At 47.2% G+C, this 288,358-nt stretch overlaps 3 protein-coding genes and 1 long non-coding RNA gene across 9 annotated transcripts in view; 3 read left to right on the plus strand and 1 right to left on the minus strand.

The window, feature by feature from the left end:
- Positions 1 to 30,681, plus strand: part of tex2 (testis expressed 2) — a 128,657-nt gene extending 97,976 nt beyond the window's left edge. For 3 of the 4 annotated variants that reach the window (XM_072483756.1, XM_072483755.1, XM_072483754.1), the window contains 6 exons: positions 1 to 87; positions 3,877 to 4,009; positions 16,877 to 17,002; positions 19,138 to 19,347; positions 25,285 to 25,405; positions 28,122 to 30,681. The exon at positions 1 to 87 is cut by the window's left edge and continues 13 nt beyond it. In XM_072483756.1, coding sequence (XP_072339857.1) covers positions 1 to 87; positions 3,877 to 4,009; positions 16,877 to 17,002; positions 19,138 to 19,347; positions 25,285 to 25,405; positions 28,122 to 28,247 — 803 coding nt within the window. In that variant the 3' untranslated portion in view covers positions 28,248 to 30,681. The remainder of the gene's footprint in view (positions 88 to 3,876; positions 4,010 to 16,876; positions 17,003 to 19,137; positions 19,348 to 25,284; positions 25,406 to 28,121) is intronic. The other variant, XM_072483757.1, reaches the window with a different exon arrangement.
- Positions 30,682 to 37,948: 7,267 nt separating this feature from the next.
- LOC140395687 (uncharacterized) lies at positions 37,949 to 50,299 on the minus strand. Of its 3 annotated transcripts, XR_011936278.1 has the most exons (9): positions 50,112 to 50,299; positions 49,791 to 49,866; positions 48,272 to 48,347; positions 46,739 to 46,804; positions 44,632 to 44,707; positions 43,096 to 43,161; positions 41,033 to 41,108; positions 39,268 to 39,343; positions 37,949 to 38,651 (listed from the first exon to the last, which is right to left on the minus strand). It is a non-coding gene; the product is annotated as an uncharacterized lncRNA (long non-coding RNA). The 3 variants fall into 3 exon arrangements; XR_011936280.1 differs by lacking the exon at positions 48,272 to 48,347 and having other exon boundaries at positions 50,112 to 50,296; XR_011936279.1 differs by lacking the exon at positions 49,791 to 49,866 and having other exon boundaries at positions 50,112 to 50,295.
- A 26,894-nt stretch (positions 50,300 to 77,193) lies between these two features.
- Positions 77,194 to 188,049, plus strand: ern1 (endoplasmic reticulum to nucleus signaling 1). Its single transcript, XM_072483759.1, has 22 exons — positions 77,194 to 77,352; positions 109,832 to 109,949; positions 120,796 to 120,829; positions 121,645 to 121,717; positions 122,288 to 122,360; positions 123,986 to 124,108; positions 129,652 to 129,753; positions 130,915 to 131,176; positions 137,570 to 137,648; positions 138,616 to 138,775; positions 141,477 to 141,595; positions 147,809 to 147,994; positions 155,816 to 156,080; positions 156,964 to 157,054; positions 157,186 to 157,375; positions 158,406 to 158,505; positions 160,052 to 160,251; positions 164,313 to 164,460; positions 176,146 to 176,273; positions 179,243 to 179,366; positions 181,848 to 181,915; positions 183,998 to 188,049. Exons 1-22 carry the CDS (start codon positions 77,293 to 77,295, stop codon positions 184,217 to 184,219), a joined length of 2,925 nt encoding a protein of 974 aa, XP_072339860.1. The 5' UTR covers positions 77,194 to 77,292; the 3' UTR covers positions 184,220 to 188,049.
- Positions 188,050 to 279,809: 91,760 nt separating this feature from the next.
- Positions 279,810 to 284,411, plus strand: samd9l (sterile alpha motif domain containing 9 like). Its single transcript, XM_072483760.1, has one exon. The coding sequence runs from the start codon at positions 279,905 to 279,907 to the stop codon at positions 284,396 to 284,398; it is 4,494 nt and encodes a 1,497-aa protein (XP_072339861.1). The 5' UTR covers positions 279,810 to 279,904; the 3' UTR covers positions 284,399 to 284,411.
- The last annotated feature ends 3,947 nt before the right edge of the window (positions 284,412 to 288,358 follow it).

The following is a 288,358-nucleotide window of genomic DNA, read 5'->3' on the forward strand; positions in this document are numbered from 1 at the left end:
TGAATGAGCTAACCTTGACCGAACTCGATATGGGAGCTGCTATCCCGAGAATATGTCAAGCTTCAAAACCCTCAGTTAATCACCAAGGTAAGCATGGTTAAGTAATCATGGGCTTCTTCAATGTCAGATATTCTAGATTCAAAGTTGCACTGAAATATTGCATTAATGTAGATCCAGAAATCAGTGACAGGTGGGATTCCAGGACATTAATTAGTTTGTCTATCTTTTGTTCATATCCTAGTTTTCATCATATTGTAAAGATCTTGGAACAAAACATTTATTACACAAAGCAGTGTTACATGAACATATTGCACCACACCACACAGTATGCTGTGGTCTTAAATATACGTTGGTTCCACCTCCCTTCCCCCACCATCCCTCACCAACATACCAGTTCCTTGCCTGTTGTGCTGAGGCCTTTATGAGGTTATTCATGAAGGCTCGCCTTCTCAACCTTGCCCCTCGCCTGAGGTGTGGTGATCCTCGGGTTAAATCATCACCAGTCAGCTCTCAATCTTAAAGGGGAAAGCAGCCTCTGGCAGTCTGGGACTAAGACAACTTTACCTTACCTACTGAGGCACAGTCACAATCTAAGTGGAAGGATATTATTGTGCTTCTTGTGGTCAATTTCACAGGTATGTCTGAAAATGCCAGTTATGCTAAGGAGTTGAAGGGATAACAATGAGAAACATTCCATTTAGTGAAGGAAGAGGATATTGACTAGACAATTATGAATAGAGAACTGAAGAAAATATGTTTTGGAATCTGGTTCTGGAGCATGCATTGAGAAGAGAAGTTCTTGAAAGCTTTGAGAAGCGGTCTTGGAAGTACATGAAGAAAATAAAGTGGATAGTCAAAAGTAATGAGCTGTTGGCAATGATGCAAACAAGAAGAATGTTGTTTCATTTGAAAAGAAGTACATCAATTGATTGAAGGATTTAACCTAAGAAAGGATGTACTTGCCATAGAGGGAGTGCAATGAAGATTCACCAGACTGATTCCTGAGATGACAGGATTGTCATATAAGGAGAGTTTAGATTGACTATGCCTGTATGCACTGTAGTTCAGAAGGATGGGAGGGGATATCACTGAAACATAAAATCTTGACAGGGCTGGACAGACGGGATGCAGGGATGGTGTTCCCCCTGAGACAGGGTATCTAGGACAAGGGGTCACAATCTCAGGGTACAGGGTAGACCATTTAGGACCGAGATGAAGTGAAAGTTCTTCACTCAGTGGTGAACCTGTGGAATTCTCTACCACAAAGGCTGTGAAGGCCAAATCACTGAATATATTTAAGCAGGCACTAGATGGATATCTAGGTTCTAAAAGAGTCAAGGGGCTTGGGTCAGAGTAATTGTATGGCATTAAAATAGAGGATCAGCCATGATTACATTGAATGGCGGGACAGGCTTGAGGGACCAAATATTTTGTATGTTTCTATGTCATCCAGGAATGGGTGTAGAAAGATGTTGGAAGTGACACATGAAAAGACCAAGACCAAACGGACCACTTCTGGATCACCTGAAGAATGAGAGATTGCATGAAGAATTGAAGAGAGAAGTAAAAAAAAAAATTACTTGGAAAAGATGAAAATTCAACTAGAATCTGCTTTACACAGCCCATCAGTGATTGGCAGAGTCTTGGGAAAAAGATAGCTTACTCAACTGATGGCTGCGATGACTTAGTGGTTTTCATGAGGTACTAAAAGGGGCTTTTTAAAAACCCTCAGATTTAGATAATCATAGAATTTACAGTGCATCTTTAGGTTGTGGGGGCGAAACCCACGCAAACACGAGGAGAATGAGCAAACTCCACACGATCAGTGACCCAGAGCCGGGATCGAACCTGGGACCTCGGCACCGTGAGGCATCAGGGCTAACCCACTGCGCCACCGTGTTGTCCGATTTTTGCATTTCTAACAGAGCTATCTGAATGTGTTTGCCAATTCATGCCAATTCACCATTTGATAGTGGTTACTATGTTGTGGAATCCTAACTAGGTGAAAGCTGTCCAAACATTTTTTTTAATAGATTTAGAGTACCCATAATTTTTTTCCAATTAAGGGGGCAATTTAGTGTGGCCAATCCACGTACTCTGGACATCCTTGGGTTGTGGGGGTGAGACCGACGCAAACACAGGGAGAATGTGCAAACTCCACGCGTACAGTAACCCAGGGCCGGGATCGACCCTGGGTCCTCAACGCTGTTGGCAGCAGTGCTAACCACTGCACCACCTTGCTGCCCTGTCCAAACGTATTTTACTTTGAACATTAGACCTGACTTTTATCCGATCAGCATTAAATTGAAGCACCGGGCTTCTATCACAGTTTGCGATGCAGCAGCTCTGGCAGAAACTAACTTGTGACATAACCCATCAGAGAAATGTGTTTACCATTAAAATTTCCTGGCAGGAAGCTAGCTCAGAGCTCTTTCATGTGTGCGTTTAATTAATTATTTACCAGAAAGAACTATGTATGGCAGCATATTTTTAACTGTTTTGTGTCATTGGAATTGTTAATCCTCTTATTAAAAGATGCTGAAGCTGTTTATTTCATTCTGGTGACTATCACAAAATCAGTTGATGAAATGATGTATGTTATGAGAGCAAAGAAAATATCTCCAGTTCTTGTAAGAGAAGTATAAAAATAGCATTTCTCAGTGGACCAATGAGTAACAAGTGGCATCAAATTGTTATGTGTATCTGTATTGAGGCTGGTGTTTGGGGTTATAGTTCCAACTAGAACTATATTTGTCATATACACTGCATGGTGTATGAATTCTACAGATTTACCATTTTGACATTGTTTCGGATAGGTCTATTGCATTTAAGATAATAATAAAAACAGAAAATACTGAGAATAACCATGCTTCTCTTACTCAATTTGGTGTCTGTTTCTCAATCCTTTTATTTATAAAGACTCGTGAAGCTTTTTAAACCACTAACAGTGCAGTAAATGCAAAAGGTTGGGTGCGATTCAGCGGACTTAAGTTAAGGTATGCTGAACGGCGTATTTAGCAGGGTGCTTCTCTACGGCTGCAGCACCGAGAAACGCTCCACTATCCAACAGCACTTTGTCAGTTTTGTTTTTGGTCTCTGAGAGATTCTCTCCGCCAAGGCTGCACTTAGAGGGATTTCCCGCAGGAAAGGCTCCTCGCAGATTGTGGTGCTATTTGGTCCAGCAGCCCTGATCTCCCCACCCTCTTGTTTTTGTCTCCCAAGCATGGCCAGTGAGTCTGGGGCACCGGGCAAATCTGGCGTCTAGGTATTTAAATGAGCCATACATTTAAAAATGCAGATTTGGATCTTGCCCTGTCGGGTAACATTGGCCCAGCGGGGAACCTGATTTGGGAATCGTGCGCAATTCACCCACTGCGCCCAGATCTGTGCTGGATCTGTGGAATTGTGGTCAGCATTGGAATTGTTGCCTGAGCAGCTCTGTTGATCCTGAATTCCCAATGTACCATTTTGAATGACAGTTATTGACCTATGAAAGTAGCAGTAACTTGTAATTTCATCTTTCTTTACAATTGAACAGAAATAGTTTGTGGAACTGTAAACTTAAATTGCCTCCATAATTGGCTTCATTGTAACATGATTGAAGCAAGGTGCATTTTCCAGCTGCCATTTGTATTGCCAGCCTTTGTGAAAACTAATTAGACATCAATTCTGGTCCATACATTGCAGATTGCTGATGACAAAACTCATATAAAAAATAATGTGGGTTATTCATCATGTATACACATTTAATCATGGTCTTATTTTGGTGAGCTCTTATCTAATAATTACACATTGCTGAAAAGATATGGTCTGGGTATCACTTTGAAGTCTGCAACTCTCAGGACCTTTACTCAACCAGATATGTTTTTTCTTCAGGGTTGTGGATTGATCTGGAGATTTCTTACAATGGGTCTTTTCTAATGACCTTGGAAACTAAAATGAACCTGACCAAACTGGGAAAAGAGCCTTTGGGAGAAGCATATAAAGTAGGAGACGTTGGCAAAGAAGGGTAAGATTTCTTAAATCAAAATTTGATTTCCTGGCACGACATTGAAAGGAAAGAGTCCTTTAGGCACCAGATACAATGTGAAACCATTTCTGGTATTGCATTTCTGGTATTGCATTCCAAACTAAGTACAGACTGGAAATGGATATTTGGCAGTGATGCTGTGCACAGTCTCATTGCTAAATAGAATTGGTCTACTTGATTATATACTCAGAGGCTCTATACAACTGGCAGAATGTCAGGAAAAATGATAATATTCATGGCTTTTTCTTACCGTCTGTCATGCAAGAACGTTTCTCAACTTCTTGTGATGGACGAAACTTCTTGACTGAATTTATCCATTTGCTGAAAAGGAGCTTGAAGTTACAATCCTTCTCCCCACTCGACTACAAGTCAAAGCTCATTTTGTTTTGAGTTATGTTTGTGTTTTTTCTTGATTGAATAGTTATAATGTGTGATCTGTGTTTGTTTGTAGTTGTGAAATTTTCTGGAGGACAGTACTTTCCGGGTTGGACTCCGCCCCGCCGCACCACATTTCCGTTTCACCCCGCCAGCGGGATGCTCCATTACGCCAGCCAGTCAATGGGATTTCCCATTGTGGGGCAGCCCCATGCGGCCGGGAAACCCCCAGGCTGCCGGCAAGCCGGAGCATCCCGCCAGCGGAGAATCCAGCCCTACATTTTAGGCAACATTTTAAAAAAATTAGTACCCAATCCTTTTTTTTTTTTTCAATTAAGGGGCAATGTAATGTGGCCAATTCACCAACCCTCCACATCTTTTTGGGGTGTGGGGGTGAGACCCATGCAGACACGGGAAGAATTTGCAAACTCAACAGGGACAGTGACCTAGGGCCGGGATTGAACCTGGACCCTCGGCACCATGAGGCAGCAGTGCTAACCACTGCGCCATCGTGCTGCCCATTTTAGGCAACATAATATGTAGAATTACATTTGTTATCACTGTTGGCAAATAAAATTAAAAAAATAAAGAGTCATGGATATTACAAAAGGGAGGCCATTTGGCTAGTCTTGTCTGTGCAAGTGTGAACTCTTCAATGTCGAGCTATCAACTCTCTTCCCATTTTGTTGCTTTCTTCTCATTCTTATACATACCCTTTTCAAATACTTGTTCAGTTTGTTTTTAGATTATGTTCATGTCTGTCCTGTCAGGACATTAAAATGTCACCTGGGCAGAGCACACAAAGGAAAATCAGGCAGCAAGGATTGCACATGTGCAAAGGAGCCAGCCTGATTTTCCTTCAAGTAATTAAAAGACAAAAAAAATGGGGTGAGCTCTGTAAATGGTGATTTCCCCCTTTCTGGTTTTCTCCTCTACACTCTGCTGTGATGTGAAAAGAAAAATCTATCCCTGGGGGATCATTTTAACTTAAGCCGCCCAGCAGGAGCGGTTGGGTACTATTACAATCCCGGACTAGACCCCAACAGTGGCTAGGACGCTGGACAGAAACCCCAATATTTTATTTTAATTTTGTAAGACTGTTAAGAAAGGATACCTCACTCCAGGATGATTTCATAAAAAAATAGTGGCACTAAAACAAATGTTATTACCAGCAAAGTGTTAAAATGTCTTTAACATCACACAAGAAAATAACTTTCAATTACCCCTTAAGCAATGCTAATTAATACTGTGATACCACAACCCTTAACTGCTATCTTATTCCCACTCAAACAACAAAACCATTTCCGATCCCAATCCACTCTTAAATACAGTAGCACTCAGGAATACTTGCTATACAGAGATGTCTTGAATACTCCACTGTGAGAAAGTGAGATCTTTTGAGACTGCTTTAAAGGAAAAGACCTGACACCCTGTCAGAATAACATAGAATCTCTAGCTGTATTTCTTCAGAAACCTTGTCAGCTCCAGCCAAAAACTAACCCTGAAAACCTCAACACCCGACTGCTTCCAACCCCTGGTTCTTCCTATTAACTGCATCATCTCACTAAACTAAACACAATGGGCTGGATTCTCTGATCTTGCAGCTATGTCCGCAGGATCCGTCTGGTCTTACGACCAGAAAGTCGTCGCTTCCCCGCACCGATCATCTGTCCGGTGGGGCTAGCAGCCACGCAGCGTAAAGTCCCCGGCTTTATCTGTGGACATGGCCAGGTCCGTGGCCTTGCATGCGCAGGGCGGCCGCTGCGCCCTACAACATGGCGCCGGCCAAGCGCGGACCCAGTCTCCCAAAACTGCCCCCCCCCCCCCCCCCGTAACCAGCCTCGCTGCCCCATGACCACCCCCACCAGTCCCCCAGCCCCCAACGAAGGCCCCCCTGCCAGTGGAATGGCTTCCCCCATGACTGTGGCAGCGCTGGACTCGGTCTGCAGTCGCCACGTGAGGCCCCCCGAACATTGTAAGCACATGTGTCCCATTCCATTGGGGACTTGGCCCATCAGGGGCTGAGCATCGGAGGAGGGTCTCAGGTTATGTCCTGAGGCCATCCATACGGCGTGCGGCGTACTCCCCTGAGGGGGTGGAGCATCACAAAAACAGCACCGCCCCCAATTCCGGCATAAACGGGGATTCTCTGGCCGATCGCCAAACGTGATGTCGGTGATCGGAGAATCCTGTCCAATGTCTCTAATTAACTACTCTGCAGGGAACCCTCTTAATATAAATAAATTAATATAAATAGCCCATCTTTTAGGATGTTTTAATCGCACCCCGGCTCCAAAAAGCCTAGCTGTCTTGCAAACCAGAATTGTTTAAAAAGCTACTGCAGCAGTAATTAAGAAATTAAGTAACAAAATAGTAGATGGTGCAAGGCCATATGTAGTGGTAATGGGACAGTAAATAAACAAAAGATGTGTCGAGAGGAGATGTGAATGGCAGAATGATGAGCAGTTGCAGTCCAAAAGCAAAAATTGACTTACATTGAGCTTCATCGTAATACTGCAATATGAGCCAAGGACCAGGGGTGTGGTGGGGTGGGGTGGGTGGGGGCTTTGGAGATCGGGTTGCCATTTAAAAATGCCATCCTGATCTCTTGCTATACTGAGGAGTTCCGGTGAGCAGTTCGATTCACGTCCTTGTGCCCTTACTCGATATGAGTCCGGTCCTGGCTGGGCCAACATGCCGCCTGGTGTCCACATGGCTCCTCCTCCAGAGTTTCGGATGTACATTAGGTCTCCTACAGCGAAGATGGGTAAGGGCGAACGCCGCCCGGCATCACCTCAGCCCGATCCTGCCATGGCGGACTTTCCCACCAGTGTGCGAGAGGACTAAATTCAAACGTGTTCGCAGACGACGGCCCATCAACAATTCGGCCGGAGCGTCCCCTGTCGTGGTGTGTGATGTCATCCTGTAACAAAAAACAAACCATGCCAACCGGGTCTCCCAAGACCCCAGCCAACTTTGTTGGCTGGTACGGGGCGCTGCATGTGTGTCGGATCCCATTGGCAGCAATTAATGCCCCAAACTCCGCCCTTGTAAATGCTGTCCCGTTATCAGAGACCAGGAGCTCCAGCATCTCCTGCGTGCTGAAAGATTGCCGCAGTCAGTCAATGGTGCCTCATCAGAACAAATGCAATGGAGAAACCAGGGGAATGGTATGGATCCCTTACAGGAAGCAGTGTTTGAGAAAGTGTAGTTAAGGTAACTGTTGGAGTCATTGGCTTATTTTGAATATTCATTGATAGTATACCCCCAGAAACGAAGACAGAGAAATTGAGGAAGCGAAGGGAAGAGTCTGAGATGGACAATGTGAAGATGATAGAAGGGTGAAAATTGGTAGCAGACTTGATGAAATTTTCTAGTTCAGACTAAGAGCAGGAAACGGCACTGATACAGCCATGAATGTGCCGAGAAAATGATTGAGGGAGGCACCCCCGCGTTCCCAAGTAGGAGTAGAGCAAGGAATGGTCATCGTGTCCCACAAAAAGGTTTAGGCATAGTAACACCCAAACGGATATCCATAGCCGCACCTTTTATTTGGAGGAAATTAGTTAAGGAGAAATTTGTCAATGTGAGAACAAATTCAGTGAGGCCGAGGAGGGTGGCTATGCCTGCCACCATCCAACTCACTTAAGCCAACACCTTTACAGCCAAGAAGCAGGAAAATGACTTTTATTTTGTCATTCTGGACTGTGAGGGACATTGGACTAACCTGACATATCAATTTCTCGCCCAGCCCATCTCCCTAAAATGTGCTTCACCTTTGTGTGAAATGTTAAGTCTGTTGTGATTTTCATATGTATTCCGCCATGTCTCACTTGTTTGTTTTGATAATTTGTTTAGCTGGAAATAATTTCCTTAGTTTCATTTTTTAAAATATATTTATGAACAAGCTACCTACATGCACACACTTTTTAATTCTTTGACGGCATGTGGGTGTCGCAAGACCAGCGTTTGTTGCCCATGCCTAATTGCCCTTGAACTGAGGCTTGCTAGGCTGTTCAGAGCGCACTACAGTTAACTGCATTGCTATGGGTCTGGATTTACATGAAGTCCAGACAAGGTAAGGATGACAGGTTTCCTTCCCTAAAGGACGGGTGGATCGACAATAGTTGATCACCTTTGTTGAGACTAACATTTGATTCAAGGTTAATTGGCCAAAATATTTTGTCCTCATTTGTGGCTGGGATTTTCCGGTGCCGCTATCGATGAATGGAGTTTTGGCTGGAATGCCAAATTTTCCATTCTCGCTCACAATGGGTCCTGCCACGGACGCGACCAGAGAGTCCTACCCATTTAATTCCACCAGCCGCTATGATGAGATTTTATCCCATGTCCCCAGAGCATTACTCTGAGCCTTTGGATTACTAGTTCAACGACATTACCACTACAACACTGTTTTTCCCAACACACAGACGTGCGCACACAGGCAGAGGGAATTGTATACTGGTACCATTCCTATTGAAAACCATTCAGACTAATGACAAATGATTGCAGCAATGTGTTATCGTGCATACGTAACACAAGCACAATTGTGTGCATTTTTCAGTTGAAAGAAAAAATCTGTTTTCACTAACTTCTGTTTATACATTTTTCCTTCATTTCTCCATTTATAATGTTTTTGATCGGAATCATCTGTGGATTTGTGTGATTCTGGTGAGTGGTATTGTAATATACAATCCATAAAGCACTATAAGCTGTGGGAATGTATTACTGTCAATATTCATTCAGAAAGTAAACATTGTTACTTGATCCTGCCTGTGCATGGAATTACCTGTCCATAATGCGGCCTGTTACTAAAGGGGCATCGTCATAGAAAAGTATTTGATAAGTCTCAATTCTGAAATATACAATTATGTAACTTGTATTGAGATGTGTTATTTGCATGTGACAATAATTGACATTTGAGACATTGCTCTCCTGGTTCTTCTCCCCATCATGACGGTTCCCCTTTACACTTTTGCATTTTGGTGAGCATGCAGTTTTTTTCTCAGCGTGTGTGCTAACATGATTTCTTGAGGGACTGTAGTGGTTTTAGCACAGTAAACAATTTGCAGCTAAGCTATTATCCAGATCAGTAGTTAAGCAACATGGCCACCTGGGATAGGTAGATAAATCTTCTAAGGGTGTTCCCCCTTTGAGCTGTTGTCTATACTGTAAGTGTATCAGTGATCCAAGTTCACATAGTTTGAATCAAACCTACAAAATGTGCATTATACCATACATCGTTGTGATAGATAATTTGGAAAATGTCAGTACAGTAACCATTTAGAATACTGAAACATTAGGCTAATACCTCACTATGAAGGATTAGAAGAGGAGTCATCCTGTAATAATGGAAAATAGCCACAGATCACTTGTTGGGTTGAGGAAACTATTCTGTTCAAAAATGAAGTTTTTGCTATTCATACCATCACTGCCTTATATGAGGGAAACTAAATCTCTAATTGCCACTGAGAATTCAAAAAGAATGCATCCTAGTTGAAAGTCCAGCAATGTAGATATAACTGAACTGTCTTCAAAGTTAATTTAGGAAAGCATAGGTATAAAACATTTTACACCCAGTAACAACTATCCAGTCAAACTACTGATTTAAACATGTTAATTTGGATACTTTTTTAAAATATAAATTTAGGATACCCAATTATTCTTTTTCCAATTAAGGGGCAATTTAGCATGACCAAGCCACCTACCCTGCACATCTTTGGGTTGTGGGGGTGAGGCCCACACAGACATGGGGAGAATGTGCAAACTCCACACGGTCAGTGACCCAGAGCCGGGATCGAACCCGGGTCCTCGGTGCTGTGAGGCAGCAATGGTAACCACTGCGGCCCATCCATAATTTGGCTACTTACCAAATGTTTATTTAATTTTTTCTTTATGTTATATCGATTGATGTATTTATGAATATATACATTTCTCTAATTGCCATCAGCTTTAAATGCTATGTCTCTTATGGCTATGATGTGGAGATGCCGGCGTTGGACTGGCGTTACTGTGCTCTTATGGCTATAGCAGACTTAAAGATTGTAGATTGAAACATTCACATTTTATTGGAAGGAAATAAACTTACTGTGTATTTACAAAAGCAGGATGGGTAACAATTTACTCTTCCTGGTTTCCCCTTCCCTCCTTTCTCCAAATAAGTTAACATTTGCTTTATATTTAAAAATGTTTGTGCAACTTGTAATTAGAAACATTATATCAACTTGAAAACAAACAGGTTTTACTGTTAATGCACTCAACACAAATTCCAAGCATTCAAAGTTACAGCCAGATGCGACATATCCCTGTGCAGGGTCCAAGCAGTTTCTTAGTGCAAAGTTCAGGGAGTATCCCATAGCACAAAAGTGAGACATTGCCACTTTGCACAGCAGCCTTCCTGTATACATTGTGTGCGTGAGTTTGCCAGTTGGTGTTAAATTGTTGGCAGTTTTGGAATATGGACCTGCACCCATTAAGAAATAGGCTGAGACTGACCAAACTCATTTCATTACAGCCAGCAGACAGAGGAGTCTTTCATCCCAACAGTCTGGTCTCAATTTGATGCCGGGTCCCAGAGGTAAAAGGATAGGTTTACCCACTGTGCCACCCAGTTCCCTGCTGAACTCTTTCTAAATCCTGTATTTTCCTAGACGTTGGATTTCCAAACAGATATTTTATGATCCAGCCTCTGAACTTTTCTCTTGAGTTTGCCTTTGATTGTTCTTTCTCCATTGAAAATGTTCCATCTCTGCTACACAGCGCAACTAACTTTACGGAGATGAATTATGTGGCCAATGTTATAAAAACAGTGGATCTTGGAACTTCATTGAAATAAGAAATTGAACACTGTTGGGCATAGAAATAGTTTGAGCTACTTATTTAAAAATGTCAAGGCACCTTAATTACTAAAATGTTAAGACTGTTGGACTCTCAACTAGGAGATTATGGCCCAGTTTTGAATGACATTTGTAGCCCTAGGGCCATATGTACCAATTTTACATCATCTGTTGTAGAGGAAGGGCTGCCCCTTCTCTATGGAGCAACATTGAAGGTATGTGTGAAATTTACCAAATCAGTAGTGACAGTTTGTAAATATTTTCACCACTGCTGATATCTGGTAAACAGCAACTGATTAACAATTGATAAACGTAGAAATTATATCTATCTTTAATGATAAAGCACAGCTATTGCACAAAAATATTACAAGTCACTATCAGTAAATATCAACTGTAAGAATGAACTTAATGCTCATTGTGGACTTCACAGAATAGATTCTCAACTCATTGATACCTGGAAGTGATTACATAGCTTGCAATATCATTGGGATAGAAATTTAAACAAAATGTACTCTATTATTCTTAAAATACATGCAAGTCTTCACAATATAAATATTAAAATCTTGTGTTCAGTGTTTTTATGATTCCGAAGCATTGCAAGCCAGGCTTTTTCTAAATTGACCACTCACATCCATTCATCATCAGAGATTGAGATACGCAGCAGCATCCCTGAAATTAGTAGTGGGAGGGAAATATGTCCTGATATTGACTGCTATATCCAGTACTTCCTGCTAGAAATAAACATGTAGACACTGAGGAAGTATCTTTGGGGTTGGCTGTGATGCCTCTGGATATTTGTTTTTGATGGTTCTTCATCAAGAATGCCACTTTTCTGTAAGTGTTTCACCCCCACAACCCAAAGATGTGCAGGTTAGGTGGATTGGCCACACTAAATTGCCCCTTAATTGGAAAATGAATTGGGTACTCTAAATTTATTTTTAAAAAGAATGCCACTTTTAGTGAGGTCAGAGGCAGACTTAAGCTTTGTGGGGCTCTTCACACTCCTTAATTTCTGGGCGCTCCCCCAATTATGTCACTCGTGTCGTCGTCGTCCCCCACCACCACCACCACCACCCCCAATGACACCATACCCCTCCCCCAGTGACATCACACCTCTTCTGACTGCACCGACAGAACCCAAAGACCCAGGCCACAAAAATACACAAATTGATTGCTGCTTAAAAACAAGCCTGTATGAATAATTGCTGAGTTGAAGTCTAAGCTTACCTCTCGTCAGAATGCCAGTAAAGATGGTCAATATTGTGATGTGTGTATAGAAGCGAGCAAACGCGGAATTTGTCAATGAGCAACAAGATGGAAAAATAAGCCAATGCCATCAATGCAGGACAGAATGAGCCAGTCCAGCGCAGGAGCAAATACTCCAATCAACAAGATGCATATGCTGCCATTCAACATATTTCAGAGTCTCATTCAGTATCAAAACTTAACTTCTTTACTTCCTGTCACAAAACCAAAGAAGATATTGCTATACATTCACGAGTGGAGTGCCTAGTGAGTCCAAGTCTAAAATCAGTGGTTCTGTCTGCAGGATTCCATTCTTTGTCCTAGAAAAGACTTTCTGAAGTCCAGTTTTGAGTGATGATGGTTAGAACCATCAGCTTGTGACCAGCTGCAGCCATTATATCAGGGCCAGCAATGGTCCATTTTGGAAAACAGAATTTAAACAAGAGAATATGGAAGACTTTTCAGATTTTCTTGCTGCATTTTTGGGCAGTATGGTAGCATAGTGGTTAGCAGTTTTTTCACAGCTCCAGGGTCCCAGGTTCAATTCCCTGCTGGGTCACTGTCTGTGCGGAGTCTGCACGTTCTCCCCGTGTGTGCTTGGGTTTCCTCCCACAGTCCAAAGATGTGCAGGTTAGGTAGATTGGCCATGCAGAAATTACCCTTAGTCTCCAAAGAAAAGGTTAATAGGGCTTACGGGGATAGGATAGAGACGTGGCCTTGAGTAGGGTGCTCTTTGTAAGGGCCGGCGCAGACTCGATGGGCTGAATGTCCTTCTGATTCTATGCTTTTTCAATACTTTTTCTTCACAAAAACATCAATTGCATCATCATAGGTAAAATCCTGTAAAGGTGCACTTCAGTTGTCAATACTGCTGTACTTGTCAAATGTTCCTGACTCATAGTACTTCTCAAATAATTTTAACTCTTTTCAATCCAGAAAAACAATATTCGTCAGAAGCATTTGAAACAAATATTGTGAAAAATATTTTCAGAATGGTTTCCACATCTGCAAAGGTTGCTTGCAAACAATCACGTACAAATCAGCTGGTGATCTTGAAGCACAGAGCTCATCCTTATCAATGAAATGAATTACTTGTTCCACTTCATCTTCAAAAAGATTTGTGTCTATGTCCTCCTTGTAAAATTCATCTAATTTCTTACTGCAGTGGCTTTTAGCATTTTTATCCAAACTTCCGTTGAAAAGCACTTCAGCGATTCACTCCTACTCTGCAATTGCACCATTATTGTGTCACAAATAACATTGACAGTCTCGACAATAATCTTATCTTTCTATTTCAAAGTGATTTAATTGTCTTTAGTTTCATCAAAAAATAACCTCCTGCACCTTGTACGCTTCTTATCAGAGGGACCTGTAGTTTTTTGTTAATATTAGTGCCTCTGCTTCCATCAGGCTATAGTCATTTTGAACTTCAATGACAACATTTATAAAAAAAAATTTTTAAATTTAGAGTACCCAATTCATTCTTTCCAATTAAGGGGCAATTTACTGAGGCCAATCCACCTGGCCTGCACATCTTTGGATTGTGGGGGTGAAACCCATGCAAATACAGAGAGAATGTGCAAACTCCACACGGACAGTGAACCAGAACCAGGAGCGAACTAGGGATCGGTGCGGTGAGGCAGCAGTGCTAACCACTGGGCCACCATGTTCAGTGACAACATTTATAACTGAGGCGAAGAATTGTGCAGCATTCAATAAAGTTGTATCAACATTTTGCAGGATTTGCTGACAGCATTAATTCTTTGAAGTAAACAGTTCCACAAAACTATAAAAACAGCAATATCATACTTTTCAAACTTCTCTGCTAAGGATTTTGTTTCAGCTTTCACATATGGTTTTTCTGAATTTGATGCGGCTATATCTAAAAAGGTTTCCTTTATAGCGGCAAAGTTCATTTTCAAAGTCATACCGCATCTGCATAAGTGGACCACGTGGTGTCACAAATTCTTTTGACCGTTAGATGTTTTCCATTTTCCTGCTCCAAGCGTGATTGCAACATATTCCATCGATGTGTGGAAACCGAAAAAAAGGCATAACTGTTTTGGAAATCATTGCAAATTTAGGTTTGGACATTAAAAATTGTCATGGGCAGAGCTTTGATAATTCCGCAAATGTGGCAGGAAAATATTCAGGTCTACAAGCAAGACTGAATAATGCAAGTTCCTGTGCACTATTTATCCCATGTTGACAATGATGACTCATCATCTACTCTTCGAGGTAGTTCCACAGAAGACAGCTGTTTGACTGGCAGCAACACGTCTCAGCACTTTCCTCCACTAAGAACACTTCTTTTCAAACTCAGCCGGTAACACAGAATCAATCTTCCAGATAACTTGCATCTTTGAGCTAATGCACACATAGCTTTATGTGAGCTTTGGAAGTTTCATGATCAGCAATATCTCCTCCCAACATTTCCCAAGTTAGACTGCCTGTCAACAAATGCTTGTTTCCCTTTACGAGGGTCAGGGAATAATTTGCAAGCACAACGGTAGACTGCCTTAGAGGTTTCTGAAAGCATCATCCAATTTCTGATTTCTGTCATCCCATTTCTCTTCACCCTCAGAAAATGGGACTAATAAAGCCTCCAACCTCAAATATTACCTATGTTTTCTGGTTTATATAGTAAAAAATATTCAATCGTACCCAGTGGAACAGATTTTGGCCCTAAGGCAATGTCTTCAGGGTAGGTTTCTTCCCTCGCCTCAACAGAAGAAATATCGTGTAGTCCATTGTCATTTCAGATTCCACTTCAACTTTTTCAGACAATGTGGTTTGTCTGGAAATCAGCAAGTCTCAAGTCTTCAGATAATTCACCCATACCTTTGGTGGATGAGGGTGAATGTTCAGTTTGTGCACTGTTTAAAACTTTCAACTTTTAAAGTAAAATGACAAAAATTGTCTTTTTGCTTAGCTTCGTCCTCTTGCCTCGCATTCAATTTTCTGCAATTTTAAAAGCCAGATTGATGGCGTTGCTTCATATTAACTCGTCGTTCTTGATTTTAATGAATATGAATTTTCTGAAAGAGCAGGTGTTTTTTGAGTTCTTAGGCCCTGGGGGAGTCAAGTCACCTCCTGCCCCCCCTCGACAACCTCACCTTGCTGCTGGTTTAGGCTGCCTGGATATGGCCTCACTTGCCCAGCCCTCCTTAGCCTTGACCTGGGGGTTGAGTCGACCCCCGCTCCACTTGATGACCAGTGCCTCACACCTCACCCCACTCGACGGTGTCACCTCGTTGCTGGCTGCCTGGCTATGGCCTTGTCTACTTAGACCTCTCCATCCCTAGGCTAGGGGTCGAGCCAACCCTGCTCCCCTCGTGACCTCTCCTGCCCAGCCTTCCTCAGCCCTGGGGGGGGGGGGGGGGGGGGGAGAGAGACATCCTCCCTGCTCCCCACAGCGACCAGCACCTCGCCTCGCTGCTCGCTATGACCTTCCCTACTCAGACCTGGGTCGAAATTGAGAAACCTGCTGCTTTTTTCATAAAAACACGAGATCTTTGCCAGAACTGCTGCCTCTCTCCCTCCTAGTCACCTCAACAATTTCGGGTCAGTATTCTTCCACTCTTCAGAGACTCGACAGTCAGAGTCTGATGATGCTCTGCATTGCCAACTAAAAGAGCCTATCAGCAAATGCAGAGCTATCAGGCTCTGGTTGGTACCCAAGAACAACCCACAGACACCGGCCAGCATGGTCGCTCCTCCTCACCCCCCCACTCCCGTCAAATTGGTTGGGGTCCCAAGCCTAGGCATTGTAAGTCTGCCTCTAGGCGAGGTACTGAAGGGCTGCTGCTGATTAAAGTTACCCCACACGAGTCCAAAGATGTGCAGGTTAAGTGGATTGGCCATGCTAAATTGCCCTTGGTGTCCAAAAAGGTTCGACGGGTTACAGGGATAGGGTGGAGGTGTAGGCTTGGGTAGGGTGATCTTTCCATGGGCTGATGCAGACTCGATGGGCCAAATGGCCTCCTTCTGCACTGTAAAATTCTATGATCTATGAGTGACAACCTTCGGAAGAATTATGTCAATGGAGGAAAGTTAGGGAAGGAGAAAAGAAACAATACATCTTTAAAAATTTCTTTTAGTTTGAAAAAATGTGGTGATTTCTTTACAGGGAGCTCTCTATTTGCATGTTTTTTAAATACAAGGTTGGGTAGCTTCAGAAAATATAAATTTCCACCACTGTAGCAGTTGGTAAACCTTTTGGGATCTAAATAAAATTCAGCTTCTGGGAGCAAAAAAAAATGTTTTTATAATACCTTTTTTAGCTTTCCCCTGCATGATCATAATTGATTTAATCTTTATAAAAAAACAATACGGAATAGGATGATTGTTTGAATCGGCTTTTCTTTCTCCTCCAATGCTCCTCATGTAGGAGTAGACCAAAAGCCTATTGTCTTGCTGATAGTGATGAGGAGTCCTCAAGTGCTGGATCTTCAGATGAAGAAGATGCACAAGATGTACTGGGAGGAGATAAGACATTCGCAGCCGCTGCAGAAGGGTATGAAGTACTTTATTGTACATTGTAAAGTAATTTAAGTGTGCATTTAATTGATCTAAATGTTTATTTTTGTCATAACATAGAATAAGTTTATCTTTTATTCTAATTGTTTAGGTTCTAAATTGAGTCTAATTTTAAAACAATTGAAAGTCCATTTTGCGATTATAACAGTGACACCACAATCCTAAACCAAGGACCGGAATTATGGCTGGCTATGCAACATGTCTTTTAATAATGATTACAATGCTTGGTGAATTGAGATTGAAAATAATATTAAAATCACTGAAATTCTGTGACATTTAACCAGACACTAGAAGTGTTCTATACTAGTATATCTCTTGGAGAGTGAACACTACCCATCAAATTATTTATTTTATTAATTCCATTGCTCTGAAAGAATTGCTGATTTTTCTTCCACTAATTAGAAGAGAGACATTTTTTGAACTGTGGGATATTAAATATTTTTATTCTCCTTTTTTACATTTTCTCCCAGATTTGCACGTACCAACAATAACCAATAATCAGTAACAAATAATGTCAATCCCCATATCAACAACAACAATCCCATCCTCCCGCCAAACCCCCAAACAGCTGCCCGCATGTTAACATAAACAACTAACAAAAAGGAATCCGGAATCACCCATAGTCACCATTAACACACACACAGTCTCTCTCTCTCTCTCTCTCCTCCTCCTCCCCCCCCCCCCCCCCCCCCCCCCCCGCAATGGTCGATGTTATCCAATTCTTGAAAGCGCATAATGAATAACGCCCATGAATTATAGAACCCTCCATCCTTCCCCTCAATTCAAACTTAACGAGTCAAGAATTCCAACAGGTCCCCCCACCACGCCAGGGCACAGGGTGGCGAGGTTGCTCTCCATCCCAACAGGACCCGTCTTCGGGCGATCAGCGAGGCGAAGGCTACAACATCTGCCTCTGCACCCGTTTCCAACCCTGGCTGGTCCGACACCCCGAATATGGCCTCCCGGGGGCCCAGGTCCAGTTTCACGTGCACCACTTTAGAGATTACCCTAAAAACCTCCTTCCAGTAATCCTCCAGTTTTGGACAAGACCAAAACGTATGAACGTGATTTGCGGGGCCCCTCCCGCAACGTTCACACACATCTTCTACCCCTTCAAAGAATTGGCTCATCTTTGCCCTCGTGAGGTGTGCTCTATATATCACCTTCAGCTGTATCAGCCCCAACCTCGCACATGAGGTGGAGGTGTTCACTCTCCAGAGCACCTCACACCAGAACCCCTCCTCCATATCCTCTCCCAACTCTATACCTTTGGGATAATGGATAGCTTTAAAACAATTTAGCATATCTTGTTTGTTTAATTACATTTACTTTCACTTCTCCTTGCCCCATGTATTGCTTCTAACTGAGATTGAAAGGAGGCAGCCTGTCCTGCAACACTGTGGGCAGCTGTTGGATAGTGCACTGCCAGGACAACAACCTTCTCTACCCCCACACCCCACCAGACATCTGACACACACGCACTGTTTGGTGGAAGTGAGAAAGTTTTATGTGAAACATTTCAGCAACAAACCCCAAACCCTGCTTCTCCAAAGCAGTGTATGCTTTCTGCCTATCTTACAATGTGTAATAAGATCCTGGTTAAGATGTTTAGGTTTCTGATTACGGTAATATGATTTGCTCTATGTGGATCGTGGCAGCATCCTATTTCTCTTAATAAAGGTGATTATGGTTGCAGAAAACATTGGTAAAGGTACACCTGCATTCTCATAATAACACTAATGTTTATGTGCTGTAATAGTTTACACTCCACAGTACCAACTGACTGCTGCATTTCCAAATCTATTCTATTTTACTAGTTTTAAAACAGTCAGTACAGGTGTAGTAGAAGAGATACATTCTCGGTTTGTTTGAGTTAAAGGTGTACACGAACATCAACATTCATGGTGTACTTTATTTGCTTTTCAACATAATTCTGCACCATCAGTAATTCATCAACACAATTGAATTTCAGAATTAATCTGTAAAGCTCCATGAATATTCAATGCATGAGAAAACCATTACTTAGAAATGTCCATTACCCATGGAATTAAACAAAACATAAATACGTAGAATGTTCAATGACAAGAATTATTAACTATTTTCCACCTGCAGATACGTGGGAGGACATCGACCAAGCAAGATAATGAGACTTGTGGATAAGATTACAAAGTCAAAGTATTTCCAGAAAGCCACAGAAACGGAATTTATTAAGAAGAAAATTGAAGAGGTCTCGAATACACCACTGCTGTTAACAGTAGAGGTTCAGGAGTGTAAAGGAACACTAGCTGTGAATATTCCACCTCCACCTACTGACAGAATATGGTATGGGCAGGCTGTTACAATTTCAATAATAATATAATAGCTGATTGTCATAGATAGGCTTCAATGAAGTTACTGTGAAAGGCCCCTCGTCGCCAAATTCCGGCGCCTGTTCGGGGAGGCTGGTACGGGAATTGAACCCGCGCTGCTGGCATTGTTCTGCGTTACAAGCCAGCTGTTTAGCCCATTATACTAAACCAGCCCCTAGTGGTTCAATTCCCGTACCAGCCTCCCCGAACAGGCGCCGGAATTTGGCGACGAGGGGCTTTTCACAGTAACTTCATTGAAGCCTATCTGACAATAAGCTATTATATTATTACAAATTTCAATGGCATTGCACTCTGGTTCTGCAAAGCTTAAAATACAGTTTTATAGGCAGTTATCCACTACTTCGTTAACCCAACAGAGTGAAATATTTTAGACATTTTTGAAGTGATGGGATCGCTAAATATGTAAGAAAACATAGGTTGCCGTTTTCCTTTGCCTGCTGTACAATGTATGACTTCATTCATTACTGACATGCCTGAATCCTTTGCTTAATATAATTTTATATAGAAGCTGGAGTTTGTACTATTCCTATTCCTAACTGGAATGCTGTCATCGGAGGGAGGGAAATGCAGTGCTGCTTTTAATGTTTTATTCATTCATGAGATATGGATGACAATGGCAAGGACAATATTTATCGCTCATCCTGAATAATAGGGTAGGCGGTGGTGCAGTGATATTGTCACTGGACTAGTAAACCAGAACCCCAGGGTAATGCTCTGGGGATCTGGGTTCGAATACCGCCACGGCAGAGGGTGAAATTTGAATTCAATAAAAATCTGGAATTAAAAGTCTAATGATGGCCATGAAACCATTGCCGATTGTCGTTAAAAACCCATCTGGTTCACTAATGTCCTTTAGGGAAGGAAATCAGCCGTCCTTACCTGGTCTGGCCTACATGTGACTCCAGACCCACAGCAATGTGGTTGATTCTTAACTGCCCCCTCCAGGGCAATTAGGGATGGGCAATAAATGCTGGCCCCAGCGACGCCCACTTCCCATGAACAAATATTTTAAAAATAATTTTTATTATTTGATTGGAGTGGATTTGTTTATTTTCACGTGTACTGAGGTATAGTGTAAAGTATTGTTCAGCGTACAGCTCAGACAGATCATTCCCCACATGAAAAGAAAAAACATCGGGCAAACATAAAATACACAATGTAAATACATAGACACAAGCATCGGGTGAAGCATACAGGAGTACAGTTCTACTCAATAGAGAAGATGTGTGAAGGGATCAGATCCATCCATAAGAGGGTTGTTTAGGAGTCTGGTAAAAGCAGGGAAGAAGCTGTTTTTGAATCTGTTAGTGCATGTTCTCAGACTTTTGTATCTCCTGCCTGTTGGAAGAAGTTGTAAGAATGAATAAGCTGGGTGGGAGGGGTCTTTGATTATGCTGCCCTCTTTCCAAAGGCAGCAGGAGGTGTAGATGGAGTCAGTGGATAGGAGGCGGGGCTGTGTGATGGACTGGGCTGTGTTCAGACTCTCTGTAGTTTCTTATGTCTTGGGCCGAGCAGTTGCCATACCAGGCTGTGATGCAGGCAGATACGATGCTTTATATGGTGCATCTGTAAAAGTTGGTAAGAGTCAATGTGAACATGCTGAATGTCTTTAGTATCCTGGGAAAGTATAGGCGCTGTTGTGTTTTCTTGATTATAGCATCGATGTGGGTGGACCAGGACAGATTGTTGATGTGCACACCTAGGAATTTGGAGCTGTCAATCATCCACTAACAACAAGCATTCACGTAGGAACTATTCTGTTTCCTTGGACCAGCACTGCACGATCATCTTAACTGGATTCTCCCGCTTAAGTTTCTACCTGTATGCCGGGCGAAGGTCCAAATTTCCCAAATGCGGTCGGGGGATGGATCGGTAGGCGCCCTTGATTTTTGTGCAGCAGTAGTTGAGAGTATTGTCGCCCCTGGTGGGACAGGAGATGTGGAATTTTGACAGTACACTCTTGAGGTTGGCCTTGTTGAAGTCTCCAGCCACAATGAACAAGGCCTCAGGGTGGTCTGTTTCATTGTTATTTATAGCTGTGTACAATTCGTGCAGCGCTGCCTTCACTTCTGCCTGGAGTGGGATGTAGACCGCTGTAATAATGGCTGCAGTGAACTCCCGTGGAAGGTTGTAGGGGCGGCACTTCACGGTCCGGTATTTGGGGTCTGGGGAGCAGTGGGTCACCATGGTTGCCACATCCGAGCACTACAAGGAGTTGATGAGGAGGCAAACCCCTCCACCCTTTGCTTTGCCTGATGACACTGTTCGGTCTGTCCAGTGAATTGAGAAGCCTTCAGGTTGTATGGCACAGTCCGGTGAGGTGGGGGTGAGCCATGGCTCTGTGAAACAGAGCACACAGCAGTCTCTTACTTCCCTCTGAGAGGTAAGTCTTGTGTTAAGTTCATCCAGCTTGTTTTCGATCGCTTGGAGGTTTGCCAAGAGTATGCTGGGCAGAGGAGTCTTGAAACCGCGTGGCTTTAGTCTCACCTGCGTTTCCCTCGCTTCCTTGGTGGCTGGTTCTGGATGGTCCCAGGATCCGATGGGAGAAGTCTGACATTGTGGAAGGTAGGTGGTTGCGTCTGGCGGGAGCTGAACTGCTGTTTTTGTTTTCAGGGTCGTGTCTGGCAGGGTCCTGGGCACTGGTTGCGATTTTGGGATTGCTGCAGAGGCATGTTTGCGATCTGGTTGGACCCCGGCGTTCTGAGAGGATGGGTCCACCTTGCGACGCGTTTGGGACCTTGCGTGGGGTCGCTGCTGCTTTGGGGTTTTTTTAATCCGGTTTGGGTCGCAGGCAGGGGCTTCCTGGGTCAGGTTGGGTGGTTCCCATGTTCTGTTCCAGCATTGATGGTCTGGTCGGGCGCTCCTGGAGTCGAGTCTTGGAGTAGGCCTGGTTGGGCCTCCACATGGATTCTTCCTTCCATCCTCCGGTAAGTCGGTTTGCTGGGCGGGCCTCTCTGGGTCCGGTCGCTGGGTGGGCCTCTCCGGGTCGGGCCTGGTCTCGTGGTCGGGTACCGGGTTTGGTGCTCCGGCGGCTGGATTGGCAGTCGGGGCTGTTCTTTGGCCGGGTCGGGCCCAAGTCGGGGTCGGACATCCGATTTGGACCTTGTCAACTTCCAGGTTGGGTCGTTGGAGGAGTCCTGCCGGGTCGGGTCAAGTCGGGTCATGTGATCCAGTCCACGGGCCTCTGAGGATTTTCAAATCTGCAAGAGAACATAAAAGAGAGATTAGTGCTAGAATTAGGTTTTTAAAGAGATTATAGGAGATGTAAGAAGAGGGTCTGTGTGAGAGAGCTCGCAGAGAGTCTCCACGCTCTGGCACCATCTTCCACAAGTGTCACAAGTAGGCTTACATTAACACTGCAATGAAATTACTGTGAAAAACCCCTAGCGCCACACTCCGGAGCCTGTTCGGTTGCACAGAAGGAGAATTCAGAATGTCCAATTCAATTAACAGCACATCTTTCAGGACTTCAGGAATTACCCTTAGGAAGATGGGGTGAGCTGCCATGCCACCCTTGAACCATTGTAGCAGTTGTTGATACAATGGAGTGGCTTGCTCAGACATTTCAGAGGGCAGTTAAGAGGGGTTCTGGAATAGGGTGGCATGTGGCACAGTGGTTAGCACTGCTGACTACGGTGCTGGGACCTGGGTTTGAATCCTGGCCCTGAGTCACTGTCTGTGTGGAGTTTGCACATTCTCTGCCTGTCTGCGTGGGTTTCACCCCCACACCCAAAGCTGGGCAGGGTAGGTGGATTGGCCACGCTAAATTGCCTCTTGGGGGGGAAAAAATAATTGGGTACTCTAAAAATTAAAAAAAGAGTGGGTCTGGAATCAAAAAGGCCTTAACATCAACTGCACAAAACAGTTGGGAAAGCAAATGGTATGTTGAACACTGAGATTGTCAGATCAAGGAAGCAAGAAATAGGGCAGGAAAGTGGAGATGGCGTTGAAAATCAGGCGTGATCTCATTGAATGAGCAGAGCAGGTTCAAGGAACATGATGGCCACAACCCCTATTTCTTTCTTTATATTTCAGATACTGATGGTGGAGGCAGACAATGAATGTCGCTATTATGGTGGGGAGAGTACATAAGAACATAAGAACTAGGAGCAGGAGTAGGTCATCTGGCCCCTCGAGCCTGCTCCACCATTCAATGAGATCATGGCTGATCTTTTGTGGACTCAGCTCCACTTTCCGGCCCGAACACCATAACCCTTAATCTCTTTATTCTTCAAAAAACTATCTATCTTTATCTTAAAAACATTTAATGAAGGAGCCTCTACTGCTTCACTGGGCAAGGAATTCCATAGATTCACAACCTTTTGGGTGAAGAAGTTCCTCCTAAACTCAGTCCTAAATCTACTTCCCCTTATTTTGAGGCTATGCCTCCTAGTTCTGCTTTCCGCCAGTGGAAACAACCTGCCCGCATCTATCCTATCTATTCCCTTCATAATCTTATATGTTTCTATAAGATCCCCCCTCATCCTTCTAAATTCCAACGAGTACAGTCCCAGTATACTCAACCTCTCCTCGTAATCCAACCCCTTCAGCTCTGGGATTAACCTAGTGAATCTCCTCTGCACACCCTCCAGTGCCAGTACGTCCTTTCTCAAGTAAGGAGACCAATACTGAACACAATACTCCAGGTGTGGCCTCACTAACACCTTATACAATTGCAGCATAACCTCCCCAGTCTTAAACTCCATCCCTCTAGCAATCAAGGACAAAATTCCATTTTCCTTCTTAATCACATATTGCACCTGTAAACCAACTTTTTGCGACTCATGCACTAGCACACCCAGGTCTCTCTGCACAGCAGCAGTACAGATATTGGTATGGGAGACAGGGTTGCGGATTCCGGTTACGTGGGGAGAAGGTTTTCAGATGCCGGCATCGTGATGGGGAGGTTTTCAGATGCCGACATCGTGATGGGGAGGTTTTCAGATGCCGACATCGTGATGGGGAGGTTTTCAGATGCTGGCATCGTGATGGCGAGGTTTTCAGATGCCGGCATCGTGATGGCGAGGTTTTCGGATGGCAGCATCGTGATGGCGAGGTTTTCGGATGCCGGCATCGTGATGGCGAGGTTTTCGGATGGCAGCATCGTGATGGCGAGGTTTTAAGATGCTGGCATCGTGATGGGGAGGTTTTCGGATGCCGGCATCGTGATGGGGAGGTTTTCAGATGCCGGCATCGTGATGGCGAGGTTTTCGGATGGCAGCATCGTGATGGGGAGGTTTTCGGATGCCGGCATCGTGATGGCGAGGTTTTCGGATGGCAGCATCGTGATGGCGAGGTTTTAAGATGCTGGCATCGTGATGGGGAGGTTTTCGGATGCCGGCATCGTGATGGGGAGGTTTTTGGATGTTGGCATCGTGATGGGGAGGTTTTAAGATGCTGGCATCGTGATGGGGAGGTTTTCGGATGCCGGCATCGTGATGGGGAGGTTTTCGGATGCCGGCATCGTGATGGGGAGGTTTGCGGATGCCGGCATCGTGATGGGGAGGTTTTCCGATGCCGGCATCGTGATGGGGAGGTTTGCGGATGCCGGCATCGTGATGGGGAGGTTTGCGGATGCCGGCATAGTGAGGGGGAGGTTTGCGGATGCTGGCACCGGTTTGGCATGGGTGGGGATGGAATTGCCTGGTAAAGCTGGAAGTTTAAACTTTTGTTATGAATTATGAGAAGTTTGCAAACTAAGTACCTGTTTAACTTGAGCCTTATCAGTATATTAGCTGAAGTACATTTCTCTTTGTGTTAATTGTTGTTGTGGCCTGTTGCTTTTCTGTGGATTTAAGTTCTGCAATGCTGATAAATCCATTAGCTGGTTTAGTATTTTCCTTTAAAGTCCCTGAAGTTGTCTGATGAGATGTGTAATTCTTGTTCAAAGGTATGGTTTCCGAAGACCACCACACCTAGAATTAAAAGCTCGGCCCAAATTGGGTGAGCGTGAAGTCACTTTTGCACATGTAACTGACTGGATTGAAAAGAAACTTGAACAAGAGTTCCAGGTAAGAAACCTTTTTAAAATTCATTTTTATGAGATATGGCTAGATCAGCATTTGTTGCCCATCCCTAATTTCCCTTGCAAAGGTGTTGGTGAGCTGCCTTCTTGAACCGCTGCAGTCCATGTGGTGTAGATACAGTGCTGTTATGGAGGGAGTTCTAGGATTTTGACTCAATGACAGTGAAGGAAGGGCGATAAATTTCCAAGTCAGGATGGTGGATGGCTTGCAGGAGAACTTGCAGGTGGTGTTCCCAGGTGTCTGCGGCCCTTGTCCTAGATGGTAATGGTTGTGGGTTTGGAAGGTGCTGCCTATGGATCCATGGTGAGTTACTGCAGTGCATCTTGTAGATACACTGCTGCTACTGTGCGTTGGTGATGGAGGGAGTTAATGTTTGTGGAAGGAGTGCCAATCAAGTGGGCGGCTTTGTCCTGGATGGTGTGGCGCTTCTAGAGTGTTATTGGAGCTGCACTCATCCACACAAGTGGGAAGTATTCCATTACACTCCTGACTTGTGTCTTGTAGATGGTGGACAGGCTTTGGGAAGTCAGGATGTGAGTTACTCGCTGCAGTATTCCTAGCCTCTGACCTGCTCTTGTACCCCAGTATTTATATGGCTAGTCCAGTTCAGTTTCTGGTCAATGTTAACCACCGGTATGTTGATAGCGGGGGATTCAGTGATGGTAATGTCATTGAATGTCAAGGTGAGATGGTTTGATTCTGTCTTATTGGAGATGGTCAATTCTCAATTCATGCCATTATCCCCAATCCCATGCGTTTTAACTTTGCACACTATCCTTTTATGTGGGACTGCATCAAAAGCTTTCTAAAAATCTAAATACATCACATCCCTTCTCTATTCTACTAGTTACGTCCTCAAAAACACCAGTAGGTTTGTCAAACATGATTTCCTTTTCATTAATCGCCTTATTCCATTGATATTTCCGAAGTGAACTGATATCATACCCTTTATAATAGACTGTAGCATTTTCTCAGTACTGATGTTAGGCTGAACGGTCTGTAAGATTGAACAGTTTAGGCCTATACTCTCGAGAGTTTAGAAGAATGAAGTGAGATGAAATTGAGGTATACAAGATGATAAAAGGTATGTATAAAGCATGCGTGAAGCGGATGCTTCCTCTTGTGGGGCAATCTAGAACAAGAGGTCATAGTCTTGGGAAAAGAGGAAGCAAATTTAAAACGGAGTTGAGGAGAAACTACTTCTCAATCTCTCTTCATACAACAAACCCCTCATCTCTGGAATCAATAAATCCCGAGGCCCTAATAATCTACATCCCAGGGTACTAAAGGAGCTGGCCATAGAAATAGTAGATATGTTGGTTGTTATCTTCCAAAATTCTATAGATTCTGGAACAGACCCAGCAGACTGGAGGGTGGCGAATGTAACCCAGCTATTTAAAACAGGAGGGAGAAAACTGGGAATTACAAACTTCTCAGTCCCATTGATTTCTCCAGCACGATTTTTAGTAATACTAATTTCTTTCAATTCTTCATTCTCACTAGACTCTTGATTCCTTAGTATTTCTGTGAATTTACTCGTGTCTTCCCCCATGAAGACTGAACTAAAATAGTTCAGAAGATATAGGAGCAGAATTAGGCCATTCGGCCCATCGAGTCTGCTCCACCGTTCGATCATAACCCCTCATCTCTGGAATCAATCTAGTTGTTCTTTGTTCCCCATAATAAATTATCCTGTTTTAGACTGTAAGGGACCTACATTTGTATTCACTAATCTTATTCTTTTTTACATACTTAGAAAATCTTTTACAGTCTGCTTTATGTTAGTTGCAAGTTTACTCTCATACTCTATTTTTCTTCTCTCAGTCAATCTCCTTGTCCACTTTTACTGAATTCTGAACTGCTACTAATCCTCATGCTTGCTACTTGTTCTAGCAACTTAAACGTTTCCTCTTTGGATCGAATACTATCCATAATTTTATTTTCTAAGTCATGGTTGGGCTGTTTTCTTGTGTTTTTGCAGCAGAAAGGAATGTATAACCGTTGCAATGCATACATTCATTCCTAAAAAAAAATCTTGTCACACTCCAGGAATTCATCCGCCACAGCTAATTTGGTTAGCCCAATCTTTTTATAGATTAAGTAACCCATGATTACTGTAGTACCCTTATTACGTGCATCTCTAATTTCCTATTCAATGCCATCCCCTACCTTTACCACTACTGTTTGGAGGCCCATTGATAACTCCCACCACTGTTTACCTCCCCATGTTGCTTCTTAACACCACCCAGACTGATTGTACATCTAGATTTTCTGAACAAATATCCTCTTTCACTATTGCATTGATTTCACCCTGAACTAAACGCCGCACCACCTCCGTTTCCATTTTGCCCGTCCTTCCTAAATATCGAATCCCCTTGGATATTCAGTTCCCAGCCTCTGTCAGCCTCCAGTAATTGCAATCATATTGTACCAATGTATACCAATTTCCGGTGTTAATTCGTCTACCTTATTCCAAATGCTCCTGTCATTCAGATACAGAATCTTTCGACATGTCCTTCTAACATTTTTACACACAGTTTTTTTTGTACTATGGCCTTATTTGCTGCTAGCCGTTGTTTCTTCTGCCTTCCCCACTTCACATTGAGGTGACATTGGATACTTTTAAATGTGCATAGCAATGTGATGGACATTGGAGTGTTAATAGAATTCTAACAGTTACATTTCTTATTGAATTTTGCAGAAGATTTTCGTTATGCCAAATATGGATGATGTGTATGTTCCGATAATGCATTCTGCCATGGACCCACGTTCATCCACAGTGTGGCCTTCAAGGGAGACACCAACAGATGTTGCTGAACGACTGTGATGTACGAAAGTTTTATGTTTACAGTATTATGAAGTTGCTGTTCATGTGCTTTCAGCTGTACCATCTGTCTTTTGGATCATTCGTACCACTATACTTTCCAGGAATACTTGCAATTTGTTGTACTCCGTATGTGCAGTATGACTCTCTCTCTCTCTCTATGTATATTGTTAACAGCTAATACTGTTATAGCCCATTTATCATCTAGGCCATTCCAAGAAAATAAAAGCCCAGACATATATTTGTAATTGTACTTGTAAATGACTTGTTTGCCCCAAAATGCTTCAGTTGAGCCAGGTTCTCATAGGTCTGAGAGACGATTTCAGATAAATGAATAGTTGCCTGATGCAGCTGCAGAATGGATGCATGATTGCCTTGTTGGGTCTGAGTATTTATAAAGTACAGTATAACGCATCACTAAAATGACAAAGCTGGTCTATAATTGCTAATTTTAGGTAAATTGCTCTTGGATACTTGCAGCTCATTGCTTTGTGGTGATTTATCATTAGAAGTGTATTTGCAACTGCATCCTCTTTTATTGACTAATGGGTTCTGCTGACAGTCTGCACACAAAATCTGGTAAGTTTGCGTCTGCGAGCAAGATCATTGTTGTCCCCTTTTTATCTGGATGGTAATTTGTAGATTGTGTGGTAAATTACTTTGCACGACTTACATTTCACTGTTCATTCGATGCACATTATAAATTGACACATCCCTTTTGCCCAATTCAGGAGTAATTTAGCTGCACAAGATACTTTCTTCAACTCTTTGACATCTCCCTATTAGTTCACATGATCAAAAATAACATGATCACCCAGCTCCTGAAATAATCCACTTTTGCTTGGTGTGTCTGTGCAAGAGGGAGGAATTATAGGATTATGTGACAACCACTGTGATAAATAATATAAAAGTATATTTTTCAAGTTTTACATTTATGGTTTATAAAAAGTGTTACAATTCCTTAAAAATGTTGTAATGTATAGAACAGTGCTATTAACCACTGCAGATTACATTTCTATGACCTGGCAGTGATATCACAAACTTAATCCTTAGATGATACAGTAAGAGTGCTCTACATAATAGTGGATGGTATTTAAGAGCAAGGCACTTAGTTCTAGTCGGGTTTTTTCCCCCCTCACAATCATTCTAGTGCATGGTAGAAACATCTCAACAGAGACAGGTCCCTCATAAATATAAACAGAGTCAGAATTTTTATATAAGAAAACATGTTAAGTAACATCAGACCACTTATTCCAATTTTTGTGAAATTCGTTTTTTTTTTAAACTCAACTACTTTTATAGCATTGTTAGGGCTTGTAAAATGTGTCCTTCACTGACAGTTGAACATGTTCAGTAATTGGCCAATCATACTCTAACTAATCACAATGGATCTACTGTTTGGTGGTGTGGTTTGCAAAATATGAGCAAATGATGTGAGGCTCTTGCTGCTTCTGTAATTGAGAAGGCACTTTCCTTGCGAACTTTTATGGGTTCACATTAAAAGCTTTAACTTTTTTAAAAATTACTGGAAATAACTAATGAAGAAGCTCCCGGTAGCAGTTTTTCTGAATGAAGGAAGGGGAAGGTATAGAAATGTTGCATAAGGAAATCTGTCATGTAGGCCAACTCAAAATGTCAGTTTTGTTTCAAAGCCAGGTTTTCTCTAGATTCCCTGCTGTGAGAAAATGGGTGTCCATCCTGAGCCTTTATTTTGTATGTGATGTTTCTATATAAGGTCTGCTGAAATTTCAATGTTACTTGTGCTTTGGTGCCACTATGCTATTGGCTATTATAATTTGTCTTTTCTGTATATTTTGTCCCCATGTATTTCTTGAGCCATGAGTTTCCCCACAGCAGGCATTCAACTTGTGTGTAAATTGCCATTCACTACATGAATTGCAAATAGATAATTGAAGACTACAGTGTGAAGGATTTAACAAATCGTCTTTCAAGATGACGTTTCTATGAGAATGTTGATAACTATTTGCAGAATGTTTAATTAAAGCTAAGTAATATATTTTAAGATGTGTATAAAGTTGTATTTTTAATTTTATACATTTATTTTAATTTAGGCCTGTAGGTACAATATTGTATTTTGTTTCAATCTAATACAAGGGGTGTGATGGCCACAACACAATTCGACTGCATTCCAGTCTTAACCCACATTCTTGCTTTCCTCTACTCACTTTTCATGGGCAATATTTGCCTGCTGGAAAAAAAATCTTTGCATGTCTTGTTGTAGTCAGGCCCTAAATTAAGTGTGACCTGAATTAAGTGTGCAATAATGAATTATGAGTCCATGGACTAAATGCACTATACATAACCCAAATTAAAGAAAGATTCTTATAAATTGTCATATTGTACTTCACATAATCAAATTAACATTGTGAAGGACTGGCTTGCTATGTTTTATTTAATAAATTCTTCAGTCTAACAACTTGTGTGGTTTGTTATTTGTGTCACCAAGGTAATTAGTATTACAGTTACACCTGGGCCAAAAGAATGACTACTTGGAATTCTTGGCATCTGAATTCATGACTGGATATGCATTATCGTAATCTTCAGAATAGGGTGGTTTAGCTGTTTAAAGTCCTGAGTTCCTGATCTATTTTCGATTCCAACATTTTTATTTCCTTTTTTATAAATTTAGAGTACCCAATTCTTTTTTTCCAATGAAGGAGCAATTTAGTGTGGCCAATCTACCTACCCTGCACATCTTTGGGTTGTGGGGGTGAGACCCACGCAGACAAGGGGCTAGCATGAGTTGAAGGATTATAAGGCGTTCCTTCATTCTGCAAGGAGAGTCCGAGACAGCCAGCTAGTTTGTTTTTAATGGTGAAGTCAACCCCGTGGAGGTGGCGATCTTCTTCTGGTTTACCTTTGCAGAAGAATGTGTAATTGAGTTGGCATTCCTTGCCCTCCGGGTCTCACTTGGAGCGATATCATTGTTGAAATGCCTGAGCTCCTGTGCAATGCTAACAGTCGCCATTCTGGTCTGTCACAGTTAAGATTGTCCATGAGGATCATGACGTTCCAGGTCCTGAGCTTCATTTTAAGGGCTGGAAGGTGCCTGTGCATGAGTTGTTTTAACGTGGAATGGCCATTGCACACCAGCTACCACAAAGGCTAGATGGAGCAGAGCCTTAACTCGATCTGAACTCTTCATGGCCAAGCTTTTGGTCAGCTGACATATCTCTTGGTGTCATACTTTGTTTTATGATGCGCCTTGGGGCATTCCATTGCATTAAAGGTGTTACATAAATGTAAATGGTTCATTCTTCCACCTCATACTTTCGGCAATGAATTTAATTTGCCATGTATCTGCACAATACACCAACCACTCTTGTCTATGTCCTCAAAGATTATTGTTGTTATACTGTGTTATGATTATGCATCTTATTTAAATCTATTGCTGATGTCATCTGTAAGTGCTGTAGGGCGGCACAGTGGTTAGCACTGCTCTCGTGGCGCTGAGGACCCGTGTTCGACCCCAGCCCCGGGTTGCTGCCGGAGTGGAGTTCGCACATTCTCCACTGCGTCTGTGTGGGTCTCACCTTAAACCCAAAGATGTGCAAGGTAGGTGGATTGGCCATGCTAAATTGCCCCTTAATTCGGGGGAAAAAGGAATTGGGTACTTTAAATTTATTTATTAAAAAGTGCTGTGACGTAATTAATTGTTGTTACCTGTGAATATTCGTATTTAACTGCTGTTAGTTATAATTCTATTCTGTTACTTTTATTTGGATGTTAAGTTAGCTGGTCCCAGCGCCCGCACTGGAGGTTAGACATGGGACTTTTAGCGGACGAGGAGGTGTGCGGGTGGTTGAGGAAATGTATTTAGAATTACCTGGAGGTCAATGACATGGGAGAGATTTCGGCAGTGGTGGTTTGGGAGGCATTGAAGGCGGTGGTTAGAGGGGAGCTGATGTCAATACGGGCCCTCACGGTGAAGGTAGACAGGGCAGAGACGGACCGACTGGTAAAGGAGATACTACAGGTCGACAGGAAGTATGCAGAGACCCCAGAGGCAGGGCTTTTAAGGGAACGGGGGAGGCTACAGGCGGAGTTCGGCGGTAGAGCAGCTGAGAAAGGCGAGGGGGGCGATTTATGAGCAGGGAGAGAAGGCCAGCAGAATGCTTGCATAGCAGCTTAGAAAGAGGGAGGCAGCCAGGGAGATAGGGAAAGTAAAGGATGGAGACGGGAACCTGGTGGGAGACTCAGCAGGGGTGAATAAGGCGTTTAAGGAGTTTATAGAAGGCTGTATGGGCCGGAACCCCCACCTGGGCCGGAATGGACGAGGCACTTCCTCGGGGGGGGGGGGCTGAATTTCCCGAAGGTGGACGGGGAGCTGGTAGAAGGGCTGGGGCCCCCGATCGGGATCAAAGAGATCGTGAAGGGGCTGAAGACCATGCAGTCGGGTAAAGCCCCGGGGCCGGATGGGTACCCAATATCTCTGGGATATTGGGGCCGCTGTTGATGAGGACATTCAATGAGGCAAGGGAGAGAGCGGTACTTCCCCCGATGATATCACAGGCCACGATCTCGCTGATCCTGAAGTGGGACAAGGATTCGGAGCTGTGTGGGTCCTATAGGGCGATATCCCTGTTGAATGCTAAACTGCTGGCCAAGATTTTGTCCTCTAGGATTGAAGACTGTGTTCCGGACGTGATTGGGGAGGACCAGACGGGGGTTCGTTAAGGGAAGGCAGTTGGTGGCCAATGAAAGAAGGTTGCTAAATGCGATCATGATGCCCCCACAAGGTAGGGAGGTGGAGGTAGTGGTCGCAATGGACGCAGAGAAGGCTTTTGATCGAGTGGAATAGGAATATCTGTGGGAGGGACTGGGATGGTTCGGATTTGGGCGGGGCTTTATTGACTGGGTCAGGTTGCTGTATCAGGCTCCTGTGGTGAGCGTACGGACGAATAGAACAATATCGGACTATTTTAGGCTACATCGGGGGACGAGACAGGGATGCCCCCTCTCCCCACTGTTGTTCGTGTTAGCCATAAGAGCCGTTGGGAATTGCACGGAGAGCCTCAAGGGGCTGGTCGGGGGGAGTGGAACACAGAGTCTCGCTTTACGCAGACCACCTGCTCCTGTATGTATCGGACCCAGTAGAGGGGATGGAAGAAATTGAGGATTCTGGGGGAATTTGGCCGGTTTTCGGGGTACAAACTAAATATGGGGAAAAGCGAGATGTTTGCGATCCAGGCAAGGGGACAGGAGAGGCTACTGCGGGAACTGCCGTTTAGAGTGGTAGGGGGAAGCTTTAGGTATCTAGGCATCCAAGTGGCACGGGAATGGTTGCACAAACTTAATCTGGCCCGACTGGTAGACCAAATGAAGGACGATTTCCGAAGGTGGGACGCGCTCCCGTTGTCATTAGCTGGGAGGGTCCAGACGGTGGAGATGACGGTCCTTCCGAGATTCCTGTTTGTGTTCCAGTGTTTCTCCATCTTTATTCCGCGGTCCTTTTTTAAGCGGGTCAGCAGAGTGGTCACTGGCTTTGTATGGGCGGGCAAGACCCCGCGAGTAAAAGGGATGCTTAAGCGGAGCCGAGGAGGGCGGACTGGCGCTGCCAAACTTCAGTAACTATTATTGGGCAGCGAATATAGCCATGATCAGGAAGTGGGTGGTGGGGGGAGGGTCGGCATGGAGGTGGCCTCATGTAAGGGCACCAGCATGGAGGCATAGATAACGGCGCCTCTGCAGTTCCCGCCGGCACGGTACTCCAGCCCCGTGGTGGTGGCGGCCCTGAGAGTCGGGGGCAATGGAGGAAGCATGTGGGAGCGGAGGGAGCATCGGTCTGGTCTCAAATTTGTAATAATCACCGGTTTGCCCCGGGAAGGATGGACCACGGGGGGTTTCGGAGAGGGCAAGAATTGAGAGGATGGGGGATATGTTTATAGAGGGGAGCTTTCCGAGCTGCAGGAGAAATTTAGATTGGCGAGGGGAAACAAATTCAAGTACCTGCAGGTGCGGGACTTCCTATGTTGGCCGGTCTCAACCTTCCCGCTCCTACCACCAAGGGGGATGAAAGATGGGATAGTTTCCAGAGTGTGGGTGGGAGAAGGGAAGGTCTCTGACATCTATAAGGAACTCATGGGGTCAGAGGACACGCAGACTGAGGAGCTTAAGCCCAAGTGGGAAGAGGAGTTAGGAGGAGAGATGGAGGATGGTCTCTGGGCGGATGCATTGAGTAGAGTCAACGCGTCCACAACATGCGCCAGGCTCAGCCTGATAGTTTAAGGTCCTTCACCGGGCTCACAAAACAGTGGCCTGGATGAGCAGGTTCTTTGGGGTAGAAGATAGGTGCGAACCATGTCCACGTATTTTGGACATGCCTAAAGCTCAGGGGATTCTGGCAGGTATTGCAGATGTCATGTGCACGGTGTTAAAAACAAGGGTGGCACCGAGTCCAGAGGTGGCGATTTCCGGGGTGTCAGAGGATCCGGGAATCCAGGAGGAGAAAGAGGCAGACGTTCTGGCCTTTGCTTCCCTGGTAACCCGGAGACGGATATTATTGGCTTGGAGGGACTCAAAGCCCCCGAAGTCGGAGACCTGACTATCTGACATGGCTAGCTTTCTCTGGAGAAAATCAAGTCGCCTTGAGAGGGTCACTGTTAGAGTTCGCACGGAGGTGGCAACTGTTCGTCGACTTCTTTGCAGAAAATTAATCGTCAGCAGAAGGGGGGGGGGGTTAGTTTAGCTTAGAGTCGGGGGTTAATAAAGGTGGGACCTGTAAAGGAGGAAGCAGGCTTTTTGCACTGTTTATATACTCATGTACATTGTTTATTTTGTCGTTGTTGTAAAACCATAAATACCGCAATAAAATGTTTTGTTTTTTTTTAAAAGTTAGTTGGTCCCGTTTTTGAGTCCATGGTGTATTTTAAACATCATTATTTTAATCTATTAAAGAAAATTAACTTTCTATTAGGTAAAGTCACCACAGTCCCAGATGACCATAGGCTGCTTTCCCCTTCGAAGGGGAGAGGTGACTGGTGGTGATTTAACCTGAGGATCACCACACCTCAGGCAAGGGGCAAAGTTTTTTTTGAGTACCCAATTCATTTTTTCCAATTAAGGGGCAATTTAGCGTGGCCAATCCATCTAGCCTGCACATCTTTGGTCGTGGGGGTGAAACCCACGCAAACACGGGGAGAATGTGCAAACTCCACAAGGACAGTGACCCAGAGCCGGGATCGAACCTGGGACCTCGGCGCCGTGAGGCAGCAGGGCTAATCCACCGTGCTGCCCTTGCCAAGGGGCAAAGTTGAGAAGGTGGGCCGTCATGAATAACCTAATGTTTCGACCACCATTTTGTAGTCAAGTTACCACACCCTGTTGCCGATGAGGATAAAAACAATGAGTTTCAGCACGTTCAACACAACGTTTTGCTAAGTTTACCGATGGGAGATAAGTTAGACTCAAACATAGCCATGGTGCTGCTATCAGTGAGTTTATGGAAGAGAGCAAGAACTGGGCTGAATATATGGAAAGGTCGGAACATTTTTTCTTGGCAAATGGGATCGCTGACAAGGCTAGAAAGCACTCCGTTCTCCATGTGTGGGACGAAGACTTACAGGCTAGTGAGGAATTTACGCTATTGAAACCGGGGGATATTCCTTTGCGGATTTCGTTACACATTCAGAATCACCACAATCCTAAGCCCTCAGTAATTGTACGTTTCAAATCCCATAGTCATTTTCAGAAGACAGGATAATCTGCAGCTAAATGTGCTGAATTGCACCAACTCTCTGAACATTGAGTATTTGGGACAGTTTTGAAATACATGCTTCGGGACAGTAGTTTGTGTCATTAACGAGGACAGCATTCAGCAGCGTTTGCTGGGAGAAGCCACACACTTTTAATAAGGATGCAGAAATTCCTCAGGGCATGGAAATGGCTGCCAATAATGCAAAAGATATTCAGAAGGCCAATGGCAGCACACAGGCAGGTGTACTGCATCCAAGTAAAGAAAACAGCTATAAGTAAAAAGGTGAAGACAGTTGAGTGTTTTAGGTGGGAAGAGTCACACTTTGCAAACCATTATAAGTTCATGGACGTTTTATCACCAGTGCAACAAGGGGCATTTAGCAAAGAAGGGCCGGGTGCTAAGAGAAAGTCGAAGGCTGTGCAGGAACTTCAAATGCAAGGAAGCCTCAGTCACTTGGAAATTCCAACAGGTTTAATATGAGGGTGTGCAGAGCCTATTTATGCTACTGTGGAGGTTGACGAACAGAAAGTCATGGCTCCTAGTGATAAAGAAATAGGCCGAGACTACTGGCTCAGGAAAATTCAGTTGAATTGGGGGTGAGATAAAGTACACAAGTGAGAGGATGTCATTCAAAGATGAACAGGATACATTGCGTGCACTAGTTCAATTGTTTGTATGACCTCAAACCGAGGGCAGTGCCCTACGCCATGAAAGTGGAGGAGTTGACGGAGTCACCAGTGTTAACTGCAGATCACGGCAGTCATAAAACTCCTGAAAACAGACATATCAGGCATTAGTTGCATTGTATTTCTGTATTAAGGGAGGGGAAAAGTGTTATGATTATGCATCTTATTTACACCGATGGTTGATGTCATCAGTAAGTGCTGTGACATTAATTGTTGTTACTGTGTGTATTGGTATTTAACTTTTTAGCTCTGATTCTATTGTGTTATTGTAATTTTGATGTTTAGCCTAGCTGCTCCTGTTTTGACTCCATATTCTTTTGTAAACTTTTATTTAACTTAAACTTTATTAACAATGCATTTCAACTATCTTTTTGTGGTCAAGTTACCACAATTATCTTTCTTAGTTCTTACATTGTAAGTTCTGTCCTGTCAACTGCAAATTTCTTGTACCAAGTCCATATTATTAATATAAATCAAAAGTAGCACACAAACAGGACATTTGGTCCAACTAATGCCAGCATTTATGTTCCAGTCAAGCATCATCTCCTTTCACAGCTAAAACTAATCATCTATTTCCCTTCTCCCTCACATCTTTATCTAGTTTCCTCATCGCTTCAACCACTCCATTTTGTAGTGGATTTCCCCACTCTTCTGGGTAAATAAGTTTTTCTGAGTTCCCTGTTGATTTTTTGACTATCTTAATAGCCTTGTTGTCTCTGTATCCATTCTATCAAAATATTTCATAATTTTAAAGACAGATCAACTTCATTGCCCTCATATACATGTTTCTTTGGAGATTAAAAGTTAACTTAAATGTGACCTTTTCTATCATATTGCTGAATCCAATTAGAAGCAAAACTGATCCCTGTGCATTCCATTCAGCACTCCTCCCATAACTAATTTCTCAACCTCATTGTTTTTTAAATTAACACCTTGTTGGCAGCTGGGCCAGCATTTATTGTTCATCACCCTTCAGGCGTAGTAAGCTGCCACCTTGAATCACTGCAGGCACTCACAATTCTGATGGGGAGTTCCAGGATTTTAATCAAGTACCTGCTGCCCTTGTCTTTCTCGGTGGTAGAGGTCATGGGTTTGGAAGGAGCAAGTTGCTGCAGTGCATCTTGTAGATCAGTTTCCTAAACTGGGTTCCAGTCTCTGATAGGCCAGGCTATGAAGCTGCTTGTTGGCTGCCGATAGGCTCCCTAGTGGCAAGGTCTGGCCCAGGGTGAGGGTGGACACTGGAGCAAGCAAGAGATGAGAATGTGTGTGTGCACTTCTCAGAAAAATGACAAAGGTTTAAGTACATTGGATGAGAACTTTTTAATTATAATAAATGCATACATAAGACTTGTATAAATCTGTAGATTTGTATCTCTTGCACAGGAACGATCAATTTTGTGGTTTCTCTTCAACAGAAGTGTTCCAGGGCTAGTAACGTTTGGGAAACCATGGTACAACTTGCCAGTGAAATCCCTATTTGGAGTCTTACACCTATGTGTAGAGGTTCCAAGCAAAGCAGTGTTCAATGTAATCCTTCTCCATTACTTAAGGTAGATTTGCAAACGTTTCTTGATCACGTGGTAAATGCTAATCAGACTAAAGCCTGATTCTTAAAAATCGGATGGAACCAGTTTCACAATCACGTCAACTGGCTTCATTAGAGAATGAGTTTCTGTCAAAGAATATTGGCAACTGGCTTTATTAGAGAATGAGTTTCTGTCAGAGGGAATATTGGTTCTGCAGTTAAAGCTGAACAAGAGTCATTAAAAAGTCACCATTATTTATAAGAAATAGTAACAGCTCTGTTTTATTTCTAAATTAACATACAGCTTTAAGTAGCCATGATTGGCAATTACAAAAGGGTTGGGAAAATTACACATTCCACAAATTTGAGCATTATATCTGAACTGATTTGCATTGAAAATGCTGTTTCTCAAAAATGGCATTGATATTTCAACAAAGTACACGGTGTCACCGGCAGCTGCAGTCCATCTTTCTTGAATCCTAGATTAAATCAACAGGAGTAAAAAGGCGATACAAAATGAGACACAACACTTATCCAATCCAGGAGTTAACAATCTTGGCCTCCATGTTGAAATTAAATGTTTTTCAGGCTGTTTAGGATGCCATCCATCCTATTGTGCTATTCAAAGCAGAACATTCGGGATAATAATTGTATGAGCCCACATATCGGCTTGCATTTGATTAGTGCACTGACTGCATGGGACAATTCAAACCTCAGGCAGGAATAATGTTTAAATATTTAAGAGTGCCCAATTTGTTTTATCCAATTCAGGGGCAATTTAGCGTGGCCAATCCACCTACCCTGCATTTCTTTTGGGTGGTGGTGGGTGATACCCACACACACTGGGAGAATGTGCAAACCCCACACGTGAGGCAGCAGCGCTAACCACTTTCCCCCCCCCCCCCCCCCCCCCTTTGGTAGGTTTAAATTTAATGTTTTATTCGATTACTTCAGTCACTAACTCTTGCTATTGCATCGCTAGCCTCGAATCCCCTTTTAAAAAAAATATTTCTGCTCAAAAGGCATCCCCTTCCCCAACCTCATGAAACACGAAATTTCCATGTTTATAAATACAATTGAATACTTTAAACTTACCCGTTATTGGAGGAGGTTTCCCAACCTTCGTGCAGTTTCCAACTGGTTAGCTCTGCGGAGGTTTAAACTCCCAAATCTGTAGGAAGATGAAAGTTTAGCAGAAGGAAGAAAGTCGCTTGAGAAACAAACGTTATCGGCTGGAGGGTAGTTTGGCTGGAGTCAGATTCGAGTGCTCTTCATCGGTATCAGAAGTCTAACACGTGTAAACAGTCATCATGTCCAGTCAAACATTGGGAGGGGGTGGGGGCGAAATAGAGCTAGGATATAAATTACCCCCGTACGCGGGTTGCAGGTTTTACAATTACATTTATATATAATGAGTTTAATGGTGACATTTGGAAAAGCTGCTACCCAGTTCCCCCGGTCACTCTTGGGGCCTCGGCGCAGCTCCCAAGCCGGGACACAGTTCACCGCCCTGCGAGCGAGCAGACATTCGACAGCGGAGGGAGGGGAGGGCCTGTCGCCAGACCGCACTTCCGGCTCCAGCGCACAGATCCGGTTCCATTCATGGCGCCTTTCAGGGTCCAATCAACTCTATTTACTAAAAAAAAACACTGAGGGATCAGTTAAACGAAGCTGCTCCCGGTCGGGGCACTGCCCAAATATAACAGAGGTAGAACGGAAACAGAGCAACTTCAAATCATAACGTGAAAAGAGGAGTCAATAAAGCAATCTAACCCCTGCGGTGCCCACCGGGCACGGAACTGGTTCTACTGACGGTGCAAGGGAGACAGCGTAGAGGAACGTTTTAAATTATTGCCACTGTAATATTAGCAACATTTCAATTTTAGCAAGTCCTGACTCACTGTTATTGAGCAGTTCAATGAGAGTAGAACGTTCCAGAAAGTTTGCTGAATGGCACAGTGCACTTAAAACCCATAATAACTACTTGCATTCATGTAGCACTTTTTAAAGTGGGCGGTAGCACAGTGGTTAACACAATTGCTTCACAGCACCAGGGTCACTGTGCGGAGTCTGCAGGGGTTTCCTCCGGGTGCTCAGGTTTCCTCCCACAGTCCAAAGATGTGCAGGTTAGGTGGATTGGCCATGTTAAATTGCCTTTACTGTCCTAAAAGATTGGGTGGGGTTACGGGGATAGGGTAGAGGCGTGCGCTTAGGTAGGGTGCTCTTTCCAAGGGCCGGTGCATACTCGATGGGCCGAATGGCCTCCTTCTGCACTGTAAATTCTATGAATGTACAGGCCCAGACATATGCTGTGAAGACATCAGTTCAGAACTTACCGGTGCAGCTGGGGGAAATTCTTTTAACATCAATTTAGGGGACCCAATTATTTTTTTTCCAAGGGGCAATTTAGGTGGCCAATTCACCTACCCTGCACATCTTTTTGGGGTGTGAGGGTGAGTCACACAGACACTGGGAGAATGTGCAAAGTCCACACGGACAGTGACCCGGGGCTGGGATCGAACCCGGGTCCTCGATGCCATGAGGCAGTAGTGCTAACCACTGCGCCACGTGCCATCCCTAGACGGGACTAAATTTAATGTTTTATTCCATTACCCCTCGGTACGAACAGTACAGAAAGCGACCATTTGTCCCGAGCGGTCTATGTTGACTTTTAGCCTCCACTGTTTGCCATTCTACTGGAGACTGACATGGTCTCTATTTCACTCACTAACGCATCGCTAGTCTCAAATCCCCTTTTTAAAAAAAAAAAATCCTTCAGCTCGAAATGCATCCCCTTCCCCAACCTCATGAAACATGAAATTTCCACGTTTAGAAATACAATTGAATACTTTAAACTTACCCGTTATTGGAGGAGGGTTCCCAACCTTTGTGCAGTTTCCGACCGGTTAGCTTTGCGGACGTTTAAACTCCCAAATCTGTAGGAAGATGAAAGGTTAGCAGACTGGAGAAAGTCACTTGTGAAACAAACGTTATCGGCTGGAGGGTAGTTTGACTGGAGTCAGATTCGAGTGCTCTTCATCGGTATCAGAAGTCTAACACGTGTAAACATTCATCATGTCCAGTCAAACGTATTGGGGGGGTTGGAAATCGAGCCAGGATATAAATTACCCTCGTGCGCGAGCTGTAAGTTTTACAATTTCATTTGTTTATAATGAGTTTAATGATGACATTTGGAGAAGCCGCTCTCCAGTTTCCCCATTCACTCTCCCGGCCTGCACCTGTCTTGGGGCCTCGTCGCGGCTCCCTGGCCGGGAGACACAGTTTACCCCCCAGCGAGCGAGCAGATTCTCGGCGGCAACGGCAACCCCCTCGCTGCGACCCAGAACCGGCAAAGCAGCAGCCCCAGACCCCTCAGCAAAGGGTGTGCCGGGTAACCAGAGGCCGAGGCCTCAACCTGGAGCTGCTCCTCGGCCCGAGACCCAGGCCGCAAGCGGGCGCTTCGGGCTTCAAATCACCAAATGACATTTTCTGCCGATTGATGTCATCCCGCGGCCACTGGCCCGATGTTGACGGATTCATTTCCGTTGACTCCATCGGCCACGGGGCGGAGGGAGGTGAGCCTTGTCGCCAGGCCGCACTTCCTGTTCCAGCCCGTGGATCCAGTTCCACTCATGGTGCATTTCAGGGTCCAATTAACTCAATTTTAAAGGAAACAAACTGAGGGTAAATTAAAAATGGGCCACTCCTGGTCAGAGCACTGCCCAAAACAATAACGGAAACTTAGCAGCATCAACTCAGAACGTGAAAAGAGGGGTCAATAAAGCATTCCGGGCACGGAACCGGGTCGACAGATGGTGCATGGGATAGAGCGTTAGAGGAGCATTTTAATCATATCATAGAATCATAGAATTTACAGTGCAGAAGGAGACCATTTGGCCCATCAAGTCTGCACCGGCTCTTGGAAAGAGCATCCCACCCAAGGTCAACACCTCCACCCTATCCCCATAACCCAGTAACCCCACCCAACACTAAGGGCAACTTTGGACACCAAGGGCAATTTATCACGGCCAATCCACCTAGCCTGCACATCTTTGGACTGTGGGAGGAAACCCACACCGACACGGGGAGGATGTGCAGACTCCGCACAGACAGTGGCCCAAGCTGGAATCGAACCTGGGACCCTGGAGCTGTGAAACAATTGTGCTATCCACAATGCTACCGTGCTGCCCGTAAATTGCCACTAATATTAGCGACAGTTCAATTTTAGTAAATCCTGACTCACTTTTATCTAGCAGTTTAATGGGAGTCGAACTTTCCAGAAAGTTTGCTGAATGGCATAGCGCACTTCAAACCCAGTCACGACTTGCATTCATGTCGCACCGTTTAAAGTGGGCAGCACCACAGTAAGAATGTTAATGGACAAGTAGTGCAGCTGCGGGAATTTTAGAGTCTAAATTAAGAGTAATCATTTTTTTTTTTCCAACTAAGGGACAATTTAGCGTGGCCAATCCACCTACGCTGCACATCGTTTTGGGTTGTAGGGGTGAGACCCACGCAGGCACGGGGAAAATGTGCAAATTCCACACGGGCAGTGACCCGAGAATGGGATGGAACCCGGGTCCTCGGCGCCATGAGGCAGCAGTGCTAACCACTGAGCCACCATGCTGCCCCCCCCCTGCTGGGCGGGATTAAATTTAATGTTTCATTCGATTGCCACCCGGTACAAACAGGACGGAAAGTGGCCATTTGTCCCGAGCAGTCCATGTTGACTTTTAGCCTCCACTGTTTGCCATTCTATTAGAGACTGGCACAGTCTCTATTTCAGTCACTAACTCTCACTACTGCATCGCTAGTCTCAAATCCCCTTTTTAAAAATCCTGCTCGACAGGTATCCCCTTCCCCAACCTCTGGAAAACATGACATTTCCACGTTCATAAGTACAATTGAACACTTTAAACTTACCCATTGTTGGAGGAGGTTTGTGCGGTTTCCGACCGATTTGCTCTGCGGATGTTTAAACTCCCAAATCTGGCGGAAGATGAAAGTTTAGCAGACGTGAGAAAGTCGCTTGAGAAACAAACTTTATCGGCTGGAGGGTAGTTTGACTGGAGTCAGATTCGAGTGCTCTTCATCGGCATCAGAAGTCTAACACGTGTAAACACTCATCATGTCCAGTCAAACAAATTGGGAGGGGGTGGAAAAAAATCCAGACAGGATATAAATTAACCCGTGCGCACGGGCAGCAGGTTTAATAATCATTTACATATAATGAGTTTAATGGTGACATTTGGAAAAGCCACTCCACAGTTCCCCCGCTCACTCGCCCGGCCTGTGCCCGTCACGGGGCCTCGGCGCAGCTCCCCGGCCGGGAGACACAGTTCACCGACCTGCGAGCGAGCAGACACTCGGCAGTGGAGAGAGGGAGGGGAGGGCCTGTCGCCAGGCTGCACTTCCGGCTCCAGCGCACAGATTCGGTTCCACTCATGGCGCCTTTTAGGGCCCAATCAACTCAATTTACTAAAGAAAACAAATCAGTCAAACGAAGCGGCTCCCGGTCAGGGCACTTCCCAGAAATACCAAAGAAAGAACGGAAACTTAGCAGCATTCAATCATAATGTGAAAAGAGGGGTCGATAAAGCAATCTAACCCCTGCGGTGCCCACCGGGCACGGAACTGGTTCTACTGACGGTGCAAGGGAGAGAGCGTAGAGGAGCAATTTAAATTATTGCCACTTTAATATTAGCGACAGTTCAATTTTGTCGAGTCCAGACTCACTATTAAATAGCAGTTTAATGGGAGTAGAACTTTCCAGAATGTTTGCTGAATGGCAGAGCGCACTTAAAACCCAGTCACGACTTGCATTCATGTTGCACCTTTTAAAGTGGGTAGTACCACAGTAGGAATAGTAACGGACAAGTAATGTCCAGACTCATGCTGTGAAGACATTAGTTCAGATCCTCAGAGTGCAGCGGGGGGAAATTATTTCGTAATATACATTTAGAATACCCAATTATTAATTTTCCAATTAAGGGGCAATTTAGCGTGGCCAATTCACTTAACCTGCTCAGCTTTTTGGGGGGGTGAGGGTGAGAGCCACGCAGACACTGGGAGAATGTGCAAAGTCCACACGGACAGTGACCCGGGGCTGGGATCGAACCCGGGTCCTCGACGCCATGAGGCAGTAGTGCTAACCACTGCGCCGCATGCCACCCCTAGACGGGACTAAATTTAAAATTTTATTCCATTACCACTCGGTACGAACAGTACGGAAAGCGACCATTTGTCCGGAGCGGTCCATGTTGACTTTTAGCCTCCGCTGTTTCCCGTTTTATTAGAGACTGACATGGTCTCTATTTCACTCACTAACTCACCACTGCATCGCTAGTCTGAAACCCCCTTTTTTTAAAAATCCTTCAGCTTGAAATGCATCCCCTTCCCCAACCTCATGAAACATGAAATTTCCACGTTTAGAAATACAATTGAATACTTTAAACTTACCCGTTATCGGAGGAGGTTTCCCAACCTTTGTGCAGTTTCCGACCAGTTAGCTTTGCGGATGTTTAAACTCCCAAATCTGTAGGAAGTTGAAAGTTTAGCAGACTGGAGAAAGTCACTTGTGAAACAAACGTTATCGGCTGGAGGGTAGTTTGACTGGAGTCAGATTTGAGTGCTCTTCATCGGTATCAGAAGTCTAACACGTGTAAACATTCATCATGTCCAGTCAAACGTATTGGGGGGGTTGGAAATCGAGCCAGGATATAAATTACCCGCGTGCGCGGGCTGCAAGTTTTACAATTACATTTGTTTATAATGAGTTTAATGATGACATTTGGAGAAGCCGCTCTCCAGTTTCCCGATTCGCTCTCCCGGCCTGCGGCCTGCACCTGTCTTGGGGCCTCGTCGCGGCTCCCTGGCTGGGAGACACAGTTCACCCCCCAGCGAGCGAGCAGATTCTCGGCGGCAAAGGCAACCCCCTCGCTGCGACCCAGAACCGGCAAAGCAGCAGCCCCAGACCCCTCGGCAAACGGTGTGCCGGGTAACCGGAGGCCGAGGCCTCAACCTGGAGCTGCTCCTCGGCCCGAGACCCAGGCCGCAAGCGGGCGCTTCGGGATTCAAATCACCAAATGACATTTTCTGCCGATTGATGTCATCCCGCGGCCACTGGCCCGATGTTGACGGATTTGCTTCCGTTGACTCCGTCGGCCACGGCGCGAGGGAGGTGAGCCTTGTCGCCAGGCTGCACTTCCTGCTCCAGCCCGTGGATCCAGTTCCACTCATGGTGCATTTCAGGGTCCAATTAACTCAATTTTAAGGGAAACAAACTGAGGGTGAATTAAAAATGGGCCACTCCTGGTCAGGGCACTGCCCAAAACAATAACGGAAACTTAGCAGCATCAACTCAGAACGTGAAAAGAGGGGTCAATAAAGCATTCCGGGCACGGAACCGGGTCTACTGATGGTGCAAGGGAGATAACGTAGAGGAGCATTTTAATCATATCATAGAATCATAGAATTTACAGTGCAGAAGGAGACCATTTGGCCCATATAGTCTGCACCGGCTCTTGGAAAGAGCACCCCACCCAAGGTCAACACCTCCACCCTATCCCCATAACCCAGTAACCCCACCCAACACTAAGGGCAACTTTGGACACTAAGGGCAACTTTGGACACCAAGGGCAATTTATCACGGCCAATCCACCTAGCCTGCACATCTTTGGACTGTGGGAGGAAACCGGAGCACCCGGAGGAAACCCACGCACACACGGGGAGGATGTGCAGACTCCGCACAGACAGTGGCCCAAGCTGGAATCGAACCTGGGACCCTGGAGCTGTGAAACAATTGTGCTATCCACAATGCTACCGTGCTGCCCGTAAATTGCCACTGTAATATTAGCGGCAGTTCAATTTTAGTAAATCCTGACTCACTTTTATCTCGCAGTTTAATGGGAGTCGAACTTTCCAGAAAGTTTGCTGAATGGCATAGCGCACTTCAAACCCAGTCACGACTTGCATTCATGTCGCACCATTTAAAGTGGGCAGCACCACAGTAAGAATGTTAATGGACAAGTAGTGCAGCTGCGGGAATTTTTTAATGTAAATTAAGAGTAATCAATTTTTTTTTTCCAACTAAGGGACAACTTAGCGTCGCCAATCCACCTACGCTGCACATCTTTTTGGGTTGTAGGGGTGAGACCCACGCAGACACGGGGAAAATGTGCAAATTCCACACGGGCAGTGGCCCGAGAATGGGATGGAACCCGGGTCCTCGGCGCCATGAGGCAGCAGTGCTAACCACTGAGACACCGTGCCCCCCCCACCTGTTGGGCGGGATTAAATTTAATGTTTCATTCGATTACCACCCGGTACAAACAGGACGGAAAGCGGCCATTTGTCCCGAGCAGTCCATGTTGACTTTTAGCCTCCACGGTTTGCCATTCTATTAGAGACTGACACGGTCTCTATTTCAGTCACCAACTCTCACTACTGCATCGCTAGTCTCAAATCCCCTTTTTAAAATTCCTGCTCGACAGGTATCCCCTTCCCCAACCACTGGAAAACATGACATTTCCACGTTCATAAGTACAATTGAATACTTTAAACTTACCCATTGTTGGAGGAGGTTTGTGCAGTTTCCGACCGATTTGCTCTGCGGATGTTTAAACTCCCAAATCTGGCGGAAGATGAAAGTTTAGCAGACGTGAGAAAGTCGCTTGAGAAACAAACGTTATCGGCTGGAGGGTAGTTTGGCTGGAGTCAGATTCGAGTGCTCTTCATCGGCATCAGAAGTTTAACACGTGTAAACATTCATCATGTCCAGTCAAACAAATTGGGAGGGGGTGGAAAAAAATCCAGACAGGATATAAATTAACCCGTGCGCACGGGCAGCAGGTTTAATAATCATTTACATATAATGAGTTTAATGGTGACATTTGGAAAAGCCGCTACCCAGTTCCCCCGTTCACTCGCCCGGCCTGTGCCCTTCACGGGGCCTCGGCACAGCTCCCCGGCCGGGAGACACAGTTCACCGACCTGCGAGCGAGCAGACACTCGGCAGTGGAGAGAGGGAGGGGAGGGCCTGTCGCCAGGCTGCACTTCCGGCTCCAGCGCACAGATTCGGTTCCACTCATGGCGCCTTTTAGGGCCCAATCAACTCAATTTACTAAAGAAAACAAATCAGTCAAACGAAGCGGCTCCCGGTCAGGGCACTTCCCAGAAATACCAAAGAAAGAACGGAAACTTAGCAGCATTCAATCATAATGTGAAAAGAGGGGTCGATAAAGCAATCTAACCCCTGCGGTGCCCACCGGGCACGGAACTGGTTCTACTGACGGTGCAAGGGAGAGAGCGTAGAGGAGCATTTTAAATTATTGTCACTGTAATATTAGCGGCAGTTTAATGTTAGCGAGTCCTGACTCACTTTTATCTCGCAGTTTAATGGGAATAGAACTTTCCAGAATGTTTGCTGAATGGCATAGCGCACTTCAAACCCAGTCGACTTGCATTCATGTCGCACCGTTTAAAGTGGGTAGTACCACAGTAGGAATAGTAACGGACAAGTAATGTCCAGACTCATGCTGTGAAGACATTAGTTCAGATCCTCAGAGTGCAGCTGGGGGAAATTATTTCGTAATATACATTTAGAATACCCAATTATTAATTTTCCAATTAAGGGGCAATTTAGCGTGGCCAATTCACTTAACCTGCTCAGCTTTTTGGGGGGTGAGGGCGAGAGCCACGCAGACACTGGGAGAATGTGCAAAGTCCACACGGACAGTGACCCGGGGCTGGGATCGAACCCGGGTCCTCGACGCCATGAGGCAGTAGTGCTAACCACTGCGCCGCATGCCACCCCTAGACGGGACTAAATTTAAAATTTTATTCCATTACCACTCGGTACGAACAGTACGGAAAGCGACCATTTGTCCTGAGCGGTCCATGTTGACTTTTAGCCTCCGCTGTTTCCCGTTTTATTAGAGACTGACATGGTCTCTATTTCACTCACTAACTCACCACTGCATCGCTAGTCTGAAACCCCCTTTTTTTAAAAATCCTTCAGCTTGAAATGCATCCCCTTCCCCAACCTCATGAAACATGAAATTTCCACGTTTAGAAATACAATTGAATACTTTAAACTTACCCGTTATTGGAGGAGGGTTCCCAACCTTTGTGCAGTTTCCGACCGGTTAGCTTTGCGGATGTTTAAACTCCCAAATCTGTAGGAAGTTGAAAGTTTAGCAGACTGGAGAAAGTCACTTGTGAAACAAACGTTATCGGCTGGAGGGTAGTTTGACTGGAGTCAGATTCGAGTGCTCTTCATCGGTATCAGAAGTCTAACACGTGTAAACATTCATCATGTCCAGTCAAACGTATTGGGGGGGTTGGAAATCGAGCCAGGATATAAATTACCCCCGTGCGCGGGCTGCAAGTTTTACAATTACATTTGTTTATAATGAGTTTAATGATGACATTTGGAGAAGCCGCTCTCCAGTTTCCCCATTCGCTCTCCCGGCCTGCGGCCTGCACCTGTCTTGGGGCCTCGTCGCGGCTCCCTGGCTGGGAGACACAGTTCACCCCCCAGCGAGCGAGCAGATTCTCGGCGGCAAAGGCAACCCCCTCGCTGCGACCCAGAACCGGCAAAGCAGCAGCCCCAGACCCCTCGGCAAACGGTGTGCCGGGTAACAGGAGGCCGAGGCCTCAACCTGGAGCTGCTCCTCGGCCCGAGACCCAGGCCGCCAGCGGGCGCTTCGGGATTCAAATCACCAAATGACATTTTCTGCCGATTGATGTCATCCCGCTGCCACTGGCCCGATGTTGACGGATTCGCTTCCGTTGACTCCGTCGGCCACGGCGCGAGGGAGGTGAGCCTTGTCGCCAGGCTGCACTTCCTGCTCCAGCCCGTGGATCCAGTTCCACTCATGGTGCATTTCAGGGTCCAATTAACTCAATTTTAAGGGAAACAAACTGAGGGTGAATTAAAAATGGGCCACTCCTGGTCAGAGCACTGCCCAAAACAATAACGGAAACTTAGCAGCATCAACTCAGAACGTGAAAAGAGGGGTCAATAAAGCATTCCGGGCACGGAACCAGGTCTACTGATGGTGCATGGGAGAGAGCGTAGAGGAGCATTTTAAATTATTGTCACTGTAATATTAGCGGCAGTTTGTTGTTCGCGAGTCCTGACTCACTTTTATCTAGCAGTTTAATGGGAGTAGAACTTTCCAGAATGTTTGCTGAATGGCATAGCGCACTTCAAACCCAGTCACGACTTGCATTCATGTCGCACCGTTTAAAGTGGGCAGCACCACAGTAAGAATGTTAATGGACAAGTAGTGCAGCTGCGGGAATTTTTAATCAATTTTCACTTTTTTTCCAACTAAGGGGCAACTTAGCGTGGCCAATCCACCGACGCTGCACACCTTTTTGGGTTGTAGGGGTGAGACCCACGCAGACACGGGGAAAATGTGCAAATTCCACACGGGCAGTGGCCCGAGAATGGGATGGAACCCGGGTCCTCGGCGCCATGAGGCAGCAGTGCTAACCACTGAGACACCATGCTGCCCCCCACCCTGGTTGGGCGGGATTAAATTTAATGTTTCATTCGATTACCACCCGGACATTTCTATATTTATAAATACAATTGAATACTTTAAACTTACCCGTTATTGGAGGAGGTTTCCCAACCTTTGTGCAGTTTCCGACCGGTCAGCTTTGCGGATGTTTAAACTCCCAAATCTGTAGGAAGATGAAAGTTTAGCAGACTGGAGAAAGTCACTTGAGAAACAAACGTTATCGGCTGGAGGGTAGTTTGGCTGGAGTCGGATTCGAGTCTAACACGTGTAAACATTCCTCATGTCCAGTCAAACACGCTGGGGGATGGCGCCGGGATATAAATTACCCCGAGCTGCAGCGTCAATAATTATTTATTTACAATCACTTTAATGGGGACATTTGGAGAAGCCGCTGCCCAGGTCACTCACCCGGCCTGAGGCCTGCGCCAGGCCCGGGGCCTCGGCCTCGAGTTGCTCTGACGCACCAGAGCCGCGCCGCAAGCGGCCGCTCACGTCACCGAATGGCATTTGCTGCGGCAACTGGGAGAGCCGCTGCCGCCTCCGGGCCGATGTTGGCAGATTCGCTTCCGCTGAGTCCCGGGCGGGCGGGAGGCGCGGCCTAGTCGCCAGGCCCCACTTCCTGCTGCAGCCCGGCCCCTGGATCCGGTTACAGTGCCGGGAGAATGTGCTGGGGCAGCGGGTAAATTACTGCCAGCCTGATATCAGCCAGTCTTCAGGGTTTCCCAGTCCGGCCTCCCTGGGCGGGATTCTCCGGGAAGGTTTCTCAGTGTGGCAGCGAGCGGGCACGGCCACGGGTTTCCCAGTCCGGCCTCCCTGGGCGGGATTCTCCAGGAAGGTTTCTCAGTGTGGCAGCGAGCGGGCACGGCCACGGGTTTCCCAGCGCTGCCTCCCTGGGCGGGATTCTCCGGGAAGGTTTCTCAGTGTGGCAGCGAGCGGGCACAGCCGCGGGTTTCCCAGTCCGGCAGCACTGAGCGGGATTCTCCGGGAAGGTTTCTCAGTGTGGCAGCGAGCAGGCACGGCCACGGGTTTCCCAGTCCGGGCTCCCTGGGCGGGATTCTCCGGGAAGGTTTCTCAGTGTGGCAGCGAGCGGGCACGGCCGCAGGTTTCCCAGTCCGGCCTCCCTGGGCGGGATTCTCCGGGAAGGTTTCTCAGTGCGGCAGCGAGCGGGCACGGCCGCGGGTTTCCCATTCCGGCAGCACTGAGCGGGATTCTCCGGGAAGGTTTCTCAGTGCGGCAGCGAGCGGGCACGGCCGTGGGTTTCCCAGTCCGGCCTCACTGGGTGGGATTTCCGGAAAGGTATCTCAGTGTGGCAGCGAGCGGGCACAGCCACGGGTTTCCCAGTCCGGCCTCCCTGGGCGGGATTCTCCGGGAAGGTTTCTCAGTGTGGCAGCGAGCGGGCACAGCATCGGGTTTCCCAGTCCGGCCTCCCTGGGCGGGATTCTCCGGGAAGGTTTCTCAGTGTGGCAGCGAGCGGGCACGGCCGCGGGTTTCCCAGTCCGGCAGCACTGAGCGGGATTCTCCGGGAAGGTTTCTCAGTGTGGCAGCGAGCGGGCACGGCTGCGGGTTTCCTGGTCCGGTCTCCCTGGGCGGGATTCTCCGGGAAGGTTTCTCAGTGTGGCAGCGAGCGGGCACAGCCGCGGGTTTCCCAGTCCGGCCCCCGGGCGGGATTCTCCGGGAAGGTTTCTCAGTGTGGCAGCGAGCGGGCACAGCATCGGGTTTCCCAGTCCGGCCCCCCGGGCGGGATTCTCCGGGAAGGTTTCTCAGTGTGGCAGCGAGCGGGCACGGCCTTGGGTTTCCCAGTGCGGCCTCCCTGGGTGGGATTCTCCGGGAAGGTTTCTCAGTGTGGCAGCGAGTGGGCACGGCCACGGGTTTCCCAGTGCGGCCTCCCCGGGCAGGATTCTCCGGGAAGGTTTCTCAGTGTGGCAGCGAGCGGGCACGGCCGTGGGTTTCCCAGTGCGGCCTCCCTGGGTGGGATTCTCCGGGAAGGTTTCTCAGTGTGGCAGCGAGCGGGCACAGCATCGCGTTTCCCCGTCCGGCCTCCCTGGGCGGGATTCTCCGGGAAGGTTTCTCAGTGTGGCAGCGAGCGGGCACAGCATCGGGTTTCCCAGTCCGGCCCCCCGGGCGGGATTCTCCGGGAAGGTTTCTCAGTGTGGCAGCGAGCGGGCACGGCCGTGGGTTTCCCAGTGCGGCCTCCCTGGGTGGGATTCTCCGGGAAGGTTTCTCAGTGTGGCAGCGAGCGGGCATGGCCACGGGTTTCCCAGTCCGGCCCCCCGGGCGGGATTCTCCGGGAAGGTTTCTCAGTGTGGCAGCGAGCGGGCACGGCCGTGGGTTTCCCAGTGCGGCCTCCCTGGGTGGGATTCTCCGGGAAGGTTTCTCAGTGTGGCAGCGAGCGGGCCTGGCCGCGGGTTTCCCAGTCCGGCCTCCCTGGGCGGGATTCTCCAGGAAGGTTTCTGAGTGTGGCAGCGAGCGGGCACGGCCGCGGGTTTCCCAGAGCTGCCTCCCTGGGTGGGATTCTCCGGGAAGGTTTCTCAGTGTGGCAGCGAGCGGGCACGGCCGTGGGTTTCCCAGTCCGGCCTCCCTGGGTGGGATTCTCCGGGAAGGTTTCTCAGTGTGGCAGTGAGCGGGCACGGCCGCGGGTTTCCCAGTCCGGCCTCCCTGGGCGGGATTCTCCGGGAAGGTTTCCAGTGTGGCAGCGAGCGGGCACGGCCACGGGTTTCCCAGTCCGGCCTCCCTGGGCGGGATTCTCCGGGAAGGTTTCTCAGTGTGGCAGCGAGCAGGCACGGCCACGGGTTTCCCAGTCCGGCCCCCCGGGTGGGATTCTCCAGGAAGGTTTCTCAGTGTGGCAGCGAGCGGGCACAGCCGCTGGTTTCCCGGTGCTGCCTCCCTGGGCGGGATTCTCCGGGAAGGTTTCTCAGTGTGGCAGCGAGCGGTCACGGCCGCGGGTTTCCCAGCGCTGCCTCCCTGGGCGGGATTCTCCGGGAAGGTTTCTCAGTGTGGCAGCGAGCGGGATCGGCCGCGGGTTTCCCAGTCCGGCAGCACTGAGTGGGATTCTCCGGGAAGGTTTCTCAGTGTGGCAGCGAGCAGGCACGGCCGCGGGTTTCCCGGAGCTGCCTCCCTGGGCGGGATTCTCCGGGAAGGTTTCTCAGTGTGGCAGCGAGCGGGCACGGCCACAGGTTTCCCAGTCCGGCCTCCCTGGGCGGGATTCTCCGGGAAGGTTTCTCAGTGTGGCAGCGAGCGGGCACAGCATCGGGTTTCCCAGTCCGGCCCCCCGGGCGGGATTCTCCGGGAAGGTTTCTCAGTGTGGCAGCGAGCGGGCACGGCCGTGGGTTTCCCAGTGCGGCCTCCCCGGGCGGGATTCTCCGGGAAGGTTTCTCAGTGTGGCAGCGAGCGGGCACGGCCGTGGGTTTCCCAGTGCGGCCTCCCTGGGTGGGATTCTCCGGGAAGGTTTCTCAGTGTGGCAGCGAGCGGGCACAGCATCGGGTTTCCCCGTCCGGCCTCCCTGGGCGGGATTCTCCGGGAAGGTTTCTCAGTGTGGCAGCGAGCGGGCACAGCATCGGGTTTCCCAGTCCGGCCCCCCGGGCGGGATTCTCCGGGAAGGTTTCTCAGTGTGGCAGCGAGCGGGCACGGCCGTGGGTTTCCCAGTGCGGCCTCCCTGGGTGGGATTCTCCGGGAAGGTTTCTCAGTGTGGCAGCGAGCGGGCCTGGCCGCGGGTTTCCCAGTCCGGCCTCCCTGGGCGGGATTCTCCAGGAAGGTTTCTCAGTGTGGCAGCGAGCGGGCACGGCCGCGGGTTTCCCAGAGCTGCCTCCCTGGGTGGGATTCTCCGGGAAGGTTTCTCAGTGTGGCAGCGAGCGGGCACGGCCGTGGGTTTCCCAGTCCGGCCTCCCTGGGTGGGATTCTCCGGGAAGGTTTCTCAGTGTGGCAGTGAGCGGGCACGGCCGCGGGTTTCCCAGTCCGGCCTCCCTGGGCGGGATTCTCCGGGAAGGTTTCTCAGTGTGGCAGCGAGCGGGCACGGCCACGGGTTTCCCGGTGCTGCCTCCCTGGGCGGGATTCTCCGGGAAGGTTTCTCAGTGTGGCAGCGAGCGGGCACAGCATCGGGTTTCCCAGTCCGGCAGCACTGAGCGGGATTCTCCGGGAAGATTTCTTAGTGTGGCAGCGAGCGGGCACGGCCACGGGTTTCCCAGTCCTGCCTCCCTGGGCGGGATTCTCCGGGAAGGTTTCTCAGTGTGGCAGCGAGCGGGCACAGCATCGGGTTTCCCAGTCCGTCCCCCCGGGTGGGATTCTCCAGGAAGGTTTCTCAGTGTGGCAGCGAGCGGGCACGGCTGCGGGTTTCCCGGTGCTGCCTCCCTGGGCGGGATTCTCCGGGAAGGTTTCTCAGTGTGGCAGTGAGCGGGCACGGCCACGGGTTTCCCAGTCCGGCCTCCCTGGGCGGGATTCTCCGGGAAGGTTTCTCAGTGTGGAAGCGAGCGGGCACGGCCGCGGGTTTCCCAGTCCGGCCTCCCTGGGCGGGATTCTCCAGGAAGATTTCTCAGTGTGGCAGCGAGCGGTCACGGCCACGGGTTTCCCAGTCCGGCCTCCCTGGGCGGGATTCTCCGGGAAGGTTTCTCAGTGTGGCAGCGAGCGGGCACGGCCACGGGTTTCCCAGTCCGGCCTCCCTGGGCGGGATTCTCCGGGAAGGTTTCTCAGTGTGGCAGCGAGCGGGCACGGCCGCGGGTTTCCCGGAGCTGCCTCCCTGGGCGGGATTCTCCGGGAAGGTTTCTCAGTGTGGCAGCGAGCGGGCACGGCCGCGGGTTTCCCAGTCCGGCCTCCCTGGGCGGGATTCTCCAGGAAGGTATCTCAGTGTGGCAGCGAGCGGGCACAGCATCGGGTTTCCCAGCCCGGCCCCCCTGAGCGGGATTCTCCAGGAAGGTTTCTCAGTGTGGCAGCGAGCGGGCACGGCCACGGGTTTCCCAGTCCTGCCTCATTGGGCGGGATTCTCCGGGAAGGTTTCTCAGTGTGGCAGCGAGCAGGCACGGCCGCGGGTTTCCCAGTCCGGCCTCCCTGGGCGGGATTCTCCAGGAAGGTTTCTCAGTGTGGCAGCGAGCAGGCACGGCCACGGGTTTCCCAGTCCGGCCGCACTGGGCGGGATTCTCCGGGAAGGTATCTCAGTGTGGCAGCGAGCAGGCACGGCCGTGGGTTTCCCAGTCCGGCCTCCCTGGGCGGGATTCTCCGGGAAGGTTTCTCAGTGTGGCAGCGAGCAGGCACGGCCGCGGGTTTCCCAGCGCTGCCTCCCTGGGCGGGATTCTCCGGGAAGGTTTCTCAGTGTGGCAGCGAGCGGGCACGGCCGCGGGTTTCCCAGTCCGGCCGCACTGGGCGGGATTCTCCAGGAAGGTTTCTCAGTGTGGCAGCGAGCGGGATCGGCCGCGGGTTTCCCAGTCCGGCCTCCCTGGGCGGGATTCTCCGGGAAGGTATCTCAGTGTGGCAGCGAGCGGGCACAGCATCGGGTTTCCCAGTCCGGCCCCCCGGGCGGGATTCTCCGGGAAGGTTTCTCAGTGTGGCAGCGAGCGGGCACTGCCGCGGGTTTCCCAGTCCGGCCTCCCTGGGCGGGATTCTCCAGGAAGATTTCTCAGTGTGGCAGCGAGCGGGATCGGCTGCGGGTTTCCCAGCCCGGCCCCCCTGGGCGGGATTCTCCGGGAAGGTTTCTCAGTGTGGCAGCGAGCGGGCACGGCCACGGGTTTCCCAGTCCGGCCTCCCTGGGCGGGATTCTCCGGGAAGGTTTCTCAGTGTGGCAGCGAGCAGGCACGGCCGCCGGTTTCCCGGTGCTGCCTTCCTGGGCGGGATTCTCCGGGAAGGTTTCTCAGTGTGGCAGCGAGCGGGCACAGCATCGGGTTTCCCAGTCCGGCCTCCCTGGGCGGGATACTCCGGGAAGGTTTCTCAGTGTGGCAGCGAGCGGGATCGGCCGTGGGTTTCCCAGTCCGGCCTCCCTGGGCGGGATTCTCCGGGAAGGTATCTCAGTGAGGCAGCGAGCGGGCACAGCATCGGGTTTCCCAGCCCGGCCCCCCTGAGCGGGATTCTCCGGGAAGGTTTCTCAGTGTGGCAGCGAGCGGTCACGGCCGCGGGTTTCCCAGTCCTGCCTCCCTGGGCGGGATTCTCCGGGAAGGTTTCTCAGTGTGGCAGCGAGCGGGCACGGCCACGGGTTTCCCAGTCCGGCCCCCCTGAGCGGGATTCTCCGGGAAGGTTTCTCAGTGTGGCAGCGAGCGGGCACGGCCGCGGGTTTCCCAGTCCGGCCCCCCTGAGCGGGATTCTCCGGGAAGGTTTCTCAGTGTGGCAGCGAGCGGGCACGGCCGCGGGTTTCCCAGTCCGGCCCCCCTGAGCGGGATTCTCCGGGAAGGTTTCTCAGTGTGGCAGCGAGCGGGCACAGCCGCGGGTTTCCCAGTCCGGCCTCCCTGGGCGGGATTCTCCAGGAAGATTTCTCAGTGTGCCAGCGAGCGGGCACGGCCGCGGGTTTCCCAGTCCGGCAGCACTGAGCGGGATTCTCCGGGAAGGTTTCTCAGTGTGGCAGCGAGCGGGCCTGGCCGCGGGTTTCCCAGTCCGGCCTCCCTGGGCGGGATTCTCCAGGAAGATTTCTCAGTGTGGCAGCGAGCGGGCACGGCCGCGGGTTTCCCAGTCCGGCAGCACTGAGCGGGATTCTCCGGGAAGGTTTCTCAGTGTGGCAGCGAGCAGGCACGGCCACGGGTTTCCCAGTCCGGCAGCACTGGGCGGGATTCTCCGGGAAGATTTCTCAGTGTGGCAGCGAGCGGGATCGGCCGCGGGTTTCCCAGTCCGGCCTCCCTGGGCGGGATTCTCCGGGAAGCTTTCTCAGTGTGGCAGCGAGTAGGCACGGCCACGGGTTTCCCAGCCCGGCCCCCCTGAGCGGGATTCTCCAGGAAGATTTCTCAGTGTGGCAGCGAGCGGGCACGGCCACGGGTTTCCCGGTCCGGCCCCCCGGGCGGGATTCTCCGGGAAGGTTTCTCAGTGTGGCAGCAAGCGGGCACGGCCGCGGGTTTCCCAGTCCGGCCTCCCTGGGCGGGATTCTCCGGGAAGATTTCTCAGTGTGGCAGCGAGCGGGCACGGCCACGGGTTTCCCAGTCCTGCCTCATTGGGCGGGATTCTCTGGGAAGGTTTCTCAGTGTGGCAGCGAGCGGGCACGGCCGCGGGTTTCCCAGTCCGGCCTCCCTGGGTGGGATTCTCCAGGAAGGTTTCTCAGTGTGGCAGCGAGCGGGCACGGCCACGGGTTTCCCAGTCCTGCCTCCCTGGGCGGGATTCTCCGGGAAGGTTTCTCAGTGTGGCAGCGAGCAGGCACGGCCACGGGTTTCCCAGTCCGGCCGCACTGGGCGGGATTCTCCGGGAAGGTATCTCAGTGTGGCAGCGAGCGGGCACGGCCACGGGTTTCCCAGTCCTGCCTCATTGGGCTGGATTCTCCGGGAAGGTTTCTCAGTGTGGCAGCGAGCGGTCACGGCCGCGGGTTTCCCAGTCCTGCCTCCCTGGGCGGGATTCTCCGGGAAGGTTTCTCAGTGTGGCAGCGAGCAGGCACGGCCGCGGGTTTCCCAGTCCGGCCTCCCTGGGCGGGATTCTCCAGGAAGGTTTCTCAGTGTGGCAGCGAGCAGGCACGGCCACGGGTTTCCCAGTCCGGCCGCACTGGGCGGGATTCTCCGGGAAGGTATCTCAGTGTGGCAGCGAGCAGGCACGGCCGTGGGTTTCCCAGTCCGGCCTCCCTGGGCGGGATTCTCCGGGAAGGTTTCTCAGTGTGGCAGCGAGCAGGCACGGCCGCGGGTTTCCCAGTCCGGCAGCACTGAGTGGGATTCTCCGGGAAGGTTTCTCAGTGTGGCAGCGAGCGGGCACGGCCACGGGTTTCCCAGTCCGGCCCCCCGGGTGGGATTCTCCAGGAAGGTTTCTCAGTGTGGCAGCGAGCGGGCACGGCCACGAGTTTCCCAGTCCGGCCGCACTGGGCGGGATTCTCCAGGAAGGTTTCTCAGTGTGGCAGCGAGCGGGCACGGCCACGAGTTTCCCAGTCCGGCCGCACTGGGCGGGATTCTCCAGGAAGGTTTCTCAGTGTGGCAGCGAGCGGGCACGGCCGCGGGTTTCCCAGTCCGGCCGCACTGAGCGGGATTCTCAAGGAAGGTTTCTCAGTGTGGCAGCGAGCGGGATCGGCCGCGGGTTTCCCAGCGCTGCCTCCCTGGGCGGGATTCTCCGGGAAGGTTTCTCAGTGTGGCAGCGAGCGGGCACGGCCACGGGTTTCCCAGTCCGGCCTCCCTGGGCGGGATTCTCCAGGAAGATTTCTCAGTGTGGCAGCGAGCGGGATCGGCCGCGGGTTTCCCAGCGCTGCCTCCCTGGGCGGGATTCTCCGGGAAGGTTTCTCAGTGTGGCAGCGAGCGGGCACGGCCACGGGTTTCCCAGTCCGGCCTCCCTGGGCGGGATTCTCCGGGAAGGTTTCTCAGTGTGGCAGCGAGCGGGCACGGCCGCGGGTTTCCCAGTCCGGCCGCACTGGGCGGGATTCTCCAGGAAGGTTTCTCAGTGTGGCAGCGAGCGGGATCGGCCGCGGGTTTCCCAGTCCGGCCTCCCTGGGCGGGATTCTCCGGGAAGGTATCTCAGTGTGGCAGCGAGCGGGCACAGCATCGGGTTTCCCAGTCCGGCCCCCCGGGCGGGATTCTCCGGGAAGGTTTCTCAGTGTGGCACCGAGCGGGCACTGCCGCGGGTTTCCCAGTCCGGCCTCCCTGGGCGGGATTCTCCAGGAAGATTTCTCAGTGTGGCAGCGAGCGGGATCGGCTGCGGGTTTCCCAGCCCGGCCCCCCTGGGCGGGATTCTCCGGGAAGGTTTCTCAGTGTGGCAGCGAGCGGGCACGGCCACGGGTTTCCCAGTCCGGCCTCCCTGGGCGGGATTCTCCGGGAAGGTTTCTCAGTGTGGCAGCGAGCAGGCACGGCCGCCGGTTTCCCGGTGCTGCCTTCCTGGGCGGGATTCTCCGGGAAGGTTTCTCAGTGTGGCAGCGAGCGGGCACAGCATCGGGTTTCCCAGTCCGGCCTCCCTGGGCGGGATACTCCGGGAAGGTTTCTCAGTGTGGCAGCGAGCGGGATCGGCCGTGGGTTTCCCAGTCCGGCCTCCCTGGGCGGGATTCTCCGGGAAGGTATCTCAGTGTGGCAGCGAGCGGGCACAGCATCGGGTTTCCCAGCCCGGCCCCCCTGAGCGGGATTCTCCGGGAAGGTTTCTCAGTGTGGCAGCGAGCGGTCACGGCCGCGGGTTTCCCAGTCCTGCCTCCCTGGGCGGGATTCTCCGGGAAGGTTTCTCAGTGTGGCAGCGAGCGGGCACGGCCACGGGTTTCCCAGTCCGGCCCCCCTGAGCGGGATTCTCCGGGAAGGTTTCTCAGTGTGGCAGCGAGCGGGCACGGCCGCGGGTTTCCCAGTCCGGCCCCCCTGAGCGGGATTCTCCGGGAAGGTTTCTCAGTGTGGCAGCGAGCGGGCACGGCCGCGGGTTTCCCAGTCCGGCCCCCCTGAGCGGGATTCTCCGGGAAGGTTTCTCAGTGTGGCAGCGAGCGGGCCTGGCCGCGGGTTTCCCAGTCCGGCCTCCCTGGGCGGGATTCTCCAGGAAGATTTCTCAGTGTGGCAGCGAGCGGGCACGGCCGCGGGTTTCCCAGTCCGGCAGCACTGAGCGGGATTCTCCGGGAAGGTTTCTCAGTGTGGCAGCGAGCGGGCACGGCCGCGGGTTTCCCAGTCCGGCCCCACTGAGCGGGATTCTCCAGGAAGGTTTCTCAGTGTGGCAGCGAGCGGGATCGGCCGCGGGTTTCCCAGATGGCCTCCCTGGGCGGGATTCTCCGGGAAGGTTTCTCAGTGTGGCAGCGAGTAGGCACGGCCACGGGTTTCCCAGCCCGGCCCCCCTGAGCGGGATTCTCCAGGAAGATTTCTCAGTGTGGCAGCGAGCGGGCACGGCCACGGGTTTCCCGGTCCGGCCCCCCGGGCGGGATTCTCCGGGAAGGTTTCTCAGTGTGGCAGCAAGCGGGCACGGCCGCGGGTTTCCCAGTCCGGCCTCCCTGGGCGGGATTCTCCGGGAAGATTTCTCAGTGTGGCAGCGAGCGGGCACGGCCACGGGTTTCCCAGTCCTGCCTCATTGGGCGGTATTCTCCGGGAAGGTTTCTCAGTGTGGCAGCGAGCGGGCACGGCCGCGGGTTTCCCAGTCCGGCCTCCCTGGGTGGGATTCTCCAGGAAGGTTTCTCAGTGTGGCAGCGAGCGGGCACGGCCACGGGTTTCCCAGTCCTGCCTCCCTGGGCGGGATTCTCCGGGAAGGTTTCTCAGTGTGGCAGCGAGCAGGCACGGCCACGGGTTTCCCAGTCCGGCCGCACTGGGCGGGATTCTCCGGGAAGGTATCTCAGTGTGGCAGCGAGCGGGCACGGCCACGGGTTTCCCAGTCCGGCCGCACTGGGCGGGATTCTCCGGGAAGGTTTCTCAGTGTGGCAGCGAGCAGGCACGGCCACGGGTTTCCCAGTCCGGCCGCACTGGGCGGGATTCTCCGGGAAGGTTTCTCAGTGTGGCAGCGAGCAGGCACGGCCACGGGTTTCCCAGTCCGGCCGCACTGGGCGGGATTCTCCGGGAAGGTTTCTCAGTGTGGCAGCGAGCAGGCACGGCCACGGGTTTCCCAGTCCGGCCGCACTGGGCGGGATTCTCCGGGAAGGTATCTCAGTGTGGCAGCGAGCAGGCACGGCCACGGGTTTCCCAGTCCGGCCGCACTGGGCGGGATTCTCCGGGAAGGTTTCTCAGTGTGGCAGCGAGCAGGCACGGCCACGGGTTTCCCAGTCCGGCCGCACTGGGCGGGATTCTCCGGGAAGGTTTCTCAGTGTGGCAGCGAGCAGGCACGGCCGTGGGTTTCCCAGTCCGGCCTCCCTGGGCGGGATTCTCCGGGAAGGTTTCTCAGTGTGGCAGCGAGCAGGCACGGCCGCGGGTTTCCCAGTCCGGCAGCACTGGGCGGGATTCTCCAGGAAGGTTTCTCAGTGTGGCAGCGAGCGGGCACTGCCGCGGGTTTCCCAGTCCGGCCTCCCTGGGCGGGATTCTCCAGGAAGATTTCTCAGTGTGGCAGCGAGCGGGATCGGCCGCGGGTTTCCCAGCGCTGCCTCCCTGGGCGGGATTCTCCGGGAAGGTTTCTCAGTGTGGCAGCGAGCAGGCACGGCCACGGGTTTCCCAGTCCGGCCTCCCTGGGCGGGATTCTCCGGGAAGGTTTCTCAGTGTGGCAGCGAGCAGGCACGGCCGCGGGTTTCCCAGCGCTGCCTCCCTGGGCGGGATTCTCCGGGAAGGTTTCTCAGTGTGGCAGCGAGCGGGCACGGCCACGGGTTTCCCGGTGCTGCCTTCCTGGGCGGGATTCTCCGGGAAGGTTTCTCAGTGTGGCAGCGAGCGGGCACGGCCACGGGTTTCCCAGTCCGGCCTCCCTGGGCGGGATTCTCCGGGAAGGTTTCTCAGTGTGGCAGCGAGCGGGCACGGCCGCGGGTTTCCCAGTCCGGCCTCCCTGGGCGGGATTCTCCGGGAAGGTATCTCAGTGTGGCAGCGAGCGGGCACGGCATCGGGTTTCCCAGCCCGGCCCCCCTGAGCGGGATTCTCCAGGAAGGTTTCTCAGTGTGGCAGCGAGCGGGCACGGCCACGGGTTTCCCGGTCCGGCAGCACTGAGCGGGATTCTCCGGGAAGATTTCTTAGTGTGGCAGCGAGCGGGCACGGCCACGGGTTTCCCAGTCCTGCCTCCCTGGGCGGGATTCTCCGGGAAGGTTTCTCAGTGTGGCAGCGAGCGGGCACAGCATCGGGTTTCCCAGTCCGGCCCCCCGGGTGGGATTCTCCAGGAAGGTTTCTCAGTGTGGCAGCGAGCGGGCACGGCCGCGGGCTTCCCAGTCCGGCCTCCCTGGGCGGGATTCTCCGGGAAGGTTTCTCAGTGTGGCAGCGAGCGGGCACGGCCGCGGGTTTCCCAGTCCGGCCCCCCTGAGCGGGATTCTCCGGGAAGGTTTCTCAGTGTGGCAGCGAGCGGGCACAGCATCGGGTTTCCCAGTCCGGCCCCCCTGAGCGGGATTCTCCGGGAAGGTTTCTCAGTGTGGCAGCGAGCGGGCACAGCATCGGGTTTCCCAGTCCGGCCTCCCTGGGCGGGATTCTCCGGGAAGGTTTCTCAGTGTGGCAGCGAGCGGGCACGGCCACGGGTTTCCCAGTCCGGCCTCCCTGGGCGGGATTCTCCGGGAAGGTTTCTCAGTGTGGCAGCGAGCGGGCACGGCCACGGGTTTCCCAGTCCGGCCGCACTGGGCGGGATTCTCCGGGAAGGTTTCTCAGTGTGGCAGCGAACGGGCACGGCCGCGGGTTTCCCAGTCCGGCCTCCCTGGGCGGGATTCTCCGGGAAGATTTCTCAGTGTGGCTTCGAGCAGGCACGGCCGCGGGTTTCCCAGTCCTGCCTCCCTGGGCGGGATTCTCCGGGAAGGTATCTCAGTGTGGCAGCGAGCAGGCACGGCCACGGGTTTCCCAGTCCGGCCGCACTGGGCGGGATTCCCCGGGAAGGTTTCTCAGTGTGGCAGCGAGCAGGCACGGCCGTGGGTTTCCCAGTCCGGCCTCCCTGGGCGGGATTCTCCGGGAAGGTTTCTCAGTGTGGCAGCGAGCAGGCACGGCCGCGGGTTTCCCACTCCGGCCTCCCTGGGCGGGATTCTCCGGGAAGGTTTCTCAGTGTGGCAGCGAGCGGGCCTGGCCGCGGGTTTCCCAGTCCGGCCTCCCTGGGCGGGATTCTCCAGGAAGGTTTCTCAGTGTGGCAGCGAGCGGGCACGGCCACGGGTTTCCCAGTCCGGCCGCACTGGGCGGGATTCTCCGGGAAGGTTTCTCAGTGTGGCAGCGAGCGGGATCGGCCGCGGGTTTCCCAGCGCTGCCTCCCTGAGCGGGATTCTCCAGGAAGGTTTCTCAGTGTGGCAGCGAGCAGGCACGGCCACGGGTTTCCCAGTCCGGCCTCCCAAGGGCGGGATTCTCCGGGAAGGTATCTCAGTCTGGCAGCGAGCGGGCACAGCATCGGGTTTCCCAGCCCAGGCCCCCTGAGCGGGATTCTCCAGGAAGATTTCTCAGTGTGGCAGCGAGTGGGCACGGCCACGGGTTTCCCAGTCCGGCCCCCCGGGCGGGATTCTCCGGGAAGGTTTCTCAGTGTGGCAGCGAGCGGGCCTGGCCGCGGGTTTCCCAGTCCGGCCACCCTGGGCGGGATTCTCCGGGAAGATTTCTCAGTGTGGCAGCGAGCGGGCACGGCCACGGGTTTCCCAGTCCTGCCTCACTGGGCGGGATTCTCCGGGAAGGTTTCTCAGTGTGGCAGCGAGCGGGCACGGCCACGGGTTTCCCAGTCCGGCCTCCCTGGGCGGGATTCTCCGGGAAGGTTTCTCAGTGTGGCAGCGAGCGGGCACGGCCACGGGTTTCCCGGTGCTGCCTCCCTGGGCGGGATTCTCCGGGAAGGTTTCTCAGTGTGGCAGCGAGCGGGCACGGCCACGGGTTTCCCAGTCCGGCCTCCCTGGGCGGGATTCTCCGGGAAGGTTTCTCAGTGTGGCAGCGAGCGGGCACAGCATCGGGTTTCCCAGCCCGGCCCCCCTGGGCGGGATTCTCCGGGAAGATTTCTTAGTGTGGCAGCGAGCGGGCACGGCCGCGGGTTTCCCAGTCCGGCCTCCCTGGGCGGGATTCTCCGGGAAGGTTTCTCAGTGTGGCAGCGAGCGGGCACAGCATCGGGTTTCCCAGTCCGTCCCCCCGGGTGGGATTCTCCAGGAAGGTTTCTCAGTGTGGCAGCGAGCGGGCACGGCCGCGGGTTTCCCAGTCCGGCCTCCCTGGGCGGGATTCTCCGGGAAGGTTTCTCAGTGTGGCAGCGAGCGGTCACGGCCACGGGTTTCCCAGTCCGGCCGCACTGGGCGGGATTCTCCGGGAAGGTTTCTCAGTGTGGCAGCGAGCGGGCACGGCCACGGGTTTCCCAGTCCGGCCTCCCTGGGCGGGATTCTCCGGGAAGGTTTCTCAGTGTGGCAGCGAGCGGGCACGGCCACGGGTTTCCCAGTCCGGCCTCCCTGGGCGGGATTCTCCGGGAAGGTTTCTCAGTGTGGCAGCGAGCAGGCACGGCCACGGGTTTCCCAGTCCGGCCTCCCTGGGCGGGATTCTCCGGGAAGGTTTCTCAGTGTGGCAGCGAGCAGGCACGGCCACGGGTTTCCCGGAGCTGCCTCCCTGGGCGGGATTCTCCGGGAAGGTTTCTCAGTGTGGCAGCGAGCGGGCACGGCCACGGGTTTCCCGGAGCTGCCATCTGGGCGGGATTCTCCGGGAAGGTTTCTCAGTGTGGCAGCGAGCGGGCATGGCCACGGGTTTCCCAGTCCGGCCTCCATGGGCGGGATTCTCCAGGAAGGTTTCTCAGTGTGGCAGCGAGCAGGCACGGCCACGGGTTTCCCAGTCCGGCCTCCCTGGGCGGGATTCTCCGGGAAGGTTTCTCAGTGTGGCAGCGAGCGGGCACGGCCACGGGTTTCCCAGTCCGGCCGCACTGGGCGGGATTCTCCGGGAAGGTTTCTCAGTGTGGCAGCGAGCGGGATCGGCCGCGGGTTTCCCAGCGCTGCCTCCCTGGGCGGGATTCTCCAGGAAGGTTTCTCAGTGTGGCAGCGAGCGGGCACGGCCGCGGGTTTCCCAGTCCGGCCTCCCTGGGCGGGATTCTCCGGGAAGGTTTCTCAGTGTGGCAGCGAGCAGGCACGGCCGCGGGTTTCCCAGTCCGGCAGCACTGAGCGGGATTCTCCGGGAAGGTTTCTCAGTGTGGCAGCGAGCAGGCACGGCCACGGGTTTCCCAGTCCGGCCTCCCTGGGCGGGATTCTCCGGGAAGGTTTCTCAGTGTGGCAGCGAGCAGGCACGGCCACGGGTTTCCCAGTCCGGCCTCCCTGGGCGGGATTCTCCGGGAAGGTTTCTCAGTGTGGCAGCGAGCGGGCACGGCCGCGGGTTTCCCAGTCCGGCAGCACTGAGTGGGATTCTCCAGGAAGGTTTCTCAGTGTGGCAGCGAGCGGGCACGGCCGTGGGTTTCCCAGTCCGGCCTCCCTGGGCGGGATTCTCCGGGAAGGTTTCTCAGTGTGGCAGCGAGCGGGCACGGCCACGGGTTTCCCAGTCCGGCCTCCCTGGGCGGGATTCTCCGGGAAGGTTTCTCAGTGTGGCAACGAGCAGGCACGGCCGCGGGTTTCCCAGTCCGGCAGCACTGAGCGGGATTCTCCGGGAAGGTTTCTCAGTGTGGCAGCGAGCAGGCACGGCCACGGGTTTCCCAGTCCGGCCTCCCTGGGCGGGATTCTCCGGGAAGGTTTCTCAGTGTGGCAGCGAGCAGGCACGGCCACGGGTTTCCCAGTCCGGCCTCCCTGGGCGGGATTCTCCGGGAAGGTTTCTCAGTGTGGCAGCGAGCGGGCACGGCCGCGGGTTTCCCAGTCCGGCAGCACTGAGTGGGATTCTCCAGGAAGGTTTCTCAGTGTGGCAGCGAGCGGGCACGGCCGTGGGTTTCCCAGTCCGGCCTCCCTGGGTGGGATTTCCGGAAAGGTATCTCAGTGTGGCAGCGAGCGGGCACGGCCGCGGGTTTCCCAGTCCGGCAGCACTGAGCGGGATTCTCCGGGAAGGTTTCTCAGTGTGGCAGCGAGCGGGCACTGCCGCGAGTTTCCCAACGCTGCCTCCCTGGGCGGGATTCTCCGGGAAGGTTTTGTAACTTACATAACCACAATACCTAAAATGAAAAAGCCTATGCTTCAAACAGGATAAATGGACACACAAATCACAAACGTTCTTTTTTTTAAAAAGTGTTTTTATTGGGTTTTCACATTTTGTAATTCACCACTTATATGTTACACTTTGCATAACCGCACCAACCCGAGGAAAAAAACAAACAGAAATAAAAGGAGGTAGAAAGACGGCCGACCTCAGTCCAGATATTTAGATACAAACACACAAACATTCTGACCAGATGCAATAAGCAATGGTCAACAGGTCACTTACTGATTACTTACAATTTTCTTTTTCCCATAAAAATTGAATTTCAAAGAAAATTATATCACAAAATAAAGGTACTTCAAGATAAAAACAACATACAATAAATGATCTTGCTACATTCTAGGCCAGCTGTCGTGGTTGCTAAGTGATGTTAGAAAGCCTGAATTGACTTTAACCTTCAAAATTGAATCTTTGATCCTGGCTTAGACTGTCTCGTTGATTCGAATGGCAAATGCTTCCTGTAACACAATGGTTTATGCCTTTGTGAAAACATTAAGCCAGTTAACTAAGACAGATAAAGAGTAAATAAAAACTACAGATATTGGAAATCGGAGGAAAAGCTGGAAATATTCAGCAGGTCAGGCAGCATCGATGGAGAGAAAGAGCAGTTAAGATTTCAAGTGTCAACTCTTCATTACAACAGAATAAAAAAACCTTGTACAATCAAAAAACGTTTCTAACCCATTTGACAAATTTGTACACTTTATCTTGGGAGTTTCTGCACATTCGTCCTGTTATTAATGTATCTGTGATTATGTTTTATTTGAGAAATGTCACAATTTCCCTGTGAGCTGCTGTTTGTGGGTTTAAAAAGTAGGAACAGGATATCAAAATTCGTTTGTTTCAAATCTATTGATTCCAACAAAAGCACGTACTGGAGGCTGAAAGAAGGCTGACATGACAATGGCGCATAGGAACATACGAGCAGAACATTCAGCCCATTGAGCCTGCTCAACCATTCAATAATAATAATCGCTTATTGTCACAAGTAGGCTTCAATGAAATTACTGTGAAAAGCCCCTAGTCGCCACATTCCAGCGCCTGTTCGGGGAGGCCGGTATGGGAATTGAGCCCACGCTGCTGGCCTTGTTCTGCATTACAAGCCAGCTGTTCAGCCCACTGTGCTAAACCAGCCCCTACTACAATCATGGCTGATCATCTACTTCAATGCCTTTTTTCCTCATATCCCTGTACATCATTGGCATCTACAAATCAATCAATCTCTACTTTAAACATACTCCGACTGAGCTTCGACAGCGCTCTGGGGTAGAAAATTCCCAAGATTTATAATCCACTTATTTTTTTTAAATCTCATCTCGGTCCTAAGTGGCTTCCCTCTTATTTTGAAATGATGTCCCCTGGTTCTGTAGTGATCTCTGTATGTGCATGTACCTAAGGGGTGTAATCAGGAGCACCACATGATCACTAGAGGGCCGGACCAACAGGGGTATAAAAAGCAACCACATTGTGTCTCTCCCTCTCTCTTGGGTGCACTGTGACCAGGGCAGTATCAGATTAGTTCAGATGGCTAGTGGAGTTATGTATAGTTCCTGTAGTTAGATCTTGTTAACCTTATCACTAGTGTAAAAGTAAAGAACTCATGCAATTATTGTTATAGTTACTCAATAAACCTTTTGTTACTATTGGACGAGATCGAGTCTTCTTCATCGAGATTCAGAAGACCTCATCATTAACCAAGGATTGAGTAGCACATGTTACCTACCACACAGGTAACAAAACAGGTTCTAGACTCTCCAACCAGTGAAAATATCTTAACTGCGTCTACCCTGTCTATCCCTTTATGTATTTTGTAGGTTTCAATGAAATCACCTCTCATTCTTAGAAACTCCAGAGAATACAGGCCCAGTTTCCCCAAACTCCCCTCTTAGGACAGTCCTGCCATAATAATAATCTTTATTACTTTATTGTACACTTTATTAGTGTCTTTATACACTTTATTAGTGTCACATTGGGCAGCACAGTAGCACAGTGGATAGCATTGTGGCTTCACAGCGCCAGGGTCCCAGGTTCAATTCCCCGCTGGGTCACTGTCTGTGCCGAGTCTGCACGTTCTCCCCGTGTGTGCGTGGGTTTCCTCTGGGTGCTCCGGTTTCCTCCCACAGTCCAAAGATGTGCAGGTTAGGTGGTTTGGCCATGATAAATCGGCCTTAGTATCCAAAACGTTTAGGAGGGGTTATTGGGTTATGGGGATAGGGTGGCAGTGAGGGCTTAAGTGGGTCGGTGCAGACTAGATGGGCTGAATGCTTCCTTCTGCACTGTATGTTCTATGTAAAGTACAGTAAGAAATCTTACAACACCAGGTTAAAGTCCAACAGGTTTGTTTCGAATCACTAGCTTTTGGAGCGCTGCTCCTTCCTCAGGTGAATGTAAAGTAGACTTACATAACACTGCAATGAAGTTACTGTGAGAATCCCCTAGTTGGCGCCTGCTCGTATACACTTGAAGGAGAATTCAGAATGTCCAATTCACCTAACAAACACGTCTTTCAGGACTTTGGGACGTCATCCCGGAACAATTCTGGTGAACCTTTGTTCTACTTTCTCTCTGGCAACAATATCCTTCCTAAAGGGACCAAAACTGCACACAGGCATGGTCTAACCAAGGTTCTACACAATTTAAGCAAGACTTTGCTCCTCCTGTATTCAAACCCTCTTGCGATAAAGGCCAGCACACCATTAGCCTTCTTGCTGCACCTGCACGTTAGCCTTCAGTGACTTGTTAACAAGGACACCCAGGTCCTTTGGTAACCTACACTTTCTAATCTCTTACAATTTTAGCATACTCTATGCAGCTGTTCCCGCACTTTGAAAAACCTTGGTGTATACTTAAGTGTACGGCATGTTGGCTGTTAACAGGGGAGTGATGATAGTAGTGCAGCCTTAAGTCAAATATACGGATAATATAAGTTTTTAAACTGCACAAGTTTCTTCAAATGATTTTATGTAAAAAAAACTTAGGATCTAAAAACATTGACTACATGGAGTCACGAACAAAGTTACTTTAAATGTTAAAAATAGTTAAGTTAATTGAATGCTCCATATTCCAGAAATGTAATCCATGATTTATTCTTAAATACTATATTGTAGTTTCACAATGAGCAGAATTGCCTCCTTCTGAATTGCATTGTAACAATTCTGTGATATTATCAACTAATATATATAGATTTGTGGAGATGTATAGAGTGGGGGCCGGTTAGCTGGACAGCTGGTTTGTGATGCAAAGTAAGGCCAACAGCCTGGGTTCAATTCTCATACCAGCTGAGATTATTCACGAAGACCACCCCCCCCTTTCTCAACCTTGCCCCTCCCCTGATGTGTGGTGATCTTCAGGTTAAATCGCCACTAGTCAGCTCTCCCCCTCAAAAGGGGAAAGTAGCCTATGGTCATCTGGGACATATTGACTAAAAAAATATATAGATGTACAGAGGCGTTGCATTACAGAAACAGACTATTTGGCTCAACCAGTCTGTGTCAACATTTATCCTTGCTGGGAACAAATAGTTTTTAATCACATTCACACACTGGGTGGAGTTTAATAACCCGAGTAGTGTGTTTGGAAGTTAGGGGGGGTGTAATTGGGTGGGTGGCTGTGGAGATTGGACCCCGCCACCTTCTCACCTCCACCTTATTAAGTCTGGGACAGTAAGTCTTGCTGGCGGCCTTCCCCCTTTACACTAATTGCGGTCTTTAAGTGAACAATTATTGAGACATTTCGGCCTTATGCCACCACCACTGGTATTCAACCAGCGGAGGGGCAGGGGCATCACCATGCGGGCAGTCCATCAATAAGCAAACCTGTTTGCATTCAAAGAAACTCAGTGCCTGATCGAGAGACCTGGCATTGAGTAGTGAGGAACCAACCTCCTCCCCTTGCTTCCAGCCCCCCCCCCTCCTGCTCTAGCCAGCGACCCCCTCCCTATGACTTCCTTCCCACAATCACTCACCAGTGACCTGGGTCCCTCAGCCATTCGAGGCATCTGGTGGGTGCATTACTGGTAGTTGCCATTGCTCCCAGTGGCATTGCCTATAATGGAGAGCTGCTGATCTCAGATTGGCATCTCTTGCTGACTCTCCACACCCCTGGATGAAATTCTGCCAGACTATTTCAATATCCCTTTACTGTCAGTTAAGCTGAAATTGCTTTTTGGGGAAAATGCGTGATAATACCCAAAAGTTTGGAATAACTCTATACATATGAATGTGGTTAGCAAATCACATTCTTACAGCACTAAAAAAACTCGACCATTACTGATTATGATTAGATGGCTCATTCCATTTGAATTGTCTCTACCAGGTCTTGTTTGCCTGCTGCTACTACCACCTCCTTATTGGTGACCTGCCCACTGCTACAAGCTGCCTGTCCACTTCTACCTGTTACTCCCTACTGCTATTAACCCATTGAACCTACTCACTACGATCTGCGTATTGCTACTGATCCTCCTATGTGACCCCGGCCTACCACAAACAGTTTCTCTTCTGTTTGGCCTTTCACACCTTTCATTCTCTCTGGGGACTGCCATTAGCACTCTTTTCCCTTGATTTCTGTGGCTATGACTCATATTTCATTACCTCACCCCACAGTATAAATATCTCCCACTTTCTATGTCTTTTAGCTTTGACAAAGGGTCATCTAGACTCGAAACATGAGCTCTTTTCTCTCCCTACCTTTGCTGCCAAACCTGCTGAGATTTTCCAGAATTTCCTCTTTTGTTTCAGATTCCAGCATTCACAGTAATTTGCTTTTAACCTGTGGATGTGGTGTACTTGGATTTCCAAAAGTATTTGAGAAGGTGTCACATCTGCACAAGATAACAGCATATGGTGTAGGGGGTAACATATTAGCATGGATAAAGGATTGATTGACTAACAGGAAGCAGAGATAAATGGGCCCATTTCAGGCTGGCAAGCTGTAACTAATTATGTACCATAGGGATTGGTATTGGGGCCTAAACTATTTATTTATACCCAATTCATTTTTTCCAATTAAGGGGCAATTTAGCGTGGCCAATTGACCTACCCTGCGCACCTTTGGGTCGTGGGGGCAAAACCCACCAAACACGGGGAGAATGTGCAAACTCCACATGGACAGTGGCCCAGAGCCGGGATTGAACCTGGGACCTCGGCGCTGTGAGGCAGCAATGTGCCACCGTGCTGCCCCTAGGGGCCTGAACTATTTATAATCTATATCAATCACTTTAATGAAGGGATTGAACGTATGATAGCTAAATTTGCAGATAACACCAAGAAAGGTAAGAAGAGAGTTCCAAGAGCAGATAGAGTCTACAAAGGGATTATAGATTGTTTAAAAAACTGAGTGGGCAAAAATCTGGTGGACGGAGTATAATGTGGGAATGTGAACTTGTCCATTATGGCAGGAAGAATAGAAAAGTTGCAAACTATTTAAACAGAGAAAGATTGCAGAACTCAGTGGCACAGAGGAACCTGGTACATGAGTCACAAAAGGTTTTTATGCAGATACAGCCAGTGATTAGGAATAATGGTGTTTATTGCAAGGGGAGTTGAATATAAAAGTCAGGAAGTTTTACTGCATCTTGATGAAGCCACATCTGGGGTACTATGCACAGTTTTGGTCTCCTTACTTGGAACATTATATAATTGTTTTAGAGGCAGTTCAGAGAAAGTTCACCTGACTTATTCCTGGGATTGAAGGCTTATCTTATGAAGAAAGGCTGAACAGGTTAGACCTTTACCATTTGGAATTCAGAAGAGGTGATCTTTTTGAAACATAAAAGGTTCTAAGGGGTCTAGATATGGTGGGTACCAGGAGGATGTTTCCACTTGTGCGGGAGACTAAAACTAGGGGACACAGTTTATGGGTGGCATGGTAGCACAGTGGTTAGCTGTTGCTTCATGGTGTCAGGGTCCCAGGTTTGATTCCTGGCTTGGGTCACTGTGCGGAGTCTGCACGTTCTCCCGTGTCTGCGTGGGTTTCTTCCGGGCGCTCCGGTTTCCTCCCATAAGTCCCGAAAGACGTGCTGTTAGGTGAATTGGACATTCTGAATTCTCCCTCTGTGTACCCGAACAGGCACCGGAGTGTGGCGACTAGGGGATTTTCACAGTGGCTTTGTTGCGGTGTTAATGTAAGCCTGCTTGTGACACTAAGAAGATTATTATTATGTTAAGAATAAGAAGTCACCCTTTTAAGACAGACAAGGAGAATTTCTCTCAGGGTTGTTAATCGGTGGAATTCTATCTAGTCCACCTGGAACCTATCATGTTTCAAAAAGATCACCACTCTTCTGTACAACCATAGAAACCTTACAGTGCAGAAGGAGGCCATTTGGCCATTGAGTCTACACCGACCCTCCAAAAGAGCGCCCTACCCAGGCCCACTTCCCCGCCCGATTCCCATAACCCCATCTAACCTGCACATCTTTGGACGATGGGAGGAAATCAGTGCATGCAGAGTAAATCCTCGCTGTCACGCGGAGAACATGAAAACTTCACAACCCCAAACGTCCCCAGAAAGCGGTGAGGCTTGGGTCATTGAGAATATAGCCAGGGCGGAGTTATCGATTTTTGCTAGGCAAGAGAGTCGAGGGTTATGGAGGACAGACAGGAAGGTGGAGTTGAGAGCACAACCAGATCGGCCATGATCTTCTCCAATTGCAGAACAGTCACGAAGGGCTGATTTGCATACTCCTGTTCCCAAGATCCGCGCAGACACGGGGAGAATGTGCAAACACCACACGGACAGTGACCCGGGGTCGGGATCGAACCCGTGTCCTCGACTCCGTGAGGCAGCAGTGCTAACCACTGTGCCACCATGCCACCCTTGCCCTGAACTGTTAGTGGCGAGTTTCACCAGGCCCAGGAGTAGGTTCATGAGATGTTCCGCCACCTTCTTTACATTTTTTAGGGTCCAATCAACTTAATGGAAGAACGGAAACAAACTCAGGAACAAATTAAAAGGGGCTGATTTGGTAGGAGCACTGCCCCAAAATAACAAAGAACAAAGGAAACTTGTCAACATCAAATCATAATGTGAAAAGAGGGGCATGAAAGGCCTCGAGGGTGCCCGTGGACACCACATGCTCCCTCTCCAGTGACATCTAGCCGCGAATAAAGCCACAGTCGTGAGGCAAACAGTCAGCCGGATGACCTCCTTGGTCACTCGGAGGTTACCCGCTGCCCAGACCTGTTATTGATGAGTTTCGCCAGGCCCAGGTTCACCAGGTGGTCCTCCTTCCTATTTGATTTATTTTAGGGCCCAATCAAAACAATATGCCAAAGGGAATTAACTGAGAGACAAATTAAAAGGGGCCGCTCCTATTAGGGGCACAGCCCAAAAGTAACAAAGACCAATGGAAAATTATCAACATCAAATCATAATGTGAAAATGGGGGTAGACAAAGCAATCTGACCCCTGCGGTGCCCACCGGGCATGGGAGGCCTGGAGAGTGCCCGTGGGTACTGCATGCCCACTCTCCAGGGACCTGGCCATGAATAAAGCCAGGGAAGAGGGGCAGACGGTCCAGCCGGACCACCTCTTTGGACACCCACTGCCTGGTAAGCTCTTTCTCCTTTAACCTAAGGGGTAGAGTGAATAACAGGTAAGCACATTCTTTCTTTTTCTTTTTTTATCTAGAGGGGATGGCAGGGAAGGCAGTGCAATGTTCCTCCTGCAGAATGTTTGAGGTGAGGGACGCCATCAGTGTCCCTGCTGATTTCATTAGTGGGAAGTGCACCCATCTCCAGCTCCTCAGAAACCGCGTTAGGGAACTGGAGCTGGAGCTGGATGAACTTCGGATCATTCGGGAGGCAGAGGTGGTTATAGATAGAAGCTTCAGGGATGTAGTTACTCTGAAGAATAAAGATAGATGGGTGACTGTGAGAGGGGCTGGGAGGAAGCAGTCAGTACAGGGATCCCCTGTGGTCGTTCCCCTTAGTAACAAGTATACCGCTTTAGATACTGTTGTGGGGGGGGGACTTACCAGGGGTAAGCCATGGGGTACAGGTCTCTGGTACAGAGTCTGTCCCTGTTGCTCAGAAGGGAAGGGGGGAGAGGAGTAGAGCATTAGTCATTGGAGACTCCATAGTTAGGGGGATAGATAGGAGATTCTGTGGGAACGAGAGAGACTCGCAGTTGGTGTGTTTCCTCCCAGGTGCCAGGGTCCGCGTGATGTCTCGGATCGTGTTTTCGGGATCCTTAAGGGGGAGGGGGAGCAGCCCCAAGTCGTGGTCACATAGGTACCAATGACATAGGTAGGAAAAGGGATAGTAAGGCAGGAATTCAGGGAGCTAGGGTGGAAGCTTAGATCTAGGACAAACAGAGTTATTATCTCTGGGTTGTTACCCGTGCCACGTGCTAGCGAGACGAGGAATAGGGAGAGAGAGGAGTTGAACACGTGGCTACAAGGATGGTGCAGGAGGGAGGGTCTCAGATTTCTGGATAATTGGGGCTCATTCTGGGTCAGTGGGACCTCTACAAACGGGATGGTCTACACCTGGACCAGAGGGGTACCAATATCCTGGGGGGGAAATTTGCTAATGCTCTTCGGGAGGGTTTAAACTAGTTCAGCAGGGGATTGGGAATCTGAATTGTAGCTCCAGTATACAGGAGGTTGAGAGTAGTGAGGTCATGAGTAAGGTTTCAAAGTTGCAGGAGTGTACCGGCAGGCAGGAAGGTGGTTTAAAGTGTGTCTTCTTCAATGCCAGGAGCATCCGGAATAAGGTGGGTGAACTTGCGGCATGGGTTGGTACCTGGGACTTCGATTTTGTGGCCATTTCGGAGACATGGATAGAGCAGGGACAGGAATGGTTGTTGCAGGTGCTGGGGTTTAGATATTTCAGTAAGCTCAGGGAAGGTGGTAAAAGAGGGGGAGGGGTGGCATTGTTAGTCAAGGACAGTATTACGGTGGCAGAAAGGACATTTGATGAGGACTCGTCTACTGAGGTAGTATGGGCTGAGGTTAGAAACAGGAAAGGTGGGGTCACCCTGTTAGGGGTTTTCTATAGGCCTCCAAAAAGTTCCAGAGATGTAGAGGAAAGGATTGCAAAGATGATTCTGGATAGGAGCGAAAGCAACAGGGTAATTGTTATGGGAGACTTTAACTTTCCAAATATTGACTGGAAACGCTATAGTTCGAATACTTTAGATGGGTCCGTTTTTGTCCAATGTGTGCAGGAGGGTTTCCTGACACAGTATGTAGATAGGCCAATGCGAGGCGAAGCCATATTGGATTTAGTACTGGGTAATGAACCAGGACAGGTGTTAGATTTGGAGGTAGGTGAGCACTTTGGTGATAGTGACCACAATTCGATTACGTTTACTTTAGTGATGGAAAGGGATAGGTATATACCGCAGGGCAAGAGTTATATCTGGGGGAAAGGCGATTATATGCGATAAGGCAAGACTTAGGATGCATCGGATGGAGAAGAAAACTGCAGGGGATGGGCACAATGGAAATGTGGAGCTTGTTCAAGGATTCAAGGAACAACTATTGCGTGCCTGTGATAAGTATGTACCTGTCAGGCAGGGAGGAAGTGGTCGAGCGAGGGAACCGTGGTTTACTAAAGCAGTTGAAATACTTGTCAAGAGGAAGAAGGAGGCTTATGTAAAGATGAGACATGAAGGTTCAGTTAGGGCGCTCGAGAGCTACAAGTTAGCTAGGAAGGACCTAAAGAGAAAGCTAAGAAGAGCCAGGAGGGGACATGAGAAGTCTTTGGCAGGTAGGTTCAAGGATAACCCTAAAGCTTTCTATAGATATGTCAGGAATAAAAGAATGACTAGGGTAAGAGTAGGGCCAGTCAAGGACAGCAGTGGGAAGTTGTGCATGGAGTCCGAGGAGATAGGAGAGGTGCTAAATGAATATTTTCCGTCAGTATTCACACAGGAAAAAGACAATGTTGTTGAGGAGAATACTGAGATTCAGGTTACTAGACTAAAAGGGCTTGAGGTTCATAAGGAGGAGGTGTTAGCAATTCTGGAAAGTGTGAAAATAGATAAGTCCCCTGGGCTGGATGGGATTTATCCTAGAATTCTCTGGGAAGCTAGGGAGGAGATTGCTGAGCCTTTGGCTTTGATCTTTAAGTCATCTTTGTCTACAGGAATAGTGCCAGAAGACTGGAGGATAGCAAATGTTGTTCCCTTGTTCAAGAAGGGGAGTAGAGACAACCCCAGTAACTATAGACCAGTGAACCTTACTTCTGTTGTGGGCAAAGTCTTGGAAAGGTTTATAAGATATAGGATGTATAATCATCTGGAAAGGAATAATTTGATTAGAGATAGTCAACATGGTTTTGTGAAGGGTAGGTCGTGCCTCACAAACCTTATTGAGTTCTTTGAGAAGGTGACCAAACAGGTGGATGAGGATAAAGCAATTGATGTGGTGTATATGAATTTCAGTAAAGCGTTTGATAAGGTTCTGCACGGTAGGCTACTGCAGAAAATACGGAGGCATGGGATTCAGGGTGATTTAGCAGTTTGGATCAGAAATTGGCTAGCTGAAAGAAGACAAAGGGTGGTGGTTGATGGGAAATGGTGTTCAGACTGGAGTCCAGTTACTAGTGGCGTACCACAAGGATCTGTTTTGGGGCCACTGCTGTTTGTAATTTTTATAAATGACCTGGAGGAGGGCGTAGAAGGATGGGTGAGTAAATTTGCAGATGACACTAAAGTCGGTGGAGTTGTGGACAGTGCGGATGGATGTTACAAGTTACAGAGAGACATAGATAAGCTGCAGCGCTGGGCTGAGAGGTGGTAAATGGAGTTGAATGCAGAAAAGTATGAGTTGATTCATTTTGGAAGGAATAACAGGAAGACAGAGTACTGGGCTAATGGTACGATTCTTGGTAGTGTGGATGAGCAGAGAGATCTCGGTGTCCATGTACATAGATCCCTGAAAGTTGCCACTCAGGTTGAGAGGGTTGTAAAGAAGGCGTACGGTGTGTTAGCTTTTATTGGTAGAGGGATTGAGTTTTGGAGCCATGAGGCCATGTTGCAGCTGTACAAAACTCTGGTTCGGCCGCATTTGGAGTATTGCGTGCAATTCTGGTCGCCGCATTATCAGAAGGATGTGGAAGCATTGGAAAGGGTGCAGAGGAGATTTACCAGAATGTTGCTTGGTATGGAGGGAAGATCTTATGAGGGAAGGCTGAGGGATTTGAGGCTGTTTTTGTAAGAGAGAAGAAGGTTAAGAGGTGACTTAATTGAGCCATACAAGATGATCAGAGGATTGGATAGGGTGGACAGTGAGAGTCTTTTTCCTCGGATGGTGATTTCTAGCACGAGGGGACATAGCTTTAAATTGAGGGGAGATAGATATAAGACAGATGTCAGAGGTAGGTTCTTTACTCAGAGAGTAGTAAGGGCGTGGAATGCCCTGCCTGCAACAGTAGTGGACTCGCCAACATTAAGGGCATTCAAATGGTCATTGGATAGACGTATGGACAATAAGGGAATAGTGTAGATGGGCTTTAGAGTGGTTTCACAGGTCGGCGCAACATCGAGGGCCGAAGGGCCTGTACTGCGCTGTAATGGTCTATGGACCTGTTGATGGTCAGTTTGGCCACCCCAGGTGCAGGGGTTATTCAGGGTGGCCGCGGGTTCCCGCCCTTTGCCGCTGATTGGCAGGTCCACGCACGCCCCGCCCATTCCCCAATGATTGATGGATAATGGCCACGCCCCATCCATAGGCCCCGCCCCTCCACAGGTCACCGCCCCTCCTCAGGCCCCGCCTCCCGGCCGGCGGAACCGGTGGTTGTGTTTCGCTCGTGGAGCGTCGAGTGAGGGCGGGCGGGCGGAGGCTGAGGGAAGGAGCCGCTGTTCACCGAGCGACAGACAGTCCCAGCAGCGCGGCCATGGCCGGGCCTCCCAGGCTCCCGCTGCTGCTCCTCAGCCTGTTGCTACTGCCGGGAAAGGTGAGTGTGGGCCGGGGCCGCAGCAACAAGGCCCGGTGTGGGGGTGGAGGAAAGGCTGGTGGAGGCTGACAGGCCCCGGCCTCTCCTGCGGTTAAACCCCGGGGGGGAAGCTGCCCTCTGCCCGCGGCCGTGGGGAGCTGACCCCCAGGCAGCACTGCCGCCTCTCCCAGGTGTGTTCACTGTCTCCATCGCAGCTGCACGGTGAAGCCAGCGCCTTCATCACAGAACACTGCAATCCAATCCGAGTGGGGAGGGTGTGAATACCTTCACCAGTCTGGCCAGGTTATTTAGCTTTTATTGGTGGGGAGCAACGTTATTGTCAGAGCTGAATCTCTCTCCCACTGCAGCACCATAACTCACACCTTGAGACACCCAATCTGTTTTGAAGTTTGTCTTTGTGTTATGTGTGGGTACCATTTTTGCCTCCCTCTGGTTGTGCTGGCAGTGGTGGGGTATCTTCATCACCAACTGCAGCCTTCATGTTGCTGGTCCACCGACAGCTCTGGAATTCCAGGGGGTGACCCATTGACAGTGTCTAAGACAGGATGGTGCTTAACTTGTCAGGGGAACCTGGAGATCGTGAGGTTCCTGAAATATCCTTCTTGATGGTAGTGGCTGTAGGGGAGTGAAGTGAGGGAAATGTGGCCAAAGTAAACTTAGTTGTTTTGGTGCATCTAGTAGATCGTGTGTACAGATTGCAGCCGCTGTGCTGGACAATCTGTTGTGTGCTATTGAAACTCTGCTGCAGATGCTATAATCATCTCTTCCTATGTGCTTGTGAATGCATCCAGTTTGGCCAGTGTGCCAACTTGCTTTTATAAAAAAAATAAAATTTGGAGTACCTAATTCTTTTTTCCAATTAATGGGCAATTTAGCATGACCAATCCTACATATCTTTGGGTTGTGGGGGTGAGACCCACACAGACACGGGGAGAATGTGCAAACTCCACATGGACAGTGGCCGGGTCCTCGGTGCCATGAGGTAGCGGTGCTAACCACTGCACCACTGTACTGCCCTGTGCCAACTTTCTTATGATTTAATAATAATAATATTTATTAAGTAGGCTTACTTAACACTGCAATGAACTTATGTGACAATCCCCTAGTTGCCACATTCCGGTGCCTGCTCGGGTGAACTGATGGAGAACTCAGAATGTCCAATTCACCTAACAAGCGCGTCTTTCGGGACTTTGTGGTAGGAAAGCGGAGCACCCGGAGGAAACCCATGCAGGCATGGGGGAGGCATGGGCAGACTCCACACAGACAGTGACCCAAGCTAGGAATTGAACCTGGGACCCGGGCACTATGAAGCAACAGTGCAAACCACTGTAAAACAGTGATAAGGATATTCTGGATGAGATTAGGAGAGAGGAAGAAAAATAAGCTGTCCAAACCTCAGCAAAAAAATTGACCTTCAGGAGAGAAAAGAGAGAAAGTTGGCAGAAAGAAGAGAAAATAATTCTGAAGTGCAGCTTATGGTTTGCTTCTTCAAGCTAACATAATGTTGTGTGGGTGTTACAATTGTATTCTTTCAAGATGAGAAGGCAGACGAGTGCACATCTCTATGAACATAGCATAAGAAATACAAGCATTTTGTTCATCAAACTTACTCTGCCAGTCAATAAGATCATGGCTGATCAGTTTGTGGCATAACTCAATTTCCTGCCTGCCCCCATAACCCTTGAATGTATTCATTGACCCATCCTCCATTCTGTCTGATGCGAATTCCAAATATTAATGGTCCTCTGAGAGAAGAAAGTTATTTTCATCTCTGTCTTCAATGGGAGTCCCCTTATTTTGAAATTTTGCCCTCTAGATCTAGAATCCCCCACAAGGAGAAACTCCTATCAAGCCCACTTGGAATTTTCAATAACATCACCTCTCATCCAAAGAGTATACGCGCGACCTTTCCTTGAAAGACAAGCCCTTCACCCCAGGGATCGAACTGTGACCCTTCTCTGAGCTGCCTCCAATGCAAGCATATCCCTCAAGTAAAGAGATCAAAACTATGCTGTGGTTTAAGTGTAATTTCACCAATGCCCTCTATAATTGTAGCTGCTACAATTCCCTACTTTATATTCCATCCCATTGCAATGAAGGCCAATATTCCATTTAACTTCCTAATTACTTGCTGTACCAGCCTGCTCACTTTGTGATTATGTGCAAGGACACCTAGATCCTTCTGTACGGCACCATTTTGCAGTTTCTCTCCATTCAAATAACATATTGCTTGAGTGCTCTGCAGTTTAACTGGTTGTCACGAGTGGTCTTTGGTAACCCAGTTCTTCTTCCTTGTTGGAAGTGCTTGTCTGCTTTGTCCCAACTTCTGACTGCTAGCCACAAACTCAGCACGTGCCTCGGTCAGTATGAGGGTTAGAGCCGATGTCCTTGCATCTGTATCTCAGCTCATTGAAGTGCTAGTGAGTGACATGCATTTCTAGACGCTCGTGGAGCCATTATTGCTTAATTTTTAATTTGTTGTGCTGTCTTGTATCAGGGTCCATCAACTAGAAATGGAATGAATCTCCATTGCATGATTATTCCTTGATGTGGTTTGAAGTGTTCAGTGCTGGTTAAGATGCGGTTGAGGTAGTCCTGTGGTCTCCTACTGAGTCTGTTCTTTGTGATAACATCAGATTTTAGTATCAAGCCCCAAATACCACAAGTGAGCTAAACACTTTAAAGCTTTTGTTTAAGTTAAAACTCTTCAAGACACGGACAGAAACTACCTTTGTCTTCAAGTTAGTTCCTAATGTCAGACTTGCACAGTAATGCAATGAGCTCCCAAAACTGATTGAAAATACGTTTACAGAAATAAAACTAATTTGTTGACCATAATTGCATTGCATCAGATTCATACTTCAAAGGAAGCCTCTGGTACCACTTATTGGGCACACACAGTTCTGCTGGAGACAGAAAAGGAACACCGTACACTGATTATATGTAAGCGATAAAAATTGATGTCAGATAAACAGATAGCTTACCATGCGTGACATTCCCCAGTACTTGTCAGTTCACATTGTATAGAACTTCTGAGGCAAACATAACCTAATACAAGACCTTGGCCCAAGTAAAGTGTTCCCTCAATTATGTTGTTTTGTTACGCTTAGTAAAATTAATCCATTGCCAACAGCCGGCAAAATATCCAATTGTTCTTATTAAGTGCTTGGTGCAAAGGTGGCAATTTCTTAGCACATTTGGACATGTGTATCAGGATTGAGATTTGTGCACACTTGTGAAGCAGATTGTAAAGTGCAGTGTTTACACAGGCAAAGTTTCCAGGAAAGGACTGCATCCCCAGTGAAACTACTACATATGTTTTTGGGATTAATCTGTGTATTGTTTTCAGTAATTTCTCCCTCCTTTTGGTTTCCATAAGCCAGGCACTCCTTCTTTCCATCTAATATTCTGTCAGTCTTGCTCATAAAATTGCCTGGTAGTGACTATGCTACTTAATTTCCTGTGCCTTTGAGGAGATAGCTAGCCTTCACTTGTCACTCTTTGCCCGAAGACAAGATTGGGGGCCAGTTTATTGTAGGATCAAACCTTCACCTTGCCTCTTGGTTAAAGCAGCGTGGAAGTTTCAGTGTGCTAGCCATGCTGCTCAACCCATTTTCCTTTGCTTCGAGCAGCCTGTTTTATCTTGCTACTGTGCTCTTGTTAAAGTAGCACATTGTAGCACAGCAGGCACTTTCACACACTTTGTCAGAACAAGACCAAACATATAGTTTTCCTCAAATGACCTGTGCTTGTGATCCCAGACACAATTTTCTTCAAATTCACCCTGATGCTTTCGACATCATGTTTGTATATAGATCTAGCCTGTCCTTGAAAATCTTATCAAAATGGTATGAAAGCAAAGTACTGCAGATGTTGTAAATCTGAAGTAAAAACAGAAAATGTCGTAAATACCCAATAGTTCTGGCAGAATCTGTGGGGTGGGAAATAGAATTAACATTTCAAGTAAATGACCCACTGTCAGAACACTCGTATGACCTGAAACAATATGTCAAACACCTGCAGGACATCACAGTTAAGTGTGATCTTGCACTCATTTGGTCTTTGAACACTTGCGGTGCTTTTAAAATGTGTCTCTAAGATGTTGTGGGACGCTGAGACTAGTGGGATGCTCAGACTAGTTGTACAGCCATTTTAGCTGGCGCAAATAATTCTTGCAGGTCACGAGTAATCTGTGTAGCTCATTACCACACCTGGAAACACCTCTATTCCATTAATCTGGCCGCCTTATGCAGCACTGCTTATTATGGTTGTTTTGTTAAAATCACCCCAAGTCACACAGATTGCCTTCTCTTGTAATTACACAAAGATAATTTAATTGGGAAACTGTCCTAGAAAATTACTTAATAGGTTTTCAGAACTAATGCTAAGCCTTTTTGACAAGGAAATTATATTTAAGTTTATATAATGCCGTATTACATTTCTCAAATGTCTTAGTGCACAAATTAGAAAGAGATGACTGATGTCCTCATTGGCATTTCAAAGAACAATACAGCACAGGAACAGGCCATTCAGCCCTCCAAGCCTGTATCGGTCTACATTTCATTGAATGTAAATCGTTGGTCTTGACATCTTTTCTTTTTATAAATTTAGAGTACCCAATTATGGGGCAATTTAGTGTGGCCAACATCCCAACTCCCTCTCTCCCCACCACCCTCCTTTCCCCTCTCCCCACCACCACCCCTTCCTTTCCCTTCTGTTGGTACCGAGGCGAGGGTATCTGGTCTCCAGAACAAAAATTTAATGCGTATACCGTTTGTTCTTTAGTACAACTGTGTTGTGAACTGTTTTAATAATCTGAGTATCCTACACCCCTCCCCTACTGAGGGGTGGGTACCCTGTTTCTCCAACACAAAATTAGTGTTTGTATCGTTTGGCCTTGTATATATTTTTTACTGTTTCAATAAAATGATATGGCCAATCCACCTATCCTGCACATCTTTTGGGTTGTGTGATTGAGACCCACGCAGACATGGGGAGAATGTGCAATCTCCACACAGACAGTGGGTCTTGACATCAGAAGAGCTCTTTGACTAGTGCCGTGGGTTCTTTACATTCCCCTTGAGACAGCCTGATGGGGTCTCACTTGGGTAACTTTGAATTGTAGCAGTTCTCCAATATTGTAGCAAGTTGTTTGCCTTTGCTGTTCTAAAATATGAAATGGTAGTGAGCTTGTATTGAAGTAATTTGAAATAATCTCTAATATGGTTTGTCTTTGAATGAGTTTTGCATTTATCCTCTTTCGCAGCTTGAGGTGGTGCAGATGGCCTTTAAGTAGGAAATGTCGATTAATTTCTAGCTGTTTCATCCTGGTTTCAGATAAATGTCAATAGTCGTATGTAGCAGGTGCCAGCGGTGTGATCAGACATTTCACGTGTATAAATAGCTGCATTTTAGTGTTATCAAACTAACATTGAAAGGTTTATTCTGCTGAGTGCCTTGCACTGTAAATGTTTGGTCCAGAATGTAGATAGTATAGTTCAGTTATTGATATGATTTTGTTTACTGTTTTTTACCTCCTCCCTGGGAATTGAGCAGAAGCGGCTAGACCGGCTGAACCTGGCTGGGCTGGTTGAAGATTGCTACTTGCGTCGTGAATTTCATCTGGTGAAATAAATGATTCTCTGGAATAAATTATGATTCTTTGATTGCCTGTAGTTTTGCATTTACCCAAACATCTAGAATAGAGCAAGAAATGAGATCAGATAGGTGGATGTAGGAAAAGGTATTGAAGGGATCTTGGAAAAGAATGAATAATGTTGTCAGCATGGCTCAGTCCATAGCACTCTTGACTCTAAATCAAAAGGTTGTGGGTTTGAGCCCCACGCTAGAGACTTCACCATAAAACCTAGGCTAATACACCAGTGCAGTACTGAGGCAATGCTGCGTTAATGGAGGTGCCGTCTTTCAGATGAAATGTTAAATTGAGGCCTAAACTCCCCCATCAGGTGGATGTAAGAATCCCCAAAGCACACTTATGAAGTGGAGCTGGGGAGTGCACCCTGCTGTCCTGGCCGACATTATGACAGTGATTATATTTCCAAAAGTACTTCATTGGATGCAATTGGAAGAGCTCTTCCGTTATCGGGCAAATTCTAAAAAGCATTGTAGGACAGATTATCTTGCATTCTTTTGATAAGCGTGAGTTATTTATCAAGTGAACAAAGAAATGTTTCCAAGTTTTTTTTACCTTCCTTTGTGATCCTTTTCCATTTGTGACAGCGAAGTGGGTGGGCAGCTTGCATTCTGGCCTCTGCCTGTGTGCGGCTCCCGAGTGTGTCTGAGGTAAATGGGGTGAATTGTGCCTTTTCCCCTCTTGCTCGCCTTGCTTCCCCAGAACTGCAATTGGGAATTTGCTATATAAAGATTGTAGTTACAAGCAAGTTTATCTGATCATTTCTGCTGGTTTTGAGAGCTTGCTCTGAGCATATTAGTTGCTGCTTTTGCCTATGTAGCAGCAGTGTTTGCGCTTCAAAAGTACAGAACTTAATTGGCTGTGAAGTGTTTTGGGACTTCCAGAAGATGTGAAAAGTTCTATAAAAATTAAAATGATAGTTTATCAGTATGATGTATCAGAGGTTCAATGCATTGTCACTCTCTGAAGCAAAATGTTGTCTATGCATTTTATTGTTTTTGCCATTTTGTATTTTTCACGACTGGACTATTTGTCACTTAATCCGAAAGGTCCTTGTTTAACGGTTTTATAGTTTAGTCATATGATGGGATGGTGGAAATCACATTGAATTCTCAGTGGTGAAAGTTGAATTAAGTGGTGCTTTATTACATAAATCTTGTGGAAAAGATTGGATGAATGCATTGCCTATTAATGAAGAAACAGGTTGGACTGCATCATTATTCCAGCACTGTTGTGACATTATCTTCAGGCTATTGTTTAAAGTAGGTATGTTTGTCCAACCTACATTGAAATTGGAATAGTTGTTGGCCTGTGACTGTTTAGAAAATGGTTCCGTTCCCACTCGTTTCAGTTAGTTTAAAGTAAAATAAAAAGACTTGCATTATGCACTTTTCAAAATCTTATGACATCTCACAGTGCTTTACAGCCAATGAAGGACTTTATAACACAAAAGCAAGATACAGTGGATGCTGGAAATTTGGAATAGAAAACACAGGAAATGCTGGGAATACTTTCTAAATATTATTCACTGTTGTATTGTGAGAGAATAAGACATTTCACTGTATATTTTTATAAAATATTTATAGATATACTCATTGCTGTTTCTAAACTTTAAAAAAATAAATTTAGAGTACCCAATTCATTTTTTCCAATTAAGGGACAATTTAGTGTGGCCAACTCACCTACCCTGCACGTCTTTGGGTTGTGGGGGCGAAACCCACGCAAACACTGGGAGAATGTGCAAACTCCACACGGACAGTGACCCAGTTCCGGGATCGAACCTGGGACCTCGGCACCGTGAGGCAGCAGGGCTAACCCACTGCGCCACTGTGTTGCCCCTCTGTTTCTAAACTTTGAAGTTGGATTGTGCAGTCCTCCGGTGGCCATTAGTGGCTCTTCAGAGATAACGAGGTGCATGTTTTCTCAAAACTGCCAGGTAGCTTATTTTGTTCAAGGTTCAGAGACAGACATAGGCTCAGCTATTTTAAAGGCTTTTGTTCAGTTTTAAAAGATAACTATGCAAATACCATCTGCATTTATTAACCCTGGTTGACATCTATCTGGCAATGTGGAAAATTGACCTGGTGTGTCCTGCACACAAGAAACAGGACAAATGCAACCTTGCCAATTACCACTCTATCCGTCTACTCTCCATAACCAGCAAAGTGATGGAAGGAGTCATCAACAGTGCTATCCAGCGGCACTTAAACTCAGCAATAACCTGCTCACGGATGTTCAGTTTGGGTTCCGCCAGGGTCACTCAGCTCCTGATCTCATTACAGCCTTGGTTCAAACATGGCCAAAAGAGCTGAATGTCTGAGGTGAGAGTGACTTCCCTTGACATCAAGGCGGCATTTGACTGAGCATGGCATCAAGGAGGCCGAGCTAAACTGGAGTCAATGGGAACCAGGGGAAAACTCTCCGCTGGTTGGAGTCATACCTGGCACAAAGGAAAATAGTTGTGGTAGTTGGAGGTCAATCATCTCAGCTCCAGGACATCACTCAGGGTAGTGCTCTAGCCTCAACCATCTTCAGCTGCTTCATAAATGACCTCCCATCATAAGGTCAGGATTGGAGGTGTTTGCGGATAACTGCACAATGTTCAGCACCATTCACGGCTCATCAGATAATGAAGCAATCCATGTCCAAATGCAGCAAGACCTGGATAATATGTAGGCTTGGGCTGACGAGTGGCAAGTTACATCAGCGTCACACGTGCTAGGCAATGACCATCTCCACTTCTACAGTTGAGGATTCACCATCTCTCCTTGACATTTAATGGCATTACCATTGCTGAATCCCCCACAATCAACATCCTGGGGGTTACCATTGGTCAGAAACTCAACTGGACTGGCCATATTAATACTGGCTCCCAGGGCAGATCAAAGGCTAGGAATCCTACAGTGAGTAGCTCACCTCCTGACCTCCCCCGCCTGTCCACCATCTACAAGGCACAAGTCAAGAGTGTAATGGAACACTATCCACGTGCCTGGACGAGTGCAGCTCCAACAACACTCTAGAAGCTTGTCACCATGCAGGACAAAGCGCCCGCTTGATTGGCACCCCGTCCACAAACATTAACTCCTTCCACCACCGATGCACAGTAGCAGCAGTGTGTGCCATCTACAAGATGCACTTCAATAACTTAACCAATGTTCCTCAGATAGCACCTTCCAAACCCACGACCACTACCATCTAGAAGGACATGAGCAACAGATACCTGGGAACCCCACCACCTGGAGGTTCCCCTCCAAATCACTCACCACCCTGACTTGGAAATGTATCACCGTTCCCTCACTGTCGCTGGGGCAAAACCCTGGAACTCTCTCCTTAATAGCACAGTGCGCGTACCGACACTTCAAGGATTACAGCAGTTCAAGAAGGCAACTCCCCACCATCTTCTGAAGGGCAACTAGGGATGGGCAATAAGTGCTGGCCTAGCCCATAATCCTGTAAATGAATAAAAAAAAGGCAGGCCAACAGGAGATTGATTGTCTGCTAGGATAAAGGCCTACAACCTTCCTTTCAGTTCCTAATGTCTGAGACATTTAACAGTTTGTTGCATCAAAACGATGGATACACATCCTTTATCAAAGATGGTGCAGAGGTGGGAGTGTTGTGACATGGGCCTCTGGCTTGTGGAGCAAGTATTATTGCTTTGTGGAACTGCAAAGCTCAGTCTGCTGTTTCCTCTCACAAGGAGCTCTGTTCAGGTGAAATACCTGGCCTCCGTCTACCCTATTTCGACTGGGAATTCTGTATCATCACCTACAAGACTGATTCATCTCTGCATGCCTATTTCATTGTGTGAAGTCAACATCAATGGAATAGTGAATTATCCAGCATCAGTTTTCAACTCACCAAACTCTGTGGACTTGATTCTGGACTCTGGAACCCACTTGAAGTCATATTTCTTTTCTCTGTGGTCGCTGTATTGTAAAAACTTGTTTTCTCTATCCCGCTGTTTACCATCTGAGCGTGGAGTAGATGTTCTGGCCTCCCTTTTCTTGTTTTGAGCAAATAAATTAACCCTTTGAGTTAGCTGCGGTGTTATTAATTTAAAATTGGATCGCCCAAAAACAGAGGGGTTGGTAAATTTGCCGCCTCTTATAAAGAGGGGAACAAATCAAAACACCTTTTTGTTTACGGATAGGTGATGAGACGATAAAATTAGTGCTATTTAAAATAATCCCTCCTCCTGTCTGTAACATAGGATAAGCAGCAGCCAGTTTGTTCACTGCAAGGTCAAAGGATTAGCTCCTGAATTGAACAAAACCAGCAGTCTGTTCAAGCATGGAGAACTTGACTAAAAGATTGGTGACATTATTATGGAAACTGAGTCAAGGCAGGTCAATATTTGTAAAGGCTATCTGATGAAGGTGAACTTTACTTTGCTTCTACCTCAGCATGTGCCGGTCATTTCACTTGAAATCCCATTTGTTTTACAAGGAAAGGGAGGGCGAGTTGAGACAACAAGAAAGTTCTTTGCGAATAGGATTAGTTGGAGGGTGTGTGGTTAGCCATGATGGGGTCAAAGAGGAGATCTTTGAAGGTTACGATAAACAGGATGAAGAGTTTGGGCATGGAATTTGAGGCCAAAGCAGTAATGTTTGAAAAATATGCCACTGGTGTTGAAGCAGGGAGATGGAAATGACACAGTAGAACAGGCTCCGAAAGGAAGGTACTATACACTGGATAATGCTGTGGAAAATAGTGTGCAAATTCTGAAAGCAATATGTATTTAAAGAATAAAGCAAAGTCTCCAGGTGTTTTATAGCAGACTGTGACTCCAAAGTGTGGTGGACATATTAACCATTGACCTTGTCATTTGAGGTTACTGCTGCCTCACCCCCACCCTCTCACTTCCTGTATAGGTTTATAGTCTCTTTTTGAATGATTGGGAGTTGAAGTACCTCATTAAAATGAGTATACATGTCCTTTAAACCATCAATTGTTGTCATACTTCTGTGCTTAAAAAGCAAAATCTTAAATACAAATTAACATTTTATTCTGCTCCTTTGCCATTAATGTTAAGAAAATGCATAATAGTCAGGCAGCACGGTGGTGCAGTGGTTAGCATTGCAGCCTCACGGCGCTGAGGGCCTGGGTTTGATCCCAGCCCCGGGTCACTGTCCGTGTAGAGTTTGCACATTCTCCCCGTGTCTGCGTGCGTCTCACCCCCACAACCCAAAGATGTGCAGGGGAGGTGGATTGGCCACGTTAAATTGCCCCTTATTTGGAAAAAAAATAATTGGGTACTCTAAATTTGAAAAGAAAATGCAGAATATCCATAAGGTTGTGCAACAGGAACAATAGTCTGTACTTTATGAAACAAAGAACGATACAGCACAGGGACAGGCCCTTCGGTCCTCCAAGCCTGCGCCGATCACGTGTCCTATCTAGACCAACCGCCTGTATCCTTCTATACCTGTCTGTTCATGTGCCTATCCAGATAAGTCTTAAAGGTTGCTAATGTATCTACCTCAACACTTGGCAGTGCATTCCAGGCCACCACCACCCTCTTGCCCCGCACATCTCCACTGAACCTTTCCCCCCCTCACCTTGAACTTATGCCCTCTTGTTATTGTCATTTCCACCCCAGGAAAAAAGCCTCCAACTGTTCACCCTATCTATACCCCTAATAATTTTATAAACTTCTACCAGGTCGCCCCTCAGCCTCCGTCTCTCTATGGAGAACAATCCCAGTTTATTCAATCTCTCCTCATAGCTAATACCCTCCATACCAGGCAACATCCTGGTAAACCTTTTCTGTACTCTCTCCAAAACCTCCATGTCCGTCTGGTAGTGTGGTGACCAGAATTGGACACAGTATTCCAAATGTGGCCTAACCAACGTTCTATATAACTAACATCATTTTGGAGTTTTTATACTCGATACCCTGTCCGATGAAGACAAGCATGCCATATGCTTTCTTTACCATCATTTCCACCTATGCTGCCACTTTTAAGGATCTGTGGACTTGGAAGCCCAGATCTCTCTCTCTCTCCATGCTCCTGATGGTTCTGCCATTTATTTTATAGCTCCCACCTGAATTGGATACAGTTCCCACCTAATATTGTTATAATTAGTCTTCCCCCAATTTAACACATTCATCCTAGGACCACTCTTATCCTTGTATCTCTCACCGTATACCAATAACCCCTCCTAACCTTTTTGGTCACGAAGGGCAATTTATCATGGCCAATCCACCTAACCTGAATGTCTTTGGACTGTGGGAGGAAACCGGAGCACCCGGAGGAAATCCACGCAGACATGGGGAGAACGTGCAGACTCTGCACAGACAGTGACCCAGCGGGGAATCAAACCTGGGACCCTGGTGCTGTGAAGCCACAGTACTATCCACTTGTGCTGCCTAGAAGTAGGATGAGGTCACAAAAATTAGAAGGGGAAGCCAGAGTGCAGTGCCTGACCCCTTGGATGGTGGGGGCGCGCTACTAATCGGGCATTCTGGTTCACGGCAGAGCCCCCCAACGAGAGTGGCTACACTGCAGCCTTCATCAGTCATCTTCGGCCTTCCTCTGTAACCTCCTGCCCCACCATTGCTGTGTCACGTGGCCAGGTGCAGTTACTGGAGTAACCACTTGTACACTGACAGCAGCTCATTAACTGCAAGATGGGCATAGAAGCAGGCCGGGTTCACCTCGAGCAGCTAAGATGGGGTTGCCCTCAGCTTTATGTTCTCTCACTTGGGGCCTATTTTGCTGCCTCAACAAAAACCAGCCCAATGTGTGTCGTTTGAAACATGACTGGTTCATCAAGTGCTGAAAGATTTAAATATTTCAGTCTCACAAAAGAGCTAAAAATACAACAGCAAATGTATTAATGGATCTTTCACATCCTTCATAGTCTTGTTTATTTTTCCACTTCTAATGCAGCTTAATTGAAGCTCTAGATTTTTATAATTACGTGCAGGTTTCTCTGTTTGTAGTGTTGAAGTGGTAACCATTTTGATGAGTCAGACAAAGTCCGAAAGTAAACTTGCTGTCTTTAGTCACTTCTTCCCGTCTTTCAGACCATGTATCAGTGTATATTCTAACATCTTGTATTGCTCAATAATTGATGACAGGAAATGTATGGGAAAAGTGTACAATAATGTGCAGTTTTTATTCTTCCACTTGTGAAGCATTTTGCCTTTCAAATAATTTGGCTAGTTTGTAAAATATATTGAGGAATTGAGGAAGCACCCTCAGGCGCTGCTATCCTGAGATAACATGCTACAGTTTATGACCCACATGCCAACTAAAATGAACATTTCTTTTAAATAAAAAAGTGCAGTTAGACATTTGAAGCTGTCAATGTTCTGTCTGTTATCCTATTTATCTCCAATCATTTTCTTTTTTTTTAATAAATATTTTATTGAAAATTTTTGGTCAACCAACACAGTACATTGTGCATCCTTTACACAACATTATAACAATACAGATAACAATGACCTTTTTTTATATAAACAAAAAATAAATAAATATTAAATAACAAAAATGAAAACTAGCCCTAATTGGCAACTGCCTTGTCACAGGCTACACCCCCCCCGCCCCCCCCCCCAATCCCTCCCCCTCCTCCCCCCCCCCCCCCCCAAATCCTGGGCTGCTGCTGCTGCCTTCTTTTTTCCCCCATCTATCTTTCCGCAAGATATTCGACGAACGGTTGCCACCGCCTGGTGAACCCTTGAGCCGACCCCCTTAGGACGAACTTAATCCGCTCTAGCTTTATGAACCCCGCCATGTCATTTATCCAGGTCTCCACCCCCGGGGGCTTGGCTTCTTTCCACATTAACAATATCCTGCGCCGGGCTACGAGGGACGCAAAGGCCAAAACATCGGCCTCTCTCGCCTCCTGCACTCCCGGCTCTTGTGCAACCCCAAATATAGCCAACCCCCAGCTTGGTTCGACCCGGACTCCTACTACTTTTGAAAGCGCCTTTGTCACCCCCACCCAAAACCCCTGTAGTGCCGGGCATGACCAAAACATATAGGTATGATTCGCTGGGCTTCTCGAGCACCTCGCACACCTATCCTCCACCCCAAAAAATTTACTGAGCCGTGTTCCAGTCATATGTGCCCTGTGTAATACCTTAAACTGAATCAGGCTTAGCCTGGCACACGAGGACGACGAGTTTACCCTGCTTAGGGCATCTGCCCACAGCCCCTCCTCGATCTCCTCCCCTAGCTCTTCTTCCCATTTCCCTTTTAGTTCATCCACCATAGTCTCCCCTTCGTCCCTCATTTCCCTATATATATCCGACACCTTACCATCCCCCACCCATTTCTTTGAGATGACTCTGTCCTGCACCTCTTGTGTCGGGAGCTGCGGGAATTCCCTCACCTGTTGCCTCGCAAAAGCCCTCAATTGCATGTACCTGAATGCATTCCCTTGGGGCAACCCATATTTCTCGGTCAGCGCTCCCAGACTTGCGAACTTCCCATCCACAAATAGATCTTTCAGTTGTGTTATTCCTGCTCTTTGCCACATTCCATATCCCCCATCCATTCCCCCCGGGGCAAACTGATGGTTGTTTCTTATCGGGGACCCCCCCAATGCTCCGGTCTTTCCCCTATGTCGTCTCCACTGTCCCCAAATCTTCAGTGTAGCTACCACCACCGGGCTCGTGGTGTAGTTCCTCGGTGAGAACGGCAATGGGGCTGTCACCATAGCCTGCAGGCTGGTCCCCCTACAGGACGCCCTCTCTAATCTCTTCCACGCCGCTCCCTCCTCCTCTCCCATCCACTTACTCACCATTGAAATATTAGCGGCCCAATAGTACTCACTTAGGCTCGGTAGTGCCAGCCCCCCCCTATCCCTACTACGCTGTAAGAATCCCTTCCTCACTCTCGGAGTCTTCCCAGCCCAAACAAAACCCATGATGCTCTTTTCTATCCTTTTAAAAAAAGCCTTCGTGATCACCACCGGGAGGCACTGAAACACAAAGAGGAATCTCGGGAGGACCACCATCTTAACCGCCTGCACCCTCCCTGCCATTGACAGTCTACCATATCCCATCTCTTGAAATCTTCCTCCATCTGTTCCACCAACTGCGTTAAATTTAGCCTGTGCAATGTGCCCCAATTCTTAGCTATCTGGATCCCCAGGTAACAAAAGTCTCTTGTTATCTTCCTCAACGGTAGGTCTTCTATTTCTCTACTCTGCTCCCCTGGATGCACCACAAACAGCTCACTCTTCCCCATGTTCAATTTATACCCTGAAAAATCCCCAAACTCCCCAAGTATCCGCATTATTTCTGGCATCCCCTCCGCCGGATCCGCCACATATAGTAGCAAATCATCCGCATATAAAATCTCCAATCATTTTCAGGTAATACAGAGCAAACTTTATGGGTGAAAAAAGCCTTTGCTGATTATTCTGAGCATGTACTGAGACGTGACATTGTTTGGAAGCTAAAGCTTGATTGTAGCAGAAATAGATATTCAAATATTTGCATTTTACTGATGTGTGTCTGTTGGATGAGATGTTAAATGGAGGCCCTGTTATGTTTGTTCAGATGAGTGTATATTGTCATGTACTTTTTCAAAGAATAGGTATTAAACCAATTCTGGCCAACATTTATCCATTCAACTATCATTTATCAATTTAACCAAACAATTGACTGGCCATTTATTTAATTGCTCTGTGTGGCTCCTTATATGCACATTGGATGCCACATTTGCCTGCAAAGATAGTGACAATTTTGTAGGCAAATTTTTGATCTGGCTCGTAAATTGAGCGGCTAGAGATAGATTAGCGATAATGGGTATGTCAACACTTCTACAAGCAAAGGGTGGTAGAAATTTGGAAATCTCTTCTGCAAATGGCAGTTGATCCTAGCTCAGTTAATTTTAAATCTGAGTTTGAGATTTATCCTCACCAAAGGCACTAAGGAACATGTGGCAAAGGCAGTATATGGAGTTAGGTCACATATCGGCAAGATCTTATTGAATGGGAAACGGACTCGAAAGGTCAAAAGGCCTACTCTGTCCTTGTGTTTGTATTCTTCAGAAGAAAGTAATTAATTGGGTGTGATGTGCCTGAGGATATCCTGAGGTGAAATATTTATATCAAGTTTTCCTTTTCATTTTCAGATAAAGGAACTATTTTGATAGATTCTTTTTACCTTGCTGCTGGCTGCATCAAAAGACCAGAAAAGCATTGGTTAAAGGAACCTGCCAGTGACTGGTTGGTGTGGAGACAGCGTTACTTGTGTGTCACCTGAAAAATATTCCTGATCCAATCGACAAATGGTTTAATATGCTTTTTGTGTTAGATATTTGTAACTTGACCTTTTTTTGATATCTTTCATCTTAGTTTTTCTCTTTAAAAGCAAGTGACTTGGACAAAAATAGTAATATATTCCACACCCCACATTAGAAAAGTTGCCTCTGATTTACAAGGGTGTGATTCGATTGAAGTTTTCTTTATTTTTAAATTTTCCCAATTAAGGGGTAATTTGGCGTGGCTAATACCCCGACTTCCTCCCTCCCCGCCACCTTCCTTTCCCCTCTCTCCCCACCACCCTCCTTTCCCCTCTCTCCCCACCACCCTCCTTTCCCCTCTCTCCCCCCACCACCCTCCTTTCCCCTCTCTCCCCCCACCACCCTCCTTTCCCCTCTCTCCCCCCACCACCCTCCTTTCCCCTCTCTCCCCCCACCACCCTCCTTTCCCCTCTCTCCCCCCACCACCCTCCTTTCCCCTCTCTCCCCCCACCACCCACCTTTCCCCTCTCTCCCCCCACCACCCTCCTTTCCTCTCTCTCCCCCCACCACCCTCCTTTCCCCTCTCTCCCCCCACCACCCTCCTTTCCCCTCTCTCCCCCCACCACCCTCCTTTCCCCTCTCTCCCCCCACCACCCTCCTTTCCCCTCTCTTCCCCCCACCACCCTCCTTACCCCTCTCTCCCCCCACCACCCTCCTTTCCCCTCTCTCCCCCCACCACCCTCCTTTCCCCTCTCTCCCCCAACCACCCTCCTTTCCCCTCTCTCCCCCAACCACCCTCCTTTCCCCTCTTCCCCCCCCCCACCACCCACCTTTCCCCTCTCCCCCCCACCACCCTCCTTTCCCCTCTCTCCCCCCACCACCCTCCTTTCCCCTCTCTCCCCCCACCACCCTCCTTTCCCCTCTCTCCCCCCACCACCCTCCTTTCCCCTCTCTCCCCCCACCACCCTCCTTTCCCCTCTCTCCCCCCACCACCCTCCTTTCCCCTCTCTCCCCCCACCACCCTCCTTTCCCCTCTCTCCCCCCACCACCCTCCTTTCCCCTCTCTCCCCCCACCACCCTCCTTTCCCCTCTCTCCCCCCACCACCCTCCTTTCCCCTCTCTCCCCCACCACCCTCCTTTCCCCTCTCTCCCCCCACCACCCTCCTTCCCCTCTCTCCCCCCCACCACCCTCCTTTCCCCTCTCTCCCCCCACCACCCTCCTTTCCCCTCTCTCCCCCCTCCACCCTCCTTTCCCCTCTCTCCCCCCCACCACCCTCCTTTCCCCTCTCTCCCCCCACCACCCTCCTTTCCCCTCTCTCCCCCCACCACCCTCCTTTCCCCTCTCTCCCCCCACCACCCTCCTTTCCCCTCTCTCCCCCCACCACCCTCCTTTCCCCTCTCTCCCCCCACCACCCTCCTTTCCCCTCTCTCCCCCCACCACCCTCCTTTCCCCTCTCTCCCCCCACCACCCTCCTTTCCCCTCTCTCCCCCCACCACCCTCCTTTCCCCTCTCTCCCCCCACCACCCTCCTTTCCCCTCTCTCCCCCCACCACCCTCCTTTCCCCTCTCTCCCCCCACCACTCCTTCCTTTCCCCTCTCTCCCCCCACCACTCCTTCCTTTTCCTTCTGTTGGTACAGAGGCGAGGGTATCTGGTCTCTCCAACACAAAGTTTAGTGCTTGTACCATTAGTTCTTTGTACAACTGTGTTGTGAACTGTTTTAATAATCAAGAGTAACCCCCCTCCCCCGGACATTGGCACTGAGGGGAGGGTACCCTGTTCCTCCACAAAATTAGTGTTTGTATCGTTTGGCCTTGTATAATTTTTTACTGTTTTAACAAAAAAATATGGCCAATCCACCTAACCTGCACATCTTTGGGTTGTGGGGGCAAGACCCACGCAGACACACGGAGAATGTGCAAACTCCACAGGAACAGTGATCCGGGACCATGATCGAACCAGGGCTGTGAAAAGGCAGTGCAGAGCTGTCGTAGGTTTCAAAATAGACCTATCCTATGGGGATTAAATCCATTTTACCATTTGAAATGATTCCAGCTGATGGTCCAATGGCTATATTCAAATAGCACAGGTAGACTTTGATAATTGAAGCAGCATAGAAGAAAGTCCTACTTGACTGGGGGTCTAGTATATGCTGTTTATGATTAATACTATGCATTTTTCCCCTTAAATAACAGATTGTTTATCAGTATGAATTATATTCATAGTCAACCTTGATAAAGATGGATAGATTGGAGTTGCTTTGTTTATGTGGCTGTTAACATTAGAAGATAAAAGGCAGCACGGTGGCACAGTGGTTAGCATTGCTGCCTACGGCGTTGAGGACCCAGGTTCGAATCCTGGCCCTGGGTCACTGTCCGTGTGGAGTTTGCACATTCTCCCTGTGTCTGCGTGGGTTTCACCCCCTCAACCCAAAAGATGTGCAGGGTAGGTGGATTGACCACGCTAAGTTGCTCTTTAATTGGAAAAAATAATTGGGTGCTCTAAATTTATTTAAAAGAAAACAAAACATTAGAAGATAAAGAACCCGTCAAAATTTTAGAAAAATGTTAATGAGATAGGAAGTGGGAGGCATGAGTTGGACATTTTAGGAGTTTTGGGTTTTGACAAATTAGTTTGGTACTGTCTCTGTTTCATGTTGGCAAGTCATCTGATTTTGAGTTTGTTCTTTTAAAAAGAACTTCCATATGAACAAAGAGCAGGAATAGGCCATTCGGCCCCTTCAGCCTGCTCCATCATTTAATAAGATCATGGATGACCTGTTAGCAACCTCAAATCTGCGTACTGCCTACCCCGATAACCTATCACCCCCACTTTGCTTATCAAGAATCTATCCATCTCAAAAATGTTCAAAAACTCTGCTTCCACAACTTTTTCAGGAAAAGAGTTCCAAAGACACTTGATGCTCAGAGACAAACAATTTGCCTCATCTCCATTTTAAATGGACATAATTCCTTAACTAAGGTGAACAATACTGTGCATGTTATCCCGGATGTGGTCTCACAAGTGCTATGTATAACTGAAGCATTAACTCCTACATTTGTATCCAATTGCCCTCACAATAAATTATAACAGTCTTAACTTTCCTAATGACTTGCTACCTTGCATTCTACCATTTTGTAATTCATGCACTAAGACATTCAAATCTCTGTGCATCCCAGAGTGCTGCAATTCTCTCATCATTTAGATAATATGAACCCTTCATTCGTCATATAGGGCTGACACAGTGCCACATGAGAGCTACTTATGTCAGTATTTTAGTTAAATCAGCAGAGCTGAAAGATTATTATAATTTTATGGCCCTTTGTGGAACAAGTTTGAACACACAGCATTTGAATAACCTTCTTGCATTCTCTGACTGTTTCTTCTTTGATTAATATTTGCATAAATTAAGTTTTCATCTAAAAAATTCACTGTTTGGTAGCAGCTTCAGTGGTCTAGTTAGTATATATAATTAGTGACCCTTTAATGATAGTAATTATTGCAAAGTCCTATTGTTTTGCAGTGGGGCCAACTACAGTGTAATGCAGATGACCATTTCTCATTGCTCACATTTTAACTAAAGTTGTTTTAGGGGCATGGTATGTACTGTGCATCCATTACTATAAGTGAGGTGATGCATGCTATATCATGCTATTCTACATATGTCTTTGTGCATGGCCTTGTATCACAATTCTTGTCACATAGTCATATTGACACAGCTGTTCTTTACTTTCACACAACGTGTAAATTACACTCTCAAAAAAATGCTCTTCATTTAATTCACATGAGTTGAAAAGCTTATATAATGTGAACAGTTGGGGTCCTAGCATAGATTCCTGCGGTACCCCACTCGTCACATGAAGTGCACTGAAACAGTCATCGATGTACTGATAAAAGAGTTGTGGGATGGGGCCGGAGTAGGACTGGAACAAGGAATGTTCCACATACCCCATAAGGAGACGGACAAAACTGGGACCCATGAGGGTATCCATAGCATCACCTTTGGTTTGGAGGAAATGAGACATGTTAAAGGAAAAATTATTGAGTGAGAGGAAAAATTATTGAGTGAGAGGACAAGTTCAGCCAGACAGACAGTGTGGTGGATGGGGATTGTTCAGGCCATTAAGAAGAAACTAAATCGGGGAAAAAAGAAGTATAAGGATTTCTTGAGGTATGGCTTTGCTAATTGTGCCAATGCAAATCAGGATGCAAAGCCCATGTGTGGTATATGCAAGGGATGTACTAGTAAATGAGAGTTTAAAGCCCTCAAAACTTCAAAGACATTTGAAGATGGTGATTGAAGATGGTGAGTTCGAGGACAAACCTGATTTTTGTCAAAGGATGCAGGGAGAACTTAAATCATCAGCTGAAGTCCTTAGCAGGAATGTGACATTGAATGACAAAGCAAGTGAGATCATGAGGACCAAGCAGGCTCACCAGTCGCATTAAAGGTAAGCAAAAATTGTGTGGGTCACGAAGATGGGCCGGCATGGGTCCCGATGTTTGTTTGACTGGTTGGTAAAAGTGGGTCCACAAAGCATTGCCCTAGGGCAATCGGGGATGGGCAATAAATATTTGCCATGTCAGTGATGCACATCCTGGAATGAATGAAAAGACTATGATGTCAAATTTCTGGATCTCATCAATAGGACACAAGTTCAACAAAGTAATCTTTTATTAAATAGAAACAATTCAAGCATGAAATGGCAGAAAGCAGATGAGTGTAGGGATGTGGGAAGTCTGTATCAAATCATCAGATGCTTCTACTTATCAGATCCCGAGGCAGTTCAGTGAGATTGTAGCGATTAGAAACAAGGGTTGGCCTAGACCGTACCAGGAAAAATAGCTGCAATCAGATTAATGATCTCTTTGCAATCGAGAATGACGAGAGAAGACAGTTTGATTTATCTAGTGAAATTTGTTTCTGTTGTGAGCAAGTGTTTTATTTTAAGGTGGTACCTCGTGGGTAAGTGATGGAGCCTCTTCCACTGAAAAAAATTGTAAGTCAATGGGAGATGTGCCCCTCCTTGTCATCCAGTATCACACCCAAACATTATCCTCATTGGCAGCCTTCTTGTCTTGAGGCAATGGCTTGTTTGAACCTTGGTGATCAACTCTGTTAAATGTTGTCTGACCCTCCCCTCTTGCATATCCAAGTACAGTGATAATTTTACTGCAAGCAGGTGTGCGTTGATGGGATCATTTATGCAAATCTCTTGCTGCATTTGCCTACAAAACAAAACTAACTATATGAAATGAATTGGCTGTAAAGCATTTTGCCTCGAGCATTGACAGGAGCTATATAAAACTGAATTTTGTGAAATTGTGCTGATTTTATTGCATGATAATGCAACCTGCAGTTTATAAATAGAGACATATGGGCAGCACTGTGGCGCAGTAGATTAGCCCTGATGCCTCACAGCGCCGAGGTCCCAGGTTCGAACCCGGCTCTGGGTCAATGTCCATGTGGAGTTTGCACAAGTTCCCCGTGTCTGCGTGGGTTTCGCCCCCACAACCCAAAGATGTGCAGGCTAGGTGGATTGGCCTCACTAAATTGCCCCTTAATTGGAAAAAATGAATTGGGTACTCTAAATTTTAAATAAATAAATAAATAGGGACATAGATTTACAAAAACAAGAACGTCCTGATGAACTTTTATAAAGCACTGGTTAAGCCTTAATTGGAACGTTATGTCCAATTTTAGGCACAACGCTTTAGGATGACTTGAAGGCATTAGAGTGCATGCTGAAAATATTTTATGAGAATGATGGGACTTAGGGAAGAAGGACTCCACTTACGAGGATAGATTCGAGAAACTAGGGCTGTTCTGAGAGAAGAGAAGATTGAGAGGAGATTTGATAGAGTTGCTCAAAACCATGAGTGGTCTCGACAGAGTAGATGGGGTGAAATGAATATGTTTTGGCAGAAGGATTGTGAACTCGAGAATGATTCAAGGCGAACTGTAAAAGAACTAATGATTACATGAAGATCTGTTTGGGCAGCGAGTGGTTAGGATCTGGAATACACTGCCTGAGAGTTGGAAGCAGATTCAGTCATGCCTTAATTGGATAATTAAATGAATAGAAAATATTTGAAAAGCCATGGGGCGGGAGGAAAGGCCGACGTATGGCAAGATGAGTTGCTCTTGCAGAGAGCCAGCGTGGACAAGATGGACATAATGTCATGGCCTCCTGTGCTTTAACCATTATGATTCTAGTTCTTTATGCAATTTAATGGCCATGACACCCATCTAAAGTTGGGTGCTACTGCCTAGCAAGAAGATCTGATGTGATTGCATAGATTACAATGCCCACTTTCCTATCACGTTTTCTGACGGGGCAATGTATCAGTTGGTTAGTCAGAAATAACTAGTCTACATTGTTGTGGTGCGCAATTATGATATACGTTTTGGAAAAATCGTTCTAAAGATTATTTAAAAAAAAACTTAGATTGAGTTTGAAGACTGTTCTAAAAATGACTTGGGCTATCAGAAAAAGTATTTCAATCATCTTTCTCTTGCCTTTCGAGGAGACCAGGATACAATCCTCAGATGTATATCTTTAAAATTTAATGAGTGTTCCAAAAATGTAAACAGAAACGTATTGACTTGATGACTTTCCCTCCAAACACGGACACTAACTAATAAACTACTGTTAGGTGTCAACATGTTTGACCTTGTTTAACACTACATGGGGTAAGGAGACTTCGGAGGACTGTAATAGAATTACCACGTCCCTTAAATGGAAAGTAACTTAGCATTGTTGTACAGGTCACATGATAATTGTGGCCATCTTGCCTTACCGGCAAAAAGCATTGAAAAGGGCAAGTAAAAGGGCAGATCCACAAAGAACCATCTTCAACCCAGAGAAAGACAGATAAAGGCATCTAAAAAAAAAACTGCTCTATTGTAAAGTTAACTAGGCAGTTGAAAGTGCCATGCCTGCTGAACAGAAGTCACTGTCTCTGTAAAAATCCTGATTCCACCTGCTAAGCTTACCTGTTAAAGCAACCTCTGACAATTTGACAGGAGAAGCTGTCGCAGCTGGAGAGACAACTCTACAAGCTCGAGCGTCCCTTCAGACAACCCAACACCTCGACTTCAAAATGTATCAGGCCTGCACCAAGTATGGACTAATCTTTGTGTTATTTCTTTTCCAATTAAGGGACAATTTAGCGTGGTCAATCACCTACCCTGCTTATCTTTGGGTGTGGGGGTGAGACCCATGTAGACACGGGAAGAATGTGCAAACTCCACATGGACAGGGAGCCGTGATCGAACCCGGGTCCTTGATGCCACAAGGCAGCAGTGCTAACCACTGTGCCACTATGCTGCCCCAGTATGGATTAGTCTTGATTAACATTTATACGTTTCGCTTTCCCTCAATTTTTAACTAATATTTGTGTGTATATGTTAATAACATATATTTTCCCAGAGCAATAGAGTGATATAAACAACCTTTTTTTAAAGTAAAGAGACTTTACTGCTGGCTTTTTAAAAATTGAATTTCTCACTCCATGGATAAGAAAATATACGTACAAATATATTGTTCATGGCCGACTTTGTGGAAACAGGTTTTAAAGCATTTGTGACACTTATCGATTAGAGTAGCTTCATTTAATGTGCTCCTCTGATCATGTTACTGAATATAGAAGTGGCAGCACAGAAATCTCCTCCATGTGAGCTGACAAACATTGGCTGAAGAACAGATCACTTGTGGCATTTTAGCACCGATTTCACTTGGAATTTCCAAATAATTGTGTGAATACCTGCCGACAATATACCAAAAGCTTAATATTGAGTGAAGTTCTCCATATTTGTTTTTAATTATAGTTGCTAATTTAAATGAAATTGTTCTTGTAACTCTTTTTGTACTTTTTCCAGTTCCTCGCTGTCCTTTTTATACTTTGGAAGCGTACTGTATTCTTAAGTGCAGCCTGACCACTATACACAAGATATGCAATGCTTTACTTTTTTATTATCTGAGTGATAGTTTTTCCTTGCACAGGTACATAGCTGATTCTAATCCTTCTATAGATTTTTGCTGCACTATTTGATTTTCTGAATGACTAAATGCAATAACAGTGATACCGTGCAAAAGACAATGTCTTCGGAAAGACCAGTAATATAGGAACCTTTTTGTTTACATTACTGTTGATGGATGCCTTTCTCTTCAAATAAATATATTGTGCTAGCAGCAGCAGCCCAGGATCGGGGGGGGGGGGGGGGGGGGAGAGGAGGAGGAACCAGAAGGACTCTCAGGGTTGTTAATATATACTGTATAATATGTATAGGTCGTTGCGACAGATAATTATATATTGGACTGTTAAATTATATTTTTGGAGAGTGTTACTTGTGATAAGGCAGTTGCCAATTAGGGTTAGTTTTCATTTTTGTTATTTATTATTTATTCATTTTTTGTTTATAAAATAGGTCATTGTTATTTGTGTTGTTATAATATTGTGTAAAGGATGCACAATGTACTGTGTTGGTTGACCAAAAATTTTCAATAAAATATTTATTAAAAAAAATATATATATATTGTGCTAAGGAGACCTTAGGATCCAAATAAGTTGGTTAATCTTTAATTTGATTATGGTTAAATTGATGCCATGGACCACAAACACAGTAAACAAATATGGAACAGCGCAGAGGTGGACAATTCTCTTAAGAACATAACTCTGTGTTTAGTTCTTGTGTTTGCATGTGAATGCAAGTGATGCTGAAAGCTTCTGAATCCATATGCTCCTCACTAATTTCTTCAGTAAGCTACCTTTCAAAGGAATAGTTTTTCATTTTGTTTTAAACAGTTGCTTTACATTACATTCATAATATCGCTTTCTTGACGAGCATTCACTCTGCAGAACAAAAATTGAGATTTCTGGAATGCAATAACTTAACTCTTCCAGGAACAGAATTCCTGAATTGGCAGCAGGGATAGCATTTCTATTAGTGATTCTGCTGCCATTAATCTGTCAATTAGAAATGGTTAAAAATTTAACAAATTGTAATTGTCGCAATCCTCTAGAGCTACTGTTTTTAATATAAGCAGATCATACCTGTGTGTTTCCATTTGCAACCTGATTCTGTGTTTTACTTGGAGCGCAGTGCAACAAATTTAATGGAAGAAAAACAGAAAATACTGGTCAATCTCAGCAGGTCTGACAGCATCTGTGGAGAGAAAAGGGAGTGAACGTTTTGAATCTGGATGATTCTTTGTCAAAGCTAATTTAATGGTTTTGGATTTTTGTCTTTCTCCAATCAGACTGTGATACAAGTACAACACATTATGATCATCAACTCCTTTTCATCTGATTTTATTTTTTAAAGACTCCATTTTTAATTTGCAGAATTATTTTTATTTTGCATGCAAAGAACTCCTTTCAGTCATGTGATGAAAAATAGCAAAAATAAAGAAAATGCTCCGTATAATGGGGCAGTGGTAGATGGGAATCCAAAACAGGAAGAGCTCAGTCATCGTGGTTCAGCTGTTCGTTGTTAGGATTGCAGTGTCTGTGTACAGTTTTGTGGCATTGCTCTTGTGGCTTTTCATCAGAACTCAGTCCTTTTAACACATTTCTCCGTTGTGATATGAAACATAGTTATATAGAGAACAGCAGACACTTGAATATTTCCTGCCATTCCTTGTTTATTATCTTCTCTGTGCACTGAGATGGGACATTGTTTAAAAGTGTGGAATGTGTTGAAGTTTTTAATCTTTGGATCTTTTAGCACCTGCCATAGAGCACGGAATGTCGTTGATGTGCAGTGATATCCTTCATCGGGAATTGAAATTGTGATTGATCTATCTGTTGAGTAATTGACTACAGCTGAATGCCAGGGCATAAATCATTACATAACTGAATTATGTCACCTGCATCCATTTCCCCAGTACTGTCATATCACCATCACAGGCGGCCAGAATTGTAACACTATGTTCTACCTCATGCCACCTTAATCTTGCTGTATAAAGATCATTGACAAATACAATGTGAATAATTAAAATGTATAAATTCTGTAAAATCAGATATGCAAATGAAAACTGTTGGGTTGAGAAGTTGAGCAGTTTTGCTGTTGAATGGTTTACATTGTGGTTTCAATTCCTTGTTGAATTAACCATGTGGCATGCAGATTCTCAATCTTTTTGTAAAAATGTTGATACAATCTTTGTGCTGGTGCCCATGTATCATGAGACATTATATTTTCATTCCCTTCTGCTGTACTAGGCTACCGTTCTGAATGTGTTGCTAAAAGCTTTGTGAACGAGAGGGAGGTTTTAAGGAGGGTCTTTAAAGGGAGAGAGAAGTGGAGAGGCCTTTGGAAGTTAATTCCAGAGATTAGACTGCCAGTGATACAGTGAAGAGAGGGTATGTGTAAGAGGCCAGAGTGGAAGAATGCAAGTTATTAGAGGAGATTATAGGGATGGGGCAGGGTGAGGTCATTCGGATTTCAACACCAGGATGAGAATTTTAAAATTGAGGTATTGGTCAAGCAGGAGCCAATGCGGGTTGCCAAGCACAGAGATGAGGAGCAAACAGGACTTGTTCTGTGCTGGAAATGGGCAGCAAGAATTTTAGATCAGTTATATTTTGTAGAAGATGGGAGACCTACTCCACCCTTCAGCCAATTATTTCTGCTTTTCCCCCCGGCAGTATTTGGTGAACCATGATTTGGTATAGTATTTCCGCTAGCGCTATCACTTGTATGGTAACTGGTGTAAACAGTATGCTGTACTGTGTGCTTTTCAGTGTTGCTGTGATCCTAGAGTTCTGTTACATAGGTGCCAACATTTGGTGAGGCTTAGTCCTCTGGGGCAAGTTGGATTATTGTGTTTGGGGTGGGGGAGCGGGGTTGGTGGAAAGGAAATGAGCTGCAAAGGCGTTGGTTTTATAGCGGCGCAGCATTTCAGTACACTCCTGATTTCCCTCGCAAAATGTTTCCAATTCTGAGCGCTTGGTTTGTTAAATTCAATTTAACATTTCATTATTCTTTGTTAATTGTATTGTGTATCCCATTGTAGCTGGGAACCACCTTGAGGATTTTTGTATCTCAGGAAAGTTATGCCTTTTAAGATGTATAAATGTAAGAAATTAATTGACCCATTTTTACACTTGGAATTATTTTCAGCTATTTAAACTCTGATCATTTAACATTCAGCTTCCTATTACTACCTTCAGTACAAAGGGCAGCACGGTGGCACAGTGGTTAGCGCTGCTACCTCACAGTACCAGGGACCCGGGTTCAATTCCAGCTTTGGGTGACTGTGTGGAGTTTGTACATTCTTCCCGTGTCTGCATGGACTTCCTCCGTGTGCTCCGGTTTCCTCCCACAGTCCAAAGATGTGCTGGTTAGGCGGATTGGCCATGCTAAATTGCCCCTTGTCCAAAAGGTTAGGTTGGGTTATTGGTATAGGGTGGGGGCCCTGGGCCTAGGCCTAGGTAAAGTCCTCTTCAGAGGGTTGGTGCAGACTCAATGGACTGAATGACCTCCTGCACTGTGGTTATTCTGTGATTTGATGAAAGGGTCCAGTTAACTGGGTGGCTCGATTGGACAATGCAAACAAAGCAAGAAATTTATATTTACAATATTTGTACCCTATAGAAAACTTGAGCTTAAAAATTAATGTCTGCCTGTTGTTGACTGGTACTCTTCAATTCATAATATTCAGTAAAAGGTTTTTATTTTAGATTCTTCTATGCCTACTGTATTATTTACGACAACTTTTAACTCTGCTAGCACTTAAAAAAAAAAAAAAATTTAGAGTACCCAATTCATTTTTTCCAATTAAGGGGCAATTTAGCGAGGCCAATCCACCTAACCTGCACATCTTTGGATTGTGGGGGCGAAACCCACACAAACACGGGGCGAATGTGCAAACTCCACACGGACAGTGACCCAGAGCCGGGATTGAACCTGGGACCTCGGCGCCGTGAGGCGGCAGTGCTACCTCTGCGCCACCGTGCTGCCCTTACTCTGTTAGCACTTGATGAAAATGTTTCTGTTATATGGGCAGAACTGGTGTCACTGGCAATGTTGTCAACTCCACCTGCTAGATAATGCATTTGGGCTAAACAGGATTTTAGCTGAAGAAGTTTGAGATGTTCAGCCTGTACAGCCATGAAAAACTGCAGTATCTCAATTTCTAGATGTAATTATCTAGTCTGTGGTGTGAATGGGCTGTATGATGTCGCTTGCTTTAAACAATAAAGTGTAATGAGTAGTGAGAGAAGGTGGCTTTGTTCAATGTGCTGATGCACCAAACATGAACACCAACAGAGGCTGTGACGACTTCCTCTATGAAGTGAGTTAAAAAGAGAGCAGCCACTCATATCATTGTTTATCTGAGCTCTTCCTGAACATTTCACTGAGCCACCTGCTGGTTATCCACAGTTACAGGCGTCATCAATGCTTTAAAAATTTGTGCATTTTCAAAAATTCTAGGTTGCTAGGATTAAATATCCAACTAGACGTGTCAGATTTAAAAGACCCTAATTGGTTTGGTCTTAGAAATACTGAAGTAGGGATGTGTACAAGTGCATATGACTTTTTTTCTTTCTTGGTTAACTGACCTCCCGCTCAGTGAATTAGTCTCCTTGAGTTTTTCTTACAAGATACTTAATGCGCCAGGGGAGCTGAATTATAGTTACTGCGCCAGCTATGGAGTGGGAACATGCGTTTGCTTTGCACATAAACCACCTTCACAGGCGTTAGTAGTATTGATTTCTGTTTTTTACGAGGGGAAGAAAGGAAGACTTGTAATTATAGATTTGTATATCAATCACCTTTCACAACCACGGGAGCATCTAAAGCAGCAAATACTTCTGGTGTGCAGTGAGGGTTGGAGGACAAGTAATAGCTAATTTGTACACCTCAAGCTCCCACAAACAGCAATGTGGTAATAGCTGTGTAATTTCTGTGATGTTGGTTGAGGGGTAAATATTGACCAGGACAAACTTGCCAGATCTTTTTTTATAAATTTAGAGTACCCAATTATTTTTTTCACATAAAGGGGTAATTTAGCGTGGCCAATCCACCTAGCCTCCACACCTTTGGGTTGTGGGGGTGAGACCCACGCAGACACGCGGGGAATGTGCAAACTCCACACGGAAAACTTGCCAGATCTGAGTGTTTCCAGCATTATCTGTTTTTATTTCAGATTTCCAGCATCTGCACTATTTTGTTCTGTTCTGTTCACAAATCTTTTAAGGGTATTACACAGATCCTGCCTACTGTCTTCGCCAGTAGGTAGGATCAGTCTACTGTTGTTACTTGTATAAAATCTTGTTACGTAACAAAGTGTGGAATAAAAATGTAGGTGTGTCTGATAGTGTTCATTTCAAACAATGGTCTTTCTAGCACCATGTTGCAGAGATAGAGGATGGCAAATGGGGATGAAGAATATGGAGGGTGGGGAAGAGAGGGTTGGTGCAACTTCCTTAAATGTGGTACCTTTGCAAGACAGATGCATTGAATCGAGTGAATTTTTGATGTGTGTCCTTTGTCAAGTGATAGCAAACCTTTGCAGTAGTTCTTGGTGTCTGCATTTAGCATTGCAGGGGGTCTGAATGCTGGCTGGGGAAATGCAAGCGGTACCAAACAACAGTGAACCGCTACTGAAGCCCAAATCCTTTATTAAAAAAATATATTTTATTCCAAACACAATAATACAAGCAATCAACCAACAAATATCACCAAGTTTCAACAGTTTGTCATTTCCCCTTTTTCCCCCCTAAACCCCCCCCAGACACACACACTGGCGACAAACAGATCCTCAAATAGAGATGGAAAGAGCCTCCTCCTTTTGTAGAAACCCCCTTCTGACCCGCGGAGAGCGAACTTAACCCTCCCAGTTGTAGAAATTCCACCATATACCACAGCCACGCTGATACGTTCAGCGGCCGTCCTCCAACTCAGCAAATTTCGCCACTGGGTAATCAGAGCGGCGAAGGCTAAAACATCAGCCCCCTTCCCTTCTGGCAGCTCTGAAACACCGAAAATTGCCACCAAAAGCTATGGTGTCAGCTTCACCCCCACTATCTCTGACAGTGTCTCAAACTGATGCCCAGAATTCCCCCAACTTCGGGCACGACCAAAACAGCTGCTCCTTCCATTTCTGTCTTAACTCCTCCACGGGTGCCTTCTCAGTTTCCGACAATCATCCATAAATATCCGCAATCCTCCTTCCCCCAGCTCATCTTGAGTTAGCAATTTATCCAATGGCATATACTTTGGCAGCTGAGGAAACGAGGGAAGCACCTTCCGTATGAAATCCTGCACCTGCATGTACCTGAGTTCACTCCCCCTCGGCAGCTGGGACTTCCCCTGCAATTTCTCTAGCCTTGCGATCCTTCCCTTTATGAACAGGTCCCTTGCCCGCTCTGCCCCTTCCCTATGCCAACTCCTGTACGTCGTGTCTATCCCTTCTTGTATGAACCTATGATTCCCACATATTGGGGCCAATACCGACATACCCCCTACACTGAAGTACAGCCTCAGCTGGTCCCATATCTTGAGGGACGACACCATAACGGAACTGATGGTATACCTACCCAGGGAGAACGGGAGGGGAGGCATCGCCCAGACCCTTAAGCACACCCCCACACAGGAGGCCTCCTCCGCCTGCACCCACCACATATAAAGACCAAAACAGAAAAGTTTCCACCATTAGCCCTGCACCCAACCAATGCTCCTTGACAAAGTAATTTGCCTCCTCCGGTGTCGTAAAATAATGTTCTTTGCCCTTGAAAGTCACCCCAAACCGGTTCGTGCTCCAAAAAGGCCTTGATAAAACTCGCTCCATGTTTGGCCAGGTCAGCTACAATGTCTGGTAAATCTGCATCTGATTCCCCTCCCAGCTACAGTCGCGCGTCAACTTCGCCCACCTCCGAATCCTCACCTTCTCCTGAAACATGTGCATCTGGACGATCACCGCCCGTTGTGCTCAGAGTCTCTGTTGTAGTGATCGGTGGGCCTTATCGGAGACCCTCTTCTCGACCACCTTCGCAAACATCCTCAATATGTAGTCCGTGGCACTCATTCCCGCCACCTCCTCTGGCAGCCGCACAATTCATAGATTCCGCCGCTCGGCCTATTCTCTTGGTTGTCCATCTTCACCCTCAGCACCTTGCAGGCTTCTCCCAGTATCGCCATTTCCGTCTCCATCAACACAATCCGGTCGGTCACTGTGGTCCGACACCACCCTTTTCACCTCTCGGATCGTCGCACCTTGAAGCTCCAGGCACCTTCTCCACCCACTCCAAAGTCCTGTGAAGAGGGGCCACTGCTCCCTCAATCGCCCTGGATCTCTTTCTGATGATGCTGAAACTCCCCCTCGATACAGTCCATCAACTGCTCTACAGGCAATGTGGTAGGCGATGCGACGCTCCCAACACTGCCTTTCTTTCAGTTGATGCGCCACGCGGATCCTCCACCTCTGAGCTGAGGCTTTATTCTATTTTTTCTGGGTGTTGTAGCCCCCTGACGTTGCACGTTGGAGGAGAATCTGACTCCTTCCCTTTTTACAAGGAAACTGCCCATTAACTGGGCAGAAAGGGCCAAAACCAAAGCCGCCAAGCAGGAGCCACCTTGTGTGCGGCCGATCCGCTCATGGCCGCCTCCGGAAGTCCCCCTGAATCCCAAATCCTGATTTAAAAGTACCAATGTGTCTTCCAGAATCTTGAGGATTTGTCTTGGCTGCAGTAGATGAGAAAAAGCTTTGTACAATTATTTGCTTTGAATAAACTTGCATTACTTTGACAATGTTGGATGAAGTGAGAGTACTGAAAGAGCTTTATATTCTGCATGAAATGTAATTCACTATGAAGTAGGTGTGGTTCTGAGATTAGTTTTCATTGAACAAATCCTTCTGTTGCATTCAGAGAATCACTCTGTATTTAACTTTATTAGAGCCTGTTACTCCCAAGGAACAATCTGTTGAGCTAAATTACCATGCTGAGTGATGTGTTAGTCTTAACTTCTGTATTTGGTTAACCAAATTTGTGAATGGAAACTCAACTGAGCATAAAGAAACTCTGTTCAAGAGAATATGACTCTTTGTCGTTCCTCCACATCACATCTAATGCGTCAAAATTTATTGGCCAGATTCCTGCCAGCGCTGCTTGGATGAACTATAAAATATTGTAATGAGGATTTTAAAACAAAATCTCTGTGACTATTGACCATCCCCCAAATTTGAACCGTTTTCTAACGAAAAGTAATATACACACAAGCTACACCCTCAACTTGAACTGAAGTTTAGCTGTTATAAGTAGTGAGTTGTCTGCAAATGATATAGTATGTGGGTTTACATCTATTTATGGCAACAGATATCTGAAACAGCTGCCCTCTTCTGCCAGCTTTTAAATACTATCACTTCCAGATAGGAGATCAGTGTTGTAGTGACTGTTGGTATTCATGCTTTCCCAAGAGCAGGGAGGGGGAGGGGTATTTTACCGTGCTACTTTGGTGATTGAACTATTATCTTTCCTGCGAAGAAATTGAATATGAGATGATCTTTTGGTCCATTCCTTCTGAATGGTTTTCTAAAGTGTGGGATTGATAATAATGGTGAAGAATGGATTGTCTTTCTTGGGTGAGTTTATATGTTGATGTTTGTCTCCTACAGTGTTGTGGAAGTTCGAGCACGGTGCTGCCCGAAACCCTACTCTTTATATCAACACTGGATGGAAGCTTACACGCTGTCAGCAAACAAACGGGCTCAATTAAGTGGACCTTGAAAGAAGGCAAGTCGTATCTCTTGTGTCTTGGAAATATGAGAAAATATTATTTTACCTCTAGATGCAGTGTCGTTTTAATTTTCCACCTTTGACAAACAGCTCTCCCTAAGTGTGAAATTGGATCACTCGTAGAAAGCCTACACGGACACTGGGAGAATGTGCATGGTCACCCAAGGTTGGAATCAAACTCGGGTCCCTGGCGCTGTGAGGCAGCAGTGCTAACCACAGGGATAATTAACATTTTGTGATAATTTGAAAGCAACTTGGTTTAAAAAGACTACAGAAGAGTTTTCATTACTTTTGATTGTAAAGAATGCGTGCTGGAAAGCATGCTGAAGGAATTTAAAATTCAAGGGACAATCCACTTTTTGACTTTGCCCTCATTCATTATGTAGCTTTAGAAGTTGGAGTCGACCATGAAAAGTTCAGTTTAAAAATAGTATTTGGTGCTTTTGAATTTTATGTTGACCTTTAATTTTGAAAGCCTGTATTGCTGGCACGATTTTGATGCATTTTCTCATCACCCTCTCCCCCACCACAATCACCCCATTTGTTTTGCTGGAAGCTGGGCAAACTGCAACCTAGTGCCACATCTCTGTCAATTCTACTTTCTGACTGGCTGTTCAAAGGTTATAGGAGTAGACTAGGTCAAATACCTTACAGCAAAGTGCCTTCAATTATTCCTGCTCTCGGCACAAACATGGCATCTTCTACGTATTGGTTAAATACAGTAATTGTCTGTATTAGGTGTGAGCCATTGATCTTTTGTCCGCATGATTCATAACATTATCAGAATCCTTAGTTGAGGAGGAATGGATGTTGGAGTGGGTCAGATATTGCCTTTTTCATGTCTGGAACGTTCAAATCCAGCACAAACTGATAAGTTCAAACTTTCTTCTCTGTTGGCTGTAACAGTCCTAGAACCATTCAAGATGCAGCACAGAAGGAAACTCTTTGTTTGTGTCAGCTGATTGCTGGAGGAGTCCAAAATCACCCCAGTGTCCCCTGTTCCATCCTGTATATTCTTTCCCCTTACGTGGGAAACACGTTTAGGCAGTTTCCATCACATTTTTACCAGACACACAATTCCACTGAGTTTGGTTGTGTGGTGGTTGTGATACAGGACCAGTATCCACAGTTCATATCCCAGGAAGGAAAGTTGGGAAATTTGTTGCCTAGAATGATTTGAAAGCTGCTGGTTTGTTGTAAAAACCCAACTGGCTCACCAATACCTGACCTGGTTTGCATGTATCTAGTTCACATTGGACTGCAGTGCCCTCATTTCCGGCACAGAAAGAGGCCATTTGGCCCATCAAGTCTTTGCCAGCTCTCTGAGGAGAAGTCCCATTACCCTCTGCTTGTTTCCCTTAGCACTGCAAGTTTATTTTTTTTCAAGCACCCATCCAATGTCCTTTTGAAATGATTGACTGTCTCTGCTTCTACTACCCTCCTGGGTAGTGAGTTCCAGGTTATTACCACGTTGTTCCTCGTAACCCTGCTGCATCTCTTGCCCAAAACCTTAAAATTTGATTTCCCCTAGGCCTAGACTGTGTGCCATCAGCTAATGGGAACAGTTGTTCTTTGAGTACCTTACCCAATGATAGCAACCCAAGCTTCTCCAACCTAACCTTGTAGTTACAATTCTCCTGGAACCATATTGATAAATCTTCTCTGCACCCTCTCAAGGACCCTCACATCCAACCTAAAACATGTGGTGATCAGAACTGGACATAAATACCGCAAATGTAGTTGCGGTTTAATCAGAAATGATAACGTTTTGGCACAACCTCCCTGCTTTTGTACTCAAATGGCTATCCATTTTGGGAGGAATAACAGCAGAATGGATTATTATTTAAACGGTAAGATGTTAAAACATGCTGCTGTGCAGAGGGACCTGGGTGTGCTGGTGCACGAGTCGCAAAAAGTTGGTGTGCAGGTGCAACAGGTGATTAAGAAGGCTAATCGAGTTTTGTCCTTCATTGCTAGAGGGATGGAGTTCAAGACTAGGGAGGTTATGCTGCAATTGTATACGGTGTTGGTGAGGCCACATCTGGAGTATTGTGTTCAGTTTTGGTCTCCTTACCTGAGAAAGGACATATTGGCACTGGAGGGAGTGCAGAGGAGATTCACTAGGTTGATCCCAGAGTTGAGGGGATTAGATTATGACGAGAGGTTGAGTAGACTGGGACTGTACTCATTGGAGTTTAGAAGGATGCGGGGGATCTTATTGAAACATATAAAATTATGAAGGGAATAGATAGGATAGATGCGGGCAGGTTGTTTCCACTGGTCGGGGAAAGCAGAACTAGGGGGCATAGCCTCAAAATAAGGGGAAGTAGATTTAGGACCGAGTTTAGGAGGGGTTGTGAATCTCTGGAATTCCTTGCCCAGTGAAGCAGTTGAGGCTCCTTCTTTAAATGTTTTTAAGGAAAAGATAGATACCTTTCTAAAGAATAAAGGGATTCGGGGATATGGTGTACGGGCCGGAGAGTGGAGCTGAGTCCACAAAGATCAGCCATGATCTCATTGAATGGCGGAGCAGGCTCGAGGGGCCGATGGCCTACTCCTGTTCCTAGTTCTTATGTTCAATTCCTCCATATGTAAAGCCCAAGATCCCTGTGCTTTTCTCAATCTGCTCTCAGTAAGTCCTGCCACCGTCAAAAATCCATGCCCATGCACACCCAGGTCTGTTTGTCCCTGCACATTCCTTAGAACTGTGCCAACAATTGCAACAAAGCGAATTAGGTCATTGAGGAGCGGATAGTAAATGTAGCCTTATTCTGCTGCCATTTCATTTTCTGGAACTATTGTCCTTGAGCACAACATTTGCCACATTTCACAATAGCCATGATTAGATGATTGTCTTGAATTCCACTCCCATCACCTGTTCTGCCTTTATTCTGTATTTAAGAATCTCTTTCCTATCTTGTCATATCGTGGCATAAGAATTAAACCAATGAAATATGCAATGGAAAACTGCTTAACTTGAGAGTGTCACATATTTGCACATTTTAAAAAGTGTGAAATGTGATGCTGCTGCAAAATGCTGAATTTAATTTTATATGGGTGGCAATCTAACAATGATCAGCTCATCCAAACTGAGACAGGTTGTGGGGTGTGTGGTGGGGAAGTGAACTCTAAACAGAGAAGCAAAAGTCTGAATGTGGTTATGTACAGCTTGTAACAGCAGAGTTTTAAATTGAAGATTGCAAACTTGTTAGTTAAACTGGTACATCAACATCAGTAATTAAACCTGGCTTGATCAGGCTGTGAGAGAGGTATCTATGTGCTGCACCTTTTTGTGCTTTTGGAATGGGAGGGGAACTCACGGTCAATAAAAATCTATACTTTCTATTTGATTTTATATAGAACTGGTTGGAAACAAAATGTTATTTTGAGATTTCACCACACTCCAGTTTAATTGGTAATTTGAAACAATGGCTCCTAGTTCTAGACTCTTTGACAAGAGTACATTCCTCGCCACATACAACCTGTCAAGATACTCAGGATCTTAAAGATTTTGGTCAGCCCGCCTCTTACTCTTCTAAACTCCAGCGGTTAAAAGCTTAACCTCTCCAACCTTTCCTCATAAGACAACCATGCCCATGCCTGATATTAATCTGGTAAACCTTCTTTACATAAAGAGACTAATACTGTACACAATACTCCAGATGTGGTCTCACCAATGTCTTGTATAACTGAAACATTACCTCCCTACTTTTGTGATCAATTCCCCTCGCAATAAACAATATTAGCGTTCCAAATTACTTGCGGTACCTGTGTACTAGCCGTTTGTATTTCATACACTCTGACACCCAGGTCCCTCTGAATCGCAGATCTCCCCAATCTCTCTCCATCTTGGAGACATTACTGGCACTGTGCCTCGGGGGTGGAGGGAGTGAATGTTTGTAGAAGGGGTGTCAATCAAGCTGGCTGCTTTGTCCTGGATGGTGTTGAGCTTCTTGAGTGCTTGTTGGAGCTGCACTCATCCAGGAAGGGGAGAGTATTCCATCACACTCCTGACTTGTGCTTTGTAGATGGTGGACAGGCTTTTGGAGTCGGGAGGTGAGCTCGCTGCATGATTCCTAGCCTCTGGTCTGCTCTTGTAGCCAAAGTGTTTAAACGGCTAGTCCAGTTCAGTTTCTGGTCAATGGATGTTGATTGTGGGAGATTCAGTGATGGTAATGCAATTGAACGTGAAGGGACAAGGGTTAGATATTCTCTCATTGAAGATGGCCAATGCCTGGCGCAAATGTTACTTGCCACTTGTCAGCCCAAGCCTGGATATTGCCCAGCTCTTGTTGCATTTGGACATGGACTGCTCCGTGTCTAACGAATGGTGAATGGTGCTGAACTTTGTACAATCATCAGTGAACATCCCCACTTTTGATCTTATGATGGAAGGAAGGTCATTGATGAAGCAGCTGAAGATGGTTGGGCCTAGGGCACTGTCCTGAGCAACCCCTGCTGTGGTGTCCCAGAACTGAGATGATTGACTTCCAATAACCACAAATCTGTGCTCTGTATGCCTCCAACCAGTGGAGCGTTTTTCTTATATCCTCTGACTCCAGTTTTGCTCAGGCTCCTTGCTGACACTTCAGTTAATTGCTGCCTTGATGTCAAGGGCAGTCACTCTCCCCTCTCCTCCGAAGAACCAACAATTGGTTAAGGACTGCACAGGCCTACAAATTGGTAACTTGAACTTTGTTATTGGTCTGTGTCAAACCATCATATTTGTTTTAAAACAAGCAGCTAACACTGATGCTGTCAACGACATTGCATCTGCACACGTACAGGAAGTACCTCCCCCAGTGTTGTGGCACAAATAAACACCGCCATTGTTGGCAAATTTATTGTCCATCTCTTTTTGCCATGAACAAAGAAAAGTACAGCACAGGAACAGGCCCTTCGGCCCTCCACGCCTGTGCCGACCATGCTGCCCGTCTAAACTAAAATCTTCGACACTTCCGGGGTCGGTATCCCTCTATTCCCATCCTATTCATGTATTTGTCAAGATGCCCCTTAAATGTCCCTATCGTCCCTGCTTCCACCACCTCCTCCGGTAGCGAGTTCCAGGCACCCACTACCCTCTGTGTAAAAAGACTTGCCTCGTACATTTCCTCTAAACCTTGCCCCTCGCACCTTAAACCTATGCCCCCTAGTAAGTGACCCCGCTACCCTGGGGAAAAGCCTCTGACTATCCACTCTGTCTATGCCTCTCATAATTCTGTAGACCTCTATCAGGTCGCCACTCAACCACCGTCGTTCCAGTGAGAACAAACCGAGTTTATTCAACCTCTCCTCATAGCTAATGCCCTCCATACCAGGCAACAACCTGGTAAATCTCTTCTGCACCCTCTCTAAAGCCTCCACATCATCTGGTAGTGTGGCGACCAGAATTGAACACTATACTCCAAGTATGGCCTAACTAAGGTTCTATACAGCTGCAACATGATGTGCCAATTTTTATACTCAATGGCCTAGCCAATGAAGGCAAGCATGCCGTATGCCTCCTTGATTACCTTCTCCACCTGTGTTGCCCCTTTCAGTGACCTGTGGACCTGTACACCTAGATCTCTCTGACTGTCAATACTCTTGAGGGTTCTACCATTCACTGTATATTCCCTACCTGCATTAGACCTTCCAAAATGCATTACCTCACATTTGTCCGGAGTAAACTCCATCTGCCATCTCTCCGCCCAAAACTATCTAAATCCTGCTGTATCCTCTGACAGTCCTCATCGCTATCCGCAATTCCACCAACCTTTGTGTCGTCTGCAAACTTGCTAATCAGACCAGTTACATTTACTTCCAAATCATAAAAAAAAATATATATTTTTATTCTCCTTTTTCACATTTTCTCCCGAATTTATACCCACCAACAATAAACAATAATCAGCAACAGATAGGTCAATCCCCATAACAATAACAACGATCCCATCCTCCCACCAACCCCCAAACATCAGCCCGCATGTTTACATAAACAAATGACAAAAAGGAGTCGGGGATTACCCATAGTCATCCTGAATATACACAGCCCCCCCCCCCCCCAAAAACTAATGTTCGATGTTATCCAGTTCTTGAAAGTGCATGATAAATAGTGCCCATGACTTGTAGAACCCCTCCGAGCTTCCCCTCAATTCGAACTTAACCTTCTCAAGGGTCAAGTATTCCAATAGGTCCACCCGCCACGCCAGGGCGCAGGGTGGATAGGCTGCTCTCCATCCCAGCAGGATCCGCCTTCGGGCGATCAACGAGGCGAAGGCTATAATATCTGCCTCCGCACCCGTTTCCAACCCTGGCTGGTCTAACACCCCGAATATGGCCTCCTGGGGCCCTGGGTCCAGTTTCACACGCACCACCTTGGAAATTACCGTAAAAACCTCCTTCCAGTAGTACTCTAGCTTTGGACAGGAACATTTAAAACAATTAGCGATCCTGTGACTTTGCTCCTCCACATTTTATAGACACAGTCCTCCCATCCCCTTCCTGGGCAGACTGCCCCCCCCATTTCTGAACCGCTTAACTTTCAATTGCCCCTTTAAACACCACCTTTATTGCAGCTAGTGCCTTAAAAAGGGGTCATTTCTTATCTCTCTGCACCCCAGTTACTCCACCGATGAAGCCAGGGCCTGCATCGCAGCTCCTGCCTCACCCAGCCTGAGTGAGGAAGATTGGACAAAACAGGGGCTTTGGAATCCCAGTTTGGGCAATCGCCAGAGATTGCCAGCCTGAGGAAGTTATGTGCCTGATGGCCTTTTGAGCCAGGATTCTAATATGGGATCCTCGCGTCCAGTTATTTATTTATTAAAATTTAAAAAAAAAATTTTTTTTTTTAAGTACCCAATTCTTTTTTTCCTTTTAAGGGGTAATTTAGCGTGGCCAATCCACCTAGCCTGCACATTTTGGAGTTGTGGGGGTGAGACCCACGCAGACAGAGGGAGAATGTGCAAACTCCACATGGACAGTGACCTGGGGTCGGAGTCGAACCCCGGTCTCCGGTGCAGTGAGGCAGCAGTGCTAACCACTGCGGCGCCGTACCGTCCTCTCGCGTCCAATTATAACATCAACTGGGATCATAACACATTATGGAACCATTTGAATTAGATCTACTTTTTACCCCATTCCCTCATCTCCTAAATAGTCCTTTATGACTGCCTTTGGACTTTAAAGGAATTGGTCATTCCCTTATTTTGGTGCCATCCAGCCCTCTAACCACATTGTTACACAGAGATCAAACTAGAACAGAACAACCACCCACTTCAACCACTCTTTAAAAACTGTCCTAAACTTCGCTCTCTTTTCCCTTTAAGCAATTTGAAATCCTATTTCCTACCCCAACCCAAATTCCGTGCACTTTGAACTTTGATAGTAATCATCCTCTGTGTGCCTTAAAGTCCATGCAGAATATATTCACTATGTTACCACCTCAAAGAATTGGGAGAGATTTGACAGGCGTGATTATTGTGTTTGAAATTCCTTCTGGCAACCTCTATTTTTCCTCTATGTATGTGATAATTTCATCCTTAATTAATGACTAAAATTCCCCTACTGTAGATGTTCAGCTAACTGGCCTGTAATTATGTGGATTAGCTCTGTTTCCCTTAAGGCTGCTATCAATTCTCAGTAGCATCTGCAAGCAATGAGATGATCAAACCTCTAAAACCCCTCCAATTCATACCAAGAGTTTGTCACCAAGAGGCAGTAGTACCTTTTATATTGTCCAACCATTGACTTTGCATTTTTGATCTGAAACAACCATGAAGATAAACTTGTCTTTATTTTTTTATACTACTGCTAGCACTTTGTGCAGGCTGTGTTGGGTCTTGCTGACTCTGCTGTTGGGTCAGTAAACCTTTTTTTTTAAAAGAAATTTGGAGTGCCCAATTCTTAATTTTCCCTATTAAGGGGCAATTTGGCAAGGCCAATCCACCTATCCTGCATACCTTTGGGTTGTTGGGGTGAGACCCATGTAGGCACGGGGAGAATGTGCAAACCACACGAACAGTGACCTGGGGCCGGAATCGAACCTGGGTCCTCAGCACCGTGAGGCAACAGTGCTAACCACTGTGCCACCATGCTGCCCATGCATCAGTAAATCTGCCGTTCTGCAGTCAGCAAGTTTAATGCAGTAGTGTCCCATAAAATAACAGTGATATTTTTGTAGTTATGTAACATCTGTTCTGACCAAGTTGTCACATCCAGTTTTTGTGTGACCCCGCGCAAAATAACAGTCCTCAGTGTAGTTGTTGGTTTGTCGGATGTCCAGCAGGCTGTCTGCTGGTAACTGGCTATGCAGTACAGTTAAAGCCAATAATCAAGCTGCAGAAAAAAAAAATACAGTTTTTCATTTAGAGAAGAGTTAAAAATGTGTCCTAAAATGACACATTTAATGAAACAGCATTTTATTCCATATCTGCGAGGCATGGCAAAATTGTAAAACTAGTTTTACGCTTCCATTTTAATTGGTGTATGGAAATTTTAGCTAGAATGGATAATATTTCAATGAAGAATTCAAAATACTTCATCTTTGTTTGAGAACTTGGGGAACTGAGAACATTTACATATAATATTTGATCATTGTGCCGTATCCATATCACCACAGCTGACCCTATTTTCCCTCTGGATGCAGGGACGAAACACATCAGTGAATATTCTGCTATAATAGTGTTTTGATGCACTAACAGTGTCCTGCTATTGAGAGCATACGTTGAGTCTTCTGTGGTCTTTAGATTGACTGTCGTTTGTCTGCAGGTGTTGTGAGGAAAATGAGTGTAATATTTTTGCAATATCATTGTCATAAATTGGGAAACCAGCTTGTGTGAGTACATGGGTGTGACTGGTTTAATTAAACTAAAGAGATTGCAACGGTCAAAACATCCATAAAGGACATGTGAAGACAAGTGGCTGAAATGGTAATGAACAAGGGAATCAGCTTGACTGAATTTACTTTAGGCGGATAAGAGAAGTGATTTTAAAGTTGACTGTTGGATGTCAAAGGAAACACAATCGGGAAATCATAAATGTGTGAGGCAAAGTAGTAAATTTGCTTTATAAATATTATAGCCAATAAAACAAGGTTGTTCTATTCTGGGATGAGGAGTTTCTTAAAGACTCTAGAAAATGAGTGGAAGATCAAAGGGAAAAAAAGTAATTTAAAGTAAGGCTGAAAGCTGTTGGTTATTACTGTGAGATCTTGACCAAGGCAGTGCATGCTCAAGTCAGACCTGTGAACACCAGTTTGTCGCCACCCTCCGAGAGGAGAGTCTGTCCCCAAGAGCAGCAAAGCATTGTGTGATGATGTTGCTGGAGATTTTATAGACTTCATATGGACTGTTGCCTTAAAAAGGGGTTCAAGCTCTTGAGTTTATTTAAACCATTGTCTTGTTGGAAATGTTGGTAGAAGAACTGTTTCTGCGTAACGTTGTTCTTGTGTCTTTAACTGTTGTTCTATTTTTTCTTTCAATAAATGTTTAAATTTAATAAAAAATTATCACAATTGGTCTGCGGGTTACTTATCTCGACTTCAGATAGCTCCTCATCATACACAAATTGCAAATCGTTGTGGCAGCTCGTTTCAAGTTTTTCTTTGGGCCCTTGCCATCTGCTATGCCATAACATTGTTTCTTGACAGCAGATTTCAAACGAGGAAATGGTAATCAATATGGTTGTCTCATGGCTATCACTGCATATACCTGCCCTTCAGGTCTCTGAATTCAAGTGCATCAATTATTGAAGTACAGTAAAATATAATTTTATTTCTTTGCCAATTTAAGCTATACTGTGATGTGCTCCACTTTGAGAAAAGCATAGTATTTTCTGTTTTGTCTCCCAACTCCTCGACTGCCTCTAGTGGGTAGCAATTATATTAAACGATAATACTTGTGCTTCGATTATACCTTTGTGAGAGGATATGTGACCACTCCTGTGCCAGTTGTGTCCTAACAATGGTCAAGAGATGAATAGTCAGTCAGTTCTTTCATGATGTTGGGTGTGAGGAAATTAATACACTCAATGGTATTGAAGATGGATAAATAGTAAATCTGTCTTTGGTTGAGCAATGGATTTTGGCTCGGACACCAGGGAATAGTGATATGGGGTCATTAGGATCCATCTGAACTACAAGAACAATAAACCTTACCTTGTGTCCTCCTGTCTGGCAAGGCTATGATCCCTCTCGTGCATGGCTATGGAATTCAAAGTCACATTTCAGCCTTAAAGGTGAGAATGCTGCCTACGGAGTCAAATAGCATTTAACATGTATTAATGTCAATATTGTTTTGGACTGGTTCATGAAGGCAACTCACCAACACCTTCTCGAGCAGTTAGGGTTGGATAATAAATGCTGGCCCAGCCAGCGACACCCACATCTCATGAATGAATAAAAATAAATTGCCATTTTGCTCATTGAGGGGGCTGGTTTAGCACAGTGGGCTAAACAGCTGGCTTGTAATGCAGAGCAAGACCAGCAGCGCGGGTTCAATTCCCGTACCGGTCTCCCCGAACAGGTGCCAGAATGTGGCGACTAGGGGCTTTTCACAGTAACTTCATGGAAACCTACTTGTGACAATAAGAGATTATTATAAGCATGTTTTTCCATTTGTACATTTTAGTATATATTTTCTTTTAACAAATATAAAGTGGTTGCCTTTTTATGAGCATTGATTTATATAATCTAGGACCATGGATTTGGGTAATTAATCTATGACTTCATAATTTAACAAGTTTAAAACAAAAATATTTCAGGATTAGGAATGATGGAAATTCTAGACGGCTTCAAAATTTGCACTGTCCCATTTTCTATGTGTTAACTGTGTAATTATAAACGTACCATTTTTTTTGTCTTGTATAGATCCTGTGCTTCAAGTGCCCATGCATCTAACAGAGTAAGTTTTTAGTGTGGCTATACATCTGTTTACATCTAACCTAAAGGGTACAGGGCACCTCCATTTACCCAATGCCAGAGAACCTGGGAAAATGTTTGCAGAGACAATGCTTTAAGACCTTAGTGTCTTTGGGGGTACTGCGGCTGGAATTGGACCATCTAAGTTAACTCCTCAAACTAAAGTTTTTAAAAAATAAGTTTAGAGTGCCCAATTCATTTTTTCCAATTAAGGGGCACTTTAGCGTGGCCAATCCACCTAGCCGGCACATCTTTGGGTTGTGGGGGCAAAACCCACGCAAACATGGGGAGAATGTGCAAACTCCACACGGACAGTGACGCAGAGCCAGGATCGAACCTGGGACCTTGGCACCGTGAGACAGCAGTGCTAACCACTGTGCCACCGTGCTGCCTGACTCCTCAAACTAAAGTTTGAGGTTCTTTAGGCCTGTTTGGCTCAAGTACTGGAACAAAGTCTGCCACAGAGGCTTAACTTGATTTCAGACTTCCACAGGAACTATAATGGAGTGTGCAATATTGCGTGCACATGGCAGGGTGTTCAGCGTTACTCCCACTTTGCTCAATCATAGCATTTTCATAATGCTGTGCTAGTAGTGCCTTTTAAAATTGTTAAATGATTAGGTATTAGCACCTCTTAACTATAAGTGAACCCCTCAACAGTGTAATCCAGTTGGTTTTGTGTTTGCAACACCTGGATTTTGCTACCTGTTGATCTCTGAACTGTGCAGGTAATTGACCAGCTGAGGCTCTATAACTAGACATTCTGCTGCCAATAAGTTGTTTATTTCTTCTTTGCAGACCAGCATTTCTTCCTGATCCCAATGATGGCAGTCTATACACGCTGGGAGGCAAAAACAACGAAGGACTGACTGTAAGTTAATGCTCATATTTTCTCTAGTCCGTTTGCTAAATACTTCTACAATCAATAAGCTGTCTGCTAATTCTTGTTTTGAATTACTTTGTAAACTTTGTGCATATCTTAGTATGTGTTAATGCTGGAAAATTTGACTTTTTTCTATTTCATGCATCAAACAATCTTGGCGGGAATAATGTGGTTACACTGATTGGGCTGAATGGCTTCTTTCCATGCTGTAAATTGGTGTAACTCTCTAACCTGCCTCAACAATGTGCCTTTCCTCAACATTAGAAGAGAAGCTAGCGCTTCGTTGTGGAGATTTAATCTCCCAAAATCAGCAATCCCTTATCTTCTCTGAAATTGCAGGTGGTCCAGATCTCCTCTTTCCAAATCGGTCTGATTGATTCCAGTCTCGGTTTTGAGCTGGAGATTTTATAGAGACCTGATTTGAAAATGAATGCACTCTGCTGCTACGTTTTAGTACATGTTTTTTTTTCTGTGTGATGTGGCCACTTTTAGTTCCAGCATTGCCCAATGTGAAACTTGTTTCTGCAATTGAACGACAACCGTTATTCTCTTTTACAGAAGCTTCCGTTCACAATTCCTGAATTGGTTCAGGCATCACCTTGTCGAAGTTCTGATGGTGTACTGTATATGGGTGAGTGGACTACCAGTTTCACAATACACTACTCGCTGTTTAACTATTTTCAGATTTCAACTATTCTTATCCAAGATAGGTGTAAATAATGGGTTGAAGAAAAGATTTCAACATGAAATGCTCAACCGCTTGTTTTTGATGGAATGAGAAACTCTTTCCAATTGGACATGTTTGCAAAATGTAGTTTAATGTATACCAGAGTAAACTTCAAATACACTCTGATGGTTAAAACTTGGTTCAATGGCTGGGTGACCCTGCAGTTAAATACACAGCATCTTCGTCAACCGGTTGTGATGGTCTGACATTTGATGAGTTTCCATTCTCAGCTGGGGTGCCTTTGAAGTATTGTTCCATGGCAGGAAATAGTAGGAAACCATTCTACCTCCTAGTGACTTGGGATCAGATTATATCACCCCTCCCGCTTTGTGTTTAAAGTGTGGGGAGATCTGTGAAAGCAAGGTTGGGGGGCCAGCATGCCTGACTTCCTGGTGGTGAAATTTTAGAAGTAGATCAGGGCTATAAGATAATGGTGCTGTTACAATAATGTTATAATGGTACAATATAATAGAGCAGCCTCACATCTTGCCATCACTGCCGCTACTCCATGTGACATGGTTATAAATTGATGTTCAAGGGTGGCACGTGGCACAGTGGCTTAGCACTGCTGCCCACGGCGCTGAGGACCCGGGTTCAAATCCCGGCCCTGGGTCACTGTCCGTGTGGAGTTTGCACATTCTTCCCGTGTCTGTGTGGGTCTCCCCCCCCCCCACAACCCAAAAGATGTGTCGGTTAGGTGGATTGGCCACACTAAATTGCCCCTCAATTGGGGAAAAAAAATAATTGGGTACTCCAATTTACTTTTTAAAAATAAATTTAATTGCCGGTTACCCAGTAACAATTAGCGCCATGTCTACTGTGCTCGTAACTAGCAGACCGTGAGTTATGTGATAAAGTAGAAAGGGTATAAATCTTTTCTATCTGATAATGTTATTATTGGTTGGGGTCTGGACACAACTTTTGAATTAACTTCTCCCACATCCTAATTAAAATTTGATTTGGTGTATTCGTTGCTAGTAATCATAGGTTACTCAAATCTGTCTTTCAAACTTTTTTATTCCAGTCACACTGTTTATAGAAAGCCCTCGGCATGGATAAAGCTTTAGATAATCACTAATCTTTAAATAGTTAAACATTTGATTAGAACAAGTACCCTAAGTTCTTTGTTCAAGGACTCATTAAAGTGGGTTGCAGATCTTGAGATTACATTCAAGGTTGCATTCTGTGTGGTATTTGTGTAGTTGCTACCTGCAACTTAAATTAGTTCCTTCAAATAGGGGGTTACAGGTGATTTTTTTGTAAATAAATTTAAATGTAGGCTGATGAGAAATAATTATTTCCTAAGTATTTCTTAAAAGGGGTATTATTTATTAACCAATACTGTTTCAATAGAGCTAGTTCAGGAGCCCTTATTTTATACATGGATGCACTTTAGTGGGAGGCTTGAATTAAGCTGTGACGTGGTGTATCTCAAGTCTTCTGGTGCGCCTCAGGAAGGATAGGTTGGTAATTCTGAAGTAACATGGTAACAATTTATTGGAAGATAGTTTTATTTCATGTCTCCTCAGGAAAGAAACAGGATATCTGGTACGTCGTGGACCCAATGACTGGTGTGAAGCAGCAGACGTTGACGGCTTCTTTTGCGGAAAGCATGTGTCCATCAACACCCCTCCTATACCTTGGACGTACAGGTATATATGTCCCATGTGCGTATGCCAAAAGGCAGAATGGAATAGAAAGCCTCTGGAGTAATTTTCCAACATGGCAGCACAGTTGTTAGCACTGCTGCATCACAGCGCCAGAGACCCTTGGGTGACTGTGTGGAGTTTGCACTTTCCCCCCATGTCTGCGTGGGTTTCTTCCGGGTGCTCCGGTTTCCTCCCACAGTCCAAAGATGCGCAGGTTAGGTGGATTGGTCGTGATAGAAATTACCCCTTCGTGTCCAGGAATGTGCAGGTTAGGTGGGGTTACGGGCGATAAAGTGGGGAGTGGGCCTATGTAGGTGTGGGTAGGGTGACCTTTTACAGGGTAGGTGCAGACTCGATGGGCCAAATGGCCGCCTTCTGCTCTGTATGGATTCTATGTCTGCTAAATTTGTTTAATTCTGGGCTTAATCAGTATTCAGGGATAAAATTCTGGTTATAGAACTGAATTTAAATATATGCAAAATTCCAACAATTACACCCAAGCAAAGCCGAACAAGAATGAAAACTCTGACAATTTCTGAATGAAAGTGTCTGTAAAAATAAGTGATCTCTGGTGGGCTTATCCATGAATCCTAAATTCCAGCACAGCCCGATCATTGCAACTAGGTGACTTGTCATTTAGTTCCATTTTCCGATGCCGTTCACGTGTTTAGTCCATCCAGATGGGGACTACCTGAGGAAATGGTTTTAGAGAGGATTTAAGTACTTGACGTTCTGATGTCTCGTGCTTTGTTTATAGTTGAATCTAAGAGCACAGTGCGAGCTAAAATCGGGCGATCATAGTTGCTGTCCTGTGGAATGGGCTGCTGGAGTTGTATTAATGAACAGGAACTGTTCCCTTTACATTTTGTACATCAGAATAGCACCGCTGATCCAGAAATCTCTGGCAAGAGTTTAGAGACTGCTTGTCAATCCATGTAAATATGAATGAATTCATAGAACATAGAACATTACAGCGCAGTACAGGCCCTTCGGCCCACGATGTTGCACCGAAACAAAAGCCATCTAACCTACACTATGCCATTATCATCCATATGTTTATCCAATAAACTTTTAAATGCCCTCAATGTTGGCGAGTTCACTACTGTAGCAGGTAGGGCATTCCACGGCCTCACTACTCTTTGCGTAAAGAACCTACCTCTGACCTCTGTCCTATATCTATTACCCCTCAGTTTAAAGTTATGTCCCCTCGTGCCAGCCATATCCATCCGCGGGAGAAGGCTCTCACTGTCCACCCTATCCAACCCCCTGATCATTTTGTATGCCTCTATTAAGTCTCCTCTTAACCTTCTTCTCTCCAACGAAAACAACCTCAAGTCCGTCAGCCTTTCCTCATAAGATTTTCCCTCCATACCAGGCAACATCCTGGTAAATCTCCTCTGCACCCGCTCCAAAGCCTCCACGTCCTTCCTATAATGCGGTGACCAGAACTGTACGCAATACTCCAAATGCGGCCGGACCAGAGTTCTGTACAGCTGCAACATGACCTCCCGACTCCGGAACTCAATCCCTCTACCAATAAAGGCCAACACTCCATAGGCCTTCTTCACAACCCTATCAACCTGGGTGGCAACTTTCAGGGATCTATGTACATGGACACCTAGATCCCTCTGCTCAGCCACACTTTCAAGAACTTTACCATTAGCCAAATATTCCGCATTCCTGTTATTCCTTCCAAAGTGAATCACCTCACACTTCTCTACATTAAACTCCATTTGCCACCTCTCAGCCCAGCTCTGCAGCTTATCTATATCCCTCTGTAACCTGCTACATCCTTCCACACTATCGACAACACCACCGACTTTAGTATCGTCTGCAAATTTACTCACCCACCCTTCTGCGCCTTCCTCTAGGTCATTGATAAAAATGACAAACAGCAACGGCCCCAGAACAGATCCTTGTGGTACTCCACTTGTGACTGCACTCCATTCTGAACATTTCCCATCAACCACCACCCTCTGTCTTCTTTCAGCTAGCCAATTTCTGATCCACATCTCTAAATCACCCTCAATCCCCAGCCTCCGTATTTTTTGCAATAGCCTACCGTGGGGAACCTTATCAAACGCTTTGCTGAAATCCATATACACCACATCAACTGCTCTACCCTCGTCTACCTGTTCAGTCACCTTCTCAAAGAACTCAATAAGGTTTGTGAGGCATGACCTACCCTTCACAAAGCCATGCTGACTATCCCTGATCATATTATTCCTATCTAGATGATTATAAATCTTGTCCCTTATAATCCCCTCCAAGACTTTACCCACTACAGACGTGAGGCTCACCGGTCTATAGTTGCCGGGGTTGTCTCTGCTCCCCTTTTTGAACAAAGGGACCACATTTGCTGTCCTCCAGTCCTCTGGCACTATTCCTGTAGCCAATGATGACATAAAAATCAAAGCCAAAGGTCCAGCAATCTCTTCCCTGGCCTCCCATAGAATCCTAGGATAAATCCCATCAGGTCCCGGGGACTTATCTATTTTCAGCCTGTCCAGAATTGCCAACACCTCTTCCCTACGTACCTCAATGCCATCTATTCTATTAGCCTGGGGCTCAGCATTCTCCTCCACAACATTATCTTTTTCCTGAGTGAATACTGACGAAAAATATTCATTTAGTATCTCGCCTATCTCTTCAGACTCCACACACAATTTCCCATCCCTGTCCTTGACTGGTCCTACTCTTTCCCTAGTCATTCGCTTATTCCTGACATACCTATAGAAAGCTTTTGGGTTTTCCTTGATCCTTCCTGCCAAATACTTCTCATGTCCCCTCCTTGCTCGTCTTAGCTCTCTCTTTAGATCCTTCCTCGCTACCTTGTAACTATCCATCGCCCCAACCGAAACTTCACACTTCATCTTCACATAGGCCTTCTTCTTCCTCTTAACAAGAGATTCCACTTCCTTGGTAAACCACGGTTCCCTCGCTTGACGCCTTCCTCCCTGTCTGACCGGTACATACTTATCAAGAACACGCAGTAGCTGATCCTTGAACAAGCCCCACTTATCCAGTGTGCCCAACACTTGCAGCCTACTTCTCCACCTTATCCCCCCCAAGTCACGTCTAATGGCATCATAATTGCCCTTCCCCCAGCTATAACTCTTGCCCTGCGGTGTATACTTATCCCTTTCCATCATTAACGTAAACGTCACCGAATTGTGGTCACTGTCCCCAAAGTGCTCTCCTACCTCCAAATCCAACACCTGGCCTGGTTCATTACCCAAAACCAAATCCAACGTGGCCTCGCCTCTTGTTGGCCTGTCAACATATTGTTTCAGGAAACCCTCCTGCACACACTGTACAAAAAACGACCCATCTATTGTACTCGAACTATATATTTTCCAGTCAATATTTGGAAAGTTAAAGTCTCCCATAATAACTACCCTGTTACTTTCGCTCATATCCAGAATCATCTTCGCCATCCTTTCCTCTACATCCCTAGAACTATTAGGAGGCCTATAAAAAACTCCCAACAGGGTGACCTCTCCTTTCCTGTTTCTAACTTCAGCCAATACTACCTCGGAAGAAGAGTCCCCATCTAGCATCCTCTCCGCCACCGTAATACTGCTCTTGACTAGCAGCGCCACACCTCCCCCTCTTTTGCCTCCTTCTCTGAGCTTACTAAAACACCTAAACCCCGGAACCTGCAACATCCATTCCTGTCCCTGCTCTATCCATGTCTCCGAAATGGCCACAACATCGAAGTCCCAGGTACCAACCCACGCTGCCAGTTCCCCTACCTTGTTTCGTATACTCCTGGCATTGAAGTAGACACACTTCAAACCACCTACCTGAACACTGGCCCCCTCCTGCGACATCAAATCTGTGCTCCTGACCTCTATACTCTCATTCTCCCTTACCCTAAAACTACAATCCAGGTTCCCATGCCCCTGCTGCATTAGTTTAAACCCCCCCAAAGAGCACTAACAAATCTCCCCCCCCAGGATATTTGTGCCCCTCAGGTTCAGATGTAGACCATCCTGTCTGTAGAGGTCCCACCTTCCCCAGAAAGAGCCCCAGTTATCCAAAAATCTGAAACCCTCCCGCCTGCACCATCCCTGTAGCCACGTGTTTAAATGCTCTCTCTCCCTATTCCTCATCTCACTATCACGTGGCACGGGCAACAACCCAGAGATAACAACTCTGTTTGTTCTAGTTCTGAGCTTCCATCCTAGCTCCCTGAAAGCCTGCCTGACATCCTTGTCCCCTTTCCTACCTATGTCGTTGGTGCCAATGTGGACCACGACTTGGGGCTGCTCCCCCTCCCCCCTAAGGACCCGGAAAACACGATCCGAGACATCACGTACCCTTGCACCTGGGAGGCAACATACCAAACGTGAGTCTCTCACGCTCCCACAAAATCTCCTATCTGTGCCCCTGACTATAGAGTCCCCAATTACTAATGCTCTGCTCCTCTCCCCCCTTCCCTTCTGAGCAACAGGGACAGACTCCGTGCCAGAGGCCCGTACCCCATGGCTTACCCCTGGTAAGTCCCCCCCCCCACAAGTATCCAAAGCGGTATACTTGTTTCTCAGGGGAACGACCGCAGGGGATCCCTGCACTGACTGTTTTTTCCCAGTCCCTCTTACAGTTACCCACCTATCTCCAATCTTTGGTGTAACTAATTCCCTGAAGCTGCTATCTATGACCCCTTCTGCCTCCCGAATGATCCGAAGTTCTTCCAACTCCAGCTCCAGTTCCCTAACTCGGTCTTGGAGTTCTGAACCTGAGGGGCACAAATATTCTTCATATGTGTGTTGGAGAGGCCACTGGTGAGGAAGAACTCTTCTCCCTCTCCGTTTGCAGTAACTTGAGTGAAATATAGGCTTGTTTTGAGTTTGTTTTGGTCTAATTGGGTGACCCTGGCTCCCCCCAGTGGCTGAGCAAATCTCTGCAGCTGCTGAGTCACATCAAACAAGAATTTGCTTGTCAAGTCCTGATTTAGCTGATCTCAAAGTAGGGCGGAGGTACTTAAACTGACTTCACCCCTAAAGTGAGGGGGGAGGGGGGAAATGGGCCAGGAATCCTGATTTCTATCCACTGCTGGACATGGTGATTCCTAGCTGAACAACCGTATGCCTGAAGGAAGAGGAGGGCGAAAAGGTCCCATTGCTGTTCACTTGTGAATGCTAGCCGCATAGAGACAGGCACTGGAGGATAGCTGGACGCTGGGGCATCAATGTGGAACACTGAGGAGTTGATGCTTGTCAGAAAGGAAGACAATTGACGAGGAAAAGTGAATGTGTGATGTGGGGCAGATGGGGAGAGAGTGGAATTTCAAAATCGAGAACGCGGCATGATAGAAAAAACGAAATGTATTGCAATACATTTCATTGTGGCACAAACACTTGTTCAACTGGATTCAGGGTTTGTCTGTGAAACTTGGCCACAGACCTAGGCAGAGAAGTGCAGCTTAATCTCAATGTGCATAGAATTCCAGTGACTCTAAATAGCACCCACATATCTTTTTGTTCCTTTCACACCTGAGTCTCAAACGGCTCCTCCGTGCCTATGTGCTCTTCTGTTTTCAGAGTACACAATCACCATGTATGACACCAAGAACAGGGAACTGCGATGGAATGCCACCTACTTCGATTACTCTGCTACCTTACCCGATGAGGACACTGAATACAGTAAGAATGCTTTGAGTTGAACAGTTGCTTGTTCTGCTGAGAATTTTGCCTGGCAACAGCAGATAGGAAATAGCTATAGTCAAGTGGCCACTTCTGTGCTCATATTATACCTAAATTGACTATTTTACTAATGAACACCAGGATCAGACTGCGGCTTGGAAAAGTTAAATATTCATTTTGGATTTTTAATTTTTAAGAGTTCATCCCCTGGATGTGAGCCACACTGGCAAGACTGCATTTATTGCCCACCACTCATCGCCTTGAGGGAATTGAATCATTTAATAGTAAAGAACAGGAGTCACGTACTGGCCTAGACCATGCAGAGCTAATTAATTTTTCAAGCAGCTGAATTTGCAATTTGTTAGCATGCACATGTATAATGTGGGCATGGTAGGTAATGTAATTAAAAAGAACATTACAACAGATCTTAAAGTTCCCTTCCGTGAAGCTTTTGTGCATGTTTTTTCTAATAACCACCAGTTTTGATGGTTATGGGCAGCATGGTGGCGCAGTGGGTTAGCCCTGCTGCCTCACGGTGCCGGGGTCCCAGGTTCGATCCCGGCTTTGGGTCACTGTTCGTGTGGAGTTTGCACATTCTCCCCATGTTTACGTGTATTTTGCCCCCACAACCCAAAAGATGTGCAGGCTAGGTGGATTGGCCACACTAAATTGCCCCTTAATTGGAAAAAATTAATTGGGTACTCTAAATTTAAAAAAAAAAGTTTTGATGGTTATTGTCCTGGTATTAGCCCACAAATGAGCAGATTTATTGAATTCAGTTTTGCAGCTTGCCTTGGAGAGATTAGCACAGCCAATCTCTTCAGTCCTGTAACACAGGGTAGCCCTTGCCTGTGTACATGCAACTGACATCGTTCTTACACTGCCATTGCCAGAGGAGCTCCTTTTATTTTTAGTGAAGCCCTGTCAGAAAATAATATTTACTAATCCTGCAGTGTGCAGGGGAGGAGTAGGAGCTTGACATGTTTGTATTGTGGAGTGGTTTGTAGGGGCTCTCAATTCTGAGTAACCATATGTAGTCCAGTCGCTGTTATGATATGTGTATCCAGCTCTCCAACTGCAAAAGAAGCTGAACATTCTGCCAACATGCTTTTGGTGCTATTAAACGTTTTGTATGTACTAATTCTAACTACCTACTTGTAGAAATGCTCCACTTTGTATCGAATGGCGATGGCCTGGTGGTGACAGTAGACAGCGAATCAGGTGACATTCTTTGGATTCAGAATTACGCATCACCGGTCGTGGCGATGTACATCTGGCAACGAGAAGGACTGAGGAAAGTGATGCACACAAACGTTGGTATTGAAACCCTCCGCTATCTCACATTCATGTCTGGAGAGGTGGGCCGCATCACAAAGTGGAAATATCCTTTTCCTAAAGAGGCGGAAACCAAACAAAAGCTGATGTAAGTACTGCAACACTGTTTGTTAAACTAGAGAGTTCTGCAGAGCAATATAAAACTGAACAATAATCCTGTCAGTAACAATCTAAATCTTTATCTGCATCACTTGGCTGCATCAGTAATACATTAAAATTGTGAAAGAAGTGGACAATATCTTGGGTCTAAATTTAAGCAGAGCTTTAATTGAATGGCCATCATAGAACCATACTATGATTCATAAAAGCACTACAGTGCAGAAGGAGGCACTGGCCCCCCAAAAGAGCACTCTACCTAGGTCACTCCCTTGCTCTATTGCTATAACCTAACCTACACATCCCTGGACACAAGGGGCAATTTAGCGTGCCCAATCTGCCTAACCTGCTCACCGTTGGACTGTGGGAAGAAACCAGAGCAGCCAGAGGAAACCCATGCAGAGACGGAGACCGGGTGGCACATTAGCACATTGGTTAGCACTGTTTCATCACAGCACCAGGGTCCCAGGTTTGATTCCAGACTTGGGTCACTGTCTGTGCGGAGTCTGCACGTTCTCCCCGTGTCTGCGTGGGTTTCCCCCCACAAGTCCCAAAAGACGTGAATCAAAAGGGTGAATCAAACATTCTGAATTCTCCCTCAGCGTACCCGAATGGCACCGGAATGTGATGACTAGGGGCTTTTCACAGTAACTTCATTGCAGTGTTAATGTAAGCCTACTTGTGACAATAATAAAGATTATTATTATCACATGCAAACTCCATGCAGACAAGGCCAGAATCGAACCCATGACTCTGATGCTGAGAGGCAGCAGTGTTAACCACAGTTCCACCGTGCCGCCCATCTCCTTCCCGTTCTGCCCTAACCTTTGCATCTGGGAACTTCCCTTTCGCTGCAACCTGCTACAATAGTGTGCTTTTTTTGGATGTATAATTCATTGAGTCATACAAACACAAACATTTTTATTTAAATGATTTAACGATTAGAGGTTCTACTTTAGGGATGCAAGAGGTGGACTTCCGGTTACGGCTATGCCGAGGTAGGTTGCACATTCGGCAGCTCCCGCCAGGAATGGACTTTTGGGCTCTTTAGAGGGACCCCAATGGCAATTGTTTGACGGCTCCCAGTGTGGGAAGGTGACAGCAAGGTTCCCCAGGCACTGTATGGATTGGACCAGGAGTGGAGCGGTTAAGAAAGTGATTCTGGTGCAGCGGAAAGTGCGAGGGAGGGAGAAGCAAGATGGCGGCGGGTGGAGACATAGCAGCGTGGGCGCAGTGGGCGCAGAAGCAGCAGGAGTTCCTCAAACGCTGCTTTGCGGAGCTGAAGACAGAAATGCTGGCGCCAATGAAGGCGTCGGTTGAGAAGCTTGTGGAGACCCAGAAGGCCCAAGGGGCGGCGATCCGGGAGGTGCGGCAAAAAGCCTCGGAGAACGAGGACGAGATCTTGGGCCTGGTGGTGAAGGTGGAGGCACACGAGGCGCTGCACAAGAGGTGACAGGAAAAATTTGAGGACCTGGAGAATAGGTCGAGGAGGAAGAAACTTTGGATTCTGGGTCTCCCCGAAGGAGTGGAGGGGCCCGATGCCGGGGCATATATGAGCACTATGCTCAATTCGCTGATGGGCGCGGGAGCGTTCCCGAGGCCCCTGGAGCTGGATGGGGCTCATCGGGTCCTGGCAAGGAGACCCAAAGCCAACGAGCCGCCAAGTGCTGTAGTGGTGAGGTTCCACCGCTTTATGGACAGTGAGTGCATCCTGAGATGGGCCAAAAAAGAACGGAGCAGCAGGTGGGAGAACACGGAGGTCCGAATTTATCAGGACTGGAGTGCGGAGGTGGCTAAGAAGAGAGCTGGTTTTAACCGGGCTAAGGCGTTTCTCCATCGGAAGGGGGTGAGGTTCGGGATGCTGCAGCGCAATTGTGGGTCACGTTCCAAGATCGGCACCACTATTTTGAGACGCCTGATGAGGCATGGAACTTTATACAGACTGAAAAGTTGGAATCAAACTGAGGGTTTGTCGTGGGGGGGATGTTTACTGCGCTTGGGGAATGTTCTTTTTGTTTGAGTGCTAGGGGGGGATGGGTGAATGGATTTGATCTGGGGGTTGTGGGAGAGTGTGGGCGTCGGAGTTGGAGGGGCAGGGCCCCACGGAGGAAGGGGGGGGGGGGTGACCCGGGGATGGGGAGTTGGGGTAAGGCTGCAAAAAAGGAGCTGCGCCAGAGGGGGCGGGGCCGGCTCGGACGGAAGGCGTGGGCTTTTTCCCGCGTTAGGGAAGGATGGGGGCGGGGCCGGGTGGTGCTGGAGAGGAGCGCACACTGACTGCCAAGGGGTGGGGGCATTCTCTCACTGGGGGGTAGATAGAATGGCGGGAGAGGCCGGGGTCAGCAAGAGTCAGCTGACTTACGGGAGTGTCATGGGGGGGAGCAAAATGGCTAGATGAGTATCTAGCGGGGCGGGGGGGGAATCTGGGTTGCTGCTGCATTGGCCAAAGGGGAGCTGGAAGTAGGAGAGGTAGTCGGGGCGGGGGTCCGCTGCCTGGGGGACTGGAGGGTGCGGGAGGCGCGGGCAAGTGGCTGGCCTAGAAAAGGAGATGGCTTGTCGGCAGGGCGGGGGTGGGTGGTGTGGTCGAGTAGCCCCCGATCCGGCTGATAACTTGGAATGTGAGGGGCCTGAACAGGCCGGTCAAGAGGGCCCGGGTGTTCGCGCACTTAAAGGGACTGAAGGCAGACGTGGTTATGCTCCAGGAGATGCATCTGAAGGTGGCAGATCAGGTTAGGCTGAGAAAGGGATGGGTCAGACAGGTCTTTCATTCAGGGCCTTCTTATGGACTGACTTCATTAACACTATACCCTGTATGCTTCATCCGATGCCAGTGCTTATGTACTTGCATTGTATATGTTGTGTTGCCCTATTATGTATTTTCTTTTATTCCCTTTTCTTCTCGTGTACTTAATGATCTGTTGAGCTGCTCGCAGAAAAATACTTTTCACTGTACCTTGGTACACGTGACAATACACAAATCCAATCCAATGTGAAGAACAGAGGGGTTGCAATACTGGTGGGGAAGTGGGTGTCGTTCGAGGCTTGTAGCGGATAATGGAGGTCGATATGTGATGGTGAGTGGTAGGTTGCAGGGGGTGCGGGTGGTACTGGTGAACGTATATGCCCCAAATTGGGATGATGCCGGATTTATGAAACGCATGCTGGGTCAGATTCCGGATCTGGAGGTAGGAAGCTTGATAATGGGGTGGGGGGGACTTCAACACGGTGCTGAACCCAGCACTGGACCGTTCTACGGCCAAGGTGCTCGGGGTTTATGGACCAGATGGGGGGAGTGGATCCATGGAGGTTTGCCAGGCTGCTTCCAGGGAATTTTCCTTTTATCCCCACGTCCATAGAGCCTACTCCCGGATAGATTTTTACATCTTGAGTAAGGCGCTAATCCCGAAAGTGGAGGGAACGGAATATTCGGCCACAGCCATCTCGGACCATGCTCCGCACAGGGTGGAGCTGGAGTTGGGGGAGGAGAGGGACCAGCGCCCGCTGTGGCGCCTCGATGTGGGACTGTTGGCGGATGAGGAGGTGTGCAGGTGGGTGCTGGGGTGTATTGAAAGATACTTGGAGGCCAACGACAACGGGAGGTGCAGGTGGGGGTAATCTGGGAGTTATTGAAGGCGGTGGTCAGGGGAGAGCTAATCTCCATTAGGGCCCACAGGGAGAAGAGAGAGAGGAGGGCGAGGTTGGTGGGGGAGATTTTAAGGGTGGACAGAAGTTATGCAGAGGCCCCCGAGGAGGGGCTACTTGGGGAGCGACGGAACCTCCAGACGGAATTCGACCTGATGACCACGGGGAAAGCAGAGGCACAGTGGAGGAAAGCACAAGGGGCGGTGTATGGTCCCAGGTTCGATTCCGGCTTGGGTCATTGTCTGTGCGGAGTCTGCACGTCCTCCCCGTGTCTGCGTGGGTTTCCTCCCGGGTGCTCCGGTTTCCTCCCACAGTCCAAAGATGTGCGGGTTAGGTGAATTGGCCAATGATAAATTGCCCTTAATGTCCAAATTGCCCTTGGTGTTGGGTGGAGGTGTTGAGTTTGGGTATGGTGCTCTTTCCAAGAGCCGGTGCAGACTCAAAGGGCCGAATGGCCTCCTTCTGCACTGTAAATTCAATGATAATCTATGATTAATCTAGGACAAAGGTTCGGCACAACATCGTGGGCCGAAGGGCCTGTTCTGTGCTGTATTTTCTATGTTCTATGTTCTATGTATGAGTATGGGGAGAAGGCGAGTTGGATGCTGACACATCAGCTTCGTAAGAGGGAGGCAGCAAGGGAGATTGGTGGAGTTAGGGATAGAGGGGGGAATACGGTGCGGAGTGCGGTGAGAATAAACAAGGTATTTAGGGACTTCTATGGGGATCTGTACAGGTCTGAGCCCCCAGCGGGGGAGGAGGGGATGCGACTATTCCTAGATCAGCTGAGGTTCCTGAGGGTGGAGGAGGAGCAGGTGGCTGGTTTGGGGGCGCCGATTGGGCTGGAGGAGCTGGTTAAAGGATTGGGGAGCATGCAGGCGGGGAAGGCCCCGGGGCCGGATGGGTTCCCGGTTAATTTTATAGGAAATACGTGGTCCTGCTGAGCCCGTTGCTAGTGAGGACTTTTAATAAGGCGAGGGAGGAGGGAACCTTGCCCCCGACAATGTTCTTTGATTTTGAAGCGGGACAAGGATCCATTGCAATGCGGGTCGTATAGACTGATCTCGCTCCTCAATGTTGACGATAAGTTGCTGGCGAAGGTGCTGGCTACGAGAATTGAGGACTGTGTCCCGGGGGTGATTCATGAGGACCAGACGGGATTTGTGAAGGGTAGGCAGCTAAATACTAATGTGCGGAGGCTCCTCAATGTGATTATGATGCCCTCGGTGGAGGGGGAAGCGGAGTTAGTGGCAGCTATTGACGCGGAGAAGGCCTTTGATCGGGTGGAGTGGGAGTATCTTTGGGAAGTGTTGTGGAGGTTTGGGTTCGGGGAGCAGTTCATCAGTTGGGTCAGGCTGCTATATAGAGCCCCTGTGGAGAGTGTGGCTACGAACCGGCGGAGGTCGGAGTACTTTCGGCTGTTCTGGGGGGTGAGGCAGGGGTGTCCCTTATCTCCCTTGTTGTTTGCACTGGCAATTGAGCCGCTGGCCATGGCACTGAGGGAGTCCAGGAAATGGAGGGGATTGGTTCGGGGTGGGGAGAGGAACACCGGGTGTCGTTGTATGCCGATGACCTGTTGTTGTATGTTCCGGATCCAGTGGAGGGGATGGCAGAGGTCATGCGGATCTTTAGGGAGTTTGGGGACTTTTCAGGGTATAAACTCAACCTAGGGAAGAGTGAGCTCTTTGTGGTGCACTCAGGGGACCAGGGAAGGGGGATAGACGAGCTACCGCTGAAGAGGGCGGAAAGGAGCTTTCGGTACCTTGGGATCCAAGTAGCTAGGAGTTGGGGGGCCCTGCATAAGCTCAATTTGACGCGGTTGGTGGAGCAGATGGAGGAGGATTTTAAAAGATGGGATATGCTGCCACTCTCACTAGCGGGTCGAGTGCAGTCGATCAAAATGGCGGTCCTTCCGAGGTTTCTCTTTGTGTTCCAGTGCCTTCCCATTTTGATCCCCAAGGCCTTTTTCAAATGGGTAAGCAGGAGCATCATGGGATTTGTGTGGGCGAATATGACCCAGAGGGTGTTTCTGGAGCGTAGGGGGGGGGGGGGGGGGGGGGCTGGCGCTGCCGAATCTATGTATTTTGGGGTGGTGTTTGGGTTAAGGTGGTTTTTTTTCTCTATTTGTGTTTTTATACTGTTATATGGGGGGTTATTGTATTGGGGGAAATCCAATGTATAATTTTTGCTTGTGTTTTTGTTTCTTCTTGTTTGAGGGGGGGTTTTGTTGAAAATTTGTTGAAAAATTTGAATAAATATATTTTCAAAAAAAGATGGAAAAGCATGTGAAGGACAAAGGGGGGTGGGGATATGTGGATGGGGCCGTATAGAGTGGGTGGGAGGAAGCTCCTGTGGAACATAAATACTGTCAGATGGACCTAGTGGATACTTTGTAATTGGACACTGGATCAACAGACAATCAGAGGGGTCAGTGACGAGGACCCAACCATTCCCCTTGAGTTTCATAATACTAATGTCGCCAAATTGACTGACCAGTCAGCTGTGATGTTGAGCTCCTCCTTGTAGCTGATCAGATCATTGGTGGATCTGTGAGAACAGGTCACTTGCCTCTCCTGACAGCTAAGATGTGGCTTACGGGTACTTTAAAAATGAAAATTAACAAAACTCCATGATGTATTCTTTCACTGCGTGCACTCTTTTTAAAAAATTTCACAAGACATAGGCTTCTGATGGATTTCTGAAGTCCCTTTAGTCTTTAACTTCAAATCTTATTCTTCATTCTTAGGCCAACTCTGTATGTGGGAAAATACTCAACCAGCTTGTATGCCTCATCATCATTAGTGCACGAGGGAGTGGCTGTTGTGGTAAGTAATTGGAGTTTAATTTATCCAATTGCAAATTTGTGCATCAATAGTGTCCCTTTTATTTTAAAATAAGTTTTTGTTATTCATCTGTAACTTTATTAAAACGAAGGTCCAGTGTTGGTATATTGTAGACATCAGATCCGGCCTTGGCTTTGCTCTGTGGTTTCTTTCCTATTTGGTAGGCACCAGTTTGGACTGGACACTTTTACTTTGGTTCAAAGCCACTCTTCACCTAGAGTCTGAATAATGAGGAGCAACAAAATATTGGGCCACCAGAGAGGGGCTGTGAACGTGCCCCAGCCTGTGTCCACCTAACTCCCCCGTGCCTGAGAATGCTGCCTCTACATTCCGTGGATTGGAGTACCTGGATGAGCGATTCCCTTCCCCCTTTACCAATCCAGAGATGTGGGGAAAATGACACCGCCTATTGGTGCTCTGGCTGGGGCCAGCTGACTTGGCAGAGATTGCCAATTTAACCAACAGCCATCCCAGAGTGCTCACTGTTTTAACCAGCTGACCAGCATTTAATTATTTTTATTTTCAAAAAGCAGCAATTTTGGGAATATATATTTATTTTGATTCCAGCTTGCCTATTTTTAAACACTTGCTTCGATCACATTTGGGTGGAAGGAACAGAGGTTGTTTGTGCTAAGACAGAACATCCCATTGCACAGTTCTGACATTCATTTGTTTTAACAAAGTGGTCAGTTTATCTCTATCCTCGCTTCACCCTGCTGCTTAATAGTGACTCTAACTCCAGCTTTCAATATGAAATCTACATATTTTGTAAAAAAAATAATTAATTATTTGATTCTTTAAGGTGCCTCCGAGAAGCAATGCGTGAAGAAATAAAAATGTTGTGTTGTTTGGTGGTTTTAGAGTGCAGATGTTTTGTAGATAATCCTTCTCCTATTTCTTATGTTCTTGTAATTGTAATGTATTCCAACAACTATCTTTGTGTTCACAGCCAAGAGGCAGTGCATTCCCTTTACTGGAGGGTCCCAAAACAGAGCGTATTACAATCACAGATCGTGGGGAGTGTGACACTACGCCCAGTATTGATGTTAAGTTCACGCCGGGAGTCACAAATACAATCGATTACCTGAGGAACCAGTGGTTTCTGATAGGTAAGAGTCGTTACATGGTGTTGAGGTACCCCCTAATGGACAGAATGAGACAGGATTACCAAAATAATTTGATAAAGCTCAAGGTCTGGCTTCTGTAGCAGGGTTTCCCAAGGAGCGTCTGTCAGCAGGGGCTCTCCAAAATGTATTTGGTGGATAAAGTGAGTAGTTTTTCATCTCCGAACGAGAGCTTTGCTGTGGCTAACGGGGAGGGGGGGAAGTAAACTAGACTAGGAATGTAGAACCATGCAGTCCTCTAAATCTGTGTACTAGGCTGTGTGAGCAATCAATGTGACCTTTTACTTCACATTACTAAGACAATGCTATAGAATTCCTATAGTGCAGAAAGAGGCCATTCAATTCGGCCCATCGTGTCTACACTGACCCTCTGAAAGAGCACCCTACCCTATCTCCATAATCTCCCTGTAACCCCATCTAACAGTTGGACATTTGAGGGGCAATTTAGCACAGCCAATCCACCTAACCTGTATATCTTTGGACTGTGGGAGGAAACCAGAGCACCCGGAGGAAGCCCATGCAGGCACGGGGAGAAAATGCAAACTCCACACAGTCACCAAGGTTGGAATTGAACCCGGGCCACTGGTGCTGTGAGGCAGCAGTGCTAACCACTTTTGTCACCATGCCAGCATTATCTCTCTCCTTCAGAGTCTTCTGTCTTGTGTTTGGTTTCAAATCCTATGATATTTTTGCAGACAGCTTATTACTTAATGGCATTTTGAATCACACCTAAAACCCCGACTGACCGTATCTTGGGTATTTCTGGGGTACATTTTTCTGTTGACATTTCCCAATTCATTCCTCTTGCCACAATTGGTAAAGGTGTTTCTTTTCTCATTATTTTTAGTTACAAACCTCCTTCCGTATTGACTTGTGGCCTGTTTCTAGGCCACCTCGCCATCTCGTTAATATCGTGCCTTCCATAGCCCATCTTATTGCCGATTGGCCCATTTGTGTTATGAATGTTGCTGGGAAGGAATGTTTGCCCAGGAACCTTTTTAGAGCCTCTGACATTTGTTCTTGCAGCGTGTGTCTTTCTGTAAATTTAACTCCCATTAAAACCAGAAGCCTATCCAGCTTTGTAACGTTAGTAATTACATGGTGTTGAAGTACCCACTAATGGACAATAACAATAATTTAAACGCTAGCACCGATTGATGAATTTCTAGCCTGAGTTTTTGCAACCTTGTATACAGTCTGCTAAATTCCATTATGTACTCTTCTATGGGGGTATCCTCTGACTTTCTAAATTTGGTCAAATTCCACCCAAACCTCATAAGTCATCCTTTTTGTACATAGAACATACAGTGCAGAAGGAGGCCATTCGGCCCATCGAGTCTGCACCATCCCACCAACTTAAGACTTCCACCCTATCCCCATAACCCAATAACCTTTTTTGGTTACTAAGGGCAATTTATCATGGCCAATCCACCTAACCTGCACGTCTTTAGACTGTGGGAGGAAACCGGAGCACCCGGAGGAAACCCACACAGACACAGGGAGAACGTGCAGACTCTGCACAGACAGTGACCCATCGGGGAATCGAACTTGGGACCCTGGCGCTGTGAAGCCACAGTGCTATCCACTTGTGCTACCGTGCTGCCCATCTTGTCCATGAAAGTTAATAATGTATCCAAACCTTCATCTGAGTTTAAATGCCCCAATTCTGAATAAACCTTGTGTGTTATTTTGCTTTCCTCCATGTTTACTGATCATTCCTTGTTTTTTTCTTGGGAAAGGACGGAACCTGTGTCCAATTGGGAACTTGATCCTTCCATTGGTTATAGGGAAGATGCTCAGACTGGTGGGAAGTCATGCCGTGACATTATACTCTTGGATTCAGCCATTTAGTTTCCAAGTTACTCGAAATCACTCTTTAGAATTCAGAATATAGCCTTTCCGTCCGAATAAATCTTTATTTGCACTCCCTTTTTCTTACAGCCAGTAACTACTGCTGCCATTTTTAAGCTCTTGATGGTGTCTCTGGAATAAGAACTAAAAAGCAAGTCTTGACTTCTTCAAGTCTTATATTCTACAGGGCGGCACGTGGCGCAGTGGTTAGCACTGGGACTATGGCGCTGAGGACCCGGGTTCGAATCCCAGCCCTGGGTCACTGTCCGTGTGGAGTTTGCACATTCTCCCCGTGTCTGCGTGGGTTTCACCCCCACAACCCAAAAGATGTGCAGGTTAGGTGGATTGGCCACTCTAAATTGCCCCTTAATTGGAAAAAAAATAATTGGGTACTCTAAATTTATAAAAGTCTTATGTTCTACAATCACTTCTCCTCCAACTCCACAGTGCTACCTGGACTCCCTGTACATTTATATATAATAGAAACCAATAAATCTACCGGATTTAGTGGAACTGGATTACTGTAAAATAGAAACTTCCAAACTTCATATAGAACATAGAACATAAGTTCTGTAAAGTGTTGTGATTTTGATATGGGAAGTGATTGGCCTGTAATACTCTAACAAGTGAGACATTTTGTGAATGGATGTCTATTTGTCACTATTAGGATATAACTGTTGTAATGTGGGTCTAACCATATTTTTGTTTACATTGGTACCCTATTCACTTCAGGGCTCTGACACTGAGCATCTTCCCTTATGTTGCAACCTGAATGGAGTTCATGTCTGTCATTTGCTGCTTCAGCTGTGTTGAGCTGTGGATTTGTTATTTTCAGGTCACCATGAAATGCCCCTAGCAGCCCACACCAAGATCCTGAATGACTTTCCTGAGAACATACAGAAAATTCCAGATGATGTGATCGCTACCAGCCCACAGAATGAGATATTTGAAGACGTATGTATGTCTCAATTGTTTCTCACACTTGCATTGTGTGACCTGCAAACTGTACTTATATGGTCCAGCAGAAGGCATGTTTTTAAAATGTGCAGCGTGGAAAGAGGAGAGGGACATTCAGACTTTCGAGTTATATCATGGCTCATCTAAATATGAACGCCTGCAGCATTAACCAGCCAATATCTCTCTGTACCCTTGGCCGACAAAAATCAATTTGCCTCAAGTCTTGAAATTTTCACTTGTTCCACAGCCATTTGGGGAAAGTTCCAGATTTCTACAACTGTTTCTGTACAGTGAAAATGCTTTAGGATTTCCTTCCTAGATTGGCTGTCAAATTTTATAATGTCCCCATGATCTCCACTGCCCACTGTCATGATATGCAGACACACACACAATGATATACAGACAAGCAGCTAATGGACACAGAACAGGACATGACCAATAAGCAGGCAGGACACTCGGGTGGGATCTGACTGTAAAAGACATGAGGCACTCACACTCCGCCTCTTTCCACTGATGAACATCTAGAGAGTCAGTCAAGGGTGTTGTTACAATCTCACATCTCCACCACGTGGCTAAGAGTTAGTCTGGTTCAGTCAGACAGAGTAACCACACTTAAGTTAGCAGAGAGTCGAACTCACAGAGAACTGTGCTATTAGTTCAATAAACCTGATTGAACTTCAAGGTCTGGAGTATCTTTCTGATCTAAGCTGCATCCAGTTGCAGCCAGTGTTAGACCAGGTCCTGCAGCAGGAGTTCAGGGAGCTAGGCAGAAAGTTAAAAGACAGGACCTCGAGGGTTGTAATCTCGGGATTACTCCCTGTGCCACGTGCCAGTGAGGCTAGAAATAGGAAGATAGAGCAGCTAAACACGTGGCTAAACAGCTGGTGTAGGAGGGAGGGTTTCCATTACCTGGACCATTGGGAGCTCTTCCGGGGCAGGTGTGACCTGTATAAGAAGGACGGGTTGCATCTAAACCGGAGAGGCATAAATATCCTGGCCGCGAGGTTTGCTAGTGTCACACGGGAGGGTTTAAACTAGTATGGCAGGGGGGTGGGCACCGGAGCAATAGGTCAGAAGGTGAGAGCATTGAGGGAGAACTAGGGAATAAGGACAGTGTGGCTCTGAGGCAGAGCAGACAGGGAGAAGTTGCTGAACACAGCGGGTCTGGTGGACTGAAGTGCATATGTTTTAATGCAAGAAGTATTACGGGAAAGGCAGATGAACTTAGAGCTTGGATTAGTACTTGGAACTATGATGTTGTTGCCATTACAGAGACCTGGTTGAGGGAAGGACAGGATTGGCAGCTAAACGTTCCAGGATTTAGATGTTTCAGGCGGGATAGAGGGGGATGTAAAAGGGGTGGCGGAGTTGCGCTACTGGTTCGGGAGAATATCACAGCTGTACTGCGAGAGGACACCTCAGAGGGCAGTGAGGCTATATGGGTAGAGATCAGGAATAAGAAGGGTGCAGTCACAATGTTGGGGGTATACTACAGGCCTCCCAACAGCCAGCGGGAGATAGAGGAGCAGATAGGTAGACAGATTTTGGAAAAGAGTAAAAACAACAGGGTTGTGGTGATGGGAGACTTCAACTTCCCCAATATTGACTGGGACTCACTTAGTGCCAGGGGCTTAGACGGGGCGGAGTTTGTAAGGAGCATCCAGGAGGGCTTCTTAAAACAATATGTAGACAGTCCAACTAGGAAAGGGGCGGTCCTGGACCTGGTATTGGGGAATGAGCCCGGCCAGGTGGTAGATGTTTCAGTAGGGGAACAGTGACCACAATTCAGTAAATTTTAAAGTACTGGTGGACAAGGATAAGAATGGTCCTAGGATGAATGTGCTAAATTGGGGGAAGGCTAATTATAACAATATTAGGCGGGAACTGAAGAACATAGATTGGGGCGGATGTTTGAGGGCAAATCAACATCTGACATGTGGGAGGCTTTCAAGTGTCAGTTGAAAGGAATACAGGACCGGCATGTTCCTGTGATGAAGAAGGATAAATACGGCAATTTTCGGGAACCTTGGATGACGAGTGATATTGTAGGCCTCGTCAAAAAGAAAAAGGAGGCATTTGTCAGGGCTAAAAGGCTGGGAACAGACGACGCCTGCGTGGAATATAAGGAAAGTAGGAAGGAACTTAAGCAAGGAGTCAGGAGGGCTAGAAGGGGTCACGAAAAGTCATTGGCCAATAGGGTTAAGGAAAATCCCAAGGCTTTTTACACGTACATAAAAAGCAAGAGGGTAGCCAGGGAAAGGGTTGGCCCACTGAAGGATAGGCAAGGGAATCTATGTGTGGAGCCAGAGGAAATGGGCGAGGTACTAAATGAATACTTTGCATCAGTATTCACCAAAGAGAAGGAATTGGTAGATGTTGAGTTTGGAGAAGGGGGTGTAGATAGCCTGGGTCACATTGTGATCCATAAAGACGAGGTGTTGGGTGCCTTAAAAAATATTACGGTAGATAAGTCCCCAGGGCCTGATGGGATCTACCCCAGAATACTGAAGGAGGCTGGAGAGGAAATTGCTGGGGCCTTGACAGAAATCTTTGGATCCTCGCTGTCTTCAGGGGATGTCCCGGAGGACTGGAGAATAGCCAATGTTGTTCCTCTGTTTAAGAAGGGTAGCAAGGATAATCCCGGGAACTACAGGCCGGTGAGCCTTACTTCAGTGGTAGGGAAATTACTGGAGAGAATTCTTCGAGACAGGATCTACTCCCATTTGGAAGCAAATGGACGTATTAGTGAGAGGCAGCACGGTTTTGTGAAGGGGAGGTCGTGTCTCACTAACTTGATAGAGTTTTTCGAGGAGGTCACTAAGATGATTGATGCAGGTAGGGCAATGGATGTTGTCTATATGGACTTCAGTAAGGCCTTTGACAAGGTCCCTCATGGTAGACTAGTACAAAAGGTGAAGTCACATGGGATCAGGGGTGAGCTGGCAAGGTGGATACAGAACTGGCTAGGCCATAGAAGGCAGAGAGTAGCAATGGAAGGATGCTTTTCTCATTGGAGGGCTGTGACCAGTGGAGTTCCACAGGGATCAGTGCTGGGTCCTTTGCTCTTTGTAGTATATATAAATGATTTGGAGGAAAATGTAACTGGTCTGATTAGTAAGTTTGCAGACGACACAAAGGTTGGTGGAATTGCGGATAGCGATGAGGACTGTCGGAGGATACAGCAGGATTTAGATTGTTTGGAGACTTGGGCGGAGAGATGGCCGATGGAGTTTAATCCGGACAAATGTGAGGTAATGCATTTTGGAAGGTCTAATGCAGGTAGGGAATATACAGTGAATGGTAGAACCCTCAAGAGCATTGAAAGTCAAAGAGATCTAGGAGTACAGGTCCACAGGTCATTGAAAGGGGCAACACAGGTGGAGAAGGTAGTCAAGAAGGCATACGGCATGCTTGCCTTCATTGGCCGGGGCATTGAGTATAAGAATTGGCAAGTCATGTTGCAGCTGTATAGAACCTTAGTTAGGCCACACTTGGAGTATAGTGTTCAATTCTGGTCGCCACACTACCAGAAGGATGTGGAGGCTTTAGAGAGGGTGCAGAAGAGATTTACCAGAATGTTGCCTGGTATGGAGGGCATTAGCTATGAGGAGCGGTTGAATAAACTCGGTTTGTTCTCACTGGAACGAAGGAGGTTGAGGGGAGACCTGATAGAGGTCTACAAAATTATGAGGGGCATGGACAGAGTGGATAGTCAGAGGCTTTTCCCCAGGGTAGAGGGGTCAATTACTAGGGGGCATAGGTTTAAGGTGAGAGGGGCAAGGTTTAGAGTAGATGTACGAGGCAAGTTTTTTACGCAGAGGGTAGTGGGTGCCTGGAACTCGCTACCGGAGGAGGTGGTGGAAGCAGGGACGGTAGTGACATTTAAGGGGCATCTTGACAAATACATGAATAGGATGGGAATAGAAGGATACGGACCCAGGAAGTGTAGAAGATTGTAGTTTAGTCGGGCAGCATGGTCGGCACGGGCTTGGAGGGCCGAAGGGCCTGTTCCTGTGCTGTACATTTCTTTGTTCTTTTTTCAGTGTACCTAACACGACACCCACCAGATGGAATAGATCCTCTATGTATCCTATTGAATCTATTTTCTCATGATCAACCCCCAAACATTCATAATCCAAGTAATATGAACCAAGTTTATGAAACAAATCTTCATAATTTAACCCTCTTAAGCCCCAGTATCATTCTTTGTGAATCTGCACTGCATCCTCGCTGTTTGTAAGAGGGAAGGATGGAAAATATCCCCACAAAATCAACAAGGTTCCTATTCCCATTACTGATGTACTGCTTCAGATGAAGTCTGACCAAGGCTGTGTGCAACATTGTCCCATTTGCGAAGGTCCATTTGATAAGTATTTGAATGGTGCAACTACCAGAGAATTTATGGGGGAATATTATGATCCCAGTTGGTGTTACTACTGGACGGGAAGATTCCAGAATGGAACCCTGGCTCAAAAGACCAACTTTTACTCTTTATTTTTTAAAGATAATGTGGAGGAACAGAATCACAGCATTGCGAATTAGTTTTAACAACAAGAAAAAAAACATTTATTAAGCATAAAGTTTGATTACAATATCCTCCCCCTCAGCTTCACAAACGTATACTGTTTTCAAAAATAACACCCCACTCTGAATCAAATGGCTGATGCCACTCAACCGATCTTATGTGGATTTCTCCCCCAGGTGATTGTCACATGTGTTTCCTAAACTTCACTTCAAAAAAGACACACTTTAAAATCTTTCAAACAATGCTTTCCATTAGCTGTTTGCCTTAAAAATCCACTCCACATTTTCCAAACTTTTTTTTCAAACAAAGCCTCCGCTCCACCTTTAACAACGAATCCAGCACCAGGTTTTCCACCTCCTTTCAGGTATTTTTTGTCTTAAATGCTTTTATCCCAATTCTGAGATCCAGCCACTGATTTCCATAATTATTTCAACACTCATTCCACAGGTTTGTAGTAAACTATCACAAACGGTGAAATCATTTCCAATATCTTTCAGACTTTTCACTAGCCAACTTCTTCTCAGCTCTGCCTGTCATCACCGAACAATTCTCTGTTCTAGTACCTGTTTCCTCTGTTACCTTAACACCAGATTTCTTGGAAACCTCTCTTCATTCCTGTAGCTGCCTTAACTAGTTGTTCTTCAAGTTCCCTGCACTTGTTTTCTTAACCATTACTCTATGGTATGCCTATTCTTCTAGCAAAGCTTGCCCTTCTCTATTCTTCTATGACCAATTGCTGTGTTCCGTTAAAAACTCAATCACAGGCTTTCTTGTACTAAAAGTGCCCGTGGTTGCTAAGCTTCTCCAAGCTATTACTTGCTTTTGACACCGTAACTTCTCTAAGCATGATAGAAGCCCAGTTTTAACTGAACAAATCTCCACACATAATAATAATAATCAAAACACCTTTGTCTAACCCAAATCAAACTATAGAGTTACCCTTCCTTACAGAGCTACACAAAACTAAACCCACTTAAAACTATACCTTATTCCTAATATTTAACAATATAAATCCCTTAAAAGTGTCCCTGTCTTCCTGACAGAAAATTACTGAATGTTGTGCAGTTGCCTTGCTGAGTAACTGTGGTGCAATTTGGTAAATTCTTGGCTTTAATGTGTATGCTATTGTAGAAACTGCCCCAGAGCAGTTTCAATGTTATTGGGTCTCAATGAAGCTGAATAAGAGTTTGGACTGAGGTCCAGTTCCTTTGGCTCCGGCCATCCTCTGCTACCTCAACCAAATGGTCATTCTTGCCGTGAGTTGCCTACAACACGAGACTAACCATTCATGGGAATAACTCTTCCTCATTGCATATCGGCACACATACACTTGGGCCTGTGGATTAGGATTAGGAAATGTGTTGGTTTTGTGGGGATATTCCACCCTTTCCTCCTATTCTTCAATCGTTAAGGAACCTGATTGTGCCCACTGTGCTCTGCCAGCTTGGAACAAAAGCAACTGCTGCTGAAGCCTGGGACCTCATTGGTCTGAATGACTCAGTACCAACTTTACCAGCCTTCAAATGAAGGGAGCAAACTCTGGGTGTGACACCATTCTATAATACCATTGACTTTGTGTCACTAAATGATCAGTATTAATACTCCAAACTGATGTAATCTTGGATATCTATGTGTTTATGAAAACATCTATTACATATATTGATCTTTTAAAAATTTCATTGCAGCATTTCCCAAACATTGATGAAGTTGCAGAGGATTTTGATATTCTTAACGACCTCAAAGAAAAATATAGCAAATCGCAACCCAAGCTTGAAACTCCTGTGGATTCTGTATTGAAAGACATGGCCACAATTGTCTTTAGTACCTTTCTGCTGGCAGGATGGGTAGCTTTTGTCATCACCTATCCAAAGGTAATGCTCACAAGTCTCAAGTAGCCAAAATAATGGATGATTTGGATTGGGCAGTGTTTTGAGATTGTATGTTGTAGAATCAGATGTGCTAGCATCCTTCAGTGACCTGCTCTCAATGGTAATTCGGTCTCTTTTTGTTGCTTTAACATATTCTATCTCCTAGGTTTCCCCACATCCCACAGTTTTCTGGTCTGTAAACCTGGTAGCGTCTCTAATGTGACAACATGAAAATGAAATGAAAATTGCTTCAAATGAAGTTACTGTGAAAAGCTCCTAGTCGCCACATTCCGGTGCCTGTTCGGAGAGGCTGGTATGGGAATTGAACTGTGCTGCTGGCCTGCCTTGGTCTGCTTTCAAAGCCAGCGATTTAGCCCTGTGCTAAACCAGCCCCTTGTCCCAGGGAGTTTCATAGAAGTGGATATCAGACAAAATTTGATCCTGAACCATAAAGGACACATTAGGGAAGAAGACAAAAAAGCTGCTGCTTGAAGACATTTTCTTTGTTCTTTTAGAAGATTGTAGTTTAGTCGGGCAGCATGGTCGGCACGGGCTTGGAGGGCCGAAGGGCCTGTTCCTGTGCTGTACTTTTCTTTGTTCTTTGAGTGTCTTAAAGAAACCGAGAAAGATGGGGAGATTTTTGAATAGATCCGTGGTTAGGGCTTCAGCAGCTGAAGGCTGTTATTTGCTGGGTACAATTTCACTGCTGCTGGATGGTTAGGAAAGTGGCTTCCTCTTGCTTAGTGTTTTGAAGAGTTATGTTTGCTTTAGTTGTGAAATACATGAGCAGAGCTCTCCTTAATGTGAGATTTGTATTTTCATGGAAACAAGGTGAATAAAAGTCTTCAGAACAGTCAGTAACTCCCCCACACGGTACCTCTTTGATCCCTGTATGGAGTCATAACCTACATTGGTCCTGCCTTGGTAATCTGAAGTTGTTGGTGGCACAAGTGACGTCTCTTATTCTGAACTTCTGTACCCCCTGCAGTGTTTCCACTAGAGATTCACCAGGGTGCTGCCTGGGCTGGAGCGTTCCAGCTATGAAGAGAGGCTGGTTAGGCTAGGGCTGTTTTCCTTGGAGCAGAGAAGGCTGAGGGGGGAACCTCATTGAGGTGTACAAAATTACTGGGGACATGATCGAGTAGTTAGGAAGAAATCTTTCCCGTTCGAAGGTTCAATAACCAGGGAGCACAGATTTAAGATGAGGAGCAGGAGATTTGGAGGACATGTGAGGAAATAACATAAGGTGTAGGGTGTAGAAGCAGAAGTAGACCATTTGGCCCAACGAGTCTTTTTCACCCAGAGGGTGGTGGGAATCTGGAACTCACTGCCTGAAAGGGTGGTAGAGGCGGGAACCCTTGCAACATAGCATTTAAACGAGCACTTAAAAAACCATAGCATATAAGGCTATGGACCAAGTACTGGAAAATGGGATTAGGATAGATTGGTGCTTGATGGCTGGCACAGACACGATGGGCTGAAGGGCCTCTTTCTGTGCTGTAAAAAACTCTTATGATTGTGATCAAACTCGGCCTCTGCTGACAGGTCAGACAAGCACATTCCTCCCATTGTGCTGCTCGGTAGTGCTTGGCACATTTCTCCTCTTTCCGAGGACAGTTTGACAGTTTCCTGATATGATGGGCAAGATTGGGAACTTTTCAGAGATCCCAGACCAGAGCATGTATGCTGATGCTTTTTAGCACTTTGGTAAATTGCACTCTGCCCACCTGGCAGTTTTAATGTAGCCCCTCTCAGTGTGCTGGTTGATGTTGGAATCACTGGAAATAAATCTCCACAGTAAAGGAGCTTGATTAGCTGGAAATGGTTTCAGAATTGAGGCTCCTTTATGAGTTACACTTTACAGGTCCTTCATGTATTGGTAATCCTAGACCAAGATGTCCTGTGGAAATTAGCAAGTTGGCACAGCAAGTACTCTTTAATCAAACTTTATTAGCCAGGAGAACAACACTGGGATTCACTGCAATGTTCCGTCTGAATCCTATGAAGCAGTAATACGTAACGTTTTCGACCAGGCGGCCTAATCCCTTATTTACATGCCTGAAGTGCATATGTTTTAATGCAAGAAGTATTACGGGTAAGGCAGATGAACTTAGAGCTTGGATTAGTACTTGGAACTATGATGTTGTTGCCATTACAGAGACCTGGTTGAGGGAAGGACAGGATTGGCAGCTAAACGTTCGAGGACTTAGATGTTTCAGGCGGGATAGAGGGGGATGTAAAAGGGGTGGCGGAGTTGCGCTACTGGTTAGGGAGAATATCACAGCTGTACTACGGGAGGACACCTCAGAGGGCAGTGAGGCTATATGGGTAGAGATCAGGAATAAGAAGGGTGCAGTCACAATGTTGGGGGTTTACTACAGGCCTCCCAACAGCCAGCGGGAGATAGAGGAGCAGATAGGTAGACAGATTTTGGAAAAGAGTAAAAACAACAGGGTTGTGGTGATGGGAGACTTCAACTTCCCCAATATTGACTGGGACTCACTTAGTGCCAGGGGCTTAGACGGGGCGGAGTTTGTAAGGAGCATCCAGGAGGGCTTCTTAAAACAATATGTAGACAGTCCAACTAGGGAAGGGGCGGTCCTGGACCTGGTATTGGGGAATGAGCCCGGCCAGGTGGTAGAAGTTTCAGTAGGGGAGCATTTCGGGAACAGTGACCACAATTCAGTAAGTTTTAAAGTGCTGGTGGACAAGGATAAGAGTGGTCCTAGGATGAATGTGCTAAATTGGGGGAAGACTAATTATAACAATATTAGGCGGGAACTGAAGAACATAGATTGGGGGCGGATGTTTGAGGGCAAATCAACATCTGACATGTGGGAGGCTTTCAAGTGTCAGTTGAAAGGAATTCAGGACCGGCATGTTCCTGTGAGGAAGAAGGATAAATACGGCAATTTTCGGGAACCTTGGATAACGAGAGATATTGTAGGCCTCGTCAAAAAGAAAAAGGAGGCATTTGTCAGTGCTAAAAGGTTGGGAACAGACGAAGCCTGTGTGGAATATAAGGAAAGTAGGAAGGAACTTAAGCAAGGAGTCAGGAGGGCTAGAAGGGGTCACGAAAAGTCATTGGCAAATAGGGTTAAGAAAAATCCCAAGGCTTTTTACACGTACATAAAAAGCAAGAGGGTAGCCAGGGAAAGGGTTGGCCCACTGAAGGATAGGCAAGGGAATCTATGTGTGGAGCCAGAGGAAATGGGCGAGGTACTAAATGAATACTTTGCATCAGTATTCACCAAAGAGAAGGAATTGGTAGATGTTGAGTCTGGAGAAGGGTGTGTAGATAGCCTGGGTCACATTGAGATCCAAAAAGACGAGGTGTTGGGCGTCTTAAAAAATATTAAGGTAGATAAGTCCCCAGGGCCTGATGGGATCTACCCCAGAATACTGAAGGAGGCTGGAGAGGAAATTGCTGAGGCCTTGACAGAAATCTTTGGATCCTCACTGTCTTCAGGTGATGTCCCGGAGGACTGGAGAATAGCCAATGTTGTTCCTCTGTTTAAGAAGGGTAGCAAGGATAATCCCGGGAACTACAGGCCGGTGAGCCTTACTTCAGTGGTAGGGAAATTACCGGAGAGAATTCTTCGAGACAGGATCTACTCCCATTTGGAAGCAAATGGACGTCTTAGTGAGAGGCAGCATGGTTTTGTGAAGGGGAAGTCGTGTCTCACTAACTTGATAAGAGTTTTTCGAGGAGGTCACAAAGATGATTGATGCAGGTAGGGCAGTGGATGTTGTCTATATGGACTTCAGTAAGGCCTTTGACAAGGTCCCTCATGGTAGACTAGTACAAAAGGTGAAGTCACACGGGATCAGGGGTGAGCTGGCAAGGTGGATACAGAACTGGCTAGGTCATAGAAGGCAGAGAGTAGCAATGGAAGGATGCTTTTCTAATTGGAGGGCTGTGACCAGTGGTGTTCCACAGGGATCAGTGCTGGGACCTTTGCTGTTTGTAGTATATAATGATTTGGAGGAAAATGTAACTGGTCTGGTTAGTAAGTTTGCAGACGACAAAGGTTGGCGGAATTGCGGATAGCAATGAGGACTGTCAGAGGAAACAGCAGGATTTCGATTGTTTGGAGACTTGGGCGGAGAGATGGCAGATGGAGTTTAATCCGGACAAATGTGAGGTAATGCATTTTGGAAGGTCTAATGCAGGTAGGGAATATACAGTGAATGGTAGAACCCTCAAGAGTATTGAAAGTCAGAGAGATCTAGGAGTACAGGTCCACAGGCCACTGAAAGGGGCGACACAGGTGGAGAAGGTAGTCAAGAAGGCATACGGCATGCTTGCCTTCATTGGCCGGGGCATTGAGTATAAGAATTGGCAAGTCATGTTGCAGCTGTATAGAACCTTAGTTAGGCCACACTTGGAGTATAGTGTTCAATTCTGGTCGCCCCACTACCAGAAGTTATGGAGGCTTTAGAGAGGGTGCAGAAGAGATTTACCAGAATGTTGCCTGGTATGGAGGGCATTAGCTATGAGGAGCATTAGCTATTGAATAAACTCGGTTTGTTCTCACTGGAACGAAAGAGGTTGAGGGGCGACCTGATAGAGGTCTACAAAATTATGAGGGGCATAGACAGAGTGGATAGTCAGAGGCTTTTCCCCGGGATAGAGGGGTCAATTACTAGGGGGCATAGGTTTCAGGTGAGAGGGGCAAGGTTTAGAGTAGATGTACGAGGCACGTTTTTTACACAGAGGGTAGTGGGTGCCTGGAACTCGCTACCGGAGGAGGTGGTGGAAGCAGGGATGATAGGGACATTTAAGGGGCATCTTGACAAATACATGAATAGGATGGGAATAGAGGGATACGGACCCAGGAAGTGTAGAAGATTTTAGTTTCGTCGGGCAGCATGGTCGGCACGGGCTTGGAGGGCCGAAGGGCCTGTTCCTGTGCTGTACATTTCTTTGTTCTTTGTTTGTCAACACACCAATAATATCACAGTTAAACCTTCATTTTAAACCAATGAAAGGATAGCTTTTCTAGCCAATAGAAAACGAGGTAAGTGGAGTAATAGAAAAGGAGTATTTTCAATCCTTCGTTTGCAGTCCTCATCTCCCCACTTGCCCTTGGGTAGTTACTGCAGTTTACAGAAAGCATATTTTTGTTTCGGTTGCATCCACCATTCTGTCAATGCAGACCCACGTCCTTCACTAAGAAACATTTTATTATGGATTCCACAGTCCTCTCCTGGTCTATCATGAACATGCAGGAAGTTTCTAATGTTTAAAATCTAGAATGCATCTTTATTTCTGTTTTGACCCTGAATTTCCTATTGGAAGCAGCTTTCAAAAATAATAAAGCAAAGACCACATTGTTAAGAATAGTTAAACTGCTAAATGGGTAATGAAAATTTAAATGTGTATTTGTCTCTAACATTTTAAAATGTATATAAATTGATGCCACTTTTGTGAGGTAAGGAAAGCGTTTGGTGTTAAATGAGGGATCGATGGATGGTGTGGGAGGGAATGGACTGGATGAGCAGATTGACCTTTTTTCATTCCTGACTTATACTTTTATTCTTTGTAATATAAAAAATTAAGACCAATTGTATTGGACCATTTGTAGTTTACTCGCGATCAGATCCTACCTATCATTACCATAAAACCAAAAGAAAATCCTAAATGTTGCAACTCATGTGAAATGTTGTAATGTTTCCTCTGAATCTGGAAACATTACAACTTATAAATCTTACTCTGGAAATCAAGAATCTGATATCCATTCATTAAAGAGAAAAGTGGGGAAGGGTGGAGAAAACTGGAACTCCAGGTAGGGAATATACTGTGAATGGTAGAACCCTCAAGAGTATTGACAGTCAGAGAGATCTAGGTGTACAGGTCCACAGATCACTGAAAGGGGCAACACAGGTGGAGAAGGTAGTCAAGAAGGCATACGGCATGCTTGCCTTCATTGGCCGGGGCATTGAGTATAAGAATTGGCAAGTCATGTTGCAGCTGTATAGAACCTTAGTTAGGCCACACTTGGAGTATAGTGTTCAATTCTGGTCGCCACACTACCAGAAGGATGTGGAGGCTTTAGAGAGGGTGCAGAAGAGATTTACCAGAATGTTGCCTGGTATGGAGGGCATTAGCTATGAGGAGCGGTTGAATAAACTCGGTTTGTTCTCACTGGAACGAAGGAGGTTGAGGGGCGACCTGATAGAGGTATACAAAATTATGAGGGGCATAGACAGAGTGGATAGTCAGAGGCTTTTCCCCAGGGTAGAGGGGTCAATTACTAGGGGGCATAGGTTTAAGGTGTGAGGGGCAAGGTTTAGAGGAAATGTACGAGGCAAGCTTTTTTACACAGAGGGTAGTGGGTGCCTGGAACTCGCTGCCGGAGGAGGTGGTGGAAGCAGGGACGATAGTGACGTTTAAGGGGCATCTTGACAAATACACGAATAGGATGGGAATAGATGGATACGGCCCCTGGAAGTGTAGAAGATTGTAGTTTAGACAGGCAGCATGGTCGGCGCAGGCTCGGAGGACTCCACCTCCACTTTGTTCAGGTGGAGTGATTGAGGGGAATAGCATGGATGCCTTTTAAGGAGAATCTAGATGAGCACATGAGGGAGGAAGGAGTAGATGGCTATTTTGTTAGAACATAGGAACATGGGAATTAGGAGCAGAAGTAGGCAATTCAGCCCTTTGAGCCTGCTCCGCCATTCAATCAGATCATGGCTGATCCCTTCCTTGTCTCAAATCCGCTTCCCTACCTGTTCCCCATATCCCTTTAACCAGTTTTCTTTGTCAGAAATATATCTAGAAACCATTTAATGGCTCAGATCCCATCGCACTATGGGGCAACGAGATACACAAATATTCACCCTCTGTGAGAAGTAGTTCCTCCTTATCTCAATTTTAAATTACCACCTCTCAACCTATATCCGTGATCTCACGTTCTAGATTTCCCCACCAGGGGGAACATTTTGTCTACATTTACTTCATTAATCTCTCTCAGCATTTTATATACCTTGATCATATCCCTTCTCATTCTTCTAAGCTCCAGCGAGTATAAGTCCAAATTGTTTAATCTTTCCTCATACTTCAGCCCTTTCATCCCCGGAATCAATCTGGTGAACCTCCTCCGAACTGCCTCCAATGCCCCATCCTTCCTCAAATAAGGAGACCAAAACTGGACACACTATTCCAGATGTGGTCTCACCAACACCTTTATAATTGCAACAACTCTCTAATTTAATAGTACAGTCCTTTTGCAATAAACGCTAAAGTTCTATTGCCTTTTTTATTACATGCTGTACCTGCATACTGACTTTCTGCGATTCAAGAACAATGACAGCCAGATCCCACCGCCTAGGCGCATTTTCAATTTGTTTTCAATTTAGATAATATCTATTTTGTTCGGCCAAAACGGAAAACTTCACATTTATCCACATTAAACGCCATCTACCAAATTTTGGCCCATTCTCCTAGCCTATCTATATCTGTCTGTAAATGCTTTATCTCCTCTTCACTGTCTGCTTTCCCACTTACTTCAGTATCATCTGCAAATTTTGCTTTGTTACGCTCTTCAGGTGAGTTGAAGTGAGGTGAGTGGGCGGTATGGCCGGTGTTTTGTGGAAATGTAATATGATATAATTCTAGTAATGTAAAATTAAAGAACTAGCTGTGGAAAAGGAGATGTGGCGACAATGTAGATCGTACAAGTAAGTCTATGCAAGGTTTAATGGTTAAAATCTATTGTGCATTCTGCCAAAGGACAAAGCAGATTTGTCTGGAATATTTTTATTTATGCAGTATAGTTACTGCAAGAGATATCAAAATAAAAATGCTTTTTCTTTTAGACTGTGCAGCAGCAGCAACAGTTGCAACACCAACAGTTTCAGAAGCACTTAGAAGAACGGCTTGAACTAATGCAGAAACGGCAGCTCATTTTCCGCCCCCCTCTCTTGGGTCCGGAATCAGACTTCCTGGAGTCATCCAGATTGCGAACAGAAAGTTCAAGCACCAACACGCCAAGTGCATCTCCGCGAGCCTCTAACCATTCGCTGTACTCCAATCATTCTATCTCCGAGTTTGGCAGCTCGGCCACAGAACAAGAGGATGGAGGTAAAGCTTGGTTGATTGACGACAGCCTGTGAAACGATAATTCAGTGAGATAGGGAGGCAACAGTATCAGCAAGATAGAAGAAAGAGAAAAATAGGGAAGGGCTGTTCTGGTTCGCTGTTGGTGATAATTAAAATAGCATTAGCCAGCTTGTCCTATTTCATTTGCATATCCTGCAGTATTTGGCAGACAGAAGATACAAGTCAAACTCTTGAGTATTGTTGAAAAAACAAGACACGCTATTGTAGTTTTCATCTTGCAATTCTGTCCTGATGAATGCAAGAATATCAAATCACAAAGGGAACAACAATTTATATTGCATGAGAAGAGTGTGCTGATTGGTTGGCAAGTGGACTCTGATTGGTAGAAGCATTGTCATGGCGAATGCACAAGGGAACAGTTTAAATTTTTGTTTAAATTCAGACCGGACAAAGTGACTCTAGTCAAGGCAATGCCATGAGGAAGGGCTGGATGAAAAATTTGACAGCATGTTTCTTTTTCTAGTACTCCAATTCTGTATTACTAAGTGACTCTTTCAGACCCTCTTTCCTCCACAAGTGGAGACTTTGCAAATCCGTGGTTTGCAAAGGAAGAGAAGCATACAACCCTTCACTTAAAAAGTTCAAATGGGCAATTCCGATTTCATCAGGACTGTTGGGACATTTGCTTATCATATCCAATATCAGCAACATCCTAACTGAGTAGCCAGCCCATAGTGTCTCAGTTGTGGTCAGGAAAATTAAACTCCACCAGTGCAGTAAACATGACAGTCTTACGTATTCCAGTGTCATTGGTAAACAGCTGGCCCTATTTGGAGAAATTCACCATCTTGCTCATGTTGCAGAGTAGAAACAACAGATTTATCTTATTGCCTTTGTTTCCCAGATGACGATTCAGATATTGTGAGAGTTGGAAAGATTTTATTTAATCCAAAAGACGTCCTGGGGCATGGTGCTGAAGGAACTATTGTGTTCAAGTAAGTTTGATTCATTTTCAGAATATATCACCAGGTCTAAACCAGCTTGCTACCCTTCTTAAGTGACTTTGATGCAGATTATATTTTTAAGCTCTTTACTTTTGGTAACTTTACTAACGTACCTTCTCAAGGGGCAAGTTTGATGATCGATACATCGCAGTGAAAAGGATTTTGCCAGAATGCTTCAGCTTTGCAGACCGTGAGGTCCAGCTACTCCGTGAATCTGATGAGCACCCAAATGTAATTCGTTATTTCTGCACAGAGAAGGACCGACAGTTCCAGTATATAGCCACTGAGCTCTGTGCAGCCACTCTGCAAGAGGTGAGATATCTGGGAATACTTCGAGACAAATATTCCGACTGGTTATGGGCAAAACTGTAGGCTGGAACAGTGGTTCGCACTGTTGCTTCAGAGCGCCCGGGAACCGGGTTCGAATCCCAGCTTGGGCCACTGTCTGTGCGGAGTCTGCATGTTCTCCCAGTGTCTGTGTGGGTTTCCTCCGGATGCTCCGGTTTCCTCCCACAAATCCCGAAAGACGCGATTGTTAAGTGAATTGGACATTCTGAATTCTCCCTCCGTGTACCCGAACAGGCGCCGGAGTGTGGAGACTAGGGGCTTTTCACAGTAACTTCACAAGTAAGCCTACTTGTGACACTAATAAAGATTATTGAATTATTATTTTTTAATAAATTTAGAGTACCCAATTATTTTTTTCAAATTAAGGGGCAATTTAGCGTGGCCAATCCACCTCACCTGCACATCTCTGGTTGTGGGGGTGAGACCGACGTAGACACGGGGAGAATGTGCAAACTCCAGACAGTGATCCGGGGTGGGAATCGAACCCGGGTCCTCAACGCTGTGAAGCAGCAGTCCTAATCACTGCATTATTATGCCGCTCCATTCTGGTATTTTTATTATTAAGAAGAAAAAGAGCATTTTTCGTATTGGGAATGGGATTGAAAGGTAGCATCATGGGATGTCCAACATACAATGGCAAAGAGTGGTAGGAACTGTGGAGTCAATTCCACACTGAAGTACTGTCTACCGGGGAGGCACCAAGGAAAAGATGTGGAGTATCCCATAGGGATGCCTGGTTCAGTCACTTGCCCAAATCTCTTCAAAGGACAAGGAAAATTGCAGTGGGTTACAGGGTGATGGAGATCAGTGAGACCGGAGAGAGCAGCCAAAGGATTAGGAAGGCAGGAATTACATTACAGCCTTGTTTATGTGACCCACTCAGTTTAGTTCATGAAAGAAAGTTTTTCAACCCAAGGTTTTTAAAAAATGCTTTCGTTTTCTGTGTCTGCTGGTAATTTTCTTGTACCAGAAATAACTCTCTTCTCTTTCTCAGTATGTTGAACAAAAGGACTTTGACCGTCATGGTCTGGAACCTATTCCTTTACTTCAACAAACCACATCTGGCCTGGCTTATTTACACTCGCTGAATATTGGTAAGCAGCCTATTGGAGATGTAAATGGTCTCCAAAGCTCACAACAACATGCAATCTCAGTCTTGCTGTTTTATATTTCTTGTAAAGCTTTTATCACACCTCTTGTGCCTTTACATCTCTGTTAAATGTGGAGATAAAACCTTGTGAAATGTTCCAAGTGTGGTTTAACCAATTATTATTTTCTTACAAAGATACCAATATTTGCTCATAACTGTAGGTGGTAACCCTTTCTCGGGTGCAGCTCCAGGCCATATAGAGGGTGTTTGTTACCTGGCCATGGTCAGGAGCTGGAACCCTGTCTGTATTTGATCATTCTCCATTCCTACCCACCCAATCTGATAGGAGCAAATTGGGCAGAAACCAGGCATCAAACTTTGGGGATCTTGTGTTGTGAAAGATTCCGACCATACCGAGTATTAACTCAATCATCCACTTCCAGGAGAAACTCTTGGGTCTTTCAGTAATGGAAATGTTGGTGTTGATTCAGATATGTTTGCCTAACCTTCCTACAAGTAAACAGTGACATGTAAAAATGTTAATTATAACTAGATTCACTAGTCTAGTAGTCATGATTGGACAAGCAATCCAAGCAAAAGTTGAGTTTACGTGTCGATGCCACTGTGGCAGGTAATGAAACTATTGAACAGTTGCTATTCTGTAGAACAAAGACCAGTTGGAGAATTGTAATTTGATACGACTGACTTCATAGGGCAGCCTAAGAGTTAACCACATGAGACATAGGAGCAGAATTAGGCCATTCAGCCCATCACCCACTCTGCTATTCATTGAGATCATGACTGATCTGATGTGATAATCTCCAACTCCACTTTCATGCCTGATCCATACCTCTGGATTCCCTTACTGATTAAAAATATTTTCTTATATCAATCTTGAGCATGCTTAACCCAGCTCTACAGCTCTCTACGGCCAAGAATTCCACATATTCACTAAACTCAGACAAGAAATTCTTCCTTATTTCTGTCATGACTGGGTGACCCTTACTCAGATTATGACCCTTGGTCCTAGATTCTCCCACAAGGGGAAATAACCTCTCGGCATCTACCCTGTCAAGCTCCCTGTGAAGTCTGTATGTCTTAATAAGGCCGCCTTTTGTTCTTCTAAACTCCAACCTACTCAAACTCTCCTCATAAGAAAATCCCTCCATACCTGGGATCAACCTCGTGAACCTGGTCTGGACTCGATTAGGAATTGGCATATAGGCCTGATCGGTCAACGGTAACAGGTTCTTTTCCCTACAGGACATTAGTGAATCAATTGGATTTTCACAGCAATCTGACCACTTAATGGTAACTTTTTGCCAATATTATTTTTAGAAATTTCTAGATTTTAAACTTGAATAAAATTCTCAAACTATCATGGTGAAATTTGTAAAGTTTTCTGGACTACTTGTCCTCCAACATAATGATTGTATCCTTCGACAACTTGACTGTACAATGTCTTTCAGAAAGGTTAGCGGAGCTGCCTTCTGATCCTTGTTGCTTAGCTTTATGTTAATATTTTTCTAAAGTGCACAAATTTTCATCAGTTCACAGAGATTTGAAGCCGCACAACATATTAATCTCAATGCCCAATGCCCATGGGAGAGTGAAAGCTATGATCTCTGACTTTGGACTCTGTAAGAAGTTAGCAGTGGGCAGACACAGCTTCAGCCGCAGGTCTGGGGTGCCTGGCACAGAAGGCTGGATTGCACCAGAGGTGCTGAATGAGGATTGCAAAGCTAATCCGGTGAGTTTATAAAAAGTACCCAATTCTCTCTTTTTTCCAATTAAGGGGCAATTTAGCATGGCCAATCTAGTGAACCGATAGCATAGTGGTTAACACGGTTGCTTCACGGCGCCAGGGACCTGGGTTCGATTCCCCACTTGGATCACTGTCTGTGTCTATGTGTGTGGAGTCTCACATTCTCCCCGTGTCTGCGTGGGTTTCCTCCCACAGTCCAAAGATGTTGCAGGTTAGGTGGATTGGCTGTGATAAATTGTCCTTGGTGTCCAAAAAGGTTGAGTGGGGTTACTGAATTATGGCAATAGGGTGGAGGATGGGCTTAATTAGAGTGTGCTTTCCAAGGGTCAGTGCAGACTCGATGGGCCGAATGGCCTCATTCTGCACTGTAGATTCTATGATAATCCACCAGCCTGCACATATTTGGGTTGTGGGGATGAGACCCACGCAGACACGGGGAGAATGTGCAAACTCTACACGGTCAGTGACCCGGGCCGGGATTGAACCCGGGTCCTCGGCGGCGTGGGTTGGCAGTGCTAACCATTGTGTTACTGTGCCGCCCAGAAATCCGGTGACTTTGTGATTGGGTTTGTCACCAGGCAGTAACTAATTTAACATAGGCAACTGATAACTTCCAGTTCCCACAATCCAGAGAAGATGGGGAAGAATTCCACCAATTTGGAGCATTGAACAGGAGTCGTCCAAATTGGTGTCTCCTGTGGAAAAACTACAGGTTGAGAAACAAAGTGCCATCAACTCTGCCATTTCAATTCTTGTGTTGTGCCTTGTCTATTAAAGCTTTCTTTGCATCCTGTCAGTGAGATGTGATGGCCAAATCTCCAATCATTAAAGAGATTGAAAGGCAGCACGTGGCGCAGTGGTTAGCACTGGGATTCCGGCGCTGAGGACCCAGGTTCGAATCCCGCCCTGGGTCACTGTCTGTGTGGAGTTTGCACATTCTCCCCATGTCTGCGTGGGTTTCACCCCCACAACCCAAAGATGTGCAGATAGGTGGATTGGCCACGCTAAATTACCCTTTAATTGGAAAATAAATAAATACTTGGATACTCTAAATTTATATTTTAAAAAATTAAGGAGTTTGAAGAGTTCACGCGATTGTCATTGTATAGCTTTACAAGTGGAGATCGCAATGTTGGTTTAAATGGGGACAGTACATTCAACCTGTCTGATCTTATTCTTCCAGAATACCGGCCTTGTTGTTTCTCTGTTACGAATTGAGCCATCTTAAAAGAAAAAAGAGTTCAGGCCATCCTTTCTGCCAGCTTGTCCCAGTTGTTGTGTTCCAGTGCTGACAGGATATTGATCCATGAATACTGATCTGTGGCTAATCAATCTTTGCTGTTACAGCCAGTTTGTCATATTGTCCATCTCTGTCCCTCACTGGAAATAGAATTTGAGCCCTGGGCCCTGAATATCAAGAGAACCACTGACCAGTCTGGGAAGGCAATACAATGAATGTCTGGAGTGTCTGAAGGAATTCAGGGTGGTTTATTCAAACGCTACAGATTTCATCTCTGTTTCAACATTGTGTATACATTTACAACTCTAGACAGACTCTAGCCCTCCCTCACTCAGCAGCTATACTGCAAGCTGAAGGGATTTGCAATGCCAAAGACCCACTCGCTAAACTATTCATGAGCTTACAGTGCAGCTTGGCTGCTTTCTTCGTGGATCCATGAGACATAGGAGCAGAATTAGGTCACTCGGCCCATCGAGCCTGCTCCGCCATTCAATCATGGCTGATACTATTCTCATCCCCATTCTCCTGCCTTCTCCCCATGACCCCTGATCCCCTTATTAATCAAGAACCTATCTATCTCTGTTTTAAAGACACTAAGTAATTTGGCCTCCACAACCTTCTGCGGCAAAGAGTTCCACAGATTCACCACCCTCTGTCTGAGGAAATTCCTCCTCATCTCTGTTTTAAAGGATTGTCCCTTTAGTCTGCGATTGTGTCCTCTGCTTCTAGTTTTTCCTCCAAGTGGAAACATCCTCTCCACGTCCACTCTATCCCGGCCTCACAGTGTCCTATAAGTTTCAATAAGATCCCCCCTCATCCTTCTAAACTCCCAATAAGTACAGACCCAGAGTTCTCAACCGTTCCTCATACGACAAGCTCTACATTCCAGGGATCATTCATGTGAACCTCCTCTGGACCCTTTCCAAGGCCAGCGCATCCTTCCTTAGATACGGGGCCCACAACTGCTCACAATACTCCAAATGGGGCCTGACCAGAACCTTATGTAGCCACTGAAGTTCATCCCTGGTCTTTTATTCTAGCCCTCTCGACATGAATGCTAACATTGCATTTGCCTTCCTAACTGCCGACTGAACCTGCATGTTAACCTTAAGAGAATCGTGCACAAGCACTCCCATGTCCCTTTGTGCTTCTGATTTCCTAATCATCCCCGAACAGGCGCCGGAATGTGGCGACTAGGGGCTTTTCACAGTAACTTCATTTGAAGCCTACTTGTGACAATAAGCGATTTTCATTTCATTCATTTCATCTCATTTAGAAAATAGTCCATGCCTCCATTTCTCTTTCGAAAGTGCATAACCTCACACTTTCCCACATTTTATTCCATGTGCCACTTCTTTGCCCACTCTCCTAGCTTGTCCAAATCCTTCTGCAGCCCGCCTGCTTCCTCAATACTACCTGTCCCGCTACAGATCTTTGTATTATCTGTAAACTTAGCAACAGTGCCTTCAGTTTCTTCTTCCAGATCATTAATGTATATTGTGAAAAGTTGTGGTCCCAGCACAGACCCCTGAGGCGCACCACCAATCACTGGCTGCCATCCTGAAAAACACCCCTTTATCCCCACTCTCTGCCTTCTGCCAGTCAGCCAATCCTCTATCTATGCCAAGATCTTACCCGTAACACCATGGGCTCTTAACATATTTCACAGTCTCCTATGCGGCACCTTGTCAAAGGACTTCAGGAAATCTAAATAAATCACGTGAACTGGTTCTCCTTTGTCTAACGTCCTAGTTACCTCCTCAAAGAACTCTTAACAGATTTGTCAAACATGACCTCCCATTGACGAACCCATGTTGACTCAGTCCTGTTTTATCATGCACTTCCAAGTACTCCGCGATCTCATCTTTAATAATGGACTCTAAAATCTTACCAATGACTGGAGTCCGGCTAACTGGCCTGTAATTTCCCGCCTTCTGCCTCCCTCCCTTCTTAAACAGCGGTGTTACATTATCCACTTTCCAGCCCTATGGGACCCCTCCTGCCTCCAGTGATTCCTGAAGGATCACCACCAATGCCTCCACAATCTCCTCAGCTATCTCTTTTAGGACCCTGGGGTGTAGTCCATCCGGTCCAGGTGATTTATCTACTTTCAGACCTTTCAGTCAGAGACTGGATAATCTCGTCATTACAAGGCAATTTCTGACCAAAAGATCTGCGATATGCTAAACCATGGGAGCGCTTTAAGTCTGCTGATCCAACAGAGTTGTGTGGTTGGGAGAAGTGAAAAGGGAAATGGATACAGTGGCGCATGGTTTCCTGAAGGTGGTGCTGTTGAGATGATACAGAGGGAGCTTACTCTGCAGCTAACCTGATCTGGGAGTGCAGAGTATTCTTGTTTGGTGGCAAATGGAAATGGGTTTCTTGCCCATTCTCTGAACACAGAGACAGAAAACAGAAATGAGGTTAAAATATCTTCCAGTGCCTTGGAAGTGTTAAAGCTCAAAATTAACCCTTTCTTTTCTTAAGGTACTGGCTGGCTTGCCAGCTGTGTATTTCCAGGTTTTCCCCCCAGATTTTCAGAATTTGCTGATTTATTTTTTTGATGATCTGTTTTCTGCCAAAATTGCATGCAGCTCAATTGTACAGAACCTGTGTGAAATCCTGGTGCAGACTACGGTATCAACAAGGAAACTTGTTTCCTGCACTGGAGAACATTAACTTATCACTGACATTGAACAGAAAATCATTTTAAGTTCTCCAAACATGATATGACAGATTTGTTTTTCACTAAAGAAGAATTGAATCTGCTTTGTTTTCCATAATACAATTAAATCTTTGTCTCCAGACATGTGCGGTGGATATTTTCTCTGCTGGCTGTTTGTTCTACTACGTTATCTCCGAGGGTAGTCACCCATTTGGAAAGGCCCTGCAGCGACAAGCCAATATTCTACTGGGCTTCTCAAACCTTCAGCATTTAAAGCCTGACGTGCATGGTAAGTGTTACTGAATACACGGGGTCACAATAATATTTCTTTTCTTCAGGGCTGTTCTTGAGATTTTCTCGAGGGCGTTTTGGTTTTCAGGGGATCCTTTTTCAGTCTCACTAACTGCCTTTATTAGGTGGTGCAGTCACGTAGTAACATTACACTGGTGTTCGAGTTCACATGTGGGGTATTTGGCCCCACGCAGAAGCAGAATTAGAAGAATTCAACAATGTTCTCCATAATCTTCCCCCTCCATTAAACTTAAAGCCACAACACACCAGGGAAAAGTTAATTTTCTAGACATTTGTAAAAGACAACATGCAGAAGTGTTGCCAAATTAGGAGTACTAATGATGTTGCTGTATTTTACTCAGATATTGATATGACAGTTATTTTTTATTTTTAAATTAAAAAAAAAAAAAAAAATTTTCCTCTTTTTCACATTTTCTCCCACATTTACACCCATCAACAATAAACAATAGTCAGCAAGATATGTCAATCCCCATAATAACAACGATCCCATCCACCCACCAACACCCAAACATCAGCCCACATGTTTACATAAACAAATGACAAAAAGGAATCAGGAATTACCCATAGTCACCCTTAATCTACACAGCCCCCCTCTCCTCCCCCCCCCCCCCCCACCCCCAACTAATGTTCGATGTTATCCAGTTCTTGAAAGTGCATAATAAATAGTGCCCATGACTTGTGGAACCCCTCCGAGCTTCCCCTCAGTTCAAACTTAACCTTCTCAAGGGTCAAGTATTCCAACAGGTTCCCCCGCCACGCCAGGGCACTGGGTGGAGAGGCTGCTCTCCATCCCAGCAGGATCCGCCTTTGGGCAATCAACGAGGAGAAGGCTATGATATCTGCCTCCGCTCCCGTTTCCAACCCTGGCTGGTCCGACACCCCGAATATGGCCTCCTGGGGACCCGGGTCCAGTTTCACACGCACCACTCTCCCAGCTCTTCCTCCCACTTTGCTTTGATCCCTTCCAGTGGTGCCTTATCCTCTTCCAAAATAGCTCCGTACACCGCTGACACTGCCCCCTCCTCCAGTCCCCTTGTCGTCAACACCTCCTCCAGCAATGTGGAAGCCGGTTCCTCTGGGAAGCTGTGTATCTCCTTCCTGGCAAAATCCCGAACCTGCATGTACCTAAACACTTCTCCCTGCTCTAGCCCATACTTCGCTTCCAGCTCCCTCAATCCTGCAAACCGACCCCGAAGAAACAAATCTTTTCGCGTCTTAATCCCCTTCTCTTCCCATTTCCAAAAACTTCCACCCCACCTCCCTGGCTCAAATCTGTGGTTCCGTCGAATCGGCATTTCCCTTGACCCTAAACCCAACCCGAAGTGTTGGCGAAACTGCCTCCAGATTTTCAATGAAGCTATTATTACCAGACTCCCTGAATATTTTCCCGGAGCTATCGGGAGTGGTGCTGTTGCAAGTGCCTTCAGCCCCGACCCCCTGCACAAATTCTCCTCCATTCTGACCCACTGAGAATCAACCCCTCTGACCCAGCTCCGCACTTTCTCCACGTTCGCCGCCCAGTAGTAGTACAACAAGTCCGGGAGACCCAAACCCCCTGCCTGCCTTCCCCTCTGTAGCAGCACCTTTCTCACTCTGGCCACCTTCCCTCCCCATATGAATGAGGTAATCCTTCCCTCAATCTCCCTGAAAAAAGACTTTGGCAGGAAAATCGGTAGGCATTGAAAAATAAACAGGAATCGCGGCAACACATTCATTTTAACCGCCTGTACCCGACCTGCCAGTGACAGAGGAAGGCCATCCCATCTTGCCAGATCGGCTTTCACTCTCCCCACCAAACTAGTGATGTTGTACCTGTGAAGCCTCCCCCACTCCTGGGCAACCTGCACCCCCAGATATCTAAAATGAGTTCCTGCTCTACGGAATGGCAGCCCCCCCACCCCTGCCCCCACCCCCGGCCGAGACACCACAAAGTACTCACTCTTGTCCAGGTTCAACTTGTACCCCGAGAAAGACCCAAATACCCGCAGTAGCTCCAATATTCCTTCTATCGACGCACTCGGCTCCGACACACACAGCAGCAAGTCGTCGGCATATAAGGACACCCTATGCTCTATCCCCCCCCGCACTATTCCTTTCCATGCTCCCGAACTTCTCAATGCGATGGCCAACGGCTCAATCGCAAGTGCAAACAGCAGGGGGGACATAGGACATCCCTGTCTCGTCCCACGGTGAAGAGAGAAATATCTCGAACTGATATTATTTGTGCGGACACTCGCCTTCGGTTCCTTATATAATAGCTTTACCCAGTTCACAAACCTTGGTCCAATCCCAAATCGCTCCAGCACTGCCATCGGGTATCCCCCATTCTACCCGATCAAATGCCTTCTCGGCGTCCAATGCCACCACTACCTCTGTTTCCTTTCTTACCGCCGGTGCCATAACAACGTTCAAAACTCTCCTAATGTTCGAAAACAGCTGCCTCCCTTTCACGAACCCCGTCTGATCCTCCCCTATTACCTTCGGAAGGCACTCCTCCAGCCTACCCGCCAGTACCTTCGCCAACACTTTTACGTCCACATTCAGAAGTGATATGGGCCGATACGACCCACACTCCGTCGGATCCTTATCTTTTTTTAGTAACAGGGAAATCGATGCCTGCCCCAAGGTTTGCGGCAACACCCCCTTCCCTATCGCCTCCTCAAACATCCCCACCATCAGGGGTGCCAACCTATCCTTAAATTTTTTATAATATTCCACCGGAAACCCATCCGGCCCTGCCACCTTTCCTGACTGCATCCTCCCAATCGCATCCTTTATCTCCCGCTCCACTATTGCTCCTTCTAATGTAGCCCTGTCCCCCTCCCCTAGCCTCGGGTACTCCAACCCATCGAGAAATTCCTGCATCTCACGGTCTCCTCCGAGTGTCTCTGACTTGTACAACCTCTCATAAAACTCCTGAAAAACCTTGTTAATCAGCACTGGGGCCACCACCAACTTCCCTGCCCTATCCTTCACCTGAAGAATTTCCCTTGCCGCTGCCTGCCTCCGGAGCTGACCTGCTAACATGTTCTCCATGTTCATAAACTGCACCCCTTGCTCGTCTCAGTTGGCGCACCGCCTTCCTGGTGGACAGTCGGTCGAAGCTCGCCTGTAGTTCCTTCCTCTTTTCCAGCTTTGCCGGGTCCCCATCCTCTGCATACCTCCTATCTACCTCCAACATCTCATCTATTACCCTCTGCCGCTCCAACCTCTCCTCCTTATCCACCCTAGCCTTAAACAAAATTACCTCACCTCTCACCACCGCCTTTACAGCCTCCCAGGCGACTGCCTTCGACACCTCACCCGTACAATTAAAGCCTACATATTCCTTAATTGCCGTTTCAATTTTCTCACAGAATACTTGGTTCCCCAAAAGCCCCACATCCAGTTTCCACCCCGGTCTCTGCGCTGCCCCCTTCTCTAGCACCATATCCACCCAATGTGGAGCGTGATCTGACACTGCAATTGCAGAGCATTCCGACCCCTTGACTCCAGCCAGCAAAGCCTTCCCAACCACAAAAAAGTCGATCCGCGAGTATACCTTCTGGACCGCTGAGAAAAACAAATACTCCTGTTCCCTTGGGTGCAGGAACCTCCAAGGGTCCAACCCCTCCCATTTCCACCATTAGCCCAGCCAGCGCCTTCGCCCCCCCTGATGGGACCAGCGAGCGCGGCCGTGATCTGTCCAACCTTGGCTCCTGCACCAGGTTCCAATTCCCCCCCCACAATCAGCTCATGCGTGTCTAAGTCGGGAATAGCCCCAACCACCTTCCTCGCGAATCCCACATCGTCCCAATTGGGACCGTATACACTTAACAGCGCCACTAATCTCCCCTCCAATGCCCCTGTCACAATCACATATCTACCCCCCTGATCTGCCACCACTTTCTCCATCTGGAAGCGTACCCTTTTGCTGACCAGCACCGCTACCCCTCGAGCCCTTCCATCGAATCTGGAGTGAAACACTTGGCTAACCCAGCCCTTTTTAAGTCTCACCTGGTCCTTCACCCTCAAGTGACTCTCCTGCAGCATTGCTGCATCGGCTTTCAAACTTTTAAGATGTGCAAGCACCCTTGACCTCTTGACCGGACCTCCTAGCCCCCTCACGTTCCACGTGATTATCCTTACTGGGGGGTCTCTTACCCCCCTCCCCAACCTTTCTTATCCACCATCACCATACCACCGGGCCCTACCCCATAAGCCTGACCCGCCCCTGTCCATTGTTAACATCGAACCCCTTTCTCCCCCCCCCCCTCCCAAGAACCCCCCCTACAAAAACATCCCCCAACATCCCTCCCTCCACCCCCTCTTGCTCGCCTCGTAGGCCCATTGAAGCCTGCTATCCAGGCTCCAACGTCCGCAGTCCTCCTCTCACCTCACCCCGTTCACTAACTGACTCTAGTTAGCTAGCGCGGGTGGCTCCCCCCCGCCAATACCTCTCGCCCCCTTCCGCCCAGTCCCAGAGAAAAAAACACCAAAACAAACCCAACAATCCAACCCCTACAATTCACTAACATAACATTTAACCGTCGCAACACAGAATGGCATTAACTTGAACTCTGTAACAATGCAAAGAGAAGTAAATTTCAAATTTCAATACAAATCAGTAAAAAGAAAGTTGTTACATTTGTACATTTTCCAGCTGCTCAAACACAGTCCACAGTCTTTCTCCCAGTTCCGCTCTTCACGTCTGTCCCAAGCCTTCTGCCCTCACGAACGCCTCAGCCGCCTCCGCTGTCTCAAAATAAAAGTCTTTGGCTTTATATGTTACTCTCAACTTCGCCGGGTACACCACACCAAATCGCACCCCCTTCTTGTACAAAGCCGCCTTCACTCGCCCAAACGCCGCTCGTCTTTTTGCCAACTCCACCGTCCAGTCCTGGTAGATCCGAACCATCCCACAGCACCTCACGCTTCTGCTTCGCCCAGCTGAATACTTTCTCCTTCATGCAAAACTTATGGAAGCAGATAATTACTCCCCTTGGAAGCTCGTTCACTTTGGGCTTTTGCCTTAATGACCGATGAGCTCGGTCTAGCTCGTACAGGGTGGGGTTCTCACCCTCCCCCATCAGCTCCGCCAACTTCTTAGCGAAGTATTGCGTTGGCCTTGGGCCCTCTGTCCCTTCGGGCAAGCCCACAATTCTCAAATTGTGCTGCCTTGAACGGTTTTCCAAGTCTTCCAGCTTTGCTCGGAGCCTTCTGTTAACCACCACCCTCTGAAGGTCGTCCCCCATCGAGGTGACCTGGTCGCTGTGTTGTGTCACGGCCTCCTCCACTTCCTTCATCTTCTCGCCCTGCTCTCTCACCTCGGCCAATGCCTTTGCCACCTCCACCCTGATCGGGCCGATTGCCTCCTCCAACAATGACCTCAACACGACCGCCATCTCTTTCCTCAGGATCTCCATGTGCCTCACCAAACGTTTTTCCAGCTCCACCACCATCACCTCGGTCATCCTCTCCACCATAAGTAGTGCGGTCCCGCCTTGCAGTTCGGCTTCCGCCATCCTGTCAACACTTTTGCTTTTGCTCGTCTTCTCCTTTGGCGGCGAACCCGCGTTTCCTCCTTTCTTTGACGCTGCTTTTCGCATCTTTTAGCGGCTTATTGTTTTTTTATCTTCTTTCCTTTCTCCTCTCTCCCCCTTCACCCTCCTGCCCTTCATCAATCTGACATTCTTCTTTTTTGAGAAAAAACTTTTACCAAACTTCCATAAATCTTCTTTCTTTCTCCTCTACATTCACCTGGGACCAGGCTTCAACCTTCTTCTTCCTAGGTGGGAGCCATCCGACGTGGAGCACCCTCCCTACATGGCGCCACGGCCTCTTCGAAGCTCCGTCCCCGCTGCTCCGACCTGCCGGGCCTGGCGCCTCAGCCTCCGCCGCCCGACACCCGCGCGGGGTTCTTCGCCGGCTTTTAAACCGGCCCCGCTGGCTGCTCGTGGTGGCCCTAAAGGCTGACGATAGTCTGGGAGTGCGTGGGGTCTCGGGGATTTCCCCGAAATCGCCGGGAATCGCGGCCACCGGCGGGAGCTCTTGTTTTTGCGGCCGCCCTGCTCGCCCACCCCACCGGAAGTCGATCTGACAGTTATTAATGATAATATTGCTTTTCAGATTCGCCAGGTATCAAATGATACCACCACAAGGCTTTACCAGATATCGATCAAAGACCAAACAACCAGTTAGTTCAAGTTCAGTGATAGTTTATTTACACACAAGAATTACTTTGACATGCAACATAAAACACTACAAGCTAAATTACACCTAACACTACAACAACCTGTACTTAACTTCAGGCTTTATGCAGAGGAACAAGGCCTTTGTTCGGATCTGACGTGGCTGGGTCTGGAGAAGTGACTTCGTTTCTGTTGGGCTCATCCGTCTGGTACCGATCATTGGTCTTGAACTTGCTTCTGGTTTATGATGCTGCAATTGGTTGCAGGCTTAGGCCGGGCCAAGAGAGACCAAACACATGCCAGTTTCTCTCTTTATCCTTCTGGGGCTTTGCGCTCTTTCGTGCTGTCCTTAGCTTTGGACCCAATAATTCGGCAGGCTTCGATTACTGCCTTCGATTTTAGCCAATAAAGGGGCGTGGCCTGAGTGGTCATTGAACGTGGCTGTTTGGGCGTCCTGAGTAAAGGGAGTGGCGCTGATGAGTCTTTCTGTATCTGTTACCTGAGTACAGGTCTTTTGTTCTGGGGAAATGGGCCATTAGAATGCAAACTAGCTGGGGGTTTCGATAGCGTCTAGTTATCTGAGTTGCCAATATACCTAAGCTCTGAGCATCTGAGTTCTGGGTTGATCATATTTCCCATGGTCCTTTGCAAGTGGCCATATTTTCCCGGAACCCTTTGTACGTGGCCATCCCAAATGGCTACAGAAGTTAGCAGAAAAGGTTTTTAATATTAACTGACCAATACTATCAGACACAATTTGCTATCACACTAAACTCCCCTTCTGTGGACTGCTGAGGTCATAGCTAATGCATTTTCATGACGTACGTGCACAGCTAGAAGACTTTAACCACACAGTTACTACATTTGTTTCATTGCATCTCAGATCTAAATCTCAGATTAATGTAGCATCAATTGCTGTTTGCGGAAGAAAGTTTCAACCCCCCACCCAGTCTTGCAGCCCCTCTCATTCCTCTTCCTCTGGCTTGGGCCTCGGAGTAAATGTCGCCATTCACCTTCCCACTGCTTGCTACTAATGTAATCACAGGCTGTTTCTGTCTGATTGGAGGAGCAGCTGCTAACAGATTGTTACTTCCGCCAGCGTGACGTTTCTCTGGTCTTCCACCTGATTGAATTTCCCAGGGATTTTTGGGGTGCTCTTGGGGACGAATTCATCCTTTGTCCCTGTGTATTTTCAACATTGCTGACTACATCAGAGATCTGATGAAACTACTTAGATGAGAAATGATAAAATTATGAGGGGCATAGATAGAGTAGGCAAGAAGAAATGTTTCTCCTTGGTGGATGGATCAGTGACCAGGGGGCATAGATTTAAGGTAAAGGGCAGGAGGTTAAAAGATTTTTTTTACCCAGAGGGTGGAGGGAGTTTGGAATTCGCTGCCTGAAAGGGTGGGGGTGCAGAGACCCTCATGACATTTAGATGTGCACTTGCGAAGCCAAGGCATACAAGGCTATGGGCTAAGTGCTGGAAAATTGGATTAGAATAGTTAGGTGGTTGTTTTTAACTGGCACAGAAACAGCCCTTCGGCCCACCGCTGTAAACCTCGTATGACCCTAAAACTTTTATTTGTAAGACCCAAAACTTTGATTTGCTTTGTGTAGAGTTAAAGAATAATTTAAATTGGCAGTCTTGCCAGCAGTGTTTTAAAAGTTAATTAATGAGCAGTAATGCGGTGCATTGCACTTTCATTACGCCACTTACAAAGGTTCGGCACAACATCGTGGGCCGAAGGGCCTGTTCTGTGCTGTATTTTCTATGTTCTATGCTCCATGAGCTTATTGAATGGTGCTTTGTGCAAGTAATTCTGCCAATCTGTAAGCAGAGATCATACACTTCCCTTTTGGGTGACAGGGAAAATCAGGCCAGCCATCACAAGCCCAGATATTAGATGTGGGCTTGTCAGACTGAGAAAACAGCTGATCATATGAACTAATAATAATATAATCTTTACTAGTTCACAAGTAGGCTTACATTAGACTGCAATGAAGTTACTGTGAAAAGCCCCTAGTCGCCACATTCCGGCGCCTGTTCGGGTACACTGAGGGAGAATTCAGAATGTCCAATTCACCTACAAGGATGTCTTTCAGGACTTGTGGGAGGAAACCGGAGCACTTGGAGGAATGTGCAGACTCCGCACAGACAGTGACCCAAGCCGGGAATCGAACCCGGGTCCCTGGCGCTTTGAAGCAACAGTGCTAACCATTGTGCTACCGTGCCACCCTAGAAGCAGGAGTAGGCCACTCGGCCCTTGAAACTGCTCCACCATTTCACAAGGTCATGGCTGACTGGATTTTCACCTCAACTCCATCCTGCTTGTCCACAATAAATTTTCACCCCCTTGCTTATCAAGAGGTTTAGCACACTGGGCTAAACAGCTGGTTTGTAATGCAGAACAAGGCAGCAGCGCGGGTTCAATTCCCGTACTGGACTCCCCGAACAGGCGCCAGAATGTGGCGACTAGGGGCTTTTCACAGTAACTTTGTTGCCTACTTGTGACAAGCTATTATTATTATTATTATTATTATTATTATTATTATTATAATCTATCGAGTCTTCCGGTGGTGGGAAGTGCTGCGCAGTCAAATGCAAGTCTCCTTGGAGACCTCAAATTAGTTTTTTTTTACCCAAACAATTTACTGTTAAGTCGACCAAACCTCCCCCACCCTCACTCGAAACCGTCCAACACCCAAGGAAATGCCCCTGAAACAGCAAATGGGCAGAAAAGAGAATGAGGGCAGCAAAAAGCCAGGAAAAGATGGCCGAGGGCGGCGGACACGAGGAGCGTGTCTGGATGTTATTTATATTGACTTCCAGAAGACATTTGATAATGTTCCTTGGAAGGTGCAGTCAGTTAATGTTGGCGTTTATTGCAATGGTTTGGATACTGGCTGAGGATCAGGAGGCAGAGTCTCAGACAATGGCAAAAAGATAATTGGCAATGTAGATGGGAGCACAAATTTACAAAGCGATATTAATAGATTGTGAATAGGCAAAACTATGACAAATAGATTGCAACATAAACAAATATGAGGCCATCCACTTTGGAGCTAAAGATAATAGAAAGGAATACTTTCTGAAAGACAAGAATCTAGAAACAGTGAGGGTCCAAAGAGACCTGGAGGTTTAGGTAGATGATTTTAAACTGTCATGAACAGGTACACGAGGCAACGCTCACACACATCTTCTACTCCTTCAAAGAATCGGCTCATCCTCACCCGCGTGAGGTGTGCTCTGTACACCACCTTCAGCTGTATCAGCCCCAACCTCGCGCACAAGGTGGAGGCATTCACTCCGGAGCACCTCACACCAGAACCCCTCCTCCATATCCTCGCCCAACTCTTCCTCCCACTTTGCTTTGATCCCTTCCAGTGGTGCCTTCTCCTCTTCCAGAATAGCTCCGTAAACCACTGACACTACCCCCTTCTCCAGTCCCCCTGTCGTCAGCACCTCCTCCAACACTCCCCTCCCCCCCCCCCCCCCCCCCCCCCCCCCCCCTCCTTTTCGCGTCTTAATCCCCTTCTCCTCCCACTTGCGATAATTTCCATCCCATCTCCCTGGCTCAAATCTGTGGTCCCCCCAAATCGGCATTTCCCTTGACCCTGCCCCCAACCTGAAGTGTTGGCGAAACTGCCTCCAAATTCTCAATGAGCTATTATTACTGGACTCCCTGAGTATTTCCCCGGGGCTATCTGGAGCGGCGATGTTGCCAGTGCTTTCAGTCCCGACCCCCTGCACAAACTCTCCTCCATTCTGACCCACTGGGAATCAACTCCTCTGACCCAGCTCCGCACCTTCTCCACATTCGCCGCCCAATAGTAGTACATCAGGTTCGGAAGACCCAAACCCCCTGCCTGCCTTCCCCTCTGTAGCAGCATCTTTCTCACTCTGGCCACCTTCCCTCCCCATAAGAACGAGGTAATCCTTCCCTCAATCTCTCTGAAAAACACCTTTGGCAGGAAATTCGGCAGGCATTGGAAAATAAGCAGGAATCGCGACAACACGTTCATTTTAACCGCCTGTACCCGACCCGCCAGTGACAGAGGGAGACCATCCCACCTCGCCAGATCAGCTTTCACTCTCCCCACCAAACTAGTGATGTTGTACCTGTGAAGCGCCCCCCCCCCCCACTCGGCGGGCAACCTGCACCCCCAGATACCTAAAGTGAGTCTCTGCCCTACGGAATGGCAGCCCCCCCACCCCCGGCCGAGACACCACAAAATACTCACTCTTGTCTAAATTCAGCTTGTATCCCGAGAAAGACCCAAACACTCGAAGCAGCTCCAATATATTCTTATCGACACGCTCGGTTCCGACACTTATGTATTTTGTAGGATTTTTAAACTGGTGGTGCCGTTCAATCCAACTGACTTGCTTGTGTTCTATTAAGTTCTCTATATAATGGTTCGTGTAACGCTTTGCTCCAAATCATTACCACTGCCCTTTTTTGGCTGGTTGACATTGTGTGGTCGGGCGGCATGGCGCAGTGGATAGCACTGGGACTGCGGCGCTGAGGACCAGGTTTCGAATCCCGGCCCTGGGTCACTGTCCGTGTGGAGTTTGCACATTCTCCCCATGTCTGCGTGGGTTTCACCCCCACAACCCAAAGATGTGCAGGTTAGGTGGATTGTCCATGCTGAATTGCCCCTTAATTGGAAAAAATAATTGGGTACTCTAAATTTCTTTTTAAAAAAAAGACAGTGTGGTCAAGGTGATCTGGATTAGAGTGGGCATCCTGCCCATCTTCAGCATTGTGCGATTCAATCCCCTCTGCCGTTTAGACATCTGGAGCTTATTCTAAACTCTTCTGGTCCAGTGTTGATAGATTAGACTTTGATAAGCAGCTCTGGGTCTCAAATCCTTCCCGTTACCTTTGGAGCAGGAGTCTGTTACATGGTTCTGTTCTTACCTCTCAAATTGTAACAAATTGCAATAGCTTCTCTTCCTGCTGCCTCACTTACATTCTGGATTCTCTCCTAATTCTTACTTTTGTCATCTTTTCAAATCTTCTCTCAATCCTTGGTGACAACATCCAATGGCACAGTGCTAGTTTTCACACTGAGTGCCCAGCTCTTCCTCACCAGCACCGTTCCCAACTCCTCCACTGGTGCAGAATTACCTGACTGCTTATTTGATATATCCAGTACTGCATGAGCAGAAATGTCCTCCAATTAAATATTGGGAAGATTGAAGCTGTTGTTTTGATCCTCAGTTCAAACTCCTTTCCCAAGCTGGTCATCTGAACTAATATCTCCGAATGTGGCTTGTTTTATTTATAAAGCTCCTGTGAAGTGTCTTGGGACATTTCATTACATTAAAGGTGCTACATAAATATAAGTTGTTGTTGTCCAATGCCTGATAGAGAAATTATTGTTTCCTTCTCCAAACAGCCGCGCCTTCCTCCAGCAATGCAGCTCCAGAGAAATTTGATTGTTTCTTAGTCGATTTATCAGTCATTTCTTATTTCTCCTTCTAGAGGATATTATTGCTCACAACTTAATTCAAGAGATGATAAACATGGACCCACAGAAACGCCCGTCTGCAAAATGTGTGCTGAAACATCCTTTCTTTTGGAGTCTTGAGAAACAGCTTCAGTTTTTCCAGGTTTGTCTATTTTTCATCCAATGAGCACACAATTCAGTTCCTTATTTATTGTCTTCTAGAGCTGCTGCTCACCATTTTCTTTGCAACATGCTTCATACTGTGGATTCAGAAAAACAGGAAGTTAATTTTGAAAGATCAACACCTCCCTTATGGAGTGTTTTTTTCCTACCCTGCTTTTTCTTTTAAAAAAAAAAAAAAAAAAAAAAAAATTTTTTTAAAATTCTTTTCCTTTTTCACATTTTCTCCCAAATTTACACCCAACAATAAACAATAATCAGTAACGCATGTAATGTCAATCCCCATATCAATAACAACGATCCCATCCTCTCCCCAAACATTAGCCCACATGTTACAATAAACAAATGACAAAAAGGAATCCGGAATCACCCATAGTCACCATTAACACATACAGTTCTCCTCCCCCCTAATGTTCGATGTAATCCAATTCTCGAAAGTGCATAATGAATAACGCCCATGAATTGTAGAACCCCTCCATCCTTCCCCTCAGTTCAAATTTGACTTTCTCGAGCGTCAAGAATTCCAGCAGGTCCCCCCACCACGCCAAGGCACAGGGTGGAGAGGTTGATCTCCACCCTAATAGGATCTGCCTTCGGGCGATCAACTAGGCGAAGGCTACAACTGCCACCACACCTGTATCCAACCCCAGCTGGTGAGATACCCCGAATATGGTCACCTGAGGGCCCGGATCCAGTTTCACTTTAGAGATTACCCTAACAACCTCCTTTCAGTAATCCTCCAGCTTTGGACAGGACCAAATCATATGAAAGTGGTTTGTGGGGGCCCCCCCCCCCCCGCAACATTCATGCACATTTTCTACCCCCTCAAAGAGCCGGCTCATCCTCGCCCTTGTAAGATGTGCTCTATACACCACCTTCAGCTGTATCAGCCCCAACCTCGCACACGAGGTGGAGGCGTTCACCCTCTGGAGCACCTACCCTGCTTTTTCAAAGTTGTTTGTCCCTTGCTAGCCTCTTTGGGAGAGGAGAAGGTATTTCATCAGTTCATTCCTTTGCTGGCTGATCTGCTCACCATGTCTATGTTCAAATCACACATTTATAAACATTTCTGGTGTTCTGCTCATAAGGTCTTAAAAATAGATATTAAAACAGGAAGAAATAATGTACAAAATCCAATGGAAATACTGACTCTAAACCTCCAACCCACCATGAGCAGCTTGCTGGTTAGGGAAGAAACTGTTTTAAAGAGATTCCCTGTAGGTTTTTGGGAGTGTGAATCCAAAGGCTGTTCAGTATGATCGCGCGCTGTGTAGTTCTGTAGACCAGGGATGGGGAGCCTTTATCTTATCACGGACTGTTCACACACAGCCAAAGTCAGACGCAGGCCCGACATACACAAATCAATATAATTTAATTATTTTTAAGAGGGACTAGAGAAAAGTTCAACTCAGCCACTGATTTAACCTGATGGCCGAGTTTGCTTTTCCTGAATGTCTTGTTATGTCTGCTGGCACTGATAATGTTGCCAGTTACAACTGATTTTCTAAATTCACGCCAGTTAATCTGGCATGCAGACACTTTGTGATAAAACGTTCTGGGGAAAGAAAAACTGCTCACAGCAGCACATAGTTTCAAACAACAGTGCGATTTTCAGTGTGTCTCCTCAAGTTTGTATGTTGGTGTGCTTCATGCTGTAGTGTCTTTCTGCATTGACTTTTTTCAGAACAGAAATTGCCCCTCTGCAATCAGTTGCACGAGTTTGCATTTCACCTCCACAAAAAATTAATGTTCGTTTTCCATTAAAAACATGACACGCGGGCAGCACGGTGGCGCAGTGGGTTAGCCCTGTTGCCTCACAGTGCCGAGGTCCCAGGTTCAATCCCAGTCCTGGGTCACTGTCCGTGTGGAGTTTGCACATTCTCCCCGTGTTTGCGTGGGTTTCGCCCCCACAACCCAAAGATGTGCAGGCTAGGTGGATTGGCCACGCTAAATTGCCCTTTAATTGGAAAAAATGAATTGGGTACTCTAAATTTATTTTAAAAAAACACAACGCTCCACATCCACCTTGATTTTTTTGCTTGTTGTAGCTGTTTTTTTTTTTATACAAGTAAACATATGGTTGAAGCTGTGGACAACCTGTACACACTAGTATAAGAATGTTGAGACACAGCAGGGTAGGAGACGCACAGGAATTGAAAGTTAGGACAGTTGCCATGCCAATGTGGGCATACACCCAATCACTCTACAATTAACAAATTTGAATATTATATTAATTATTATAGCAATTTAGCTGATGCTATTATCGAAAGCAAATTTGATGATAAATGTTATTTTGAAGGTGCTATTGTGATAGGTCTATATTTCTTTAGAAAACTTGCCAGGGGCTGGATAATATTGAGCAACGCACCAGATCCGACACACAGGCTTTTGTAAGTCCTCCACCCCTATTATAGACTGACTTGTTTGAATTTTCTCTTTCCCACTTTAGTTTTCTCTCCTTCTCTCCTCTCTTGAAGACAGTAATTCGGATTGTGCTCCCATACTTTATCTAGAGACTAGTTCTGTCGTGGACATAGTTTTATGGCCCCATGGTAGAATAACACATCAATATACAATGTCTAATACTGTTCTTATCCAGAGTGCGGCCGTCCTTTAGTGAGCAGGAACATCGTCTCTGGTGTGGGAATATTGAGTCCAATTATAGAGCCTCCACTATCTCCAGCTGGGATAGGTTAACTGTGCACAGCCAGGTAACCTTTTCTGCATTGCTCTGTGCCAACTCAAATGGTGATTGTAGCCACCAGGGAGAGGAAGGACTTTTTGATTTAAAAAAAAAAATGAAAAAAAAAAAATAAATGGCGAGTATAAAAGCAGAAAACGTACATCATTAAAATCTGTAAATCTGAAAGATTCCATTGCTGTTAACAGCAGATGCACACCGTAACTTGGAATTCATATCCGGGTCTTCTAATTTGGGGTTAATCATTGCAGGATGTCAGTGATCGAATAGAGAAGGAGCCTCTGGATGGACCAATAGTACGAGAACTGGAGAGAGGTGGACGAAGTGTCGTTCAAGGTGACTGGAAAGAACACATCACTGTACCTCTTCAGACAGGTGGGCTGATAATGTGGATTCTGCTTTAACTGGTTGATTGAAGTTGTGCATGCTGATTCATCCTCAAGTACTGTACTCACTTCTGACCCTGTGTTAGAGAGATCAGAGGTAGCTGCATTAAATTACTTTCCTGTTACCATTGGTAATTGTTAATTTTTACTATCCTGTAAATATTTATTTGAAGATTGCAGAAGAAAACAGGTAATGTTATGTTCCTGTTTTACTTAGATCATAGAATTTACAGTGCAGAAGGAGGCCATTTGGCCCATCGAGTCTGCACCGGCTCTTAGAAAGAGCACCTTACCCAAGGTCAACACCTCCACCCTATCCCCATAACACAGTAACCCCACCCAACACCAAGGGCAATTTTGGACACTAAGGGCAATTTATCATGGCCAATCCACCTAACCTGCACATCTTTGGACTGTGGGAGGAAACCGGAGCACCCGGAGGAAACCCACGCACACACGGGGAGGATGTGCAGACTCCGCACAGACAGTGACCCAAGCCGGAATCGAACCTGGGACCCTGGAGCTGTGAAGCAATTGTGCTATCCACAATGCTACCGTGATGCCCCTATGTTGACCATGTTCAAGAAAAGGGGAATCTTCTTTTAATAGTATGTTTGTGTAAGTCTTTTGTAATTTAACTTGCAAATGTTCACCTAATATCAAATTTCACTTCTGTCTCGCTCAGCAGCTGTTACCAGTGTCTCATGTTCCTATGTCTTACAACACCAGGTTAAAGTCGAACAGGTTTGTTTCAAATACTAGCTTTCGGAGCACTGCTGCTTTCTAGTGTTTGAAACAAACCTGTTGGACTTTAACCTGGTGTTGGAAGACTTCTTACTGTGCTCACCCCAGTCCAACGCCGGCATCTCCATATCATGTTCCTATGAACATCCCTAGATGTTTCCCTTTGATTTTCTGCTTCCTCTCCCTCAACTAAAAGTTGCCACAACTTTATGCCTTCATCCCTGATAGGAAATGGGTGGTGAGCACGCAGGAGGAAAGACTGGGGCTCCCCATTGTGTGATTGTGGCTTGACGGTACAATTCTTCAAGCTTGTGTAGTTTGGAATGAGGCCCATCTGCCCCCTCTAGTCAGGCCTGTGCTTCAGCTTTCTTAATCTGCAAGAGCCTAGATTGGAGGTAATGGGGTCGAGGATGCAGCTTGTGAAGTGGCAGAACAAAATATTATTCAGCCTACTAGATTTTGTATTGGCTTTTATAAAGGAATGATACAGTCTTACTCTACAGAAGGAGATATTTGCTGGCTCTTGGAAATGACATCCCAATACGACAAACTTTACCCCATAGCGATGCAAGCCTTTCTTCGTGTTCAGTGCCCTATCGAATATACTTCCAACACCCTTTCAGACTGTCCTTTCCCCCCAAAAAAACAACAATCTCATGTCTCCTCTAATTATTTTGTCAATTTCCTTAACTCCGGCCCTCTGGCCATTGATCCTCCCAGTGGAAACCATTTCTATTTAGAAGGGGTTTTGATATGACAGTTCTGCACACCTCTAACCAATCTCCCTTTTGCTTTCCTTAGAGCAGAGAAAGCTATCTCAGCTTTTGTACCTTCACATCATTAAAAACCCTCATCCTAATAAATTTCTGCACACTCTCCAAGACTTGGCCAGCTTCCTTACGTGTGGTGCACAGAATTTGGCTCCATGCACCATTTAAGCCGATGATGTATAAAGGAAACCCATTTTCTGTGGGGAAGGAGTCATTTCCCTGATGTCATTGTGTATATGAAGCTGCATCTGATCCTGGTCTCGACATTAGGGGCTGGTTTAGCACAGGGCTAAATAGCTGGCTTTTAAAGCAGGCTATCAGCACGGTTCAATTCCCGTACCAGCCTCCCTGAACAGGTGGCAGAATGTGGCGACTAGGGGCTTTTCACAGTAACTTCATTTGACACCTACATGTGACAATAAGCAAATTTCATTTCATTTCATCTGTCATTGAGGCTTGACAGCGCAAACTCAACTTCCTGTATCTATTTACCATTTGATCTCTGTTCCCTTCAGTGCATCGTCACCAGCTGTTGATGTTCCCTTCAGTGCATGGTCACCAGCTGTTGATGTTCCCTTTGGTGCATGGTCACCAGCTGTTGATGTTCCCTTCAGTGCATGGTCACCAGCTGTTGATGTTCCCTTTGGTGCATGGTCACCAGCTGTTGATGTTCCCTTCGGTGCATGGTCACCAGCTGTTGATGTTCCCTTCAGTGCATGGTCACCAGCTGTTGATGTTCCCTTCAGTGCATGGTCACCAGCTGTTAATGTTCCCTTCAGTGCATGGTCACCAGCTGTTAATGTTCCCTTCAGTGCATGCTCACTAGCTGTTGATTTTCCCTTCAGTGCATGGTCACTAGCTGTTGATGTTCCCTTCAGTGCATGGTCACCATCTATTGACCAGGATGCTGAGCACAACTGCCTGTGTTTCATCTCAGACTAACTTTTCCTTTATAGATCTTCGAAAATTCCGATCATACAAAGGGAGCTCAGTGAGGGATCTGCTACGTGCAATGAGGAATAAGGTAATTGCACTATTCTTCAAGCATCATCACTTTGATCTGTAATAAAGTGGCTAATAACGGTATGAAATGTTATACATTTGAATTATTTGGGTTCTGTCTCAGTTGGGTCATGTATTAAAACCTGTTACTGTATTGGTAGTCGATTGTACTCCTGGTCACTGCTCAGGTGTGTGTGGCAATTAAATAACCTGCCATTTCCCCAAAGCATCAGTCACTTGGGATAAGTGGATAAGGACAGCCTGAACCTTGACAGAGGCAAAATCATCTAAAAGCAGATGAAGTAATCCTTGAACAACAGTTGTGACATAACTGTAGCATCTTGCAAGTCAACAACTTGCATTTATAGTGCCTTTAATGCAGTAAAAAAACCTCAATGCTTCACAGGAGTGTTAACAAACAGCATATAACGATGGTATGCTGCATCACCAAGGCCTAGACTCTTGAAGACCAAACACCAGAAAGGTCAGGGTGAAGAGAGCATGGAGGAATCGTTTAGGGAGAACACGCTCATAAAATATCACATCTGTAAATCTCAAATATGAGTGTGATCAAAGTGCCATCAAATTTGTTAATCTCCCACAAGAGGAAGCATCCTCTCCACATCCACCCTGTCAAGACCTCTCAGGATCTTGTATAATTCAACCAAGTTGCCTCTTACTCTTAACTCCAGTGGATACAAGCCTAGCCTGTCCAAACTTTCCTCTTGAGGTAACCCACCTATTCCACATATTAGTCTGGTAAACCTTCTCTGCACTACTTTCAATGCATTTCCATCTTTCCTTTAAATAAGGTGACCAATACTGTACACTGTGCTCCAAATGTGTGGTCTCTGGTGCTATATTCAACAACCATAACCTGCCTACTTCTGTATTCAATTCCTCTCACAATGAATGATAAGATTCTATTAGTTTTTCTTGCTGTACCTTCTCTCTGACCTTTTGTGATTGGTGCACTAGACCACCAAGAATCCTCTGAATCTCAGACCTCTGCAATCTCTCATCGTTTAGATAATGTGTTTTTATAATGCCTGCCAAAATGGATCATTTCCCACTTTCCCACATTCTACTCCATTTTCTCCTGATCTTTGCGCACTCACTTAACGCATCTATATCTTTTCTTAAACTCCTTATGTCCGCTTCGCAACTTACTTTTCTACCGATCTTTGTGTCATCAGCAAATCTGGCAACCATCCCTTCATCCAAGTTTAAAAAAAAAATAAAAAAATTTAGAGTACCCAATTCATTTTTTCCAATTAAGGGGCAATTTAGCGTGGCCAATGCACCTACCATGCATATCTTTGGGTTGTGGGAGTGAAACACACTCAAACATGGGGAGAATGTGTAAACTTCACACGGACAGTGACCCAGAGCCGGGATCAAACTGGGACCTCAGCGCCATCAGGCAACGGGGCTAACCACTGCGCCACCGTGCTCTCTCTCCCCCCCCCCTCCCCCCCCCCCCCCCCCCCCCCCCCCCCCCCCCTTCATCCAAGTTGTTTATATAAACTGTGAACAGCTGAGGTCCCAGCACTGATCCCTGTTGCACACCACTCATTGCATGGAAACTAGGAGTGGGCCTTTCGCCCCATCGAACCTGCCTGCAAGTGACCAATTTATGCCTACTCTCTGCTTTCTGTTAGCCAGCCAATCTTCTATCCATGCCAATATGTTACCCTGTATAAAATGAGCTTTCAGTTTCCGTAATAACCTTTGATCCAAATGCCTTTTGGAAATCTAAGTACAGTACATCCACTGGTCTCCCTTCATTCACAGTAAATGTTACTTCCTCAAAGATCTTCAATGAGTTGATTAAACATGATTTCCCTTTCACAAAACTAGCTATTGGTAATTTTGCAGAATATTTTTTTTCCTGTTTTCTAATTTGTTAAAAGGTACTGGAAGGTGCAAACATAAACCCTCAGACATTTGCAACCAGCCATATTCTTGCTGCGTAGATATCTGACGGCATTAGGATAGAGTTGACTCTTGTGGCCGTTTGGAGTGCTGAGAAAGCCTTGACATTTGATGCGAGGCAGAATCGGAAAATATTTGACTGTATATATTTTTCATGTTCTATTTTCAGAAGCACCACTACAGGGAGCTGCCGGAGGGAGTGCAAGAAACTTTGGGCTCTGTCCCAGATGAGTTTGTTCGCTATTTTACCTCCCGTTTCCCCCATCTATTACGCCACACGTATTTTGCCATGCAAGTCTGCAGCCGGGAGAGATTATTTCATCCGTACTACTACCAGGAGGCAGCAGAACCACGCCAGTTAGCTCTCTCAGTCATCGACAGCCTCATATGAACCATGGGAAAGAAGGTTAAAGGGGAAATTGTTTATTTTTAAATACATTCCAGCCAGAGGCCTTTTTAGCACCGTGCGTGCTACGAGACTACGTTTGGGAGGCAAACATTTTTAAAAAATGAAGAAGTCACCAAACTACTGTTGAGTGCCTTATGAAATCTGCAAATGGCCTGCAGGGCAATCCAAGGCAAAGTGGTTCTCCAGTTTAAGGACCAGCAGTCTGACTGCCACAACTACATTTTTAATACAAGAAAATATTTTCCTCACAGGAAGAAATTAATTTTTTTTACAAAAAAGTGAGAAAAGCAATTGTGACTCTCTGCACTGTCATGTGCTCTTGCATGTTTCACTATTTCATGTTTCAGGGATAATAATTAAATGAATCTTCAGATGAGGACAGCAATCATCTTGTCACACTGAAATACAAAGCAAAGTGTTCATTCGCAGACACTGGTTAGGCTTTGAGTAGTCCAAAAGGGTTTTTGGGTGTGGTTGGCTAAATTATGCCAAGACAATTTGAGTCATGTTATAAAGATTAGAGCAGCTGCAACACCCAAGCTGTGGATCATTTCACCCAATTCAAGAGGGCAAAATATTCAATTCTATTAGTACAGTGTGATGACCCACAGTGTTCCCTGGTCTGTGGGTTCTGAAACAATGGGACAAAATGCAATTAAATCAGGAAGGTTAAGAATGAATGACAATCAATGAGAGAGTGGTTATCCACGCAAAATAAAAAGCTTTTTTGAAAGCTGTGCTTTCAGATTTGCTTGAGCAGGGTTTTATACTGGGGCACTTCTGGTATTTGTAGCTTTATGTCACTGTTCTGTGTTTGCAATTTAAATGTTTTCTTAAGTCCAAAAACTGAGCATCCATTCCCAGGTTTTATGCATTACAGATTAACCTCCTTAATTTCCATTATTTCACCCACACACACTTAACCGAAAACGGCCTGAACAGCCCACATGTTTGTTCAGCTGGCACAAAATGTACCAAATGTTGACTGCCTTTATTTCCGTCCTGTGCCTATTACAATATATGGCAGATTTATTTTGTGCCAGCATATTTTAGAAATGGCGAGGCAAATGCCGAGCCATTGGGATGTCTCCCATTCTATTTCCTGCCCAACTTGAGTGAACATTGTCTTTACAGCTGAAATTTCTGAGGCATGAAATCATATCCTTTTTTTGTATTTTCCTATTTTATCTTTCCCCTCACTATGCATTAACTCAGACCTAAGATGGCTTAAGACCAAATGACCTTATTACAGGACCCCCTACAGTGAGTGTCCTGTCCCCTCTATAGGGTAAGTACTTGAGCTCTGCTTAATGTTTTCCTGACAGTGGAGCTAAGACCATGTAGGGAACAGGGATATCTTATTACAGCTCTGGTGTGATATAAAATGTTGCTTTTAATTTAAAACTATTTATTGAAAATGTGTGCTTGTGGTAAAAGCTCAGTATTTGGTACTTGCAAGGAAAAATCATTATCTAGCAGGATAGTGCAGCCTACGTTTAATTGTCAAAATAATCTTTTTTTAATGTGCTTATAATTAAAAACAGTAACTTATTTATTTATTGGGGGGGGTTTACCTTTGTATCGGGTGAGTGATAGTTTTGTCTTTTCAATGTTTGTAAAACGCTGATTTTATGACATCTGTATCCATCTTTGGTTTGAGGGGGTTGTATCTATGAGGTAGAGTTAAATAGACATTTCTGATAAGTGTTAACTTTGTGTTGGTTTGTTAGCTGTGAAGGAAGAATGGTGAAAATAATGTAAATGTCTTCACTTTTTACAAAAAAATGTTTGAAATGTGATTATATATATGTTCCTTTTTTATATTTGGACATTTGCACTAGATTTGATTTGCAGTTTAATGGCTGGTTTAATGATTGATGCAATTCCATGAATATGATGGTCAATTTTGTGATAACGCCATTGTACCTGAATTGCTGGTGACTTCTGATTTTTGTTATAAACTCATTAGGAATTGGGATTTTAAACATTCAAAGTGCACTTTTCACCCATCACAAACAAAGTCACCAAAACACTGCCTCTGTTTTCAATTTGTTATACCAAGTTGGCCAGTTGCAGTTCTCTCACCAACGTCAAGTCACTTCCAGTCTTTTATCCACGATGAACTAATTTAAGGACTATGAACATTTCAAGACAAAGGTCGATAGTCAAAGGTATCAAACAATATGGTAGATGGAGTTGAGGGACAGCTCACCAAACACACAATCTTTACAGTGCAGAAGGAGGCCATCGATTCTGCACTGACTCTCTGAAAGTGTCCCAGTCTCCTGTCTTATCCCCGTAACCGTGCACATTCTTTTCAGCTAGCAATCCGATTCCCTTTTGAATGCCTCGATTGAACCTCCTCCATCATCCTCTCGGGATGTTTGTTCCAGATTCCAACCGGGGGGGGGGGGCTTTCCTCACATTAGCTTTTACTCTTTTTGTCAATCATTTGGAATTTGTGTCCTCTAGCTCTTGATGCTGTCTTCAGTGGGAACAGTTTCACATTATTTCCCCTGTCCATTCCCTTCAGGATCTTGAATACCTCTATCAAGTCTCCCCTCAGCTGCCTTTTCTTCAAGGAAAACAATCCAAACCTCTCCAATCTATACTTGTAGCTACAGTTCTTTATCCCTGGGATCATTCTTGTGAATCTCTGTACTATCTCCAATGTCATGATCTAACCGAATGGCAGAGCATAGCTAAGGGGGAAGATTGGCCTCCTGTTACTGTGCCAGATTAGGAAGGCCAGCTGACCCATTCTGTTATCCAGAAATAGCTTGTAGTTCACTGGTCACCCATTTTGACACCGAATCTGTCCAACACATTGGCTGAATGCATTTCTGTGCGCAAGGACACCATTTTCCACTTGGAAAGCAATTTGTTCGCAAGTCTACTCAATTTTTAAATGTAAGAATAATTGAAATTGGACTGTTCTTTTCTCCATTCGATCTCTAATGCACTGGACAGACACATTGTACATGGGGTCACATTCTTGATTTCCCACATGGTGAATCCCATTGTTTAAATGTATCCTAACTGGGGTAAATACCAATAGTAGAGAATATTTTAACTTTTTCCCCCTCTCAAATGACAAACTTTGACTTTTTTTCTGTTTCCCAGCCAAAGTGCTTTTATTAGGTTGTCTAGTTTAGCTATATGTGCAGCTGAAGACAAGAAACAGGGAGTGCTCTACTGCTGCAGTCAAATATCATTCTAGGCTTGGCCTGCCCCCAGGTATGATAATTGGAAATTGTTCAAAGGAAAGTTTGTTCAGATGGTGGGAATAAGGCGATAAATCTTTTCAGAAAGACAGCTAAACCACAGGCAGCAAGAGAACTGAGGTTTAGGTAATACCCTAAAACACAGGTTCATTAACTGCCAGAGCTGAAAGGTATACCAACAGCCTGTTAAATCATTCCAGCTAACTGTTCTGTGCTGTACTGGATGCACTGTGATGTTTGCCAATAATATACCATGACTATTATGAAGATTGCCTCTGTTGCTGTGATGGGGTGATATAGGGAGTTAGTCAATCACCTGTCTACAGTGATAAAGTGCATGCTTGATTCTGGAAAAAACACACAGTCTGCAAAGGTTAACATGGCTTTAAATACGTTTTGAAAAGCATTATTAATGATTCTGGATTTGTGCAAGGATTAGCCAAGAACGTTGCTCTTTTTACTGCAGACTGCTATTTATGCAATACATGTTTTGAGTCTAGGTGGTTGCAATGGTAAATCATGCTTTAAAATACTGGGAATGTAATTTTATTGATAGCCCTCTGGATTAAAACAATACTATATTAAAAATTTCATGTCTATTTGTGGTCTGCAGGTTTTGGCACCTATTGCTTGCTGAAGTTCTTACGGCATTTGGGGTGGTAGTGCCACTAGACTAGTAATCCAGAGGCCCAGGCTAATGCTGTGTGGGCACAGGTTCAAATCACACCATGGGAATTAAAAGCGGGTCTGGTAAAGATAACTATTCAATGGTTGTTGTAAAAACCCATCTGGTTCACTAAAGGGAGTGTCAACCTGGTAAAGCTGCAAGGCAGGACTAATTGTTAAACAGATTCCCCAAAGCCTATCTACCATCTACAAGGTTCAAATCAGGAATGTTATGGAATGCTCTGCACATGTCTGCTGAGTGCAACCCCAACTACACTCCAGAAGCTTCACACACTAAGACAAAACAGCCCACTGATGCACGCGGCAGCAGTATGTACCGTCGACACGATGCACTCAGCAACTCACCAAGATCCTTCAACAGCGCCTTCCAAACCTGTGACCTTCACCACCTTGAAGGAAAGAGCAGCAAATGTACAGGAACATGACCACCTGCAAGTTGCCTCCAAGCCCCACACCAACCCTGATTTGAAAATCTATCACCGTTCCTTCACTGTCACTGGGGCAACATCCTGGAACTCCTTCCCGAACAGCACAAGGGGTGTACCTACACCCCAAGGACTGCAGAGGATCAAGAAGGCAACACTACCACCTTCTGAAGGGCAACTAGGGATGGACAATAAATGCTCGCCGAACCAACGACGCCCACATCCCGTAAACTAATTCAAAAAAAGGCATTGACTCTTAAAGCTTCAATGATTCAGCCACCACATTCTCCAGGGCAATTGGGGAAGGGTAATAAATGCTGTCCTAGCCAGCGATGTCCACATCTTGTGAAAGAAAAACACTTTTATTGAAAATACTGATTCACCAATGTCTGAGTGCCGATTCACCACCAGAAGGGTAAATGGAAGAACAGCAACAGACTGGGAGTGAAGGCAGCAGTTGGGCAACATTAAAGGCTGGCTTATGTGGTCAGAAAGTTTGGAGGACCATGTTTGTCTACGCCACTCAACGTGGCACTTAGACTCTGATTAATGGATTTGTGAAGTAAGTATAATCTTTATTATTGTCACAAGTAGGCTTACATTAATACTGCAATAAAGTTACTGTGAAAAGCCCCTCGTCGCCGCACTCCAGTGCCTGTTCGGGTACACTGAGGAAGAATTCAGAATGTCCAATTCACCTAACAAGCACGTCTTTTGGGACTTGTGGGAGGAAAATGGAGCATCCGGAGGAAACCCACGCAGACACGTTGAGAACGTGCAGACTCTGCACAGACAGTGACCCAAGCCGGGAATCGAACCTGGATCCCTGGCACTGTGAAGCAACAATGCTGACCGCTGTGCTACCATGCCATTGCCAGGAAAGACCATTGCAAAGACTATAAATAGATTCAAGTGGTACTGAACCATATTTTTGGGCAAGAAAGTAGAAGCTGGGTAGGTGTGGCTGAATTCCTGGAATAGCCTTACTCCTCATTTGGAGTTTCACTGGGCTTGATTTGAGTTTCCGAGTCTAATATTGGGTGGAGGACTGAGTTAATGTTAGTGCAGCTATTCATTAATCAAGATACCGTTCGAGCTCAGCAAGACGCATGAGCCTCTGGAATATGTTTCACCACCCAGTGCTAAGAAAATTCTAACTAAACAGACTAAAATCACACAAAAAGAAAGATATTTAAGGCTGATTACAATTTGAATTGATATATGCACAAATTATTTGTACAGTCACTAATGCTTGGGCCAACCTTAGACAAGCACGTTCTTACAGGGGCAGCAAAAAAACCAAACATCCCATACACTTTCATCACCGCAATTTCTCAACTATTAAGGCAAACAATAGCCTAGACGTAATAGTTTTTACAATAATTAGAGCATAATCTTAAAATTTGAATGCTGCCATTGAGTTGGGCACACATCCAACAAAGAATAGTAGAAATCTGGTACACCCTTCTCCAAAAGGCTGTGGAAGCTGGGTGTCAGTTGAAAGTTTGACCATTGATATGCTGGGTGTGGATAAAAGATGTGTAAATGGAGTCGAGGTAAGGCCATGTTCTAATTGAACGATGGAACACTCTAGAGCAGGATTTCACAAACTGGAGGTTCCCAGGGTTTCTTCGGGAGGCCAGGCTAATGTCTAAAATTTGAAAATTGCCACAAAACTGCTTGTCTAATCAGAGGCTGGCTTCTGAATCCAGCCTCTGATTGGACGAGTTGGAAACAGCACAAAACTAAGTCTTAAGGTTTCCATATCAAAGTGATAGAGCGCCTGGGAGTGATGGGGAGAGCAGCCAGTGAGGTAAGAGAGCCTAGGGTGGGAGAGAGTGCTTGGCAAGGGAGAAAATGAACAAGGGTTGGGTGCGGGGCGAATGGGCATCTGAGAGGGTTTGCCTTTGCGTGTGTGTGTGTGTAAAAGATGTTCATCGATGTGTGTAAGGGAGAGGCGTAGGTGCGTGTGCGAGAGGGGCCTAGGCGGGCGTGTGTAAGCGAGGCGCCTAGAAACAGAAAATAGGAGCAGGAGGAGGCCATTCGGCCTTTGAGCCTGCTCCACCATTCATTATGATCATGGCTGATCATCCAACTCAATAGCCTAATCCTGCCTTTTCCCCATATCCTTTGATCCCCTTCGGCCTCAGTGCTATATCTAACTGCTTCTTTGAAAACATCCAATGTTTTCTCAACTGCTTCCTGTGGTAACAAATCAGGAAATTTCTCCTCATCTCTGTCATAAATGATCTACCCTGCATCCTCCGACTGCGACCCCTGGTTCTGGACATACCCACCATCGGGAGGGAACACCCATCTTGCAACTACCCTGTCCAGTCCTGTTCGAATGTTATAGATTTCTGAGATTCCCCACCATTCTGAACTCCAGCGAGTACAATCATAACCGACTCAATCTCTCCTCGTATGTCCTACTTGCCATCCCAGGAATCAGCCTTGTAAACCTTCGCTGCACTCCCTCTATAGCTAGAACATCCTTCCTCGGGTAAGGAGACCAATAGTTCTCGATACCGGGTCCCGCAGGGCTGCGTGCTTAGCCCTACGTTCCCTATACACACATGACTGGCAAAATGTGGCTCCAACTCCTTCTATAAGTTTGCTGATGACATGAACGTAGTGGGTCAGATCTCAAACAACAAGTCAGAATATCCAAATCCAACCCAGCCAATTACCACCCTATCAGTCTACTCTCCAGCCAAGTTATGGAAGGAATCATCAACAGTGCTATCAAGCAGTACTTACTCAGCAATAACCTGCTCACGGACGCTCAGTTTGGGTTCCATCAGGGTCACTCCGCTCCTGACCTCATTATATCCTTGGTTCAAACATGGACAGAAGAGCTGAATGCCAGAGGTGAGGTGAGAGTGACTACCCTTGACATCAAGGCAGCATTTGACCGAGTATGGCATCAAGGAGCCCGAGCTAAACTGGAGTCAATGGGAATCAGGGAAATCTCTCACACTGGTTGGTGTCATACCTGGCACAAAGGGTCTTCCGGTTGCGACTATGTGGAGCTAAGTCGCACATTCGGCAGCTCCCGCAAAAACAGACTTTTGGGCTGGAGCTGGAAGGGGCCCACAGAGTGCTGGCGAGGAGGCCCAAGGCTAATGAGCCTCCGCGGGCGGTGCTGGTGAGGTTCCATCGGTTCGTTGAGCGGGAGTGTGAGCTCAGGTGGGCCAAGAAGGAGAGGAGCAGCAGGTGGGAGAACGCGGAGGTTCGAATATACCAGGACTGGAGTGCAGAGGTGGCGAAGAGGAGGGCCGGGTACAATCGAGCAAAGGCGGTGCTGCAAAGGAAGGGGGTAAAGTTTGGCATGTTGCAGCCGGCGCAACTGTGGGTCACCTACAAGGACCGGTACCATTATTTTGAGTCTCCGGAGGAGGCGTGGGCCTTTGTTCAGGCCGAGAAGTTGGACACAGATTGTGGGTCGGGATGGGCGATTGGGGACTGCGGTTGATATGTTATTAAAAACATTTTTTTTTTTGAGAGGGGCGCTTTTGCTTTGCTCCTGGTTTCTTTTTCTCTGTGTTTTTCTCTTTCGTATCGGTGAGGGTGGCTGGGGCGGGTTGGGCACTGTTTTGGTTGGGGGGGTTCTTGGAGGGGGGTAGGTAAACGGAACAGGGGTGGTGGCCGGCGGTGAGATGGGGCCCCGCGGGGGAGGGGGAGGCCCGAGTCGGGGGTGAGGGGACTGGGCCTGTAAAAGGAGCTGCGTCAGAGGTGGCGGGGCCGGGTAGGTGGAAAGCGCGGGCTTTTTCCCCGCGCTGAAGGCTGGAGGGAACCGAGTTGCTGCTGCTATGGTCAAGGGGGAGCTGGAGCGAGTAGGGGGGTTCGAGACGGGGGTATGCTGCTGTGGGGAACGGGCCGGGTGTGGGGTGCAGGCGCGTGGCTGGCTGAGGAGGGGTCATGGCTAGTCGACGGGGAGGGGGGCGGGTAGCCCCCCGATCTGGCTGATAACCTGGAATGTAAGGGGACTGAATGGGCCGGTTAAGCGGGCCCGCGTGTTCGCGTACCTGAAGGGGCTGAAGGCGGATGTGGTTATGCTCCAGGAGACACACTTGAAGATGGCAGACTAGGTAAGATTGAGGAAAGAGTGGGTAGGTCAGCTGTTTCACTCTGGGCTGGATGCCAAAAATCGAGGGGTGGCGATCTTGGTGGGAAAGAAGGTATCATTCGAGGCATCGAGCATATAATGGCAGTGGCAGATAATGGCGGTAGGTATGTAATGGTAAGTGGTAAGTTGCAGGGAGAGAGGGTGGTACTGGTCAATGTGTATGCCCCGAATTGGGACGATGCGGGCTTTATGCGGCGTATGTTGGGTCGGATCCCAGATTGGAAGTGGGGGGCCTGATAATGGGGGGAGACTTTAACATGAACATAGAACATAGAAAATACAGCACAGAACAGGCCCTTCGGCCCACGATGTTGTGCCGAACCTTTGTCCTAGATTAATCATAGATTATCATTGAATTTACAGTGCAGAAGGAGGCCATTCGGCCCCCCGAGTCTGCACCGGCCCCCGGAAAGAGCACCCCACCCAAACTCAACACCTCCACCCAACACCAAGGGCAATTTGGACATTAAGGGCAATTTATCATTGGCCAATTCACCTAACCCGCACATCTTTGGATTGTGGGAGGAAACCGGAGCACCCGGAGGAAACCCACGCAGACACGGGGAGGACGTGCAGACTCCGCACAGACAGTGACCCAAGCCAGAATCGAACCTGGGACCCTGGAGCTGTGAAGCAATTGTGCTATCCACAATGCTACCGTGCTGCCCTTGAGGACAAATAAATCTACACTATATCATTTAACCGTAATCCATGTACCTATCCAATAGCTGCTTGAAGGTCCCTAATGTTTCCGACTCAACTACTTCCACAGGCAGTGCATTCCATGCCCCCACTACACTCTGGGTAAAGAACCTACCTCTGATATCCCTCCTATATCTTCCACCTTTCACCTTAAATTTATGTCCCCTTGTAATGGTTTGTTCCACCCGGGGAAAAAGTCTCTGACTGTCTACTCTATCTATTCCCCTGATCATCTTATAAACCTCTATCAAGTCGCCCCTCAACATGGTGCAGGATCCGGCACTGGATCGCTCCAGGTCTAGGACGGGTAGGAAGCCGGCGGCGGCTAGAGTGCTGAGGGGGTTTATGGACCAGATGGGAGGGGTGAACCCTTGGAGATTTGCAAGGCCGGGGGCTAGGGAATTTTCATTCTTCTCGCATGTCCATAAGGCTTATTCCCGAATCGACTTTTTCATTTTGAGTAGGGCGCTGATAGCGAGAGTAGAGGATTTTGAGTATTCGGCGGGTCCGAGGAAGTATAGAGAGGTGCTTGGAGACCAACGACAACGGGGAGGTCCAAGTGGGGATGGTATGGGAGGAGCTGAAGGAGGTGGTGAGGGGAGAGCTGATCTCCATTAAGGTCCATAAGGAACGGAGGGAGAGGCTGGTGGGGGAGATGGTGAAGGTAGACAGGAGGTATGCGGAGGTGCCCGAGGAAGGATTGTTGAGGAAGAGGCGCAGCCTCCAGGCCGAATTTGACCTGGTGACCACCAGGAAGGCGGAGGTGCAGTGGAGGAAGACCCAGGGGGCGATTTACGAGTATGGGGAAAAGGCAAGCCGGATGCTGGCGCATCAGCTTCGGAAGCGGGACGCAGCTAGGGAAATCGGGGGAGTTAAGGACAGGGGAGGGAGTGTGGTGCGGAGTGGGGTTGGCATCAATGGGGTCTTCAGGGACTTTTACGAGGAATTGTACCGATCCGAGCCCCCACGGGAGGAGGGAGGGATGGGCCGCTTCCTGGACCAATTGAGGTTTCCAAAGATGGACGAGGGACTGGTGGCGGGATTTGGGGCCCCGATTGGGCTGGAGGAGCTGACCAAAGGGATAGGAAGCATGCAGGCGGGGAAGGCACCGGGGCCGGATGGTTTCCTGGTTGAATTCTATAAAAAATATCTGGACCTGTTGGGCCCGTTGCTAGTCAGGACCTTCAATGAGGCAAGGGAGGGGGGGCCTTGCCCCCGGCGATGTCCCGGGCACTGATCTCCTTGATCCTGAAGAGGGACAAGGATCCCCTGCAGTGTGGGTCTTACAGACCGATTTCCTTGCTAAATGCAGATGCCAAGGTGCTGGCGAAGGTCTTAGCCACGAGGATTGTGTGCCGCAGATCATCCATGAAGACCAGACGGGGTTTGTGAAGGGGAGGCAGTTGAATGCGAATGTGCGGAGGCTTTTGAACGTTATAATGATGCCGGCGAGGGAGGGGGAGGCGGAGATAGTGGTGGCGATGGACGCTGAGAAAGCCTTCGATAGGGTAAAGTGGGGATACCTGTGGCAGGTGCTGAAGAGGTTCGGGTTTGGGGAGGGGTTTGTCAGGTGGGTTAGGCTGTTGTATGAGGTCCCGATGGCAAGTGTGGCCACAAACAGGAGGAGGTCCGAGTACTTTCGGTTGCACCGAGGGACGAGGCAGGGGTGTCCCTGTCCCCCCTGCTCTTCGCACTGGCGATTGAACCCCTGGCTATGGCACTGAGGGAGTCAAGGAACTGGAGGGGGCTGGTGCGGGGTGGGGAGGAGCATAGAGTGTCGCTCTATGCGGACGACCTGCTGCTGTATGTGGCGGACCCGGTGGGGGAAATGCCGGAGGTAATGAGGATGCTTAGGGAATTCGGGGACTTTTTGGGCTACAAGCTCAAGGTGGGGAAGAGCGAGCTGTTCGTGGTTCACCCAGGGGATCAGGAGAGGGGGATTGGCGAGGTCCCACTAAAAAGGGCGGAGAGGAGCTTCAGGTATTTGGGGGTCCAGGTGGACAGGAGCTAGGGGGCCCTGCATAGGATTAATTTTACAAGGCTGGTGGAGCAAATGGAGGAGGAGTTTAAGAGGTGGGACGCGTAGCCGATGTCCTTGGTGGGTAGGGTGCAGTCAATCAAAGTGACGGTGCTCCCAAGGTTCTTGTTCCTGTTCCAGTGCCTCCCCGTGTTTATCCCGAAAGCTTTTTTTAGGCGGGTTAACAGGAGTATAATGGGGTTTGTGTGGGCGCGAGGGACTCCGAAGGTGAGAAGGGTGTTCCTGGAGCGGAGTAGAGATAGGGGGGGACTGGCGCTGCCCAATCTCTGTGGGTACTACTGGGCCGCCAATGCGACGATGGTGTGCAAGTGGGTGATGGAGGGAGAAGGGGCTGCATGGAAGAGGTTGGAGACGGCGTCTTGTGTGGGTACGAGTCTGGGGACCCTGGCAACGGCGCCGCTGCCGCTCCCTCCAAGGAGGTATACCACGAGCCCGGTGGTGGCGGCTGCCCCCAAAATTTGGGGGCAGTGGAGGCGGCATAGGGGGGCAGTTGGGGCCTCGGCGTGGACCCCAATACGGGGGAACCACCGGTTCGCGCCAGGGAGAACAGGTGGAGGGTTTTCGGGGTGGCACAGGGCAGGGATACAAAAGTTGGGGGACCTGTTTGTGGACGGGAAGTTCGCGAGCCTGGGTGAGCTGGAGGAGAAGTACGGGCTCCCCCCGGGGAACACCTTCAGGTACTTACAGGTAAGGGCGTTTGTCAGACGGCAGGTGGTGGAATTCCCGCGGCTACTGCCACACACAGTACAGGACAGGGTTCTCTCGGGGGGGGGGGGGGGGGGGGGGGAGGAGGGGGGGGGAGTGGGGAAGATCTCAGAAACTTACCTTTCACCTCCTTCACCGGGGCCGCCTCCTCCTCCTGCATCACCTGGTAAGTGGGAGGAGGAGTTGGGAGAGGAGATCGAGGAGGGGACGTGGGCAGATGCCCGAGGGAGGTGAACTCTTCCTCATCGTGCGCGAGGCTCAGCCTCATACAGTTTAAGGTGCTGCACAGGGCACACATGACTGGGACAAGGATGAGCCGGTTTTTTGGGGGTGAGGACAGGTGTGTTAGGTGCTCAGGGAGCCCAGCAAATCACACCCATATTAGGGTGTAGCGAGGACGGTGTCGAGGGTGGTAGGATCCAGGGTTAAACCGGGCTGGGGGCTCGCAATATTTGGAGTGGCAGAGGAGCCGGGAGTGCAGGAGGCGAAAGAGGCCGGTATTCTGGCCTTTGCGTCCCTGGTAGCCCGGCGAAGGATTCTTCTTCAGTGGAAGGATGCGAGGCCCCCAAGCATGGAATCCTGGATCAGCGATATGGCGGGGTTCATTAAATTGGAGAGGATGAAATTCGCCTTGAGAGGGTCGGTTCAAGGGTTCTTTAGGCGGTGGCAATCGTTCTTAGTCTTCGTGTCGGAATGGTAGACATTGGTCAATGGCAGCAGCAACTTTGGCGGGGGGGGGGTTACTTCATTTTTGTTTTTGTTATTTACACTGGAGGGTCTGAGGGGGTGTATATACCTGTTGTGTTAAGTTGGGGTGTTAATGAGACTTCCGGGTGCGGCTATGCAGAGCTAGGTCGCACATTCGGCAGCTCCTGCTTGGAACGGACTTTTGGGCTCTTTTACAGGGCCCCCACGGCATTTGTTTGACATTTCCCGGTGTGGGAAGAAGGCGGCAATATTCCCCCGACAGTGTCCCCCAGGAAGGGTATGTCTCTTGGTTGCCAGACACACGCAGAAACAGTGAAAGATTTGGCTGCAACTACAGGATAAACAGGGCCTCTTCCAGCATGCAGGCGGGGGAAGGGCAAGCTTAAAGCTGCAAGCTGACCTGAGGGCCTGTATCAAAGGTGAATTCTAGCAGCAGAGGGAACAACTGTGAAAAGACCTCATCAAGGCCACTGAAGGGACTTCCGGTTGCGGTGATGCCTAGCTAGCCGCACGCTTCGGCGGCTCCAGCTCCGACGGACCTTCGGGCTCTTTTAAGAGCCCCAACGGGGAATTTTTCGACGACGCAACCCGGTGTGGGGCGTGTGAGAAGGGAGTCCCCCCCAAACGAAGGAGGAAAAAACCGGCGGCGGCGGCTGCAGCGCGAGGAATCGTCGACCAAAGGGTCAGAAAGAGAGAAGTACAAGATGGCGGCGGAGAAAGCGCAGGCGACATGGGGGCCTGAGCATGAAATTGTGAGACGGTGCGTGGAGCTGCTGAAGAGGGAGGTGCTGACCCCGTTGCTACAGGCAATTGAGGGGCTCAAGGAGACATTAAAGACCCAGGAGACAGAGCTCCGTGTGGTGGAGCAGAAGGTGACAGATATTGAGGACGAGATCCTGGGCCTGGCGGTTAAGACACAGACGCACGAGGCACTTCATAAAAAGTGTACTGAAAGGATCGAAGCCCTAGAAAATGGAGCGCGAAGGAAGAACCTTCGGATACTGGGTCTCCCTGAGGGTGTGGAAGGAGTGGACTGTGGAGCGTACGCAAGTACGATGCTGAGCTCACTGATGGGTGCTGAGGCCCCTACGGGCCCCTTGGAGGTGGAGTGGGCAAATCGGATTCCGGCGAGAAGACCAAAAGCGGGAGAACCACCCAGGGCGATAATCGTGCGATTTTACCGCCTTAAGGATAGAGAAGAGGTCCTGAGATGGGCCAAAAAGGTGCGGAGTAGCAGATGGGAGAATGCAGTGGTACGGGTATACCAGGATTGGAGTGCGGAGGTGGCAAGAAGGAGGGCGAGCTTCAACCGAGCCAAAGAGGTGTTGCATAAAAGGAAGGTGAAGTTCGGGATGCTGCAGCCGGCAAGACTATGGGTCACGTATCAGGAGAGACACCATTATTTCGAGACGGCGGAGGAAGCATGGACCTTCATCAAAGAAGAGAAATTGGATCGGAACTGAGGGACTGATGCTGCAGGAAATGTTATTGTTAATGTTACGGTGGAAGTTAATTGAGAAGTAAACAGGGAAGGGGGGAGACATTGGGGAAATGTGGGCGCCGGTGAGGGGGGAAAGACGGGACATAGTTGGAGAATGGGGAAGGGGAGGGGGAGGGGAAAGGGAGCTGCGCCATAAGAGGCGGGTCAGGTAAAGGGATGTTCCCGCACCAGAAAGAATAAGGCGGGAAGACAGGCGCAAGGCGGATGGGAGTTCCCCACATGGGGGGGGTCGAGGAGTGAGCAGGAGTAGCCGGGGTCAGTTGAAGTTAGCTGACTTACGGAAGTAATATGGGGGGAGCAATCAAGCTAGAAAGAGATCTAGCGGGGAGGGGAGGAGGGAGGGAGGAAGGGGGGGGGGGACAACTGGGTTGCTGCTGCGGAAATCCAAAAGGAAATGGCTAAAGAGTGGGTGGGCGGGGATGGTGTGCGACGCTGGGGGAGCGAGCGGGAGCGCGGAGGCGGGATATGGGACTGGCCTAGAGAAGGTAATGGCTAGTCGACACGGGAGGGGGGCAGGTAGCCCCCTAGTGAGGCTGATCACGTGGAACGTGAGAGGCCTGAACGGACCGATAAAAAGGGCCCGAGTGCTCGCGCATTTGAAAGGACTAAGGGCAGACGTAGTTATGCTCCAAGAGACGCACCTAAAGGTGGCGGACCAAGTTAGGCTAAGGAAAGGATGGGTGGGACAGGTGTTCCACTCAGGACTGGACGCAAAGAATAGAGGGGTGGCCATTTTGGTGGGGAAACAGGTCGCATTTGAAGCAAAGAACATCGTAGCAGATAGCGGAGGTAGATATGTAATGGTGAGTGGCAGGCTGGAGGGAATGGAGGTCGTGTTGGTTAACGTGTATGCCCCAAACTGGGACGATGCGGGATTTATGAGACGGATGCTGGGGCGTATACCGGACCTGGAGGTAGGAAACTTGATTTTAGGAGGGGACTTTAATACGGTGCTGGACCCGGGGCTAGATAGATCCAGCTCAAGGACCGGAAGAAGGCCGGCAGCGGCCAAGGTACTTAAGGGGTTTATGGACCAAATGGGGGGAGTGGATCCATGGCGATTTCTTAGACCTAGGGCTAGGGAGTATTCCTTCTTCTCCCATGTCCATAAAGTGTACTCCCGGATAGATTTTTTTGTTTTGGGAAGGTCGTTGATCTCTAGGGTGGAAGAAGCTGAGTACTCAGCCATAGCGGTTTCGGATCATGCCCCACATTGGGTGGACCTGGAATTAGGAGAGGAAAGGGAGCAGAGAACACTCTGGCGATTAGATGTGGGACTGATGGCGGATGAGGGAGTGTGTGCAAGAGTGCGGGGGTGTATTGAGAGATACCTGGAGGTCAATGACGACGGCGAGGTCCCGGTGGGAGTGGTATGGGAAGCACTAAAAGCGGTGGTCAGAGGAGAGCTGATCTCCATTGGGGCCCACAAAAGGAAAACAGAGGCCAAGGAAAGGGAAAGATTACTGGGGGAGATTTTAAGGGTGGATAGGGAATTTGCAGAGACCCCGGAGGAGGAATTGTACAGGGAGAGGAGACGACTCCAGACGGACTTTGACCTTCTGACCACCAGAAAGGCGGAGGTACTGTGGAGGAAGGCACAGGGGAGGAGGTATGAATATGGGGAAAAGGCGAGTCGCCTGTTGGCTCATCAATTGCGAAAGAGGGCAGCAGCGAGGGAAATAGGAGGAATTAGAGACGAAAGGGGAGACACGGTGCGAAGGGCAGGAAAGATAAATGAGGTGTTCAAGACCTTCTATGAGGAACTGTATAGGTCTCAACCCCCAGAGGGAGAGGAGGGGATGCGGCAGTTCCTGGACCAATTGAGGTTCCCGAAAGTGGAGGAGCGGGGGGTGGTAGGCCTGGGGGCACCGATTGGGGTGGACGAGGTTATTAAGGGACTGGGAAGCATGCAAGCAGGGAAGGCCCCAGGACCAGACGGGTTCCCGGTGGAGTATTACAGAAAATATGTGGACTTGTTGGCCCCGTTGATGGTGAGGACGTTCAATGAGGCCAGGAAAGGGGGGACTCTACCCCCGACGATGTCGGAGGCGACGATATCGTTAATTTTGAAGAGGGATAAAGATCCGTTGCAGTGCGGGTCCTATAGACCCATTTCATTGTTGAACGTGGACGCCAAATTGTTGGCAAAGGTACTGGCATCGAGGATAGAGGACTGTGTCCCGGGGGTGGTGCACGAAGACCAGACAGGGTTCGTAAAAGGGAGACAACTGAATGTTAACGTGCGACGACTATTAGGGGTGATAATGATGCCCCCAGTGGAGGGGGAGGCAGAGATAGTGGCGGCAATGGACGCAGAGAAGGCATTTGATAGGGTGGAGTGGGAGTATTTATGGGAAGTGTTAAGGAGGTTTGGGTTTGGGAACGGGTTTATTAGCTGGGTTAGACTTCTTTATGGGGCTCCAACGGCAAGCGTAGTTACAGGTCGACATAGATCGGAGTATTTCCGACTATATAGGGGAACAAGACAGGGATGCCCGCTGTCTCCATTGTTGTTCGCGTTGGCAATTGAACCTCTGGCCATGGCGTTGAGAGACTCCAGGAAATGGAGAGGGGTGATTAGAGGGGGAGAAGAACACCGAGTCTCGTTATATGCGGATGACCTATTGTTATACGTGTCGGACCCAGCGGGGGGAATGATAGAGGTTATGCGAATTTTGAGGGGGTTCGGGGATTTCTCGGGGTATAGGCTAAACATGGGGAAGAGTGAATTATTTGTGATACATCCAGGGGACCAGAGTAGAGAGATAGAAGGCTTGCCTCTAAGGAAAGTGGAAAGAAACTTCCGATACCTGGGGATTCAGATCGCTAGGAGCTGGGGAACCTTGCACAGACTTAATCTGACACGGTTGGTAGAACAAATGGAGGAGGACTTCAAGAGGTGGGACATGCAGCCTCTATCGCTGGCCGGCAGGGTGCAAGCAATTAAGATGATGGTCCTCCCGAGGTTCTTATTTGTATTTCAATGTCTCCCTATCCTAATCACTAAGACCTTTTTTAATAAAATAGACAGGAGCATCACGAGCTTCGTGTGGGCAGGGAAAGTTCCGAGAGTAAGGAGGGGGTTCCTTCAGCGTAGTAGGGACAGAGGAGGATTGGCACTACCGAACTTGGGCGATTACTATTGGGCCGCCAATGTGGCAATGATACGTAAATGGATGATGGAGGGTGAGGGAGCGGCGTGGGAAAGACTGGAGAGAAAGTCCTGTAAAGGGACGAGTTTAGAGGCGCTGGTGACGGCGCCGCTACCGATCTCACCTAAAAAGTTTACCACGAACCCGGTGGTGGCGGCAACATTAAATATCTGGGGACAGTGGAGGCGACAGAGAGGGGTGCGGGGAGCCCTGGTGGGGTCCCCAATCAGGAACAACCATAGGTTCGCCCCAGGAAGAATGGATGGAGGATTTCAGAGCTGGTTCCAGTTGGGAATTAGGAGGGTGGGAGATTTATTTATAGATGGGACTTTTGCGAGCTTGGGAGCATTGGAGGAAAAGTATAAGTTGCCCCGGGGAAATTTCTTGAGATATATGCAGGTGAGGGCATTTACTAGACAACAGGTGAGGGAATTTCCATTGCTCCCGACACAGGGGATACAGGACAGGGTGCTTTCAGGGGTGTGGGTCGGAGAGGGCAAGGTGTCAGAGATTTACCGAGAGATGAGGGAAGAGGGGGAGGAGTCGGTGGGCGAACTAAAAGGAAAGTGGGAAGAAGAACTAGGGGAGGAGATAGAGGAGGGTATGTGGGCTGATGCCCTAAGCAGGGTAAATTCCTCTTCCTCATGCGCCAGGCTTAGCCTGATTCAATTTAAGGTGCTACATAGAGCACACATAACGGGAGCAAGATTGAGCAGGTTCTTTGGAGTGGAGGACAAATGTGGGAGGTGTGGCGGGAGCCCGGCAAACCACGCACATATGTTTTGGGCATGCCCGGCACTGGAAGGGTATTGGAAGGGAGTGACGGGAGTGATTTCGCGGGTGGTGAAGGCCCGGGTCAAACCAGGCTGGGGGTTAGCTCTATTTGGAGTTGCGGAAGAGCCGGGAGTGCAGGAGGTGAAAGAGGCCGACGTTGTGGCCTTTGCGTCCCTAGTAGCCCGGCGCAGGATCCTACTCATGTGGAAGGAGGCGAAACCCCCCGGACTGGAGGCCTGGGTAAATGATATGGCGGGGTTCATTAAACTGGAGCAGATAAAGTTTGCCCTGAGAGGATCGGCTCAAGGGTTCACCAGGCGGTGGCAGCCATTTCTCGACTACCTAGGGGAACGTTAGAGGGAAGACAGATGACCAGCAGCAGCAACCCAGGGGGGGGGGGGGGGAGGGGGGGTTTAGTTTAGGTCAAAGATAAAGGGGTTTTGTTACTTGTGTATTGTTTAAAATTTCTGTATTGTTATTGTTGCGTTTGCTTTGTAAGAGGGGAAAAATTGTTGTTTGGGAAAAAATTTTCAATAAAACATTTATAAAAAAAAAAAAAAAGTTGGGGTGTTAATGTTAATTTATTATTTATGTACAGGGGGGAGGGGTTTGGGAGGTTGCTTTTCTAGACTGTGTTTTGTACTTAACCCTGTTGGGTTCTTTTTTCATTTTGTTATTGATATTTTATGAAAACCTTAATAAAAATTATTTAAAAAAAAAAAAAAAAACACGACACAAAGGAAGATGATTGTGGTGGTTGGAGGTCAATCATTTCAGCTCCAGGACATCACTGCAGGAGTTCCTCAGGGTAGTGTCCTAGGCCCAACCATCTTCAGCTGCTTCATTAATGACCTTCCTCCTTCATCAGGTCAGAGGTGGGGATGTTTGCGGATGACTGCACAATTTTCACCATTCGCAACTCCTCAGATAATGAAGCAGTCCATGTCCAAATGCAGCAAGACCTGGACAATATCCAGGCTTGGGCTGACAAGTTACATTCGTGCCCCGTAACATTCATTGGCATTACCATTGCTGAATCCCCTACAATCAACATCCTGGGGCTACCATTGATCAGAAACTGAACTGGACCAGCCACATTAATACTGTACCTACTAGGGCAGGTCAAAGGTTAGGAATGCTACAGCGAGTAACTCACCTCCTGACACCCCCCCCCCCCCCCCCCCCCCCCCCAAGCCTGTCCACCAACAAGGCACAAGTCAGGAGTGAATACTCTCCACTTGCCTGGATGAGTGCAGCTTCAACAACGCTCAAGAACCTCAACACCATCCGGAACAAAGCATCCCGCTTGGCTGTTCCCCTTTCCACAAACATTCAAACCCTCTGCCACCGACAAACCGTGGCAGCCGTGTGCACCATCCACAAGGTGCACTGCAGTAACTCCTGAAGGCTCCTTAGACAACACCTTCCAAACCCATGCTCGAAGAGGACAAGAGCAGCAGATACCTGGGACCCCATCACCTGGACGTCCCTCTCCAAATCACTCATTACCCTGACCTGGAAATATATCACCGTTCCTTCACTGTCGCTGGAGCAACACCCTGGAACTCCCTCCCTAACAGCACAGTGGATATACTTACACCTCAAGGACTGCAGCGGTTCAAGAAGGCAACTCACGACCACCTTCTGAAAGGGCAACTAGGGATGGGCAACAAACCAGTGACGCCCATATCCCGTAAATGAACTTAAAGAAAATGAAGGCCAGCCTACCATTTGCTGCCTTTACCACCTGCTGTACCTTCATGCTTACCTTCTGCGAATGGTGTACGAGGACACCCAGGTCTTGTTGCACATTCCCCTCTCCTAATTTATGGCCATTCAGATAATAGTCTGCCTTCCCGTTATTGCTACCAAAGTGGATAACCATGCATTTATCCAAATTATATTGCACCTGCCATTCATTTGCCCACTCACTCAAGTCGATTTCGGCGGCGTGAGAGCAGCTGGTTAGTCAGTTTCAGCGGGAGCATTGCGGAAGGAAGGTGCTGGGAGGTAAGTCAACCTTTAAAAGCACTTCTCTTTGCAGGGGCAGGCCAGTCGATTTCGGCGGCGTGAGAGCAGCTGGTTAGTCAGTTTCAGCGGGAGCATTGCGGAAGGAGGGTGCTGGGAGGTAAGTCAACCTTTAAAAGCACTTCTCTTTGCAGGGGCAGGCCAGTCGATTTCAGCGGCGTGAGAGCAGCTGGTTAGTCAGTTTCAGCGGGAGCATTGCGGAAGGAGGGTGCTGGGAGGTAAGTCAACCTTTAAAAGCACTTCTCTTTGCAGGGGCAGGCCAGTCGATTTCGGCGGCGTGAGAGCAGCTGGTTAGTCAGTTTCAGCGGGAGCATTGCGGAAGGAGGGTGCTGGGAGGTAAGTCAACCTTTAAAAGCACTTCTCTTTGCAGGGGCAGGCCAGTCGATTTCGGCGGCGTGAGAGCAGCTGGTTAGTCAGTTTCAGCGGGAGCATTGCGGAAGGAGGGTGCTGGGAGGTAAGTCAACCTTTAAAAGCACTTCTCTTTGCAGGGGCAGGCCAGTCGATTTCGGCGGCGTGAGAGCAGCTGTTTAGTCAGTTTCAGCGGGAGCATTGCGGAAGGAGGGTGCTGGGAGGTAAGTCAACCTTTAAAAGCACTTCTCTTTGCAGGGGCAGGCCAGTCGATTTCGGCGGTGTGAGAGCAGCTGGTGAGTGGTGAGTCAGTTTCAGCAGGAGCTGAGACTTTTTCTCTTTTCTTTAAATTAGCTTTTTAGGCGGGATCAGGAAGTCGACCCGCGGACGTCTGGGAAGACCCTCACCAATAAATTCTGGTGGAGAGGAAACCCGAGACACTACACGTGTAGTGTCTCCCACCCGCCCTCCTCCTCTAACCTAATAATAAAACCCATTGGTCTGAGGTAAGTACCATATTTTTATTATATTATTATTATTTTTTATAAAAATTTAATTTAGTTGTTAGCTAGATCTTGGTAGAAAGTTAGAGGAATGGCAGGGAAGGGAGTACAATGTTCCTCCTGCAGGATGTTTGAGGTGAGGGATGCAGTTAGTGTCCCTGCTGATTTTACCTGCAGGAAGTGCTGCCATCTCCAGCTCCTCCAAGACCGAGTTAGGGAACTGGAGCTGGAGTTGGAAGAACTTCGGATCATTCGGGAGGCAGAAGGGGTCATAGATAGCAGCTTCAGGGAATTAGTTACACCAAAGATTGGAGATAGGTGGGTAACTGTAAGAGGGACTGGGAAAAAACAGTCAGTGCAGGGATCCCCTGCGGTCGTTCCCCTGAGAAACAAGTATACCGCTTTGGATACTTGTGGGGGGGACGACTTACCAGGGGTAAGCCATGGGGTACGGGCCTCTGGCACGGAGTCTGTCCCTGTTGCTCAGAAGGGAAGGGGGGAGAGGAGCAGAGCATTAGTAATTGGGGACTCTATAGTCAGGGGCACAGATAGGAGATTTTGTGGGAGCGTGAGAGACTCACGTTTGGTATGTTGCCTCCCAGGTGCAAGGGTACGTGATGTCTCGGATCGTGTTTTCCGGGTCCTTAGGGGGGAGGGGGAGCAGCCCCAAGTCGTGGTCCACATTGGCACCAACGACATAGGTAGGAAAGGGGACAAGGATGTCAGGCAGGCTTTCAGGGAGCTAGGATGGAAGCTCAGAACTAGAACAAACAGAGTTGTTATCTCTGGGTTGTTGCCCGTGCCACGTGATAGTGAGATGAGGAATAGGGAGAGAGAGCATTTAAACACGTGGCTACAGGGATGGTGCAGGCGGGAGGGTTTCAGATTTTTGGATAACTGGGGCTCTTTCTGGGGAAGGTGGGACCTCTACAGACAGGATGGTCTACATCTGAACCTGAGGGGCACAAATATCCTGGGGGGGAGATTTGTTAGTGCTCTTTGGGGGGGTTTAAACTAATGCAGCAGGGGCATGGGAACCTGGATTGTAGTTTTAGGGTAAGGGAGAATGAGAGTATAGAGGTCAGGAGCACAGATTTAACGTCGCAGGAGGGGGCCAGCGTTCAGGTAGGTGGTTTGAAGTGTGTCTACTTCAATGCCAGGAGTATACGAAACAAGGTAGGGGAACTGGCAGCGTGGGTTGGTACCTGGGACTTCGATGTTGTGGCCATTTCGGAGACATGGATAGAGCAGGGACAGGAATGGATGTTGCAGGTTCCGGGGTTTAGGTGTTTTAGTAAGCTCAGAGAAGGAGGCAAAAGAGGGGGAGGTGTGGCGCTGCTAGTCAAGAGCAGTATTACGGTGGCGGAGAGGATGCTAGATGGGGACTCTTCTTCCGAGGTAGTATTGGCTGAAGTTAGAAACAGGAAAGGAGAGGTCACCCTGTTGGGAGTTTTTTATAGGCCTCCTAATAGTTCTAGGGATGTAGAGGAAAGGATGGCGAAGATGATTCTGGATATGAGCGAAAGTAACAGGGTAGTTATTATGGGAGACTTTAACTTTCCAAATATTGACTGGAAAAGATATAGTTCGAGTACAATAGATGGGTCGTTTTTTGTACAGTGTGTGCAGGAGGGTTTCCTGAAACAATATGTTGACAGGCCAACAAGAGGCGAGGCCACGTTGGATTTGGTTTTGGGTAATGAACCAGGCCAGGTGTTGGATTTGGAGGTAGGAGAGCACTTTGGGGACAGTGACCACAATTCGGTGACGTTTACGTTAATGATGGAAAGGGATAAGTATACACCGCAGGGCAAGAGTTATAGCTGGGGGAAGGGCAATTATGATGCCATTAGACGTGACTTGGGGGGGATAAGGTGGAGAAGTAGGCTGCAAGTGTTGGGCACACTGGATAAGTGGGGCTTGTTCAAGGATCAGCTACTGCGTGTTCTTGATAAGTATGTACCGGTCAGACAGGGAGGAAGGCGTCGAGCGAGGGAACCGTGGTTTACCAGGGAAGTGGAATCTCTTGTTAAGAGGAAGAAGGAGGCCTATGTGAAGATGAAGTGTGAAGTTTCGGTTGGGGCGATGGATAGTTACAAGGTAGCGAGGAAGGATCTAAAGAGAGAGCTAAGACGAGCAAGGAGGGGACATGAGAAGTATTTGGCAGGAAGGATCAAGGAAAACCCAAAAGCTTTCTATAGGTATGTCAGGAATAAGCGAATGACTAGGGAAAGAGTAGGACCAGTCAAGGACAGGGATGGGAAATTGTGTGTGGAGTCTGAAGAGATAGGCGAGATACTAAATGAATATTTTTCGTCAGTATTCACTCAGGAAAAAGATAATGTTGTGGAGGAGAATGCTGAGCCCCAGGCTAATAGAATAGATGGCATTGAGGTACGTAGGGAAGAGGTGTTGGCAATTCTGGACAGGCTGAAAATAGATAAGTCCCCGGGACCTGATGGGATTTATCCTAGGATTCTATGGGAGGCCAGGGAAGAGATTGCTGGACCTTTTGCTTTGATTTTTATGTCATCATTGGCTACAGGAATAGTGCCAGAGGACTGGAGGACAGCAAATGTGGTCCCTTTGTTCAAAAAGGGGAGCAGAGACAACCCCGGCAACTATAGACCGGTGAGCCTCACGTCTGTAGAGGGTAAAGTCTTGGAGGGGATTATAAGGGACAAGATTTATAATCATCTAGATAGGAATGATATGATCAGGGATAGTCAGCATGGCTTTGTGAAGGGTAGGTCATGCCTCACAAACCTTATTGAGTTCTTTGAGAAGGTGACTGAACAGGTAGACGAGGGTAGAGCAGTTGATGTGGTGTATATGGATTTCAGCAAAGCGTTTGATAAGGTTCCCCACGGTAGGCTATTGCAAAAAATACGGAGGCTGGGGATTAAGGGTGATTTAGAGATGTGGATCAGAAATTGGCTAGCTGAAAGAAGACAGAGGGTGGTGGTTGATGGGAAATGTTCAGAATGGAGTACAGTCACAAGTGGAGTACCACAAGGATCTGTTCTGGGGCCGTTGCTGTTTGTCATTTTTATCAATGACCTAGAGGAAGGCACAGAAGGGTGGGTGAGTAAATTTGCAGATGATACTAAAGTCGGTGGTGTTGTCGATAGTGTGGAAGGATGTAGCAGGTTACAGAGGGATATAGATAAGCTGCAGAGCTGGGCTGAGAGGTGGCAAATGGAGTTTAATGTAGAGAAGTGTGACGTGATTCACTTTGGAAGGAATAACAGGAATGCGGAATATTTGGCTAATGGTAAAGTTCTTGAAAGTGTGGCTGAGCAGAGGGATCTAGGTGTCCATGTACATAGATCCCTGAAAGTTGCCACCCAGGTTGATCGGGTTGTGAAGAAGGCCTATGGAGTGTTGGCCTTTATTGGTAGAGGGATTGAGTTCCGGAGTCGGGAGGTCATGTTGCAGCTGTACAGAACTCTGGTCCGGCCGCATTTGGAGTATTGCGTACAGTTCTGGTCACCGCATTATAGGAAGGACGTGGAGGCTTTGGAGCGGGTGCAGAGGAGATTTACCAGGATGTTGCCTGGTATGGAGGGAAAATCTTATGAGGAAAGGCTGACGGACTTGAGGTTGTTTTCGTTGGAGAGAAGAAGGTTAAGAGGAGACTTAATAGAGGCATACAAAATGATCAGGGGGTTGGATAGGGTGGACAGTGAGAGCCTTCTCCCGCGGATGGATATGGCTGGCACGAGGGGACATAACTTTAAACTGAGGGGTAATAGATATAGGACAGAGGTCAGAGGTAGGTTCTTTACGCAAAGAGTAGTGAGGCCGTGGAATGCCCTACCTGCTACAGTAGTGAACTCGCCAACATTGAGGGCATTTAAAAGTTTATTGGATAAACATATGGATGATAATGGCATAGTGTAGGTTAGATGGCTTTTGTTTCGGTGCAACATCGTGGGCCGAAGGGCCTGTACTGCGCTGTATTGTTCTATGTTCTATGTTCTATAACTTGTTCAAATCCCACTGAATGATCTCTGCTTCCTCCTCACACCTCGCCCTCCCACCCAACTTGGCGTCATCTGCAAATTTGGAAATATTACATTTTGTTCCCTCATCTAAATCATTTATATATATTGTGAATAGCACGGGACGGCACTGTGGAGCAGTGCCAAAGTAGCAGCATCGCAACTGCCTATGGCGCAGAGGACCGGCGTTCAATCCCATCCCCAGGTCACTGTCTGTGTGGAGTTTGCACATTATCATAGAATATCATAGAATTTACAGTGCAGAAGGAGGCCATTCGGCCCATCAAGTCTACACCGGCCCCCGGAAAAGTACCCTACCCAAGGTCAACACCTCCACCCTATCCCCATAACCCAGTAACCCCACCCAACACTAAGGCCAATTTATCATTGGCCAATCCACCTAACCTGCACATCTTTGGACTGTGGGAGGAAACCGGAGAACCCGGAGGAAACCCACGCACACACGGGGAGGATGTGCAGACTCCGCACAGACAGTGACCCAAGCCAGAATCGAACCTGGGACCCTGGAGCTGTGAAGCAATTGTGCTATCCACAATGCTACCGTGCTGCCCATGTCTGCGTGGGTCTCACCCCCACAACCCAAAGATGTGCAGTGTAGGTGGATTGGCCATGCTAAATTGCCCCTTAATTGGAAAAAATAATTGGGTACTCTAAATTTATATTTCAAAAAAATGTATATATTGTGAATAGCTGGGGTCCCAGCACTGATCCCTGCGGTACCCCATTAGTTACTGCCTGAGAATGTGAAAAATACCTATTAATTCCTTCTCTTTGTTCCCTGTCTGCCAACTAACTGTCGGTTCATCCCAATACACTGCCGTTAATCCATGCGCTTTAACTTTATACCCTAATCTTTTATGGGGCACTTTGTCAAAAGTCTTCTGAAAGTCCAAATAAACCACATCCACTGGCTCCCCCTCATCAACTCTACAAGTTAAATCCTCGAAGAATTCCAGTAGATTTGTCAAGTGTGATTTTTCTTTCATAAATCTATTCTGACTCTGTCTGATCCTGCCACTGTTTTCTAAGTGCCCTCCTATAAAATCTTTGATGGTTTCTAGAATTTTCCCCACTACTGACATCAATCTTACCGGTCTATAATTCCGTTTTCTCTCAACCTGCCTTTTTAAAATAGTGGAGTTACATCAGCTACCCTCCAATCTATAGAATCCTGGAAGATGACCACCAATGCATCCACTATTTCTAGAGTCACTTCCTTAAATTCTCTGGATGTAGATTATCAGGCCCTGGAGATTGATCAGCTTTTGATCGCATCAATTTACCCAACATTTCTCTACTAATAGTAAGAAGTCTTACGACACCAGGTTAAAGTCCAACAGGTTTGTTTCGAATCACTAGTTTTCGGAGCGCAGCTCCTTCCTCGGCTGTGCTCAGAAAGCTAGTGATTCGAAACAAACCTGTTGAACTTTAACCTGGTGTTGTAAGATTTCTTACTGTGCTCACCCCAGTCCAATGCCGGCATCTCCACATCATGGCTACTAATAGTGATTTCCCTTCACTTCTTCCCTCTCACTAAACCCTCTGTTCCCCAACATTTCTGGTATCTTCTGTCCTCATTTGTGAAATCAGAACCAAAGTATGCATTTAGTTGCTCAGCCATTCCATTGCCCCGCATTATAAATTCCCCTGCTTCTGACATCTGTCTTCGCCAATCTTTTTCTCTTAACGTACCTATAGAAACTTTTACAGGCAGTTTTTATGTTACCTGCAAGCTTATCTCGTACAGTTTCCCCTTCTTAATCAATCCCTCAGTCCTTTTTTGTTGTTTTTCTTGGCCAATTTTCTTGGCATGTGTAAGAGAGAGAGAGAGGCATAGGTGTGCCTGTAAAGGAGAGAGGGATAGAACATAGAACAATACAGCGCAGTACAGGCCCTTCGGCCCACGATGTTGCACCGAAACAAAAGCCATCTAACCTACACTATGCCATTGTCATCCATATGCTTATCCAATAAACTTTTAAATGCCCTCAATGTTGGCGAGTTCACTACTGTAGCAGGTAGGGCATGCCACGGCCTCACCACTCTATGCGTAAAGAACCTACCTCTGACCTCTGTCCTATATCTATTACCCCTCAGTTTAAAGCTATGTCCCCTCGTGCCAGCCATTTCCATCCGCGGGAGAAGGCTCTCACTGTCCACCCTATCTAACCCCCTGATCATTTTGTATGCCTCTATTAAGTCTCCTCTTAACCTTCTTCTCTCCAACGAAAACAACCTCAAGTCCATCAGCCTTTCCTCATAAGATTTTCCCTCCATACCAGGCAACATCCTGGTAAATCTCCTCTGCACCCTCTCCAAAGCCTCCACGTCCTTCCGATAATGCGGTGACCAGAACTGTACGCAATACTCCAAATGCGGCCGTACCAGAGTTCTGTACAGCTGCAACATGACCTCATGACTCCGGAACTCAATCCCTCTACCAATAAAGGCCAACACTCCATAGGCCTTCTTCACAACCCTATCAATCTGGGTGGCAACTTTCAGGGATCTATGTACATGGACACCTAGATCCCTCTGCTCATCCACACTTCAAAGAACTTTACCATTAGCCAAATATTCCGCATTCCTGTTATTCCTTCCAAAATGAATCACGTCACACTTCTCTACATTAAACTCCATTTGCCACCTCTCAGCCCAGCTCTGCAGCTTACCTATGTCCCTCTGTAACCTACTACTTCCTTCCGCACTGTCGACAACACCACCGACTTTAGTGTCGTCTGCAAATTTACTCACCCACCCTTCTGCGCCCTCCTCTAGGTCATTGATAAAAATTACAAACAGCAACGGCCCCAGAACAGATCCTTGTGGTACGCCACTTGTAACTGAACTCCATTCTGAACATTTCCCATCAACCACCACCCTCTGTCTTCTTTCAGCTAGCCAATTTCTGATCCACATCTCTAAATCACCCTCGATCCCCAGCCTCCGTATTTTCTGCAATAGCCTACCGTGGGGAACCTTATCAAACGCTTTACTGAAGTCCATGTACACCACATCAACTGCTCTACCCTCGTCTACCTGTTCAGTCACCTTCTCAAAGAACTCGATAAAGTTTGTGAGGCATAACCTACCCTTCACAAAGCCATGCTGACTATCCCAGATCATATTATTCCTATCTAGATGATTATAAATCTTGTCTCTTATAATCCCCTCCAAGACTTTACCCACTACAGACGTGAGGCTCACCGGTCTATAGTTGCCGGGGTTGTCTATACTCTCCTTTTTGAACAAAGGGACCACATTTGCTATCCTCCAGTCCTCTGGCACTATTCCTGTAGCCAATGATGACATAAAAATCAAAGCCAAAGGCCCAGCAATCTCTTCCCTGGCCTCCCAGAGAATCCTAGGATAAATCCCATCAGGCCCTGGGGACTTATCTATTTTCAGCCTGTCCAGAATTGCCAACACCTCTTCCCTACATACCTCAATGCCATCTATTCTAATAGCCTGGGTCTCAGCATTCTCCTCTACAACATTATCTTTTTCCTGAGTGACTACTGACGAAAAATATTCATTTAGTATCTCGCCTATCTCTTCAGACTCCACACACAACTTCCCATCCCTGTCCTTGACTGGCCCTACTCTTACCCTAGTCAGTCGCTTATTCCTGACATACCTATAGAAAGCTTTTGGGTTTTCCTTGATCCTACCTGCCAAATACTTCTCATGTCCCCTCCTTGCTCGTCTTAACTCTCTCTTTAGATCCTTCCTCGCTACCTTGTAACTATCCATCGCCCCAACTGAAACTTCACACTTCACTCTTCACATAGGCCTCCTTCTTCCTCTTAACAAGAGATTCCACTTCTTTGGTAAACCACGGTTCCCTCGCTCTACGCCTTCCTCCCTGCCTGACCGGTACGTACTTATCAAGAACACGCAGTAGCTGTTCCTTGAACAAGCTCCACTTATCCAGTGTGCCCAACACTTGCAGCCTACTTCTCCACCTTATCCCCCCCAAGTCACGTCTAATGACATCATAATTGCCCTTCCCCCAGCTATAACTCTTGCCCTGCGGTGTATACTTATCCCTTTCCATCACTAACGTAAACGTCACCGAATTGTGCTCACTGTCCCCAAAGTGCTATGACGGGAGCAAGACTGAGTAGATTTTTTGGAGTGGAGGATAGGTGCGGGAGGTGCGCGGGAAGCCTGGCGAACCACACCCACATGTTTTGGTCATGTCCGGTATTGCATGGGTTCTGGGTGGGTGTGGCAAGAGTGATCTCAAAGGTGGTGGGGGTCCGGGTCGAACCAAGCTGGGGGTTGGCTATATTTGGGGTTGCAGAAGAGCTGGGAGTGCAGGAGGCGAGAGAGGCCGATGTTTTGGCCTTTGCGTCCCTAGTAGCCCGGCGAAGGATTCTACTTATGTGGAAAGAAGCTAAACCCCCGGGCATGGAGGCCTGGATAAACGACATGGCAGGGTTTATAAAATTGGAGCGAATAAAGTACGCACTAAGGTTCGGCTCAGGGGTTCACCAGGCGGTGGCAACCGTTCCTCGACTATCTCGCAGAGCGATAAGGGAAAACAGGAAAGACAGTAGCAGCAACCCCGGGAGGGGAGGGGGGGTACATGTGGGTCATTGGGTTTTTTTTGTTCTTTTTCATGCTAGTTGTTTATAATTATATTTATTTTTTCAATGTTACTGTTTCTTTTTCTGCACTTGTTGTTAGTTAATATATTGTTTAAATAACGGTCAATGTACATTTTGTTACAAAGTTGTAAAAATGGAAAAAAAATTTTGATCGAAAAACTTTAATAAAATATATTTCAAAAATAAAAATATTAAAAAAAAAAAAAAAGACCTTCCAGCAAGATCACCAATCCAGCAAGGGAGGTGGTGGCAGTGGTGGTCAGTGCAGATATCCTTCGGAAGAGGACAGTCACTCAGTGCCACAAGAGGATGAATGATCTCTTCTGTTTCTACAATGTAAGTCACTCTTCTCATCACTGTGAACTCGCACACTCACGGAGCCATCACACATCCACAGGGATCTCACTCCGTGCCAGCTAAAAGGACACCAGCTCTAACTCTCCCATCGTCATCTCCCCTGCAGATTGGTTCCTCATTATTGGTTCCACCCATGCATGCCCAGCATCCTTATCGTCTGGCCTGGCAGTGTCCTGCTTACTCTCTCCATCTGTTTTCATTCAGGACAAGCTGACACACGAGAGAGATGCCAGTCTGCTGGAGGGACACCAGAACTGAAGGTCCTCATTGATCTTGAGGAAGGTTCTATTCAGCTGAATGATGAGGACCTGGACATTTCCTGTGCTAACTATGAAGTCAATGGTGCTCAAACAAGTGAGGATCCAGCACTGCAAAATCCATTGGACACCCATGCTGCGAGGCGGGTGATGTCTTCTGTCTCAGCTGGTTTAGCACAGGGCTAAATCGCTGGCTTTGATAGCAGACCAAGGCAGGCAGCAGCTTGATTCAATTCCCGTACCAGCCTCCCCGAACAGGCGCCGGAATGTGGCGACTAGGGGCTTTTCACAGTAACTTCATTTGAAGCCTACTTGCGACAACAACCGATTTTCATTTCATTTTCAGCTCCCTGCCATCCACTAATGACCTCTATTTTGCATGCACATCTGGGAAGCAGCAGAGGGATCCACAGGATAGGTCCTAGGCAACACCATGGACCATGAATTCACAGACACTGAAGACACGTTACACCCTTCATCCACACGCTCTACCAGCGCAGAGTCGCACGTCTCAATAGGACCCAGTTTCAGAGAAGCTTCAGGTTTGCAATCTGGTGAGCACATTACACTGTCTGATCCACAGCAGGCGGAGGCAGGGCCGTCAAAGGGTATCGGCACAAGAGGGTTGCTGGAGGCCTGGATACTGCTGAGTCCGAGTCACATGAGGGACCTCTGCACTCGGTCATGCCTCAGTTTCTGGTCGGGAAAATCAGGAAAGATTGCCCGGTGTACTCGGATTGCGAGGCTCGATGGAGGAGCCCAGCTGCTTTCAAACGGAGGTGATTGCACTGACACGCTAACCGACATTAACTCTGGTACGGTGCCAGCTGCAGTCGAGACCTTGGTCCAAGATTTCTGTCCTGCACTGCTGCAGGGCATGCACTCCAGGGGTAGAGGCACTTGCTGGCATCCATCAGTGTCAATGCCAGAGGACAACTGGGCTTCTCGAGCTCATTCCAGCTGTGCCTCTCAGGGAGGCAGCCTGGGGGCCCAGGGCACCCACATGGAGAGGGTGCACAACCCGGGGCCATCCACCCAGGGAACTCTGGGCATGTCACACCCGTCTGAACCCCCTCTGCATCTGCACCAGCTGCACAAGCCAAGGAGGATGGCTTTGCCACACACAACCCCAAAAGCAGGCTGGGGGCCCCCAGGCCTCAGCCCTCCACAGGACACCTGCCAAGGTCATCATCAGCAGGCTGCCTCCACATCTGGTGAAGATATTGGGGGTGTGCTGTGACCATACCCTGGGCTAGGGTGCGGTTGATTCCAGCCCCCTTGATCCAGAGTCACAACATAAGTGAATTAACCAATAATTTGAGATCTCTGGCCCCAGACTGCTCCAGTGACTTACAGGCGCAAGATTTGTGAGGAAAAACACAATTACTTTATTTATAAAAAGAAAAGTGTTAAAAATGCAATAATTAAACTAGAATAATGGTCTGCTAATCTATTACTTTCCCCTTTGACCACCCCACCCTCTACCCAAACACAGACAAGACATATTCACACCGAGGAAGGGAAAGGGGTAAAATGATGGGGGATTAAAATAGGAATGATTCTTGTTGCTGATGTTGAAGTCTTTGCAGTCGGCTCTCTTCTCAGGACGTGGAGTGTTGAATACCAACAGTTGGATTTGATCTTCTGGCATGTGCATTCAGTCAGAACTCACAGTTATCAGCTTCACTGAGGTAAGTTTACAGTTCTCCAATTATCAGATTTTAAGAGGAGGTTTTCAAATAACCCAGCCTGCCTGGTGCTGGTCTGGATCTTCCTGCATGTTTAACTGGCTGTAGAGAATGAGAGAAAGGCTGTATCTGCATGGGTTTCCTCCGGGTGCTCCGGTTTCTTCCCACAAGTCCAGAATGACATGCTGTTGGGTGAATTTAACATTCTGAATTCTCCCTCAATGTACCTGAACAGGCGCCGGAATGTGGCGACTAGGGGATTTTCACAGTAACTTCATTGCAGTGTTAATGTAAGCCTACTTGTGACGCACTAAAGATTCTTCTTATTGTTATAAAAGTTAATCAGCAGTCCTCTGACTATCCACTTCTTGAAATAAGAAATAAAAGTTACGATGTATTGAACTGGGGTTCCAATCTGGGACCTGACTGTCCAGTAGGAACAACTGTTGGGATTGTAACATGAGGGGCAGAAAACATTGGTGGGAGTAGTTTATAGCCTCCTAATAATGTTGCCACTGCGCAGAGCATTAAACAAGAAATCATTGGAGCCTAAAGCAAGGGGAAGGGGGGACATTCAACTTAATTTAGACCGGGGCAATCAAATTGGCACGAATGGTCTAGAAGCTGAATCACTCTCTCATTCCTTTTATCTTTGGAGATGGAGATGCTCCATCGCTGAAAATGATTAGATTTTTGGTGAGCTAAGGGTTTTTGGGAGTGGGTGGGAAAATGGAGTTAAAACCAAGGTCAGCCATGATCGTTCTGAATGTTGGAGCAGATTCGTGGTCACCTCCTGCTCCTCTTTCTTGGGTTCTTGTGGCACCTGCCACCTGCCTGATTTCCATCACTCCACCACTGGTGGTTGTGCCTTCAGTGGCCCAGGCCCTGCAGAACCCACTTCCGAAAACTGTAACCTCTTCACATCTCTCTCCTCTTTAAAATATCCCTTAAAACCTACCTCTTTTGACCAAGTTTTGACTAATCTATCCTGTCATTTTCTTCTATTGTTCAATGCCGGACCTTCATTGAGAAATATCCTATGAAGTGCCCTAGGGTATTTTACTTCACAAAGGGACTCTGTGAATGAGGGCTGTGGTTTTTTTTGGCTTCGTTTGACTCTATAAATGTCAACAAACTGGTTCTGTGGTCCTTTGGGGCAAAATTAACATGGGAAAGATTCAGAAATCCATCTCCTTTCCATATTCTTTTGTTGTTATCACACGCTTAAATGAAGTAAGGGCAGGAAGAGGCTGGATTGGAACATGCATGGACTAATTGGACTTGTTTTTTATGCCATGTAATTTTCTCAAGTTTGGAAGGCTCAGTTTAATTACAGATGTCTCCTGCCCTACAATTAACAAAATTGATGTACCAACTATTTCCTGTCCTTCCTCTTCCCTGTCTGCCTGCCTATTTCATTGAATTCAGCCCAGTCCAATCCAGAGTTTACACCCACGGAAACTCTCACATCTTGTCTGTCCCCAAAGTGCTTTACAGCCATGAAGCCCTATTGTACACATCAATATTCCAGAAACACCGTCGGGATAATGTCTGGATAATCTGCTTGATGTCGATTGTGGGTTCAATGTTAATCAGGACAATGGGAGAAATTCCTTGGTTACAGCTCAGAGCAGCGCAGGAGGAAAATCTAAAGTAAAAACAGAAAATGCTGTATATATTCAGGAAATTTGTGGAGAGAAAAACCAAGCTCATTAGCTGGATTTTAGCACGTTGGCCCGGTCACAGCAAGAGAGGCCTGAAGCAGGTTGGAAACCAAAATGTTTTCAGCAATGGGTTTCTCTAAGGCTTTTCAACTGAGTGATGACATTGGCATCGCATCTCCCGCCCAATTGTAACTTGTGGGTGGGTGACAACCTGTACCTGTTAAAACTTCACTATTTAAAAAGACCCTGAGAGCATCCACAACTGCCACTTGAGAGATGGGACCCCAACCAGGGAAGGCTGCCTTGGTCCTCAGAGGTATTCCTGGGCATCATGGTGTGAGCCGCAAGGGAGGTTCTATTCCGTATGGGTAGGAGGAGAGAGGTACTTGAGACCTGGATGAATCTACAGTGAAAACCATTAGAGACTGGAAGCAAAAACCTCCAACCGAAGGCCTAGACTGAAGAAAGATGTACTGGAAGATGTCCGTCTGAAAAAGAGACTTTTAACTTTACATACTATTTTCCTTTACACCCCTCCTTCCCCTCTGTCTTGTCTGTCTTGTATGTTTGTCGAGGGTGGGGTGAGTTAAAGAGGAGGGATTTGGAATTAGAAATAGTTAACTCGTTGTATTTGCTGCCTATTTAATTATAGTTATTGTTGTTAATAAAAATTAATTGTGTTTAAATTTACAAATCTGGTGATTGTAGTTATTGGGCAGCCAGGGACTTTGGGTATTTTCTAAGAACTAATTGTTAATTTCAATTGTGTTGTGACTCCGGGTCAGGCTGGGATGGAATTGACCGCGCGCCAGTCCAGGGGGTCTTCATCCCATCTCTCCTGTGCAGCTGAAACCGGCAGGGGTGAAAGCAACTGCTTCCTCCTGTAGCTGCTGCCGCTGTGGCTGCGCCTCTTGTTCCTCATTGGATTCTAAGGCTGGGCTGCAGGACTGGATTGTGTGCTGTTGCGGAGATTGGCAGCGGGGAAATTCGGATCAAAGGCAGGAAACACCAGCAGAAACAGCCTCGAAAGTCTTGGAAATTGTCTCCAAAATGATGAAATGGGGATGATGAGCAAAAGTCTTTTATTGAATCAATTTGGTGCCACCAATCCCACTGTCATCCCGGCTTGTACAACAGGCAAGTTCCAGGAACGTTCTCCGCTAGTTGGTGTCACACAGAGTAGACTTGAAGATGGTTGTGGTTGTTGGAGGTCCAGGACATCGTTGTAGGAGTTCTTCAGGACTGCGTCCTCAGCCCAGCCATCTGTAGCTGCTTTATCAATGACCAGCATAAGATCAGGAGTGGGGATGTTCACTGCACAATGTTCAGGACCATTCTCCGATCCTCAGATAGTGTTAAAAGGCCAGGGTTTAGAGAGCCCCAAAGTGTATCATGGAGTTCACCTGCCCCACAATGTTTACTAGATTGTGGTATGGGGAGCACATGGCCCACTCTACAGGTATGGTACAGCAGAAATCGAGAAGTATTTTTTCAAGCAAAACAATGTTTATTCTATGAACTCAAGTTAACCTTTATAAAACGTACAGTGAACTTCTTCGCAACACCCCTTAGCAAGGGGTGCTGTCAATCTGAATTCTTTGTGTCAAATTTATCAACCAGAAAAAGATGCACCAGTTCTTTGATGTGTGATGAAACACGCAATAAGCTGTCTTTCATTCCGCAAAAATATTTAAGAAGAGCTACATAAACAACATGGGCTACCTGTTTGCAGGTAATCTCCAACTGCTAATCAGATTGCATAACCTGCGAAACTGCAGCTAAAAGCTGGTAAAGGTATGTTGTGTGAATAACTATGGTTTCATTTAGCAACAACGCCCAATCACAACACAAAGCTGCATAACCTGTTTGAGTGTTGCTAAATTTCATTTTAGAGAGATTTTGTTTGCAAAACAGAAACCGATGCAATTGAGGTCAGATTGGATATGAAATGAACTAGGAGAGTAATGGTGAGCAGTTTTCTTTTTCATTCTATAACAAAGGATTTCTTTACAAGGATCTACCAGAGCAGCAGTGTGTGTGTCTGCAGCATTTTTGGAATGCCTGTGCCGAAGAAAACGATGTTTCATTAGTAGCTCTGCTGGGGGTACTCCCGTTGTGTGTGGAGTGGCACGAAGGCTAAGGAGGAACCGGGAGACTCCAGTTTCCAAGGTTCCTCCCGACTGTTTCTTTAGGCCTCACTTGAAAGTTTGGATGACTTTCTCGGCTAATTTTTTTTGATGCTGGGTGGTAAGGTGCAGTTCTAATGTGTTTAATCTTGTTGAGAGCGGTGAAGATTTGAAACTTGGCACTTGTGAATGCGTTTTTATTGTCTGGTGCAATGCTTTCAGGTATTCAGCGAGCAATCTTTCGATGGGATCATGTGATGTAGGTGAAAAATATCCATCCATTTAGAGTGTTCATCAATCATGAGCTAAAACATTGGGTCCAGGAATGGACCAACAAAATCGATATGGTTCACACCCATGGCCGGCCAGGCCATTGCCAGGGGTGCAGTGAGCCTGTAGCAGACAGCTTTTGTTGCATTTGACACTGTTGACAGCTTCTCGATATCAGCATCAATACCAGGCCACCACATGTAACTCCTAGCAGCACCTTCATCTGAGAGATGCCAGAATGAATGCTGTAGGTTAGGATCAGCTCTCTGTCTTATAGAGGGGACATAGTGATACCACGCTGACATCTCAATTCATTCTTGGAAACTGGCTCCTTCATAAGTATTTTGCCTCTCACTTTGGACAGAAGTGGATCTCGAGTGGCCCAGTTAGTAATTCGCTTTGTCGAGACTGGCAAAGTGTCTAAAGAATTTAATGCCATGGAGGACACAAGATACTTTCTTGCAAGGGTAGACAGCTAAGACCATCCACATTTACTGTGTGTGTTCCAGGTCAGTGATTAAAAGTATATTCGTAGGCGGACAGAGTTAGACCATAAGACCATAAGACATAGGAGCGGAAGTAAGGCCATTCGGCCCATCGAGTCCACTCCACCATTCAATCATGGCTGATTTCAACTCCATTTACCCGTTCTCTCTCCATAGCCCTTAATTCCTCGAGAAATCAAGAATTTATCAACTTCTGTCTTAAAGACACTCAACGTCCCGGCCTCCACTGCCCTCTGTGGCAATGAATTCCACAGACCCACCACTCTCTGGCTGAAGAAATTTCTCCTCATCTCTGTTCTAAAGTGACTCCCTTTTATTCTAAGGCTGTGCCCCCGGGTCCTAGTCTCCCCTGCTAATGGAAACAACTTCCCTACGTCCACCCTAACTAAGCCATTCATGATCTTGTAAGTTTCTATTAGATCTCCCCTCAACCTCCTAAACTCTAATGAATATAATCCCAGGATCCTCAGACGTTCATCGTATGTTAGGCCGACCATTCCTGGGATCATCCGTGTGAATCTCCGCTGGACCCGCTCCAGTGCCAGTATGTCCTTCCTGAGGTGTGGGGCCCAAAATTGCTCACAGTATTCTAAATGGGGCCTAACTAATGCTTTATAAAGCTTCAGAAGTACATCCCTGCTTTTATATTCCAAGCCTCTTGAGATGAATGACAACATTGCATTTGCTTTCTTAATTACGGACTCAACCTGCAAGTTTACCTTTAGAGAATCCTGGACTAGGACTCCCAAGTCCCTTTGCACTTCAGCATTATGAATTTTGTCACCGTTTAGAAAATAGTCCATGCCTCTATTCTTTTTTCCAAAGTGCAAGACCTCGCACTTGCCCACGTTGAATTTCATCAGCCATTTCTTGGACCACTCTCCTAAACTGTCTAAATCTTTCTGCAGCCTCCCCACCTCCTCCATACTACCTGCCCCTCCACCTATCTTTGTATCATCGGCAAACTTAGCCAGAATGCCCCCAGTCCCGTCATCTAGATTGTTAATATATAAAGAGAACAGCTGTGGCCCCAACACTGAACCCTGCGGGACACCACTCATCACCGGTTCCCATTCTGACACTTTCCCAACTCTCTGCCTTCTGCCTGACAGGTTAGGCTAATTGGCCTATAATTTTCCATCTTTTTCCTTGTTCCCTTCTTGAACAGGGGGGTTACAACAGCAATTTTCCAATCCTCTGGGACTTTTCCTGACTCCAGTGACTTTTGAAAGATCATAACTAACGCCTCCACTATTTATTCAGCTATCTCCTTTAGATCTCTAGGATGTAGCTCATCTGGGCCCGGAGATTTATCAATTTTTAGACCTCTTAGTTTCTCTAGCACTTTCTCCTTTTGTGATGGCTACCATATTCAACTCTTCCCCCTGACTCTCTTGAATTGTTGGGATATTACTCATGTCTTCTACTGTGAAGACTGACGCAAAGTACTTATTTAGTTCCTCAGCTATTTCCTTGTCTCCCATCACTAGATTACCAGCGCATTTTGGAGCGGCCCAATGTCTACTTTTGCCTCCCGTTTGTTTATAATGTTTTTAAAGAAGCTTTTACTATCATTCCTAATGTTACTGGCTAGCCTACCTTCATATTTGATCCTCTCTTTCCTTATTTCTCTCTTTGTTATCCTCTGTTTGTTTTTGTAGCCTTCCCAATCTTCTGACTTCCCACTACTCTTTGTCACATTATAGGTTTTCTCTTTTACTTTGATGCATTCCCTCACTTCTTTTGTCAGCCATGGCTGCCTAATCCCCCCTCTGATAACCTTTCTTTTCTTTGGGATGAACCTCTGTACTGTGTCCTCAATTACTCCCAGAAACTCCTGCCATTGCTGTTCTACTGTCTTTCCCACTAGGCTCTGCTCCCAGTCGATTTTCGTCAGTTTCTCCCTTATGCCCCTGTAGTTACCTTTATTTAACTGTAACACCTTTACCTCTGATTCTACCTTCCTTCTTTCAAATTGGAGATTGAATTCTACCATATTATGATCACTGCCTCCTAAGTGTTCCCTTACTTTAAGATCTTTAATGAAGTCTGGCTCATTACATAACACTAAGTCCAGAATGGCCTGTTCCCTCGTGGGCTCCATCACAAGCTGTTCCAAAAAGCCCTCCTGTAAACATTCAATGAATTCCCTTTCCTTGGGTCCACTGGCAGCATTATTTACCCAGTCCACCTGCATATTGAAGTCCCCCATGATCACTGTGACCTTGCCTTTCTGACATGCACTTTCTATTTCGTGATGCATTTTGTGCCCCTGTTCCTGACCACTGTTAGGAGGCCTGTACATAACTCCCATTATGGTTTTTTTGCCTTTGTGGTTCCTCAACTCTACCCACACAGACTCCACATCATCTGACCCTATGTCGTTTAGTGCTATTGATTTAATTTAATTCCTAATTAACAAGGCAACCCCGCCCCCTCTGCCTACCTCTCTGTCTTTTGGATAGGTTGCGGATCCCTGGATGTTTAAATGCCAGTCCTGAACCCCCTGCAACCACATCCCTGTGATGCCTACCACATCATACCTGCCAGTCACAATCTGGGCCACAAGCTCATCTACCTTTTTCCGTACACTGCGCGCATTTAAATATAGCATCTTTAATTCTCTATTGACCGTCCCTTTTTGTTTTCTTAGTGTGGTGGACCTTGGTTTACTGAGCCTTTCCATATACTAGGTCATATTTTGTGGGATGGGGACTATCGTAACCTCTCCTGAGTTCTGTCTTTTCGTGCTTTTTTTGTATTCCTAAGCAGCTACGCTTCCCACTGATTACTTCACCTCTTGGTTCCCTGACTTTCCCTTCCGTCCCAATCTCTAGTTTAAATTCCTATTGACCACCCTATTTCCTCTATTCGCCAGAACACTGGTCCCAGCTCGGTTCAGGTGGAGACTATCCCAACGGTATAGGTCCCCCCTGTCCCAAAACTGATGCCAGTGTCCCATGAAAAGAAACCCCTCTTTCCCACATCACTCTTTCAGCCACGTGTTAACTTCCCTTATTCTTGCCTCCCTATGCCAATTTGCACGTGGCTCGGGCAGTAATCCGGAGATTATGACCCTTGAGGACCTGTTTTTTAATTTGAATCCTAGCTCTTTATAATCTCTAAACAGGTCCTCTTTCCTAGACTTGCCTATGTTGTTGGTACCGACATGGACCACAACAATTGGATCCTCCCCCTCCCTCTCCAGTATCCTTTCAAGCCGGTCAGAGATGTCCCGCACCCTAGCACCGGGCAGGCAACATACCATGCGGGACTCTTTATCCTGCTCACGAAGGATACTATCTATCCCCCTGATAATAGAATCCCCTACAACTACAACTTGCCTATTTACTCCCTCCCCTTGAATGGCCTGCTGAACCATGGTGCCTTGGTCAGCTGACTCATCCTTCCTGCAGCCCTGTTCGCCATCCACACAGGGAGCAAGTGCCTCATACCTGTTGGACAGGGTCAAGGGCTGAGGCTCCTGAGTTCCTGACTGCTGGTTCCCTTGACCTGCCTGACTTGCTGTCACACCCTGCTGTCCGTGGCCACTGGCAGGATTTAAACTACTTACTCTGACAGGTGTGACTGCTTCCTGAAACACAGTGTCCAGGTAAGTCTCCCCCTCCCGGATGTGCCTCAGTGTTTGAAGCTCAGACTCCAGCACATCAACTCTGAGCCGGAGCTCTTCGAGCAGCCTACATTTACTGCAGATGTGGTCGCTGCAGCTCGCAATGGGATCTGCCAGCTCCCACATCAAGCAGCTCAAGCACATCACCTGACCAGCCATCTCTAATTAATTAATTAGTTTAATTTAAGTTTACGAGTTTAGCTGTGTTTTTTTTTAAATTTGGGGCAGATTTGCTATCAACCAATCAGATCACAGCTTCCCTCTGACGTCACTTTTGGGGGAAAAAAACTGGAAAACAGGAAGTTACCGTTAGGTTTTTATACTCACAGAGACTGCTCCTCCTCCTCCGAACGGCTCCCGAAATTAGGCCAGAAGAAAGAGAGAGAACAAAACAGTCGGGGAAAAAGCACCTTCTCCCACTCTTCACCGAAACAGCTTACCTGTTATTCACTCCCCTTCTCAGCAAGCACTCACTCAGCAACCTCTGCGCCCTGCACGATAACACCTGAGGGAAAATAAAAGAAAAACTACTTGCCAGTCACCAGCCAATCCCTTACCTGCAGGCTGTGGCGTCACGGTTCAATTTCTTTCTACTTCTACCTGACCTCGAGCCTTCCTCTTGATCTTTACAGCAGTTGTTTTTTTTTGGTTAGAGGCGGGGGTAGGGAAGGAAACACTGAAGAAGTGTTTCGGGTTTAAGTGTCACTTGACAACAGCTCCTCCACAAACTACCTTCAAGTTAGGGTGACCACGATGGAGGTATGCAAATTTCCCTTGCAACACCAATCAGCAGCTCTGCTCTACTGCCCTCTGCTCTTAACGGCTGAAGTGGTTGGTGGGATAGCCGTGTCCTTTTTAAAGAGGGCCAGCAGCACTTTGTGGTCAGATATGATGGTAGATGTCTACCGTGGAAGGACTGGTGGAACTTCTTGACACCAAAGACTATTAATCATTCTCCTTCTCGATTTGTAATTAGCCCTTTTCAGCCTCTGAGAGGGTTCTTGATACAAACTCCATCGGCCTTTCAGAGCCGTCATCATCTCATGGGACAACATCACACCAGCATTTTATGGGAGGTGTCACAGGTCAGGATCCGTTCTTTAGAAGTGAACTAACAGGTTTGAGGAATGCAGCAATTGTTGTTTGAAAGCTTTCTCCTGGGAAACCTTCCAAGAGCAATGATGGCGTGTGTTTAGCAGAATATGCAAAGTGGCCAATACCGTTGAGAAATTTGGTAAAACATGTCCATAGTAGTTTACCATCCTCAAAAAGGATTTGAGTTGAGTTGTGTTTGTGGGGCGGGCGCCTCATTTATCGCCTTGATCTTGTCTTCCACGGGGTGTAGTCCTTGTGCGTCTACACGGTGCCCCAGGTAGGTCACCTCAGTGGTTTGAAAGGTGCTCTTCTCTTTCTTGACGCGAGCTCCAGCCTCCTGAAATCTCTATTACACCTCTTCTAAGTTTGCTGGATGCTCGGCCTCTGTCGATCCAGTTATAAGGACATTGTCAAGGTTTACTACAACCCGTGTTGGCCTCCTGCAGCAGACTCTCCTTGTCCTTTGGAATATTGCGCGTGCCGAAGTCACGCCAAAGGCCGTGTGCTTATCGTGACGTACCCTTGGGAAGTGTTAGCAAATTTGAGTTGCTGGTACACGTGACTCATGTCCAGCATTGTGTAAAATTGACCTCCTATCAGCTTTGCAAATGGAACTTCAATTCTCGGGATTGGATATTTATCCAGTTTGGCTGCCTGATTAACTGTCAGTTTATAATTCTCTGCAAATGGGGTTGGTCTTGTCCAGTATCAACACTGGGACTATAGGTGCTGCCCATTCCGAGAATTAAACTGACTGGATGATTCCTAGTTCTTCCAAACTGTTTAACTCCGTATACATTTTCTCTCATAAAGCGTCTGGTACCAATTTTGTCCGAATGGGTCAATTGGCCCATAGAGAGGCATTCTGGTGAGTATATTTTTTTATTTTTCTCAGACTTCAACTAAAACAGGATACTCTCATGTGTTGGGCCAGAGGCAGTGTCAGGACAATTTATCCCCATCGCCAGATGTAATGATGCACTTCCAGCAATTTAATTAGTGAACAACAAAAGGATTTATTTACAAGGATCTGCAAGAGAAACAACACATCTACAGCTAGTTCTGGAATGGCCCCTGGGTGATTCTCCACTCTTGAGTCCTGATTGGTCACCCACCTCTGCTGATTTGCCCTTAAAGGGATAATGACCCAGGAGGGCAGAATACATTGTGCAGTTTCTAACATTGGTCAATGCATTTAGCAATATTTTTATAATTAATACACAAGTGTGTCAAAAAATATGGACAATAACTATCATTTCTTTAATGCCTCAAGTTCTTAAGCTCTGATAGACCAAGTTGGAAGCAGTTCTGTCACTCACTCTCGCCTCTCTCACTTGCAAGTGAGCAGATAGCAGCTGAGGCCCGAGGATTAGGCCTCGGCCCCAGCACAGAAAGGAATCACACCTGCACCCTCCACCAGCCTGTGGCACACAATTCGGTGGGCATTAGATTGTGCATGTGAAAGATCTCACACTTTGGTGGTCACCACATGGACGCAAGTGTCCGCAGCAGGAGGCAGGGTCAGCGGGCCTACTGTACTCGAAAGTTTCTGGGTAAGAGGCATCTGCGAGGTCCAGGTCTGACAATGAGCCTCTGGAATTGGTCTTCCAACTAATGGTGGAGAGTCAACAGATGTGGGGATCATCAGGCAGGGTGTTAGACGCCCTTGATATGGTGGTACATGAGGTGGAGGAGTCCATCCGCTTGCTGGCTGGTGAAGTGGCAACTTGTGGGCGCATAGAGGTCACCATCGGGAGGGTGGTGAACTGCATGGAGATCCTAGTCTAGATGGGCAGCACGGTAGCACAATGGATAGCACTGTTGCTTTACAGCGCCAGGGTCCCAGGATAGATTCACTGTTTGGGTCACTGTCTGTGCGGAGTCTGCACGTTCTCCCCATGCCTGCGTGGGTTTCCTCCGGGTGCTCCGGTTTCCTCCCAGAAGTTCCAAAAGATGTGCTGTTAGGTAATTTGGACATTCTGAATTCTCCCTCGGTGTACCCAAAAAGGTCGGAGTGTGGCAACTAGGGGCTTTTCACATTAACTTCATTGCAGTGTTAATGTAAGCTTACTCTCGAATCGTGCTCAGATTTGCTGGGTGTGGGGCCTGATGTATGGGGATAGTAGGGTGGCGTGCTGTGGCTATTGTCAGTGTCACTGTCGCTGCAGTCTGTGGGCGTTCCGGGGCGGAGTGTATAGTTCGGGGGTGGAGTCGGGGTTGAGTCCGTGTCTGGGCTGGACGTGTTGGGGGAGGGTAGCGTTACGTTGGCTGTGGGCGGGGCGTGGTCTGCTGCGCGAGCATGACGTAGTGTGTGTGGTTCGACTGTGGTCCATATGTCTTAAGCTGGTTAATATGGAACCACGCAGTCTTACCATTGGGGTACTTTATTTTGTAGACGGAAGGGCTTACTTTGTCCGCAATGGAGTACGGACCCGAATATTTAGGTGACAGGAATGTGCTGGGGTTGTATATGGAGAGCATGACTTGCTGTCCTACACTGAACTCAGTCGCATGTACTGTCTTATCGAAACAGGCCTTGCTCTGTTTCTTTCGTGTGCTTAATCCGCGGCTGCTAGCTGAGCCGTTATAACATTCTCTACCAGTTCTACTGCTTTCTCGTGTGTGAAGGCCATCACTTCGGGGCTGGTCAAATCTAATCCCAATACAAATTCTGTGCCTCTCATGGGGCGTTCGGTCATGAGGGTGTGTGGGGTGTAACCTGTAGATGTAGATTTCGCAAAAACATCAGTGCAAAAGGGAGGACTGAATCCCAAGTGGTGTTGTTTTGCTGAACCATTTTTCGGAGGGTAGCTTTTAGGGTCCGATTCATGCGCTCCACGATACCACTCGACTGGGGGTGGTATGCAATGTGGAATTTTTGGGTAATGCCAAATATCGTGAGGACGTTCTTCATGACACGTCCCGTAAAATGGGAACCTTGGTCGGATTCAATGCTGCGGGGAGTCCCCATCTCGTAAAGATGTGGTGGGTTAGGATCTTGGCTGTGGTCTTTGCCGTGTTCGTTCTGGATGGGAATGCCTCTACCCATTTTGTAAACATGTCTATCACAATGAGTACATACTTATAACCATTCCTACAAGGAGCCAATGGTCCTATAAAATCGATCTGGAGGTTAGTCCAGGGGCCATTAACGGGGCGGGGGTGACTAAGTTGAGCTTTCTTAGTGTATCTGTCCGGATTCTTCTGGGCACAGATAAGGCAATTCTCAACGTAGTGCGTTACGTCTTCTTGACTCGATTGCCACCAGCAGAGCTGCCTGAGGTGGGCTGTCGTGGGATCAATTCCCTGATGTCCGTGACCGTCATGGAACAAACAAATGAGCTGATTCCTGTCCTGTTCAGGAACCACATAAAGGGTGTCTTTTAACACCACACCGTCATGTGTGGTCAGAGCATTTTTAAATCTATCATAGGGTGCTGGAAATCTTCCTTTTAAAATCTCCCTGAGATTGCTGTCCTGCTTCTGGGCCTGCACTAAATCCTCGATATTAGTCTGCGAGACCTGAACTGCATTCACTGGTGCGCTCTCGGGGGGTGTCCAAAAATATCCGTGCCTGGAACCTGCTTTTGCCAGTGCATCGGCTTTTACATTTCCAGGGTGGGGGAGGAACGATGGTGACTACGAACTTTAACTATTCCAAAAGTCCTGCCCTGTGCTTTCTCTAAAATGTGACGGAGCAATGGGGCTGAGGGGAGGGGTTTTCCGTCTGCGGAAACAAATCCTCTTGCATTCCACAGGGGTAGGAATTCGGTAAGGCTGTTGCAGACATAGAGGCTGTCCGAGTATATGTCTGCCGGGCTGGGGAAGGAATCTGGGTGATCTATAATGTACGCCACGGCTGCTAGATCTGCCGCCTGGCGCCTAAGTGTCCTGGAAGTTTTATTGCGATTTCTTCTAGGGCGTGTCCCTGTACGTCCTCGACATAAATGCCGCATCCTGTTATGCGCTTCCCTTCTAATATTGTGGAAGATCCATCCACATATATTCTTATGGGTTCGCACGTGTCTGTGTGCTTGGGGCTCTCGGTTGGACTACCTTTCTTTCTGGGGGGTGTTTTTGCAATAAAGGGACCTGTGTTGTGGTGCGGTTTGATGATTTCACATTCATGGGGGGTGCCTGGGTACTGTAGGTTATCTTCTCAGAAAGTGGGGTCTTGGTCCTTTTCACAGTGATGTCCCATCCCTGCAAAAGAAGGGTCCATCTGGCTGCTCTTATTTGACTAACTGTACCGTCCTTGAGTCGTCCGTCCAGTAAATGTTGAGCGGGGGTGTGTTCCGTCAGGATTGTGATGTGGTTCAGTCCGGTTATGTATGAAAAATGTTGTACTGCCCAAAAAACTGCGAGCAGTTACCTTTCAGAGGCCGAAAATCCCTGCTCCACAGCATCTAAGACTCTGGAGGCGTAAGCCACGGGCCTTAACTGTTCGTGCCGTTCCTGGAGGAGCACAGCCGAAAGGGTGCGGTCTGTGCTTGTTACCTCTATAGCGTAAGGGGAAAGCGGGTCTGGAACTTGTAGTGCGGGGGCTGCAATGAGTGCTCTTTCCAATGAGTCCACAGCGTCAGTATGCTGCGAAAGCCATTCCCAGGGGGCTCCTTTCTTTAGGAGGTCTTGCTGGCGAAACCGTCAATGTGGTTTCAGCAGTAGCCAACCAGTCCTAAAAACGACCGGAGGGCTGAAACGTTCTGGGGAAGGGGCAATTTGGCAATCGAGTCAATCATTTTGTGCTCGATCTCACGTTTACCGTGCGTGATAATTGAACCCAAATATATCACCTTGTTTTCCAAAATCTGGGCCTTTTTGGGGTTAACTTTCCAACCAATTTTCTGTAGGAGTTCGGACAGAAGCCCGATGTGCTCTGCCTTTGTGTCTGTCTACAGTAATAGGTCGTCCACACACTGGACCAGACATTTGGGGCGAGAAGATTTTGACAAACCATTTGCCAACTGTCGGTGGAAAATGGAGGGGAGGTGTGGAATCCTTGTGGCAGGCATGTCCACGTGTACTGCTGATTTTTAAAGGCGAAGGTAAATTTGTACTGGCACGCTTTGCCAATGGAATGGACCAGAATCCATTACTGACGTCCAAAACTGTAAAGTATTGTGAGTTGAGTCCCTGTTTGAGCATGGTCTTGGGACTTATGGCTACCGTGGGGGCTGCTGCGGGGATGACTTTGTTGAGTTCCCGGTAATCGATGGTAAGTCGCCATGATCCATCGGGCTTTCTCACTGGCCAAATCGGGGCATTATTAGTGGAGGCTACTGATCTGAGTACGCCCTGCTCTAATAAGCTGTTGATCACTTTTGTGATTTCTCTCTCTGCCTCTTGGGGGAATCCGTATTGCTTTTGGGGTCTAGGGTCAGGTCCTGTGATTTGAACGGAACCAGTCATCCGGCCACAGTCGTGTTTGTGCGTCGCGAATGCTGTCCTGTGCTGCTGCAGAACTGCCCTAACCTACTTGTCTGTGCTAATCGTGGTCGGAGCAAACCAAAATTTGCCTACTGCGTTAATCTTGTTTGCATATTCTCCTATTGTGAGCGTTGCGGGGGCTCTTGCGGATTTTGCCATTTTCCAAACACATTGATTGACTGGATCAAAGGACAGATTGTGGGAATTCATAAAATCTATACCTAAAATGTGTTCTGCTGTGTGGGGTAGATCGACTAAAACTATGGGGTGCTTGGTAGTGATGTTGCCGATTTGAATGGGTACAGGGGCTGTGATGTGTCCCTGCTGTGAGTGGCCTGTAAAGCCGCTGAGGGTGATGGTGGCTGTAGTGGGCCACGTGTCCTTTTGAAACATGGTGGAGGAATTAATTGTGGTGCGGGATCCTCCTGTGTCCCAGAGAAACTCGATGGGCTGTCCCCGAATCTTTGCTGCAACTACTGGTCGGCCGGACCTATCCCAAAGGGTGTCGCAGACCCAACTGGGGGAGCCCGAACACCGTCAGTCCATTCCGTTCAGGTCCGTCTGGTCTGAACGGGTGCTCACACTATGTATGGGCTCTGTCCTATTCTTATTCAGAGTGCCTGCCTGCTGGGCTCTCTGTGGCTTTCATGGGGCATTGCATTCTCGTGCAAAGTGTCCTAACTGTACACAGTTGTAACACTCCTGTGACTTTTGTGGGGGGCTGTTCCTGCCTTCGCTTACCCATGCGGGGTTCTGGTGTGTTTTAACTGTGTGTATGTCTGCTTCTGCCTGCTGTTCTTCGGGATTTTTATTTGTGGGTTTGTTTCGAACAGATTGCTTCCAGGCGCGGGACAATCTTTTTACAACCTATTTCTCATTATGAGCCTCCTCTGAGGGATCATAATTCGTACAGGCTTTTTGTCCTGTCTCTGTGGCATGGGAGATAAGGGTGCGGGTCCATTTGGCCATGTTGTCTGGGGACAAATGGACGCGGTCTAAGTCTCCGAAAACTGCTGCGAAATGGATCCACAAGCGTCCAGCAAACGCTGTGGGGTGCTCAGCTTTCTTTTGTCTGCACTTATTGAGGCCATCTACGGGGTCACCCCTGTTATACCCGATCGCGTCTAGGATCGCGGTATGCATTTCTGCAAGGGTGCCTCCTCCTACATTCTGTGGGTCGGGAAGGGCTGCTACGACCGAAGGGTCTAAACTCAAACCTGTGAGCTTTACTTGCTCTCACTTATCCAGGCCGTACATGGTAGCCTGCTGTTTTACTCTGGCAAAGAAGTGGTGGGGGTCTGAGGTGGGGTGGAACGGTTTGATTTTATCGCATGCGTCCCGTAATTGGGTCACTGTTAAGGGGTGGTGTACAGAAATTCCGTGTCGTCCGATGTGGCTGTGCGGTGGGTGGTGACTGGGTTCATTGGAGCCTGAACTATCTGCTCTGTGGGGGGTTGGGGCGCTTTTCTCTTCTGGGGCTTTCCCTGCGCACATGTTCCCTGAACATATCTCTGCGCTGTCTCACTCATTTCTTCCCAATCAGGGCCATCTTCCTCATCTAACTGTGATCCAAAGGTTCCTGGAATCCTTTTTGAACTGAAAGCAGAGATTGCAGTTCTGCAATCTGCTTCCGGCACTTTGCGTGGTCTAATGAGCTTTGCCTTTGCTCCGTGGTGGTAGTATGGAGTGCTCGTAACGCTGCCTTCAGGTCACTACACTGCCTCTGCAATGCCTCTACCTGCTTCTCTGTTTCCTTTTGTACCAGGACTGCACGTTGCGTGTCCTGATAGGCCTTTTTGTACTGGGATTGGAAGCTGCTTAAGTGCACCAGACAAGACTGGTGTGCCCACTTGGCATCATCCACCTCTCCGTCTTTTGCTGCTAACTTCCTCCTTAATTCTAGGTTCTCTTTCTCTACCTCACTGACATCGACCTTCTATCTCTTTCCGGAGCGTCCTAACGACCTCCTCTGTGCCTCGCAATTGTGCCAAACAGGACACGATTGCCATCGGCTTGCGAGCTTTTCCGAAACTCCTCTTGTGGATTTGGCTCAGGTTCTCCCACCAAGTATGTCCTATACTCCCGCGACCTGTTTCCTCATTTTCATAGAATTCTCTCCAAAGGGGCCACCCTTTCCCTTTGAGGTACATTCTGATTTCCTCTTCCCAAATGGGATATTGTCCTACTCTACTGTTGGTCGCTGCAACCACGAATTCTTCGGGGTTCATGAGACGTTGCATTGCCTGCATTGCCATCTTTCCCCTCTAAATGCTTCTCTTGAAATTTGGAACAAGGGGTATTAAGGCGGTGCTGTAATTACAGGTGCTAACTTTTGGTTGGTTCAATTGGCTCTGTTTTATAACCTTTGCTCTCGAGTCACCAGGTATCTTTATGATACCGCCACGAGGTTCAAGTTCAAGTAATGATCAATAACTCAACACACCAATTAGTAAGATTCAAATCAATACACATTTATTATACACAGTAAATCGCTACTCATGCATAAACTCTACTTTCTAGGCTATTTCTATAACTAACAGGCCTATACTTAGCTTTGGACTGGCCCACCAGGTCAGAGGAACAAATGGCCTTCCGTTCGGGTTCTGAAACTGCAGGATTCAAAAGCTGGTATGGACTGGTAGCTAGGAGTGCCTATCTCATAGCGAGCGTTGACTGGAGACTTACTTGCTTGGAGGCCGCTGGACAGTTCACTCTCAGGGGTTGCTTCGCGTTGCTGAGTGACCCTGTCAAGAAGGATGATTTGAACTTGGGGGCTTTACTTTAGCGTCCCCAGGGGCTTTCCGCCCTTCGGGGAGGAACCCGTACCTGGTTTCAAGTGATTGGACTTTGTTCCAATCACTTGGGTCGATTTCTCCAATACTGGAGCTGTTCCCTGATCATTGGGCGGTCTTTAAGTGTCCGTTAACCTCTTTTGTGTTGGCTCCTGTTGGCGCCGAGGAGTCTGGCTTGGCCTTGTTTACCTTAAAATGTTTTGATTGTTCCCGGGGATCGCTCATTACTATGTAGATGGCTGCTACATTACTATGCAGATGGCTGCTTGTATCGATGCTGTCTGGGTTTCTGCAGAGTCTAATACACAGTAAACTTTGCACCTGCTAGTTTTTCCCCGTGTTGGCTGAATTTCCCTTCAGCCTTTGCGGTTCTCCATTTTAAGTCGGGAAGTGGCCAACTCGGGTGGCTACACATTCAGTCTTTATTTTTATTTAGTTGCACACTTATGCCCTGTATACTATCTCAAAGAAACATAGAAAATAGGAGCACCCCCTCCCATATCCTTTGATCCCTTTAGCCCCATGGTTTATATTTAACTCCTCCTAATGTTTTGGCCTAAACTACTCCCTGTGGTAGTGAATTTTACAGGTTCACTACTCTCTGCGGAAGGGAATGTCTCCTCAACTCTGTCCGATAAGGTTTACCCCATATCCTTAGACTATGAACCCTGGTTCTGGACACCTCCAGGGAACATCCTCCCTGAATCTGTCCTGTCTAATCCTGTCTGAATTTTATAAGTTTCTATGAGATTCCCCCCTCATTCTTTCAAACGTAAACCTGATTGACACAATCTCCCCATATATGTCAGCCATACCATCTCAGGAATCAGCCTGGTAAATCTTCGCCGCACTCCCTCGAGAGCAAGAACATCCTTCCTCGGATACGGAGACCAAAACTGCCACAATATTCCAGGTGTGGCCTCACCAAGGCCCTGTATCATTGCAGCAAGACATCCCTGCTCCTGTACTCAAATCCTCTCACAATGAAGGCCAGCACACCATTTGCCTTCTTTATCGCCTGCTGCACCTGCATGCTTACTTTCAGCGACTGGTGCACGAGGACAACCAGGTATCATTGCACATTCCCCTCTCTCAATTTAGAGCCATTCAGATGATAATCTGCCTTCCTGAATCTGTTACCCAAGTGTACAACCTCACATTTTTCCACATTATACTGCAACTGCCATGCATTTGCCAATCACTCAACTTGTCCAAATCACACTGAAGCACCTCTGCATCCTCATCACAGCTCACCCTCCCACCCAACTTTGTATCACCTGCAAATTTGGAGATATTATATTTTGTTCCCTCATCTAAATCATTGATATATATTGTGAATAGTGGGTGGCACGGTAGCACAGTGTTGAGCACTGTTGCTTCACAGCGCCAGGGACCCGGGTTTGATTCCCAGCTTGGGTCACTGTCTGTGTGGAGTCTGCACGTTCTCCCCGTGCCTGCGTGGGTTCCCTACGGGTGCTCTGGTTTCCTCCCACTAGTCCCGAAAGACATGCTGTTAGGTAATTTGGACATTCTGAATTCTCCCTCAGTGTACCCGAACAGGCTGGAGTGTGGCAACTAGAGGATTTTCACAATAACTTCATGGCAGTGTTAATGTAAGCTTATTCCTGCGGTACCCTACTAGTTATGCCTGCCATTTGGAAAAAGATCCATTTATTCCTACTCTGTGTTTCCTGTCTGCCAACCAATTTTCTATCCATAATACGATAAGACAACCTCCAATCCCAATGGCTTTAATTTTACATGCTAATCTCTCATGTGGGACCTTGTCAGAAACCTTCTGAAAGTCCAAATCAACTACATCCACTGGCTCCACTGCAAGTATTGTGAGCAGTTTTGGGCCCCGTATCAAAGGAAGGATGTGCTGGCGTTGGAAAGGGTCCAGAGGAGGTTCACAAGAATGATTCCTGGAATGAAGAACTTGTCGTATGAGGAACGTTTGAGGACTCTGGGTCTGTACTCGTTGGAGTTTAGAAGGATGAGAGGGGATCTTATTGAAACTTACAAGATACTGCGAGGCCTGGATAGAGTGGACGTGGAGAGGATGTTTCCACTTGTAGGAAAAACTAGAACCAGAGGACACTATCTCAGACTAAAGGGACGATCCTTTAAAACAGAGATGAGGAGGAATTTCTTCAGCCAGAGGGTGGTGAATCTGTGGAACTCTTTGCCGCAGAAGGTTGTGGAGGCCAATTCACTGAGTGTCTTTAAGTCAGAGATAGATAGGTACTCGTACTCGAGTTTCCTCTCTCAATCAATCCCTTGGTCCTCCTTTGCTGAATTCTAAATACTCCCAATACTCAAGTCTGTTGCTTTCCTTGGCAAATCTGAAAGCCTCTTTCATGGATCTAAAATGAAAAATTACATTTTCAAATGTCACTTTGAATCCAAAATGAAAGGTGATTTTAGAAGGTGTGAATCTGGAATTGCTGCCAAACATCTGGGTTCAGTGAAATGACCATGTGATCTCAGATTGCCAGGGGGGAGAAGCTTCGATAGAAGACATTGTCATGTTGAGTGGCAGTTTTAGCACCTTTTACAGTATCTGGCACAACACCAGAAATGCTTCTGCTGAAGCCGAGGGGCAAAAAAAATCAACTGCTGTGGAAAAACAGGACAAACTGTGTTTACAACCGAGCAGCAGAACTTTAGATTCAGTTCAAAATAAAGTGAACAGAAGAGATGTGGGCTCTTGAATAAATTGGGAGCGGGGAGTCGCCTGAATTCACCTTGAGGATAATCTGATCGGGTAAACGCAGGTGGAGGGAAACAATTGTTGAGGGACACAGGAAATTCTGACCTGGCATGCTGGGGAGAGGCGAACTTTGAATGTTTTTTTAATTTGCTTCTGGAACGTGGGCATGGCCATTTGTTGCCCTTCCCTAGTTTCCCATCACAGGGTGATGACGGGCTGCTCTCTTGAACCTTTGCAGTCCATGTGGTGTAGTTACTCAGAGTGCTGTTAGGGAGGGAGTTCCAGGATTTTGACCCAGAGCCAGTGAAGGAACGGCGATATATTTCCAAATCAGGGTGGTGAGTGACTTGGAGAGGAACCTCCAGGTGGTGGGGTTCCCAAGTATGTGCTGCTCTTGTCCTTCTATATCCGTATTTTCCAAACTTCTTTCCCGTGACCCACTTTTACCAGCCGGTTGGCCATCACGACCCACGCCACATTTGCTTACCTTTAATGAGACAACCTATTTGTGTTTCTGGCTGTCTCTTTCGTGTAAGAACATGATTCATCTGCACAGTCCTCTTGCCTTGCTTGCCAGCAGCTAAAAAAATGGACGAAGCTTTTCTCCCTGATTTTGCGGCAAAAGCATGTCTGTACAGGGCACTTTGCTGGTAGCCGGCATTTATTTTATTTTCCAGTATATTTTAGCTAATTCTCTTAAAGGACCTCCTCTATAACTGTTGAATCCAGGCTATGGATTTGAAGGCTTCAGAAAAAGGGAAGGGAATAGTTGGAGGTGGTGGGCGGGTGGAGCATAGGGTATTTTTAAAAGTTAAAAACAGTAAGCATTACAGTTGTACAGGGCCAAATGGTACAAACCCTAAATTTGCATTGGAGAAACTGGGTACCCTCCCCTCTGTACCGACGTACGGGGGGCGGGGGTAGGATATTCTGATTACTAAAACGGTTAACAATACACTTGAATAGGGTATCCCTATATGCTGATGACTTGCTGCTTTATGTGACGGAACCAGTCCACGATGGGTGATATAACGGAACTACTGAAAACGTTGCCTCTTTTTCAGGATACAAGTTGAATTTGGGAAAGAGTGTGTTTTTTCCGCTGGACCCCACAGGGAGGGGAGCCAGTCGGGGGTCTTCCCTATCGCCTTGACGGATCTGGCTGTCTGAGTGGCCTGGGACTGGGCTGAACTCCATAAATTGAACGATACAAGCCCGGTGAGTAATGGGGGGGGGGGGCTGGTATTGCATAATTTGCTTTTTTATTATTGGCGGCCAATGTGGAAAAGGTGCTGGGTTGATGCAGTGACCCAGGTGATATTGGGGTTGATGCAGTGACCCAGGTGATATTGGGGTTGATGCAGTGACCCAGCTGATATTGGGGTTGATGCAGTGACCCAGGTGATATTGGGGTTGATGCAGTGGCCCAGGTGATATTGGGGTTGATGCAGTGGCGCAGGTGATACTGGGGTTGATGCAGTGACCCAGCTGATATTGGGGTTGGTGCAGTGACCCAGGTGATATTGGGGTTGATGCAGTGACGCAGGGGCTCATATTGGGGTTGATGCAGTGACCCAGGTGATATTGGGGTTGATGCAGTGACCCAGGTGATATTGAGGTTGATGCAGTGACCCAGGGGCTGATATTGGGGTTGATGCAGTGACCCAGGTGATATTGGGGTTGATGCAGTGACCCAGGTGATATTGGGGTTGATGCAGTGACCCAGGTGATATTGGGGTTGATGCAGTGACCCAGGGGCTGATATTGGGGTTGATGCAGTGACCCAGGTGATATTGGGGTTGATGCAGTGGCGCAGGGGCTGATATTGGGGTTGATGCAGTGACCCAGCTGATATTGGGGTTGATGCAGTGACCCAGGTGATATTGGGGTTGATGCAGTGACCCAGGTGATATTGGGGTTGATGCAGTGACCCAGGTGATATTGGGGTTGATGCAGTGACCCAGGTGATATTGGGGTTGATGCAGTGACCCAGGTGATATTGGGGTTGATGCAGTGACCCAGGTGATATTGGGGTTGATGCAGTGACCCAGGTGATATTGGGGTTGATGCAGTGACCCTGGGGCTGATATTGGGGTTGATGCAGTGACCCAGGTGATATTGGGGTTGATGCAGTGACCCAGGTGATATTGGGGTTGATGCAGTGACCCAGGGGCTGATATTGGGGTTGATGCAGTGACCCAGGTGATATTGGGGTTGATGCAGTGACGCAGGGGCTCATATTGGGGTTGATGCAGTGACCCAGCTGATATTGGGGTTGATGCAGTGACCCAGCTGATATTGGGGTTGATGCAGTGGCCCAGGTGATATTGGGGTTGATGCAGTGACCCAGGTGATATTGGGGTTGATGCAGTGACCAGGTGTTATTGGGGTTAATGCAGTGACCCAGGTGATATTGGGGTTGATGCAGTGACCCAGGTGATATTGGGGTTGATGCAGTGACCCAGGTGATATTGGGGTTGATGCAGTGACCCAGGTGATATTGGGGTTGATGTAGTGATCCAGGGGCTGATATTGGGGTTGATGCAGTGGCCCAGGTGATATTGGGGTTGATGCAGTGACCCAGGTGATATTGGGGTTGATGCAGTGACCCAGGTGATATTGGGGTTGATGCAGTGACCCAGGTGATATTGGGGTTGATGCAGTGACCCAGGGGCTGATATTGGGGTTGATGCAGTGGCCCAGGTGATATTGGGGTTGATGCAGTGACCCAGGTGATATTGGGGTTGATGCAGTGACCCAGGTGATATTGGGGTTGATGCAGTGACCCAGGGGCTGATATTGGGGTTGATGCAGTGACCCAGCTGATATTGGGGATGATGCAGTGACCCAGGTGATATTGGGGTTGATGCAGTGACCCAGGTGATATTGGGGTTGATGCAGTGACCCAGGTGATATTGGGGTTGATGCATTGACCCAGGTGATATTGGGGTTGATGCAGTGACCCAGGTGATATTGCGGTTGATGCAGTGACCCAGGTGATATTGGGGTTGATGCAGTGACCCAGGTGATATTGGGGTTGATGCAGTGACCCTGGGGCTGATATTGGGGTTGATGCAGTGACCCAGGTGATATTGGGGTTGATGCAGTGACGCAGGGGCTCATATTGGGGTTGATGCAGTGACCCAGCTGATATTGGAGTTGATGCAGTGACCCAGCTGATATTGGGGTTGATGCAGTGGCCCAGGTGATATTGGGGTTGATGCAGTGACCCAGGTGATATTGGGGTTGATGCAGTGACCAGGTGTTATTGGGGTTAATGCAGTGACCCATGTGATATTGGGGTTGATGCAGTGACCCAGGTGATATTGGGGTTGATGCAGTGACCCAGGTGATATTGGGGTTGATGCAGTGACCCAGGTGTAATTAGGGTTAATGCAGTGACCCAGGTGATATTGGGGTTGATGTAGTGATCCAGGGGCTGATATTGGGGTTGATGCAGTGGCCCAGGTGATATTGGGGTTGATGCAGTGACCCAGGTGATATTGGGGTTGATGCAGTGACCAGGTGTTATTGGGGTTAATGCAGTGACCCAGGTGATATTGGGGTTGATGCAGTGACCCAGGTGATATTGGGGTTGATGTAGTGACCCAGGTGATATTGGGGTTGATGCAGTGACCCAGGGGCTGATATTGGGGTTGATGCAGTGGCCCAGGTGATATTGGGGTTGATGCAGTGACCCAGGTGATATTGGGGTTGATGCAGTGACCCAGGTGATGTTGGGGTTGATGCAGTGACTCAGGGGCTGATATTGGGGTTGATGCAGTGACCCAGCTGATATTGGGGATGATGCAGTGACCCAGGTGATATTGGGGTTGATGCAGTGACCCAGGTGATATTGGGGTTGATGCAGTGACCCAGGTGATATTGGGGTTGATGCAGTGACCTAGGTGATATTGGGGTTGATGCAGTGACCCAGGTGATATTGGGGTTGATGCAGTGACCCAGGTGATATTGGGGTTGATGCAGTGACCCTGGGGCTGATATTGGGGTTGATGCAGTGACCCAGGTGATATTGGGGTTGATGCAGTGACCCAGGTGATATTGGGGTTGATGCAGTGACGCAGGGGCTCATATTGGGGTTGATGCAGTGACCCAGCTGATATTGGGGTTGATGCAGTGGCCCAGGTGATATTGGGGTTGATGCAGTGACCCAGGTGATATTGGGGTTGATGCAGTGACCAGGTGTTATTGGGGTTAATGCAGTGACCCATGTGATATTGGGGTTGATGCAGTGACCCAGGTGATATTGGGGTTGATGCAGTGACCCAGGTGATATTGGGGTTGATGCAGTGACCCAGGTGATATTGGGGTTGATGCAGGTGATATTGGGGTTGATGCAGTGATCCAGGGGCTGATATTGGGGTTGATGCAGTGACCCAGGTGATATTGGGGTTGATGCAGTGACCCAGGTGATGTTGGCGTTGATGCAGTGACTCAGGGGCTGATATTGGGGTTGATGCAGTGGCCCAGGTGATATTGGGGTTGATGCAGTGACCCAGGTGATATTGGGGTTGATGCAGTGACCCAGGTGATATTGGGGTTGATGCAGTGACCCAGGGGCTGATATTGGGGTTGATGCAGTGACCCAGCTGATATTGGGGATGATGCAGTGACCCAGGTGATATTGGGGTTGATGCAGTGACCCAGGTGACATTGGGGTTGATGCAGTGACCCAGGTGATTTTGGGGTTGATGCAGTGACCCAGGTGATATTGGGGTTGATGCAGTGACCCAGGTGATATTGGGGTTGATGCAGTGACCCAGGTGATATTGGGGTTGATGCAGTGACCCAGGTGATATTGGGGTTGATGCAGTGACCCTGGGGCTGATATTGGGGTTGATGCAGTGACCCAGGTGATATTGAGGTTGATGCAGTGACCCAGGTGATATTGGGGTTGATGCAGTGACGCAGGGGCTCATATTGGGGTTGATGCAGTTACCCAGCTGATATTGGAGTTGATGCAGTGACCCAGCTGATATTGGGCTTGATGCAGTGGCCCAGGTGATATTGGGGTTGATGCAGTGACCCAGGTGATATTGGGGTTGATGCAGTGACCAGGTGTTATTGGGGTTAATGCAGTGACCCATGTGATATTGGGGTTGATGCAGTGACCCAGGTGATATTGGGGTTGATGCAGTGTCCCAGGCGATATTGGGGTTGATGCAGTGACCCAGGTGATATTGGGGTTGATGCAGGTGACCCAGGTGATATTGGGGTTGATGCAGTGATCCAGGGGCTGATATTGGGGTTGATGCAGTGACCCAGGTGATATTGGGGTTGATGCAGTGACCCAGGGGCTGATATTGGGGTTGATGCAGTGACCCAGCTGATATTGGGGATGATGCAGTGACCCAGGTGATTTTGGGGTTGATGCAGTGAGCCAGGTGATATTGGGATTGATGCAGTGACCCAGGTCATATTGGGGTTAATGCAGTGACCCAGGTGATACAGGGGTTGGTGCAGTGACGCAGGAGTTCATATTGGGGTTGATGCAGTGACCCAGGTGATATTGGGGGTTATGCAGTGACCCAGCTGATATTGGGGTTGATGCAGTGACCCAGGTGATATTGGGGTTGATGCAGTGACCCAGGTGATATTGGGGTAGATGCAGTGACCCAGCTGATATTGGGGTTGATGCAGTGACCCAGCTGATATTGGTGTTGATGCAGTGACCCAGGTGATATTGGGGTTGATGCAGTGACCCAGGTGATATTGGGGTTGATGCAGTGACCCAGGTGATATTGGGGTTGATGCAGTGACCCAGCTGATATTGGGGTTGATGCAGTGACCCAGGTGATATTGGGGTTGATGCAGTGGCCCAGGTGATATTGGGGTTGATGCAGTGGCGCAGGTGATACTGGGGTTGATGCAGTGACCCAGCTGATATTGGGGTTGATGCAGTGACCCAGGTGATATTGGGGTTGATGCAGTGACACAGGGGCTCATATTGGGGTTGATGCAGTGACCCAGGTGATATTGGGGTTGATGCAGTGACCCAGGTGATATTGGGGTTGATGCAGTGACCCAGGGGCTGATATTGGGGTTGATGCAGTGGCCCAGGTGATATTGGGGTTGATGCAGTGACCCAGGTGATATTGGGGTTGATGCAGTGACCCAGGTGATATTGGGGTTGATGCAGTGACCCAGGGGCTGATATTGGGGTTGATGCAGTGACCCAGGTGATATTGGGGTTGATGCAGTGGCGCAGGGGCTGATATTGGGGTTGATGCAGTGACCCAGCTGATATTGGGGTTGATGCAGTGACCCAGGTGATATTGGGGTTGATGCAGTGACCCAGGTGATATTGGGGTTGATGCAGTGACCCAGATGATATTGGGGTTGATGCAGTGACCCAGGTGATATTGGGGTTGATGCAGTGACCCAGGTGATATTGGGGTTGATGCAGTGACCCAGGTGATATTGGGGTTGATGCAGTGACCCAGGTGATATTGGGGTTGATGCAGTGACCCTGGGGCTGATATTGGGGTTGATGCAGTGACCCAGGTGATATTGGGGTTGATGCAGTGACCCAGGTGATATTGGGGTTGATGCAGTGACCCAGGGGCTGATATTGGGGTTGATGCAGTGACCCAGGTGATATTGGGGTTGATGCAGTGACGCAGGGGCTCATATTGGGGTTGATGCAGTGACCCAGCTGATATTGGGGTTGATGCAGTGACCCAGCTGATATTGGGGTTGATGCAGTGGCCCAGGTGATATTGGGGTTGATGCAGTGACCCAGGTGATATTGGGGTTGATGCAGTGACCAGGTGTTATTGGGGTTAATGCAGTGACCCAGGTGATATTGGGGTTGATGCAGTGACCCAGGTGATATTGGGGTTGATGCAGTGACCCAGGTGATATTGGGGTTGATGCAGTGACCCAGGTGATATTGGGGTTGATGTAGTGATCCAGGGGCTGATATTGGGGTTGATGCAGTGGCCCAGGTGATATTGGGGTTGATGCAGTGACCCAGGTGATATTGGGGTTGATGCAGTGACCAGGTGTTATTGGGGTTAATGCAGTGACCCAGGTGATATTGGGGTTGATGCAGTGACCCAGGTGATATTGGGGTTGATGCAGTGACCCAGGTGATATTGGGGTTGATGCAGTGACCCAGGGGCTTATATTGGGGTTGGTGCAGTGGCCCAGGTGATATTGGGGTTGATGCAGTGACCCAGGTGATATTGGGGTTGATGCAGTGACCCAGGTGATATTGGGGTTGATGCAGTGACCCAGGGGCTGATATTGGGGTTGATGCAGTGACCCAGGTGATATTGGGGTTGATGCAGTGACCCAGGTGATATTGGGGTTGATGCAGTGACCCAGGTGATATTGGGGTTGATGCAGTGACCCAGGTGATATTGGGGTTGATGCAGTGACCCTGGGGCTGATATTGGGGTTGATGCAGTGACCCAGGTGATATTGGGGTTGATGCAGTGACCCAGGTGATATTGGGGTTGATGCAGTGACGCAGGGGCTAATATTGGGGTTGATGCAGTGACCCAGCTGATATTGGAGTTGATGCAGTGACCCAGCTGATATTGGGGTTGATGCAGTGACCCAGGTGATATTGGGGTTGATGCAGTGACCAGGTGTTATTGGGGTTAATGCAGTGACCCATGTGATATTGGGGTTGATGCAGTGACCCAGGTGATATTGGGGTTGATGCAGTGACCCAGGTGATATTGGGGTTGATGCAGTGACCCAGGTGATATTGGGGTTGATGCAGGTGACCCAGGTGATATTGGTGTTGATGCAGTGATCCAGGGGCTGATATTGGGGTTGATGCAGTGACCCAGGTGATATTGGGGTTGATGCAGTGACCCAGGTGATGTTGGCGTTGATGCAGTGACCCAGGGGCTGATATTGGGGTTGATGCAGTGACCCAGGTGATATTGGGGTTGATGCAGTGACCCAGGTGATATTGGGGTTGATGCAGTGACCCAGGTGATATTGGGGTTGATGCAGTGACCCAGGTGATATTGGGGTTGATGCAGTGACCCTGGGGCTGATATTGGGGTTGATGCAGTGACCCAGGTGATATTGGGGTTGATGCAGTGACCCAGGTGATATTGGGGTTGATGCAGTGACCCAGGGGCTGATATTGGGGTTGATGCAGTGACCCAGGTGATATTGGGGTTGATGCAGTGACCCAGGTGATATTGGGGTTGATGCAGTGACCCAGGTGATATTGGGGTTGATGCAGTGACCCAGGTGATATTGGGGTTGATGCAGTGACCCAGGGTCTGATATTGGGGTTGATGCAGTGACCCAGGTGATATTGGGGTTGATGCAGTGACCCAGGTGATATTGGGGTTGATGCAGTGACCCAGGTGATATTGGGGTTGATGCAGTGACCCAGGTGATATTGGGGTTGATGCAGTGACCCTGGGGCTGATATTTGGGTTGATGCAGTGACCCAGGTGATATTGGGGTTGATGCAGTGACCCAGGTGATATTGGGGTTGATGCAGTGACGCAGTGGCTCATATTGGGGTTGATGCAGTGACCCAGCTGATATTGGAGTTGATGCAGTGGCCCAGGTGATATTGGGGTTGATGCAGTGACCCAGGTGATATTGGGGTTGATGCAGTGACCAGGTGTTATTGGGGTTAATGCAGTGACCCATGTGATATTGGGGTTGATGCAGTGACCCTGGTGATATTGGGGTTGATGCAGTGACCCAGGTGATATTGGGGTTGATGCAGTGACCCAGGTGATATTGGGGTTGATGCAGGTGACCCAGGTGATATTGGGGTTGATGCAGTGATCCAGGGGCTGATATTGGGGTTGATGCAGTGACCCAGGTGATATTGGGGTTGATGCAGTGACCCAGGTGATGTTGGCGTTGATGCAGTGACCCAGGGGCTGATATTGGGGTTGATGCAGTGGCCCAGGTGATATTGGGGTTGATGCAGTGACCCAGGTGATATTGGGGTTGATGCAGTGACCCAGGTGATATTGGGGTTGATGCAGTGACCCAGGGGCTGATATTGGGGTTGATGCAGTGACCCAGCTGATATTGGGGATGATGCAGTGACCCAGGTGATATTGGGGTTGATGCAGTGACCCAGGTGATATTGGGGTTGATGCAGTGACCCAGGTGATATTGGGGTTGATGCAGTGACCCAGGTGATATTGGGGTTGATGCAGTGACCCAGGTGATATTGGGGTTGATGCAGTGACCCAGGTGATATTGGGGTTGATGCAGTGACCCAGGTGATATTGGGGTTGATGCAGTGACCCTGGGGCTGATATTGGGGTTGATGCAGTGACCCAGGTGATATTGGGGTTGATGCAGTGACCCAGGTGATATTGGGGTTGATGCAGTGACGCAGGGGCTCATATTGGGGTTGATGCAGTGACCCAGCTGATATTGGAGTTGATGCAGTGACCCAGCTGATATTGGGGTTGATGCAGTGGCCCAGGTGATATTGGGGTTGATGCAGTGACCCAGGTGATATTGGGGTTGATGCAGTGACCAGGTGTTATTGGGGTTGATGCAGTGACCCAGGTGATATTGGGGTTGATGCAGTGACCCAGGTGATATTGGGGTTGATGCAGTGACCCAGGTGATATTGGGGTTGATGCAGGTGACCCAGGTGATATTGGGGTTGATGCAGTGATCCAGGGGCTGATATTGGGGTTGATGCAGTGACCCAGGTCATATTGGGGTTGATGCAGTGACCCAGGGGCTGATATTGGGGTTGATGCAGTGACCCAGCTGATATTGGGGATGATGCAGTGACCCAGGTGATTTTGGGGTTGATGCAGTGAGCCAGGTGATATTGGGATTGATGCAGTGACCCAGGTCATATTGGGGTTAATGCAGTGACCCAGGTGATACTGGGGTTGGTGCAGTGACGCAGGGGTTCATATTGGGGTTGATGCAGTGACCCAGGTGATATTGGGGGTGATGCAGTGAACCAGCTGATATTGGGGTTGATGCAGTGACCCAGGTGAAATTGGGGCTAATGCAGTGACTCAGATGATATTGGGGTGGATGCAGTGACCCAGCTGATATTGGGGTTGATGCAGTGACCCAGGTGATATTGGGGTTGATGCAGTGACCCAGCTGATATTGGGGTCGATGCAGTGAGCCAGGTGATATTGGGGTTGATGCCGCGACCCAGGTGATATTGGGGTTGATGCAGTCACCCAGGTGATATTGGGGATGATGCAGTGACCCAGGTGATATTGGGGTTGATGCAGTGGCACAGGTGATATTGGGGTTGATGCAGCGACCCAGGTGTTATTGGGGTTGATGCAGTCACCCAGGTGATATTGGGGATGATGCAGTCACCCAGGTGATATTGGGGATGATGCAGTGACCCAGGTGATATTGGGGTTGATGCAGTGAGCCAGGTGATATTGGGGTTGACGCAGTGACCCAGGTGATATTGGGGTTGATGCAGTAACCCACGTGATGTTGGGGTTGATGCAGCGGCCCAGGTGATATTGGGGTTGATGCAGCGACCCAGGTGATATTGGGGTTGATGCAGGTGACCCAGGTGATATTGGGTTTGATGCAGTGATCCAGGGGCTGATATTGGGGTTGATGCAGTGACCCAGGTGATATTGGGGTTGATGCAGTGACCCAGGTGATATTGGGGTTGATGCAGGTGACCCAGGTGATATTGGGGTTGATGCAGTGATCCAGGGGCTGATATTGGGGTTGATGCAGTGACCCAGGTGATATTGGGGTTGATGCAGTGATCCAGGTGATGTTGGCGTTGATGCAGTGACCCAGGGGCTGATATTGGGGTTGATGCAGTGACCCAGGTGATATTGGGGTTGATGCAGTGACCCAGGTGATATTGGGGTTGATGCAGTGACCCAGGTGATATTGGGGTTGATGCAGTGACCCAGGTGATATTGGGGTTGATGCAGTGACCCTGGGGCTGATATTGGGGTTGATGCAGTGACCCAGGTGATATTGGGGTTGATGCAGTGACCCAGGTGATATTGGGGTTGATGCAGTGACCCAGGGTCTGATATTGGGGTTGATGCAGTGACCCAGGTGATATTGGGGTTGATGCAGTGACCCAGGTGATATTGGGGTTGATGCAGTGACCCAGGTGATATTGGGGTTGATGCAGTGACCCAGGTGATATTGGGGTTGATGCAGTGACCCTGGGGCTGATATTGGGGTTGATGCAGTGACCCAGGTGATATTGGGGTTGATGCAGTGACCCAGGTGATATTGGGGTTGATGCAGTGACGCAGGGGCTCATATTGGGGTTGATGCAGTGACCCAGCTGATATTGGAGTTGATGCAGTGGCCCAGGTGATATTGGGGTTGATGCAGTGACCCAGGTGATATTGGGGTTGATGCCGTGACCAGGTGTTATTGGGGTTAATGCAGTGACCCATGTGATATTGGGGTTGATGCAGTGACCCTGGTGATATTGGGGTTGATGCAGTGACCCAGGTGATATTGGGGTTGATGCAGTGACCCAGGTGATATTGGGGTTGATGCAGGTGACCCAGGTGATATTGGGGTTGATGCAGTGATCCAGGGGCTGATATTGGGGTTGATGCAGTGACCCAGGTGATATTGGCGTTGATGCAGTGACCCAGGTGATGTTGGCGTTGATGCAGTGACCCAGGGGCTGATATTGGGGTTGATGCAGTGGCCCAGGTGATATTGGGGTTGATGCAGTGACCCAGGTGATATTGGGGTTGATGCAGTGACCCAGGTGATATTGGGGTTGATGCAGTGACCCAGGGGCTGATATTGGGGTTGATGCAGTGACCCAGCTGATATTGGGGATGATGCAGTGACCCAGGTGATATTGGGGTTGATGCAGTGACCCAGGTGATATTGGGGTTGATGCAGTGACCCAGGTGATATTGGGGTTGATGCAGTGACCCAGGTGATATTGGGGTTGATGCAGTGACCCAGGTGATATTGCGGTTGATGCAGTGACCCAGGTGATATTGGGGTTGATGCAGTGACCCAGGTGATATTGGGGTTGATGCAGTGACCCTGGGGCTGATATTGGGGTTGATGCAGTGACCCAGGTGATATTGGGGTTGATGCAGTGACCCAGGTGATATTGGGGTTGATGCAGTGACGCAGGGGCTCATATTGGGGTTGATGCAGTGACCCAGCTGATATTGGAGTTGATGCAGTGACGCAGCTGATATTGGGGTTGATGCAGTGGCCCAGGTGATATTGGGGTTGATGCAGTGACCCAGGTGATATTGGGGTTGATGCAGTGACCAGGTGTTATTGGGGTTAATGCAGTGACCCATGTGATATTGGGGTTGATGCAGTGACCCAGGTGATATTGGGGTTGATGCAGTGACCCAGGTGATATTGGGGTTGATGCAGTGACCCAGGTGATATTGGGGTTGATGCAGGTGACCCAGGTGATATTGGGGTTGATGCAGTGATCCAGGGGCTGATATTGGGGTTGATGCAGTGACCCAGGTGATATTGGGGTTGATGCAGTGACCCAGGGGCTGATATTGGGGTTGATGCAGTGACCCAGCTGATATTGGGGATGATGCAGTGACCCAGGTGATTTTGGGGTTGATGCAGTGAGCCAGGTGATATTGGGATTGATGCAGTGACCCAGGTCATATTGGGGTTAATGCAGTGACCCAGGTGATACTGGGGTTGGTGCAGTAATGCAGGGGTTCATATTGGGGTTGATGCAGTGACCCAGGTGATATTGGGGGTGATGCAGTGAACCAGCTGATATTGGGGTTGATGCAGTGACCCAGGTGAAATTGGGGCTAATGCAGTGACTCAGATGATATTGGGGTGGATGCAGTGACCCAGCTGATATTGGGGTTGATGCAGTGACCCAGGTGATATTGGGGTTGATGCAGTGACCCAGCTGATATTGGGGTCGATGCAGTGAGCCAGGTGATATTGGGGTTGATGCCGCGACCCAGGTGATATTGGGGTTGATGCAGTCACCCAGGTGATATTGGGGATGATGCAGTGACCCAGGTGATATTGGGGTTGATGCAGTGGCACAGGTGATATTGGGGTTGATGCAGCGACCCAGGTGTTATTGGGGTTGATGCAGTCACCCAGGTGATATTGGGGATGATGCAGTCACCCAGGTGATATTGGGGATGATGCAGTGACCCAGGTGATATTGGGGTTGATGCAGTGAGCCAGGTGATATTGGGGTTGACGCAGTGACCCAGGTGATATTGGGGTTGATGCAGTAACCCACGTGATGTTGGGGTTGATGCAGCGGCCCAGGTGATATTGGGGTTGATGCAGCGACCCAGGTGATATTGGGGTAGATGCAGTGACCCAGCTGATATTGGGGATGATGCAGTGACCCAGGTGATATTGGGGTTGATGCAGTGGCCCAAGTGATATTGGGGTTGATGCAGTGACCCAGGTGATATTGGGGTTAATGCAGTCACCCAGATGATATTGGGGTTGATGCAGTGACCCAGGTGATATTGGGGTTAATGCAGTGACGCAGCTGATATTGGGGTTGATGCAGTGGCCCAGCTGATATTGGGGTTGATGCAGTGACCCAGCTGATATTGGGGTTGATGCAGTGACCCAGGGGCTGATATTGGGGTTGATGCAGTGACCCAGGTGATATTGGGGTTGATGCAGTGGCGCAGGGGCTCATATTGGGGTTGATGCAGTGACCCAGGTGATATTGGGGTTGATGCAGTGACCCAGCTGATATTGGTGTTGATGCAGTGACGCAGGGGCTCATATTGGGGTTGATGCAGTGACCCAGGTGATATTGGGGTTGTTGCAGTGACCCAGGTGATATTGGGGTTGATGCAGTGACCCAGGGGCTGATATGGGGTTGATGCAGTGGCCCAGGTGATATTGGGGTTGATGCAGTGACCCAGGTGATAGTGGGGTTGATGCAGTGACCCAGGTGATATTGGGGTTGATGCAGTGACCCAGGTGATATTGGGGTTGATGCAGTGACCCAGGTGATATTGGGGTTGATGCAGTGACCCAGGTGATATTGGGGTTGATGCAGTGACCCAGGGGCTGATATTGGGGTTGATGCAGTGACCCAGGTGATATTGGGGTTGATGCAGTGAACCAGGTGATATTGGGGTTGATGCAGTGACCCAGGTGATATTGGGGTTGATGCAGTAACCCACGTGATGTTGGGGTTGATGCAGCGGCCCAGGTGATATTGGGGTTGATGCAGCGACCCAGGTGATATTGGGGTTGATGCAGTGACCCAGCTGATATTGGGGATGATGCAGTGACCCTGGTGATATTGGGGTTGATGCAGTGGCCCAAGTGATATTGGGGTTGATGCAGTGACCCAGGGGCTGATATTGGGGTTGATGCAGTGACCCAGGTGATATTGGGGTTGATGCAGTGGCCCAGGTGATATTGGGGTTGATGCAGTGACCCAGGTGATATTGGGGTTGATGTAGTGATCCAGGGGCTGATATTGGGGTTGATGCAGTGGCCCAGGTGATATTGGGGTTGATGCAGTGACCCAGGTGATATTGGGGTTGATGCAGTGACCAGGTGTTATTGGGGTTAATGCAGTGACCCAGGTGATATTGGGGTTGATGCAGTGACCCAGGTGATATTGGGGTTGATGCAGTGACCCAGGTGATATTGGGGTTGATGCAGTGACCCAGGGGCTGATATTGGGGTTGATGCAGTGGCCCAGGTGGTATTGGGGTTGATGCAGTGACCCAGGTGATATTGGGGTTGATGCAGTGACCCAGGTGATATTGGGGTTGATGCAGTGACCCAGGGGCTGATATTGGGGTTGATGCAGTGACCCAGCTGATATTGGGGATGATGCAGTGACCCAGGTGATATTGGGGTTGATGCAGTGACCCAGGTGATATTGGGGTTGATGCAGTGACCCAGGTGATATTGGGGTTGATGCAGTGACCCAGGTGATATTGGGGTTGATGCAGTGACCCAGGTGATATTGGGGTTGATGCAGTGACCCTGGGGCTCATATTGGGGTTGATGCAGTGACCCAGGTGATATTGGGGTTGATGCAGTGACGCAGGGGCTCATATTGGGGTTGATGCAGTGACCCAGCTGATATTGGAGTTGATGCAGTGACCCAGCTGATATTGGGGTTGATGCAGTGGCCCAGGTGATATTGGGGTTGATGCAGTGACCCAGGTGATATTGGGGTTGATGCAGTGACCAGGTGTTATTGGGGTTAATGCAGTGACCCATGTGATATTGGGGTTGATGCAGTGACCCAGGTGATATTGGGGTTGATGCAGTGACCCAGGTGATATTGGGGTTGATGCAGTGACCCAGGTGATATTGGGGTTGATGCAGGTGACCCAGGTGATACTGGGTTTGATGCAGTGATCCAGGGGCTGATATTGGGGTTGATGCAGTGACCCAGGTGATATTGGGGTTGATGAAGTGACCTAGGTGATGTTGGCGTTGATGCAGTGACCCAGGGGCTGATATTGGGGTTGATGCAGTGGCCCAGGTGATATTGGGGTTGATGCAGTGACCCAGGTGATATTGGGGTTGATGCAGTGACCCAGGTGATATTGGGGTTGATGCAGTGACCCAGGGGCTGATATTGGGGTTGATGCAGTGACCCAGCTGATATTGGGGATGATGCAGTGACCCAGGTGATATTGGGGTTGATGCAGTGACCCAGGTGATATTGGGGTTGATGCAGTGACCCAGGTGATATTGGGGTTGATGCAGTGACCCAGGTGATATTGGGGTTGATGCAGTGACCCAGGTGATATTGGGGTTGATGCTGTGACCCAGGTGATATTGGGGTTGATGCAGTGACCCAGGTGATATTGGGGTTGATGCAGTGACCCTGGGGCTGATATTGGGGTTGATGCAGTGACCCAGGTGATATTGGGGTTGATGCAGTGACCCAGGTGATATTGGGGTTGATGCAGTGACGCAGGGGCTCATATTGGGGTTGATGCAGTGACCCAGCTGATATTGGAGTTGATGCAGTGACCCAGCTGATATTGGGGTTGATGCAGTGGCCCAGGTGATATTGGGGTTGATGCAGTGACCCAGGTGATATTGGGGTTGATGCAGCGACCCAGGTGTTATTGGGGTTGATGCAGTCACCCAGGTGATATTGGGGATGATGCAGTCACCCAGGTGATATTGGGGATGATGCAGTGACCCAGGTGATATTGGGGTTGATGCAGTGAGCCAGGTGATATTGGGGTTGACGCAGTGACCCAGGTGATATTGGGGATGATGCAGTGACCCAGGTGATATTGGGGTTGATGCAGTGAGCCAGGTGATATTGGGGTTGACGCAGTGACCCAGGTGTTATTGGGGTTGATGCAGTCACCCAGGTGATATTGGGGATGATGCAGTCACCCAGGTGATATTGGGGATGATGCAGTGACCCAGGTGATATTGGGGTTGATGCAGTGAGCCAGGTGATATTGGGGTTGACGCAGCGACCCAGGTGATATTGGGGTAGATGCAGTGACCCAGCTGATATTGGGGATGATGCAGTGACCCAGGTGATATTGGGGTTGATGCAGTGGCCCAAGTGATATTGGGGTTGATGCAGTGACCCAGGTGATATTGGGGTTGATGCAGTCACCCAGATGATATTGGGGTTGATGCAGTGACCCAGGTGATATTGGGGTTGATGCAGTGACGCAGCTGATATTGGGGTTGATGCAGTGACCCAGCTGATATTGGGGTTGATGCAGTGACCCAGCTGATATTGGGGTTGATGCAGTGACCCAGGGGCTGATATTGGGGTTGATGCAGTGACCCAGGTGATATTGGGGTTGATGCAGTGGCGCAGGGGCTCATATTGGGGTTGATGCAGTGGCCCAGGTGATATTGGGGTTGATGCAGTGACCCAGGTGATATTGGGGTTGATGCAGTGACCAAGTGTTATTGGGGTTGATGCAGTGACCCAGGTGATATTGGGGTTGATGCAGTGACCCAGGTGATATTGGGGTTGATGCAGTGACCCAGGTGATATTGGGGTTGATGCAGTGACCCAGGTGATATTGGGGTTGATGCAGTGACCCAGGTGATATTGGGGTTGATGCAGTGACCCAGGTGATATTGGGGTTGATGCAGTGACCCAGGTGATATTGGGGTTGATGCAGTGACCCAGGTGATATTGGGCTTGATGCAGTGACCCAGGTGATATTGGGGTTGATGCAGTGACCCAGGGGCTGATATTGGGGTTGATGCAGTGACCCAGGTGATATTGGGGTTGATGCAGTGAACCAGGTGATATTGGGGTTGATGCAGTGACCCAGGTGATATTGGGGTTGATGCAGTAACCCACGTGATGTTGGGGTTGATGCAGCGGCCCAGGTGATATTGGGGTTGATGCAGCGACCCAGGTGATATTGGGGTTGATGCAGTGACCCAGCTGATATTGGGGATGATGCAGTGACCCTGGTGATATTGGGGTTGATGCAGTGGCCCAAGTGATATTGGGGTTGATGCAGTGACCCAGGTGATATTGGGGTTGATGCAGTGACCCAGGTGATATTGGGGTTGATGCAGTGACCCAGGGGCTGATATTGGGGTTGATGCAGTGACCCAGGTGATATTGGGGTTGATGCAGTGAACCAGGTGATATTGGGGTTGATGCAGTGACCCAGGGGCTGATATTGTGGTTGATGCAGTGACCCAGGTGATATTGGGGTTGATGCAGTGACCCAGGTGATATTGGGGTAGATGCAGTGACCCAGCTGATATTGGGGTTGATGCAGTGACCCAGGGGCTGATATTGGGGTTGATGCAGTGACCCAGGTGATATTGGGGTTGATGCAGTGATGCAGGTGATATTGGGATTGATGCAGTGACCCAGGTGATATTGGGGTAGATGCAGTGACCCAGCTGATATTGGGGTTGATGCAGTGACCCAGGGGCTGATATTGGGGTTGATGCAGTGACCCAGGTGATATTGGGGTTGATGCAGTGATGCAGGTGATATTGGGATTGATGCAGTGACCCAGATGATATTGGGGTTGATGCAGTGACCCAGGTGATATTGGGGTAGATGCAGTGACCCAGCTGGTATTGGGGTTGATGCAGTGACCCAGGGGCTGATATTGGGGTTGATGCAGTGACCCAGGTGATATTGGGGTTGATGCAGTGATGCAGGTGATATTGGGATTGATGCAGTGACCCAGGTGATATTGGGGTTGATGCAGTGACCCAGGTGATATTGGGGTTGATGCAGTGACCCAGGGGCTGATATTGGGGTTGATGCAGTGACTCAGGTGATATTGGGGTTGATGCAGTGACCCAGGTGATATTGGGGTTGATGCAGTGACCCAGGTGATAGTACATAGAACATGGAACAATACAGCGCAGTACAGGCCCTTCGGCCCACGATGTTGCACCGAAACAAAAGCCTTCTAACCTACACTATACCATTAGCATCCATATGTTTATCCAATAAACTTTTAAATGCCCTCAATGATGGCGAGTTCACTACTGTAGCAGGTAGGGCATTCCACGGCCTCACTACTCTTTGCGTAAAGAACCTACCTCTGACCTATATCTATTACCCCTCAGTTTAAAGTTATGTCCCCTCGTGCCAGCCATTTCCATCCGCGGGAGAAGGCTCTCACTGTCCACCCTATCCAACCCCCCTAATCATTTTGTATGCCTCTATTAAGTCTCTTAACCTTCTCTCCAACGAAAACAACCTCAAGTCCATCAGCCTTTCCTCATAAGATTTTCCCCTCCATACCAGGCAACATCCTGGTAAATCTCCTCTGCACCCGCTCCAAAGCCTCCACGTCCTTCCTATAATGCGGTGACCAGAACTGTACGCAATACTCCAAATGCGGCCGTACCAGAGTTCTGTACAGCTGCAACATGACCTCCTGACTCCGGAACTCAATCCCTCTACCAATAAAGGCCAACACTCCATAGGCCTTCTTCACCACCCTATCAACCTGGGTGGCAACTTTCAGGGATCTATGTACATGGACACCTAGATCCCTCTGCTCATCCATACTTTCAAGAACTTTTCCATTAGCCAAATATTCCACATTCCTGTTATTCCTTCCAAAGTGAATCACCTCACACTTCTCTACATTAAACTCCATTTGCCACCTCTCAGCCCAGCTCTGCAGCTTATCTATATCCCTCTGTAACCTGCTACTTCCTTCCACACTATCGACAACACCACCGACTTTAGTATCGTCTGCAAATTTACTCACCCACCCTTCTGCGCCTTCCTCTAGGTCATTGATAAAAATGACAAACAGCAACGGCCCCAGAACAGATCCTTGTGGTACTCTACTTGTGACTGTACTCCATTCTGAACATTTCCCATCAACCACCACCCTCTGTCTTCTTTCAGCTAGCCAATTTCTGATCCACATCTCTAAATCACCCTCAATCCCCAGCCTCCGTATTTTCTGCAATAGCCTACCGTGGGGAACCTTATCAAACGCTTTGCTGAAATCCATATACACCACATCAACTGCTCTACCCTCGTCTACCTGTTCAGTCACCTTCTCAAAGAACTTGATAAGGTTCGTGAGGCATGACCTACCCTTCACAAAGCCATGCTGACTACCCCTGATCATATTATTCCTATCTAGATGATTATAAATCTTGTCTCTTATAATCCCCTCCAAGACTTTACCCACTACAGACGTGAGGCTCACCGGTCTATAGTTGCCGGGGTTGTCTCTGCTCCCCTTTTTGAACAAAGGGACCACATTTGCTATCCTCCAGTCCTCTGGCACTATTCCTGTAGCCAATGATGACATAAAAATCAAAGTCAATGGTCCAGCAATCTCTTCCCTGGCCTCCCAGAGAATCCTAGGATAAATCCCATCTGGTCCCGGGGACTTATCTATTTTCAGCCTGTCCAGAATTGCCAACACCCCTTCCCTACGTACCTCAATGCCATCTAATCTATTTACCTGGAGCTCAGCATTCTCCTCCACAACATTACCTTTTTCCTGAGTGAATACTGACGAAAAATATTCATTTAGTATCTCGCCTATCTCTTCAGACTCTACACACAACTTCCCACCCCTGTCCATGACTGGTCCTACTCTTTCCCTAGTCATTCGCTTATTCCTGACATACCTATAGAAAGCTTTTGGGTTTTCCTTGATCCTTCCTGCCAAATACTTCTCATGTCCCCTCCTTGCTTGTCTTAGCTCTCTGTTTAGATCCTTCCTCGCTACCTTGTAACTATCCATCGCCCCAACCGAAACTTCACACTTCATCTTCACATAGGCCTCCTTCTTCCTCTTAACAAGAGATTCCACTTCCTTGGTAAACCACGGTTCCCTCGCTCGACGCCTTCCTCCCTGCCTGACCGGTACATACTTATCAAGAACACGCAATAGCTGATCCTTGAACAAGCTCCACTTATCCAGTGTGTCCAACACGTGCAGCCTACTTCTCCACCTTATCCCCCCCAAGTCACGTCTAATGGCATCATAATTTCCCTTCCCCCAGCTATAACTCTTGCCCTGCGGTGTATACTTATCCCTTTCCATCCTTAACGTAAACGTCACCGAATTGTGGTCACTGTCCGCAAAGTGCTCACCTACCTCCAAATCCAACACCTGGCCTGGTTCATTACCCAAAACCAAATCCAATGTGGCCTCGCCTCTTGTTGGCCTGTCAACAAACTGTGTCAGGAAACCCTCCTGCACACACTGTACAAAAAACGACCCATCTAATGTACTCGAACTATATCTTTTCCAGTCAATATTTGGAAAGTTAAAGTCTCCCATAATAACTACCCTGTTACTTTCGCTCTTATCCAGGATCATCCTCGCCATCCTTTCCTCTACATCCCTAGAACTATTTGGAGGCCTATAGAAGACTCCCAACAGTGTGACCTCTCCTTTCATGTTTCTAACCTCAGCCGCATACTACCTCGGAAGATGAGTCCCCATCTAGCATCCTCTCCGCCACCGTAATACTGCTCTTGACTAGCAGCGCCACACCTCCCCCTCTTTTGCCTCCTTCTCTGAGCTTACTAAAACACCTAAACCCCGGAACCTGCAACATCCATTCCTGTCCCTGCTCTATCCATGTCTCCGAAATGGCCACAACATCGAAGTCCCAGGTACCAACCCATGCTGCCAGTTCCCCTACCTTATTTCGTATACTCCTGGCATTGAAGTAGACACACTTCAAACCACCTACCTGAACACTGGCCCCCTCCTGCGACGTCAAATCTGAGCTCCTGACCTCTATACTCTCATTCTCCCTTACCCTAAAACTACAATCCAGGTTCCCATGCCCCTGCTGCATTAGTTTAAACCCCCCCAAAGAGCACTAACAAATCTCCCCCCCAGGATATTTGTGCCCCGCAGGTTCAGATGTAGACCATCCTGTCTGTAGAGGTCCCACCTTCCCCATAAAGAGCCCCAGTTATCCAGAAATCTGAATCCCTCCCGCCTGCACCATCCCTGTAGCCACGTGTTTAATTGCTCTCTCTCCCTATTCCTCATCTCACTATCACGTGGCACGGGCAACAACCCAGAGATAACAACTCTGTTTGTTCTAGTTCTGAGCTTCCATCCTAGCTCCCTGAAAGCCTGCCTGACATCCTTATCCCCTTTCCTACCTATGTCGTTAGTGCCAATGTGGACCACGACTTGGGGCTGCTCCCCCTCCCCCTTAAGGACCCGGAAAACACGATCCGAGACATCACGTACCCTTGCACCTGGGAGGCAACATACCAAACGTGAGTCTCTCACGCTCCCACAAAATCTCCTATCTGTGCCCTGACTATCGAGTCCCCAATTACTAATGCTCTGCTCCTCTCCCCCCTTCCCTTCTGAGCAACAGGGACAGACTCCGTGCCAGAGGCCCGTACCCCATGGCTTATCCCTGGTAAGTCCCCCCCCTCCCACAAGTATCCAAAGCGGTATACTTGTTTCTCAGGGGAACGACCGCAGGGGATCCCTGCACTGACTGTTTTTTCCCAGTCCCTCTTACAGTTACCCACCTATCTCCAATCTTTGGTGTAACTAATTCCCTGAAGCTGCTATCTATGACCCCCTCTGCCTCCCGAATGATCCAAAGTTCCTCCAACTCCAGCTCCAGTTCCCTAACTCGGTCTTGGAGGAGCTGGAGATGGCAGCACTTCCTGCAGGTAAAATCAGCAGGGACACTAACGGCATCCCTCACCTCAAACATCCTGCAGGAGGAACATTGCACTTCCTTCCCTGCCATCCCTCTAACTTTCTACCAAGATCTGGCTAACAACTAAATTAAATTTTTTATATAAAAAAAATATATTAATAACAATAATAAAATATGGTAGTTACCTCACACCAATGGGTTTTATTATTAGGTTAGAGGAGGAGGGCGGGTGGGAGACACTACACGTGTAGTGTCTCGGGTTTCCTCTCCACCAGAATTTATTGGTGAGGGTCTTCCCAGAAGTCCGCGGGTTGACTTCCTGTTCCCACCTTAAACACTAAAATTTTAAAAAAAAATTTAAAGGAGAGACTTCCGCACTGCCCCCGCTGAAATGGACTAGCCTGCTCCGCTCCTGCTGAAATCGACTTGGCCTGCAAGGTAAGTAAGTTGTTAATCAGTACTTACCTCACCCAGGCTGCGACCTTTTAAACGGTCCCCTCTGCCTCGCAGCTCCCGCGCTTTTTCAAATTCCCGCGCTGTTTCTCAGGTCCCAGCTCTCACTCCCGAACTAAACAGCTGACCTGCAAGGTAAGTAAGTTAATCAGTACTTACCTCAGCCCAGGCAGCGACCTTTTAAACGGTCCCCTCTGCCTCGCAGCTCCCGCGCTTTTTCAAATTCCCGCGCTGTTTCTAAGGTCCCAGCTCTCACTCCGAACTAAACAGCTGACCTGCAAGGTAGTAAGTTAATCAGTACTTATCTCAGCCTAGGCAGCGACCTTTTAAACGGTCCCCTCTGCCTCGCAGCTCCCGCGCTGTTTCTCAGGTCCCAGCTCTCACTCCCGAACTAAACAGCTGACCTGCAAGGTAAGTAAGTTAATCAGTACTTACCTCAGCCCAGGCAGCGACCTTTAAAACGGTCCCCTCTGCCTCGCAGCACCCGCGCTGTTTCTAAGGTCCCAGCTCTCACTCCGAACTAAACAGCTGACCTGCAAGGTAAGTAAGTTAATCAGTACCTACCTCACCCAGGCAGCGACCTTTTAAACGGTCCCCTCTACCTCGCAGCTCCCGCGCTGTTTCTAAGGTCCCAGCTCTCACTCCCGAACTAAACAGCTGACCTGCAAGGTAAGTAAGTTAATCAGTGATGCAGTGAACCCAGGTGATATTGGGATTGATGCAGTGACCCAGCTGATATTGGGGTTGATGCAGAGACCCAGGTGATATTGGGGTTGATGCAGTGACCCAGGTGATATTGGGGTTGATGCAGTGACCCAGGTGATATTGGGGTTGGTGCAGTGACGCAGGTGATATTGGGGTTGGTGCAGTGACGCAGGTGATATTGGGGGTGATGGAGTGAACCAGCTGATATTGGGGTTGGTGCAGTGACCCAGGTGAAATTGGGGCTAATGCAGTGACCCAGGTGATATTGGGGTTGATGCAGTGACCCAGCTGATATTGGGGTCAATGCAGTGACTCAGGTGATATTGGGGTTGACGCAGTGACCCAGGTGATATTGGGGCTGATGCAGTAACCCAGGTGATATTGGGGTTGATGCAGTGACCCAGGTGATATTGGGGTTGATGCAGTGACTCAGGTGATATTGGGGTTGACGCAGTGACCCAGGTGATATTGGGGCTGATGCAGTAACCCAGGTGATGTTGGGGTTGATGCAGTGGCCCAGGTGATATTGGGGTTGATGCAGCGACCCAGGTGATATTGGGGTTGATGCAGTGGCCCAGATGATATTGGGGTTGATGCAGTGACCCAGGGGCTGATATTGGGATTGATGCAGTGACCCAGGTGATATTGGGATTGATGCAGTGACCCAGCTGATATTGGGGTTGATGCAGTGACCCAGGTGATATTGGGGTTGATGCAGTCACCCAGGTGATATTGGGGTTGATGCAGTGGCCCAGGTGATATTGGGGTTGATGCAGTGACCCAGGTGATATTGGGGTTGATGCAGTGATGCAGGGGTTCATATTAGGGTTGATGCAGTGACCCAGGTGATATTGGGGTTGATGCAGTGACCCAGGTGATATTGGGGTTGATGCAGTGACCCAGGGGCTGATGTTGGGGATGATGCAGTGGCCCAGGTGATATTGGGGTTGATGCAGTGACCCAGGTGATATTGGGGTTAATGCAGTGACCCAGATGATATTGGGGTTGGTGCAGTGACGCAGAGGCTCATATTGGGGTTGATGCAGTGACCCAGGTGATATTGGGGGTGATGCAGTGGCCCAGGTGATATTGGGGTTGATGCAGCGACCCAGGTGATATTGGGGTTGATGCAGTGGCCCAGATGATATTGGGGTTGATGCAGTGACCCAGGGGCTGATATTGGGATTGATGCAGTGACCCAGGTGATATTGGGATTGATGCAGTGACCCAGCTGATATTGGGGTTGATGCAGTGACCCAGGTGATATTGGGGTTGATGCAGTCACCCAGGTGATATTGGGGTTGATGCAGTGGCCCAGGTGATATTGGGGTTGATGCAGTGACCCAGGGGCTGATATTGGGGTTGATGCAGTGACCTAGGTGATATTGGGGTTGATGCAGTGATGCAGGGGTTCATATTAGGGTTGATGCAGTGACCCAGGTGATATTGGGGTTGATGCAGTGACCCAGGTGATATTGGGGTTGATGCAGTGACCCAGGGGCTGATGTTGGGGATGATGCAGTGGCCCAGGTGATATTGGGGTTGTTGCAGTGACCCAGGTGATATTGGGGTTAATGCAGTGACCCAGATGATATTGGGGTTGGTGCAGTGACGCAGGGGCTCATATTGGGGTTGATGAGTGACCCAGGTGATATTGGGGGTGATGCAGTGAACCAGCTAATATTGGGGTTGATGCAGTGACCCAGGTGAAATTGGGGTTGATGCAGTGACCAGGTGATATTGGGGTTGATGCAGTGACCCAGCTGATACTGGGGTTGATGCAGTGACCCAGGTGATATTGTGGGTGATGCAGTGAACCAGCTGATATTGGGGTTGATGCAGTGACCCAGGTGATATTGGGGTTGATGCAGTGACCCAGCTGATATTGGGGTCGATGCAGTGACCCAGGTGATATTGGGGTTGATGCAGTGACCCAGGTTATATTGGGGTTGATGCAGTGACTCAGGTGATATAGGGGTTGATGCAGTGACCCAGGTGATATTGGGGTTGATGCAGTGGCCCAGGTGATATTGGGGTTGATGCAGCGACCCAGGTGATATTGGGGTTGATGCAGTGGCCCAGATGATATTGGGGTTGATGCAGTGACCCAGGGGCTGATATTGGGATTGATGCAGTGACCCAGGTGATATTGGGGTTGATGCAATAACCTAGGTGATATTGGGGTTGATGCAGTCACCCAGGTGATATTGGGGTTGATGCAGTGACCCAGGTGATATTGGGGTTGATGCAGTGGCCCAGGTGATATTGGGGTTGATGCAGTGACGCAGGGGCTGATATTGGGGTTGATGCAGTGGCCCAGGTGATATTGGGGTTGGTGCAGTGACCCAGGTGATACTGGGGTTGATGCAGTGACCCAGGTGATATTGGGGTTGATGCAGTGGCCCAGGTGATATTGGGGTTGATGCAGTGACCCAGGTGATATTGGGGTTGATGCAGTGACGCAGGGGCTCATATTGGGGTTGATGCAGTGACCCAGGTGATATTGGGGGTGATGCAGTGAACCAGCTGATATTGGGGTTGATGCAGTGACCCAGGTGAAATTGGGGTTGATGCAGTGACCAGGTGATATTGGGGTTGATGCAGTGACCCAGGTGATACTGGGGTTGATGCAGTGACCCAGGTGATATTGGGGTTGATGCAGTGACCCAGGTGATATTGGGGTTGATGCAGTGACCCAGGGGCTGATATTGGGGTTGATGCAGTGACCCAGGTGATATTGTGGGTGATGCAGTGAACCAGCTGATATTGGGGTTGATGCAGTGACCCAGGTGAAATTGGGGCTAATGCAGTGACGCAGGTGATATTGGGGTTGATGCAGTGACCCAGCTGATATTGGGGTCGATGCAGTGACCCAGATGATATTGGGTCGATGCAGTGACCCAGGTGATATTGGGGTTGATGCAGTGACCCAGGTGATATTGGGGTTGATGCAGTAACCCAGGTGATGTTGGGGTTGATGCAGTGGCCCAGGTGATGTTGGGGTTGATGCAGTGACCCAGGTGATATTGGGGATGATGCAGTGACCCAGCTGATATTGGGGATGATGCAGTGACCCAGGTGATATTGGGGTTGATGCAGTGACCCAGCTGATATTGGGGTTGATGCAGTGACTCAGGTGATATTGGGGTTGATGCAGTGACCCAGCTGATATTGGGGTTGATGCAGTGACCCAGGTGATATTAGGGTTGATGCAGTGACCCAGCTGATATTGGGGTTGATGCAGTGACCCAGGTGATATTGGGGTTGATGCAGTGACCCAGGTGATATTCGGGTTGATGCAGTGACCCAGGTGATATTGGGGTTGATGCAGTGACCCAGCTGATATTGGGGATGATGCAGTGACCCAGGTGATATTGGGGTTGATGCAGTGACCCAGGTGATATTGGGGTTGATGCAGTGAGCCAGGTGATATTGGGATTGATGCAGTGACCCAGGTGATATTGTGGTTGATGCAGTGACCCAGGTGATATTGGGGTTGGTGCAGTGACCCAGGTGATATTGGGGTTGATGCAGTGACCCAGGTGATATTGGGGTTGATGCAGTGACCCAGAGGCTGATATTGGAGATGATGCAGTGACCCAGGTGATATTGGGATTGATGCAGTGACCCAGGTGATATTGGGGTTGATGCAGTGACCCAGGTGATATTGGGGGTGATGCAGTGACCCAGGTGATATTGTGGGTGATGCAGTGAACCAGCTGATATTGGGGTTGATGCAGTGACCCAGGTGAAATTGGGGCTAATGCAGTGACGCAGGTGATATTGGGGTTGATGCAGTGACCCAGCTGATATTGGGGTCGATGCAGTGACCCAGGTGATATTGGGGTTGATGCAGTGACCCAGGTGATATTGGGGTTGATGCAGTGACTCAGGTGATATAGGGGTTGATGCAGTGACCCAGGTGATATTGGGGTTGATGCAGTGGCCCAGGTGATATTGGGGTTGATGCAGTGACCCAGGTGATATTGGGGTTGATGCAGTCACCCAGGTGATATAGGGGTTGATGCAGTGACCCAGGTGATATTGGGGTTGATGCAGTGGCCCAGGTGATATTGGGGTTGATGCAGTGACCCAGGTGATATTGGGGTTGATGCAGTCACCCAGGTGATATTGGGGTTGATGCAGTGACCCAGGTGATTAATGTAGACGCTAAGTTACTGGCCAAGATCTTGGCGTCCAGAATTGAGGACTGTGTACCGGACGTGATTGCGGAGGACCAAACCAGGTTCGTAAAGGGCAGGCAACTGGTGGCCAAACTAAGAAGACTGCTCAATGTGATTATGAAGGGAAGCAGAGGTAGTGGTAGCAATGGATGCCGAAAAGGCTTTCGACCGGGTTGAGTGGGACTAATTATGGGAGGTGCTGGGATGTTTTGGGTTCGGGAAGGGATTCATTGACTGGGTTAGGCTGTTATATTAGGCCCCAGAGGCTAGTGTGAGGACGAACAGGATGACATCTGACTACGTCAGACTGCACCGCGGGACTAGACAGGGATGCTCCCTCTCCCCACTACTGTTTGCGCTAGCTATAGAGCCGCTGGCAATTGCTCAGAGCTTCAAGGGACTGGAAAGGGTTGGTCTGGGGGGTAGGGGGAGTGGTACATAAAGTCTCGTTATACGCGGATGACCAGCTTTTATACGTATCGGACCCAATGGCGGGGATGGACGGTGGGAGCGGGGAGAGTCTCCGATATCTATAACGATGCTCCACTTCTCCAGCTTCCACCCTAAACACATTAAAGAAGCCATCCCCTATGGACAAGCTCTCCGTATACACAGGATCTGCTCAGACGAGGAGGAGCGTAACAGACATTGAAAGATGCCCTCGTACAAACGGGATATGGCGCTCGACTCATCGATCGACAGTTCCAACGTGCCACAGCAAAAAACTGCACCAACCTCCTCAGAAGACAAACATGGGACACAACCGACAGAATACCCTTCGTCGTCCAGTACTTTCCCGGAGCGGAGAAACTACAACATCTTCTTTACAGCCTTCAACACGTCATCGATGAAGATGAACATCTTGCCAAGGTCATCCCCACACCCCCACTACTTGCCTTCAAACAACCGCGCAACCTCAAACGGACCATTGTTTGCAGCAAACTACCCAGCCTTCAGAACAGTGACCACGACACCACACAACCCTGCCATGGCAATCTCTGCAAGACGTGCCAGATCATCGACATGGATACCACTATTACACGTGAGAACACCACCCACCAGGTACCCGGTACATACTCGTGCGACTCGGCCAACGTTGTCTACCTCATACGCTGCAGGAAAGGATGTCCCGAAGCGTGGTACATTGGCGAGACCATGCAGACGCTGCGACAACGAATGAACGGACGTCGCGCGACAATCACCAGGCAGGAATGTTCCCTTCCAGTCGGGGAACACTTCAGCAGTCAAGGGTATTCAGCCTCTGATCTCCGGGTAAGCGTTCTCCAAGGCGGCCTTCAGGTCGCGCAACAACGCAGAATCACCGAGCAGAAGCTTATAGCCAAGTTCCGCACACATGAGTGCGGCCTCAACCGGGACCTGGGATTCATGTCGCATTACATTCATCCCCCACCATCTGGCCTGCGAAATCCTACCAACTGTCCTGGCTTGATACAATTCACACCTCTTTAACCTGGGGTTACCCCATCTCTGGATCTGTAAAGATTTAATCACCTGCTAATGCTCGCATTCCAAGCATTGTCTGGCATCTTTGAATTTGTCTCTATATGTGTTTCTGGATCAGACCTCTTCATTCACCTGAGGAAGGAGCAGCGCTCCGAAAGCTAGTGACATCGAAACAAACCTGTTGGACTTTAACCTGGTGTTGTAAGACTTCTTACTGTGCTCCCCCCAGTCCAAAGGCGGCATCTTCACATCATCTATAATGAACTAATGGGAGCAGAGGAGACACAGACCGAAGAACTGAAGCTTAAGTGGGAGGAGGAGCTCGGGGGGGAGATAGAGGATGGCATATGGGCTGACGCTTTGAGTAGAATAAACGCGACCGCAACATGCGCCAGGCTCAGTCTGATTCAGTTCAAGGTCGTACATCGGACCCACATGACGGTGGCCCGGATGAGCAAATTCTTTGGGCTGGAGGACAAATGTGCTAAATGTGCCGGAGGACCAGCGAATCATGTACACATGTTCTGGTCGTGTCCAAAACTTAGGGGCTACTGGCAGGGATTTGTGGACGTCATGTCCCGGGTATTAAAAACTAGGGCGGCAATGAGTCCAGAGGTGGCAATTTTTGGGGTTTCGGAGGAGAAAGAGGCCGACGTCTTGGCCCTTGCTTCCCTGGTAGCCCGGCGAAGAATACTGCTGCCGTGGAGGGACTCAAAGCCCCCAAAATCTGAAGTATGGCTTTCGGACATGGCGAGCTTTCTCGGGCTGGAGAAAATTAAGTTCGCCTTGAGAGGATCACTGTTAGGGTTCGCCCGGAGGTGGCAACCATTCACTGACTTCTTTGCGGAGAATTAATCATCAGCAGGATGGGGGGGGGTTAGGGTAGTGTAGAGTAGGGGGTTGTTTAGGCAGGCCCGTGCGAGAGGAGAGCTGTTGTTTGAACTATGTCTTATTTGCTTTTTGTACACTACTATATAATGTTGCTGTTTTATATGCCAAAAATATCTCAAAATTGTTTATTTAAAAAAAAAAACATTTCCCAATTTATATTTTTGGGCCGAGGTAATGTGCACTTTCAGAGGGTCGGTGCAGACTCGATGGGCCGTATGCCTCCTGCACTGTAGGGATTCTCTAATCGCTATCCGCGTATTGGTATCGGTATATTATTCATCAATATAACAAAGTACTCCCAGCTCCCATCAGGAAAGCTGGTCATTTCAGCAGCTTTTTAAAATTCAGGGCGGCACGGTGGTCAGCAATGTTGCTTCACATCGCCAGGGTCCCGGATTCGATTCCCGGCCTGGGTCACTGTGCGGAGTCTGCACGTTCTCCCCGTGTCTGCGTGGGTTTCTTCCGGGTGCTCCAGTTTCCTCCCACAAGTCCCGAAAGACGTGCTTGTTAGGTGAATTGGACATTCTGAATTCTCCCTCTGTGTACCCGAACAGGCACCGGAATGTGGCGACTAGGGGATTTTCACATTAACTTCATTGCAGTGTTAATGTAAGCCTGCTTGTGATAATAATAAGGATTATTTTTAATTCCGAAACACTACTGCTCCTTGTAACATAAAATGTGTTGATTAATTTGTGGAGTTTCTTTTTATAGAAACGGAACTGAAGCATGTGATTGTCACAACACAAGTAAATTTTCCAGAACCATAATGGGTAGGTGTCGCAATATCTAATTCTAGTTTATAATTGATACCGTAATATTTTATTAATCCTATAATAGATACAAGAGGTACAAATAACAAATCTATTAACCGATTTCTACCTTGAGTGTCTGCTTTTCTATATTTCTAAACATTGCAGAGTACATCAAGACAGTGAATGTGTGGAGATGCTTTTCATAGGACACAACTGAAGCATGTTATAGTATTTCTTGTACAGACAACAATTAGATTGTCTTCAACACTCATTATCACATTCAGCACTCACGAAGCAATAGATTGTCATCAATGGAACAAAAAAATGATGGGTTCTCCAAAGGGTGGGCATTCCGTCCACATCAAGATCCACAATTACAAAGAACCTTAGAAGAGAGAGTTTCTCTCTTCAATAACATTGAGATGCAATATGCATGTTATGCACAAGTTACCTCTTAGAATGTATCCATTATCCAACCTTCTGTAAGGTCTGTCTCTTCGATTGTTTTCTCTCATTCTCTGCATCTAATATAATTAATATATTCTGCCTGCAGTTAACAGGATATTCAGGCACAAATTCTTTCGGCTAAACCCTGACCTGCGAATGTGCCATTCATAGCATCTATTTTCTGCCCTCGCTCCTTCATCTCCCTCCCCTGCCCACCCGTTTTACTGAATTCAGCCCAGTCCATTGTTTACACACACATCCCAGGGAGGAAGGAGGATTCCAGGAAATGGATAAGTCAACCATGGTTAACCATAGAAGTTAATGCTCGTGTTAAACTGAAGGAAAAAGCATACAATGTGGCAAAGATTGGTGGTAAGCTAGAGGATTGGGAAAGTTTCAAAAAGCAATTAAAGATAACCAAGAACAAAGAGGGAGAAGATGAACTATGAGCATTGAAGGATTTGGAATTTAGGTTTTCCTCCATTTTGAATTGTTCCTCCATTTTGTGTTAGCCAAAACAGTACAGATTGTTAATTCGCTGAACTCTGGACAGTACATGCAAATCAGACATTACCGAGACTGGCCCTTTATCTGTTATGTTTACTCTCAGGAATTTGTCATGGCTTTCGGATAGGAACTTTATTAACCTCTGCCGGACCAACCTTTGCTCTGTTTGTCAGGGAAGATAACTCAGACTCCGTTTAGAATAACAGAGCCTGTGAGGTTTGCAGGATACGTGTTATCTCAATGATCGCGCTAAATTAAGCCTTTATGAAAATCAAAACACTATTTGAAGTAACCATTGATTTAGGGCATGAGTCCAGACTAACAAAGGATCAACAAGTATCACCGGAGTGTTAATGCATCAAGCAATGGGATAACTTGGGTTTTATTACCTCCAACTCTGGAGACCTTGTAAAACACATGGCTGATTTTGCAATGATGTAAGGTTTTAGCTGATGAGTATTATTCAATTCTATGTATTAACGGACAATACTGGTACGAAAGGTGAAGTCACGTGGGATCAGAGGTGAGGTGACAAGATAGATACAGAACTGGCTCGGTCACAGAAGGCAAAGGGCAGTAGTAGAAGGATGTTTTTCTGAATGGAAGGTTGTGACTCGTGGTGTTCCACAGGGATCGGTACTGAGGCCTCTGCTGTTTGTAGTATACATAAACAATTTGGAGGAAAATGTAGCTGGTCTGATTAGTAAGTTCACGGATGACACCAAGGTTGGCGGAGTGGCCGATAGTGTTAAGGATTTTCAGAAGATACAGCAGGACATAGATAGGTTGGAGACTTGGGCAGAGAAATGGCAAATGGCGTTTAATCCAGACAAATGTGAAGTAATGCAATTTGGTAGGTCTAACATAGAGGGGAAATATGCAGTAAATTGCAAAACTCTGAGGAATATAGAAAGCCAGAGAGGTCTGGGCATACAGGTCCACAGATCTTTGAAAGTGGCAACACAAGTGGACAAGGTGGTCAAGAAAGCATCCGGAATGCTTGTCTTCATTGGACGGGGCATTGAGTATAAAAATTGGCAAGTTATGCTGCAGTTGTATAGAACCTTGGTAAGGCCGCACTTGGAATATTGCGCACAGTTCTGGTCGCCACCCTACCAGAAGGATGTGGAGGCTTTGGAGAGGGTGCAGATGAGGTTTACGAGGATGTTGCCTGGTCTGGAGGGTGTTAGCTATGCGAGAGGCTGAATGGACTCGTACTGTTTTTGTTAGAAAGACAGAGGTTGAGGAGCGACCTGATAGAGGTCTGCAAGATTATGAGAGGCATGGATAGAGTGGATGGGCAGGCACTCTTTCCCAGGGTGGAGGGGTCAGTCACCAGGGGGCACAGGTTTATGGTCCATAAGGCAAAGTTTAAAGGAGATGTGCGAGGCAGATTTTTTACACAGAGGGTGGTGAGTGCCTGGAACGTGTTGCCAGGGGAGGTTGTGAAAGCAGATACATTAATGGCGTTCAAAAGGCATCTCGACAAATACATGGATAGGATAGGGAGAAGGATACGGCACAAGGAAGTACTGAGGGTTTTGACCATGGTTGGTATCATGACCAGTACAGGCTTGGAGGGCCGAAGGGCCTGTTCCTGTGCTGTTTTGTTCTTCTTAATATATATCTATCTATATATATAAAGACTAGTGTAGAATGTCAATGTTAGCAATACCAAACACTTATCATTTATTCATTCTGTATGACCTTTATAACTTGTGATTATGACTACATGCTTATATTAAGAACTCACTTTGTGTAACCTTAAGCACAATTGATATTTTAATATTTCAAGATTAAGCATTATGAAAATATTCTGTGAATTAGGAGGGGTGACCAAAGGGCAAAGGAGTCACTAACTAGCAGAGGTCTAGAAGTGTGACCTCTTATCAATTCTACAGGTCACTAAAGACTCCTTGAACACTTGGGATCGTGAAGTCATCACAGAAATCTTTTGAATGTCTTGAAAAGGCCAGGAGATAGGAGGGTGGGAGGAGTTAAGAGGAGTGGAACCGTGGTACTAAAGCAGTCGAAACACTTGTCAAGAGGAAGAAGGAGGCTTATGTAAAGATGAGACATGAAGGTTCAGTTAGGGCGCTCGAGAGTTACAACTTAGCTAGGAAGGACCGAAAGAAGAGCCAGGAGGAGACATGAGAAGTCTTTGGCAGGTAGGATCAAGGATAACCCTAAAGCTTTCTATAGATATGTCAGGAATAAAAGAATGACTAGGGTAAGAGTAGGGCCAGTCAAGGACAGCAGTGGGAAATTGTGCGTGGAGACCGAGGAGATAGGAGAGGTGCTAAAAGAATATTTTTCGTCAGTATTCACACAGGAAAAAGTCAATGTTGTTGAGGAGAATACTGAGATTCAGGCTACTAGACTAGAAGGGCTTGAGGTTCATAAGGAGGAGGTGTTAGCAATTCTGGAAAGTGTGAAAATAGAAAAGTCCCCTGGGCCGGATGGGATTTATCCTAGGAATCTCTGGGAAGCTAGGGAGGAGTTTGCTGAGCCTTTGGCTTTGATCTTTAAGTCATCTTTGTCTACAGGAATAGTGCCAGAAGACTGGAGGATAGCAAATGTTGTCCCCTTGTTCCAGAAGGGGAGTCGAGACAACCCCGGTAACTATAGACCAGTGAGCCTTACTTCTGTTGTGGGCAAAGTCTTGGAAAGGTTTATAAGAGATAGGCTGTATAATCATCTGGAAAGGAATAATTTGATTAGAGATAGTCAACACTGTCTTCTGAAGGGTAGGTCGTGCCTCACAAACCTTATTGAGTTCTTTGAGAAGGTGACCAAACAGGTGGATGAGGGTAAAGCAGTTGATGTGGTGTATATGGATTTCAGTAAAGCGTTTGATAAGGTTCCCCATGGTAGGCGACTGCAGAAAATACGGAGACATGGGATTCAGGGTGATTTAGCAGTTTGGATCAGAAATTGGCTAGCTGGAAGAAGACAAAGGGTGGTGGTTGATGGGAAATGTTCAGACTGGAGTCCAGTTACTAGTGGTGTACCACAAGGATCTGTTTTGGGGCCACTGCTGTTTGTCATTTTTATAAATGACCTGGAGGAGGGCGTAGAAGGATGGGTGAGTAAATCTGCAGATGACACTAAAGTCGGTGGAGTTGTGGACAGTGCGGAAGGATGTTACAAGTTACAGAGGGACATAGATAAGCTGCAGAGCTGGGCTGAGAGGTGGCAAATGGAGTTTAATGCAGAAAAGTGTGAGGTGATTCATTTTGGAAGGAATAACAGGAAGACAGAGTACTGGGCTATTGGTAAGATTCTTGGTAGTGTGGATGAGCAGAGAGATCTCGGTGTCCATGTATATAGATCCCTGAAAGTTGCCACCCAGGTTGAGAGGGTTGTAAAGAAGGCGTACGGTGTGTTAGCTTTGGTAGAGAGATTGACTTCCGGAGCCATGAGGTCATGTTGCAGCTGTACAAAACGTTTGGAGCATTTGGAGTATTGTGTGCAATTCTGGTCGCCGCATTATAGGAAGGATGTGGAAGCATTGGAAAGGGTGCAGAGGAGATTTACCAGAATGTTGCCTGGTATGGAGGGAAGATCTTATGAGGGAAGGCTGAGGGACTTGAGGCTGTTTTCGTTAGAGAGAAGGTTAAGAGGTGACTTAATTGAGCCATACAAGATGATCAGCGGATTGGATAGGGTGGACAGTGAGAGCCTTTTTCCTCGGATGGTGATGTCTAGCATGAGGGGACATAACTTTAAATTGAGGGGAGATAGATATAGGACAGATGTCAGAGGTAGGTTCTTTACTCAGAGAGTAGCAAGGGCGTGGAATGCCCTGCCTTCAACAGTAGTGGACTCGCCAACACTAAGGACATTCAAATGGTCATTAGATAGACATATGGACGATAAGGGAATAGTGTAGATGGGCTTTAGAGTGGTTTCACAGGTCGGCACAACATCGAGGGCCGAAGGGCCTGTACTGCGCTGTAATGTTCTATGGTAAAGTTTGTCTAAAAAGATATATAACCTGTGCTCTCGTGACTGTAAGGCGACATGAGTTTGGCTGACACCTTGAGGGAAGGACAAAGCAGACTTTCTCTCCTAGCCGCCTTCATGTGGATCCTCATTATAGATCTATGCACCGAATCCACCATGTTTGATCCTCGTCAACTTTTCTGAATCTAACGGTAAATTAACAAATAATATAAAAACAGACAGTAAGAGCTTATTTAAATATATAAAAAGGAAGAGAGCGGTCAAAGTTAACAGAGGCCCCTTAGAGACAGACTGGGGAAATAATGGGGTACCAGGAAACGGCAAAGGAGTTAAAATAAATACTTTACATCAGTGTTCATGATGGAAGATATCAATAACATTCCAAAAATACTAAATAATCAAGAGGGAAAAGGGGAAGAAATAAATACAATTACTGTCACTAGAGAAAAAGTACGAGGGAAATTAATGAGGCTACAGACCGATAAATCTCCTGGATCTGGTGGGTTGCATCCTAGGATACTAAAGGAAGTAGCTACAGAGATAATGGATTTATTGGTAGTAATCTTGCAAGAATCTTTAAATTCTGGAAAACTGCCAATGTAACACCCTTATTCAAAAAGGGTGAGAGTCAATAAAACAGGTAACCCTTGGCCAGTTAGCTGAGCATCTATCATTGAAACACTGAGTCCGTTATGAAAGATCGATGGTAGCCATGATGTGGAGATGCCGGTGTTGAACTTGGGTGAGCACAGTAAGAAGTCTTACAACTCAATGTGGAATTGAGGAACGTTTGAGGACTCTGGGTCTGTACTCGTTGGAGTTTAGAAGGATGAGAGGGGATCTTATTGAAACTTACAAGATACTGCGAGGCCTGGATAGAATGGACGTGGAGAGGATGTTTCCACTTGTAGAAAAAACTAGAAGCAAAGGACAAAATCTCAGACTAAAGGGACAATCCTTTAAAACAGAGATGAGGAGGAATTCTTTCAGACAGAGGGTGGTGAATCTGTGGGACTCTTTGCCGCAGAAGGTTGTGGAGTGTCTTTAAGACAGAGATGGACAGGTTCTTGATTAATAAGGGGATCAAGGGTTATGGGGAGAAGGCAGGAGAATGGGGATGCGAAAAATATCAGCCATGATTGAATGGCGGAGCAGACATGATGGGCCGAGTGGCCTAATTCTGCTCCTATGTCTTATGGTCTTATGACACCCGGTAAAGTCCAACAGGTTTATTTGGAATCACTTGCTTTCGGAGTGCAGCTCCTTCATCATCCTCTGGCACCTTTCTGGCTCCTTCCAATCCTCTGGCACCTTTCCAGAATTTAAGGATTTCTTACCAATACCAGGTGTTGTAAGACTTCTTATTATGAAGGATGTAATTGCAGAGCATTTAGAAATACAGAATATAATCAAGCAGATTCGGTTTTCATGAAGGGAAAATCATACCTGACCAATTTATTAGAGTTCTTTAGGTGGGAATGAGCAGGATAGATAAAGAGGAACTAGTAGATGAAATGTACTTGGATTTTCAAAAAACATTTGATCAGATACAAAAGGCTACTGAATAAGACGAGAGCCACTGGTGTTGGGGTAGTATATTAGTATGCATAGAGGATTGGCTAACTAATAGAAGACAGAGTTAGATTAAGGGGGGAATTTCCAGGATGGCAACCTGTAACCAGTAGAGTGCCACAGGGATCGGTGCTGGGGCCACAGTTATTTACAGTATATATTAATGGCTTAGACTGAAGGAAATAGGAACAGGAGTAGGCCATTCAACAATTTGAGTCTGCTCTGCCATTTAATAAGATTTAATAACGCTCACTAAGTCCACTCCTGCCTTATCTCCGTAACCCTTAATTCCCTCACTGATTAAAAGCCTATCGATCTCAGCCTTGAAATGTTGAAGGACTCGACCTCCACAGCTTCCTGGGGCAATGAATTCCAGAGATTCACCACTCTTTGAGAGAAGAAATTCTTCCTCAAATCTGTCTTAAATGAGCACCCCCTTATTCTGGCCCTTTGGTCCTACACTCTCCCATGAGTGGAAACATCCTCCCAATGTTTACCCTGTCTAACCCCCCAAGAATCTTGTAAGTTTCAATCATATCGCCTCTCATTCTTCTGTACTCCAAGGAGTACAAACCCAGTCTGTTTAATCTTTCCTCATGTGGCAGTACCTCCATACCCAGGGTCATCCTAATAAACCTCCTCTGTACGGCCTCCTTAAATAAGGGGACCAAAACTGTACCCAGTATTCTAAATGTGGCCTCACTAGTACCTTGTAAAGTTGCAGCAACTCCTCTTTACTTTTATACTCCAGCCCCCTTGAAATAAAAGCCAGCATTCCATTTGCCCTCCTAATTACCTTCTGCAGCTGTCTGCTAGCTTTCTGGGTTTCATGAACAAGGACTCAAGTCCCTTTTGTGCTGCAGCTTTCTGCAATCTCTCTCCATTTAGATAATAATCCGCCTTCTCATTCTTTCTTCCAAAATGAACAATATCGCATTTCCTACATTGAATTCCATTTGCCGATTTTCTGCCCACTCACTGAACCTGTCAATATCTCTGACTTTTTATATCCTCCTGACAATCTGCCTACACTCCCTCGCCCCTTTGGAGGGTCCACATATTTGGCCACAATCCACTCTGTTCTTTCCTCCAGATCATTGATAAAAATAGTGAAGAGCTGTGGTCCCAGCACTGATCTCTGTGGCACTCCACTGATCACTGCCCTGAGAACGACCCCTTCATCGCTACTCGCTGCTTCCTATTAGATAGCGGGCCCTCGATCCATGCCAGTCTATTACCTCCAACACCAGGGGCTCCTATTCTGCTTAGTCTTTTGGGTGGCAGTTTTCCAATCCTTTGGCACAGTTCCAGAATTTAGGGAGTTTTGGAAAATGACTACTAATGCATCCACAATCTCTGTAGCTACCTCCTTTAAGATCCAAGGGACTTGTCAGCCTTTAACCCCATTAGTTTGCCTAAAATGAATTAATAATCTTTTAATGGTGCCTGTATTGCACATTACTTCATAGCTCCAGGGTCCCAGGTTCGATTCTCAGCTTGGATCACTGTCTGCACATTCTCCCCGATTCTGCGTGGGTTTCCTCCGGGTGCTCCGGTTTCCTCCCACAAATCCCTAAAGATGTGCTTGTTAGATGAATTGGACATTCTGAATTCTCCTTCAGTGTACCCGAACAGACGCCGGAATATGGCGACTAGGGGCTTTTCACAGTAACTTCATTGCAGTGTTAATGTAAGCCTACTTGTGACACTAATAAAGATTATTTAATTCCTCCCCTGTATTTTGTTTTTACTATTTCTGGGATGCTTTCTCGTGGTGGTCCTGATCACGGGAGAAGCACCCAACGGTCGTTATTGGCATTTATATTGAGAATGGCGGCCACTACTGACTTTTAACTGAGAACGAAATGGAACTGTGTGCAGTCTTCCAACTATAAGCGGCAGCAGTGAGCAGGTCACGGGTCCTGCACATACACTTCATGATCGCCATGTATGTACGTCCTTTTGGCGGCAAACCACGGAAGAGAGCTTCTTGCTGCTAGCAAGCAAGGCAAGAGGACTGTGAAGATGGATCATTTTGTTGCAAGGAAGAGATGGCCAGAAACACACACAGTCCGTGTACCTACTAGCTAGGATCTCACATTTGAACCTGCTGGAGGGAGTTGCTCAGGAGAATCCATGGCATGACTGAGAAATGCAGGGATTATCTCTGTACAGAGCTCCAGGCCCTCTGGTGAACAGCCTACAAAGAAACTTTTCTTGAGGTATGGTTTTGTGAATTGGGCCAATGCAAATAAGGATGCAAAGCCCATCTGTGTTATACGCAGGGAAGTACTGGCAAATTAGAGGCAAAGTTTCAGATTTTGAAAGAGAAGTGGTGGGTGAAAAATTCCTTTTGAAGTTGAGACCCCAGAGCCGGTTCTGAACTTGCAGGCATTTTACAAGTTATGAACTTACAATCATTTTGTTGCTATTGCCCTTCACGATGACCTACATGTGCAAGGTTGAATTTTCCGTCCCCATGAAGATGGCGCAAAGGGGCTGGCAAAACTCTGCATCTGATGTACGTATTGTCCTCACCTGCTCTGAACCTGATTGGAGTGATATCATGAGGACAAAGCAGGTTCCCCTTTGGCATTAAAGGTAAGTGAATGTGATGTGGATCACGAAGGTCAGCTGGCGTAGGTCACAAAGGTCGGTCGGAGTGTGTCCCGAAGGTCAGCCAATTGGCAAAAGTGGGCCCTGGAGAAAAAAGTTTGAAAAACACTGCACTAGCCAACTCCTTCTCAGCTTTGTCCGTCCTTAGTGAACAGTACTTTGTTCTAATACCTGTTTCCTCTGATACCTCAACCTCCAACTTCTTGGAAATGTCTCTTCATTTCTATAGTTTCCATAACCAGCTGTGCTTTGAGTTTCCTGCACTTGTTTTCTTAACCATTACTCCCTGGTATGGCTTTTCGTCTAGAAAAGCTGAGAGATGTTCCTTCTCTAACCTTCTAATAACCAACTATTATAAATCCAGCTAAAACTAAACTCCAAAAGCATTCCTACCCTAAAGATGCTCCTGGTTACGAAACAAAGACTTTATACTTCCTCCAGTTTGTTTACATTTCATGCCGTAACCCCCTCTAAGCACAATAGAAGCACAATTTGAGCTGACCCCACACATACAAACACCTTTGTCTAGCATAAATTTAACTATAGGTTTATACTTCTTTACACCGCAAAACTAAATTAAACCCACTTAAATCTAAATCTTATTTCTAAATCTTAACAATCAAAATAAAGATCACTAAAAATTATCTCTGTTTTCCTGACAGTTAGATCTTGATTTAAACTCCCACAGTGTGGCTATTTTTCAAGGTCCTATACATTCCTCCTATCAATCTTTCCTTTGATATTTGTCATTTCCACCCAAATCAACTCCAAATCCTCTGAGCCTAGATATCCCTTAGAACTGTACTCATTTCCCCTCTTATTAGCGGAGCTACCCAACCACCTTTTCCGTCTATCCTTCCTACAAGTCAAATAACCCTGAATTTCAAGTTCCTAACTTTGATCTCCTTGCAACCATATCTCAGTAATGACTATCAGATCAGACCCAATTAACTCTATTTGTGCCGTCAATTCATTTATTTTGTTTTTTATGCTACAAGAATTAAGATACAGGACTCTTAATTTTGGACTTGGACAAGGGAAGGGACAAGGGAAGTGAATGTATTATTGACAAGTTTGTAGATGACATACAAATAAGTGGTAAGGATGATCCAACAAGTCTACAGAGGGATATAGATAGGTTGCGAGTGGACAAAATGTGGCAGATGGAATATGAAGTGGGAAAACACAAAGTTATGGACTTTGGTAGGAAGAATAAAGGGGCTGAATATTATTTAAATGGACAGAGACTGCAGAAAGCTGCAGCACAGAGGGATTTTGGGGTACTCGTGCATAAATCACAAAAAACTAGCATGCAAGTTCAGTTGAGTAGTTTGGTCCTGTTCTCATTGGAGTTTAGAAGATTGAAAGTTGGCGTTATTGAGACATTTATGATTCTCAGCGTGCTTGACAGGGTGCATGCTGAGAGGTTGCTTCCCCTTGTAGGAGAGTATAGGGCCATAAGGGGACTCCTATTTAAGGCAGAGATGTGGAGGAATGTCTTCTCTGAGGGTAGTAAATCTGTGGAATTCTTTGTCACAGAGAGCTGTAGAGTTAAGTATGTTCAAGGCTGAAATCGATTTTAATCAGTAAGGGATTCAAGGATTATGGGATAATAATCTTTATTATTGTCACAAGTAGACTTACATTAACACTGCAATGAAGTTACTGTGAAATTCCCCTAGTCACCACATTCCGGCACCTGTTCGGGTACACTGAAGGAGAATTCAGAATGTCCAGTTCACTTAACAAGCATGTCTTTCGGGACTTGTGGGAGGAAACTGGAGCACCTGGAGGACACTGGAGCACCTGGAGGAAACCCACGCAGACACAGACAGTGACCCAAGCTGGGAATCAAACCCAGGTCACTGGGGCTGTGAAGCAACAGTGCTAACCGCTCTGCACAGCACAGAGGGAAGCTATTTGACCATGTCTGTTCAATTATTCATAATAAGGTATCCAATTAGACCCAGTGTTGTGTTTTTAAAGTACAAATTACCTTAAAGAGACAGCAGACGGTAAAGAGGGCAAATGGTTGGCCTTCATAGCGAGAGGATTAGAGTACAGGAGCAGGGATGTCTTGCTGCAATTATACAGAGCCTTTGAGGTATGCCTGGAATATTGTGTGCAGTTTTGGTCTCCTTGTCTGAGGAAGGGTGTCCTTCCTCTGGAGGGAGTGCAGCAAAGGTTTAACGGGCTGATGCCTGGGATGGTGGGACTGACGTACGAGGAGAGATTAAATTCGCTGGAGTTCCGAAGAATGAGAATCTCATAGAAACCAATAAAATTCTAACAGGACTGGACACGTAGGTGCAGGAAGGGTGTTCCCAATGGTGGGTGTGTCCAAAACCAGGGATCACAATCTGATAATACGGCGTAGACCGTTTAGGACAGAGATGAGACATTTCTTCACCCAGAGAGTGGTCGGCCTGTGGAATTCATTACCACAGGAAGTAGTTGAGGGCAAAACATTGCATGTTTTCAAGAAGCAGTTAGATATAGCACTTGGGGCGAAGGGGATCAAAGGATATGCAGGGAAATTGAGTTAGATGATCAGCCATCATAATGAAAGGCGGAGCAGGCCCGTATAGCCTCCTCCTATTTTCTGTGTTTCTGTTTCTGGCTGATTTGTGAAGGTTAAGGATAATTTCAGCAAGGTAGGCTATTCTGCTTTCCTCTGATATTGTGGCTATTATCTGGTGCATTGCAACCAGTTCAACATAATTCGCATTGAGTTACCTGTGTATCCTTGCCTGTCACTTTGGCTGTTTAACTATAACTCTTGAAGTTATAATCTAATTGCCTTCCCTATCTTAGAATCAGATGTAACTAGAGATTCTGTTTCTGTTTACACTGTTGTTGTCTGGGCAGAAAGTAAACATTGACACACCGCTGACTTAATCTGCAGTAAAACCATTTATTGTGTTGACCAATTAACATGACTAACAGACCATAATTTCAAGAATCATGTGTAAATATAAAGGCTACTTTATTTGAGTGTCGAAGTGGTCGTAATGGGCAAGTTTCTGTGAATTATAATTCTGTGGTTCCCACAAACAACTGAATGTTTGTCTTTTTAGACTTGCTAAGTACTGTGAAAGGATATTGAAAATGTTTCTATTTTTGCTATTTGAATAGAATGAATAGATGAGGAGGAAGCTTTCCACTCCGAGGATGGTGAATCTTTGGCATACTCTAACCCAGAGGCTTGTGGAGGGTTAATCATTGAGCACGGTCAAGACCAACCAATGACATCAAGGGATGTGGGGATAGTGGGGAAAATTGGCACAAAGGTGATTGATCAGCCCTCATCTGTTTGAATTGTGGAGCAGGCTCGATGGGCCGAATGGTCTACTTTTGCTATGTTCTATATTCTTAATTATTTTGTTACTTAACAGTTCATGCCATAATCACTAGTCAGAATCCCAAAGGACCATGGGTATCTCTCTCCATTAGGGAGAGGCATTTTGGCTATTCATAGCTTGAAGAGCGCCACAAGCGTGGGGCCTAGTGAGGAAGGAAGCTCTCCATGAATTATAACCGTTACTGGGATTGAACCCCCGCTGTTGCCGTCATTCTGCATCATGTTCTAGCCATCTAGTCAACTGAGCTAACCGGCTCCATTAACAATTCCTAAACCTTATTCAAAAGTTATAATTTTACAAGTTGTAACATTTGGGTACTGCAGGCAGCTTGATACATAGGACAATGGAAGCTTGAATTTCATACGCTCACTTAAAATGTTTTTGGTTTCAATTGTTTGCAGAAGAATTATTAAAACGACGCTTGGAAGATTGGGATGAAAACCATGTGCGAACCTGGTTACGATATATTCGGGTCAAAGATGAACACATACAAACATTGTATGAAGAACAAGTCACTGGTGCAGTGCTGCAGGTGATAAACAAAGATGAACTTAAAGAGCTGGGTGTAAAACAAGGTCAGATGCAACTGATTTTGAAAAAAAGGAATGAATTATTGAGTAGTCAGAATTTAGAACTGGTTCAATGCAGCACAAGTGGTGTAAGAGAGCGAGAAGAGGCTTCTTTAACTCAAGACCATCAGAAAGATGCTCCCAGTCAAACATTACAGACAGAGGCTCTACCAGGCAAAAGGAAATTCAAAAGCCAGGGTGATGTTACAGCATTGGAAACACCGGACAGATCCACTGATTCACAACACGTGTGTACAATTGAAGAAAGTGTGAAAGAAAATAGTCCGGTACGATGCAAGCATCGCCCATTTTTCAAGAATGATATTAACTTTAAATATGTAAGAAACCAAGTTCTTCCGCCAGAAACTGGGATTATAAATTTAATTTGCCCCTGTCATGAATATAAATCTCTTGCCAAAGCTGCAACCCTGGACAGACAACGATTGCAAGTAAAATTTGCCCGTGAAGTTATCAAATTTGCCTCTGGATGCCTGAATGTTCGAACTAATGGTACAATACATTTTGGGGTTGAAGATAGCAACAGTAGTTCTGGGTACACACATGGGGAAATAATAGGCTTACCTGTCAAAGATCAGAGCATCTATGTTGATGCATTGGATTACATAGAGAAATGTTTCCCACGATATGGGGAGGATGCAAGACTTTGCATTCGGCCCCCCATATTTGTGGAAGTGATCAGCAGAGATGGAACTGAAGGAAGATTTGTTATCGAGATTGATGTAAGCTCATCGGTAAAGGTTGTGAAAAACAAAATTTATAGAGTTCGTCTTCCAAATTTTAGTGAAAAGAAAAATAAAGTTGAATGTGAGAAAGTAACCATCTACAGACGAAATGGAGCAAAAACAGAACCTGTTTGTGAGGAAAAGCAGGATGAATTTATTTCGGATATGCAAGAGAGAGACAGAAGAAGAGAGGCGGCAGAAAACTCGGAGGAGCCAAGCAAGAGAACCTGTGAGGATCTCGGGAGAAAACTATCAGTACTTCTAACTGGTGGGAAGAAGTGGATGGATAACAGCCAGTGGTATATAATTGTCATAAACAAATGTAATCCAGAAGATTTAGAGAAATTGAACTTCCTGATGCACATGAATATTTTTTGTGTATTTGACTTTGATCCTGATTCTAAGACCAGTGGCTTCTTTAAACACTACCTAAAACATCACACAGCAAATGTTCACTTCTTACAAGATTACAAATGTGAAGATGGAGCGAGCATGAGCGACTTCAGGAAACGTTTGTGTTTATTTGATCAAACCAGCTGGATATTCTGCAATGGGTGCAATGGTTATGGTGGTGATGAAAGACCATGTGATGTGAGTACATGGGTGAAGAGCAAAAAAAAGCACCTGAAGTGGACAGTCTTCTTGATCTGCAATAACATTCTACCAGCCGGTTCCTTTGTTGTACTTTTCCTCCTGTTGTCACCGGTAGAACAGCCGCTGGTGGATACATTCCATGAATTCTACGCGGAAATGAATGGTAGAAATGACATTATTTGTATTGCAGAATGTGGCGACAACTATCAGAAATGGGCCAATCTTGCACAGCCTTCTTGCAGCATTGAAACTATCGACAAGATGAGCATTGTCGGGATGAAACTAAATCATGTAAATGACACAATCCAAACAATGCTGCCAACATTAACTGACCATGCCAGGCATTTGCCAGTGTCAACAAAGGGTGTGTGCTTATTCCAAACTGCAGATGAAGAAAGAATGTTCACCCTGGAAATACTGAGTTGCAATCAGTGTGAAAATTTTAAATTTGACCACCAGGATCCCCAACAAATAACCAAAATTGAGAGAGACTTTTATCAAGGTGGTAAAGTCAGCTGGCTGAATTTCATGCTGGCAGAGAAAGGATTTTGTGAGGAGGTAATACAGCGAGATGCCTACAAGGAAGTTGTTAAAATTATTGATGGGATGCTAAAGGGTTCATCAGGGAAGCAGTCAGTTGTCACAGTGCATGTATTTCATCAGCCTGGCAGTGGAGGAAGCACCCTAGTACGACAGGTTTTGTGGAATTCCCGAAAGGACCTGCGATGTGCAACTGTGAAGCCATCATGTGCTGTTGGGAAAATCTGTGAACATGCCATCCAGCTGCTTGAATATGAAGAAAATGACATTAACCAATGCTTACCGGTGTTGCTACTTGTTGAGGACTCCGATGAAGATTACTTTGATGAAATTAAGCATGAATTAATAGCTGCAATTGGCTGTAAAACAGTCAATGTTGTGGGGCCAGTCTTCATTCTTTTGAACTGCAAGAGATGCAATAATCCTGAAAAACTGTGCAGAAAGATCCCACTGGAAGCGGTAGCTGTTACCCATAAATTAACAAAGGAAGAAAAGAGAGTGTTTTCTAACAAACGTAAAAAGCTTGAGGAACATTTTGAGCCAGAGTTTATCTTGACATTTGTTCTAATGAGCGAAGAGTTTCCAGAAGAGTACATCCAGAACTTTGTGAAACATCTGCTCGAAGGTATTGATCGCTCTAAACCTGTCACTCAACTGATCAAGTATGTTGCTTTGCTGAATTGTTATGTGGCGAATTCAAGCATTTCACTGTCTCATTGTGAAGCATTTTTGGGTCTTGATATTTCAATAGATCACTTGCGCCAGCAAAGGTTTGAAACCTCCTTGGACGATAAAGCACATCTTTTGTTCATACACTTCAGGGACTGTACTACTGAAATTAGGTCAATCCGAATTGTGCACCCACTTGTTGCGAAGGAAATACTGCATCAATTGTCAGGTCAGCCTCGGAGTCAAATTGCGGTGGAATTCCTTCAGCAAAAGGCAATTCTTAAACACAGGTTTGCCCGTGATGAGGTCATAAAGTTTATCAGAGACTTGTTCATTCGACGTCACAAAAGGAGCAAGGGTGACAGTACGGATACCATTTTTTCTCCTCTTATTGAAGATATACGCAATGAGGAGCACGCTCCAGAAAAAGCTGTGAAAGTGCTGACAGCAGCTTATGAATGCTTTGAGAAAGATCCATACTTTGCACAGCAACTTGCTCGATTGCATTACATGGACAACCATTTTGCTGAGGCTATAAATTGGGCTGAAGATGCAAAATATCAACTACCCCACAATTCTTACATTTTGGACACAGAAGGCCAAGTGTACAGAAAAATGCTTCATGTACAGTTTGATCTAACAGACTTGCGAACTGAAGAGGTTCCTCCTGACAAACTCACAGAAGCAATAAGAATAGCTCTAAAGGCGATTGAATGTTTCAGGGCTGCTCAAAAGGCAGCACAATCAGAGGCAGATTCTATGAATAACGCTGGTTTTGTTGGTGAAGTAGAGGTTGGATGTCATCTATTACAACTTCTTTCACTGCTGGACATCTTTAAAAAAGATGAAGATGGCAGCTACACAAAACTAATAGAGTATCTTCTGGGTAAAGATATTCCTGAAGAAGTTAAAAAACCTTGGAAAAACTTTCATGGTAAATTGAAAGGCCTGCAAAAAGGAATTTATGAGGCACTTGAATGGATGTCTGAAGATTCAAGCTATTTTCAGACCAACAAACATGAAGATGGTGAAGATGAAAGCAGTAATACCGAGGACCCTGCGCACAATCCTAGAAAATGGCTAATAAAGAAAACAAAATTATATGCACGCTATTTCACTCTTTCAGAACAGGAAGAGCAAAAATGGAAACAGAGTTCCAATTGTTCTTTATCCCCACTGGTGAGAAAGCTACAAATTTACAAATATAATGGAGGAAACATCACAGCAATCTTTTCACTGTTGTCTGACCAAAAGACTGATCGAACTGCAGTAAAATTAGAGAAAATCATTTCTCTATATCCTGAAGACCATCAGAAAGAGAAACTAGATCAAATCGATCTTGTCAACTTCACGCTCTGTCACATTGCGCTAGCCTGTGTGGCACCGAGGTCTTCAAAGCTGCTAACATACCAGAAGCTGAGGGAACTTAGTCTGCAGTTTTGGAAAAGTAAATACTACAGTTCAAGTGCCTGTTTTTTGCTGACTCTGTTGCATTGGCCTGATGAAGCTTGTGACCAGGAACCCAATGAAACCAAGGGTAGAATCTTAAAGACAGCACTTGAAACAATAAAAAGGCTGTATGACATCAAAATCAAGAACTTGCCTTCCAGAAAAAAACAGATCTATACCCATTTTTTCTTGGGAAATGGAAATGGGTTCGACAAGATTGTTCATAAAAGTCTGCTTGAAAAGCTAAGTGGTAGCGGTCTATTTGAAAGAAGATTGAAGTGGCTTACAGGAGATGTATGGAGGAACCCTAGGGTCACCGAAAAGTTGAAGCGGGTGAAAGGTTGGACAGAAAATGGAGCAATATTTGTATGTGGCCACTGGAAGCAGAACAAGATCAGAATAGTACCGTTGCATTTCCCATCAATGCCACACGGCAATGAGAATGTAACCTTTTACCTTGGCTTTACATATGCTGGACTTGTTGCTTATGACATCCAAGTGGAACGCTAAACTGAAATATCAATATCCCATTACGCAAAATATGTTTCTATTCCTATTTTGGCAGGAGCTGCCAAACCTTTCTTTTTACTGGAATACTTACTGTGCACTTGTTTACTTTCCTTTTAAACATATGCATGGTTTCTTAGCTCCACTTTATACAATTTATAGCTTAAAATTCTGACCATTAGTGGTAAAGTTGAGAAACTTCTTAAAGTAGGTGTTTTAAACCCAAATGGATCTCCACTGGGAGACCCTGATTTCAGATTACAGTATAGAATTAATGCCTGGGTTACAGTAGTAGCTTCTCTTGCACTAGTCAAATATCTTTCTGGTAGGTGAACCAAGGAAGTGAATTGATGTCTGGAACAGTAAAACTTGTAGTTAGATTCATGCTGGACAAAGGTGTTTGTATGTGTGGGGGTTAGTTTCAGTTCCAACTCTGATTCATGTTGTGCTTAGAGAGGGTTACATCATGAAGAATAAAATAAAAGGCATAAGCATGTGGCCATTGCTCAGCAACTGGAGGCCTTTGTAAGGTAGAAAAGCTTTTAAGTTTTAATTTTAGCTGGATATAATGCAGATGGAGACAGGACACCAGGAAGTGAACATCTCTCAACTTTGCCAGGAGAAGCTGCACAGGATGAGGGAGTTGCAAGGATGCAGGCTTCCTAAGGAACAAGATATGATCCAGATAACCAGGGAATTGGGCAGAAAGAATATCTTAATGTGACTGGAGTTAACAGAGCAGAGACCAAGGCATTGTTCATAAATTCAAGGAAAGTAAACAAAGTGTTCTGAGTTAAAGAGGCAATTGCAGTAACCACGTTTAAAGTGGGTCAGCAGACTTCAGAGGTAAATCTAATGGTTGATGCCATTTTATTGGAGTCTGGGTATTGAGAGTTAAAGCAATTGTGAATAGTTTTTACAGCAGTCAAGACTAAGAAATCCTAATGTGCTGTGTAAATCCTGGACTGGAATCGCCGTTAAAGGTGGAGTGGAAGCTTTGTTTAAAAGTGTCATTTGAAAAACTTGGATTGGTGAGCACGAAATAAGTGGAATATGCGGGAATTGTGATCTTGGATCATGCGCTGCACTGGTTGGATGTGAGGCTTAGTTTATGACAGGTGCCAAAACCGGGGTGGAGGTTGGATTTGGGACTTCTGGCAGGCAAGGCGTTTTGTGAGAAGGTGAGAGTGCCGATTGGGAACAATGTGGAGCTTAATCAGAATGGAGGGGTGTCGGCGGCCACGCTTTGGGAGGCTTTGAAGGCAGTGGTCTGAGGTGAGATTATTTTGTTTAAGGCTCATATCTATAGGAGGAGGAAGGAGGAGCACTGACTGCTGTTAGACGAGATAGTCGAGGTGGATAGAAGATACTCGGCGGCCCGCACGAAGGAGTTGTTGGCAGAAAGGAAGTAGTTGCAGGGGCAGTTTGATCGGTTGACGACGGGCAGGTGGTGGGGTAGCTGTGAAGCGCAAGGGGGGTGCAGCATGAGTATGGGGAGAAGGCAAGTCTTATGTTGGCCCACTAGTTGCAGTGTCAGCAGAGTCTAGGGATATTTTGCAGGTAAGGGCGGAGAAGGAGGAGTTGGTGTGGGAGCCGGAAAAGATAAATGATGTTTTCAGGGCGTTCTACGAGAAGTTGTATAAGGCTGAGCCGTTTGGAGAGGCGGGGGATCAGGGGTGGTTTCTGGATGGGTTGGCGTTCCCATGTGATAGATTGTATCAGTGGGATGCAGTCGGAGAAGGCCCTGGGGCCGGCCGGCTTTCTGGCGGAGTTTTATAAGCAGTTTGCAACAGAGTTGGCCCCCACTGTTAGGGATGTTCAGTGAGGCAATGGAGAAGGGTGGGTTGCCAGCAACGTTATCACAGGTATCGATCTTGTTGATCCTAAAGAAGGGAAGGATCCACTGGAGTGTGGGTCCTACAGGCCCATTTCTTTGTTGAAGAGTGAGGTGTTTCCAGTGAATGGGGGAAGGGTCAATTTGGGGGCGCGACCATTCAAGGTGGCAAGAGAGCGGTTCAAATACAGGGGATTCAGGTAATGTACGGGTTGGCCACAATGCGCAGGTGGAACTTGACCGGTTTAGTGAAAGAGGTTAAGGGGGATTTCCAAGCGGTGGGATACTTTGCACTTGACGTTGGCAGGAGAGGGTGCAAATGGTAAAGGTGAAAGTGTTGCCAAGGTTCCTGTTTGTCTTTCAGACCCTGCCGATCTTTCTCCCTCAGGCCTTTTTCTGGTGGGGTGGAGGCACTGACTTCAGAGGTCATATGGGCGGGGAAGGTACCGAGGGTGAAGAGGGCCCTGCTGCAAAGGCAGAGACAGAAAATGGGGTTGCCGGTCCCGAACCTGATGTATTATTACTGGGTTGCGAATGTGGGGAAGGTGAGGCATTTGTGGTGGTGGGGGGGTGGGGGGGGGGATTAGGTTGAAGGAGGAGTCTTGCAGTGGGTCTAGTTTGAGGGCCCTGGTGACTGTCCCGTTGCCGTTAGCCCCCGGGGAAGTACACGGGGATTCTGGTGGTGGAGTCGACGATTAGGATATGGAACCAGTTGAGGAAGCATTTTAAGTTGCATAAAATGTCGGTGTTGATCGCCCGGCGAAGAATCCTTTTGAAGTGGAGGGGGGACTTTCTCTGGCTGGAGAAGATTAAGATCACACTAAGGGGGTCATAAGAGGGTTTCGAAGTGTGGTGGAGGCCATTTATGACTTTATTTGAGAAAGGGTCCTTCGCGGTGGAGAGGGGGGGGGGGCGGGAGAGATTAAAAGGCAACGTTTGTACTAACTGTTACGTATATCTTCTTAGATTGTTGTTGTATTTGTTGATATTGTGTATGTTTGGAATAAAAGAACTTTGGAAAAAAAAGAAGAAAAACCTGGACTGAATTTCGGAATGCAAACCACAAAGAGCAAGCATTATTGGGAGAGAAGATTTTAAAGCAAGTTTTTGGGAGGGTAGTTTGGAAACGCGTGACAATCATCTCGGGGAATCTGAGAAGAAAACCAAGGACACCAACTCGGGTTCAGAGTGCATGTATTTGACCACAATGATCCTGTCTGCTTACAAAGGACTTTGTCTGTTAGTGAGACCATTGTAGCTTAAGGTATACTTTGTAATACATGTTCATCTTTAAATATGTGTGTAATTGTTAAGATAAGGGTGGGGGGTAAAGGAGTATTCTATCATAATCCAATTTTTCATGTTTAATAAATTTTTTCTTGTTAAAACTAATTAGCGATCTTGTGACTCTGTTCCTCCACATATTCTAAAAGAAGAGTAAAATTTATGGTCTTTTGAGCCAAGGTTCCATTTTGAAATGTTCCTGTCCAGTTGTAATATTTACTGGGATCGTAACACCAATGGAGATCTTCTGGATTTCAAGAGAACATGGATGGAGAACTAGAAAAAATAATTGGATTAAGTATCATTGTTTTCTTAACATTGAACGACAGAATTACTAACCCATCCTTCATTATGTTGGTGTTCTTTTATCTTCTGGGTCTTTAGCCTTTATATGTTAATTTTGCTTATTTTGTTTTAGAAAAAGTATAATGTGATCAGTGAAATGTTTACTTAAAATAAACATTGAATTTGTGCAGTGGAACGAACAGATCCTGTAATTTGAAAAGCATGAAAAAAACAATTATTAACATTAACGATAATTTGAATTATGGAAATTACCTGGGTTAAGTGGAAACAGGTGGTGGACATTGATTGATTAATTGTCTTTGATCAAATATAAAAAGGAACTCTCTCTCGGGCCGCAGCCCCACAGTTTGATCCCTCTCGCGGAAATGCTCTCCCTACCTTTCCTTTCAGCGTGGAGGGTCTTCCTGCTGCTGACCACCATCCACCTTCTTGCTTTCCTCCACTGGTCATGTCTTGGCATTCTGCTCTGCCACCTAACGTCAGGGGAGGTCCCCAAAGGACGGTTCTGAATGTTGGAGTCCTTTTCGTCGGGAACCTGA

Source organism: Scyliorhinus torazame, chromosome 18 (assembly GCF_047496885.1).
Source record: "Scyliorhinus torazame isolate Kashiwa2021f chromosome 18, sScyTor2.1, whole genome shotgun sequence".
Classification (NCBI taxonomy): Eukaryota; Metazoa; Chordata; class Chondrichthyes; order Carcharhiniformes; family Scyliorhinidae; genus Scyliorhinus; species Scyliorhinus torazame.

Bases quoted from the DNA above. Each gene is read 5' to 3' on its own strand.
- ern1 (XM_072483759.1), top strand. From the start codon at position 77,293: ATGGCCGGGCCTCCCAGGCTCCCGCTGCTGCTCCTCAGCCTGTTGCTA. The intron at 141,596-147,808 runs GTATGTATGTCT...ATTTCATTGCAG, and splicing joins AGAATGAGATATTTGAAGAC to CATTTCCCAAACATTGATGA. The intron at 160,252-164,312 runs GTGAGTTTATAA...CTTTGTCTCCAG, and splicing joins AGGATTGCAAAGCTAATCCG to ACATGTGCGGTGGATATTTT.
- samd9l (XM_072483760.1), top strand. From the start codon at position 279,905: ATGCAACTGATTTTGAAAAAAAGGAATGAATTATTGAGTAGTCAGAAT.